General features: G+C 39.7%; 19 protein-coding genes, 6 long non-coding RNA genes and 1 other non-coding gene across 39 annotated transcripts; 11 read left to right on the top strand and 15 right to left on the bottom strand.

Annotated features, from left to right (window-relative positions):
* Positions 1–6,321: 6,321 nt before the first annotated feature.
* On the bottom strand, positions 6,322–8,422 carry LOC141910961 (fibrinogen gamma chain-like). The gene is made up of 3 exons (XM_074801860.1): positions 8,009–8,422; positions 7,607–7,712; positions 6,322–7,070 (listed from the first exon to the last, which is right to left on the bottom strand). The coding sequence occupies exons 1-3, from the start codon at positions 8,345–8,347 to the stop codon at positions 6,376–6,378; spliced, it is 1,140 nt and encodes a 379-aa protein (XP_074657961.1). The 5' UTR covers positions 8,348–8,422; the 3' UTR covers positions 6,322–6,375.
* A 594-nt stretch (positions 8,423–9,016) lies between these two features.
* On the bottom strand, positions 9,017–10,561 carry LOC141910959 (cytochrome P450 2J6-like). The gene has a single exon (XM_074801859.1). It carries the CDS (start codon positions 10,520–10,522, stop codon positions 9,017–9,019), a length of 1,506 nt encoding a protein of 501 aa, XP_074657960.1. The 5' UTR covers positions 10,523–10,561.
* An 8,443-nt stretch (positions 10,562–19,004) lies between these two features.
* LOC141910588 (BMP-binding endothelial regulator protein-like) lies at positions 19,005–20,471 on the top strand. The gene is made up of 4 exons (XM_074801280.1): positions 19,005–19,014; positions 19,145–19,392; positions 19,718–19,877; positions 20,314–20,471. The coding sequence occupies exons 1-4, from the start codon at positions 19,005–19,007 to the stop codon at positions 20,469–20,471; spliced, it is 576 nt and encodes a 191-aa protein (XP_074657381.1).
* Positions 20,472–23,457: 2,986 nt separating this feature from the next.
* LOC141910717 (uncharacterized) lies at positions 23,458–24,311 on the top strand. Its single transcript, XR_012619918.1, has 3 exons — positions 23,458–23,512; positions 23,892–23,951; positions 24,206–24,311. It is a non-coding gene; the product is annotated as an uncharacterized LOC141910717 (long non-coding RNA).
* A 3,101-nt stretch (positions 24,312–27,412) lies between these two features.
* LOC141911435 (uncharacterized) lies at positions 27,413–27,979 on the top strand. The gene is made up of 3 exons (XR_012620047.1): positions 27,413–27,557; positions 27,761–27,826; positions 27,958–27,979. It is a non-coding gene; the product is annotated as an uncharacterized LOC141911435 (long non-coding RNA).
* An 863-nt stretch (positions 27,980–28,842) lies between these two features.
* On the top strand, positions 28,843–31,845 carry LOC141911333 (zonadhesin-like). Its single transcript, XM_074802329.1, has 7 exons — positions 28,843–28,959; positions 29,037–29,268; positions 29,896–30,055; positions 30,320–30,440; positions 30,781–30,961; positions 31,229–31,396; positions 31,770–31,845. Exons 1-7 carry the CDS (start codon positions 28,906–28,908, stop codon positions 31,778–31,780), a joined length of 927 nt encoding a protein of 308 aa, XP_074658430.1. The 5' UTR covers positions 28,843–28,905; the 3' UTR covers positions 31,781–31,845.
* Positions 31,846–38,577: 6,732 nt separating this feature from the next.
* On the top strand, positions 38,578–45,930 carry LOC141910587 (carbohydrate sulfotransferase 11-like). The gene is made up of 4 exons (XM_074801279.1): positions 38,578–38,607; positions 38,843–39,034; positions 44,667–44,799; positions 44,914–45,930. Exons 1-4 carry the CDS (start codon positions 38,578–38,580, stop codon positions 45,723–45,725), a joined length of 1,167 nt encoding a protein of 388 aa, XP_074657380.1. The 3' UTR covers positions 45,726–45,930.
* A 2-nt stretch (positions 45,931–45,932) lies between these two features.
* LOC141910586 (uncharacterized) lies at positions 45,933–49,961 on the bottom strand. The gene is made up of 9 exons (XM_074801278.1): positions 49,958–49,961; positions 49,588–49,838; positions 49,314–49,379; positions 48,577–48,718; positions 48,245–48,440; positions 47,499–47,648; positions 47,243–47,350; positions 46,981–47,170; positions 45,933–46,197 (listed from the first exon to the last, which is right to left on the bottom strand). The coding sequence occupies exons 1-9, from the start codon at positions 49,959–49,961 to the stop codon at positions 46,126–46,128; spliced, it is 1,179 nt and encodes a 392-aa protein (XP_074657379.1). The 3' UTR covers positions 45,933–46,125.
* A 497-nt stretch (positions 49,962–50,458) lies between these two features.
* On the bottom strand, positions 50,459–51,006 carry LOC141911398 (uncharacterized). Its single transcript, XR_012620036.1, has 2 exons — positions 50,896–51,006; positions 50,459–50,541 (listed from the first exon to the last, which is right to left on the bottom strand). It is a non-coding gene; the product is annotated as an uncharacterized LOC141911398 (long non-coding RNA).
* A 772-nt stretch (positions 51,007–51,778) lies between these two features.
* LOC141911148 (apolipoprotein(a)-like) lies at positions 51,779–63,717 on the bottom strand. Of its 3 annotated transcripts, none has more exons than XM_074802120.1 (19): positions 63,649–63,717; positions 62,960–63,030; positions 62,530–62,655; positions 62,007–62,111; positions 61,698–61,733; positions 60,715–60,894; positions 60,449–60,562; positions 60,112–60,375; positions 59,607–59,693; positions 58,693–58,974; positions 57,848–58,111; positions 57,077–57,334; positions 56,129–56,386; positions 55,076–55,333; positions 54,293–54,619; positions 54,015–54,041; positions 53,619–53,789; positions 52,706–52,876; positions 51,779–52,110 (listed from the first exon to the last, which is right to left on the bottom strand). In XM_074802120.1, the coding sequence occupies exons 2-19, from the start codon at positions 63,006–63,008 to the stop codon at positions 52,085–52,087; spliced, it is 3,003 nt and encodes a 1,000-aa protein (XP_074658221.1). In that variant the 5' UTR covers positions 63,009–63,030; positions 63,649–63,717; the 3' UTR covers positions 51,779–52,084. The 3 variants fall into 3 exon arrangements, with proteins under 3 accessions (XP_074658221.1, XP_074658222.1, XP_074658223.1); XM_074802121.1 differs by having other exon boundaries at positions 59,607–59,690; XM_074802122.1 differs by having other exon boundaries at positions 62,530–62,652; positions 63,649–63,708.
* Positions 63,718–64,543: 826 nt separating this feature from the next.
* Positions 64,544–90,905, bottom strand: LOC141910644 (uncharacterized). Of its 11 annotated transcripts, none has more exons than XM_074801345.1 (32): positions 90,338–90,905; positions 83,045–83,398; positions 82,379–82,527; positions 81,923–82,073; positions 81,661–81,851; positions 81,311–81,416; positions 81,046–81,201; positions 80,738–80,815; positions 80,602–80,661; positions 80,410–80,526; positions 79,908–79,940; positions 78,038–78,386; positions 77,841–77,962; positions 76,928–77,312; positions 76,417–76,594; positions 75,878–75,988; positions 75,033–75,163; positions 74,513–74,533; positions 73,618–73,759; positions 73,013–73,334; positions 72,146–72,465; positions 71,614–71,787; positions 70,972–71,136; positions 70,394–70,531; positions 69,024–69,146; positions 68,468–68,704; positions 68,074–68,151; positions 67,707–67,748; positions 67,479–67,583; positions 66,756–66,929; positions 66,543–66,617; positions 64,544–66,363 (listed from the first exon to the last, which is right to left on the bottom strand). In XM_074801345.1, exons 1-32 carry the CDS (start codon positions 90,414–90,416, stop codon positions 65,815–65,817), a joined length of 5,415 nt encoding a protein of 1,804 aa, XP_074657446.1. In that variant the 5' UTR covers positions 90,417–90,905; the 3' UTR covers positions 64,544–65,814. The 11 variants fall into 11 exon arrangements, with proteins under 11 accessions (XP_074657446.1, XP_074657449.1, XP_074657448.1 ...); XM_074801348.1 differs by lacking the exon at positions 70,394–70,531 and adding an exon at positions 69,755–69,802; XM_074801347.1 differs by lacking the exon at positions 67,707–67,748.
* Positions 90,906–97,747: 6,842 nt separating this feature from the next.
* LOC141911437 (myosin catalytic light chain LC-1, mantle muscle-like) lies at positions 97,748–104,142 on the bottom strand. Its single transcript, XM_074802458.1, has 5 exons — positions 103,917–104,142; positions 99,653–99,799; positions 99,348–99,515; positions 99,150–99,236; positions 97,748–98,589 (listed from the first exon to the last, which is right to left on the bottom strand). The coding sequence occupies exons 1-5, from the start codon at positions 103,936–103,938 to the stop codon at positions 98,543–98,545; spliced, it is 471 nt and encodes a 156-aa protein (XP_074658559.1). The 5' UTR covers positions 103,939–104,142; the 3' UTR covers positions 97,748–98,542.
* On the bottom strand, positions 101,332–101,403 carry Trnad-guc (transfer RNA aspartic acid (anticodon GUC)). Its single transcript has one exon. It is a non-coding gene; the product is annotated as a tRNA-Asp (tRNA).
* Positions 104,143–105,797: 1,655 nt separating the features above from the next.
* LOC141911436 (myosin, essential light chain, adductor muscle-like) lies at positions 105,798–114,226 on the bottom strand. The gene is made up of 6 exons (XM_074802457.1): positions 114,102–114,226; positions 113,153–113,180; positions 107,832–107,978; positions 107,512–107,679; positions 106,984–107,070; positions 105,798–106,681 (listed from the first exon to the last, which is right to left on the bottom strand). Exons 1-6 carry the CDS (start codon positions 114,102–114,104, stop codon positions 106,635–106,637), a joined length of 480 nt encoding a protein of 159 aa, XP_074658558.1. The 5' UTR covers positions 114,105–114,226; the 3' UTR covers positions 105,798–106,634.
* A 4,149-nt stretch (positions 114,227–118,375) lies between these two features.
* On the bottom strand, positions 118,376–133,480 carry LOC141910729 (serine palmitoyltransferase 2-like). The gene is made up of 13 exons (XM_074801468.1): positions 133,211–133,480; positions 128,823–129,008; positions 127,481–127,635; positions 126,293–126,438; positions 125,439–125,563; positions 124,775–124,868; positions 122,978–123,083; positions 121,868–122,087; positions 121,157–121,283; positions 120,353–120,488; positions 119,484–119,613; positions 119,090–119,197; positions 118,376–118,716 (listed from the first exon to the last, which is right to left on the bottom strand). Exons 1-13 carry the CDS (start codon positions 133,271–133,273, stop codon positions 118,651–118,653), a joined length of 1,662 nt encoding a protein of 553 aa, XP_074657569.1. The 5' UTR covers positions 133,274–133,480; the 3' UTR covers positions 118,376–118,650.
* A 1,865-nt stretch (positions 133,481–135,345) lies between these two features.
* LOC141910988 (uncharacterized) lies at positions 135,346–150,609 on the bottom strand. Its single transcript, XM_074801912.1, has 20 exons — positions 150,530–150,609; positions 148,241–149,590; positions 147,402–147,606; positions 146,874–146,926; positions 146,731–146,794; positions 146,483–146,573; positions 146,310–146,389; positions 145,416–145,483; positions 145,122–145,326; positions 144,404–144,609; positions 143,616–143,833; positions 142,612–142,741; positions 141,861–142,062; positions 140,929–141,141; positions 140,313–140,473; positions 139,928–140,104; positions 138,935–139,110; positions 138,313–138,418; positions 137,353–137,506; positions 135,346–137,038 (listed from the first exon to the last, which is right to left on the bottom strand). Exons 2-20 carry the CDS (start codon positions 149,563–149,565, stop codon positions 136,151–136,153), a joined length of 4,722 nt encoding a protein of 1,573 aa, XP_074658013.1. The 5' UTR covers positions 149,566–149,590; positions 150,530–150,609; the 3' UTR covers positions 135,346–136,150.
* Positions 150,610–150,848: 239 nt separating this feature from the next.
* LOC141910828 (uncharacterized) lies at positions 150,849–155,460 on the top strand. The gene is made up of 8 exons (XM_074801667.1): positions 150,849–150,943; positions 151,084–151,174; positions 151,454–151,522; positions 151,874–151,993; positions 152,341–152,733; positions 153,328–153,414; positions 153,519–153,611; positions 154,084–155,460. Exons 2-8 carry the CDS (start codon positions 151,156–151,158, stop codon positions 155,178–155,180), a joined length of 1,878 nt encoding a protein of 625 aa, XP_074657768.1. The 5' UTR covers positions 150,849–150,943; positions 151,084–151,155; the 3' UTR covers positions 155,181–155,460.
* Positions 155,461–155,503: 43 nt separating this feature from the next.
* Positions 155,504–158,204, bottom strand: LOC141910829 (uncharacterized). The gene is made up of 4 exons (XM_074801668.1): positions 158,084–158,204; positions 157,088–157,304; positions 156,074–156,233; positions 155,504–155,800 (listed from the first exon to the last, which is right to left on the bottom strand). The coding sequence occupies exons 2-4, from the start codon at positions 157,260–157,262 to the stop codon at positions 155,554–155,556; spliced, it is 582 nt and encodes a 193-aa protein (XP_074657769.1). The 5' UTR covers positions 157,263–157,304; positions 158,084–158,204; the 3' UTR covers positions 155,504–155,553.
* Positions 158,205–161,001: 2,797 nt separating this feature from the next.
* LOC141910945 (uncharacterized) lies at positions 161,002–169,687 on the top strand. Its single transcript, XM_074801833.1, has 9 exons — positions 161,002–161,042; positions 161,506–161,896; positions 165,173–165,267; positions 165,724–165,893; positions 166,609–166,825; positions 167,225–167,317; positions 167,799–168,027; positions 168,468–168,655; positions 168,753–169,687. The coding sequence occupies exons 2-9, from the start codon at positions 161,746–161,748 to the stop codon at positions 168,882–168,884; spliced, it is 1,275 nt and encodes a 424-aa protein (XP_074657934.1). The 5' UTR covers positions 161,002–161,042; positions 161,506–161,745; the 3' UTR covers positions 168,885–169,687.
* A 1,577-nt stretch (positions 169,688–171,264) lies between these two features.
* Positions 171,265–176,960, bottom strand: LOC141910825 (uncharacterized). Its single transcript, XM_074801664.1, has 5 exons — positions 176,644–176,960; positions 175,819–175,899; positions 173,559–173,677; positions 172,833–173,022; positions 171,265–172,202 (listed from the first exon to the last, which is right to left on the bottom strand). The coding sequence occupies exons 1-5, from the start codon at positions 176,734–176,736 to the stop codon at positions 171,651–171,653; spliced, it is 1,035 nt and encodes a 344-aa protein (XP_074657765.1). The 5' UTR covers positions 176,737–176,960; the 3' UTR covers positions 171,265–171,650.
* Positions 176,961–178,289: 1,329 nt separating this feature from the next.
* Positions 178,290–209,296, top strand: LOC141910824 (transcriptional coactivator YAP1-A-like). 2 transcript variants are annotated; one of them, XM_074801663.1, is made up of 7 exons: positions 178,290–179,058; positions 194,144–194,334; positions 196,692–196,915; positions 206,851–207,028; positions 207,884–207,961; positions 208,053–208,177; positions 208,767–209,296. In XM_074801663.1, exons 1-7 carry the CDS (start codon positions 178,553–178,555, stop codon positions 208,848–208,850), a joined length of 1,386 nt encoding a protein of 461 aa, XP_074657764.1. In that variant the 5' UTR covers positions 178,290–178,552; the 3' UTR covers positions 208,851–209,296. The 2 variants fall into 2 exon arrangements, with proteins under 2 accessions (XP_074657764.1, XP_074657763.1); XM_074801662.1 differs by having other exon boundaries at positions 206,827–207,028.
* Positions 209,297–218,908: 9,612 nt separating this feature from the next.
* Positions 218,909–240,161, top strand: LOC141911412 (DNA-directed RNA polymerase II subunit RPB1-like). Its single transcript, XM_074802420.1, has 23 exons — positions 218,909–219,225; positions 219,993–220,262; positions 220,915–221,094; positions 221,882–222,166; positions 222,718–222,879; positions 223,688–223,908; positions 224,382–224,514; positions 224,622–224,746; positions 225,209–225,419; positions 225,931–226,140; positions 227,968–228,306; positions 228,847–228,975; positions 229,516–229,949; positions 230,560–230,704; positions 231,401–231,712; positions 232,068–232,292; positions 232,886–233,132; positions 233,630–233,730; positions 234,178–234,282; positions 234,705–234,887; positions 235,704–235,907; positions 236,504–236,684; positions 237,089–240,161. Exons 1-23 carry the CDS (start codon positions 219,130–219,132, stop codon positions 238,480–238,482), a joined length of 5,892 nt encoding a protein of 1,963 aa, XP_074658521.1. The 5' UTR covers positions 218,909–219,129; the 3' UTR covers positions 238,483–240,161.
* Positions 240,162–253,191: 13,030 nt separating this feature from the next.
* Positions 253,192–253,544, top strand: LOC141911370 (uncharacterized). Its single transcript, XR_012620025.1, has 3 exons — positions 253,192–253,271; positions 253,358–253,400; positions 253,498–253,544. It is a non-coding gene; the product is annotated as an uncharacterized LOC141911370 (long non-coding RNA).
* A 2,948-nt stretch (positions 253,545–256,492) lies between these two features.
* On the bottom strand, positions 256,493–257,910 carry LOC141910903 (uncharacterized). Its single transcript, XR_012619935.1, has 3 exons — positions 257,839–257,910; positions 257,044–257,115; positions 256,493–256,952 (listed from the first exon to the last, which is right to left on the bottom strand). It is a non-coding gene; the product is annotated as an uncharacterized LOC141910903 (long non-coding RNA).
* Positions 257,911–258,148: 238 nt separating this feature from the next.
* On the bottom strand, positions 258,149–259,062 carry LOC141910585 (beta-1,3-galactosyltransferase 5-like). Its single transcript, XM_074801277.1, has 2 exons — positions 258,498–259,062; positions 258,149–258,174 (listed from the first exon to the last, which is right to left on the bottom strand). The coding sequence occupies exons 1-2, from the start codon at positions 259,060–259,062 to the stop codon at positions 258,149–258,151; spliced, it is 591 nt and encodes a 196-aa protein (XP_074657378.1).
* Positions 259,063–280,285: 21,223 nt separating this feature from the next.
* LOC141910680 (uncharacterized) lies at positions 280,286–280,744 on the top strand. The gene is made up of 3 exons (XR_012619910.1): positions 280,286–280,343; positions 280,481–280,531; positions 280,703–280,744. It is a non-coding gene; the product is annotated as an uncharacterized LOC141910680 (long non-coding RNA).
* Positions 280,745–288,358: the final 7,614 nt, after the last annotated feature.

Below are 288,358 nucleotides of genomic sequence, written 5' to 3'. Positions count from 1 at the left end.
GAGTGCCCTTCTATTTTTTCAAGTTCTGATTGAAATAGTATAAAATGGCCAATTTGAATAATCGAAATAATAATCTAACATGTCATATTTTGTGTATGCAGGATTTGATGCCCCAAATTGACTCAGATTGCATCTCAGAGCTCTAAGATTTAATGTTTTCTATGACATAGAGTGCCCTTCCATATAGCTAAGCAGTACTCATAAACCTTGGCTAGATTTGCCCCTAGGTCAGTCCACAATATATGAACACAAGTCATATGGTTTGCTCTTCTTGCTCTGTTCTGTGTTAATGTCATCGTATATTTTGTGAAGTTAAGATAACTTTTTAACACAATAAGATACTTAATACTTAACACTGAGATACTAAATATCGAATCCCCGATTCATAACGATTAGACTTTTATGAATTGGTCCAATGCTTTAGAAAAACACCGAAGATGTATGTGTACAACAGTTTATCGGTTCCTAGCCACCATTTCCGCAGATTTCAAATCTCGGCTAGTTTATCGTCAGGTTATGCACGATAATTATGACCAATGAAGCAGGAAATGGCAATGCATATACTTTCACTGATAAAAACAGTTTATCAGCTAAGGGCTTCGTTAACGTCAACGAACTTTTGCCTTGGCTACTTTTTTACATAATCTATGTAATGAAATCTACAAATATATTTTCAATTGAGTCTTAAAAATACTTAGCTGGTCGATTTGTAATGCAAACAGCAAAATCCTACCAGCTTAGCATATGGTACGTATATGCATTATACCTTTATTGAAATATTTGCCTTAATTTATCTAGGAACAGAAGGGAATTTAAAAGCATTCTGATTACTACTTCTAACAAAGTTTACAAGTGAAAACCAAGCAGCTTCAACCACTTGATGCTGCTCAAAATTTGTCATTATCCAGCGAATATCAATACAAAAACTACGTGACTTATGCGGGTTTGGCGCTTAACGTAATCGGCTACACTTTCAAAATTGTCGATTTGAAAGTCGGCCAGAACGCGGGTATCGTGTGCGCGTATATAAAGAAATTGATACAGTGAATACTTTCTCTCCACACACAAAACATCAATATGTATATATGATTGGGGTATATAAAGACATAGATATAAATATAGGCTTGATATTTGGTCCACTGAGAGTTATTCCAGTTAAACGATAAGGATACCCCGGTGTATCTGATAATATTTAGCATTGCAACTGGTCCAACAATAACTAAAAAAGTCAGTACAACGTATACCAATGTTTTATTCGTTTTCTTGTTCGGGCGTTGGCTTGATGCGACTTGAGCGCCGCTGATAGATCTAATCGTTCCCAATGATAGGGCAGTAATTGATAAAACTGGAACAATTTCGAACAGAATAATCGTGGCTGCCGTAACGGCAGATTTATCGTAATCGTTGCTGTCGATGAGTGGATTAAATTCCCAATACGGAACTGTATGATTGGCGCTTACCTGGTATTCAACGAACTCTTGATTGTTTACCAAGATATTTCTTTGCGTGTGAATCAGGAAACTTATCACTACAACCACGGCGACGAATTGCGTTCGTTTTCGATTCGTGAAATATTTCAAGTGAATGAACGGCGCTCGCACGGAAACGAATCGTTCCATTGCAATAACCAACACCGTGTAGTGGCCTATAGCGACTATTGTGGTTTCGAAAATGATATCAAAAAACTTAAATACCGGGAAACGCTGCAATAGAATGTAGTTAAACACGTAGTGGTAATAGTAGAGAACAGCGGGACAATCTCCTGTTAGAATCAGCGAGCGTCTCCAGATTACGACATCATGACAATTCGGATAGAGTGCCAAGTCTTCCAGAATCCAAGAGACAAGTACACGAGGATAAACAACGATCTGTCGAAATACGACAAATATATCAGTGACAGCTAAAGTCATCAGATAGACGAATGTAGAACGGACGCTACGAGTCGTCCTCAACTTAACCAGTATAATAACTGTAAACATGTTGAAGGTGAAACCGACGATCGGTTGCAAAATCAGGTTCCAGAGACGAAGGGCTGCTTTACTGATCGGCCACAGAAGACCGTTGAGATAAGCGTCCACGTCCAAAGCGAACTGCTGCCAATCTACAGTTGAATTATCCTTCATCGTCTACTGAATGGCAACGCCCAATTCGCCGCTCTCTCACTGCATCGGATGGAAGATTATCTTTTTTTTATCGATGATATCATATATGTCAATACTGTGATTTTTTAGTCCAGTTTTATTCAGGATGTTCATACAAGAAAATCCATACGGTAATAGCATTAAAGGCGTACGCTAGAAAAAGGATTTCGGCATTCTAAAAATGCATCCAATTGATTTCCGGTTTGACGTCATACATTATAACGTGCTCTAAATAAAATTCGAGTGAATGAATGAATTTTCATATAAGTATTTTGTATAATTGTTATTAAACTGTTATTATTATAGTAAGAGTTTAAGTATCAGTTTAGTGGTTCGTTGTGACGTCAACATATTTTTGCTTGGAATACTTTTTTACATAACCTATATGAAATCAACAAATGTATTTTTTAAATTGAGTTTTAAAAATGCTTCGCTGATTGATTTGAAATGCAAACAGCAAGATCCCGTCGGATTAGCGTATAGGTACCTATATGAATTATATCTGTATTGAAATATATTTTACCTAAATTTAGCAGGGAACAGAGAGAAATTTCAAAGTGTTCCGATAACTACTTCTCTCAAAGTTAATAAGTCAAAACCAAGCAGTTTCAACCACTTAATGCTGCGAATATCATTACAAAAACAACATGACTAATGTAAGATATGGGAATCGCGTTATCCGTTATAGTTTATTATTTAAATAGATTATTATTTATTATCTATACTTTCAAAATTGTCGATTTGAAAGTCGGCCAGAACGCGGGTATCGTGTGCGCGTATATAAAGAAATTGATACAGTGTATACTTTCTCTCCACGCGCAATACAGCAATATGTATATATGATTGGAGTATATAAAGAAATAAATGTAAACGTAGGCTCGATATTTGGTCCACTGAGAGTTATTCCAGTTAAAAGATAAGGATACCCCGGTATATCTGATTATATCTAGCATTGCAACTGGTCCAACAATAACTAAAAAAGTCAGTACAACGTATATCAACGTTTTGTTGGTTTTCTTGTTCGGGCGTTGGCTTGATGCGACTTGAGCGCCGCTAATAAATCTAATCGTTCCCAATGATAGGACAGTAATTGATAAAACTGGGACAATTTCGAACAGAATAATCGTGGCTATCGTAACGGCAGATTTATCGTAACTATAACCGCTTACGAGTGGATTAAATTCCCAATACGGAACTGTATGATTGGCGCTAACCTGGTATTCAACGAACTCTTGATTGTTTACCAAGATATTTTTTTGCGTTTGAATCAAGAAACTTAACACTACCACGGCGGCGACGAATTGCGTTCGTTTACGATTCGTGAAATATTTCATGTGAATGAACGGCGCCCGGAGGGAAACGAATCGTTCCATTGCAATTACAACCACCGTGTAGTGGCTTACAGTGACTATTGTGGATCTAAAAATGGTATCAAAAAACTTAAATACCGGGAAACGCTGCAATAGAATGTAGTTAAACACGTAGTGGTAATAGTAGAGAACAGCGGGACAATCACCTGTTAGAATCAGTGAACGACGGTAGATGACGATATCATGACAATTCGGATAGAGTGCCAGATCTTCTAGAATCCAAGCGACTAACGAACGAGGATATACAACGATCTGTCGAAATACAACAAATATATCAGTGACAGCTAAAGTCATCAGATAGACGAATGTAGAACGGACGCTACGAGTCTTCCTCAACTTAACCAGTATAATAATTGTAAAGATGTTGAAGGTGGAACCGACGATCGGTTTCAAAATCAGGTTCCAGAGACGAAGGGCTGCTTTACTGATCGGCCACAGAAGACCGTTGAGATAAGCGTCCACGTCCCAAGCGAACTGCTGCCAATCTACAGTTGAATTATCCTTCATCGTCTACTGAATGGCAACGCCCAATTCGCCGCTCTCTCACTGCATCGGATGGAAGATTATCTTTTTTTTTATCGATGATATCATATTTGTCAATACTGTGATTTTTTAGTCCAGTTTTATTACGGAAGTTCATACAAGAAAATCCATACTGTAATAGCATTAAAGGCGTACGCTAGAAAAAGTATTTCGGCATTCTAAAAATGCATCCAATTGATTTCCGGTTTGACGTCATACATTATAACGTGCTCTAAATAAAATTCGAGTGGATGAATGGCTTTCTCTGAATACACATATATATATATATTTATTTCTTCATTTAAAAAAAACAACAAAATGAACGTTTGCATCTGCAGTCATCGCAGTGTGGCTTCTGGCATTTTGCTCGTCATTAAGCTTGAGTTTTTCAGCAGTAGACCACCCCCAATAATGCTTAATTTTGATTTTTCAATATTTAAGTTTTTAGCCGCTATCTTAGCAGCTATGGCAAGCAGGCAATATAATAGCATGTGAGGTAAGAATACATTATCGGGAAAACTTGAGTCTAATGAAGAGCAGGAAATACACTTGATTTTCGAGATTAACAAGGAAGAACCTAAAAGACAGTTCAGTAGATTTAGAAGGAATCGCTTATTCAGAACTTATGTTTCAAACATTTGTTTGAAAGTTGACCAGAAGGTGGGTATGGTGTGAGCGTAAATGAAGAAGTTCGTACAGTAAATGCTGTCCCTCCACAAACAGAAAAGCAATATGAATATATTGTTCGGGTAGATATGCAGATAAATGTAGATATACGCTCGAAACCGGGTCCATGATGAATTATCGGAGAAAAGATGGCGGTCTATCGCCAGACCGGTGTACCTCATCGCATCGAAGATCGCTAAGGGTCCGATAATGACGAGGAACGTTACGATAACGTACAATAACGTTTTACTCGCCGACCTGTTTGTACGTGGCTTGAATGAAGGAATTTCTGACATTCGACGTCTCTTGCTGATCGTTCGAATCGTCCCGATGCATAAGACAGTCACCAACAAAACCGGAACGATGTCGCTCAGAAAGATTGTTGCGACGGACAATGAGAAAAAGTCGTAAATATCGTGGCTGACTAGAGGAAAATAGCCGTAGTACGGTATCGTCCGATTCGTGTGTACGTCGAAGTATTCCGAAAACCGCCCGTCATTCTCTAAAACGTTGTGCTGAATGTAGATAGCGAAACTGAACAGTACAACGAAAAGAACCGATTGAAGTCGCCTGCGGTTCGTGTAGTGTTTCATGTGAAAGAACGGCGCTCTAACGGAAACGAGACGTTCCAGCGTTATTACCACGACTGTCCAGTTACTCATTGCGATGACCGTGTATTTAACGATGATATCGACAAATTTGAAAACGGGTGAAAGCTGTAAGAAAATATAGTTAAACACGTAGTGGTAATAGTAGAGAACAGCGGGACAATCCCCAGTAATAATAAGTGAACGACGGTAGATGATTATATTATGACAATTTGGATAGAGTGCCAAGTCTTCCAGAATCCAAGCAACAAATGCGCGAGGATAAACAACGATCTGTCGAAAAACAATAAGTATATCAGTAACAGCTAAAGTCATCAGATAGACGAATGTTGAACGGACGCTGCGAGCTTTCCTCAACCTTATCAGAATGATCACCGTAAAGACATTGAAGACCAGACCGATCGGTTGTATGATCAGTTGGAATACACGCAACGATCTTTTGCTGGTCGGCCAGATCAGACCATAAAAATGGGCGTCCACATCTCGCACAAACTGCTTCCAATCTCGACTGGTTAACGTCAAATTATGCATGATAATCTCATCCCATGCAGCAGCCACGGACTATGCATACTTCCATCCACATAGTAATCGAGGGTATATTGATGCGAATATATTTTATCGATAACTTTTTTCACGTCGTAAAATCTATTGAATTATGTTTCAGAAATCTTTAAAATGGATTTTCGATCGAGGTTTTAAAAATACCTGAAATAGATTATCAATATAGGCAAGAAGTCATAAAAACGATTTCTATTGCTGGTCGATATATGATGCAATTACCAAGGTCCCACTAAGCACAAAGGTATACCTAAGAATAACTCGAAAAGGCCTTCCTTCAAGTACGACCGACTGTCCCCGTTGGTTACTTCACCTAGGACAGGTTGCATCAAAGTTTCCACAAGAAAAAAAACACCCACTAAACACCATCTAAATTTGGTTCATTCCTGTCGATTTTTAATCAAATTATAATATATATTTTTCACATAATTACTTCTATACAGCAATACTTGCTAGCCAATACTCTGTCATTACATCTTGCTCACTTAATCGAAGAAAAGGATTTCTCATCTACGGACTTTGCCAGAGGTTGATGTACATCTTCTCGATCTTTGTCGGTCCCGTGTTATTGGTATTGTTGAATACATCAGACCAAAACATGTTGGACATGGAGGCCACGGTCAAACCGAGATCTGTACAATTTCTATACCACCAGCCTCCCCCGAATTCACGAGCGCAATTCCGATCAGACTGATCCTGGTCTCGGTCGTACGTCGAAAATTTCATGCCCTGCGAACGCAAACCGGGTTTTTTGTCCGGGTTCAATACGTCGACCTTGTTTACGATACACGAAGCCGTGACTACGTCTTTGACCACGTGGTCCGTCGTCATGGCGTAGCCGTGTTCTTCCGGAGAAAGCGTAAACCCGCTGTAGAACGTGCAAAACCGGGAGCCGTTGTTCAACACGAAATAAAAACACAAACTATGGAACCGCGACTCAGGATGGGCTATGTGATAGATCTTGTCGTTCCCGAGCCAGAACACCATGCTGTTAGTTCGGAAACCGTACTTGTAATCGGCCCAGGTTTTGTTGAAGATTCCCGGGATGTTTTCCTTGTCGTAGATTCGTTGCGCGAGTATGTAGTAAGCGGTTTTACCGGAGAACGTACAGCGCACGTGGAACGGGTGATCAGCGGTCGGTGGATGAATGAACACGACGTGGAACCCGTCGTCGATAGCGCCGTGGTCGATGTAGCTGGCGCAATCTGAAAAGAAAATATTGGATTTTTGTTATAAATTGTGATTGAACGGAAGGGCCTAAATAATGCGAAAATCGATACAAACTAGCTACAGTATGCTAGATGCTTCTTCGCATTTGCAAAGCAATAAACGTTAGGACAGGTAGCCTGTATGTAACGCTGAACACCTTTTGGTCAATTCATCATTTTGAAAAGACCAAAACACCTTCAAAGCATATCCATAAACATGTAGGGCGAGGTTATGAGTCTAAATCAATTAGATATATCATCAACTCTTTTGTTTTTATCGTGTTTTAAAGTGATGCGAAAATGATACTTTTAATGACTTCTAGACATACCTAGTCATTCCTTTATGAATGAATAAAAGGTAAAAACATTTTTTGGCTTTAACCTGAATTTATTAGAAATACGAGCTTTCGCTACTACTGCATACCGTAGTTGTCTAATCGGATGTATAATTGTGTAAAGCCTGAGAAATGCTAATTAGAGCGGCAACGATCGATATAAATTGACAATAAATTTTCTACCAATCGGATTCCTACCTGTAACCCGTATCTCACAAAATTTACCAACCCAAGCACCGACACAACTACACACTCTCACGTTGTCAACGATATCGAGTTTACCGTGGTTCAAACATGGATTTTCCTGAAATTGGTAGAGAATAAAGATTTTACACTTTTGATCACGTAATCAAGAATATATACCGTCAACCGCAGGTAAACCGCTCGCATGGGTGATTCAGGATTTTAGTATTTAATGAAGTGAGCATGGCAGTATATCGAAGATTAATTTTGATTAGTTCCAAGATGAAATATAGATCTTTTATTATCAGAAAAGTGGCGGTAATGTGCAAATTCTGTATTTGAATTCACAGTACATGTATTGAGATAAAAATGATCCTATAATTTGTCTTAGAGTATAAACAATTTTTCATCACTTACCGGTAAATAAAACTTCCATCCTAATCTCGTTTCCAGTTTACTGCAATCATGCGACCTCCAACCGGTCAGCTCACAGTTAACACCTTCACCATGACGCCGGTAGTTAAACGATATACACTTCCGATGCTCCATACAAACTCTAGCGCATTCAGCTGCCGATCTGACCACCACGTGGGCATCTATTGCCTTTGATGGGACGGCTATACCGTCGTTACAGTGACCAGATCTAAATTTCAGCGAGTTGATCGGATGCGGGATCATTTTTACCGATTCAACGTGGTGGATTAAAACCACCGCGATCACAGCCGAATGCGCCGCAAATAATCCAAAATTAGACATGTTCCGTAGCAATTTCGTATTCACAATCAGAAAAGAATTAGAAATAAAGTAGAGCTAAATTAGCTGAGGATCTTTAAAACGCTTCTATTCGCCCTAGAGCTTATTCGGGATTGGATTATTCTGTTTTGTTAACTTATGAAATGAACTCAGAAATTCTAACAGCGGAAGTAGACAATGTGGTTCCGGCATTGACAGACGGTCTGTGTGATAATCCAGAGAGCGTGCGATAACGGTTTAGTGACCGTTAAATAGAAATTTTATTACACTGTCGGATATAAAACGATTTATTCACAACGACGGAAGTAACTTTGCATTTTAGACAAGTTATAGTGTTTCGTTTTAGCAATATGTTTCGAGCTGACATAATTAATTATCATTATTCCAATACAAACTGGAATTAAACAACACATCGCTTTAGATAAAACCGCCAGTGATCATGGTCCAGTTCCACAATTCTACGTTAGGGCTAACTGAGTTAAATTCAGTTCATTTTCAATGAGTTAATTCTGAGTCAGATCTTAACTTACGACTGTGGAACTGGATCCATAAGTTTTATTAAAATATTTGTACTTAAATGAGATTTGATTTATTTTTTGTTTTTCACGGCTGAATACGAAAGCACCATATTCACTACATTTAAAAGATTATACAATCCTTTTTAAAGCGTTTTCAGTCCCGTTTCTTAAGAACCACGAAATGATTATCAGGCGTGTCCACTACTCCGCGATGTGCTTTCTGCGTCGGTGTCGGTTTAGTTTCGTCGACGCAGAATTCGAAATTCTGCAACATCGCCGTGAAGAAGGTGAACAATTCCTCGCGTGCCAGAGACTCGCCTAGACAAACCCGTTTGCCTAACGCAAACGGAATACTTCGGCTCTGGTTAATCACGTGGCCCTGGTCATCTAGGAAGTTCTCGGGGTTGAAATCGTTTGGATGTTTCCAAACGTTCGGATCTTGCAGGACGTCCGTCAGAGACGCCACCAAAACGGTGTCGGCTGGGATATCGTAACCCAATAAGCGAGTCGGGTACGGGTTCGAATGCGGCAAGCCAAACGGTACGACCGAGGCGAATCTCTGTATCTCGTGTAGCACAGCCATCGTGTAGGGAAGCTTAGGCCGATCAGACATGCTCGGTTTACGGCTACGAGGTACAACGTCGTCGAGCTCAGCTTGGACTTTACGTTGAACGTCGTTATGAAGCGTCATCAGTAGCGCTGCCCAGCGTAACGTAGACGCCGACGTTTCCGAACCAGCTACGAACAAATCCATGATGACGTAATACAGCTGTTGATCGGTGAAACCTTCTCCGTCGCCTCGTTTCTGTTCGGCCAAAAACGCGTCTATGAAATCTTCGACGTTGTTCTCGTCGAAGTTCCGTTTGTGCTCGTCAACTTTCAGTTTGAAAAACTCGCATATTTCTTCGATGTTCTGCGTGATTTGTTTAAATCCGAATATGTCGAACGGCACGTGTTGAAGAAACGGCGCGTAGTTCAGTATCGTACTCCTGCCCAAGTACGTCAGGTTATCGCGTACGAGTTTGTTAAGGTACCGAAACTTTTCATCTTCGTAGTGAAAACGCCTGCCGAACGTTAAAGCGCATATAACATTGCTAATAGCCACGTCTATCGATAGCGAGATCTGGAATGGTTTCCTGCCGTGTTTTTCCAATTCTGATATGAAATGGTACGTCTCCTCCGCTATCTTTTCCCCCAACGCCGACTTTCCCATCCCGAAATCTCTAAGAGTGCGCAAAGCAAAGCGACGTTGCTCCTTCCACAATGACCCCGACGAACCGATTAAACCTTTGTAGTTTATCAGCTTCATGTAGAACATGCTCAGCGGACGAGAATCGAATTCGTCCCCCTGGACCTGGAAAGCCTGTTGGATGGCATCCATGTCGTACAAGATAATTAATCCTTGACCGGCCATATTCATATATACGATGTTCGAGTTGTGTTCGTGTTTCAGTTCTCGCACGCGCTCGTTCAGCTCATCCGGAGACGTAAACGATAGAAGATTACCGACCAGCGGATAGCCAATAGGCCCCGGCGGTAAATTCAATGGGCCGGATCTTCTTGGCATTATGCGCATCCCGCAGAATACCGCGAACAACGTTATGACCGCGCATAGTAGAACATTCTGCGCAGTTAGTAAATCCAACAACAAAAACAACATCTCGTTCGAATATCGGAGTTTGCAAAAAGCACTAGCGACATTCGATACAGCGTTTGCAGTACTAGCCTCTATATTATATCGTTATACAGTACAGGTTCAATATACCAGTAATGTAGGTCTACGCCACATACGTATACTCTATACGTATTGATCGATAGACAATATAGCGCAATACATACAGTAAGCTGACATAGACTATAATCAATTAGTTTTGACTGAAGCGCATGGTTGTGACTTTGGAACTATCTATAACATGTACACGCCATGTGACTCAGGCGAGATCCATAGTTTTTTCCAATTTATATACAAAATAATAGCCGCATCAAACGGAGACGGTTTGGCTCATGTGCAAAGGACTCACTCGATACTAAACAATAAACAATGCTCATACAAAGCGAAGTGAGTTATTTCCGAAACCAGTTGCAGTTAAGTTTATGTTGCGTGCCAAAATGTGTCCCGGACCAAACGCGTCGCGTCGCAGAATGTAGAACATGTACACATTTTCATAGGTGATGATGAAACTAACAACAATTTCAAATCTTTATCGATTGCTATTTTGGCGTCTGCCGGTACTGAAGTAATTTGCGCAAATCTTTGCATGTTTTACTGTGCACAGTGCTAGGACTATAAACTACAGATCCAAAAAAGGTTCGTCTTGGCTTCTGTCAAAATCTGATGGAAAGGAATTGATTTATTGTATTGAGATTGGCTTGACATCGACGAATTGTGACTGGAAGTTGTCATTTCGGATACCATCATACTTTTTTACCCATGCCCAAAGCGCCATTGGCATCAATTTTAGTTTAGTTTAATGGTAACAGGTTGCTCGCGACAAAAACTGAGTTTAGATTTATGGTCGCATGAATCCGATTGAGTGCGATTTTCAAGCGATTTTCTCGGTATAATAAAGCATCGAGGCTTAACGCGACACGTGTTTCACCGTGTTTTCATTTCACCTATATATGATACATCTGATTTTCACAGCCTCTGGCGTCTATAGTCATTGTCTGTCTCCTGTTTTTTGACGCCGTAAAAACCGTTACGATAATGTTTTCTTTTGATGCCTAGTACTTCTTCTTCTTCTATGACATCACCAACACCGCAGCGTCACGATGTGACGTACAAGTATTACCAATTATCGCGGTCTACAGCAAGTTCCTCCGTGATAGTTAGCGTTTCGCTTGGCGTCAACTTAAGATCAGGTTCTATGTCCACAAGGGCTAGGTCTTCACGAATTATCGACAACCAGGATACCTAGTACATGTATGCATTATACAGAGGTGGGAGTGACTCCCACCTCCCTGGTTATATGAAGGGTTCTGTGTGAGTCGATGTGCACTACGTCATCAATATTGGTGTTTTTAAAATAACAATTAATTGTAAATTTTGGCATTTATTTTTCAACTAAACATATTCCATAAATCTGCTTTTATTTTTGATAAATTTGATGATTTATTTTGTGAGGATGTGTGCTACGTCATCAATATATCGGGGTTAGACTGGTTGCCGTTTTATTCAATTCAATTATTGACATATTCAAATCTAAAATGACTTAAATGATCCTTGATATATATCTGATTAATATCACCGTTTTATTGTCGACAGTATTAAGCAATATGTGTGTAGGCTTCAATAAACTAGTTAGTTTTCTTGTTACAGCGTCTTATATAATGACCTCTATTTGAACGTCGAAATGTTATATTGCGTTGAATATAGAAACACGTATTGTTATAGTAAAGGAAGTATGATTATATCAGGAGCGGCAGGCATAAATAGAAATGATAAGTAAATCGGATTATTCGGTTAAATGGCGGATGTATACACGATTTGGAAGTCTGATATAAAAGTCAGACCCTGACATGGGGATGCTAGTGGAATGACGAAGCTATCTATGATCTGTGTAGGGCCGGTGTGAATTTCATCGGCGGCTGCTACAAGCGGTCTATATAAAAACGTGTAAACATATAATTTCAATATTCAAATGTTCTAGAAAATATGTTCGATATTAGGGGTATGCAGGTTTCATGAGATTAGCAATTTATAATAGCATAGCTGTCATATACGGCTCCGCGTCCACTGATGGCATGTGTATAAGGATATCAATTCAATTCAATACTTTATTGATCCTTATTACATTGAAATTCCGGGATAATATTCCCAAATTCAATAAAGTTACAAATTTTAAAATAAGAAAATACAAAATACAAGTCACACGGGTAATTCATACAGAATAACATGAATAAGTTATTTAAATGACAATGTCTACTTCCACTCAGACTCGAGTCTAGGATATCGAGTGACAGCCAAACCGGGCCCCGGGACCAGGCCGGCTGGCTACACGATATGCTCAAAGTCATGATGAAGCAGACACCAGAAGAGCTCTTTCTTCAACCATGAAGGAACTGACGTTGCAGACCAGCTTAGAGGCAAAAGTGAATCGAAGTCGGTCACAAGTTGACAATTTTTTTAAAATTAGACCAGTCGAAGACTGTATCATCTACTCAATCGCCAAATCTCATAATTCCCCAAATTTCTTAAAACTTCGATTTCAATTATGCAATTCCACATTAGCTTATCCCAGAAATTCTACATTTTTTCGCAGGCGTTCAATAATTTATTAAAGTTAATTTTCTTGTTGATAAATTTTGATGATTAATTTTGTGAGGATGTGTGTGCTACGTCATCAATATATCGGGGTTAGACTGGTTACCGTTTTATTCAATTCAATTATTGACATATTCAAATCTAAAATGACTTAAATGATCCTTGATATGTATCTGATTACCACCACCTTTTTCTGTCGACAGTATTAAGCAATATGTGTGTAGGCATCAAAACTAGTTAGTTTTCTTCGTCTTGTCGCCATATCAGATTTTATTCAGGATATTCAGCGTTTCTGTTGTTTATGCGTCCACCAAAACCAGTGGGAAAGGGTCCGAACCTAGAAGATTCCCGCGTCTCCTCTGTATTCAGCATCTTGAAATTGACTTGAAATCCAATGTGTCCAAAACGTTGTTGCCAATGTTTGTCATTATTGTTTTTTACCTCAACGAGACGACCGTAAAAATCATTAATTCGTGCTATTCAGATTAACACTCGGGTCGTAAAATGAGAATATACATGTTCATATTAAAATGAGGCACGAAAAAATTACTTGATAAATATTCAATTTTGAAAGCCGCTTACGAAATACTGCAGTAGACTGTATAAAACCGATCGATTTATTTTGGTAGGGAATTGTTCTGAAGCTAAAAACTCAGGTAAGACAATAAACTACCGGTAACAAGGTAAAAAAACTCATCGTCGATCAAGCAGTTTCATGATACGAGGTAAAGAATGGGGTAAAAAGTAGAAACTACCAATTTTAAGATGTTTCCGAGATGTATAAAATGCTGACCACTGCGCGTACAATCGACTAGAGAACGATGAAATGTGGGAGGCTTCGACCATGCGGAGAAGAATTGGTCCGGGGCGGGTCAAACTGGTTCGGACCTGGTCCTGGTCCGGGTTTGATTGCCGATACGAGACACACTGTCACACGTAAATCACCGCGATCGGTTTGGCCGAAAATGTGTCCCGTCCCCGTGCCAAGCAGGCACGCCGGAACTTATTTAGCACCAGTGGCAACGAACAACATGAGTAATAGGGTATATGTCTTTTCATACCAGAGTATGAATCATGTGATTCATTGCTTCGAGTATAATTTTTTCCACAATTACATAACGCTTTTTCATTAGGTTCATATTTCTTTTTAGTTGTAACAATTTTATTGTCTAAGTTACATTGAATTCCCACATCTTTAAATGATTTTTCATTTGGAATGTCTGGGATAAACCTTTTTTCTTGTAATCTGAAAAACATTACATAACATTCTCTGAAAGGGCAATAACGTTAGTGTATAAATAATGATTTATCTGAATTTTCATTATTTAAAAGTGATTGTTTTTCATCAGTAATTATTAAATGTTTATCTATTTCATCAAATGTTGCGAATTTTGGAATTATTGTATTGAATAAGATGCTATCTTTCGATCATTCGATCATTCGATAACTCTATCATTAGATAATGATTTTTAAACTTTAATTCAGTAATATTATTCACTTGAAAACGAAAACGTGCAGTTTTAATCAAATCTTTAATAGGAATGAAATTTTTAATTCTAAAATATTTTTCTAATTCATGTAAATCAATATCTTTGAAATGTAGTATTTGTTCTTTCATTTAATAGGAATTTTTTTAATCAAACTTTATATTTTCATCAAATCGTTAATTACTCGTTACTTTCTATATTCTTTTAATTCTTCCATTTCCATGTTTTTATTAAAATTGATTCACATATATATGATATTCATTTATATAAAGTTCATATATATGAAATTATTAGAGTAATAGGGTATATGTCTTTTCATATCAGAGGTTGAGGGGACGAGTGAGTAAAAATAAAGATAAATTCGAGCGACTGTGAGAATTTATCTTTATTTTTATGAGCTCGACCTCTCGACCTCTGGTATAGAAAGACATATACCCTATAACTAACATGAATTATGATCACGATTAATCAAATTCAAAATCAGGATCCAATTCTAATAACTTAAAGGATTGAAAAGAAAAATATTCAAACTATTTCATTGTCGTAGTAGTAACTCAGCGGAGAAATTATGGACATTTCTGATTCAATTTCAGAATGTTTACCAAAACCCTGTTCATCGCGTTGGCCTTGTTTATGGTCGTTGGAGCTATCGCGGCAACTGAAGGTATTGAATTTGGTTTTTAACAACCCGTGAATTTTATTCTAATTTACAAGTTTAATCAAAGTGGCGTTTAATCTATTTACAGAAATTCAGATTGAAAAGAGAGGTATATCGTGCGAATGCAGAGGGAGCCCAGGAACATATTGGTTCATGGGTTTGGACGAAAGTTGTTGTGGTGCTTTTATGGGAACATGTTGTCCTAATTAAGATTATTGTGTCTGATATTTCACTAAGTCTTCAAGGAATTGAAAATCTAGTCGAATAAAACGGCTACAATGTAATGTACGACCTATTTTCTAGTGTTTAGTTTATTCTCTGTTTTAGCTCCAACAGGCTGTATTAATTTTCAAGTTTTATTTGGGAAGTTATCGACGCGCGTTTTGATGGATTGCCTTTAACACATTAGTTGCAGTTCATTCATATTGATAGTTTGATTGATCGCGTTGTTTTCGGGTCGATCGACATCGCTGATAGTTTTGGGCATCGGTAGATCTCTAGTTTCCGGTAAGGGTAACACGAGTAATGCGGTAACCAGTCCAATACACCCGATAATCACGCCCGGCAACCAATATATAAATTGAGCCTGAAACAAATCAATCCTTAGGTGGAATTTTTGAATAAACAAGTTACTACAGGATTGAAAATGTAAAAGGTTTTCAAAGACCTACCAAATAAGCGGCGAATGGTGCTGTCATGTCATAGAGCCTATTCGGGCAAATGCTGAAGCAATACCCACGGCGCGGTTTCTGTGAAATATAGATCTGATTAATAACTAGAACATTTTGAATTTCTCTCTAAGTTTTTTAGTGTAAAATCTCACCTGAAGTTAGTCGTGTAAAGTTCACTGGTATGGATATAGATAGTACCATAAGCTGCCGTGCAGCAGAATTTCCCAATGGTATTAAACGTCATTACTAACGGAACCAGATTCGTCTCGCCTAGAAATACAAGATGTAACGCTAGCAATTTTAGCGTCGTAAAAACCGTTGCAAATAGATGTTTTCTGTGTGAGTCGATGTGAACTACGTCATCAATATTAGCGTTTCAAAATAAAAAAAAACTGGCAAATAAAGTTTCAAGCTTATCTACACACGTACCGATCATTTCAGGACAGAACGTCGCAGCTATCAACACTAAACCAGTTATAGCATTAAGTCCTACTAGAGAAATCCGTCTTCCAATACTGAAATATAAATATACATATACACTGATCACACTATTCATCTAATTAATCAATCGCGAATCTTTATGCTGCTAGTTTGCCGATTCAAACTTACTACTGGAGAAAAAATGTATATATATATATATATATATATATATATATATATATATATATATATATATATATATATATATATATATATATATATATATATATATATATATATATATATATATATCCTATATATATACATATATATATATATATATATATATATATATATATATATATATATATATATATGTATATATATATATATATATGAAAATTCAATGATGAAAAAAGCTCAATAGTTAAAACAGAATTTAAGTGACATTTGCACAAGTGGTAGAGGCAAATGCACCTGGACATGAATATGACAACAGCAGTTGGAGACGTTATGAACAATTGAAGAATTGTGTTTTTGAGGTAATTGCCGTCGAAATAATTGTCCTTGATCGATGTGACTCTGAAGTGGAACTTGCGACTTTAATTCAAAACTAATTATAGCCGCAATTGGTTTCAATTCGAAAGGTTTATTTGTCTCACAAACACAATTAAGTCAGCCGCTTCGGAAAAACGCATCTGTTGCGAACTAATGAATTCAAGAGAAATTGATATCCTATAACTGAAAAGCGTTTTCGCACCAAAAAGGGACATGTGCCCACGTATTATAGATTTTGGCTGATAAATGGCGAAACGTATATCTATGGTGTGTTGTGTCACGGATTTGTTCTCACTAATGTTGCGCTGCTGGATCTTCTATGTAACTGGTTCCTTTCGCTGACCTGCCTCCTTCTTATGAAGATATCTACTACAACACATCAAGCATTTCTTTATTTTCTCTTCCTATGTAGTTACATTCTTCTGCTTATCTTCCAACTCTCTTTTTTACTCCCCCTGAACCAAAAACCGTAGACTTATATACTAATATGTACATTTTTCACATTCCTAAACCATGACCTCACACGCTCATAACCTTTTATATCCTTTTTGGTATGTTCAACCCCTGCTACTTCCATTATACTCCGTCCTGTACTACGCTAACCATCCCTTATTTGTCCTGATATTTTAGTTACAGCAACTAAACGCTCTTCCATCTTTCTCACAAACTCCCACCTTGTAATCCGAGCCATTTGCCTTCAGTGTGCGCGCAAGCACACATCTATTGCGCGCTGTCGTGCGCACACTTCACATGCTACTCATATACACATATAACTTTTATAACTATTCGCTCCCTATAGGTGTAAGTGGGGAAAAGTGGTTGAACATCGTTCGTTTGAGCAAAAAGCAATGCACTATTTTCAGAAAATATACAGCCCGAACCTATACACCGATCGGACCCTACAATAATCTAGTTATCAAAACTCGTTCAAAAGTTAGCATCAACTATTATAGCAAAATGTTTGTGTGTCAATCAGGAGCTGATCTAAGGTCTGGCTCAGGGAGAGATGCACCCCAAAATAGGGCACATCATATGATAAAGAGGGCTTCCTGAAAGAAAGCTCATCGTGAAACGTTAACTCTTGTTTGGCAGATACAGAGTATATACAAACTGAATGGATTTAAACTTTTTTGAGTATCAGTTAAACATTTTTCATTTACTCGTGACATTTCAGGCAACTTGACATCTAAGGGGGGTTGTTGCGCACCCCTACACCCTCCCTACGTACAACCGAATTTTGAGGCTTCCCCCTTTTCGCACTACGCAGTTATCAAGCGCGCGGAAATATTAAGCAATTCATTCATATACTGCGTAAACTAAATTGAAACTCTCGAATATCGATGAATCGATGCTTATCGAATCGATGTGATATAATGCTAAAATGGTTTTTTGTTTCGACGACTACTTGATCACGTTCATAAACGATATTCAAGTGTATTTACGGTTAATTGGCACGGCGATAAAAGACGTCAGGTCTCGAGGATCTGTTCATTCTGTTTGACCACAACTTACAGCCATACGACAATTTTCACTAAACAGGTGAGTGCGAAAGCTGATTTTCTATTTCGTTGATTTCTATCTTGAAATTATGGGATCTTCTATTTTTGGATAATTCGGTGTTTGAGTGAATAAAGGTAATTAACCAATTGGGGCGCATTAATGTGCGTTTAAAACCAGTAAGAAATGTAGATGTATATATCGAAAACGAGTGAAAATTGGCCCGAAAACAACTTAAGTAAAATAACGATCATCTAGGAATGAAATTAATCAGATCACTTCGAAATTCGAGAAAATACTTTTTTTGAGATATAAAACTATATCGAATAATAATTATCTTGAATTTGAACACTTCACATTTCCATAGAGAAATCGTCATTTTTGGAAATATACACAAGGCAATTCGAGTTATACCCTTTTCACCACTTTCAGTAATTTAACAGCGGTAACATGTATTCCGCCATAAGTTTGGTGGTTATTTTCCTGGTTTCGCGCATTCAAATCGTCGATGCAAGCGGTAAGCTTAAAAACATTCAAACCAGTTTTATAATTCTGTTTTATGTTCTTGAATATTCTAAAAATGAAATATGACTGAATGTAATTCAAAAACAGTCGTAGTTCATAATTGTTATACGTAGTTCCGAACGACTGATCAAAAATTTGTAAAATAGGGAGTCATTTCAGCTTCTTTTGAATTCATATTATCTATTTACCAATTTACGATTAGGTTGTCGATGCGAAGCTACTGGCGACCCTCACTATATCACTTACGACAACGCGCTGATCAACTTCTACGGAATCTGTAAATACACGCTGACCAAGAGCACGTTGCCGAAAGGAGACGCGTGCGCGTTTGACGTCGAGGTCAAGAACGAACAGAGATTCGGAATTGAGGAGTCGTTTATCAGAATGATCGACTTGAAACTGAATAACGGCATGTTCGAAATACGTCTGCTTCAGAATAGCGTGGTTCAGGTTATTATTATTATTATTTTCATTATTATTATTATTATTATTACTATTATTATTATTATTATTATTATTATTATTATTATTATTATTATTATTATTATCATTATTATTATTATTATTATTATTATTATTATTATTATTATTATTAAAGTACTATTACCATATTACCATAGTTCGCCTTTTGCATTAGAATAAGTATAACCATATCAACTTAGTTTGCCATATTGTTTTTGCCGTCTCAATTTCCATGAATATTATTACCCATTTCATGAATTGGGATGGCCACGTGTTTCAAAAGTACCAATCACTGTTGCATACTTCATTATAGATGTTCAAGAAAGATATAAATCTACCATATTTCGCTGGCAATATGCTGATGATATATATGTCAGAGGGAGTGCTCATGGTCAAGTCGCCATCCTGCGATATCAGCGCGGAATGGAACGGATTTGACGAGTTCATATTCGAAGCACCCGACAAATATAAAAGTAAGTTTCATTTCGTACTAGACCCATTTACGAATCGAATGACAGCTAAGTCAATCATTCGCGCAGTATTCACGAGGAAAAACACGGGCGTCACTAGAATTTTTTAAATTTGGATCAGAATTAATGCAACAAGCACATATGCCAATACTTGGCGCCGCATTCGCCAAGCGCCGAAGGCAAATGAACATTTCTGAATTCTTGAAATTCCTTGAATTTTCTCGAAATTCGTAGCTTGACAGAGGCGTTTTCTGGAAGTTTTTAAAGGAATTTCTGAAATGTACAAAAAAGAAATACAAATTTTGGAGCTTGAAAAAATGCGAAACTTCGATTTGAAATGGTGATTCGTCCTCGCCTCCAAACCCCGTCTGGGGACGCTCGTGAAAATAACAATATATCAGAGCTATTCGCAAATAATCCAGCTGAATACATAATTTAGATAAGATGATTGGTCTTTGTGGAAATTGCGACGGTAAGGCAGAAAATGACGTAACGACGAGTGCAGGTGCTACATTGGTCGATACTCCCGATAACCAAAATGTAATGGGACTGTCTTTTGAAGTACCAGATGATTCGGATGCTCCTACGAAAAAGTAAGAACATTTTATGATCGCGATACAATTAAGAGTCCTATGGATGTGATTGGTTGTTTGAAAAACCATGATACGTCGCAGGACCCAGTTCCACACTGTTGCGAGTTGTCAGTTCATTTTGATCGAATTGCGTAACGTTGTTAACCAGTTGTAACTGTGGAGTTTTTTTTTAATCATTTCGTATAGTTGTAAGGAGCTACCCGTTCCAGAACCCAGTCCTTGCAGCAGCGAACGAGTACGATCCATGTTCGCCGGGTATTCGTTCTGTCGACTCATACTTATCAAATTCCAAGCAGCTTGTGGGTAAGTTCTCACGGTTTCATTGCCTCTCTCCTACCTGGGAAAATTACAAATGGCCGATTAAAACTAATATGTATGTCAGGCCGTGTACCCAGCTGAATCGAACGAAGTTTTTAGAAAATCTCCCGAGTACGCAATGGAATCTTTTTTCCTTGCGGCATTTATAATGAATACCGCACCAGATGGCGTAATGATTTACTCAGTTATACGTAGTGAGAATTAGTTAAAACTGGACTTTAAGGCTCTAAAACGGAAACATTGTCAAACAAGTCTCGACGTGCCCAACGAGTGCGTGGTATAGTTTTACTGAAAATTGATTTACTAATGAGAAAAGTAGATTCGAATTTAATTGAAATGAAGCTGAAGAAGCTGTGTAACCACTAGCAAACTTAGCGGATCCTCGCCTGCCATAAGTGGAATCCTCGATTGCCACAGTAGCACTGCGGGTACCCCATCCTATTGTTCTACTAATTCAATTATTTGCCTGTTGTGCGCAGTGACGCCAAAAACAAGAACACGAAAGTTGAAAGAGAGTACGAAGCGTGCATAGAAGATCTGTGTATCATGGAGAAGAAGAAAGAACCATTTGATAAAATCAAGACGTCACTATGCGACAAGATGGAATCAACGTACCGTGCGTGCATTGAAGATAAAAAACCGGTGAAAAACTATCGCACAACCGAATTCTGTCGTAAGTATTTGGGCAATGATTAGAAACCCACTCCATGGCGATGTCACGTGAGGAGTGACGATGAAAAACCTTGAAATACGGGCGTGGTCACCTAGCGAATGGTTGTCCTACTAACCTTATTTTCCGCTAGATGGCGAACTAGTCGAAGGTGGCTGCTCTTATTGAACAATCCCATGCTTCAGAACTGTCTTACAGTCGTTGAAATGACCAAACGCTGATAGTTCAAAATGTTTGTTTTTTAAATCGTTTTTTTTTATATATGTGTGTATCGTTGGCAATACAGATACCTTTGGAAAGTTTCCTAAATGAATAATATTTTACTGACGGCTTAAAAAATGTTATTGTAGCCGCGAACTGCGACAGTAGTCATTCGAAATACTACCCCGATGGGATCGATTGCGCGCCGTCTTGCGACGACCCAGAAATGAAGACCTGCACGGCAGAGGAAAAAAGTACGAAGGTCGAAGGTTGTAGATGCGACAAGGGTTATCTGAAACATACGCTGAAAGGTGAAAAGTCGCCGAATTGTTACTTGCCAAAAGACTGCCGTAAGTAAATCATTGATAATACCTTTTTTAAAAGCTTGGTTTATGGGAACCGCCTCCCGAAATTTAGAGAAAAGTCAAATAGAAATAAAATCTTTTTTTTTATTCCGGTCTGTGGAACAAATTCAGTGAAAAAATGAGCAAGATATTTTTTTCACCTCCGCCGAATTAGAATCCTGGCTTGAATGATGAAAAATGCAAGGTTTTTTTCGTCACAGTGTGCAGAATTCGAACTTTCCAAGAATCATTTGTTTTGACATATGTATATTAATTACCTTCAAAAAAATTATTTTATTTCACTAAGGGATTTAAAAAAAATTTCTATGTCATCCTCCGAGATGATATTTGGATAGGTCTGCCCCGTAAACCAAGCTATTAAAAAGGCCTTACAGATTATATATTAAACTGTCGAGTACAAAAAGCCTAAATTGCCAACAATTCCTTTTTGTTCTGGTTTATTCAGCTCCTCCTGATTGTAGTGAGTCGCAAAAACCGCAAGGCCGCAAATGCGTTGGTAAGTGAACCCCACAATTTTGAATTTGATCGCAAACAAACAAATATTCACCTATCATTTTCCTCCTTCAGATAAATGCGACTCAAATCAAGGGAAAATGTACGATTACAAAAACAAAATTTGCAAAGGTTCGTTGAAAGGAGATACAACGCTAACTGTATTGATTATTTGCTGATTTTGACAGCAAAAAATACGTAGTAATAAAATCTATTTTCAGACATCTGTGACAAGACCGAGGGCGAAAGGTTCAACCCGAAGTTAAAGGAGAAATGTGAACGTAAGTGTTGTCAGTTTTGAAATTAGAGGATAGCAATATGTAAACAAACTCCGATTTAATATTTGAGCAGCATGGAAGATGAATTTAAACTCTATCAATAATGATACATTTCACGCCGAATGAGTAAACGCGAGAACATGAATTTCATAGAACCCACAGTCAGAAGACAAAACTAACTGGGATATTTTAAACTCAATTCTTATGAGCCATTTTTAAGATATGATTGATTTGAAGCGTTGAACTTCACTTAGTTGTCTATGGTAACAACGATACATTAAGATGGACAGTTTATCATCCGAAATGTTGTGGTTTCGATAATGATTTCGATAATTGTTTGAAAACATTTTCTTAAGTTTGGATTGCGGGACTAATATACGTCGCCCCACGAAATCAATAGATGCGTATTTCAAATAGACACTGTAAATTATCCTTTCAGCTGTATGCAATAACAAGAAGGGATTGGAGTGGTCAAAACCGACGCAAGAATGCGTATGTAAGTAACATATATAAATGAGCATGGTGAAAAATAAATCAAAATGTGTTGGTGTATGAATCTGTAGCCTTGACCGACCCCCTCAGATATTCTGACACTTTATCACCGTTCTTTTAATCGCAAAACTGCACGACCAAATTGGGCGTTCTATTTTGATATTTGCAGCTGTCTGCAAATACGAAGAAACTGGCAAAAAATGGGACGAAGCAAGTGAAAAATGTGACTGTAAGTATGCCTCAGCTTTTTCAATCGTTCTTGGGAATAAACAGATTCAGATGCGAAATATTCTTAAAAGATGAACTAGACACTGACTTAAGTGCATCCGGTATTGTATCGCATCTCGTGTCATATCCAGTCCAAGTATCGACGAGTTAGACACAGACCTGTGCTGTTGTTCGACTCACAAGACAGGTTGTGGGTGCGAATCCTAGTGGAACCATGCTATTCAGACATTAGTGCCAGTTGACTCACTGATTTAACAACTTAAGTCTTACTTGCTAATAATACTTCTCTTACGAGGCATCAGCAGTAACTCATAGGTATGTAGATAAAATTAAAAACATTTTGCGTCATGATACTGTTCACGAAAACCTATTTTTCTTAGTGGGATGTGATAAGGCGAATACTGGTAAGGAATGGAGCAAAACGGTCAAGGAATGCAAAGGTAAATATAGGGTTTTTGTGAGGATATTACTGAAAATGCGTGTAATTACTATTATTGAAATATTGAAAATTCTAACCATTCTAAATCAGCTCTTTAAACACAAATTTTTATTCAAGCTTATGGTTAGCCGCATATTTACAATGAATCATTGTGAAATATTCAATATTTAAATTGAATAAACGGCACTAAATATCGTAATTTATAATAATGATAATCACCATAAACTTATACTCACCGTGTATATTTTTCTACAGACACCTGTACAGAAGACAAACAGTGGTCAAAAACCGCTCAAAAATGTGAACGTAAGTAGATTCACCATTATTGTGTAGCCATGATTGAAAGTACCGTCGATAATCTGAATGTTTATCTATGTCACAGCTAAGTGCGACTACGACAATCTGGGCGAAGTGTATAGTATCCACCAAAAGAAATGCAAACGTACGTAAAACCATGGACGTATAAACTAGACGTTGATGGTTAAACCTAGCGATTCCCAAAAATGAAACAAAATATGAATCCCTCGTAAAATTCATCCCGAAAACCAGATTGCCAATGTGAACAACTTCTGATTTTTAGCATTGTGTAAAGAAGAATGGGCTTTGAAGTGGAATAAGGCAACTGAAATATGTGTTCGTAAGTACCACAATGGTAAAAACGCTGATGTTTTTTGCGCGTTCTCATGGAGGATAGAGAAATATATTGATACGTCTGAAATCATCCGAATTAGCCATCATACCAGTGACTATCATCAATTAGAAGTGGCCATGCCTCGGGATTGTCCTAGTTCTACTCGGGAGGCATTTTCACTTCACTGTTGTCAAGTGAGTTTACCATCATAATCACTGGGTTTAACCTCTGTTTAGTCACGATCGTATGGGCGAGCTGACCTGAAAATATTATCAGCATCACAGGTTTGTAATTTCTTTTGGGGGGAGGGGGGGGGGGTTACGACGAACCACCTTAATCCGATAAAAATCCAATGTTGAAAAGTAAACTTGCAGAAACTGAATAAAATCCTAGGCTTGTACTATGTTCTGCCGACCTATAGGTCTAAGGCATCGGCTAGGTATTAGACTCCATAAGACGCGAGCGTATCATTGCGTATCATAGCTCCATTGGGTTGCGAGCGTATTTGCCATCACGAGGCCGGTGTTTTTACCATCGAGCCCCGTTTCAAGAAGGTCCACTAAAATGGTCCGCTTTTTAAGGAATATGAACTGCCTGTCCATAATCTTTCACCAATAATATATGGATCAACCTGTTTTAGATACTTGCAAAGAAGATGAGAAGTATGAAAACAAGAAATGTCTTCGTAAGTTTATACGATTGAAAAATGAATGGCTTGAATATGAATGTTTCCATCTATTTCGTACGCAATTTATCGAACGCGGAAAAGGAAGATATCGACTGCTGAGCGCTAAGCGTTCTATTTTCAGCAAAATGCAACGCGAAAGAGGGTTTGAAATATGATCCGGCCATTGAAGAATGCACGAGTGAGTCCGAGGTCATTTTGGACCGCTGAGTTTATATTGATGGACCATCGAACTAGTTTAAAATGTAACCAAACCCGTTTTCTAAATCGGTTATTTTAATTTCATTCTTATGACACGATGAAGCTGTTTGCACTAAGCCGGAGGAGGTATGGGAAAATGGAAATTGTGCAGGTAATTGAAGATATTACGAAATACATCGTAAGAAATGATAAATAGTAGTGTAAATAAGTAACTATGTAAACCAATTTCATTTAGAGAAATGCAAGAAGGCGGACAACAAAAGGTACAATCCAGTTACAAAAGGTTGCACCGGTAAGTGTCAAAACTTAAGCACAGTTTACCTACTGTACATCAGTGTCTCGAACGTTTTGACGTAGACATTTGTGGTATATCTATTATAATGGGGTAAAAAAAAACATTTTTACCAAATCGTTTATTTTTGTATATCAGATTTTTGCGTCGCGAAAGAGGGAAAGAAACTGAACGCGAAGAAAACCGGTTGTGATCGTGAGTACCGTGTAGTACAAACACTAAAAATAAACCCGAACAGGTTTTCACAGTTAATTTATATTTCAAAAACGTCAAACCAAATCAGGAAGAAATGAATTCTACAGTTAATGTAACAATATATATGATATATTTGTGTTCAATAGCTTTGTGCAACAAGCAGAAAAACGAGAAGTTTGACGAGAAACTGAAAAAATGTGGACGTAAGTAAAGTATACACTGTATTTCAATTGCAATCTTTGAACCGCTGACTAAGATCTGATGATTAACTTTTGGGTGTTTAATGTCTCGGGCCTAGATAAACTCACGGCGAGCACTTTTTAAACGCTTGAAAGTCTCGCGCCTTTGTTAGTTCTGTAAATTCATTTTCAATTTAATGATAATGATGATAATCGATTATTTGAAAGCGATTTACATTAAAACACTCTCAAAACTCTTAACGATATATGTAAATTGATTTTTAAAACTAGGACAAATTATGAAAATCTTTGAATAAAAATGTTTTCTAAATGTCTCACGTTACGTAATGGCGATCATATAAAGTGTGCTGATAAAATGTCTAGTTTTTGAAGTTTATTTTTCCAAATGTCGCAAATAGAGAATAATACCCTGACCACAGGGTAAAGCGTGGACAGCGAGAAATTGGAAGAATGGTGATATAATAACTATACTATTATCTGTTTTTGCAGCAATGTGCAAAAAATCGGAGGGCTTAAAATTTGATGAAAAAGATGGATGCGTCAGTAAGTTATCCTGGTAGACAACATGACGTTGACGTGTACACAAATGATGAATTATGAAACATAATAATCTTGTTTATCACTACTAGGTGTATGCGATGGCTCGACAGGAGAGGTTTGGAAGGATGGGGAATGCAAAGGTAAATATAGGGTTTTTGTGAGGATATTTGAAAATGCGTGTAATTACTATTATTGAAATATTGAAAATTCTAACCATTTTAAATCAGCTCTTTAAACATAAATTTTGAACAAAAATAAAGATTGTCTATTTGTATTCCTATGACATAAAGACCGAGGGCATTTTTTTTCTTGACTTTGATATTTTCAAAGTATCTCAGTGAGATAAGGCGTGATGCTTGTGCTGAGTGTTAAGCGGGTTAGAGTCCTGCAGGCTAGTTACAGTGTGCGGGCAACACTACCGACCAAGATCAAAACTACGTAAACCGAAAACTAAAACCAGCAGAATACTTACACCAGTCAAAGTAGTTTTAAATCAGTAGTTCTTCGTAATTAATTTTTCTACCTTGTCAACAACAGCGAGTCTTTGTGTTTCAGCAAATAGCGCTATATATAAAGATGAATTATGTAATTATTCGTTGGATTAAAAATTTCAAACGTTTCTGACCGCTAGAACACGATGAATGAAATCAGTGATTCAATGCATTTGTTTCATTAGATGATTATATTTCCATGAATAGATCGGTGCGTGCCACCGGAGAAATTCGTTGATGCGGAAACCGGGTGCAAGGCTCCGGAAACAACTACCCCGAAACCGACGACGAAACCGACGACGAAACCGACGACGAAACCGACGCCCAAGGGGACAACAACAAAACCTGGGAAACCGTCCGCAGTAAAGCCAGGTATCAAGACCTACATATATACGCTTTTTAAGTCTGTTATAAGTCTATTACAATTCCATGGTGAAAACTCTTCAGTGTTGTAACGATATATAGAAAATCCCACACCGATATTACGGAAGATAATGTTCGAAAAGTTGATTCCTTTCAGCGATAGATTTATTATTCAACGTTTTTGAAAGTAAGTTTTCTTGTTTATGTTTCAGGCACAAGTGCCCAGAAACAAGAAACGCCAGAAGGGTCATCAGAAAAACCATCAGCAGTGAAACCAGGTATCAACGCTAATGCATGATAACCAGCACCCAATAGAACATAATGAATGGCAACATCACTAATACTAATAAATTACTGCTTTGACGTTGAATGTTTTTAAAAGTAATGATTAAATAATTTCTTATTCTAGGCACAAGTGCTCAGAAAGGTGAAGTACCAGAAGGTAATTGAATTTATTCGTCAATAATAACAATGTTCAAAGAGTAGCCTTCTTTTAGCTGACCTAGTTAGGCAGACCGACTTTCCCAGACCAACTCAATTCATTAGATCGAACCAATACTGGATAAGATGGTCAGTGATTCTTCTAATAATAAATTAATTTCTAATTGTTTTCTTTTAGATGTTTCGCCTGAAATTACCAATCCGAAACCGGTGTTCCCGAAAGAGACACCCGTCACTAAAGGTAGGCATCGAATTGTTCATCTTAAAAACGCGATTCTAAGCTACAAGACCTACGTATAACAGCAGTAGAATACAAACAACACGCGATTCCACAATTTATGATATCTCAATCTTAATCTCATCATCTGGGAAACAATAATTTCTGTTTCTTTGAGGATGAGTTTGAGGTTGATCTCAAAGCAGGTAGGTTCATGAATAATGTGGGATCGTTTATTTTCTTTTACGTTGAGAATACATAGGTCTATCCATCATGTTAGGTAAAAATAGATCCAGTTCCACGATTCTGAGTTTAATTTCATTCTCAGTTACTATTCTACTCAATTTTCTATGAGTTAGCCCCTAGTCAAATCCTAACCCATGGGTCCAGTATTTTCTGGAGTGCGAACTAAGCTGGAACATTTGGCAAATGAACAATCAAATTAATATCCTTGTTATCAAAGATGAAAGTAAATAAATAATGAAGGTATCTTGAATTTTTAAACCTAACACTACAATTTGATCGAGAATTTTTCGATGCTTCTTCTCAAAAGTCTGTAAATGTGAAATCGCGGATGACCCTCACTACGAGACATACGATTCGTTGAAACTCGACTACCAGGGCCAGTGTAAATATCTGGCCACCGAATTGACAGCCCCGGGCGACTGCGCGTTCAGCGTCGAAGTGAAAAATGACATCATGTTCGGTTTGAAGGGAGTGACGTTTCCGAGAGAAGTAGACGTTAAGATCAACGTATGTAAATTCAGTAATCGAATGCATCCGATAACGATATTGCCAACTTGGTAAATCGCCGTATTCTGTATTCAAAGGGCGCCGTTATACGCATGCTAGGCGAAGAAAATATGTATAAACTGAAAGGCAAAGACCAGAAGTCATTCGGCCAAAAGCTAAATGGAAAAGAAGAACAAGATAAGAACCAATTTTGGAAGGTTATGCCAGGTCCCAATGGTCTAACGGTGAATGCGTGGGATAAGTGTGGTTTAAAAGTTGAATATGACGGAACGTTTGTGGCAATCATCACCGTTGTGAGCAAGTATGCGGGTAGGTTATAAACGTACGCGTTATTCAATACGATGGGTGGTTGTGATCCATCGATCTCATCGCGTCAGTTTTGAAGAAATAGTTACAGTTAAAGTGAAATATTCTTTTGCATGATAGACAGCTACGAAGATATGATTACAATGAGATGTACGAAACAGTTGCATAGTTTGACAGAGAGATGCACACATTCAGTAGTGCATAATTTCATGCATCCTCCCCCGGCAGGGATTCGAACCTGATGGCATCGAGACTTGCCATGGTACGAAACCCTGCCACACTAAACCGAGTGTGCAGCTACACGCGCAGCTTAGATAATGTCATTATTAGCCAATCAGATATCCGGTTTCATTTTAGCCCGGGTTTTCCCATTTATAGTTCTTCCGTGAAATTTGCCTTTTTGCAATTTTACAACGGGCAATCTGATTGGTGCGCTAGTGTTCATGTGGCAAACCCGCGCATGTACCTGCGCACCTGGTATATCTAGTGTGGCAGGGTTCGTGCCATGGCTGAGTCTTGCGATGCCATCAGGTTCGAATCCCTGCCGAGGGAGGATGAATTTCATGTGGCTGTCAAGAGATGTTTCTAAACGATCACATCCGTATGAACGTTCTTACATCTTCTACACAGGAAAATTGAAGGGAATGTGCGGAAACTGTAACGGAAAATCGGCCGATGATTGGACGACAAAATCTAACAAATTGCTGACCACTGCTTCGATCGAAAAGCGGACCGTTATATTAGGAGATAGTTGGATAGTAACTGACGATTCTTCTAATCCCAGCAAATCGTAAGTAGAACAGAAAATGCTTGTGGTAACTTCCTTCAACTAACCGATTCCTCTAAGCAATTAATACGGTTTTCATCTCAACGACGACAGGTCTGGTCTGACCGGCACATTCTTCTTCAGCTTCTTTGATTAAAATACAAAACATATCCGGCTTCTAACATTTTTCGTCTCGATTTTTCCTTAGGAAACGTCAAAACAACTCTGTTATCAATCGGTGTAACTATTGGACATGTACTCATCAAATTGAATTGAATGCATTTCCAGGTGTACTACAAGCGCATCACCACCAGTTAAATGCAAAGACAATTTGAAGGATAAATTGACTTCTGGCAAATCTCAATGTGGTCGATTGAAAGAGTCGTACTTTGCAGCCTGCAGCAAGAAGGTAAGAGGCCTACAAGTCTCATGTTACAAGGACGGCATTTCTGTTCGTTAATGGAAAAGTGTATTACTTAATTTCTAGCATATTTCTAGCTTGCGCGATCAAGCGACACGTGGAATAAAGTCTTTTGAAGAAAAATGCCGACCTTATCTCCCGCCTTTACTATTACACGTATTATTATATCTATCTACACGGTCGTCTTGATATTCAATTGATTGTGTATAACGCTGGTTAGAACAAGACATGTACCGGCAAAGCCTGGTCCAGGTGTGACTCATTTCTCATGCGTGAATCTGCTTGTTTTTTTGGAAATTAACGAAAGTTCCTTTTCTTCTGGCGAAAGCTTCCACATTTCGAGGACTACTACAACGATTGCTACTACGACGCATGTTCAATGTACAATAAGAATCCGAAGATCGCTCCGGTGAATGTGATGAAAGCGGTTTGTTCAACGATATCAGAGGTGGCCACGTTGTGTATCAGCAAGAACGTTGCGGTAACCGGGTGGAGAAACGATTTTTGTCGTGAGTTATTTTTTCATTAAAAAAAAATCAAGCTCATTGATCACAAAGGTGCAGGTGTAAGATGTATAATGTTTAGTGTTATTACGGATTTTTCGGACTGTAAATTGTTATAGCCATCTTTATAAATGTGTCATTGTATGTTATCTGTCAAAAGTTACTATTAACAGTAGAGTTAGTAAAGTAAAGTTTATTATAATTATCATTATCATTATCATTACCATTACCATCAACATTATCATTATCATCATTTTTTGAGCTTAATTTCAGCTAAGAAATGCGGAGAAAACATGGAGTACAAGTACAAAGTGACCGAATGTATGAACACATGCAACGAACCGAACGCGGCGAAAGATTGTTCAATTGGTGAAACAGAAGGATGCGTGTGTAAATCCGGATTCGTGTTCGACGACGGAAAATGCATCAAGCAAAGTTCGTGTAAGTAATCGTTACTGTTCGCCAGGACTCGACCTGATTGCGCCATTTTGGGTTCGGGTAGATAAATACCGCCGTATTGGTGGTCAAGCGCAATGAGTTTTCAAAATGAGTTTTTTTTTAACCTTTTTTACCTTTTTTCGAGAAATCCCACAATGATTTACCACAATGCAATATATATATATATATATATATATATATATATATATATATATATATATATATATATATATATATATATATATATATATATATATATATATATATATATATATATATATATATATATATATATATATATAAGGTTTTCTTTCAATTTGCATTCATCTATACCTTAATCTGTTGTCTCAATACTGAATGATCGTTCTTATTTCAGGTCCTACATAAATACACAGCGCATCCACAAGACTATAAGAAAGTCGTTTTCTTTTAGATTCCTTATGATATACTACTATATTACCTGCGCATAATGCTTTTGCAATTTGTGAGGCAAATAATTATCAAATGCGCAATTAAATGTAAAAATAAAATTCATGATATATGCATGTAGCAAAATCAATATGCTTCATAGCAGCGTCTGAAAACACGAGTTATTCTTCTTTATTTCTGACTTTGGTTTTCTTTTACTCGGGACGGGTTCTACATACTCCTGATTTTCATCAGGTAGAGTCTAATATCCCTTCAATGGTGATTTTGTTAGGGTAGGATGTTCCACGAGTAAAGGCGAGGAAGATATAACGGAAATAGTCACCCACAGACAGAGATAAACGAAAACGACATACAGGAATAGAACGAAAGGCATACGTACAATATTATGTACGATCTGCATCTAAAACAGTAATCAGTTTTTAATAAAAGAAACATATGCTTTACGTGAAGGTTTCTGAAATGAATTACATGAAATTGAATTAGTGCCGCAAACAGCTCGCGGCCACCAAAACACGATAATGCACATAATATGAACATCCAAGTGATTCGTCTACACAGGATTTGGAAGGAAAATTGACTGGATCGAAGGGACTGAGTTAAAATCTAAATGAATCAGTCAACAGTTTTCAGTCGCAACTGGTGTTTAGAATGGTTGAAGTGGGAATCGAACGAAAGATGGGATTACAAATTTAGCGTTCTCATCTATCTAGCATTCTACGGACCGGTCACTGTGTTGGCGATTTTGTCGAATATTTTCACTCTCGTTGTTCTGGGGAGGATGAATTCGGCCGCTTGCTATCGCACAATTTTCATTCGAGGCCACATTGCAGCGAAATGAAGGCACAATTTCGTGGGACCGGTGATTTGAGGAACGTGAAAATTACATCCGTTTTTATGCCAATATTAAAAGCACTCCTTGGGCATCTGACAAAAAGCGCCTTTGGCGTCGTGCACCTTACGTGTACTTAGATCAATATACTCCGTAGCAGTAACTGAAAACTGAGTTTTACTTCATTATTTCTGTCGCGTTACTCCGGATTTCCATCAAGCGGAGGCCGTGTGTTGTAGTGGGGATTGTTAACAGCAAGCACGAAACTCATGTCGTTTCTTTTAACTGTTCCGTTGAGAGGAAACTAAAAAGGGCAGGTACGGCAGGTGAGTGTGGTAGGTAGCGACAAACAACAACGAGTTAAAACGATATATAAAGTGTGTCCAAAAATTGCTTATTTACATGTGATAAAAATGTTACAATATCCATTTAAGGCTGCATCTAACATAGCCATCATTTTTACTTTAGAAACATACTTTACGTAATGGATTCTGAAATGAATTCAGACGAAATTGAATTAGTGCCGCAAATGGCTCGCGGCCAACCAAAAAATTGTTAATGCACATATGAGGAAGATCCGGGTGTAATCAGTGTATACTAGATTTAGAAGTGTAATTGACTGGATCAAAGAGACTGAGTCGGAATCAAAATGAATCAGTCAACAGTTTTCAGACATAACTGGTGTTTAGAATGGTTGAAGTGGGAAATGACCGAAAGATGGGATTACAAATTTAGCGTTCTCATCTATCTAGCATTCTACGGACCGGTCACTGTGTTGGCGATTTTGTCGAATATTTTCACTCTCGTTGTTCTGGGGAGGATGAATTCGGCCGCTTGTTACCTCATCAAAATACTGGCTATAAACGACGTGTTTTACGCGTCGACAGTTTTCGTCATGTACCCGCTGCGCACGGCTCACGTGTTCATGGCCGTCGGTAGGTTACTATTCCACGTGGACGACTGGCACTTCGGTTTAGAGTTCATCCTAGTTACTGAAGGTCTGTTTAATTTGAGTATCATATTGAGAAACTGGTCTGTGGTTTTGTTGAGTTTTGAACGAATGGTCGTCGTCGTTTTTCCGCTGAAATCGCGAACATTTTGGACACGAAAAACAGTAAACGTTTTTGTTACTATCATCTACACAATAGCGATATTCATAAGTGTCCCCTTTATTATCCCTGGATACAGGATTTACAGGACTAGTTGCATCAAAGATCGGGGTCCATATTTCTACAGGCGTGACCCAGGTAATTACAAATGGTTCGCGGATAATTTTGAAGACTGGGGGATATTTAGCTCCAAATGGTTAGTTGTAACCTGGGTTATATTTGCACCTATATTGAGTTTATTAGTCATAAACTCAGTAATCGCTGTTGCACTCATCATCGGTAAAACAAAACAACGAAAAATTACCAATCACAAGCGACATCATCAACAAACAAAAACAACGACCAGACAGACTGCTTTTTTCAAAATGGCCGCCGCTATTGTCGTCTGTTATATTGTGTTCGAGGCTCCGCTCGCGTTAACTAAACTTCTTCAAACGAAAATACGGCACGAGATGACTATGATCTTATTGAAAATATCGTACGGTTTGACTGTGACGGATTCGTGTTTTAATTTTTTCGTTTACTGCATAACGAATACACAATTCAAGATGGCCGCCATTGATATTTTACGTCAGTGTTTTCCGATTTGTTGTGAGAAAAATCATCGGTTTTCATAAGATGTATAAACGTTTTCATTGAGAAGTTATTCAAGATTAAAGAAACCTACAAATAAGAAAATGCTTTTTGAGACATGACAGCCTCGATACATTCATACGCAATCAAATGGTAGAAAAAGTTGGATTTTATTCGACATCTTGCTTTATTCGGCTTCCATTATAGTGACACAATAATTTATGTGAATAGATATATTTATTTCGGAAGAGATCCGTTTTGAAAAAATATGCTATTTATTTTGAAGCCCTATTGCGACCAAATCGCAGTCGTCGTCCATAAATTTCTGTTTCGTGTCATAAATTTCGTCGAAACTTGGTCTGAGTGATTTCTCAGACAATGCCTACGCATTTTCAATAACGGCTACACAAACTGTTAAAATTAAGTATGTTTTGCTATCATATCATAGAATATTAGTCAAAGCTGTCCTATCATTTTGATTCTTAAGATTATTCTTTTTTAGTTCCGCTATAGATTTTTAAGATTATTCTTTTTTAGTTCCGCTATAGATTTTGCTCGTTATGCAGAATATATATTTTCACATAAAAAAAAGCCTTTTAACAGTGTTTTTAACTTTTTGACTTCAGTTTGAGAATTGGACCAAAACTGCATGTCATAGATGATCGACTAAGTACTTATGAGCCATATGTCTTTTTTATTTTGGACGATGAACGCTAATGAAGTGCAGCGTAGGGAATTGTGCAACCTTTAACGCCCAAGCTTCGTTAGCGGAATGTGGTTCGAATCCTAGCGGTGGTCGAAAGTCTTTTGAAACTATACAATATGTCTTCTGCCGACTTTAATACATACAAATATACAATCATCGTATTATCAATAATATAATAATAATAATAATAATAATAATAATCATAATAATAATAATAATAATAATAATAATAATAATAATAATAATAGTAATAATAATAATAATAATAATAATAATAATAATAATAATAATCATAATAATAATAATAATAATAATAATTGTGTGTGAATCTGTGAATGTCTGCATGCTTGTGAAGAATGAGTGTGTGTAGAGTGGGTGCCCAGATCTACAAGCATTTGCTTCACTGGGTTCCTTCATTTGATATTGGCACATTTTATACTTATTTATATTTATGTATGGATATCATGTTATAAATTGTTTCAATTTCTTTGAAAAATAAAGATTATTATTATTATTATTATTAATAGTAAACAACACATATTGAGTTTTAAGACATAGATAACAGTGTTTTTGGTCGAAAGTTTTCCTCTTCGGGATACTTTTAAATAGTTTACTGTACCGTATATATGATATACGTAGATTGCGTGCCTAATTTTAGTATTTTTCTATGCATTCAATGCATGTTAGATTTGTTTGGCAGTTCTAGGATCAGTTCAATTTCAGCATCAGACTCTAAAGTGGAATTATACTTAGCATTATAAGTTATCTGACTTCCATTGTGGTAACACAATATGATTTAGGTGAATGGCCTATTAAATTCGTGAAAGTTCCCTTTTGAAAGAAAAATGTGTTAGTTATTTTGAAGCTCTTATGCGACCAAATCGTGGTCGTCGTCCATCAATCAGACATTTTCTTTTATAATATTTTTGATGATTTATGTAAATTAAGAACATTGGATTGAATGTGGAAACTTTCACGTTTTAGCTTCGTCAACCTGGATTTGGGTTCGAATCATGGGGTGCTTATATAGTTTGCAGTGTAAGAATGTCACATTCGTCTTTCATGTATATTGAATATGTTTTGCAGTTCTAGGACTGTGTCCATTGGAACTAAAACAGGCATTAACGAACAATGATCATTTCATGGGGTTAATATCTTGTTTTGCAAAAACGGTAGATGTCTATATAAAGTCTCTGTGGCGGCCATTTTGAATTTTGTATTCGTTGAGCAGTAGATAAAGAAATTGAAACACGAATCGACCACGCTCAAACCGTACGATATTTTCATTACGATCATGAATTTCATCGGTCCTATTTTGTCTTCTAGAAGTTTCGCTAATGCTAGTGGAGCCTCGAACACAATGAAGCAAACGACAATAGCAGCGGCCATTTTAAAAAATGACGCCTGCTCCATCGACATCTTCGTTGTTTGTTGAGAATTATGACTGATGATATTTTGTTGTTTTGTTTTACCGATGATTAGTGTAATAGCTATTACTGAGTTTACAGCTATTAAACTCGAAATAGGTGCAAATATAACCCAGGTTACAACTAGCCATCTGGAACTAAATATCGCCCAGTCTTGAAAGTAGTCCACGGCCCATTTGTAATTACCTGGGTCACGCCTGTAGAAATAAGGACCCCGATTTTTGATGCAACTAGTCCTGTAAATCCTGTATGCAGGGATGATAAACGGGAAACTTATAAGTATCGCTATTGTGTAGATGATAGTAACGAAAACGTTTACTGTTTTTCGTGTCCAAAATGTTCGCGATTTCAGCGGAAAAACGACGACGACCATTCGTTCAAAACCCAACAAAACCACAGACCAGTTTCTCAATATGATACTCAAATTAAACAGACCTTCAGTGACTAGGATGAACTCTAAACCGAAGTGCCAGTCGTCCACGTGGAATAGTAACCTACCGACAGCCATGAACACGTGAGCCGTGCGCAGCGGGTACATGACGAAAACTGTCGACGCGTAAAACACGTCGTTTATAGCCAGTATTTTTATGAGGTAACAAGCGGCCGAATTCATCCTCCCCAGAACAACGAGAGTGAAAATATTCGACAAAATCGCCAACACAGTGACCGGTCCGTAGAATGCTAGATAGATGAGAACGCTAAATTTGTAATCCCATCTTTCGTTCGGTTCTTGCTTCAACCATTCTAAACACCAGTTATCGCTTCGCGCTAAGGTTGAGTTCATTCGGACTTCGATCAGCTGCGTGTTGCGTCGGCTACCGACAAAATGCGTATAGATCGCACATTCGTTACATAAGAATCATCGATTATTTCATCTTTTCCAACCGGCTATTATACGACATCGGCATGTTGTAATTTCAGTAGCAATTTTCTTTCAAATTTAGATATAGTGTCTTACAATAATCGCTGTAAATTGCAGCGCCTCTGAATCCATTATTTGGAGTCAATTCTTTATGTATTTTAAGTTTAAGTCTAAAATTTCTCACGAATCTAGACATGAGGCACATGGCAGAAATAGATAGGACCTACAATGTACTTAGATAATCTCGACGCTATCGATGAACTTCGGTTATCGGCTATTTTTTGCTCTCATATCTTATGTATTTTGTAAACGTATATGCGCATGTGTTTAAACGAAGAGAATAAACTTTCATTAATTACCAGATGGATCCATTATCGATTTGTAATGAAGCCCCAATTAACATTTTCATTAAAACCTAGCGAGACAGATGTTGGTGTCGGTGGCGGGCACCAGCTGGAAGCCAACCAGAAAAGAAAATACCAGACACAATTGGTATAGGTAAAGCCGAAAAGGTGAAGAGAAGGCTGTTCGCTGTTAGATCTCACATCACGCAGTCTTAACGATTGTAAATTGACTAAAAAGTTTACATGGCATGCTATCAGAATTGTGATATCCTAGAAAATATTTCTATGTATATCCTAGACATCTTAGTCAATTTATAATTGCGGATTTTTTACGTTTTATGACCTACAAGACGGAAACGTTGTCTGGTGATTTCCAGAGATTTATCATCGATTGTGACGAAGTTAGAAAATAGTTAACGTCTGACAAGTGAGGGTTCGACTCGAATCGATTCAAAACCGTCTTATTCAATTAAGCAACTTAATCGCGGTGAACCGCCGGATATAGTTAGTGTTGCGTAAGGGAATGTAGATAGAACTATCAAAGAGATCGTTTAACTAACGAAGACGACCGAGGCCAGTATTTCACGTTTTCAAATATCATTGACGTTACTCCGAACACGCTCGAAGGGTATATAGATACTTGTTGTATTTCGCCTTAAGAATAGAAACTGCGGCGATTGCGCGTGGTACTTTACTGTAACCAGACGTTTGGCAAATGGTAAGAGAGGTAAGACAACGTTTCTATACGGAAATCGAAGCGAAATGTTTATGTTATAAAGTTATTGGCATCGCAACGTTTTAGAAGTTTCCTTACGACAGAAACAAGGAAACGCGGAATCATGAAAAATGTTTAGATCTCGGAAACATTGTTACCTAATGCCATGTCTTTTTTCACTTAAGTAAACATGTTTCCGTCTCCTAGTGCCGGGTTTCCCGTGAGTTGCTAAAACAGCCATCATCGGGTTGAGGTTTTGGTGTCAATAAACTCCGGTAATTTCTAAACGTTCTGTCAATCGTGGCATTTCGCTTCGATCGCGAACACGTACTCGGTTGATTAGTGCGTTTCATCTATACCGGAATTACTGCTTCGTTTTGAAAACCGAAAAGCGCTTTTAAATTCTTGTTGTTGTAAATGCGTCGGTGAAGCAGCTCACGTGTCGTTTATTTCAGCACGGTAACAGTAGTAGTAGTAGTAATAAACCTGCTCCATCGCCACCGCCGCCGAAGCGCGATACACTGGAGCGAATGATGAGATTTCGACCGGCTCGGATACTACTCTACCTAATCGGCGGAGTGGTGATGACTAGCGTCGTGCTTGTATTGCGGCCCGGATTAGTGTTCCAGGATTTGAGATCGTTACAGGTAGGTCACGAAACAGAGAGTCTTCTATCGAGTACTAGCGAGGGTAGAAGATGGTGAAATCCTTTTTAGCCAATGGTTTAGATATGCGATGACAATAAATTGAAGGGCTAGTCCTTCGGAGTCAGCGCCGACGTGGGTGCTCAAGGGGTTTGCGTAGAGGGCGGTATAAGTGCTGTGAAATCGTGTAGTAGCCTCAGCAGTAACCAGTACGGAATTCTGATCGTTGTTTGCCTTTAATTACGGAGGGGTTATCAATAAAAACAATAAGAACGTAGTTGTCACAATACCCCGACGCGATGATGTATATGCACTGGGATTATATACGGCGTACGTAGATTTGCTAATAGACTCTCGAAATGTCATCTACGCATACATATATTATAGCACACATAGTTGTAGGTAATTGCAACAACACGGAAGAACTAATTTCGCTCGCATTTTGCATTAAATGCTTTTCACAGATTGGCATTTATATATACGTTTACTACACGTAGACTATCTATCGAGTAACGGACAAATCGTGAACAAACTGCTAAGACAATCGAATCGGTTTTTTCCCTGCCAGATTTATGGTCTACTACAAAGTCCGTTACTCTTTGCCTATACGCTGCCATTTGACATAGATTCTGAACGTTGCGTAAATGGAGTTTAGAATTGTTTAAAGTTTAAACGTTCTCCAATATGCAATCGCGATTTCTGTTGAACTCCATTCACATTTAAAGGTTTAACGAATATCGTAGTTGTAGCTAGGGTTGTTGCTGGTTGCGAGGGAAGGTCGAAATTCTATTCCGCTCGATACGCGTGACGTCATCGTTTGTTTGACAGGGACGGAGATGCACCGGTTTGACCCTCAGAACTCCCCATCGACCCTGAACCGGCAAGCGACCGGGGTTCATTCTTTGTTGGCTGTCCAATTTATAACTACATCGAGATTTGGAAATAGCTTTGAAGAGGTTTTCCAATGGTTATTGAAGTCGAGATGACGACGATGATGATTAGGGCATATATCGACATCTTCGCCTGGTCGAATACAAGGGAGTCTATAGTTAGTATTCTTATGCCGTAAGCTGATGGAAAAAATACTGAAACATGTTGCGTGTAGCATGATAATTTCTCTAGTCGGTGGGCGGTGAACGGATTCGGTTATTTCAGGAGAGAGATAAGCAGTAGAGACAGTTATTTGAAACCCTTCATCTCGACGACGCTTAAACGCAGAAGGTTACATGCTTTGTGTTCTTATAAGTCGTATTATTGTATTCCTAGAGACGCAAAGGGATTTTATAACTCCTCCGATTACCCCGTGAATCACCTACACTGCGTGGTATACTGAATAAAAGTGAAAATGTATCAAGTCTATATCGTGTACGGCTAAGTCGATTTTATAATGTCAATATAAACAGCTACCTCGGATATCTCATCGATGTCGACTTAGGTGTTTCATTTATTCTATCATTTTTCAACCGTTCCCCGTTCTGCCGTAAGCAATGGCAGTAGATGAGTTTTACGTCCCGAAATTTAAAAAAGGGATTGATGCACAAATCATCGGCAGAGCTTTCGATTCAATCTTTGAAAAAAACGGGACCGCAACAAAGTCTATCTACATTTCTACAAAATGATTATCTATCCATTTTGGAAGATGTAAAAGAAGTGAAGAAGTTGATTTTCCTATGGTCCAATTACAGATGTGGAAATGGGGAAGGAAAAATAAATTAAAGCCATATGATCGCTCATGAACCTGATAAACTCTTATTCATTTAGGATAGGATAGGATAGGATTGTAAATTTCTATAGCGCCTTGTAAATAGCAGGGCTATTATCAAAGGCGCTCTCCAGACGAAGATGGTGACTTGAACAGAAATGTCTTGAGCTGTGCTTTGACGAGCTTTTTGCAAACCCACTGCCGACCGGGAACGAACGAGTAGGCTTAGATTCTGAAACCGAAAAACGGATTATACAATTCAGTTACAGAATTTACAGAATTTCTAGAATCGCAGAAGCACGGTTGTTATGTGCAGAGTGGGCAGTGAGGTATGCGACCAAACATCGTGTCTGTCTGGAGTGCAAGAACTTCTGGCTAACATACCACACTCAAACATACGAATTGCTGCCAACAGATATTCCATGTCGGCACGAATTACGAGATATTACGATCTCGGAAGACCGGATTTATGATGACGTCATTTTAATCCGGACACAGTAACGTTGTTGTCCATCCGGCATTCAGACGAGAGAACGGTCATAGTCGAACGTAATTCTGTCGGGGATTTAGCGAACGAACAGTACGAAGCCGCGCAGCGTGAGCCGCACAACACCAGCGGAAACATCGAGAAGAGAACAAATTCTATCGATACATTTATCTCAACTTGTCATCGCCGCGTCCAGTTATAGCTCTATCTCGGTTCAAGTTCCTGACGGGAGTTCGCTGAGCTTAGACCGCCGATATCTGGGAGGCGCCGTTCCGTCCCGAATCGGTTCATATCGGCAATTATCATCTGAAGTGATTAATTTCGTTTCCTGCGTCCGGCTGTACACAGGGAATAATCATAATTTGTCTAATTAGCTTCTGGTAGTACGATAAAATGACTAATTAAACGGTGGGATTGGCCCACAGGGTGCCATAGACATTCGGGCGTGCTCGTAGCCACATTTATTCACTTTTCCCATAATAGCTCCCGGTACCAATATTTGATCAAATATTGATATATTTGGAGCTAATTCCATTAAATGTCTATCAAAATCTATTTGTTTGCCAACTGTGAAGGCTATGCCGGATTCAATTCATTTCATAAGAAGCCTGGCGTAATTTTTTTTAGATAGACAAGTGTGTTGGGTGATGAAAACTATTTAACAAAAAAGGCGACAGAAGAAAATTGGAGAGCCCTCTTATGATTGGATATTGTGAAAACTAAAAGGCCCCAACAACATTACAACTCATCCCATTGACCTACAACTAGATCTTGGGTCGGAATAGTCGTATCTTGCTGGCAAATAGCTGCTAAGTTTCATGTATAAGTAATCTAATCATAATTGTGGACTAAATGGTGACTAAACATTGTGTCACGCATTAATTGATGAGGTTGTGACTGAATAATTGTGGAATTATGAGCCTAATTGCGCGTTTAATAAATAACATATGTCACCGTTTAAATGTATTTATACTGTGATGTTACGCGTGGAAAGGTCGTATGAATATATGGGATTTTTCTAACGGATATACCGTTAGTGCACTTTCGCTATTTCGAGGATCACGTTTAAGTGAAGATATGTGAAAATCTACAAAAATCCGTGAAATCTTTAGTTTCCAGGAAAAAATGATTTTGATGAATCATCAACGCGCAGTGGCTTGTGCTTTTCTTCACCAAGGTATATTGTTTTGGAACTTAAGTCTGTCAACCTGATAGAACGTGGCGCCTTTGCACTGTTTTGCTATTTGAAAATATTGATTATTGAATTGATTGACCGGCAACCAGTCTAGCCCCGATGTATTGATGACGTAGTGCACATCCTTTCACAAACTAATTATCAAACTTATTAGTCACGAAATAAGTTAAAGTGAAAAATAGATGCCGAATGTCAAGATTGTAATTGTTATTTTGAAACGTCAATATTGATGACGTAGTGCACATCGACTCACACTGAACCGCTCAATAACGCATAATACGTAGGTATCAACGTATATAAACATTTTGTACCGATTTTGACGGCTTCAAAAAAATCTGAAAATCTTGCCAAACATCGATCTCATCCCTGCAGTTCATGCAAGGTGGTTCGCGTTAGGACAGGCGACCGAGCGCAGACGTCGAGCGATTTTCATCTTCATCAACTGATGAAAGAACTGACGTTACGAGGACAACACAGAATCAGAAAGTCGACACCGAGACGCTAAATTGACGTTTGACATTATCACGCGGGTAGAACCGTGTACAAAACGGCGATGAAAGAAGAACACCATCTGACACGCACAACGACAACGTTTCGTCCTCATGAACCGTGGGAAATATCGAGTTCTATTTTCTCCGTTGTTGTCTATTTCGATTCGCGATCGCGGCATTTTATCCTCATTCCCTTCCTCTCCCCCCTTTCTTTTTCCTCCATCTCGAAGCGTATTTCTCTATCTCAATCTCGATGTTGTGCTATATATTTCGCGGTGTATTTGTTATTTGTTTTTCTGTCTACTGATATGTTTTATCGTGGACGCGGTTTATCGTCTAGTTTCAGAGGTAAATACAACCTAGAGCCTCTAGCAAACAGTCATTACCCTCATGTCGACACCGTAGATACAGATATATACGTTTTTAGGTAAACAACAATTCGGTATATTATCAAGAGGTTTCACGGATCGGCTTTGTTAATGTATATAAATCTAACTTGCAACAAGTGGATGATTTCATTTTGTCTTTTTTTTATGAAGAGATTACTGTGTTTTCCATGCAGGTTAGGCCTGGCTGTTTGTAGTTTATATGTATAACACCCCAGGAACAGCGAGTCTTGACGAAGGGAGGGAAGCTAGCACTTACCCACAGGGCTAGATCGAGGCCTACTACCCAAAAGACGGGATGTTGTCTTAGCATGGATTCTTGCACACACCCTTCTCGAAGAAAGGTCCACCATCATTGCTAGCATCACATTCAAACTTATAAATTAGATTTTTCGAATGAAAATCAATTTGCGGTATTCTGCCAGTTCTGTGGTCGAATTCAAATTCCCAGGGTTAAAGTCAAAGATGTGTTCACTAGTTTATTCAAGTTGTTTATTTAAAAGGATTTAACTCTTAGGGTTGTGAGCATCATCTTATAGCTCAATCCTAGCTTTCAGAACCGTCCAATATATCCGGCACTTGTAGTGTGATATTGATTGAGACATTTCATTAGACGATAGAGAATAGAGTTCAATTCGTAACAACACATTAAAACATCACGATCTCGACGAGCGCGGTACATCTTTTAGTGATGGATGGCTGCGCATTCTTCAGTTTCCTGTTACAGCGGCGGCGCTGAACATGTTCGTGGCTGTAACCCAGCTGTTCAACCGCCGTAACAGACAAAAAAAACGAAAGTTTCTCCTCCTAAATTACCGCCGCCGTGTTGCGTTTCACCGGTACCGGTGCAAACCCGGCGTCCGACCGATTTTGTGCGGGGTTTGTTTGCAACCTGCGCTTTCCAGTATGATTAACCCGCGCACGTCAATACAAGTGGTGCAGGTCTATGCGTATATACCTGTATCAACAAATGGAAGAGATGCATAATAAAACAAACGATTAGGCTGGTGCTCTAAAACATGATACCTCGATTCTCCTAATCGGCCGGGTCATTTTCTAAACTGCGATAGAATGTATTACTGTTCATTTCTTTAGCTGCCGGGTCTGTTATGATTAGCTTGATCAAGATTTAGAAAAAAAAAACACCATGCACAGGGTACATGCAGCCAGCCGGGTCAGCTTTTTAGCTCAGCCGAAAAGAGAAACAAGGTATCAACCTCTTTAGCCTCATCATTGCTCTTTTGAAGCAATGGTATCTTATATATCAAGTTCGGTAGTTCTCTAATGACGAAACTGAAGTCGCGTCTTTTCTTTTCAAAGATTCAGGTTCCGTTTAGCCTAACATGCAATCGTATATATGAAAATCTTCTTCAGGGAACTGATCTGAATGCGGTGAACATGATGAAGCACTCTTTCCGAGGCCGCGAGCAAGTATACAGAGAAAGGCGACACCTAGTGTCAACGATTTGCGGTAAACTGCGGAGCAGCCCGCGAACGAAACTGCCAGGTACGTAGATATTGTGTATCGTGAGAAATTGATACTTGAAAATAAAAAGCTATTAGTCCTATCCAGAAATTTAACCGGAATATACAACATTTTGTTCTTATCTTCATCTTACAGGAGGAAATTCACTGAGACATATTCTAGTAGATGACGTGAACAAGGTCATGTACTGCGAGATCCCCAAGGTCGGCTCGACGAATTGGAAATGGACCTTATTGCACTCGAGCGGTAAAATCAACGCCGCTAATCTTTCGCGAATCGACCGCGCTAACGTCCACAATGGACGCTACACGAACTCCCTACGAAATCTGGGCGCGTACACGCCACTCCAGCGCCATACTCGCATCAGCACCTACTTCAAATTCATGGTCGTGCGCAACCCACTCGAGCGCCTCCTATCGACGTATCTGGATAAATTCACGGCCAGATCGCACGATCGTTACTTCCTGCAGAAATTCGGGCGTTACATCATACGGACCTATCGCACGAAACCGAACGAACTAGACTTGAAAACCGGTCGCGGGGTTTCCTTCCGCGAGTTCCTGCGATTCGTCATCGATTCGTACCGTAAGCGTATTCCGCTGGACCGTCATTGGCGCACCTACCAAGATCTGTGCCACCCCTGTTACGTAGACTACGACGTCATCGCCCGATACGGGGATTCCCTAGGCGATGACGTAGCAGTCATACTAGACTGGTTGAACATAAAACCGCAACTAGCGAAAACCTTCGGCATTCCAGACACGAAACGAACGGCGAATAAAATGAAACGATTTTATCAGGACGTTCCTCTGAGATCGATTCACAGACTCAGTAAAGTTTACGAAACTGATTTATTGATGTTTAACTATACGGATGTGAAAGAACATCCATCTTGGTCCGAATCCTTGAAGTCGATCGTTCAGAAATATTTTCACTGGAAGCCCTGATATAATATGTGCATTTGAAAATACTTGTTGTTTACATTCTGTTCACGTGTCACGTACGATAAACTATAGTTATACATATAAAAGGCAAATGAATTGTACGAAGAAATTGATAATTGTTAAAAAAAGAATTTTTTCAAGCGACGTTACTGTCCATATTAGGATTCTACTAATTTCCGCGTTTACGTGTAACCGAAGAACTTTCATTAGACAAAAATAAATCTCTATTTTTATAGTCAGGTGAAATCGCGAGTTGAGAAAAATCATTGTTTTGCAGCAGTGAACAAAGCGCCGTAATGGAATAATGTCGTTTGCTAATGATAGAGTTTCGTCTCCGTATCAGTAGATCGATTTGAAAGGCCGGGAAAGTCATTTAAAGGTTTTTTTTTAATGACGATTGACATCATTCACAAGTTACGTTCACTTCAGTCTCGTCTTCGTCCGGGAAGCGTAGAGGAAGGAACAATCGACGAACCTGAAAAAATTAGACAAACGATTTGAACGGGGCTTAGTTAGAAATCATGCACGTATCTGTACACGAGCGGAATACAAATAAGCAGTGACCCGATCGCTCAAAGAATCGACTATCTAACGGGTTTTCAATTCGCATTCATTCAAATCACGCTTTCTGGCTTTTTTTTATCTAAGAATAGGGATTAACCCTGTTATCTATTTCATTGGTAGATTTCGTTTGATTTTTTGAGTCAGCGTCCCTTACAAACCCAACACACCTGCCAGGAGCGAAACAGGGGGTTTGATTTTGAAATCGGAATCAAAGTATATAGTTGTTTGTCTATGTGGCTTTTAACATTGTGTCCGGGACGACGCGTGTATGGATGAGGTTTGTATTCCTTACTTCAGCATCTATCGTTTACATATGTCTCGCCAGAGAATTAGGGGAGTTAAGTATGAAAGATTTTGTCATATATAGAAACGACTGTATTTCTATACTGGTATCAGCTTCATCTACTTGTTTGGTATAGTTGTTTCTAAATGCGTTCGATCTTAATTTCATTCGATTTATTCGATGATTATCTAAGACCAAAATACTGAATGTGACACACGAAAATCATCAGGACCTCGGAAATCGTAATATGAGTGTCAAACCGAGGCCTTGGAGAAAAAGGGAATTGTCGTCCTTCTTATAGTATTTGAATGACTGATCAATCTTGGTTTGATTTGAATTTTGCGACCCTTACAAACCCGATACACCAGCCGGGAACGAAACAGTTACACTAAAGATACCCTACCGGCTTACTTTTTCGATTTCTAATTTGGAGCTCGAATCTAGATAAGGGACGATGTAGTCAGGTATGACGTCATCGGTCCAAGAAAAACCTATTTGTTCCTGAATGTCGGCGGCCGTGCGCGGCAAAAACGGTAGTATCAATAGACTCAACAGCAAGCAAATATTCGCGCATAGACCGAGTACTGTCCCAGCCTTCTTTCTGAAAAACATAGAAATCGTTTAAAAATTGCGGAAATGAAACGGTCTACGCTTGATTCGATAATAACGCAACCTTTCATTTTCAGATGTTGCTTTTATTGATATCCACGGCCGATTCGCCCCGAGGTATTGGTTTCCATATCGCGATAACGAAAAGATGTCGTCGATTGCGTGCGAAGGTCTGCAAGCAAAGAAGCGAAACCTCGTGATATCTCCGAGTTTGGGTCGAATATAGATTACGAGTTCGAGAAGCGAGAGACGAGACTTGTTTGGCCAATGTTGGTATCGATCTCATTTGGATCAGGATGAGCTTCGAGCGTTTCCTTTACCTTCCTTCCCGAATGTGTTTTTTGTACGACCTAAGCATCAGGTTCACCGTAGCGATCATCTCGATGTCTTCCTTCCGGAGATAAATCTCGGGGATCGTGTCAGGTGAAAGTTTAAAAGTGAGAGGTCGGTGTTTCAGAATCATTAACGTCCTGTAGGGTGGAAACGGTGAACATTTATTTTTAAACGGTAGCTTAAAGAATACACCACACGACAGGAGACAAAATAATGCACATGAAGAATATGCTAGGTAGGTAGGTAGGCAGGTGGGCATGCGGGCGGTCAAGTAGACAGGCATGTAGGTAGTAGGTAGATAGATAGATAGGTAGGTAGGTAGGTAGGTAGGTAAGTAGGTAGGTAGGTAGGTAGGTAGGTAGGTAAGTAGGCAGGTAGGCAGGTGGGTGGTCAAGTAGGCAGGCAGGCATAGGTTGTAGGTAGATAGATAGGTAGGTAGGTACGTAGGTAGGTAGGTGGTTGGTAGGTGGGTAGGTAGGTAGGTAGGTAGGTAGGTAGGTGGGTTGGGGCAAGTAGGCAGATAGGTAGGTAAATAGGTAGGCAAATAGGTGAATAGGTGGGTAAGGAGTCAGGCAAGCAAGCAGTCAGACAGACATGTGAGAATAGGTACAGGAAGATATTAGGTGAACGGGGTAGTTAGGTAATCAGGTTGGTGTATATGTATTATGCGGGAAAGTTATCGAACAGTAAAACATGATTCCACATCTACAACATCGAGGTCAACCTCACGAACCTGTGCACGAAATAGCCAAGATTTCCGACGAGATCTCTGTCGTATGTCATCGTATAGTTCCAAATCAGAGCATCGGTGGACCAAAAACGTGTAAGGTCTACGCGTAACATGTGCAGATGCCATGCGTGAGGTTCTATATCACACCCAATGACATTTTCGTGAAGAGCCTTGATCGAATCGGGAATCTTGGAAAATACTGAAATGATAATTCGAAAGATGCATTCTAACAACACACGTAGGAACGGCGTCACAAAGAACTTCTGATTCGAGAGATCCACTTCAGTATATACGTGGATGAAATCAGTTTGGTATTTCAGTTTAGGCATACGTACATTTTCTGCAGGATTCCATCAACTGCTCGATCAACATATCATTCGCATCCGAGGCTGTACTCGATTCGAGCGTTCCCGTATTCCAATAGTTTTCAGCATTCTTCAAGTCGTCGTCACTGAACGGCGGAAGAGCCAGAATTTCCTGTACGAAATAACGAAAGCTTTACTAAGTAGAGACGCCCAGGCCCGTAGAATACAATCGAAGGTTCATTTAACGTAGTTTGCACCAAAGGGGGTCCGGGGCCCTGTCCTAAGAATATTTGAAACTAATATACTTGCATTAATGTTGTAATGGTCTCAAGTGTAACGTGTCCGCTTGATATTTCCATTCAGTGCGTCTACACCGCAGTGCGGTGTATAAATCAGTGATAGATTTCGCTAGTACACTGCACTGCGGTGTATTGATGTAATTAAAAATTAGTATTTATCTCTATTGAAAGATGGCAGCACGTGTCAAACATAGTGAAATACTAGTAACTAACGATACACTGCACCGCGGTGTAGACGCATTATAGTGGTATTCCCGTTATGAAACACACTAGGCTGGAATTTTTGAAAATCTCCAAATTATCTCTAGCATTATAGGGTATTAACTAGTCAGCGCTGAAAGGGTTTTAAATCGGAAATCAGCGGAAGTTATACCACCACCCGAATCACCAGCCCGCCCTACGCTACGGACCTCGACAAACGATATTCACAGTAATTTCATTCTTCAAACGAAATAATATACCACGTACGAAACGAACATTACTCTCTCTGGGCCAGAAGTTTCTTTCGTTGAGAGTCATATCGGCTTCTATATCCTAAAAGAACATATAAAAGTGATATCTTTTATTGGCAGCTTTCCGTATTGCACGAGAAACAGTAATAAAACGGTAAGACAACTGTTTCTCTGAAAAATATCCCTCAACTTTTTAGATGTTGTACTTTGTGGGTATGGTGATTACTTGAGGGTAAGTATCATTTTCACCGAGAAAAACTTATCATCTTTTCAATCTGCATTAACGTTACCAGTATCTCATCTTTGTTTAGTTTGTCAGTTATTTCAGCCGATGTTGTTGGTCCGAAATAGAACAAATCGTAGCGTTTCCTTCGTTTATAGGTCTCTTTCTTCTCCATAGAGCTGAGCAGTTGACGGTGTTGCTTCTGCGACAGTTCGTCCGACTGTACGACGGGCCGAGGCGCTTTCATCGGTACTACCGGGTGCCACGTGAACGACGACCCGTCGCCAGATCTACGCGCGGTCGACGACCGTCTCCGACCTGGTAGATAAAAACAATCCGATCAGAAAGATTCCATAGGAACGGATTAATCGATATCATATTGTGTTTATCTGATTATCATATTATTGAAGTCATTGATGTTAAGACACAGTCTATACTCATCATACAACGTGAAATAGGAATTGTAGCCGCGATTACACGAGTATTTCAGATCCGCACCAAATGAGGCCCGGACCAACCGTGACACTGTTGCCAAAGCCAAATAGATCCGTGCCTGTTTGAAGAGAACCAAATTTGACCTGACTCAAAAACGTTAGACCCGTTATGTACAAAATTGTATCACGGGCAGTTCTGATCGCATTACAAGTAACGAGGGGTGGTTTTAGTGTGAACGCGCTCTTTATATTAAGCACGGACTAAATTTGATTGGGGTTTGGTGCGGGCCAGTATGTTCCGGGCCAAATCGTCTCCGTGTGATCGCGGCTTGGGAAACCTGTTTATGATCACTGCAGATCTGAATTGTATTGAGGGTAAGAATTTCACTTGAATACAATACCTTGATTTGTAGGTGTCGTCCTATTTCCTAAAATAAAGAATACAATTAAAGAAGTTACGCTTGTCAATTATAATTTCATGAAGCTATCCATACCGGCACGTACCCCTTGTGTATTTGATCGTGTCCTGCGTGTCACAGATCTCACCCAATGACGTAACATTCCACCTCTCGACGATATCCGATTTCCTACAGCGGGATATTAAGGCATAACGTTTAACTTACTCGCGTACGTATTGGTGACCCACTTCCACTCGAGAGTTACTTCGAGCACTTGAATTCGAATTTGTATTTAACTGACAAAACTTAAGGGTTGGACCCGATGATTTTTTATCGCTTGCAAAGAAGTCTGTCATAATACCACTCTGTTGGGACCGATGGAAATATGGCGTTAAAATGAATAGTATTTTCATTGAATTTGAGTCGGATTGGTACAATTTTTTTTCTCTGAAAAATGTTGGCGTTGAGTGAACAATGGCATTAAAAAGGATGGTTCTATAACGGACGTTGTCCGTACTATGCAACGAGAGGTTTAATTCGTACCTTGCCTCGATCGTTCTACTCAACCTGTTAGAATCGTCGTTGTTTGTTTCACCACCTTGTTCATTGCCCGCGTTCCGCCCTGTATTTACATCAGGTGTACCAGGCATCCAGCTTGAATACCCCGCATCGGAAACGTTTTCTTTCCACTTCATATCATTTTCATCATCCGATAAAACGTCCTCATTCTCATCCATACAAGGGCTACGTCGTCGATTGTCCATCGCGATGTCGATTGAGTAAAATCTTACTTCTCAATTGCAAAAAGTCTTATATCTTATGATATATTATTTCATGAGCAAAATATATAACGGAACTAACTCTTATGTATGGGTCGCTGATGAATGACGTCTTCTAGTCTCTCCTCGTCACGTCGTAGTATACGTGTATATATCCACAGAGTTACGTTACATGTCTATTTCCACGAATACAATGTTTCGGCCTATACCAAAAGGCCGGCTGCAGCTGAATGCTTTCGACGATCGATCGAAGCATTGTCATCCCTATAGTTAAATATGCAAGCGCATTCTATGTCCAATGGCGCCAAAGTTCGTTATTTCTGGCCGCATATCTTTACACCGAGCGAACCCAATGGGATACCGGTACACCGTGGATATTACGTAAACAAATGTTGTTAAAAAGGATTCATTTTCGGCGATTGAGGCGACGTTGTGTCCGCCCATAATCGTTAGTGTCATTCCAGGTACTGAAATAACTATCAGGCAAGACTCAAATTTGGAAATCCATTCAATGCTCGCACTATTTAAAGCTACGATATCTGCGTTACGCAACTCAAAATTTACATCGTTTAGGTCGCGATATAAGTTCCCAGAAAAAAAAACAAGAAATCTCATTCAATGCGAAAAAGATAAATTTTATTTTTCCACGGAATATTTGAATATGCAGTATAAATCCGTCAAAATACTACTGTCCAATGTACCGATAGGACCAATGGAAAACATTGCGAAATAACGGAAGTGGCGCTACGTATAACGAATAGTATCTCATCGGAATTTGAGAAAATGTTTCTCTCTGAAAAATGTTGGCGTTAAGTGAACAATGGGTTAATCAAAAGGAGGATGGCATTAAAACGGACTTTGACTGGATTACCGATACATATAAGATGGATATAGAAGATAATGAATTCGTTTAGCGTTCCTTGCTTGAATATACATGTATATCGTCAGGAGGTTTATCTGACGGTGTCGGAACGTGTTGCTGTAATACAAATAAACACTCTCGATTAGTACGATGCACAGAATTGGTATTTTGGCGCCGTTAAAACCGTTACAAAACTACTATGCCTTATAATCAAGGTCGTAGAGACGATGTGTACTACGATTGATATATCTGCGTTTCAAAATAACATTTAAAACATCTATTTTTTAATCGATAACATTTTATGACTCTTCTTTTTCATTTGATGACTTTCAATACCGGTTGTATGGCAATGAGACAATAATTGAGTTGACAATATTTGGAATAGACTGGTTGACGCTCAATTCAATTCGAATCTTCAAATTGGCAAAAAGTTATGTTCAGCTTAATTTTCAATCTCGTGATTTCCCCAAAAAAGTTTTCTTCATTTCGCTAATCATCTGAATCAAATTCATCACGATTTTCATTATTTTTAATTTCAATTACTTTCATTACTTATTTGTGCTGCAGTCCTTCCGAGAGTTAACGCGGAAAATACATTATTATCAAATCATTATTATTATTATTATTATTAGTGTTATTATTATTATTATTATTATTATTATTATTATTATTAATACTCCAATTAATCAAAATGGCATAATAACCGGCTTACCTTTACAGTACGCCCATTTTTTGTCGACGTCAAAGTTGTAAGTTGTCCCGCACCAAGGCTCCTCGCCGTGGTAGGAGAGACAAACCTTATATTCGGTATTTAGGTACATGAAAGGCAGTCTGCATTTAGACGCTGTAGGATCTGATCCTCCGTGAATGGTTAATGTGTAATCTACAATAACGAGGCATACGATCTGAATAAATTCATAATCAGTTGCTATTTCGCGACGTGAATATTAGGATATACAGTCAAACCCCGTTAGTTCGATGTCCGTGGGAAAATAAAACTAACCGAATTTCGTATTAACCATAATTTCATGATTATTTCATGATTATTTCGACAGACACGTCATATTAGAAGTTAATCGCGTGTGTGATCAGCGCCATCACACAATTGATAGTTCGGACGATGCGTATATAACGTCGTCCCACTTGAAAAATGTTTCAACGGAAAAAAATCATATAAAGAGAAAAATGAAGGCTTCTGTGTAGACCAAAGCCTTAAAAGGATGATTTTGAGCATCTAATATGATAGAGGTGGCTTGAAGGAAAAAGTAGAAAACAAGATAAAAAATTAATGCATTTCTTCGGATCGTGTATAATTCAGCCAGATAGACGGTTCAGGGATGGAACGATCATAATACAGACATGGTTATCTTAAGCCGTGATCACACGGAGACGCCGATTTGGCCCGGGCCAAATTGGCACAGATCATAGGCCCGAGTCAAATTTGGCCCGTGCCGAATTAGAGAGCGCGTTCACACTTAAACCACTCACTCGATACTCAACAATGTTCAAATAAAGCGAAGTAAGTCTGGAGCAAGTTCAAACGCTTTGTAATCGCAATCGCTTTGTCCCGTGATAAAATTTGGCTCGGGTTTGGTACGACGTAATACGTATAAGTTTAATTTTACCCGAGCAATATTTCCACAACCTGTCCATGTCGTAATCGGCAGTCACGGCGCACCATGGTTTTTTGGAAAAGTGCAGGATACAACTGTGGTATTGTTTACCTCGATAGGTAAACGGAAAAACGCACTGAAGATTTTTCTTCTTTCCGCGATTCGAACGTTGCCTAACCAATGCTGAAAAATTGTTTAAACGATTCGACAAGATATTCAGCGTCTAAACTTCGGCTGATTACACTTTATTGTAACGTAATTCTTAAAAAATCCTCATCATGAATTTATGATTTAGATGATCGTCTTCAACACGACATCTTTTGATGATGAAATTCGATCTCAAGTGTAACGAGGTATTCATTTTTGAAATGTTGAAACAGTTATTTTCTAATTGCAAAAGAAACGTACCGTAGTCTGCCTCCATATAAGCGGCACCTGAGTCATAAGAAATAAAAGATTTGATCGTTAGATTATTAACAAGACGATGTTCTACTGGAATGTGTGAAGAAGCTTCTTAAACCTAGTAAACCTAAAGCTTTTAGTGGATCGGTCGAGCTTGAAGAGCCATGCACTTCCAACCTAGAACCCCATTGGCAAGCAAGTCGTGTGATTTCCACTTTGCATATCCACTTACATATTAACATACTTATTCATGACTGATCTTTTCTGTCAGTTTAGCTACTTACAGTCGACAGGCGGCGGAGTCGTCACTTCAGTCACCGTTTTCTCTGTTGTCACAGGTGTTGTCGGGCATGTTTCGATATCGCAATGAGCCTTACCGTAAGGCGCATCAAGACTGTAACACCACGGTCCTTTAGGGTCGTTGTCCGGATTGCGGCAGTAGTCTTTGGCGAGGAACAGGCTGCCCTCGGGGAACCTATCGCCACGTCGCGAATGTCTGTTCGGATGTTGCGCAATCCACATTTGACATTCGACCTTTTTACCCCCGATCTTGCCCTCGTTAACGGGCCCTTCGTAATCGGAGCCTTGCTCGTCCGTTTTACATTCATCAGCTAAAAGCAAAATTAGCACGAAAGCAAGTCATTACAAAGGCAATATAGTGATCTCATAGGGCCATAGAGGGTGGAAGCTTTCTGTGGAATATGCCTCAAAAGTTGTTGTTGCTACTGACAACCAAAACTGAATTTTTCTCAACGTCCAAACTGTCTATTCGACCATTAATTTCAACCAAGACGCAAAGACGTTTGGGACAACAAAGCTTTTTTTGACAAGATATCGCTACAACCAAAACCAGCTGCGTTCAAATGTGGCTACCCCAAAATGACGTGATAAAACCGGAAAATAAGAAGAACGATAGGTGGCAGCACAATACAGAGTTGAAAAGCTATAAGAAATTATAAACATCGAACTGAAATAAATATACAAAACTTCGAACTACAAGAGCCGAAACGTGGTGTCAACAGTAGTTGCCCTGCTTCTACCAACAAGGATATATGCTTCTTACTTACTCGGCTCGTCAGGCTTCTTGCAAAGTTTCACTAAACAATATTCCCATACTAAAGTCTGGTGGTTGACGTAACACCACGGACCCTCGGGTTGATCGGTTGGGTTACGACAGTAGTTCTTAGCAGCATCGAGATCCTCATACGGAAACTTCGACGAATCTACCGTGATGGCGTGGTTGATCCAAAAATCACAAGTGAAGCCGGACACAGTTTCCGTCTTGTTGCCGATGTAATCGTGGCCTTTTAAGTTGTCCTTGCAATCTAGAATTGATCAATAAATCCGTATCCCGTATCCGAATTCAACCAAAGATAGCCGCGTGAGTTTGGTTATATATCATACTACGAGGTACACGGAAAAATCGCAATATTAATGCGCATTCAATTTAGTTTTTGATAGTTTTACTTAACTTCCATTTTCTGCAATCACATGCAGACGATGGGTCAAAACTGGGTCAAAACATCCTCCCTCGGCAGGGATTCGAACCCAATGGCATCGCTACACTCGAAAACCTGTCACACTAGACCGCGTGCGCAGGTACATGCGCAGGTTTGCCGCACGAAAACTCGCGGCGCCAATCAAATCGCCTGCTGTATGATCGCTGAGGCTAATTTTACACTATAACTATACATATAACTATAAATGGAAAACGCAAGGCAAAAAATGACATCATCAAAGCTGCTCAGGCTAGTGTTGCATGGTTTCGTACCGTAGCGCGCCATCAGGTTCAAATGAATCCCTACCGGGGGAGGAGGTGAAAGTGGCCTGGGGTCAAATCTGGCAGGTATTCCTAATAAGAGAGTACTATCACACGTAAACCGCTGACTCAGCATTGAAACATGTTCCGTCAAGCGGCGAATGCGTCATTTGCGGAGCAAGTTAGCCTTCACGCGGATTATCTATCCTAACTGAGATTTTGCACGGAACTTGCCCAACTTTTTAAATCGTGTCATACAGAAACGATGCGTTTGGCGGTTGTGAACGGTTTTGCAGGGTAAAAAAACCTCTTGCGATCACAGCTAATGATATTATTTATCGTTCGACGATGGTCTACTTACCTTTGCATTCTGGAACGTCACAAAACTCTTTCCTGACATCGGATTCCGTTGTGAAACACCACGGACCATCTTCACTGTTGTCGGGATTCCTGCAGTAATTAGAGGCGTCATACAGCGATTCATCTGGAAAATCATTCGCATTTGAATATCCGTGTCGATGTGGTACTTGTTCCATCCACGACTGGCACCATTTGCCGGTACGGGTTTCCATAGAACTGCCCGTATATGACTTGCCGTTATCTTCGTAGCATTCCCTACCTGCAAAGAAAAAAATGCAGTCTTACTTTATAAGAACCGTTTAGCCAAACTCCCTGTTCTAGCTTCGTGTAATTCAAGTGTGAATTCAGAATACAAGATCATAGTAATCGTTCCGTATTGGATGGTTTTCCTTACTTCCCTTTTTAGTTTTTCTCTTTATCTTATTTTCTTTTTGTTTCATCTGATGGTTATTATATTATTACTATTATAATAATAATTATTATTATTATTATTATCAAACTGTAAATATAGAATGTAGGAAAAAGCAAGCGAGAACGGTACAAAGAAAGCTTGGTGCTTGTGTTATGTATCACCCTCATGAGAAAAAAAAAACGAAGAGAACAAGATAATGAAAAAGAACAAAAACAAAGTGAACTTATAGAAAAAATGACATCATGACAAAAACGTAAAAATATTTTCATTTGTATAAGCTGTCTCTAGAAAGTATTCCTTCATCTGATACTATTACATCTCTAATTTCTAACCGGAGTTTTGTTTCTATTTTACTTTACATTCATTAATTGTGTAAATATCTATATGAAAATAAACCATTTCGTTAGAAGCAATACTTCACTTTCAATCCTAATAAATGGAATGAATATTGCAAGTTATCAATCTGAATTGATCGGATGAATTATTCAGTTTTAGTCACTTTCATCAGATTATGAAATGTATGGACCACGTGCTTACCGGGCACTGGTGGCATTGGTGGATTGCAATATGGAACAAAACAGTATTCCCAATCGTCGTCAGTTTGACCGATGAAGCACCACGGACCTTCGTCCTTCCCATCAGGATTTCGGCAATAGTTCTTTGCATCTGCCACATCCCCTTCTGGAAAATTGTCACCATCGAAATTCCGTGTCGACCATTTCTTGCATCGCATTCCGGAAAATGAGTACTCTGTTTCACCCATGTATTTCAAACCCTTCTTCGTCTCCTTGCATTCTGAAATATCATTCAGAAATCGAATGATAGAAAAAAATGACATCGTTTCGCATTCGTCTTCTCCCGAGGTCACCACGTTTTAATATTATCAATCCCAGTTGTCCAAATCGTTCATTTCAATTCACATGTGGAACACTGACACTCAAGACTGCATTGTCATCAAGGTATGTATCCTGTATTTATCCAGGTTAACCCAATCGATACCACGGGACAGTGTTGGCCAAACGATTGTTTACGATAACCATCCAATACATTACCAGGGTACATACTAAAAATATACTTTGATTGTCACTACGTCAACTATGTATCTCCTGGTTAAATCTAACCAACTTATCGCGGGTTGTTGCTGTATTTAGTACCTCCAGCATTCTTAAGGATTCTTGCAAAGAATCTTTTGGAAAGCTATAGGGACTCGAAAAGGAGCTGCCCACAGCTTGACGAAACCATTACGAAAAACATGACTTATCGATAATAATCTTACAGGGAAGAAAGTTTAAACAATGTCAATATTACCTGGACAGTCCGGTATGCCACATGTTTCCTTTTCGGTCGTCGAATCCATAGTGTAGCACCAAGGTCCGGTCGAACTTTTGTCCGGATTCCTGCAGTAATTTTCCGCCAGTTTCAATGATTTTTCGGGAAAATTATTATACATTTTATGCAAATTCTTTGCGTGCGGGTAATTGGCTAGCCAAAGCTGGCACGATTTACCGCTCTTCGTTTTCGACTGGACTCCTTTGTAATCTAATCCGTCGGCGGTTTTCTTGCACTCGGGACCTGACAGAAATAGCAAATAAAAGATTATGAACTCTCACGTTATTACCATCATCTATCTATCTGGCAGCAGGTTTTGAATAGTGCCAAAACATTTTTGACGCCGTAAAAACCGTTACACAATATATACATACATCTAGTAATATACGTTATTCAAGGGGTTCTGTGTGAGTCGATGTGCTTTACGTCATCAATATCGGCGTTTCAAAATAACAAGTTATCAAAAGCCGTTGGAAATAGGAGTTGTGAAATTGATGACATATTTATTCAATTACAAAATAGACGCCAAAATTCACAATTATGAATCTGAATGTTTAAGACTTGTAGTATACGTTATCAATATCGGGGTTAGACTGTTTGGCGATCAATCATCGATAAATTCAAATCCAAATTACTTAGTTGGTCATTATCTATATCATATGATTTATACTATGTATATATTTTCGCCGAAGCACTGCGTGTGTTCTTTTTCAAGGTGTCTATAATAAACTTTCCATTTTGTTTTCTTGTTTTTAAGTGTAACTATCGATGCTAGCCAAGAACAGCACAATCAGCTATTCTTAGGTTGCAAACCGTGTCTATACCTGGCTTTGGTTTCTTCGGTGGCTCGCATTCGGTGACATTGCAAAACTCCCATAGCAACCATCTATCAGTCGTATGACACCAAGCAGTTTCCGAATACTTTGGAAAAGGATTGCGGCAATAGTTCTCATTTTCAGAAATTGTTTTACCAGGAAAAAAGTTCGGGTGGTTTGCATAGATATGTTTATGCGGCTGCTGGGAATCCCATCTCTGGCACGTGAATCCCGATACAGTGGTCGAGACAGAGCCGTCGTATGCACCCTCTGGGGTTATACATCCGGGAGCTTGAGGGTGAAAAAACAAAAATAGAAGCAGCATTAGAAACATTTTATACATCGATGCTGGTCCTGGTATTTGAACGCAGTATTAGAAACGCCTGATTCGTTGAGGAATTATATATCAGGTTTGGTTCGATTGACATAGCGATTGTCTACATTTCTAAAGAACTTTTCATCTGTCGTTTAAAACTCTACAATGGTATTGATGTTTTCCCATTTGTTCACTTTCTTTAAAATCGCCCATTGCTAGTGTTCCCTGAAAAGTTCGCTGTGCATTTAAACGACTGTATGACAGCATTAGAGTGTCTTGAATAAAGTCACAGCAGCTAGTACTGACCAGTTCGCCATCTAGTGGCAATGAGGGCATGTCGTGCTCGATGATGTAAACAACAAAAGCTGTCGTCACACGACGTCAGCTGACAGCCGACCTTGACGTCGATTATGAATAACTGCCTAATGTTGAACAAAACGTAGCGTCAATCGTTACTTTCCGCCTACCAAAGCGCCGGAGTTAACTCGTTCGGGTGCCTCGCGGTCTGAATTTGGCTTTGGCTTTTTGCTATACAGCCTTTCAACGGTCAATCACCAGCTTCACTCACCTGTCGGAGATTTATCGATTTTTGGAGCCGTATACTCACGTTTCGATGTAACGGTTGTCTCCATCGGTGCGTCCGTTGGCTCACGTAGCACTGTAGTGGCGGCACCTATTATTCTAGTTGTTCCTGCTATATATAACAACATTCGGTTTTTTACTGAACTAATATATGAAATGCGATGTTTATAAACGACATTGCCATTTGTGATATCTTAGTCACGCTGATTCGAAGATAAACGAACACTGCCTGCGTGGATCGAAACGGTTGGGAAAAGTATGCCCCGCTAAGTTTAAGGCGACTATACAAGTATGTCGTATGAAGCCGGATTTAGGGATATTTACTGAAAAATTCTGACTGACAAAACAAATACACCAAATTGAATATACCATGCATAAAGGACGTCATCATCACTCTATGTACGTATAAGGATAACCTGACCTGTGGAGGAAACTAACTAACCAGGCAACTACAAGACCCGACTATTCTAATTTTCCGACTAACAGCGATCTGACTTAGGCATATACAATTTTGACACGATTATACTTACCAGTTGGACACTGCTTGATATTGCAGTATTCCCACCTCTTATCCGGATCCATTGTAAAACACCACGGTTTCGGCGATCGGTCGGGGTTGCGACAAAAATCTTTGGCTTTTATTATGTCTTTCTCGGGGAAGTAAGAATAATACTGGCCGAGTATATGCGAATGTGGTCTCAACAACGCCCACGGTTGACACTTCCTTCCCGATTCTGTCTCGGACGTTCGCCCGGCGTAGTATTTACCCGTCGGATCGCTAAGACACTCATCGGCTGAAAGACAAAAATATACGCCGAATATTCACCCGAGCCACCGAACGAAATCTGTCGATAGGTTCAGGCTTACGGCATTCTGGAATATCGCAGTAATCTTTTCCAACGTCGGCGTCCGTAACGAAGCACCAGGGGAATTCATCACCATTTGGATTGCGACAAAAGTTTTCCGCGGCCGTTTTATTTTCTGAAACGAAATATCTGAATCATTCAAAAAGTATATTTCTAGTATTTCTGAAATATCTACTTACCAATTCCTCATTGAAAGAAACCAACATCAAGATCGCGCCAAAGGAAAGTTAAGTTAAAGTTTTGTTGAGATAAAAGTGAAGTTCTCACCATCCGGGAATCTGTCTTCGGGAGTATTGTGTTGATTAGGTTCCTGCGAGTCCCAGCGCTGACAAGTATGACCATTCTCCGAAGTCGTCGCTCCACCCTTGTATTTCTTTCCCTTTGGATCGTTGACCATATCGATACAGTCGTCGGGTTGTTTAACCAGCTCGTCGGCGCAGTCACAGTCTGTAAACAGCGTCGGGTAATTATTTGACGAATGCAAAGATGAAATGAGAAATCTGTGTTGATACCGCGCAGGCATGTGCCACAAATAAGCGGTCAAATGCGATTGGTTGATTGATTAGCGCAATATCCCGCGTGATTTTTCCGAATATCTGATTCTTTATCACAACCGCATTTACACCATTTTATTTAGAACGGTCTACATTTGGTCCAACCAATCAATTTAGAACAGACCAACTAGTGACACTTCATTCAAAATTCGCCCGTCCCATTTAGACCGTTTAGGCAAATTTAAATTGACCTAAAAGGCCGTTCAAATAATTTTCTTTAATTCCCTAAATGTTCTTAATTTTGGAAAGTACTAATTCTGTATGGGTGTGGACAGTAGCTGGTTCCAGGTCAGTTCTACCAGTTTTCCGTTAGATGGCGCCACTGATATATGAGACGCACTCGATCAAAATTAGTTTTTGATCTGAATTTTCAGACTTCCAATCAAAAAATTGGTCAAATCACACATCGAAAATAAACTCTGATTATTCTTCAGAGTTCGTATGTGCCACGATTTTCATATATAATGCATATAATTTGAGAAATTATTGTTAGATTTTAATCGTCGACGTCGTATTGTACACTAGCGACACCTGGAGGATCATGGTGAAATTCCGCTTGCCACAGCAGTGTAACCGGTACCCAAGTGAAATAAAGAACCCCTAACCTGCGTCGTTGAGCTACAGTTTTCAAATCTGATATAATCTTTTAGGTTGCATGAAATTAATGTATAACGATGGATTATTCATTTATCTTACCTTTCTCTGTCTTGTCGGCTTCGATCATTTTCAAAGCTTGAATCGTTCGGTAGAGAAAAAAAACATTAAGTACATGTTAACGTACTATCAACTGGCGAAGATCTCGAAGATATGTCTGCGATGAGAGATTAAACCTGCGAATATCATTTTTCTTGTTTGAAATATTCAAATAGCGCATATCAAAAAGCATCTTAGTCATTCATTTCGCACTCTGCTTAAATTTTCATCTCGATTATGTTTGAACTTATCGCTAGATCATTGTGGATATTACGGATATGAAGAATGTGGATAATATGATAATAGATTTACATCGAAAGTCTGTTTGAAATTTAGGACTAGTCGTTCCTTGGTTCTCGTTCGGTCGCTGTGGCGCTTTCGTCGTTTCGCTCCATACCGAAGGAGCCAATGCTGGAACTGTCGGTGATGAAGAAAAATATATCATATTCTAAACGATGAACAACAATTAGGCCTACATAAGATAAAAACCAACTATGTACAATTAAATTAAAAGTCTTTTATGATTATTTCTCGATTTTAAAACACTCCTAATTTGAATTTGTATATAGTGGGTTTTTATCTTATGGTATATATGTTATATGTCTTATGTTATCTTATTGTTCTTTCACCACGTTTAAGTGTTGTTATTCTGCTAATTATGCCAACTTTTCACCATTAAAATCACGGTCTAGTAAAAAGTAGTTTAATCATATGAACGATTAGATTGGCTACAAGATCTTAAATCTAAGATTTCTTGTTTGCGAGCTATTGATTATTGGCCTCGGGTTTCAAAGTCATATACTTCGTATCGAGGATGATTAAGATGATAAGATACCGGATTGCGGCGGTGATGTCGAAACCGGTCCTGGTTCGCCGACTAAATCGACCGCTGGTTCCCTGACCGGATTGACTGTTGGTTCACGAACTGGTTCATTTGCTGGCTGCCCCGCAGCTGATACTACTAGAGAGAAAGATTAGAACGGGCCGAATTATTTCGCTACATACCAGGTTGTCAGTGTTGTCGATGTATTGTTTGAAATAACAATGTTATCCGCATAAAATTATATCCATTTCACAAAGTTAAGGATAAAGAAAAGAATAAGAAAATCAAATCTTCAGAATTTTCAATCAATATTTTGATTATCAATATATGCATACGAGTTATGGTTGTATATGGTCAGCCCTTTGTATAAAGCTGAACCAATCAGCCTTTAATGGCTTAATGTTTAGGAGTTGACCTGGTAAAGGGAGCATCGTATACATACCGTACGCTGTCACCAATGCAAACATCGTTAGATAAAAAGGTTTTGCCATCTTTTTCGTTGGTTTATTTTCTCTTATTTAACGGAATGAAAAGAAAAATCTTTTAAGACGTTCGCATCGTTTGTTTTGATAGGAAGTGAAGAATAAATCCTAAAATTCAAAGCCGCTTCAAATCTACGATTTCGGACGATTTTCCAGCAAGTTTATGCTCTCTTTATTTAGGTGTTTCAATCTCTGCCTGGACCCACAGTCCTCAGACTTTCTTACAAAGTGTACGATCAACTCAACAGTTCACGTTCATTTATGAGACATTCGAGATAATAGAATATGAACCCACAAAGATATATATTGACATTAGACATTTTATCACTCTGTCAAAACTGATAATCCACGCTTCACGTGACGTGTTTAGAACTTCACCGAGATATTTCAAATCGAAAAATGAACTACAAAAAATTACCAGACATTAGATATTTCATCAATGAGTGCACTTTCAATACGAAAACTGATAATCCACATTTTACACGTGATCAGAACGTCACATGAGATATTTCAAGTGGAAAAATAACTTTCCACACCAGACTTCATACACTTTCAAAAAGTGGAGTGGATCCAGACTGTAGATCGATACCTTCGTGAGTTTCAATCATTAAAATAATCATGAACATTAGTAATGATAAATAAAGCTTACCCGTAGTGCTGTGAATATTTCTAGTTGCTATGCCTTTCCACGCACATAACTAACTACCAACGTTTCAAGTTAAACAAGTTAAACATTCGATTTTGGCTAAACAACTTGTTTACTTTACTTCCACAATGCATTCGTTTTCTCGATTTGAATATGAATTCGCGTTGTTTTGTAACATAAACTGGACAAAAAGGGAATTATTCAATGAATTCAATGAATTTCATTTAGCTTCAGTTGTTCTGCAGATGATTATGAGTTTCCATTGTTATTGCCCGACGAGGCAAAACAAACAAGTGGCATGCAATGTAAACATTGGCTGCGTGAAGCTGGTCAGACTGAACTTTTTGAGTAGTGTGTAAAAATGTCCGCACGTGTTTCACACATTAAAATACGTCACAGGTTGTTCATTACATCATTTCGTGTTGACTTTTTTTCATTGATTGAATACCAGCCACACCTCTTTTACTAGTGTTCGTGAACGTGTCATTTGTCAAGGCAGGGATAAGCCAGATAAGGCTATTAAGAAGAAACTCTGTTAAGACAGCTCCAACCCTGAAAACCGAATATTGGCGAGACCAGTTGGAGGCCTTATTCAACTCTGCAATGTGTTCATTGTTTTCCTTAATGAATGAGTGGGTCAAATAAATGAGTTGGTAACATCGTATTGTTGTTTGTATTCGTCAATGACGAATTATTGTTGTCGGAAAACTACATATCATGATGTTGTCCTCTGGTGGTTATTGGCCCTCCATTTGAGTCGTAAGCACTGTGTTGATCCTTCTCAACCGAGACCGTCACCGCATTCAAGTTCGTTCACCGTCCCAGTTGATCACTCGAGTTCTTGGCAAAAAAGAGATAAAAAGCTACAAACGGCGAGTATTTTTGATAAGCATGGCATTTATTTTTTACAAGAGTTATAAAGAATATTGAGACACATTTCATACTAAAAGTAGTAAACCGTCAGCACATTCAGTTCTTATACTTTGAACAATCTGCTTGCTTATCACAACTGTATAAAACATCAATTTTATCACCTAATAACAGTAGTCCTTGTAAAGAGTTATACTATGAGCAAATAACGAAATCCTGCGAAATACTTGATTTTACGAAAATCGAAATAACGAAATATGGCACAGAACTTCGGTTGCTTCCTTTTCCTGAATGTTCATATGGATCAGCCGAAATGCTGTGGCATCGGAGGTAACCACACAACCAGTTAGTTTTTAACAGTATCAAGCATACTAGCGCTCCTAGCAGATCTTCGATTACCACAGTAGGACCATACCAACTAATCGTAGACTTTTCGTTTATTTATCGTAAGGATTTCGTTATTTGTATCCCCAGGTCGTGGCTCACGCACATTCCCAATGAGTTCCTACATCGGATGACACACTAATACAACTTTTATTCATGTGCACTATATGCGTTTTTTTTTACAAAACGTGGCTGCTTCGGTTAATACATGATTCATAATAGAAAATACAGGTAAATCTATCTACCTTTGTTTATTGCTTATATTAGATGTTGATGCTAGCTTGATGATGAACAAATTAATGTACAAATTTTACAAGGCGTATCACTAAGAAAGGCTAGTATTATCCTTACATATTACGTATCTCTAAATAGCAATCAGTATCAAAGTACATGAAATAGTATGTTTATGTATAGTATATGGTATTTTGATAAGGTCGATGACGCTCTACCCATATATTTAAGCTTATGGTACGTCGCTAGTGTCATGAATATCTAGTAAAGCGCATAGTATCGACTTAAAAATAAATATGATTCAACGAATGGTCTAGCAGATGCATTTTTAGAGACCGCTCTATTTGCGCCGATTATGTTACGCGGTCTGATATTCCGGACGAAATCAAGAATTCTGACCAAATTAATTTCTGCCATTTTTGTGCAGGTAACTGAATTAGCAGCTTCAAGAGTAAGAAGACAAGTAGCCGGGTAAATTCCCACGTTGCATTGAAGCGTTGTATAATGAATGCTCTTTACAAAAAAAGCACGCCAGATTTCGAATTGTCGACACACGATTCCTCTGTGTCTTTTACCTACGTACTATATATATTAAGTTATTTTTATTACATCTATTTATTCATTTTTCATTCGATTATTATCAATATTGAAGCACCATAATATGGAAGGAAGTTAAGCTTATCGTTAATATCGCCGGGACCATGCTCCGCCGGAAGCGACAGAAGATTGTCCTTGGCCTCCACCTCCTCCAGATGAATACTGTGAACTACTAGAATATTGCCTTGAACTACCACTCTGCATTCGACCACCTCCTTGCTGCATGGCCATACCTCCTCCTTGCATACTGCCTCCTCCTCCACCGCTTTGCATCATCGTGCCACCGCTCTGCATCTCCATTCCACCAGAGCCTCCACCACCTTGCATCAGCGCCTGTCCTCCAACGACACCTTTCATATTCGCATCACCATACTGCTGGTTGGAAGATTCATAGCTATATGACGTCGAGCCTCCACCGTCTGACATCATCTGGCCGCCACCTCCGCCGCCTGGTATCATTTGGACGGTCCCTCCACCGCCTGACATCATCTGGCCACCACCACCCTGCATCTGACCACCAGTTATCATTTGGTTCGTACCACCTGACATCATCTGATTAGACTGGGCATTCCCTTCTGTCGTTTCGTAACTATATGTCTTCGTGTAAGTTACCGGCTGAATTTCAGTGTTTTGTATCTGAAATAAAGCAAACCCATGCAGAGCTGCTGTGTGCATAACTGATGAAAACTAAACCTATGAAATAGATTCAGGATTGAGAATAGCGCAGTGTAACGGGATTCAGTCTAAAACTTGAATAGTTTTTCACCAGATCGAAATAGTCACGTATAAGGTAAAGGAGCTTTGCGATAGCATACCTGCCATTCCTCATGCTGCTCCTCTTCATACATGTCGAAGGTTTCCGGATCAGTTGCAACTAATCTTTGTTCAACCTGCAGAAAGCAATTCAACTTACAACAACACAAAAAAAAAAAAAATGGAGTCTATTTCATTTCTATATTTCTTTTAGCGTATACGTAATTTGAGACGACACCGTCTTTCTTAGGCAGAAAGGTTTGCCCGCTACATACTTTTTTAGTCATCTCCTCCTGTTCTTTGTCTAGTGAATCAGATGATATGTGCAAAGATCGTCTATTGTCACGAGACACCTTTAATGATTGTTTACTTGCTGTTTTAGTGACATTCGCGGTGGATGCCGAGGCGGTGGTAGATTGTACTGTAGTTGTACTGATAGGCGATGGTAGCTGTAGAAAATATTCGAGAAAACAGTCATGCTATACGAGAACAAGACAAGAAAGTGCAAGACAATGATTGACTAAGCAGGCAAGAGTGCATGCACAAATAGTATATGGTTATTGCAATTGCTAGCCCAGCATTGAGTTAGGTATCAATTCCTATTTTAGGGTCGACTGCACAAGGAAGTATTTAATTTTGGCAGGTCTATTTTATCGATACAACAGGCCTCTAAGATTAGAATAGCCAAGACGCCAATTGAATTTCATGAATTGATTTTAGCAATAAGTATGTTCCTGGGGATTCTAGGAATAGATGCACTTCTGTAGGGCATTTCAACTAAGCAAACATTTAACATAAGTTTGATAATCTTCGAATCAATATTTGAAGACCTGAGAATGAAATATTGTTTGTAGGACGGCCAAAACAGGATGATGATTGATGATGGAAACTAGATCTCCGGACTATCGATTGTACCTGATATTCTTGTGGATAACCTTTATAGTGTTTGACATCTAACCTAATCGTTAATTGATAATCCAATCGTTACAATAACCTACCCTTTGGTATTCGGAATTATACTGGGATTTTTGCTTAGAAGATGGCGGATCATTTACTCGTCCTTGGGAATGGGGAGAATTTCCGTTAGTAAGTGGTTCGTACATCTGAGAACGAAAAGATTACACCTACATATAACGCGTTCTACAAATTAGTTTTTAATAGTAAATCCACATTTATTCTGTTGCATTATCATTAATGTGGCCACATTTATTTGCATGCATGTATACCTTAACAGTTTTTTTACGTTTTCGTAAGTATGTGGCAGGTGGCTATATACGATAGAATAGAAAAAGTAAATTATTGTTAATCGTGTTAGAAAGAATAGGAAGAAAACAAATTAACAGAACGTAAGCACTATTAGTAGTGAGAAAAACCGTGTTATCTTACTAATGAGGCAAACGCGTGGTAAATAATTGTCGTCATTATTTTTTAGCTGTTTACCTAGTTTAGGAGAAGTTTTATGAATGTTCATTTCAGATTAAAAAGATTTTCAGAGACAATGTACTCATAGATCTATCCTACATTTCTGGCAATAGTATCGTGTAAGATATCAGGTTAGAAGGGATTTCTTCTCGCCGCCGATGATAATCTTACCTTTTCATTATAACCTAAGAAATCTTCATCGGCGTATTCGTCCTCAATGTCGGCTATAGGAGCACGTTTAGTATTCCGCTAAATACGTAGAGAGACAGATACTATAAACACATGCTATGGATAGTTAATTTGAAGCAGCATTGTGAATGGAGTTGGTGCACGTCGATAGGGTGACTACCGAGATGGTACACGCGTCTGATCATAAATGGAGTGCTTTCGATGCAATGCTACCATGTTAAATTTAAAAAACGTCATCTCTGTCGCTTTTATTAGCTCCAATTTTTGGTATTGCTGCATGCAAGCATCTACACGTTCATTTACTTGTTAGTTTGGAAAATCTAGATACCATGCTACATTCAATACATGCTTTCTGATATCACTATAGGCTACTTACGTAGGTCTGCGTTGCGTCAGTTTGATAATCTTCAGGTTTACGTCGTTGCTCCTCTTGTCTAGCTCTGTTGAACATTTCCCCAACCCTTTGCTCGGTAGCAGCTCCCGACGGTGGCGCCTGAACGTATCGACGCTCTTCGCGAGACTCGACGTAAGCCGTCGATTGACGTTGGTCGGGCATAGAGCTATGTTGTGAATCTTCTGAATAATAGCGCTGCGTTCTGTTGTCTTGTGGAGTCTAAATAATTTGGTTAAGAATATGACATCAAATATTCTGAACATTGTACACATACATGTATATAGACATGCGAAGTAGAAAACTAGATAAGTTTGATGATGGTATTACCGTTAAACTAAGTTATCAATTACGCAATTAGAAATTAGAAACTATCAAGTAGTCTTTGAGGCCACATCAAAAGTTATTGGTATTAGTGATCAGAGAAAATATTATGGAATGGAATCATATTAACAGTTCTCTTTGACAGTAAGCGTCCAAACCAACGTTACCAAATAACTTGAAATATGGCCCCTAATAAGTATGAGAATGTGGTACGCACTATAATTTTTGGTATGGGCGATTGACGGGTTAGTTTATCCAGACTCTCACTTGAGACGTACAACGACGTGCGGTTATCTTTGGGCAGTTTCAGTTGGTTATCTTGTACATGTCGAGAAGTAGACTACACAATAGAAAATAACAATCACACGCGATGTTAATTGAATCAATTAGGAAAATCACTTCATTTGTTATTTCACCGATAGTTGAGTTCGATTTGAGGAGAGCACAAATGGTAAAATTACATCTCAATCCAAACATGTATGAGAAATTAATTGAAGTATTTTTTGATAGTTTCAGGATGGTCGATTGGAAAATCATTACTACATTACGTTACGTTTGTTTGTGTTAACTAAGATTCAGTAACCGGTTTCACAGTTATACCGTGTTTTATAACTTGGAAACCGATTTCTGAGTTATTTTTCTATTTGTTAGAGATAGTAGTTTAAAGGTAGCTACGACAAGCTTGTGAGCAGCTAAGCAGTAATGGTGGTGCGTCGGGTCACTGACCTGGGGAATTTCGGGGTATCGTGGAATGACATGTGTATGTGAAGGCCTGTAAATGTGTGGAGCCTTAAAAGCTCGATATACGTAACGTATTTTGTCATCTTGCGTTCGCTTTATCAAAATATACGTTGACCTAATCACGAGGGATTGAAATGGTGTGATAATGTTATATTTTGATTTTAGAAAGTTATAGAGACGTTTTATGAAGGAGCCTGCTAAACCTACCCCGGGGTACACTGGGACGGGCTTCACTAATTGCTTCTCAGAAGGCCACTATGAAAAATAAAGCAAATAAGCATAGCGACAATCATTCACAACTGCGTGACAAATTACAACAAAACAACTAAGAAGTGCCATTTTAACAAACACATTATAGGCAACTTATGCTTCCTTAACGACTTCCCTGAATGCGGCATTCGTTTTCCATGGCATTTACGGCTTTTGTACAGTTTAATTCAAGATTTTAGCTTATGCTGAAGCTGAGAAAAAGAGCAGCAAGCATCCCACAACTATAATAGGCATAGAAGCAACATCATTCTAATCCTGATACATAATTTGTCAGCATCCTGTAAACTCGAGCTCGTGGTTTTGATGTGGTAAACCCATTAACAGTATAGTATATTCACCCGCAAAGGCCTACACCGAAAAGCATATCGGGTCTAATGCTGGGATAGCATAAGGTAGCTTTGGAAGATACGTTTGGCGCTTGAAGCTGATGGCGTAAATAACTGTGATACGCGATGCAGTAGTAGCGGGCATCAGTTGGAAAACGTGTTGGAAACCAGCCTTTCATATATCGCTGGTCCGCGGGTAATCATCGGCACTAAGCATATCACTAATCTACGTATTTTGTGTTGTACGTACATCGGCGGCGCTGCTAGACGGTATATCGTCATCGTCGTCGTCATAATCTCTGACGTCGTCACCATCAACAGACGACACGTACAAAATTGGAACGCTTCCAGACTGATTAGACCGATAGCGGTGGTCCCTGGCATGCGACTAAAACAACAACGTGCTGCAGGTATTTAAACTTATCCCGAGGAAGCGTATGATGCGCAATAAAAGGCCAACCTTAACCGATAGTCGATCGTGGAAAAATGACCCGACAAGAGATAAAAGACTTTTTACACGAATTGCCGGTATACTGATAGTAAGCTTGAATAGAAAGGAGAAACAATTTGAAAGCTTTGAACGAATTAAGATATAAATCATACGCAATTCCTTGAAAATTTAATTGAGGTAACCAAACGAAGAAAATAATCTGTGTCTCTACAGGGAGGTGCCAAAGAGGCGTGCACCTCTCTGGTCTATCCATCAGTTTTTAGTAAGTAACTAGAGACATTACGCCACGCATTTCTTCTTCGACGTCGACGCAGAAAAAAAGCGTGACTAAAGTTGAACAACTCGTCAATTTATCTTAAGTGAAAACGTCGATGTACCCTCATCTGTTGATCTCGATGGTCCACCTCAACTGAACGACGATCTGTCGACGTGCTCGTAGTCGTCGTACGTCGTTCTACCATCTTCGGAGCCGGTTCGATCGTATGGCTTCGAACCTCCCTCTCTCGTACGACTGTCGGTGTCGCTGTTCTTGATCGTTCGTCCTGTTACGAGCGATAAACATAGCCATAGAGATTTCAAAGCGATGACGTTGATAATAACATCATGCGGTTAGAAAAGGTAGCTAGGCATGATTCCATGAATTACTATGACCTAAGCAGTACAACCACACTGCACATGTATACTAATACTATTGGTCTAATGGTTAGCTCGCTTGCATTCGGCGTAAGAGATCCGAGTTCGATCCTCGCTGAGGCTACTTACATATTCGTTACAAGATTTTTTTGCATCGTCCTTTACAGTAAGCTGGCAGGTAAGAAAGTTAGTTTACGTTGCTTTAGCTTCTTAACACCCAACTTTTTACCGCTAATTGTCCAGAAGGCTAAAATGGTTGGGTAATCCTATTTTGAGCGACTGAGAAATAACTAATTCTAGTTCTTATGTGGCTCGGTAAGTTTTCATGAAGCATAGACTAAAAGGTTCTGACGGACAGCATGATATCACGTTTCTTCGGAACGTACCTGTCTAGATTCTACGACATAAAGCGGTCGATTGGTTGTGGTTGGAGTCGATGGTCGTGCGATCTCCTGTCTGGTTGACGTATCGGACACAACGTACATCGGTGCATCGACCACAACCTCGCTTTGTCTCGAATCGGCCACCAGATATACTGGCTTCTCTTCTCGGCGAATTTCCTAGAATTTAGTAAAAACACTCATGAATACCCTCTTCTATTCCATTAGAATGGTTTTAAAAGTAGTTTTGGAATTTTTTGGAAAATAACCTCGATCATAAACACTGTGCCCGTGTTGTAAGTATTACATAAGAACATATTCCACAATAAATAGTTCCAGGTTTCAAAACATGTGTCATCTAAAATTCTATTCGACATGTCGACTATATCCTATTAGCCATCTTAAGTAATACTGAAGAATATTGCGATATCAATCGCTGAACCATCAATTGAACTGCTGGTTAAGAAACTTTTCGGACTCATTTTTCTTTGGTTTTGGGGATCTTATCTTTCATTTATTTGGAAAGCCTTTTAGTTACCTTGACACGTGGACTAGTGACGTAGGTTATTTCCTCTCGCTGGCTACTCGGGGTTCTGCTGCGCCCTCTTTCGGTCGTCGTTGTCTCGATCAGTCTCGTTTGGCTGCGATGGTGACGCGGTTTTTTGTCATGCCAGATCTCGTGTACAACGCGATCTGTATTCGGATCGTCGGTGATCTCGATCGGTTCCAGATTTCGGCTGATGTGAAGCTGTTCGGACGACACGTATTTACGAGTCGGCGACTTGTCCGCATTGCTCAGTTGTGTTCTTAATGTCGTGCGGTAGGTTTTCTCGGCCGCTGGCGGGTCCAAACCACGTCCTACGAAAAAGGAACGAGCAACGTGACAACCTGATTTGGCAATTGAAATGAAAGGATTGGCCGACGATACAAAATATATAGCTCCATGTAACTTAATTAACTTAAGCAATCGAAACAAATACAAGACCTTTCCATGCAGACCAAGTTTTGTGCTGGATACAAGGATTATCCTCCCTCGTCATAGATTCAAACGTGGTGGCATCGTTAACATCGGTCATGGTACGAAACCTTTCCATGGTTGACCATTATGTACTTAGCCTGTGTCTACAGAACGGTGTATCTGGCATACTAAGGCTAGGGTATGGGAGAATGGCGAACTTCTGTTTTCGTAGTTAGTCCACGGCTTAGTGCTCAGAGCTTATAATTGATCTAACGCATTTCAGATCAGGTATTTTGGAACTAGCGACTGTGCTCAACCGTAAAGTACGCTATTTTCCAGATTATTGTTCTGACTAGCTGACATTCGGTTTCACTTAGTTCACAGATAGTTGATTAACTACGATAACAAAATTTGCCCTGGTAAGAAATGATGGATTACATCACGTACCCAAACTAAGTGTCCTCGCTTTACGATCGTCGATGACGTATCTCGCAGGCTCCTGGTCGATGTCGATTTCGTAGGCTTTATAATGCGAGGAGGGGTAGCTGGTGGTCGGTGTACGAGGTCGCGACGAGGAACGATGTACGACTCGAGTTGCCGTAGCGTTCGCGTCGATCTGATGAACCGGGGCGAACACCGAATCATCCAGAATCTCGCGACTCTTCGAACGTTTTCCCGATCGTTTTACCACTACAGTTTCGACTTTCTGTCCTTCACTGGGCGAGGCTGATCGCTGACGGCTGGTCCTCACTGCCGGTTCACCTTCCTCCTAAAAATACGATCGATCAGATCAATTATCTATTGATGATGAAAGGGTTTGAAGAGGAGTCGTGTTCACGGCTCGTGTTTCACAGAAGGGATAACATCATAAATCGATTTGAGAAATTGAATTGGTTTAAGAAGAGTAAGATCTTCTTGTGAAAACAGAAGAGTGATTATGGGTTAACTGATCTTATTGGTGATGATGAGCTTAAGCTCCTTGGGTGAATGAGTCCGCATGGTAATCTATACTTCTTCTGCAGTGATGATTGAATGAAGTCGGTATTACTTACAACAAACAGTATATCCGGAGATGGGCTTCTTCTGACGTGTTTCTTGTGAACGGTAGCGTATTCTATTATACCGTCAGTAGCGGTAGGATCTCCCATATCGTAGACAGCGCGTAGTTTAGCGTTTCTCGGGATTGACGCGCTTCTAAATGAAAAGAAAGGTTGGAATTGAATCAAATTCAAGACGTGTACGAAAAATATTACAACGACATGATTTTACCCCTATGTATATATATTAGCAAATTCTGCATTTATATAGTCTGAATATAGCATTACCACTTTGTTTAAACCCCTTAATATTATAAGCCTTGATCTCTAAAATAGTGGACGAGTTTACCTATCTTAGATGTTTTTCATTATTGAAAAAGCAGAGGTATATACAGAATATATGATAATGTATTGGAGGAAGTAGTAGAGTCAGTGCTACAAGAGAATATGTTTATTGATGTGACAATGATTACTGTGAAAGGCTAAACTGTGATGATCGAAGCATTTTATATGTTGTCTTATACATTTTAGACGCTTAAGCTGGAAAATAAATACGACGAATTTTCTGGTTGTCAGAAAAAAGACGAATTCAGCGTTGAAACTTTCTCTAAACTTTGAGTATGCCAAGCCGATGACGGGTCTAAAGCGTATTGTGTCAACTTGGTTTACCCTCCTTTCGCAGAACGTGTACCGAATACAACCAGATTTGCCACTTTTAGGAGCGCGCAAGAGTGATGGCGTCAGTGATATCTATCAGCCAATCAGGTCAATATGTGCTTGCATATGAATAACATCAAATCAGTGTATTCAGTTGAGAGTTCATTAACGAAAGAGGAGTACAATAGCTTATTAAATAAGTGCAGGTTATAGATAAAAATGATATAAATGTTAAACTGTCGTAAATATTTACAGTAGGTCCTCAGCAGAGGCGCTGTAACAGGAAAGAAAGGATATATATCACTAGGTTTAAATAAAACTAAATAAACGGATAGTCATGAAACTATTAGACACTAAAGGTTCCAGATTTAATCCCACCACTATGGTGAATTCAATGCAGGTATCAATCTGCAGCATGCACCATCCCCTCGGACACTCCTTCAAATTTCTGATTGGCGTGCATTTTCGATTGAATGTGAACTAATGAATTTACAATAAATGCCTGAATTCCAGAAAGGATCCTCTAAACTATGCATGTCTGAAAGGGGTGGTTTTCTGGCCGCGGCTTGTTTTACTGCATCATTTGCATATTCCCCCGGTACAATCATCAAGTACATGTAACATTAAGAGTTATATTGAGGGAACTTTTTTTTTAAAGATAAACGTGTCAGATTAAAGTACATGTAAAAATCTACTTCACTATAATAGAATATCATATCATAGTAATACGCAATACATGTATACATTCAACACGACATGTGAAGCGTCTTTACCTGCGTCGATGTCCTCGATGGCGGCGAACCGTACGAACCTCGCGAACGACTGTCGGGGTTCCGAATTCTCCCGAATCAGAGGTATCCGTGTCCAGGGCGTAAATCTGTATTTTAGCATCGCGTTTGTCAGCCTAAACAATCAGAAAAGGGTTCGAACGTTGTAAACAAAATGCGCCGACACAAAATGTGATGAAGCATGCTCGTTTGGACGAAGCGATGAAGTGGTGATGAACGTGACGATGATTTTTATTACACTACTTCTCATTGACGACAGGTTAACTAGAAAAACATATGGCGGGCCACGGACAGGTAGAGCATTTTAATCTATAAAGAAAAAACCTGTCAAATGAAGCTTTGGAAATGTGAATGCGTCTGTGTGTGCGCGGTAGCGTTGATGACGTAATTAGTGTGAATAAAGCAGCGTATTATATACGTTGTGATGAAGCGAACATGCGGGGTCTATTATCCAAGCTGGCCCAAAAATATGTTTTTGTATAACAGGAACTTAATTTTCTATTAATTTTCTATTTTCTATTTATGTCCTATTTATCCAAGATCTATTCATGAAAAGTTTATGTAGCTAAAAGGTTCATAACGTTGTTCAAGACCGATTCCATTTTTGGTTTGTATATGTTTAACTACGTTAGGTACGGTAAATCAAATTCGTTCCAGCACACGATCGTGCAACTGAGCGTAGAATGTTTATCTTAAGATATAGAATGAGGCTGGACGTAAAATAATATAAATACGTGAATTCCATAGCATTTGAGTTCGTAAGACAGAGACTGCAGCTTGGAATATCGACCCTTTCTAACTTTTTTTTTAATTTTTCGATAATGTCTTACGTGAGATTCCCCGGCTTTGTATTCTGTTATGATCTCAACGCTAGATCGACGCTTTCTGTCCACAATCGGGGAATCAGTGAACACCATTGTTCCACGGTGAACCTGACCTTCCTGCAACAAATCACAACCCCGGAAAAATCGAAAACGTTATCAAAACGTCCTAAGCGTTTATAATGTTCGTTAAGATAGCCGCGATAAAGATGGTCGCTATCCGGCCAGTTCCATCAAATATCATAAACGATTCAGAGCTCTAGATGCAAATCTTAACCGTCCGTACGAGCGCGATATGGAACTGAATGGATCGCAGTGATCGCATCTTTTAGGTTGAAGAATATCTCGAAATATTCACCGTATTCAAACTAATTTCAAAGCCGACGCCTGATGTTAATTGTTTAGATATAATGTTTGATTGTCAGGATTTGTTTCACGAAAAGAATTAACTCCATGAACAGAAGCCATGAACAGTTGAAGAGTTAATTCCTTTTTGCGGAACTAGGTTCCGTTTCGAAGGTAATCTATAATCGTAAAAAGTAACGTACCCCAGCATCTAGAAGGTCCATTGAACGTCCTTTGCGAACGATACCGATCACATCCTCACTGGCCGTTTCAGCCGGAGCGCCGTGGTCGACGTAGTAGTGTTTCTCGACGGTTCGGTAATCGTGTTCCTGTTTTACCGGGGCATCGTCGTGTTCGATGAAGATTTCTTCACGTTGTGACCTGTGAAATATAGGAACGCGGCTTAATTTTCGCGTGGATGTAACTTAGATGCATTATGTCTAGAGTATAATGATAGGAAGGCGAAGAGTGGCGTGGGCGAATGGTTAGGACGTTCGACTCTGGGATGTAAAGTCGTGGGTTCAAATCCCTTACATAACCGTGGCGTCTTCAGCCAAGATACTAGCTCTCTCCATGATAGATGACTGCCAAGTGCTTAGCAGCAGCTCTAGTATCACATCTCCCCAGGTAGAAATGACTGGTTCATTTAGCGAGATGTGTAGGGTTGAGGTAAAACAAAGGAGTGCATTCAAACTTTACTGAATAGATATATACCTATGACGATCGATAACCTGAGGCCCGTGGTGATGGTGGTGTACGACGTCTTTATGTACGACATCTCTAAGCACCGTGTCCTGGTGATGGACGTCCGTTCTGGTCGTGTGGTTCTCGATGATGTTCTTATGACGCCGTTCCCCGCTGTGTTGTCTGTCTACCGTCTTCCTGTAGGTGGCGTTGTCCATTCGGGTGTTCAACAGCGCCACCTCGTCGTCGGATATGAATTCTCCGCGCGCTGGTTTGTGCGAGTAGCGGGCGTTAGTGGTACCTTGTACGGCCACGCTCTCGGCTCTAGCGATACCGTCTTCCTGAGCGTAGCCGTAGTGTTCGCGTATCCCGCTGTTGTTTTGTTCTAACTGTCTGTGGTCTTTTAGGATGAAACCTTACGATAGAAGAACAAACACAAACATAGTACTGGAAGGCAATTTGAAAGGATAGCCAGGGCACCACTGAGGACATAAGGAGCGATAGATCTAGGCGGAAACGTCTAGATAGTCTTGATAGAATATCTGCACTTACGTGCGGCTAGCAAGGCATTCGAACGTCGTCGCGTCAAACCTACGAATGGTACTCAGTATCATTAGGTTTGATTTGTAAAAATGGAGACTACGAAGCCAGTTCTGCAGTTTTTTAGAAAGATTTTGACTCTGGAGCAAAATATTTTGCAGTTAACTTTGACAGCTAACTGCCGTTAACCCCCAACTGTGGAACTGGGTCGTGGTTTTGACGGACACCGTCGTGTATGTGTCTACAGGCCCAAATCCATGTAGTCGGTTGGTTTTAAGTTTTTTGGTGTGTTAAAATATTGAAATTACATTACTAGCATATCTATTGTCCACCATTTACTCTCACCAACCTTACTCGTGTATTTCAACCAAAATGCTCGTTATAGCAACTAGTCGTTACTCACCTGATTTGTTCTTTTTGGATTTCGATACATTAGATTGTAAGTTAAGTAGTTTGGCCTTTTCTTTTTCGGACGAGGCCGCCACCATATCCGCCGTCGGACAGCAGATGCACACGCCACGTTTCCTGATTTAGAAAGAGAGATAGATATTATGAGAAATTCGGTCTTGCTTGTTCATTGATTCATAGCGAGATACTTACTTCCCAGCTACCTCAGAATACTGGGCTCCACTCGCCGTTCGTCCGCAGCATACACAACAAGCTGACAACGGGCAACAAGGGCACATGGCATCGCATAAATCGACGCAACAAGGACACATAGCTAGACAGCATGGACTGCAAATCAACGGGGCAGCTCCTAGGAAACCGCAACACCACAAACACAAGATAATACCGACAAAAATGAGGAATATCAGCAGAATAATGAAGAAAACCCAAAACCAGAACCACGCGCCTACTCCTCCAGATCCGGCGGTTACCAGTCCAACTCCACCGGCCCCGGCTCCTCCAGCACCAGCCCCGTCTCCACCAGCTCCAACACCACCTCCAACTGTAATACAAGAAATAGTAAATAAACAGTTTCAGTAGTTACGGGAATATGTTCGCTTATCATCACCACGCCCGTACGAATGCAGATACGAGTCTGCCACATGGAACGGGTACCCCTTCAAACAATCGGTGTATAGGTCTAGACACACGCGGAGACCGGACGATCGCAAGATCGATGAGAATGTATCAACGAACGAGGAACCAGTTGGCGGCAGAATGATAACTACATGTACTGATTTCTTTATATGTGAATCGCCAGCTCTTTTTTGACGTTTGAAAAAGCGATCAAATCGCAGCTCAGCTGTAGCATAGCGCAAAACCAAACAGCAAAAAAACAGCACCCAGGCACTAATTGCAGCCGTTACATTTTGTTATTTGGGATTTAAAAAAAGGAAATTGAAAATAAGACACCACCAATCACCGAAACCTGAAGTCAGGAACTTCATACCTAACGTTGGAAATTATATGAGCTAGAAATCCAAACATGAGTTAGTTCAGTAAGAGGTCTTGGTTAACCAACTACGCCAGGTTTGATTGCCTCCGCCACAAAGTTCACACCAAAACGATAACGGAATGTGTTGGTGTAAGCTCCGGTAAAACTCAATCAAACCCTGGAAAGCTGGGACGACTGTAATCTACTTCTAGCATTACGCAACCAAGACAAACAATAGTAATGTGATTGTGGCAAGATAAACGAAAAACCTGCTGCTCCTGAACCTGGGGCCCAGTTTCCCCCAGAGCCTGAGTACACTGCGGCACCGCCACTAACAGAGCCATGACCACCCACGTTACTAGTAGCACCGCCTACTAGAACATCCCCGTCATCTACAAAAATAAGCAACTAAAATTTCTCAGCAGGGTTTTCTTCATTCCTTCAAATACCGAAAATGAGAACTTCACTGTTAAAAGACCGTAAACGAAAATAAAAAATATAGCGGTTATGATAGCAAATTAATTCTTCCTGATTCGTATAGCATACATCATGATGTGTTAAATAATATCGCATATGGTAAATCGCAAGTCGCATATATTTAGCACTTTTAAAGCGGGCCGCATAAGATGCGCTGTTAAGATGCAATCGCAAAAAGATGTATGCAAGCGAACGTACAAACACGAAAAGCAATGGTGATCTAAACACACGAAGTGTTCATCCGTCTCTGGAAGTGGCTGTATCTACAGTCCTCTACAACTCTCGTCGAATCCAGTGTACCCAGCCATCCGGCACACTAGACACTGCGGTAACATCAGACATTTTTAGAGAAACGAAGTGCTGCGTTTTGCTGCAGTAACGCTGACACTGATTCGTAAATTTGAAAGGGAATGCATGTTTCGCTTAGTTCATTTTGCTTTGTCAAAGAAGCTATCGCTGCGGCTATATAGAATGATAATGCATATGAAGTCGCGATGAAATTGATTAATATTGTCCGCAACTAATAAACTGAATATTCTAAATGATATAGATAATAATGCTAAAGCAGTTAATGATATGTATGTTAAAAGCACACTATAAATTATCGTGTACCTCCAGCTCCAGTGACTATTACACCAGCTCCATCTGTAGCATGAGAAATCAATTAAAATGATAATTAATACATCTTAATATTGAAAGCGTCCAACAAGAAGAGCTTCCAGTTCATTCTGACGAACAACTTCCGAACAGCATTGTGATAGTTTCATACGTACGCTCCACGAAAATGTTGTTCGTGAGATCGAAAGCTTATTTTTCGAAGATTATCACCGTTTTTGTGATCGTGATCACTAATTGTAGTTGAGTGGGAGCTTTTGCATATCCGTACCCTTTCTTAAATGCATATCTGATCTGAATATCATTTTGAAATATGTTTGACATTAAAAACATGTCTGGGGTTGGCTAGGATATAATGATTTTGATTGCCTGGATCAACCCGATATGTGATATGCAGAATTAAGTCTTTAGGGAGGGGTACAAAAGATTAGATTTACGTGCGTGATCAGTTGTTAAGTTTTTCAGATTAATCCGAACCATGATGCATTTTGATACGTACGTGCTGCCGTTTTAGTCGTCGTGAAGACGGGATTGCTTATGCCGACAGGATTCGTAGCGCTCACTAGAATATAGTAGTCGGTTTCCGGTTCAAGATCGTCGACCTTGAAAGTTCCGCCTACAAATGACAGAGAAAATGCTAATGAAGCAAATAAAAAAATGTCAAGAGGCTTTTTAATGTTTCGGACTTTACCGTATTCCCAATATGGGACAGGCACATCGCTCGGGGAGTCTTGTTTTTCCTTTCTCACGCCTGAAAAAAGTAAAAGTTTTACGATAACGTTCAATCAGTTAAAGAGCCTTTCTTGAAATTGAATTGCGTCCCTTACCTATGACAGGGAAAGTCTTGCTGCCGTCTATTGGTAGATTAGCTATCAATTTAGAGTTTTGCGCGACCATGTTCATATCTAAATTAGAAAGGATTTAATTCTAATTTCTAAGATTTCATTATCTCTTATAAGAAGATGCTTGTAATGCGAATGTCGATCGTACTTATGTCGAGGTCAGTGAGAAGGTAAGTCTGGCATGTGCTCTTAAATACGTCATTTTTAAGACATTGATTCGTCTGAGATCGAATGACAATGATCAACCCTTGATTTAAAGTTAGAATTTGTCGAATGATGTACAAGTCACCTACCGATTCCAGCTTTGATCGCTTTGATTTTCTTCATCCAAAACACGGTATAACCGGCCACTTCTCCTTGTTTTTGTGTGGTGGGTCCAACGACTGCGATCTTCACCCATCTAGCCGAGGCAGCTGTTATCATCGCAGAACCAGCGGCGGATGGAATACCTTCACGAGAACGAGTCATCATCAAAATCACAAAATAACATTTATTTCCGGCTTGAATATTTGGATTTCGAGATGGTAGAAGAGTAGTTTAGGGGGTTGTGTGACTTACTTCCGACGATGAGTCGTAAATCGATGTAATCGCTCCCGTGCGCGTTGGCGGCCTGGCATCTGTACGCACCAAGAATCCATTTATCCTCAGCGGAGCGAAGATGAACCTATACGCGGTAGTGACATTTTGTAAACTGTGTTAGTACTAACCGTTGTTAGTAAACTGTGGTAAGGCATAAATGGGCGCAGGAAAATACCGGTATCTAACCATTGTCTTCGTATGTGGCTTCTTATTTTAAGCTGGTCAGCCAAACAACGGATAAGCCATTAACCACGGTTAGGCTAAAAGGGTTTTCCTGCGCCGCCCCTGAATCAAATAATGGAATGACGACGCGATGGGTTGCAACATACCGTAAGAACAGCCGATTGGTCGACTGCTCTGAAGCTGTAAGTCGAGTTGTAGTTGAGAGCCTCGCCAGCTCGGTAGAATTTATACGTGGGTGTTGGAAACCCGGTAGCCGTACAGTTTATCATTCCTATGGCTCCGGCCGCCATTTTGATGTAGAACGTTTGCTGGGCCATGTACGTGAATTTGGGTCTATCTATAAAATAAATTTTAGCTTGTGAAAGGTATTTCGAATAGACAGTAATCGTCGAGCTATTGTCAACTTACATGAAATATGCAGAGCTCTGGTCATTTTCATTTGGCCAGCGATATTCGTACCGACGCACGTGTAGTTACCACTATCGGTAGCTATAAGGTTAGTGATGTGCAGCGTTAGAACGTCTGTAGTCGGTTGTCTTACTTCAATACGGTCATTCGTCTGTGAAATAGAAACATTATTCTCAACAGGAAAGTAGTATACGTATATATGATGCTGATGGGTCAAATCCGGTCGAATGACGAGTTTGATGATAGTTGAAGTAGGTAGAGTGCGGGTATTGTAACAACGCTACTCCGGTGGTTGAGGGTTCTACATGAGGCAAGTGAGGGTCTGCCATAGGTTCCCTCGGTTATCCAACCATATGGTGGTATATACCTAGTCGTAAAAAAGCCAGAACAGTGGGCAACATAGATAATGCTAGAACTGTAAACTGGTTGTTGATGTTGCTGATGCACAAAACCTACCGGTTGTAGACCAGCGACGTAAGGCGTTGTATCTCCCTCACGGAACCAGGACAGCGTTGGTGGTGGGTTACCTTCCGCTTTACAGAATAATGCCACATCGTCGCCGATACGTTCAATACGATCAGCCAAAACACGAAGCCTTGGACTCGCTGAAATAGGAATCGGTAGCAATTAACTTATGCTCATAGATTAGGAGCAGACACTGTAGTTTTTGCATCAGTCTTTACTCGAGGTAGTGTATGTACTGTAGTGGTTGTATCACGCGTATATCATCATTGCATTTACCGATGAAAGGTTGAAATCGTTTATTTCACTATGCCCTAATGAATTCCTTTGCTTTACATCTACGTCCTTGCTACCCTTATGTCGTACTAAGCTTATCGTATGGATATCGCTTTCTTGTTTGCTTACTGTACATCGTTCGGATCTGGGTTTCCCGAGTCCGTCCCTATACAGTATTGTTCATTTAACCTCACGACGTAAACTTTGAAGAATTTTCTGTTAGTAGCCAGCTGGACTCGAACCCGCTGCTTGTCATTCACCACTTATAGTGAATGCAACATCATCGCATCACCCCTTATCCAACTCAGTTAGAAAGACCTACTGCGGTCGCATCTTTTATCCCAACCGATTACTTAAGTAACATGCATGAAATCATCCACTTACATATCACTCCGGTCTGCACATTTTGTCGTTTTTGTCGGTTGCTCTGCGATGGGAAACGTTGCGCCATCGTTGTCCGATTTAACCCGGTCCGTCTCAGGAAATCCTCCAAAGATGCCGCATCCGTGTAAAAGATATCCGGGGTTTTATTGTGGAAATGATGAGTCACTAATTCTGTCACCTTCACGGTCACGTACTGTAGATTATTGGCATTTTGTACGGCGCCCTCTTTCGGCGTAATCTTTCGATAATCGACAGCACCGGTGTCATGGTTTCCTGGTTTGAGTTCAATATGGATACCATTCGGCCCAGTCGATGCGTCTTCGCCGTTCTTCGATGCAGCTGCCTGAGAATAGCCTTGAAATATATAAACACATTGTTACTACGTACTGTAGGTTCGTTCCCGTGTGACAGTGACAATCGGAGATCACTAAATGCCATTGTCACTTGAAAAATGTTTGTCGAACATATTTCGGGATTTTCAGTGTCAGTCTGAATTACACTGACGGTGCTTTTGAAAACAATTGACTTTAACGTATATAACGGCAGAAATGTTTATTGAGGTTACGAAAATTTTGTGACTTTTATTAAGTAAACAATGTTTACCATTATCCTAATATAAGATATTGGGGAATATAAAACAAAATTGTCTGGAGGTCGGCTGGCTTTGGGCGGGTATTAGAATGAACGATAATGATAGGGACGCCGACGGTTCATCAGGAATTAGCTTCACAAAATAAATTGGCTCCGTAATCGATTTTGATTTCTTCATAATTCGCTGAATCTTAAATGATTTAGGGATATCATTAATTGTTCGTGAAACCGGAAGTCGGGCATATGAAAGTTCGAGCATCTACGAAGTTATCTACAAACATATGTCGTGAGATGCTGATTGATACATTAAGTTATTTTGCTGGTAAAAAAATGGCCAGTGCCTGGTCCTACACAAGTTTTCCTCATCCAGGTAATTTGCATACGCTATGCCAATATATCTAGGCTGTGCACATTAATACGACGTATGCAAATTGCCTCATGAGGTCATCGTGGCTTCCCGACCATGCCCACTAGCCACGCGTCGTGTGTCGTCGACGTAGATTGTTTACTTAAAATGACCAGACGTAAGCAATTGAAGTTTATATGTCTATCAATAGGGCTTAATAATGTCTGTCTGTCGTTCACGACGAATACGTGGTTAATGAATTGAACGCCGACTCGTTATTTGCATATTTAACACATTATATCCGACAACTTTGTATTCGTCGTGGCAAACAACGCGAATCCGGTTTCTATTGAACAATCGTTTATACTACTATTTTTACCAGAAAAAAAAAACGCGAATTCAAGTTCCGCCGATTGATTGAAATAATAATACCGTGGGGCGCTGTGCATAATCGCGAATTTAATAACTGCCGTACGAACGCGCATTCCAGCGATTGCGATTTGAAGAAGAAAAAAAAAATACTGAAAAGAATTCGTTGCGTTAAAAATTTATATATCATTCGAGTTTATATTCTGCAGGTTTGAAGCGTACACACCAGGCATACAACATATACTATATGTTACGTTTACATTAGGACGCCTATGTAGGGCTTTTCTACGAGACTGAGGGGAACGACTTAAATAAGAATAAAAAAAACCAAATGATCTTTTTCAACTCACAAATATACTGAAATGTACTATTTTGTCCCCGGATGACTTCAGTTGGGAGATAGATTACCGGGTGTTTTGAATAACATCGTCTAAAATTTCAGAGGTGGGATTTACAAAACAAAAGAAGTGTTCTGAAATAAAGGATCAAACCTTTTCAGTGTGATATCTCATTTAGACTAGATCTCGGCCAATATCTACTGTTCACTTAGTGAAACTGCGGATTCTGGTGCGAACATATTTCTTCACTTATCTTAACTAGAACTAAATACAAATTCTGATGTGACATTTTTTCCATATGGATTTTCATGATTATCATCTTTTGATGATATTTTCATAGACTTCTTATTTTTGTCACGGTTGAAGGTATCATTCTGTGGCCTGCCAGCAGTCACACGCGTAAAGACACCATTGTTACTTGTAGTGCCATAAGAATTACTAATTACTGAATTTGGTCGTAGACAGCTTGTCCAACAAAAGGTTTAAATTCTGGAGGGCGTCTGGAGGGCATTTAAAACCTTGCAAAACTACGTTCGACTCACCGAAAAATGTATACAAAATTCGTACGCTAATCCTTTATTCTTTGTCGACTTTCAGTACACGGGTTAACGATTTTTTGACGACCCAAACGCCAAATCTCGCATTTTTTCGCAGGTGTCAAATAATTTATTAAAATTGATTTTCTTGTTCTGTTTCGTTCTAAAATGCGTAGGTACACATTACGCGTGTGTGGGCTTCGCATTCATACCTAACGAAGGCTTGAATTCCGTCGAAATAACAATTGAATGAATCAGAAAATAAAAATCATCGATGAATTTCTAGATTTCAGATCGATTTAAGAGAAGTTATTCCGGGTCAAGTTTCGACCGAGGCTCGGATTTTTTCATCTTGAAGAGGCCACTCAATCGTCAATGAAACAGAGGATTTATTGGTTTTCGTTTTTTCAATTGCTGATATATATTTGCTAATTACCTAGCTTAGCCTAGTGTGCGCGCACGTAGTTGAGAACTGCGAGACTCCACGTGCATACATTCCAGGGACGGCGTTGTCACTTATCTTCAATTTGGGGCCTCTCTCTTCGTATATTTGCAAACATTGAGGTGGGCTCAAAAATATCAAGGGGCGCTCAAAGGTTGAAAATAAACATCGCAACTCAAATTACCGATAGATATAATTAGCCCCTCCCACTCACGCAATCCTCAGCTCGATAGGGTTAGAGATAGGCATATTACTAATAACACATTCCCGACGAAAATGGTATGACTTGAATATTCGATCGACTATTCCGTGGGTGTTTGGTGCCAGAACGTAGCCAGGATCTGCGTTACGAAACCGACAAAATGCGGCCAAAAACAATCGGCCTACTGAAAAACTCTTCAAAATCAAGGCGCAGATATTTGAAGTGGCGCCTGAGAAAAAGGTGTCGTATTAGGACAATAGGGACAAGTTTATAGCGCTTCGATACTGCACTTCAGATTTTGATATGCTCGTTATGACTAGTCATACCAGGGCTCGCGTTCAGATGCTTATATTCAGTATAAATAAAACTATTCCGATCGTATACGAAGCCAACAGCTGCCGATGTTCTCTTTAGGAGCCCCTAATACAGATGAAATACGTCAATTGATATTCATTACGACCGAACAATGAATACGAATGAACAACAACGTATTATCTACGTCGTGAAAAATTCAATTCAACATCAAGACGGATCGACTTCATGATTGGGTCTAAGAAAGAAAAAAAATGAAATATATATATATATATATATGTATAATACTGCGCCACGAAAAAGTGTTGAAAATCGACGATAATTACATAGACAAAACGCATATAGGCATCAATTACATAATATACAATGGTATAATACTTTCTGTAGGTCAGTTCACCGTGTACAATACGACGTTAAAAACGATAAAATTGGACTTGAGGTTTTTTTCGTGTCAATTACGTAGCAATCACGCTCGGTTTTCGGGTCGGCATTTTCGCGATGCTGAAAAGGCATTTGATACGTTTAACTCGAAAACGATTCGGAACATAAATTACCCTTTGATTTATGCCCATTACGCGCGGTGTTAGTGGCTTTCTGTCTCGTATTTTTGGGGGCGGGTTGTTTAAGTTTTATTGATAAACGCACGCTGTGTTTATAGCGCTTGAGTTTTTATGTGACAGGTCGATTCGCTGTAAAGCGCGACCGTTGATATTTAGGTGATCGCATTGTGCGGAAATCTATTCTACGATTGTCTTTCATTATAATTACGCTCGTAATTACAGCGAAATTGTTCAATTTCACTGGCGTAAAATGGACCAGATTCAAACTAAATGCGACGCGCAATTGTGCATTTTTTTCCATCTATACAGAATCCTCACTCCTAATGTATGCACCTGTCTGGCTGTCCAATCAAGTATCCAACGTTTTCTGGCATGTTGATCGATGATGCCAGTGAGCACCGAACGCGTGTAGGCTCGAACGAGTAAAACAAAACAAAAATCTAGTTAAATCAGTTGTAATTGTGGCCTTTTTAAAGTAATGGTCGTTTTTATATCTAAAAAAAAAACAGTATCATGCTATATAAAGATTCAACAACTCTGTTTTACTTCACCTAAGATATCAAGACTACGTATACTTTTTTTCTCATTTCTGATCAGCTTAAAAGTTGACCCGGCCAACTATTATACCGTCCCTGTATAATTATTCATTTTCTTAGAATCACGATCAGGCTAACAATAACAGACCCGGCAGCTAAAGAAATGAAATGATTACAATATCATTTCACTGTTAGTTTACAAAAGACCCACCAGAGAAACAAGGAATCATTTCATATTAGCCTTAGGTTTATTTCAGACCTAACGCTCGACTACAAAATGGTCATCATCGCCGAGCTTGTGTTTGACGTCCAATACGACGCGCCGTGGCATCGGGCGCATTATAGAACCTCACGGTTTATCCAGGTTCACCGCAAGGGTCATCTTACATTTCAAATAATCGTTTTAAATACACCCAATATGCGCGTATATAGATAGGCCTCATACGTATATGAATTTATAGAGAGATTTTGTTTCAAAATGAAACCATCTGTTTCTATCTAGTAATCACTGATATACTTACTATACACGCGTTGGAATTCGACAGTTAAAGCGCTAAATTTCATTCGTATATTATTAAACATGTAATCGGAATTTAGCAACATTTCAGGATCAGCGTCCGCGACGTCTGATATTTTATAACGTATTGAGTGACGAATATTTATTTTATATTTTTTTTTATATTGTGCATTTATATATATATATATATATATATATATATATCCAACAGGGAGGTTGGAGAAATAATTACTGAGAAACGTTCTCAGGTGTTACGTCGTTTTACATGATTTTTAAATGATCAAAATTTGATGCCACTAGCATTACAAACCAGGGGCCAGTTACGTAGTCCATGACCAATAGCTAATCTAGCAACTTAAGACCAATGTAAGCTCATTTTGGTTCTAACAACTTAAGACCAGTCTTAAGATTTAAGACCACTTTTGGACCTGTGCAGACACGACTGTGCAACCAGCCGCCGTATTTATAAGATTAATACCATTTGAAACAAAGAGGATGGAGTGGTTTTAACAAATCGGTCACAGGTCCCCCGTCAAACCAGAAAGTCTTGGATTTGAATCCGAGTGGAAGTGGGAAAAGAAACATTATTGTGTCTGCTTAATCATACTGCCCTAAGTTGTAATCATATAGTTATGGAACCCTGAGCGTGTTGAACATATTATACCCTGCATGGCGCTTGGAGAAAAAACCAAGGACCTGCCGATACTGCCTGAGTGGTATTCAGTTGTTTTGGGGAACCTCGAACGTCCTAAGTGGCGCCCGATGAGTGGGGCAGAATCCACATCAAACCTAATGCCGGTGCTGACGTGGGTTAAGGATTGTGTATATCCAAAATCCAGACTGAAGACAACTACGTAACTTCAAGATGTGAATAATTCCGAACCTGTATCAGCAGTTTCAAGTTTAACACCGAGCTAAATAATTGACTATATAAACGCAACAGATTGGTAAGAACTAGACTAATTGTTTTTAGTAATAGTCAACTAGTATGTCAGTGATACATAATGCGTACGAGTTTAAACATATAAATCTATTGCTTATTATTCTCCTCATTCATTGTTCTATTTCCCGCTTCGTATTACAAGTTGGGTTTCATGAACGAGCACTCTTTCTCAAGATATATTTTGCACCGTATTGTGAATGGCAGGTGTGCAAGAACAGGGAGCTTGAAATTCGGGACTCGAACTCTCAATTACTACGTTTCACTTTTGGAGATTCGGTGCAACTGGAAGCAACAATTCAATTCCTCGAGTTAAAAAGTCAATGGCGAACAATTGAAAACCCGTTTCATAGTTTTCCACCACCGCTATTGCTATGAAACTGGGTCCTCAGTTCGTATAGGTTCTATAGGTATATATATTCAAGTCACGTCGATTATTAAAGCATTAATTAGCGAAATATTCGCTTCAACCGAATTTAAACAGATATTGCAGCAAATAAACAAACGCTAATTATCGAGTTGACATCGGGCGGTTATTTTAGGCGTTCACGAAGGACACTTCAGTGTTGTGTGGCGCTGTGCAATAGTTGAAAACTTGACACCGAAATATTCATGCGTAGCCCCCCGTAGTTATTTTGTACAGGCACATATTTTGTATATATGATATGAATTGAAAAAAGTGACAATCGCGAGATCTTTTTTTTAAATTTATTTATAAACTGGCAGCGCCGAGTGAATAGGCGCGCGGGACAATAACTGCACAAATCACGTCGAAATGATACCATTCAAAAGCAAGCGTCGTTATAAATGATATACTTCCCAGTGGATCCTAAATCAAATTATAGAAATATGATTTAAAGGTGTCAACGAAAATTAAAAGAAAAGTATTCGAACGAAGCAAATTGGTCAAGAGATTTCGCCGTTTCCTTAATAGAACGATAACCACACTCAAACGTGGTGAACGGATAATAAGATAAAAACCCACAATCTACAGATTAAAAGAATTTAAAAACAAGAACTTATTTATTCAATCTAAAATATATAGAATATACGACGTTTCGATCTCACCCTAGAGATCATCGTCAGGTGACGATGATCTCTAGGGTGATCCTTGATATTGTATTTGTATATAAGTCTGGACTCAACAAATTAAGACGATTTGTGTATATTTCTAAAGATCGCCACTGACGGTGTTTGATCTCTTTCGGAGTTACTCAAATAAATCGTTTTTTCATTCTATTTCAGCCGTTAAAATGCCTAGCCTTGAATGGGCTAGCTGAATGAAAAGTCACTGTCCCGTTTTTGAACTTTGGACTAACGGTTATTTTTTGCATATTCATAAACACCGGCAGGCAGGTGCTTAGAACATAATGAAAAACAATACACCGAAATCTGGCGACCCGTCCCATGTGGAGGGCTCGCTAATTTTCTATAAACAACCGGTCATGTATATTTCTAAAATCAATCGGGCAATTTACTTCAAATCTCGTTTTTCATTGGCTTCCCAATGATGTCAACGTATTCAAAGCACATTCAACGGTACACTCGACCTCAGGGAGACACCTGCGTTTTTGTTATCTTCATTGAGATTCACCCCAACTTACCATATTGCGCGATACAAATTAATACGACCAGTAGAAGCCAGGGGGAGACACTAGCACCGCCCGATATGATAGGCTTCATATTGTCTTTTGCAGATCTGGAAAAAAACGTTGCTCCTTTCAGACCAGCTCGGATTTGCGCATATCCTGCTAGATATATTTGAAGATATAAATCCCGTCAATCTTGAAGTGAACTCGTTTGTTTTTGTTTGTTTGTTTTTTTTTAATTCACAGATGATACCAAAAAGCCTCTGCGTAAAACAACCAATCTGTTAGGTAACGCGGTTGAATATAAACCAAGCCGGCGCTTATTATTTCGGCGTCATGTTCGCTAGCTGCCGTCGTCGCAAAAATCACTGCCAAAAACCACCGCAATTCGAACGAACACGCCCTCGGAATCGGTAACCGCGCCGAAGAGTTTCACGGTGACGCTCAGGTGCGAGCCGAATACAGTCCGACTGACACACAGCAGATGAGAGGTCAGATTTCACGCAGCGAGGCGTCTACCGCGTCGAGTACAGCTAGTGACGTCGCGACAGTAATTCGCTGTCCCTCTCTCGCTATTCAACGCCGAAAAACGAGTGCCATAAAGACACGCTAAAGCTTAATAATAATAATAACGTATAATAATGATAAGTTAACCTAGTTTCCAGTACACCGGCGTGACGCGTTTTTGCATATTTTATGTGTCAATTGCAGCTGCGCGCTGGCGTTGTTTGTAAATTACCTACGCGTAGGGCCCAATCTACCTGTGCGCCACCGGGCCTCTCGATCTGAAAAAACACTTTCAACAACAACAAAAAAATTCGTAAAATAAGACGTGGAAATAAATGTCGAGACGAGAGTACTGTTGAGAAAACGGTGGAGCCTCGTTGAGCGTCTGGGGACCAATTCCGAGCCGGTACTGTATACGAAAGCAAACAGTCTTCAACGGAAAAGCATTAATGCAAAAATACAAAATTAAGGCTAAATTTCGGTTATGGAGAAATGCAAGCGCTAATAATACATCCACTGTAATACAACTACTGTCACTCGATTCAATGTGTTCTGTTACCGCCGGGATTATAGGAGATAATATGAACTATTCGTTCGAAAAATTAAAAGGCTCTTTTCTCTGGTAGTGTTTTTGCAATTATACACGATCCGATGAAAGGAATATAGGCCAAAAACGCTGGTGAAAGATTTCGAAACAATCAAGGAAATATAAGTGGCACTATTAAAGGATCCGAACCAGTATATATATATATTCGTATATAATAACAGTATTTTGTCACAAGAACGAAAAAGAAATTGTTTGTTGCTATGAATAACGAAACCTTACCTGACCTTCAGATTAGTAAGAAACAACTAATCTTATGATTAACAAATTATCTCATATAAAACTAATTTGTGACGAAATCGAAATCGATATCTTTTTCGGCGAATCTCTGGAAAAGGATAAACGTAATATTGAGTCGAAACGTCAGTGAAAAACTGATTGTTTTGTTGTTGTTTTTCAATATTCTTGTTTTTATCTGAACAAAAGCTTGATTTCAGTATAATTTTAGAAGTCATTTTATTTTTAGTCAGGCATTAGTTTTCAAAATCGTCTATGCATTTCTGATTCAGAGGCCAATTTCTAAGGAATTATCGCGTCCCAAAAGGGCATTTTGATGTCCAAAATGGCAATATCATGTGTAACACCTGCACTGAAATGCACCAGTTATCTTAATTTCCAAAATAGAAAAGGGCGCTCGAAAAAGATTTGATCAACTCGTACAAGCCTCACAAATCCCTCTGGATCCGCCCCTAGGAACAGGTAGATTGGTATGATAAGCGTCCGTCCGTTTCTTTTTTCATCAACAAATTATTTCTGCTACAGCACCTCTAAGACCCATCCTCAGAAATGTAGCGTATCTCAATGTGTTGCTGTGTATATATAATTTGAAATTATTGCTTAAAAATCTAACGGTTAACAAAAACTACGTTTAGCCCAGTACCTCGTTATCTCGAGGTACCGTTACATAAAGTGTAATAACGTGTAATTATCTGTATTTATTGGCACTTGTTTTGATGTCACGCTGTCGGGAGTTGTGTATAATATGAATGATATATTCAGACAGCAGAGACAAGCCTATATGTAGTTTATAAGTTGTTCTGATTGCGTTATTTTTAACAACCGCAAATGTTTGAAACTGATTTTTTTTTGCAGCAGCAGCAGTAGTAGCTGACAGCTAGAACTCGGTGGTCACTACATCACCGCGATTGTGAAAGGGTTCATGAATGAGGGAACAGAACCCGAGGTTAATCCCGTATTTGAAGGTTGATGATTGTGACTGATTGTGACTGGCAGTTATGATTAAAGCTTACGTCGGGCTGCGACACGATCGATAGCGAAGCAACTGGGATCTCGACGACCTGGGCGAACTTCGGTTATCCGAGTTAGACGGCCCTGCCGGTATTCCGCAGCCGTTTCCGTCATATCCACTCGACCTAAGTGGCCTTACGTCGTAACCGGGAAGTGTGTCGACGTTCTACTCCGGTACACGCGGTAATGCCATCATCCTATAGCACGAATCAGATACGCTTAGGACAATGACCGCTGCGATCACATTTCATCTAAGCTGAATCGTGGTATCCGTGGCGATGCAGCTCGTCAAGCTACGTAACCTTTCAGAAATATAAAAAAACAACTAAATGTCGCGATAACCCTTCAATTTTCTTAAACTTTTAGTCCTCAAGTGTGGGAATTATCTTATTCATATTTTGTACGGATTAGTACGTTTCAGTAGCTCATTATGTTTTGTTGGTTTATTTTGCTGTTTCAGATTGGAATTTTTTACTTTGGGTTTGTTGTATTACTGTGAATCTCTACATGGACGCGATACAAGCTAAACGAATATAGACCGTGATGAATGGTAGGACTTCTTAAAAACCAGGCTAACCATACCTCTATTTTAGTACATGAAGGAATTAAACCGGACTTAACTTCAACGCGATCTAGATTCTAACGTAATATGGATACCCGGGATTTATGGAGCTGTTTTCACTTGTCCACAGTCTTCCATAAGACACGAGGTGTTAACATTCAATGTAATCTCATAAGCGAGAAATAATCAATAATTTTTGAAACTTCGAACTTTTTTTCTGAACAAATCGGTTGCATATCCGTATCATATTCCACTCATTAAATCGCCTGGGTACATCATTAAAATTGATTTTTTTTATTAAAAGCACCATTACGAGGTGGCATGATCTCAGTATTCGGTGTGGATTCCGTCCTAAATTTCTGGTGTTAACATTCACTATAATCTTATAAGCGACAAATAATCATTTTTGAACCTTCGAACTTTTTTTTCTCAACGAATTGGTTACATATCCGTATCATATTCCACTCATTAAATCGCCTCGGTACATCATTAAAATATTTTTTTTTTTTTAAAGCACGCGTGGCATGATCAGAAGTCGGTGTGGATTCCGTCGGATATTTCTGGTTCATACGATGAAAGACCCGAACACTACGACACACACCGACTTCGTTCTACCCTATAACGAAATTCTGACGAGGATTCTTCCCGATAAAGATGTACCGCATGTTTACCGCGTGATTGACATGACATTTACCGGTAGCATTATCGTGCTAGGAGTGATCGGGAATTTGATGATCGTCGTCACGATGTCGACGCCCAAGCTGTGGAAGATGTCTTTCAGTCGTTTCTTCATAGCGCTCGCCTTGTCCGACGCGGCCGCGCTCGGCTTCATAAGCTGTATCGTCATCAATACGTTAACCTCGGTACGTACGGTCGAATCGACGTTGTGGATAGCATGCGTGCTGAAAGAATACTTAGTCATAATCGCTAGTTGTTACAGCCCCGGTGTTCTGGTATTGATTTCTGCCGAACGTCTGTCGGTTGTCCGGTTCCCGTTCCGCGGACCTAGATTCTGGACTACGCGAGTAGTGTCGATATCCGTATTCTTGCTACTGGTAACTTTAGTTTTGGTCTATAGCTTTTTGTTTACGACCATATCATATTTACCCGATGAAAACCTCTGCGTCATAACCCCGTCTGGAAAAACGGCGTTCGAGGTCGCGGCTCCGATTTGCATGAGCTACATTCCTATCACGTTCCTAGTCATTTCAAACGTGATCATCGTGGCGTCGTTACGGTCGTCGTCGACGGAAGTAAGCTCCACCAAGTCGACTTCCGGTACCAGACAGGTCACCATCATGTCGATAACTGTGTGCGCGTTTTTCGTCGCGTCCATGTTGCCGCATTTGGTCGTTCTGAATCTGATGTCGAATCCGGAATGGGCAGCGTCGCTCGTCGTTCCCTACGAAGTCACGCATAAAATCGTAGTGTTAAACTTTTCGGCGAATTTCTATATATATTTGGTGTCTAGTTCTCAAATCAGAAATACGATTAAGACGATGTTCGTTAAAATTTGCAACGCGGGGCCATCTTTAAAATGAGGGTTGCTGCAGTCCTATTAAACAAGCCAAAATAAGACTGTGCATAATAACACAAAACGTAAATCGGACATCAATTTCTTGGATTATTGGGCATTTGATTGAAATAATCATCTATCTAGATGGACCTGTAATTCAAACTGTAGCGCTATATTCTACCAATTCGAAGGGATTTCCAAACCTTTATGATTTCAGGAAAAATATCCATTGACCATAATGAAATAAAGTCAAACAACGTTCCAAATATCTGGATTAATCAAATGAACTAACATAAGTAATCATGTATTTATCGTGGGGCATTCGCTGCAGGTTTTATTCAGCTTAGTTTGTATACAATACGCCCACTGTGCACGGAGGGCGTTTTTCACGAAAATAGTTGCAATTCATCATTGATCGTTGATCACATAAAATTCGATATGCAAGCACGTGCTGGCATTGACATAATTAGAAAAGAAAACTACAACATACGTATATTATATAAACGAAATCAATACAGGAAATCGAAACGTCTGCTTCGGACAGGAAGTTATGAGGAGTCTATTCTGATTGGCCTATATACGAACGATGTCGGCGCAAACTGGCCGATCAGCATTTATGAATTGGCTGACCCGATTCACAATTCTTGTAAGAAACAGAATGTTCCGAAATTCGTATTTCATATAACAAAATATCGCTTTAGAAATACTACATATGATGAAATACTACATAATAGTTATAGCAAATGAACAGCCTGACTACTAGTTGAAAATAAAAATCCAGAATTAAGACGAAAACACGTACAATTATTTGTTAGATTTTGCTTGTTTGTTTGTTCTCTTACACGATTGCCTTTTCAAACGTTCTTTCCTTCGTAACAAGAAAAAATAGGAAACAAATCACTCAAGATTGCGTTAGAAACATCGAAATTCCGTGGACCGATCGAGACTGGTCAACTTGAAATATTTAAACATTGGAAATTTGAATTTAAACGGAAGAAATAACTTATAAAACAGAAATTAGTTCACTATGTACTTGGAGGGAGGTTTGTGTTGTTTTTTCTCTTCTCATTTGTTTCGTTGACTTGGTTGTTTCGATTGTTGTCTTACTTCTTGTCAGGAGACGGTCCAGCCATAACCTTTTTGATGAAATCAAACCCTTCAATTTTCTTAAACTTTTAGTCTTCACTGTGGGAATTATCTTATTCATATTTTGTACGGATTAGTATGTTTCAGTAGCTCATTATGTTCAGTTGGTTTACTTAGCTGTTTCAGATTGGAATGTTTTACTTTGGGTTTGTTGTATTACTGTGAATCTCTACATGAACGCGATACAAGCTTAACGAATAGACCGTTATGAATGGTAGGTCGTCTTAAAAACCAGGCTAACCGTACCTCTATTTTAGTACATGAAGGAATTAAACCGGACTTAACTTCAACGCGATCTACATTCAAACGTAATATGGATGCCCGGGATTTATGGAGCTGCTTCCACTTGTCCACAGTCTTCCATAAGACACGAGGTGTTAACATTCACTATAATCTTATAAGCGAGAAATAATCATTTTTGAACCTTCGAACTTTTTTTTCTGAACAAATTGGTTACGTATCCATATCATATTCCACTCATTAAATCGCCTCGGTACATCATTAAAATAAACTTTTTTCTAAAGCACGATTACGAGGTGGCATGATCTCAGTAGTTGGTGTGGATTCCGTCTGATATTTCTGGTTCATACGATGAAAGACCCGAACACTACGACACACGCCGACTTCGTTCTACCCTATAACGAAATTCTGACGAGGATTCTTCCCGATAAAGATGTACCGCATGTTTACCGCGTGATTGACATGACATTTACCGGTAGCATTATCGTGCTAGGAGTGATCGGGAATTTGATGATCGTCGTCACGATGTCGACGCCCAAGCTGTGGAAGATGTCTTTCAGTCGTTTCTTCATAGCGCTCGCCTTGTCCGACGCGGCCGCGCTCGGCTTCATAAGCTGTATCGTCATCAATACGTTAACCTCGGTACGTACGGTCGAATCGACGTCGTGGATAGCGTGCGTGCTGAAAGAATACTTAGTCATAATCGCTAGTTGTTACAGCCCCGGTGTTCTGGTATTGATTTCTGCCGAACGTCTGTCGGTTGTCCGGTTCCCGTTCCGCGGACCTAGATTCTGGACTACGCGAGTAGTGTCGATATCCGTATTCTTGCTACTGGTAACTTTAGTTTTGGTCTATAGCTTTTTGTTTACGACCATATCATATTTACCCGATGAAAACCTCTGCGTCATAACCCCGTCTGGAAAAACGGCGTTCGAGGTCGCGGCTCCGATTTGCATGAGCTACATTCCTATCACGTTCCTAGTCATTTCAAACGTGATCATCGTGGCGTCGTTACGGTCGTCGTCGACGGAAGTAAGCTCCACCAAGTCGACTTCCGGTACCAGACAGGTCACCATCATGTCGATAACTGTGTGCGCGTTTTTCGTCGCGTCCATGTTGCCGCATTTGGTCGTTCTGAATCTGATGTCGAATCCGGAATGGGCAGCGTCGCTCGTCGTTCCCTACGAAGTCACGCATAAAATCGTAGTGTTAAACTTTTCGGCGAATTTCTATATATATTTGGTGTCTAGTTCCCAAATCAGAAATACGATTAAGACGATGTTCGTTAAAATTTGCAACGCGGGGCCATCTTTAAAATGAGGGTTGCTGCAGTTCTATTAAACAAGCCAAAATAAGACTGTGCATAATAACACAAAACGTAAATCGGACATCAATTACTTGGACTATTGGGCATTTGATTGGAATAACCATCTATCTAGATGAACCTATAATTCAAACCGTAGCGCTATATGTAACCAATTCGAAGGGATTTCCAAACCTTTATGATTTCAGGAAAAATATCCATTGACCATAAAGAAATAAAGTCAAACAACGTTCCAAATTTCAGGATTAATCAAATGAACTAACATAAGTAATCATGTATTTATCGTGGGGCATTCGCTGCAGGTTTTATTCAGCTTAGTTTGTATACAATACGCCCACTGTGCACGGAGGGCGTTTTTCACGAAAATAGTTGCAATTCATCATTGATCGTTGATCACATAAAATTCGATATGCAAGCACGTGCTGGCATTGACGTAATTAGAAAGAAAACTACAACATACGTATATTATATAAACGAAATCAATACAGGAAATCGAAATATCTGTTTCGGACAGGAAGTTATGAGGAGTATATTCTGATTGGCCTATATAGGACGATGTCGGCGCAAACTAGCCGATCAGCGTTTATGAATTGGCTGACCCGATTCACAATTCTTGTAAGAAACAGAATGTTCCGAAATCCGTATTTCATATAACAAAATATCGCTTTAGAAATACTACATATGATGAAATACTACATAATAATTATAGCAAATGAACAGCCTGACTACTAGTTGAAAATAAAAATCCAGAATTAAGACGAAAACACGTACAATTATTTGTTAGATTTTGCTTGTTTGTTTGTTCTCTCACACGATTGCCTTTTCAAACGTTCTTTCCTTCGTAACAAGAAAAAATAGGAAACAAATCACTCAAGATTGCGTTAGAAACATCGAAATTCCGTGGACCGATCGAGACTGGTCAACTTGAAATATTTAAACATTGGAAATTTGAATTTAAACGGAAGAAATAACTTATAAAACAGAAATTAGTTCACTATGTACATGGAGGGAGGTTTGTGTTGTTTTTTTCTCTTCTCCTTTGTTTCGTTGACTTGGTTGTTTCAATTGTTGTTTTATTTCTTGTCAGGGAACGGTCCAGCCATAACCTTTTTGATGAAATCTGAAAATGCATGAAAATACGTACAGAAAAATAGGCGAGCCGCTACGACTTGTTCGTTCACGAAGATAGATACAGTCGATCATCAATGAAATGCATCTAGAGTCCAATAAGATATTCCAAATGAGCAATTCCAATTGTGTTCAATTTAGAGTAGTCATTGGCTCTATAGGATCTACACTGTGACAATGATTACTATAATACGTTATAAATTCCATAATTCCAAATCTTATGTGTGATATGATGCATATATATGTATTTTGCATAGTGTTGCTTTATATAACAACGAAAAATTAAAGTTCAAGCCTAGTTCTATGAACATTGTGCAATTTGTCTTAGACTTTGGAGTGCATGGTCATTGGATCGCCGGGAGCTCTTCATTATGAAAGTGATTATCATATTGAGTGCATCGTAACTAATATTCATATTCCTAATTTTATGTATTTCAAATATCATATATTCGCATAATGTTGCTCTGCATTGATACGATGACAATACATTTTATTCTAAGGAAACCTAGTGCTATCAACTGTGCGCAAATTGTCAGTCTTTATGTCGCCTACCTGCAAATTTTACGTTACCGTCTATATCTTCATGGGTTTCTGTCCATTGAATAATTGAGTCTACTTCATTGTCGGTAAGACGTTCTCCTAAACACAAACAGTGAATAGATTTATGAAAAAGAATGTGTGATGCCAATATCATGTTAAGGCGACTTGTGGCAAGCGAGGAACCACCAGGGGCGCTACAATTACAGTTACCTAATGACGTAAGCACGTGTCGCATTTCGGCGGATGGAATTAATCCTTGACCCTCTCGATCGAACGTTTTGAACGCTTCGTTGTAGTCGGCGAATGTGCCTTGTTCCAAAGTTTCGCTGATTTCTTTATAGATGGCAAGGAATTCTTCGAATTTATATTGTTTTTCGCCTGCAACAAACATCGATAACAACCGAAAATTTAAAAAAACGACAATACGCAATCGATGAAGATGATTATTGGCCGAAGCTCGAATCTAAGATATCAATAGTTAATTTGCGTATAATTGTTTGGCAATTTGAACTGACCCATTTTTTTCGTGGCTCCAACTTTTATCGACTGGGCTATCGTCGGGTTCAGACCGATACATCGCAGAAGATCACCGACCTTGACCGCGTCGATCATTCCATCGCGACCATCCCAGAAATCGAACAAGTCGAATACATCGCGTACCTCTGAAAACAGTCAGCAAAAAGGGTAAAATCCTAGAATGAAATATCTTATCGGAAATTTCTAATAGTTTTCGAAATTAGAAAAATGTCTATTTTGTCCTTTTTTTGTGAATTGTGATATGAATTAATCTGAATAATTTGACTTAGGTTTAGACCGGTCGGTTTGACTCAAGTCCAAAAGTGTTAGATTGGCTTTAGAAAAAAGATTGTCTCTCCGACCCGTCTTGTGCAAGTCGCGATTGTGCAACTGGCCCCAGCTCTACAGTTGTGAGTTTAATAAGATAAAAACCCACTATCTACAGATTAAAAGAATTAAAAGCAAGAATTTATCTATTCAATCTGAAATATAAATAAGACACGACGTTTCGATCTCATTTGTGAGTTGTAGGATGGACTCATAATTATTGAGAGTCCACGGTTGTGTAGCGACCTCGTGAGTTAGAATGAATTCATTTTCAGATACAGTAGAAGCAAATATAAACCAAGAACTGGGTCATTATTGATCCAGGTTCGGGTTTGAGGCGTGTTTGTTCTAATAAGTGTATCAGTAGTCTACTCATACCGCCGCGGTATCGTATATTCTAAGCTGTTTATTTGGTACGCAATTCGTAGCACCACCAACACACCGCCGTACGAGCACAATCGTACGTATAACGCCAGTATACCCGGATACCACCGGGTAAACGTCGGTTCACCACGAACGCACCATAAAAGGCCGAGTAACGCTGCAGTATACGCCGGGGGTGAGGAAGCGTTATTTTTGACGTTGTATGCGTTATACGCGTTGGTATAGCGGAGTAGACGTGTCGGGTAACACCGATGCTAGTTGCGTGTAACCTTATGATTTATAGAAGACTTATTTTATCTTTACCGGTATGGAGTGTATAGGGCCACTTATTAGCGATATTTGCTAATACGAGGAAATAACAGATGCCCCAGAAACGTTTAGGAATACGTTTGTAATATTCCTTTCCGCAATAGACCCATTAACCGAACTATATACACCAGACACCTATTACTAATCTCAGGTCGTTAAGTTTCATGATCAGATTCTTAATTTCTATGCCCCATCAACATAAAACCATTTTATGTTAATAAGATAAAATCCCACTATTTACAGATTAAAAGAATTTAAAAACAAGAATTTATTTATTAAATCTAAAATATTTAAAAGACACGACGTTTCGATCTCACCCTAGAGATCATCGTCAGGTGTGATGATCTCTAGGGTGAGATCGAAACGTCGTGTCTTTTAAATATTTTAGATTTAATAAATAAATTCTTGTTTTTAAATTCTTTTAATCTGTAAATAGTGGGATTTTATCTTATTATCCGTTCACCACGTTTGAGTGTGGTTATCGTTCCATTTTCTGTTATTTATTAAGAGTTCCTCTATTTCTTGGACCTGCTGGATCCAGTTTAAAAGTTATGAATTAAAGTTGATTTTAGCCGAGTCAAATGTAACTCAGCATTGTAGAACAGCTGGATCCTGAGGTGTAAGAATAAAATCTAACGTATGCAAAATGTGCAAAACTCTCCCTGGCCGGGAATCGAACCCGGGTCTCACACGTGACAGGCGTGGATACTCACCACTATACTACCGAGGATAGGTATTTAACAAGGTTTCGACCAACATTCAGAAAATAAGGAAAGCATGCACACAGAAAATCGTTTCATTTGGCGAATTATGTTTTCTTTGAACGGCCAACATTTCTAGCTGAGACGTGCTACGCAATCTTACAGGATTCAGAAAGATGGTGACATTAGTTGGATTAGTATTTACTTAGGATTTACTTATATATATAATTGTATAATTGATATATAAAGTAATGTATATTGATAGGTTGATATTGTACTAGTTATTGTAAATATCGTTGTACATATATCAAATAACGAAAAGCGTATTTGCATAACCATAATAGATTATATTGACAAGCATTTTGTGTCTATATAATAAACGTGTTGGAAATGTGTGTTTTGTGTTTAATTGGACAAATAGGATTTATAGAAATACATGTAACAGATTTGATTTAGAGCATGTTATCATCTATAGGTCGAGATAAAACACAATTTCCGTGTAAGATGAATGAGTAAAAAATGGCGTAATAAATCCAAGAAATAAAGATGAAATGTTCAGTTAGATGTGAATGAATTCTACGCAGTGTTTCGGCTGTAACGTATCCTATAGCTGTACGCCTGATGATGGCTATCAGATCATAGCCGAGACGTTGCATAAAAATACATCTACATCTAAAATAACTTTTCTTCTTTCATATTTCTTTCATTTATTGTGGGATTTTCTTCCTAATTATCATCCTTGATTATCATTTTCGTTGTTGGAATTGTCTCCGCCCATCTCTCACGTTGCCGATGTCAGAAAATTCAACTACTGCATCGATAAACAATTGCGTAGATGATTATAGAATTCAGGAATTAAAATCGTTTTCTAAAATGTTTACTACGAACTGTGTTTATTCATGTGTTTGTCAGATCATAGACACTGATGTTTCCACTATTGTTACGTACGATCTGCAGACGCTGCGCCATTGTCTGAGTTGCTGTTACAGACCCGGCCCCGGTTCAAAAGTTGTCGGCTATTTTATAAATTCTAGTTGAAATTAGTTCATTCCCAATGTTTTAATTTCGGAAAATCTTAGCCGACGCCGTGGAACTGGATCCTGAAGCCGGATCCAGTGTTATCGATGATAATCGATTACGATCTTAATTTCAATTCTCATGTTTTCCATTGGTCGCAACAGTGATATTTATAACGGACTTTGACTATGATTCGATTTTTTTCCATTTCCATTTCAAAATCATTTTAATTTACTCCTAGTCTCAAATGTATTTTTTCAATCGAAATCCCAAAATGAAATCTATCACTTTCTAATTGATAGGCAAAAAAAAATAAATTGCGTCATTTGTAAAAATGACCAATATTCACCGGTGATTGGGGTGAGTTGTTACAGGTCGTAAGATGATTTGAACAGGAAAGTCGTTTGAAATCATCGAAATTGGAAGGGTTTCCGAGGTCATCATTTTAAGTGTTCCAAAGGGATACTGCTATGATACTGAAATAATGAAATGAGTACCAAAACTCTCGCAAAACTCGGAAACTTTACACGACTAATACTCGCAAACTCGAATCAATACACTTTGTTTGTATGAAATGTATCATTTTTCTCTGAAGCACATCAAGAAAAGGCGGCTAATTTCCCATGAAATCAGGTTCCGACTGACAATCTTTCCGATCATCACCCTTGACCCTTCTTCTCGAAACTATTCCATTCTATGTTGTTTCGTGTAATGAGGTAATCGAAGTTCAAATGCCGCCGTTAGCATTCTATACTCGTGTTGTAACATTAGCGCAAACAGCGGGCAAAGATAATCCTCGTTGAGATTAACATCACAGATGGTACGGATTATCAGGTCTTATCTTTTCAACTCAAGGCTCTCCCGGTTTGAAGCCATCTAATAATCGACGATCAGTGGGCTACCTTACCTCGTATTCTATGATCGAAATTCTTAAACGAATCGTCTTAGGAATGAATCTGTTTTTGTAAAAGCTTTTTCCAGCCTTAAATGATTTTTTCGACTATCTATCGTTTAAACTTATAATTTTTGCAATAGCATGAACATCTCGAAAAATGAAGAACGTTTTAGAGCTAAAAAAGTTTGTTTTTGATATTTGACAAGGTTCGTGTGCTCGTTTGAATTCATGTTTTATCGTGATAAAAAACGAGAAGTCCTTTTCTGTATTTTACGTGTTCGATTATTAATTGAATATTTGTGCATTTCATCTGTTTTCTTAATAGAATGTTTTCAATTTGATTATGTTGATTTGAATTATCATTTTCCAGTTCATCGCGACAATATCTGAAGCTTTTAGTTGGTTTTTAGTTTTCTGATGTTATTGAAGTCATAAAAAATCATTATAAAAATCTTGACCCAATATCACAGTTACTGCAATCTTCTAGAATCTGTTTCACAGGATTCGCATTATATCTAATCTTGGATTCAAATTTAGCTCAGTTTAGTTCATTTGATTATTTCAAAGTCAAATTTTAACTGCGGTGTCTTTTTAGAAAAAAACTGCCCGTTGTTTGATTAATAAACGTACCTTCTAGTTCATCTGCGTCCATTTTTGTTGTGCTTGCTGCGTGGAGATTCCGAGGGTAACTACTGTCGTCTGCTATGCAGCTTCCGGACCGTGACGACACTGATCTCTTCGACTAGAGAGTGGTACTTCACTCCTGACGGCGGTGGCAATCACAAACCGACGTACAGGATAAACCCCTTACAGCGGACAGCTCTGGTGAGTCTATTCAAATCCCGATATCGGGGGTGGTAGACTGCGCTTTCGCATACTGTGAAAAGCTCGCCTCGGAAAAATCGGCGAGAAAGTTTTCCTTTAATTAAAATCAACTCTACTGCGCATGCGCGCTTAAACCGATCTCGTCTCTTCGTAGTTTTCAAGGTCGTTCGAAAAGAGGAACGGATGACGTCATTGCACCCCGTTCCCAGCAGCAACAGCAGCCGCACCGCTGAACTGACGTGAAAAATAAAGCAAGGCTTTGAAGGAAGATTTTTTCGCAACCAGGAAACTAGATAAATTACCGACCCGGGGGAAAGGGTTGTTGTTTAAGAAAATTACTAAAGTACAAAATTTAAAAAAGAACATTTAGTTTGTTATGTCTAAATCGAAGTAAGCCTTCTGTAAACCACTGATCAGATAAATAAAGAGCAGACTCGATACGTAAATTTAAAAATTAATTGAAATATTTAAGCAAATTTGGGTTGAAATTTACCGATACACTGAAAAATTGAAGAATAAAAGCCACAATCAAAGAAAAACAGCAATAGGAATTTGACGTTTCAACTCATATGCTGAGAGGCAATTTCAAAAATTTCAATTATTCGAAATCGAGACCTCGTCTTGTAATTCGTTAAATTAGACAGTGACTCGTCTGCAAAAACCAGCCCGCGATATGGTGAAGCAGTTTCCAAAAGTGATCATCTGCAAAGCCAGAATTTTCTGAAGAATATCATAACTTAACGGCGTTCGAAGTTCAAATCTATACTTAGAAGATAGCCGCAATATATCACGTATTGTAAGCGAGCTAACAGTGTCGGTATGCGCTATACGAAATGCGTATTTAGGTAAGCAAACCGTGCGCTGGATAAGAACAGGTATAAGACTGTATTCTCTACTCGGCCGGGGTGAAGCTTACGAACGCAGCCGGAGCCAAATCGATGTTGATCGCGGCGAGAAAGAAAGATTGATGATGCAGAATGAATTTCGCCTGTTGTTGCTGTTGTTGAAAAAAAACACACGAGCTCACGAGGAAAAGAATATGGCGGTGGAAAAAGAACCCCTAGCATTACTCTAAACCTCACGGGCATCCCCCAAGGGGATAATAGTGCCCTTTTCGAGTAATCTAATGATAACAATTATAGTCCGATAATTTTTAGATCATAGATAAAAGTTGTCTTTAACTTTTTATTTTTTAACTATTATTCAGCGCATCCCGAGTGTGATACGATATATAGCAGCACTGCTTCAAAGCTTATGAAAGGACTGCTTCAGGTCATATACCAATGAGAACCTAACTTTGCTTCGCTATGCATACTTCTTAATCTTTACTCTTGATCATAAAGCTTAAAAATTGATACCTTGTTTCTCCTTACTGCAGAGCTTTAAAGTTGGCCTATCTACTCTGTGCATTACTGTTTAATATCAAGATCAGGTTGACCATAACAGCTACCGGTGTTGTAGAAATGAACTGATTACAAAATTTCATTGCAGTTTACAAAATTACCCGGCCGATTCGAAGAAACAAGGTATCATTTTCTATAGCCTAAAACTGACAGCCTTTGATTTGTCATAGAAGGCAGTCAAAATTTGCAGACGTCGCCATTTTGTACGCGAATTAACCATCTTGACTGGTACAACAGAAAATAGAACGATTCATAGAAAATGTGAAATAGAAAGTTATCAAGATGATTTTTGGGACATCCGCAGGTTTTATTTCCAATGAAATATATGTGTATATATACGCCGCCTGTGCACAGAGGGCGCTGGTGTGTAAAAATAGTTCCTCAGATATTTAAGTATCGTTGACGCGAGCACGCGCTCGCATTATACGTACGGAAACAATACGTCGTAAAAAGAGATTTGATATTAACGTAAAACTCAAATTATTAATACTTTCATCGCTTAGAAATATAACAATAAATATATATATTAACCACGCCACACAAAACATGTAGAATCCCGGTGTAAAATTTTGCTGTCGATTTGATTTGAAAGTTGTTGTTGCCGCTCTGTCACGAGTATTAACAAGAGTAATAAAGATGTTACTAATAATACTGAGATTGCCATAATCCAAACATAAAGATCAAAATGCCAACACCCTGTTCACACAGTTGGAAAAAGCCTTCGTCGTCGATGATGTTGCGAGGTGTTGTCACTATAAGGCCTGCTGTATTTATAGGCTGCATCGTTCAAAACGTTCATTCCGATTGAATTTCATGATTTTTAAAACATTTGAAGGCGGTATTCGTAAATCCAAAAAGCAAAAACTTAACGCACTCTAGTGGTTTGAAATCCGTTCAGCAACTATACATAGCGAACGCGATGTTAACGTCCTTCTTCTTCCTCGAAATTCCAACTCCATGAAGCGGCCATTTTGTCCCAGTCCCGAACAATAAGATTGTAGATGATCCAGCGATATTCCAAAATTCGATGAGAGCGATTCGTTCCACCGCGAAATGAGATGAGTACATAATTTGAGGTTTATCCAATATCAGTTTTTGTTCTTCTTGAAGATCGAGTTGCCTATTTCTTGTCTGGGAAAGGACCGGCCATGATTTTCTTGATGAAGTCTGAAAAAGAGAAACATAGTAATGTCTCGTTATTCAGCATATGGCTCCGCAAACCAGACATACGTAATAGGATCATATATTGCAGTTTTCAATGGTAATAAAATCCCGTCTAAGATTGATAACAATGTAATCCGAAAATTATCCTATGAGTTATAGTTCATTCCACTGTTCGGCTAACTACAGTATATCTGGAGAGTCATCTCCAATTATACTTAGGAATACTTTGTGTGGGATTTAATACTATCGTCACAACACGAACAGTGGGCGTTTCATTGAGCGATTATCATGTTCTCGATACTGACCGGCATATTTAACATTTCCATCAATATCTTCATGAGTTTCCGTCCATGTGATCACATTGTCTATATCTTTATCCGTTAATCGTTCGCCTGTAGACAAAAAATGAATGGAATACACATCCAGGTAAAATGAAAAGATAGTGGCACCGGAGTTCCGAGATGTGGGGAAAAAGAACATATCTTTTAGATATATGACAATTATAAGGAAGGTAAATCGTATTAAAAGACAGGTATATTACTTGATTTGCCGGTAATGCGATATAGTAAGCAAAAATTGGCAAACTAGACCTTTAGAGTAAACAAGATTCGTAAGACCTGAATAAACAAGTTTTCCTTCGACAGGATGCAATCTAGTGTAATTTCCCTCAAAGGTGTCTTTTAATCTTGATAAATATTTCGTTTTTAATCTTTTTCGACATTTTTCCACGTCTGGGTGTGGCTATTCTACTACTTATAGTGTCAGCGATTTGGAACGTCCGGAAACGACTTATGTGATTCACATTTTGCGAAGTGGAGACTCGAAATACTTACCGAGAGATGTTAACACGTGTCGCAATTCTGCGGAGGATATCAAACCAAGGCCTTCTCTGTCAAAGGTTTTGAAAGCTTCGTTGAAGTCTGCGAAAGTTCCGGTATCGGTTGCACCACCGAGCTCTTTGTATATTGGAAGGAACTCTTCAAATTTGTATTGTTTTTCTCCTGAAATGACGAAGTTTGCATAATTAATATACAGAACAGGTTTAAAACCGTCTCGAGTAAATCACAAAATGGAGATAATATCTTGCATAACTTTGATAGTTATGTAGTTAATGAGGTCATTGAGGATGAGGGCTGCATAGGACAAGGCGTACCCATCTTTTTCGTTCCACCATGTTTCAAGGCTTCCTCGTTCGTCGGGTTCAGGCCGATACATCGGAGAAGGTCGCCGACCTTGAAAGCGTCGATCATTCCATCGCGACCATCCCAGAAATCGAATAAGTCGAATACGTCACGAACGTCTAGAAATATACAACGAATATCACACATCTTAATACAAATGATTACAATGTGGCCATACTGTAACTCCCTCCGCCCTATCAGCTCATCAGTTCTTCCTGGAGGGTCCTTCTCGTACATAAGCAATGCCCAAAATCTCACAAACGAATTGAGCACGTCGGACTGCCTCCAATGCATGCCTCTAAAGTTTAGGAAAAATATCTAATTTTTTAATGGACCCAACTTCTGCGACTTATTCATAGTTTCGCTGATTTCTTAGACTTGTTCGTTTACAGATTTGCTATTTCTCATCTTCTTGAGAGGTATGAGGGCGGTTGGGACCGGTTCGTTAATTATCCAAAGAAAGCTTCATTATTCTATCGAATGTCATTATATCCGCAAACTAGTTGAAGTTGGATTTTAGCAATAATGATAATGAAAATTATTGACCATGACTCTTGATATCCTAATAACGGGATTTGGCTGGGAATGATGGTGTATGTGAGTGTAGGCCTATATGTGCGAGCGATCATCTAGGGTTGTTTACATATCACCGCTGGGAGAAGGGATGCTATATTTTATCGTATGAAGAATAAATTCCTCCGAACTTCGGTTACCGCTGTCTTATACTGTGGTGTAAGATATAAATAAATGTTGATGATTCAACGTTGGCAATGTTGCAGGCAAACAGAATGTTCCGTACATCGTGTTTACCCGCATATCATACCGCCGCCGTAGGGATACGAATATGCTTTTCACAAACCACTGTCGGGATTGAGAAAATAATCTCGCATATATCTAAATACTTATTCAGCATCGGAAAAATTGGGAGAAATTGTTAAGATATTTTCGGTTTTGGAAATGCTTTTAGTGGCTACTTAATGATTTTTCGTAGCCCGACAACTCACTGCTGGCCACCTATTAGTCCTCCATTCCATTATGTCTATATGTTTATCAAGTTTATCTATGGTATTCAGCTGCACCTATCATATGTAACATTCTTTTCACTACTAACCCTACACAATAGCCACAGACATATTGAGACATATTTATACTATCGAGAAAGAGGAGTTTTTAAAAATCTTTTCTCATTTCAATTGGAAGTAGAACCGCGTGCGTTGAAGTCATATACATTCGCTTATGAGGTATTTCAGAGTGAAGATGCTGCGCTTTATTTTTAGCAAAGAATTTTTAAAAATACGGCTGTATGCCTCATCGCGATCTAAGTTTCCAGCATTCAAGCGCACCGGAAACTGACCCTGGCGCCACTTATCGGTGATCGGCTAAACTAAAAGTTCACCGACTTACCGACCCTACGGACATCTTGTGGGAATTCGATGAACTAAAATGAAATTCGATGAACTAAAAGTAGCCGCGGAAATGTACTCATACGCCACCTAGTGTACTACCGACGCGATAGCTTGCTTATTAGTTATAGGGATGATGTGTAAACGATTCGCAAGATGGCACCGTAGTATTCGCTTCAAAAAGTGAATGTACGTCGGCCTCCATTATAGGCGAAAATACATTATTTTCTAGTTTTCAGGCCCCTTAACTAATTATGTACAACGAAAATTTTGAAAACAATTGAAACTATACGCGATATGTGTGTTTTTTTGTTAATCGAGTACGGTAGGTATCGCCATTGAGCAACATTTCAATGCGATTTTTAAAGGCATACTCAAAATTCTGAAACAATTAAAACTATACCCGAAATGGATGATTATTATTCTTTTTTATCGCCACTGAGCCACAGGCCGAATACATTATACAATTTGGATAATGAGTTACGTAGTGAGCCTGTAGTAGGTTAGATATATTATAAATAACTGCTCTACGTTTATTACTTGACTAACAGTGCGAGTTATCACGTTTTGCTGCAATATACACATACACGTGGTTACCGTTCGTTAAATCGATCGTCGGTCCGTGCTGTTAATTACCAACTTATAACTGACCGTCAGACGAGCTCGTCGATTGGTTACAGCTGTCGGCGCGCTCTAAAACAGTGATTCACAACACCGGTATGTTTGTACGGTTAACACGAAACGACGTGGACCCGATAGCGGGTATATATTACTACGGCTCGTGTTAGATCCCTGCCGTACATATTTCGTATCGACCAGAAAATTTGAAGGTTCTACAAAATTCTGCCAAAATCTATCCAGCAATACGATCGTAACTTAATGATGTAAAACGAAAAAAAAGTTGTCTGGTCGTTGAAATAAATTATTCAACGATGGTTGCTCTACGAGCACTTTCTCACCAGAGGATATGAACTCGTGGGTTTAAATGTACGGGAAAAGTTCAAAGAGAGGATCTCATTAAAAGACCGAAGCCTAAAGCTCAATTCTTAACATCTGTAAAATAATTCAGTGAAATAAAAATTGATACTAGAATTTACGGCATTCAATGAATGGAAATGTACTGACTACAATTTGACGGAATTGATATTGAAATATGTTCGGTGTTAAATGAGCGCCATCTGCTGGCGGTTTATATACGTATTCTTCTTTTATATACAATTATATTATGACAGACGTTTAGACGAAAAAAAGCAACAGCGAAACATGCCAGAGCATCCCGAGAGATAAAAGTGTTTAGCGCCAACGAATCGACGTACTCGTGGCTGCGAGCGCGCGGTGTGGTGTAGGGGGAGCATTATAATGTACCAATTATGGATATGTTTAGAGTTTATACGTTTACTAAGCATAGCTCTGGCGCGCAGTAACCCTATACCACAGACCTGTAACAATAATACAACGAGAAGGTGGTGCAGTGTGCTCGCTGGTACCGATATCGCCGCGCCAAGGTTTGAAGAATATATATCACCTATCCATCGACTTATTTATGCGCGGTATATGTTTATGCAACATGTTTATCAAACATTTGTATGCTCGATTCAAGGCCCCAGCTGCCCCCTGCCCTTCTGCAGTCAGAAATACATATAACCATGTACATCACAACACGGATGTTAGAATTTCTTTTTAGTATCGAGTTACTTTTTTATCCTTATCCCATATTTTTATAATAATGTCCTACAATTTAACATCTTAATGAAATAAATTTCCATTCCATTCTATTATATGCTGATATCAATTTCTCCCCGATTCAACATTCAAATTAAAAGAAAAGAAATCAATACGAACAGTCTTTACGAACAGTGTATAATAATCAGAATTTTGGGGGAATCACAAGGTTGTATATTATCTACATTCCAATCGAATATGTATCTGAGCTTGGAAACTTTCCGAAGCTGACCAAAACATCTTCCTTGAAACAGTTCAATGAACGATGTAGCTTATATTTTCTAACTGATACAATTTCGATTATCTCGAAACTCGAAGAATGATGCATCTACAAATTACACTTTTATTTTACGGCCGCGTTGGAAATTGTTGCCAACTGAATTCGAAAATTGAAGATGTAAAAAAAGTCTTTCAGCGCTTGGCAAATTATCGATAAGATATTTCTTAAACTCTTAAACTTACGAAAACGCTTTCAGACGCGGAAAGAAAATAAATTTCATTGTAACATTATCAAATCGGTGAATGAGAGAGAGAGAGAGGAGAGAGAGTGAGTGAGAGGGGCAGACTTTGAAGGGCTGATTGACATCGGGTTTGATGCATCATGCTCGCGTCGCTATCAGGTGCAAATACACCGGTTTAAGGTTACGAGGGCTCATTCGTCATTCCCGCTATACACATTACTATAACCTATACGAAGAATGCTCGGCACTTTACTCTCTCTCTCTCTCTCTGCGGAACGAATGAAAGTCAATCATCATCGATATGAATGAAGTTGTTTTAACGTTAAATTGAACACATGTATTACGCACGTACGCGCCATCGCCGGTAACTATCGGTTTTACGTTACGCTAAACCGTACCTGGATTTGTTTTTTGATCAAGTCTAGCAGACGCGCTTCGATATCATACCGCTATCTACGTATCGATACGCGACCTACTGCGTCTCAAACCAACGGAAATCGAGAAATTTAGCTTCTTTCTGGGGGATCCGCCATTAATTATGACGCATGTTTTAAAGGAAAAAATGTTCTACAAACCAATCAAAAGAAAGACTATTTGAAAACTAGATTTGTAAAGGTTAACGCGGTTCTAAAGTCGTTAGTTTCAAATTCGAACTAACGAATGAGCGTCAATTAAACGTATGTGCAAAGCAAGGCCTTCGCTAAATCATCGCCAGGAAAAAATACAATGCCTATATATGTTTCGTTTCGTAATAATCGGTGTATGTCAATCAGAATAATGCTGAATGCAGAACAGAAATAATTTGGCATCGAAAGGAATCTTTGAGAAAAAATGCGCGTATAGTTTATTCAAAGGAGTGAAAACTGTTCGCTATCAAAGCCCGCGGCGCGAGTATATTGATAAGTTTATAGATCTTTCCGCAACGAAAAACCGCTTTGAAGAAGATAAAATACGTCGTTGAAGTTTTGCTTATGTAACACTCGATTTCGATTCGAGATTTGACGCCGTTTTTTATATATAGATACATATAACAGAGTTTCAGTGTATCATGAAGCCCGTAAAAAGGCCCCGAAATAAGTTGTATTTATTCGCGGAGAGATGAAAGCGTCTAGGTGTGCGGTCGTATTGTATTTCTTAAAACTAAGAGAAGTTTGTTGTTAGACAAGCCGTCACGGCTTCTGAAGTGAAGATAAACGGTTACTTTTCATCTCCGTAACATAACATACAGACCTACCCTTCTGCGATATGCTGATTTTATATTTCTCGATATTCGATATGAGGGGGGCTAGTTTTAGAACGATTTTCCTACACTGGCTTGCGTAGATTTATTAAAACTATTTCGGTTCGGTTGTAAGGTAATAGTAAGATGTAGAACTATGTTTGGCTACACGATGCACTCACTGACCGGTTCATTCGCTTTTAGTTACCGCGAACCTGAGAACCGTTAGTGTTAATCGACGTAGCGTATCATTATCCAACTTTTAAAGTCTCAAAGAATTTCCCCCTTTTATACAAAATTGACTTTTCACCCTCACCATCAACAGTTACATTTTCCACTTTCAGTTATGGAGTTTTCCTCAGTTTTTTCTCAAATTTTCTTCGGTTTTATTTTTCATTTCTTAACTCATTTCTATGTGTTTGATGTTATACGTAGTTAAGACCCTTATTTCAATATGTTTCCAGAATGTTTCCTTTTCATGTACTTACCATCAATTTCGTCAGCTGATAAGTCTGCCTGTAAAGAGATAAGATAACCCGAATGTATCGACTTTTTGCAAAAGAATTGTGAATAGCAATTCAATTTTACTGAACAAACACCTCAGGAAATGTTTGGCTGCGTGTACATGACTGAATATTTGAAAAACTCTACCTATGAGTACATATTATACAAATTGAAAGAAAGTGAGTTGAAATACGAACTTATCGCTTTTCGGAATCAGAGATTGTGAGGAATTTATTCAAATCAACCACGCTCTGTTGTGGTTCTCTTACACGTATAGAATGGTTAGATATGATCTAAGTATGGCTTTCTCAGAACATCAAATTCAGCTCAAAACGCATATAATTTGTTGAAAAAGAATTTGTCTCCCGCTACATTCGCGTATCCTGTAACAGCTACTTAACAGGGATATGTTTGCGAGATTAGGCGGATTAAAGGATTCAGATTATCCGGATTCGGTTGCCATGCGGATTAGCTGGCTGCTTCGAGATAGCTTTCCGAAGTTCCGACATTTTATTTCGCATATTTTGAAAACGCAGGAAAAATGAAACTGATAATTCTTTTAGACTATACAAGAAATAATGGACCCATTGTTATTTCGATGGATGGAAAATGTAAGATAAAAACCCATGATCTGCAATCTAATTACCTTAAAATGAAATCCCAAGGGAAATGCAAGAAAGAAGACAATAATTTTACAAACAAAAATGTTCTTAAGACTTTCAAATAAATGACTTGGTAAATAGAAAAGAAAATCTTCTCAAACGATTTGATAGATTATTGCATAAAGAAAGTACTTATTCTTGAAGAAATTCATTTCGAATAGACAGAAAGAAACCTTTAAAAGTTTCTTCTATTCTTAAAAACATTAATTGAATTCATCGCGAATGAAAATGATAACGAAATAAATTTCAGTACAGATGAAAACGTGCTTACCATTTTATGTATCTATCCGAGTTCCTTCAACAGAGAAGTACTGATGTCTATGCCGTACTGTGATATCTCTTCGTCTTACCGGAATGATAAGAATTTTATGCTCCACCTTGCGACACCAGAGGGCGTCGTTCGGACCTCCTCGGACTCGTCCACGATATCGAAAAGGGGTTGTAGATTGCGCGGTTGATAATGCGTCGATATTCAAGGCTACGCGTCTGCGTCAGGGACCGGACCGCCCGAGTACGAAATTCGAGGGCAGACGTTTTTTGCGAATCGCCGGCGGGCGGATTTACCGGCGCGTCGACGAACGCGGTGTCGTCTGTCGGGGGCGTGGGATGCTGCGATCCCTACCGTTCGCGGATGAAACGATCGGGTGCTGTTTACAAAGGAAACTCCGTCTCTGAAATTTGATCCTGGATTCACCGCTCGCGATCTGACTCCTATACGGCGCGCGTGCTGTAGCTAATATTATAATGTATACCTATATACTATATTTATCAAAGATATATACTGGTGTACACCTCTAGTGTTGAGAACAGAGAATTCTACGCAGCGATAAAATCATTATTTCGCAATAAAAACTATGCTATAAAGATACACTTTAAACGTGGTCTGTGTTTCTGCGGGATGAACAACGAAATTCTTTAACTACAATAAAAGCAAAAAGAATCTGCAACGTGGTTCCTCAATTTCATATCGAAATGTGTGAAATACTTCTAAAATTTTAATCGGTAATTCAGTAAATTTCTAGGCCCGACGAGAAGAGTTTACGGGACGGTTTTGATGGTCGGTTCGATTCCCGAAGAAATGACGTCACGCGTCACAAATTAAGGCGGGTTCGAACCCCATCCCAAAATACCGCGACGTTCATTTCCGGTTTACATGCAGCCACCCGATCCTTAACAGGATTTGATAATCTCCATGTTCCATGTTTTGCGGCATTCGTCTTTCGACAAACATGATTTTAACATGCTATACATGATTTTAACATGCTTATACATCTGGGGCAGGTTGCATAGTCATGGCTTAGACTTAAGACCAGTCTAAGACCAACTTAGTTCTATAGCCAATCTAACAACTTAAGACCAGTCTTAAGATTTAAGACCCTTTTTGGACTTAAGTCACGACTGTGCAACTGGCCCCCGAATCATTAATCGATGATCATGTAGACATACGTTGTATAAAAGACACCCAGTTTGTGTATTTTGGTAGTTGGAAATAAGGCCCCAGTCTTTTCTTTTATGTGGTCGCTATGTATCAATAATTCATAGATACGTTGTACTTTGTACGTAGAAGAAGCAAAGATTTGATAAAGCCGGCTGCTTATGATGAACGGCTATCTATTCCAGGAATCTGTGAGAAATATTCGCCGTTGCTGCTGCTATAGGACGTTATTTTTATACCCCCGGAGAGTGAGAGAGAGGGAGAGAGGGAAAGAACAAAAAGAGCTATCGAGATATAGATATGGATACGCTGTATATTATAGACTTCACCTGTTCTCTCATATTTAATGCTTTCGTATAGAAATCCATATATCATGAATGTATAGATATTCAGCATACGTAAGAACTATATCTAGGTTTGGTTAAAAGATTAATTTACAAATATTTCACTGCTATTTTGCACTCGCAAAGAAATTCGTAACTCGGTGGATATTCAGTGTAAAAAGGCTACGAATAGATTTCTCGATATTTCAAATTAGAATCGACGTTAAACATACCGACCAAAGCCCTATATCTGTACTTCTATTTCCGATTTCAAAATCAAACCCTTTCTTTCGCTATATCTGTACTTCGATTTCCGATTTCAAAATCAAACCCTTTCTTTCGCTCCCGGTAGGTGTAGTGGGTTCGTAAGGGAAACGCAAATTTTGATGACGATTCCGTTAGAAATACATTTTTGGTTCTTTGAAAAGGGGGGATTTAAGTATTGACGTATTCTGTGAAGAAAAGTGAAACTAAAAGCTCGCTAAAAAGGATGGCCAAAGGTCAATGGCCTTTTGCATGAATCCTAAAGCATCGGGAAATGAATCAAATTTATCTTAATAATGAAACCGACGGTTACGATCAGTTATGGCGCAGTTTCTGTTTTGCCCACCTCTCCGCGTGGAATATTGTTCTTGCGTGCCGCCATGTTTATCATATACAGGTATGCCATCAGCAGCAGCGGCAGCAGCAGCGCATAATATATGCAGCATCATAAAGCTAGTACTCGGGTACAGGTAAAACATGTTTATATACGTGTGCGTGTTTATTTTTGCTATTATTAGCCTTTAATGTAATGGCACCTGTGCCGACATCATAAGTGCACCAGGCCCTCTGAAATACATGCGCATTTATCGCTAGATGATAAAATCGAGAAATTTCCACCGTCTCCGTTTATATCATTTATTCTATTCTATTGCACGATTATTATTTTTTCTTCTCTTCAAAACTGCTAAATGTCAAATGAAAAATTCATTTTATTGCGCGAAAATTCTTGTTTTCTTCTGTTTAAACTGTTAAATGAACAATTCATTCTTTTCTTGTTTTTTCTTCCTCATAAACTGTTCGATGAAAACGTCAAAATTGCTAAGAAGAACGCGGGCAATGACGCCTCCGCGACGGTTGTACCCATTGAAATTCGGTACATCTACGAGCGATTATCTCAACGGTTGAGATAATTGCTCGTTGATTGCACTGAGACCCAAGGATCTGCACTGAATATACGTTACATTTCTGCGCGGTTCCTAGCCTTAGCCTGACATGAATTTCTTACTTAAACGAAACAAATATACTACGTAGGATTGCATTTCGTCCTTACCGACCAAAAAGGTCGGATTTGTCGGGCCAGAAGCTCCTGAACACAGTGGAACCTCCTTAACACGAGACGGCTTATTACGAAACTCGCTGGTTAACTATGAGTGTCGTATGTCCGTCTAAATGTAGTGCAAATCACTGGTAAAAAATCAGTTTCATTCGAACACGAAAAATTTGTGAAAACGATGAAAATTGATGGTCCGGCCCTATATGTCTCATTTCCCTAGTATATCAGTGCAAATGAATGAATAGATTTCTAAAAATGAATATTTCATAATATATCTGTATCACGGACATATTGGCACACCTATTAGCGAGAAATTTACGATGGATTTCATGTTATTCTCGTTTATATGAATAATTCCCTATTGCCCCAAGTACTAGTTCGTATCAACGAGGTTCCACTGTACAAACTGAATACTTGAATTATCAATCTTAGAAAACACAGGTAAAAACGACTTGGATCTGAGAACGTTTTCTGAATACGTGCAGCCAGTAACGTACCTCATCTTGAACACGTTGTTCTAATATTTTCGGGTCGGAAAACGTGTTTTTCAGCGGTGAGTATTTTGTAGAATCGTTGTTTTATCAGCAGCCGTAAAACGTTTGCTATTAATCATCATCATACGTCGACGACCGCAGGCAACGTTGACGCTTACGGAGTAAGCGAAAGATGAACAAGAAAACTAACTTGAAAGTTTATGTAGAAATAACACATTGCGTAATGTTGTCGACAATAAATAATGTGATGTAGATATTATCGATAAAGTTATTGTGGGTATGAATATATCGGTAATTGAATTGAATTGACCGACAACCAGTCTAGCCCCGATACACGACGTATAATGCACATCCTTTTAAAAAATGGTTATCACGATTTATCAAAAATGAAATAGGAGTTATGAAATATATATAATTTCAAAATAAACGCTATTTTGAAACGCCAACATCATTTTAACGGTTTTGACAGCGTCAAAAATGAGGAGTATAAATAAGCGTAGGTGTTCGGTAAATCCTGACCAAATCGGTTCTGGCTCGAGGGGTTCCACAAATGCAGGTCGATAAAAATGGAAGAGGATTGGATTGTGCATTTGTATAACGTCTTTGAGAAGTAGAAAGCTATCATCAAAGATGCTCCCCGGAAACAGGTGATGATGACTTGAATAGGAAATATCTCGAGCTATTCGTCAGAATGATGTGGGAAAATATCGTGGTGGCGTTGTAACTGGGAAACTGGGAGGTTCTGTGACCCAGAGCGAGAGCTTTCGGTCTTGACTGTCAACTGCTGTAATACAAGGCTGGAGAAAACGACCCAAGAACAATTAAATCCTGAAGTCCGGTGTATTCCGAAATAATGAACACCTAACCCTTCACCACACGATCGACCAGCATTCGAACCCATTTACGATAGAAACAAAAAGTAAAAAAAGCCGTAACAGTCAATTTGTGATAAATCTGAAAATTTATTCTTTTGTCTATACAAAAATTACTATAAACATTATTTTATAAAGAACGATAAAAAGACTTTTGTTTTCATCAATAATAAATATCATCATTTCATTTGACTTGGGAATGGCTAAGTACCGAATAAATCGGCTGATATAACCCACTCGAATGAGTACACGACCTACGGAACAATTCGATGCGCGAGAGTCAAAATTCAGTTCATTTTCTAGTAATAATAGACTCTTCAAAGTTAAAGCCTCGGTCATAGCTGTGGTACTGGATCACGAATCACCTGTGCCCTCTCTTTAAAGGTGCACCGATCCATTGCTGGTCGGCGCGGTCTTCTTCACCCGCCGTCGACTTTCATTCGTCTGAAAATTGATCACTAAGAATTTCGGTTTTTTTTCTTAACGAATGGAAAATACGTTGAGTCGGAAATGTTTCCCTGAGCCGGTAGTTTATTCAACGTTTCCACGTTATCTTGATAGTCATCTTCAGGATTATTATGAGAAATTATGAGATACAATCCAGAACAGAGACCAATTTATCTATATATGATCAAAACCTAGGTAATAATAATATTACTAGATTTCATTGCTTACTTTTAGTCTGTCGAGATGATATATTCGAAACTAGTCGCTCAAAGAGACATTTCGGACACCAAACTTTTTTCTTAAGTGCGAGATTTTTAAATTATCGTTTACAACTAAAAAGTGTTACTTACCAAAGTAACGCGTTACTTACCAAATTCGCGGCGAAGAAATCGTTGTCCGATTCCGAAAATGGTACGGAACGAATTTGAGAATATTTCAAACGTAACTCGTCTCCTAATTCGTCAATTATTGACAATGCCTGCAAGCGATCAAATATTATCATATTTGTAAAATCGTGAAATGAGTTTTTTCTTTATAAATAGAATATGAAATTATAAACAACACGTCTGGGACATCTCCATCGTCACAAAACCTACTGGCCAATCAGAGTTCAGCAAATTGTCTCATGACCAATCATAGCTTAACAATTGCATCACGGGAATCCTTCTACGTATCTCAAATTAATTCAATCTTGCAATAATTGTCTTCTCAAGATAATTACTCCATGACCAACATTCAATTTCATTTTATAGACTGGCAATTACCGTATCTAAATCAGCAAGTGTGTGAGCAGCTGAAAGACAAAAACGGGCCCTCGCTTCGATGATAGGTGTCGCTGGAAACCCGACGACGACTGTAGCCAAACCACGTTTCATCGCTCCACGACAAAACGCGCTGAAATGTAGAAAATCCTCGATAATACAGTGGCGCTTATCCACACCTGGGTTCGATTTCCAGGCCAGAGACTATTATCATGCCTTATATAATGAAATATTGCTAGAAATTCCTTAGCGTTGTTTATACATGCCGCTTATGGAATTTGCTGCGGCGAATGGCACGAAATGGAACTATGAAAAAATGGCATGTTTAAATGGCATTTTTGGCATGTTTAAATATTCGAAGAACATGATTTTAGGGAAAATGCACTTGTACGAACATCCTCGTTTCAAAGAATGATTCTATATTTCATTATTGTCCTTTTAAGTATTTCTGATAAAAAAGAACCTGGGCGCCAGTCGTGACTTAAGTCCAAAAGTGGTCTCAAAACTTTAGACTAGATTTATGTTGTTAGATTGATGATAGAACTAAGACGGTCTCGGACTGGTCTCGAATCTAAACAATGACTGCGCAACTGGCTGCTGGCCTTGCTAGGTGGTTACTAAAATGTCCGTGTTTATAAACTGGACCCAGTCCCACAGTTGTGGGTTATATATATATAGTTTATTTTCAAGAGAAATTATAACAGATGGTCATGCATAACATTTCATATAAATATGAATAAAGAGTCGACAAGATGTTATAATATCTAGTGAAGGATAGCCCTATAGAAAGCAAGAATATTTAACTGAGAGTTAAATCATAACTCGGAACTGTGGAACTGGTCCCTGGAGATGATAACGATGAATTCACTTACGCCAGTTTCGTAGGCATGAATATAATTAAAGGCACAACCGGCGAGTCTTTGTTTCCGTAAACTATGAATCCCATTTCCTGCAATCTCCGGCGAAAATAGCGAACATTCCAAGCTAACTGTCGAATTCTTTTACAACCTGTAAACGAGGTAAATCATAAACACGTTTAAATATTGGAAACACGCATCATATAATTTGAATTAACAAATCGACTATCAGAAAGACGGCTAAAAATATAGCCGCGATCACACGAGCTTTTTTACCCGGGTCAAGCGTTCATACTGGTGCCAAATGGTTCCGCGACTGTTTGACAGGGGCCAAATTATTGCCTCTGAGTGCTAACGGTTCCGGAAGTGATTCACCTCGCTTACCACAACATCATTATGATAGCATTTCATTTGTAACAAGTTAGAGAATTATGTGTTATAACGCGCTCTCTGATTACAATTTGGGGCCAAATTTGGCTCGAGCCTGATCCGTGCCAATTTGACCCGGGCCGTGATCGCGGCTCATAACAGTTCTGAATTCCGGGCTTAACGCTTACTGATCATCTACTGATTATGGGTTTTGGTTCAACTGCAGACTGCTAATAAGAGCTTATCGAGAAATGATGATTTATTAGGGGATTATAGGTATTTACCCAGCAACACAGTACACCTACAGTTCCTCATGTCGTTAATAAAGGGTTTATAACGACTACAACTGCCGTGCTTAAAAATATTCGCAGCAATTTTCTTTTTATATTTATCGACGCTTTGATGGATTTACTTCGAGTCGAGTTAAATTGGAATAAACGTATTCAATACCTTCGTCGGTACCGTCCTCGCCGGTTATAATGCGCATGCTCGTCAGAATCTGTTGCACAACCGGTGCCGGCATACTACACGCGTATACTGCGCTGTGCGAATGCGCCCGCAAATGTGATATCACTTGCTGGAAAATATTCAAATTCATTCAATCAATTTCAGGATTCATTTAGAAATTCTTTGAAAATGAAGAAAAGAACGGTAACTACCGATTCATGTATATATTAAACGGAATTTTTCAAATCAACGATTTAATGTAATTTCAAAATTCACTTATAGAACTATATCGAATAAATCAAGGTTTGATCGTCAGTTGAGCCCGGTTATAACGACCTCGTGATTCAATACGATTTTACGGCCATTGCAAACCTAGAATTCGTCCCAAATAGGACGATTTCAATAATTTCACAATAGATTACGAACAATCGTTTATGACCGACGGATTTTCTGGTCTTTAGAAATTCACTGTAACGAGGTTCTAATCGGGTCCCAAAAATCTCTCCACCTAACAATTCGCAACGTTCGTTGTAGAGAGAACAATCGGGTTACCAGTAATATCTCCAGGGGCAAGTTCCATAGCCAAGACTTAAGTTGAAAGTCTTAAATCTTAAGATGAGTCTTAAGTTGTTTATAAATGATTGGCTATAAAACTGGGTGGTGGTCTTAAGTCAAAGTCATGAGCGCGGACCCGGTCCTCAGGGGTTAACGAACCTTCGAAGCGGCGATGTAACCGCCGGCGGCGCCAAAACTTTTCGTGAACGTTCCCATCATGACGTCTATGTCGTCCGGGTTCAGACCGTAATACTCGACGACCCCTCGTCCGGTGCGCCCTAACGCACCGATACTGTGAGCCTCGTCTAAATAGACGTACGCCTTGTATTTACGTTTCAGTCGTATAATATCGGGCAGTCTTACGACGGAGCCTTCCATGCTGAAAAACAAACAGGCAAAAAAATAACGTATTTGTCCCTAAATGGGACATTTTAAGGCTTCGGTCAACACTGGCCTAGGATTTAGTTACAATAGGAGCCCGTTACGCAAGCAGGGCTTAGATTTTAGATTTGACTACGTAAGACCGTCATCGGGACAACCATAGCCAATCTAACAAATTAAGATCATTCATGAAATCTAAGACTACTTGTGGACTTCAGACGCGACTGTATACAACTGAGGAGTTCTCATATAGACCTAAGCGGAATAAACTAGGATCAGCCACTTTGCAACTCTGGGTAGCCCTAGTAATTTGAAATCTTTTTCAAATCCATTTGAAAATAATCATGAACACATTCTATCGTCTCTCGGGGCAAAACGCGCTTTGTTCGCGATATAGAAACACGTAAAAAAACGATTTATGTAATGACGATATATGATTTATGTTATAGAAGGTTAAATCGCGGCTATCGATGTGTCAACTTACAGTTTTCAATAATGTATAGAATGTATTGCTAAACTATTAAACTATATATCTAAATAGATAAAGTGAATCAGATAACCCTGCAATAGAAATGCGTGGAGTTTCACGCCTGATTATTTCGGGCTCTGTTTGCATATATTCGAGGAAAACGTTTCGAGTCAGCGCTGTTACAAAAACTACGTCTTTCGTTCGTTATTTCGTTTTGCGTGACTACATTTCGTCTGCTGTCCACCGGGGAATCTTGTTTGTTTTTATCGATTGACTTAAATGATTCCAATTAACCACTCGACAGTTTTCCGATAGCCCGCGGCGCATACATCGAGTAATGCTAGAATAATCGGTGATATTTCAGTTCGCCTATACGTGCGTTAAACCCAACGTCAAGTGAATCTAACTTCATATTTTACCTGTAGACGCCTTCAATGATTATCAAAATTTTTTTCCAAGCTCGATTTTTGCGAGGTTGTCCGTTAATTACCGCGTTACGGAGTTTCTCTTCTAAATGTTCCATATCTGAAAATAGACCGATAAAATTTTCAAAATTTCATAAATTCTTGTTCACATTTTTAATGCAGACAAACATCTGCTTCCTTTCCCAGGCTTTCTGATAAAACGTTCTGTCTGTGTACATGAAAAACCCACTCATTAAACAACACATTTCCATCATTCGAATTAAATAATTTACTAAATTTTTGAATAGTTCGGTTTACCGTGAAGGGTATATAGAAATTACGCAGATCCGAAAAAGTGATTCGCATTCGTTATAACGAGGTTCCACTGTATCCATCTTCAGGAATTTGTTTAAAATGTCATTTTGAAATCTCTGCAGTCAGTGAACGGATCTTTTAGTCATTGTTCGTCAATGTTTTTCGCTTTTTAGACTAAAAATTGATATATTTTCTCTCATTTCTGCTGAGTGTGAAAGTTGACGCGGCCGGTCGCCTATCTACCCAGTACATAACTTTTCCTTAAATCATGATCAAGTTAACAATAACCGGGCAGCTTTAGAAATGAATTACTCCGGTTTACAAAAACGACCCGGCTGATCATGATTAAACAAGGTATGATTTTTTGGCTTCGAACTACATCATACACTACGAGTCGAAATTGATTTCGTCGCTTGTCTATGTTTACCTAGTCTTATTCGAACAGTCGTCTGGAATAGACTGAGGTAATATTGAAAAAAAAACGAGCAAATATTGTCAGCTGTTTGCTCGAAATACCACGTTATTCGTGAACAAGAATATCTATGCCGCAATATCGAACATTGAATACGGCGTAGGCTATGGGAAAAGTCGCGCTATACGAATACGTGTATGAATATTTATTACACTCCAACCATTTCCGACTCGACACACTAGCGACACCTGGTGAATCCTCGCTTGCCAGTTAGCGGGGTAGCGCGGCTTGAAATTTGAGTAAATCCTCCGTTAATCTATTTCTCAATTCGTTGCAACTACTTTCTCCACGGCGTTTACTTGATTGACCTTATTATATTTTCCGTATCGAAAAAGGAAATATTTTAGAAGAAAATGTGTTTTTTACTGGAACTTCGAGATACGGCGTCGCCTGGCTGAGAAATATTCGAAAATGGTTAGAGAACTTCTATTCTTACGCGAAATATCAATTGCGGACTTTGAAAAGATAATGTCGTTTTATCAACAGACAATTGAGCAGATGACTATTTTATTTTAAGGATTTTTTATCGTCAAAACGATCAAAGCTTTAGCGGGTAAACTACTTGACATTTTGTCGAGGAACTTTCAGAAAAAAAGAAAGAAACTAAACTGAAATCAACGCCATCGGAATTATCTTAAGATATCGGCATGACATACAAGTCGAGGAAAAATTTTGGCCTTGATTTGACGAAATACAAAATTTCCGTTTATACGCACCATTATATAGGCGTCCGCGAGAAGGGGTCAGAGTTCCAGTTTTGAAATATTGAATATTCTTTTACTTCTTTGCCATTTTCGAGAGATATTGAACCCTCTGTCCCCTTAAAAATCCTGGGGACAGCGATGGTTAATACAGACAACTTGCGTTTCATTAAGTTTCTTAAAGATTGCGTTCTTACGACTAATGGAACTTTAAACCGTTCTATGAGACGGGTAAGAGCTTGCCGGGAGCATTTGAAGCCTGCGGTGGCAAGCGAGGATGCCGGCTCTAGGCCTGCTGCGAGCGTTTGGCGATGGATTACTAACCGTTGTGTTTGAAAGTTTGAATCGTGGCTCCCGTTAAACGTGCGCCCAGCACGAGCGAGGCGTGGTTTAGCGTATCGCTCAAAACTAGACAACCCTGTAATATGTATTGCTAGATGTTAGTCAATCAAACACGTAAAACATTATCGTGAACAATTATCGCATTGTGAATTAGAGTTGTAAATTAGAGTGCAAATACAGGGTTCATAGTAGTTCGTATAAGGCTAAAGTAAAAGTAAGCAGCTGTGATGCGTAGTACAAGTAAAAGTAAATGTTTAAGCATTTTTGTAGGAGCGTAAGAACTTTTCTTATCACTTAAGACCGCCGTCCTAATCCACAACATAAAATGTTGACTATTTGCGACACCAAAAGCAAACACTTCGACAGCACTTTTTGAAATTTTGTGAAACTTCAACACTTTTAAGGGCCTTACTAATTTTTTGTTCGAAAGAAAGCACTTTTACGCATTAAGGAGACTCGCTATGAACCCTGTAAATAACGAAAAAAAAACATTCTTTTTTTAACTTTGAAATAATCTCAATCCTCGGATAGGGAGAAAATGTTAAACTCGCATCGATTAATTTGTTTTGAAATGAAAAATAAACGCCCGAATCAACAATCGTCAGTGCTGTAAACCGTGTTCCCGGACACCACGTGACCTCCTTACCTTGCCAACTAAAGCCGGCAAATTCATCGAGTTCGTAGCGAAGCCCATACCGAACGTAATGGCGGCTTCTTTACCGACGAATTGCGCCACTTTCCTCTCCAGCTCGCGGTGTATGTCTAAATTACCTGCAACGACAAAACGCTCATAATACATAATACATCGTGCTTCATTCAAACGCTTGTAAAAGTACGTCTGCATCGCTAGTACTTGTAACGGAAATAATAGGCGAATATTCACGCATTGGAAAGCTCTAGAGGCGTCATGAAGTACGTTTTAAAAAAAATGTTGACGATATATGACTAGGTTGGGTTTTGTTTGACACAGCTGGGACGGATCCTCAGGGGCCAGTTTCGAAGAATTAGTCACATCCCAAAAGGGCACTTTGATGTCCACACATGCAATACAAGGGGCACTACCGCACTGAAATGCACCAATTATCTTTGATGACAAAATAGAAAAAGGCACTCAAAAATATTTGATGTACTCGTACAAGTCTCTCAAATCCCCCTCGATCTGACCCTACTCCGCTCTAGTCAGACCTTGCGGGGTTGTGAACGCCAGATTGATATCCGAGTTAGATGTAATATATTTCGTAAGAGCCTTAAAATAATTTTTGAAGAAAAAGTAATGTCAATGATTCTACAGGGAATTTATCGTCATTGAAACACAAACGAATGAAAAACCATTCGATTAATCACGCGCGCGTACAAGACATGTTTGATCATGATTCCGATGTACGTATGACCGTGAACTAAACCAGTTTTCAATTGGGCCTTTCATACGAGAGACAAAAAATCGGGTACCACAAGTGTCATCGTGCCGAACGAAACGAGCCCGTTCGTATTAATACCGACCTAGCTCCTGTCGTGAACTGCTTACTCCAACTCCGTATTCCCTCGTCGCGGCGACGGCTTCGTGAGAACAAGGTCCGTCGTTTTCGGCAAATCCTAGATAGTTGTACGAACCCATATTTACGGCTTCGGTCGTTTTGCCCGTGTACCTATTCGAAATAAGAATATAATTTTGATTTTAGTGCATTTTCGATCGATTACTATAGTCAAATTGAAAATGTGTTCGTGCGTTGAAAAAGACGCCATTTAACTTGTGCGCGCGTTGATAGGAACGAGAACGTCGATGAATTAAGTGTGAATTGAATTGAGTATAGATTCAAAGGGCGGATTCTATTAACCAGTGTCGCCGTTAAATTTGAATATTTGAATTCAGCGCTCAATTCAAGATTTAAGGCTCTTAATGGCATCAAAAGATTTGGCTCCAGGCTTAGATATTGGTTACTTCGTTACAGCTCAGAATAGCTACAGTAAGCCCAAAGCTAGACCGGGCTCATGAGACACACTATAGACTGTTGTTCATTTAGTCCGCCAGTCGATACCCAGATACTCAGACAAACACGTTGAAATGAATTTTAATCAGAAACGAACTGCATCGATTAATCATAACGGATTTTTTTCGACGACGTAGTCCACGGCAACGTCGGGATATTTCGTCGCGTGGCGGGTAAGCGGCCTTTACAATACGAGCGTACAATGCCGCCGGGTAACATCGTAACGCTAGATACCTGCCGACAGCATGAATCGGGGTAATGTCGCCAAGCATGCGGCAACCCATTAAACGCAAACGCTTTACGTTTGAAGAATTACGTTTTTATCATGGTATCTTAGCACGGGATTATTTTCATAGTACAATTTCACTCATAAGGAAATTTAAGCCAAAATAATGACGTCGATAATGAAAACCCTTCAGTATCCGATATTGAACCTGGACGCTGAAGGCTATCCCAGTGATGTCATTATCGTGAAACAAGGTCGAACATCGATTTGTAGAAAGAGGAAAATTTCATTGAATTTTTGCTTATTTTCTCCCAGTACTTCTGAACGGCTTAGAGCTGATGGACGAAACTTTCCACATTGATTCCAACCCCTTTTCCTTCCAAATAACAAAATATCAACTAGATCCATCGGTTACAATTTGTGCCACCAAGAGCTAACACAACGTTTCTATACGGATAATGCTTTTAGAATTACTTGAAAGTCCATCCGTAGTCTTCGGTGTATCTTTCTAACAATTGAAGTCGGGCTCCGGGCACTGAGCATATCGGTCGATTCCAACAATCCCTGATTCGCGTGTAGATGTTACGCGTGAAAAAACTCTCAAAACTCGAATACAACGGTACGAATTCCTACAAAACAAATCAGTTAGATGACATGAATCTATGGAGTCATGCCTGACTAATTTATGAACTAATTCTTTTTTTCTTTTTTGACGCAGTAAAAATCGTAACAATAATGTTCATATACATTAACACCTAGTTGAGTTAGTGTACTGCGTCATCAATTTTGGCGTTCAAAATAACAATAACAATTGTGAATTGTGGTGTTTATTTTGTAATTGAATAGATTTCATTATTCGCTCTTATTTTATTTTTGATAAATTTCAATGATTATTTTGAGGGGTTGTGCGTCATCAATATTTTGGAACTAGACTGGTTGCCGGTCAATTCAATTCTCCATTATCGATATCTTCAAATCCAAAATAACTTCATTGATCTTTTATATTATAAACTTTATACTATATCATTTATTGTCGACAATATGAAACGATATGTTTGCTATTTTTCAAGGCATCAATAAAGATTCAAGTTAAGTTTTCTGGTTTCATTTTACGTAAATTGACGCACCACGAACAAAACAAAATCGAAACAGCTTAGCATTTCAGCTTAAACCCTTTCACTACGTCTACACCGCAGTGCGGTGTATAAATCAGTGAAAGATTTTGCTAGTACATCGCACTGCGGTGTATTTGATGTAATTAGTAATTAGTAATTATCTCTCTTGAAAAATGGCAGCACCTGTCAAACATAGTGAAATATTCGTAACTAACGATACACCGCACCGCAGTGTAGACGCACTATAGTGGTATTCCCGTAATTCAACGCATTAGGGTGGAATTTTTTAAAATTTTCAAATTATCTCCAGCACCATAGGGTATTAATTAGTCAGCACTGAAAGACAAAAATAGAACGCAAGACAAAAGAACAAAACAAAGAAAGTGTTGTAGCATTTTTATCATAGTGGTTACGTACGTATAAGCGCCTTGGGGACGTGAGATAAAAAGATTTCAAGAAACGTTTCATTCGATTGAAATATCCCCAGGACAACTGCAGGTAGTAGGAATACTCATTGATTAAAACAAATTAGAAATAATCCCGACAAAATGCCGCTCAGAGAAAAATGCTTTCGATTAAATTGCAAAGTTTGGCGATTTTATTTCGAAACATAATATCAAGCCAGAATTAATTCCAACGATAGTTTTTATCTCACGTCGCCAAATGACGCTTCCGTCGAAATGAAAATCGTATCCATGTACCTTATATTTAGTTGATTCGGTGGCCGACTGATTTTTCTCGTAGCCATTTCTACGAAGGAAATCCCGGAAATGCCCGAAGATGGCGAGCATTCCATAGATGATGTAGGTGATTATTGCCGAGACGAGCGGAGTTTCTTCAAAACTTTCGTAGAATTTCGACTCCAACTCTTCGATTGTCGATTTCGACTGAAAAGAAACGAAATGAACCGTTCAAATATCGTTGTCGAAGTCTCTTTCTTCAGTAAATTTGAGCTATTAGCGTGATTATTATGAGTATCAAAATACAATTTCACCGTTAACTATACACATTAAAACACGTTCATCTGAGTGGGACAGATTCAGGCTCCGCTTCAGCGGTACTCAGGTGTCCTTTTATTATTTTGCAAGTTCGTCGTGAAAAAATCCAGTTTTACTTGGATGAAATGCCTCTGGCAAGTGAGTCATTATCGATGAGTTGATCTGACTTTGATCAGAGATATCGCGTGATTTTGGCAAGTTTTTATTATTTGTTTTATGAATGATATTTCCTTTAGGTCGAAATTGCATATTTTATGAATGGATGGGATATATCACATATTTGATACCCCAAATGTGCTCAGATTGCATCTCAGAGCCGTAACAATTCACCGTATTAAGCTACTATATACGTAGGTGTCCCTCCACAGTGTAAGCAGTTCAAAAACCAAGGCTAGATCCACCCATGACTGAGTACACTCTTTGAAAAAAAGTCATTCAAAGAAAAAACAGGTTCATCCAGAGGAACCTCGCTTAACCCAGTAAATATATTCTCGTTAAATATAACCGATAGTTCGTTATATCCAGTATGAGATTATCAAAATAATCATATTTGCGATGAAATTCTATGTTAGTAAAAACAGATAAATCGAATATGAGATCGTTTTAACGAGGTTCCACTGTATTCATAACGACACCTGGTAATGTTGGTTTCCAATAGACAAGTCTAAACTGCGAAAACGAACAACAACTGTTACAATAGTGGTTTACAAAATACATCACAACAGTTGTTGTTTTGATTCCTATTTTGGGTTCTCGCTCAATAATATTCAAGACTTGAAATAGTCTCAAACTGTTTACAAAATCTGTACCCACAACTAAATGATGAAAACTAAGTTATAGAGTAGTGACATTTCGACTCAATTCTATGAGCCATTTTCAAAACTAAGAGAGTTGTGACGTTTAGACTCAATTCTATGAGCCATTTTCAAAAATAACAGAGTTGTGACGTTTAGACTCAATTCTATGAGCCATTTTCAAAACTAAGAGAGTAGTGACGTTTAGACTCAATTCTATGAGCCATTTTCAAAACTAACAGAGTTGTGACGTTTAGACTCAATTCTATGAGCCATTTTCAAAACTAAGAGAGTTGTGACGTCTAGACTTCAATTCTATGAGCCATTTTCAAAACTAAGAGAGTTGTGACGTTGAGACTCAATTCTATGAGCCATTTTCAAAACTAACAGAGTTGTGACGTTTAGACTCAATTCTATGAGCCATTTTCAAAACTAAGAGAGTTGTGACGTCTAGACTTCAATTCTATGAGCCATTTTCAAAACTAAGAGAGTTGTGACGTCTAGACTTCAATTCTATGAGCCATTTTCAAAACTAAGAGAATAGTGACATTTCGACTCAATTCTATGAGCCATTTTCAAAACTAAGAGAGTTTTGACGTATAGACTTCAATTCTATGAGCCATTTTCAAAACTAAGAGAATAGTGACATTTCGACTCAATTCTATGAGCCATTTTCAAATTTAAGAGAGTTTTGACGTATAGACTTCAATTCTATGAGCCATTTTCAAAACTAAGAGAGTTGTGACGTTTAGACTCAATTCTATGAGCCATTTTCAAAACTAACAGAGTTGTGACGTTTAGACTCAATTCTATGAGCCATTTTCAAAACTAAGAGAGTTGTGACGTCTAGACTTCAATTCTATGAGCCATTTTCAAAACTAAGAGAGTTGTGACGTCTAGACTTCAATTCTATGAGCCATTTTCAAAACTAAGAGAATAGTGACATTTCGACTCAATTCTATGAGCCATTTTCAAAACTAAGAGAGTTTTGACGTATAGACTTCAATTCTATGAGCCATTTTCAAAACTAAGAGAGTTGTGACGTTTAGACTCAATTCTATGAGCCATTTTCAAAACTAAGAAAGAGTGACGTTTAGACTCAATTCTATGAGCCATTTTCAAGACTAAGAGAGTTGTGACGCTTAGTCTTAATTTCAAGAGCCATTTTCATAAGAGAGCAGTGAAGTTTATTTAGACTCAACTATGAGACATTTTCATAACTGATTTGACAAGCGAGGAGCAAGTAACAAATAACTGTCTGAGACTCCCTTTTCAGCTCTCTAGTCACGTTTTGATAAATCGTTTATTCTGGTTCATGAATTTTTCGTATAGTTAATTACTTCACATGTTACTACGCGAATACGAAGAGGAAGATATCGGTTTTTCGAATGCGATATATATTTATTCAATACTTGTATATCAAGTTCAAGGGTAGATTTGTGTTAGGTAAACAATATTCAGTAGTCGCTGATATGAATAATGTTCTTCGGGTCCTTGACATATCAATACAAACGTAGGTACGAGAAGCGTGTACATGCAGGCTTGCGTTAAGCCTGAATATCGCGAATTTTTTCTTTCAAAACATATACACTCATTCTAATCGCTGTAAAATGTAGGTTTCGAACAAAAACATAATATCAACCGGTGAAAGTATTATTATCAATGATATAGGGAAATACAACGCTACAACGACAGCTGTCCCGGATCACGTATGACTCCAGCGGAAAATAGAGTGGGTTTACTATTCGACCCGGGTGCCAAATCACGATCGAGTTATTCGTTTTTTTTTTTCATTTTGCAATTATACACGTACCATATAGTGACGGTCAAATAAATCATCGAAGCATCGTTAAAAATCCCAGCCCGAACTGCGTGAATGGCGTCGTGTGTTGGAATAGAGGACTTCAACGAGTCGCATATTGTTTTTGATTGAACTATATTAACTGCAGGTTAAAACGTGAGACATCCAAATATGGACGTAAATTAAGCGGAGTCTTGTGATAGCAGTAGTACATTACGATGTTATAGTTCATATCATGAAGATTTCATCCTGACAAAACGTTCCATTCTTTCCGAACAGCTGTATATATGCTACTTAGATATTATCGATATATGTGTTACGTGTATGTGTAAACAGGTAAAGAGAGGCCATGCATTATATGCGGTCTTTAGGAGGATATTCTGTTGATTTACATAATGATAAAGCCGCCCATATTCAATCTAAAGTTTGATATAACATATGCCTCACGGGTCGACTTATGTTGTTGACATCTGCCGGCACCGGGTCAACGTTAAATTATTGACCTGGCACCGTAAAATTGACCGTACGTTCTTTAACCAGTTCAGAAAATAACATGATACGCATTCGTCTGTATTTCTTGAAAATAAACTAATAAGGCCATGTACACTGGTCATTTAAATCCCTAATGAGGCAATGGCCCTTCGACGCCGTACAGTGGCGCCGCCAACCAAAAGCGGAAGTTGTGAGAATCACTCGCATAATTTACGAGGGTTATATAATTTTTCACGGCGCGTCTAAGGGTAATTATCGTCAAGACCAAACGGGGTGAAATTTTATCACATTTATAGAAATGGTCGTCAGATCAGGGGACTTCCTGGTAGGCTCAACGACGCATGATTCATCGAACATCTCATTTTTCATACGCATTATTAATCGCATGAAAATCTATATATCTTAGGCTAAAAAAAATTGATACCTTGTTTCTCCGCTCTGCTGAGCTTAAATGTTGACCCGGCCGGCCGCCTATCTACCCTATACATTACTTTTTTGAAATCGTGATCAATTTTACCATAACAGACCCGGCCGCTATAGGAATGAACTGTTTACAAATTTTATCATATTTTACAAAAATGACCCGGCCGCTGCGGAGAAACAAGGTATCATTTTTGTTTAGCCTTATTTTACTCGAGTGAATGAAAAAATGATCGCCTCGAAAAGCGCGGGCAAATGTTATCATCTTGTTAAGCACGTCAGCAACGACAGGTATTCAGCCGTACCGGTACTCGCTAATGTATATTTATAGCTCCAGTGTGGAATAACATCTTACATTAGGAGGAACACGCCCTCGATCGGTTTGGCTTCTATTGAACGGCGCAATTAGTGTCTAATTTCACCGGATCGATTACACGGAATAACCGTTCACAATAGCCGCCGCCCGAGATCACCCGAAGACAACTTCATTGCGACTGTATAGCTCAAATAAATCGACGCTTGAACGATATATATGACTAATAGAAAATTCTACCAAAACAACGAATAACATGTGTGACACTTACTAGTTTTTTTGTTTGTGTATCAAATCGTATGTTATGATTGGCGTCTCCATTTTTGTCGATCATATCGAATATATTGATTGTGAATATATATTAACGCGTAGAGACTGCGTTAGTCTTTGTTAACGGTATAAACGCAGGATAGTATTATTCCCTCAGTGCCTAGCATCGAACATCGGAACAGCCGTCGCTGTATACACCGTACACACACTCTCTCTCTCTCACACTAAACACTGATGATCGACCCGATCGTCTGAGCACGAAAACGTCTGAGTATCTGCGGCGTGCGAGGTGCGTTCGTGCGTGCGTGCGTGCGTATTTTTGTCGCGTATCAACCGTGATTGAACTCAATAAAATGGAACGCGGGGTATAAATGAGAGAACAGCACGCGCGACCACGATAATAACAGTGTGCCCGAACGATGACCCGGTGATGTCAACCTCTCCAGTCGTCTTCACAAAAGAAGCTCTTTCATACACTAAAGTACATATTTTCTTCCGGATCTCAGTTCAAAAACTGCACAGTCAGATCTCAGAAATACAAACTGCGTTTATAATCGGCCAGAAAACTCACCGAAAACAACGACAATTTCCAAATTTCAATTGAAAACAAAAAGAAATTTCACACTCGAGTTTTTATGCCTACAATTTTAATTTTTCCACCCACAACTAACAGAACAGCATTCTGCAGCACAGATTCAGCTTATTATCTTTATTAGCTTTATCACTTGTCACTCAAGGGGCCACAAATTTTACCCAAAAAAATGCACTTAAGAATTTCTACATTTTCCAGCCCCCTGTTTTGGCTTGGCGCTGGCTCTGCGTCGAAACTTGCCCCATTGAAATGTATGCCCTTCTCGTTTCTTTGTGCTCCTGTCGTCTGCCCTTGGTCGTCACGAATTCGTGCCTGATCTGACAATCAAGTCAAAGAATCGCATCGAGGCGATCAGATGAATGCAAAACCTTGGAGATTACTCTGAGGTTAAACCCTAGAAATTGATTTAAAACCGATTTCTATAATGGCAAAACCAACCGGTTTTTAATAGCCATAGAGCGAGTAGCATATGTTTTTATCGCGCTGCACAACCACACGATGAAGGCCAGCCGCGAACACGGGATTCAATGAGGAAATTGTGAAATTATGAATTAAACGTTCGTCGAGATCGACTTTTTAAATATACATGAGATAAATATCGAATCGGAACTATAAGTAGTTTAAATCGTATTAGCGTTAATGGATATCTCCGGTTACATTATTAATAATTGACTATTTTGTAAATTACATTGCCCTCATTTTCATCACGTCTATTCCCGTAAGTGTGATATATTTTTCATTTAGCAAGCTCAGCGATTCGCTAATGAACCAAAACCGACAAGAGCTCGCCCCGTGGGGAGACGCATTAGTGGCTCCACTAAAGGCTTAATGATTACATCATCAATGTTCGATTGTCTAAAAATATTCGAACGACGGCATTTTCCGTAATGTGTGGCGTTATATTTACGTCAAATAATATGAATATCTATGCCCGAGCACATCCGGCAAGGAAGGGCTCGTCTAACTAAGCATCCCAGTTCAGTGACTGTCCTTGTATATTTAGTGGTACGGGCCTCGTGACGTTACAATTTAGGGGATCAAAAAATCTGTTCGTGATTATCAGTCCTAATTAGGACGAAATTCTTTGTTGGTAATAACATATAAATCGTTACATTCGAGGCCCCATTTGACTGAACCCCCCCCCCCCCCCGTATATCGATACGGGATATTCAATTGCGCTCAATGGTCATTGATCTTTTTTTGCACTCGGAAACGTCCACATTTTGTCGAGTTGTTTTGATCGCGACCACTAACATGTGATTGAAAGTATATTCGGCCGTCACTTCCTGTCAAGTAATTCACCACCGACGTTACTACGTCACGTGTCTCATTCACTACGTCACAATGCCAGACCAATCAACTGTGACTTAAAACTCCAGTTTAGACCGCTACGCTTCATGGCCGACATTACGCGCTATGACGTCATGTACGCTGTATCGGTATCAATGGCGAACTGTTCGGAGATGGTCGATAGAAACTGTATGATTGAAAAGAGAACGAACTGATTTTTGTAAAGAGAAAATACTTTGTATTGTATCAAATAAAATTGCCGTCTTTTTGCATACACATCATTCATCAGAGTGAGAACAGCGCGATATTACAGTACATCAGTTACGAATATATACATGATTTGGACCGACCCATTCAGACATTCTCCAGCTAGGTCCTGAACCGGGAACACACAAGATTTATGTGTTGGTAGTCATGACTCGGTAGTTCTTTCAAAAATCTCAGGCTAAGTCCTGAAAACATGTGAAGAATGGACGATCAGTTTTTGAAAGTATGCTCTAATATATAAAATATCTAATATCTGGTGTTAGTAGTTCATTTTCACTAAGTCTAAAACTGTCTCAAGTGAAGAGCTGTACACATGTGAAGTGTGGGGGATCCATTTTTGAAAGTGAGCCGATAAAATGTCTAATGTCTGGTGTTTGTAGTTCATTTTCCGTAATCAAAATATCGCAGGTGAAGCACTGAACACAATGGATTATCAAAATTGTGATTAAGTATTGAATGCCTGAGGGGCGGCAGGGTCCAGGTTGCAGATTGATAGCTGGGTTACCGCGTATCTATTTCTATCAATGCACACGCTCCCAATTGCACCAATTGAAAAACATGAATTTCACACATGATCGAGAACAGTTCACAAATTTCGTTATTCCCGATTTTCATTCTAAAAAAAAAAAATTCATTTCTACACGACTTCATAAAATGACATGAACAAAAACATAAATGCATTAGGATCATTAAGATTCATTGAACTACACGTTTATACACTGAGGAGCTGAGAGAAAATCCCACCGATTTCACCAAATCTCTCCACTTCGAAACAACTGCAACTGCGTTCAATCAATCGTTCGATTTGCGAGGGCGTCCGCAAGGTTTTTTCGCACGCGAGGAAGAATCCTCGTTCGCGTTAGTTTTTCGTTTATCCGAATCTGCCGCCGTTTTACGAGGTCGGCCTCGTTTGCTTTTACGCGCGGAAGACGAGTTCGCCGAGGATTCCATTTTCGACGTGCCGCTCTCAGTCCCATCATCATCATCATCTCCTCGTTTTATGTTATCGTTATTTTCCTCATTCTCCTCATCCTCCGTGTCTAACGTCTGCGAGTAATTACGTTTCAGAGATTTGCGGGCCGATTTCCTCCTTTGCGCCGATGACGACGACGATGAGTCGTTCTCCGCGAGTTCGGTTGTCGCAGCGCATTCCGTCCGACCCTCGTCGACGGTCGATTCCTCCTTCTTCTCGTTCTCAGTTTCCTCCTCGCTATCGCTAAGCACGACGATCTCGACGGGAACGGGCGTCGGTTGCCGCAGGGATATCTGAGTCTGTTTTCGCGCCGGATTAATCGGCGAATTGCGCGCGCGGCTTCCCGCGGATTCGCACCAATCGGGATCCTTCGTCGCGATACTATCCGATTTCGAGTCCATTTTACGCCTTTTAGTCAAATTTTTTGCGTCGGATTTTTTCCCGGTGACGTCGTTATCGTTGTTGGACGTCGGGATGTTTTTCAAACCGGTCGTGACGGCGCGCTCGTGCGTTTTCTTATCGACGACCTTGAAAAACGACAGCATCGTCGGCGGTTCGGTGGTCGCTTTTTTCAGGCAGTTCGGTTTGACGGGCGCGGCCGGTTCAATCGTCTGCTGCGCGACGCTACTCGTATCCAGGAGCGACGCGTTCGTACGCATTAATTGTTGAACCATCGCCGCGGCAACACCCGGCGGTAGCTCGCTAGTCTGAAAAAAAAAAAAAATTTTATCTTATTTTTTCAACAAAATATTCAATAAATTTCTCAAAAATTGACAAAATTTGAAAATTTTCTAATATGAATCCCATTTTTTCAATTGACAAACTTCTTTAAATTTTACAAATTTTAAAATAAATTTCATTTTTCAATCAAATTTACAAACAAATTTTGCAAAAATTTATAAAAATTTTCCAATATCGATCTCTTTAATTCAATCGAAAATTTTGTTTAAATTGTACAATCGCACAATCAAAATTCGAATAAGTTCTAATTTAATTTTTCTCAATTCTTTGACCATCTTACATTGACTCCTTTCTGTCGTAGTTTCTCGCAAAGTCGTCGCTCTTTCAAACTTCTCTCGACGTCGGGAATCAACTCTTCGGGGAATCGTACGCCGACGATTCGTTCGCCGCCGTCGAGCTCACAGCGTACGACACGTAAACTCTTCTCGGCTGCGCTGGAAAATAACAAACAGGGAGGGGATCATTCATTTATTATGTACGCATAAAATTTGAAATTTTTTCATATACATTAAGCATTACAGTACGCAATTGCACTGACCCCTCCCCCCTCCCCTAATGCGTACGTAATAAGAATGACCCCGAGGCTGTTAGACATTAAATCATGCCAAACCTAAACTAAACTCATATTTATTTGCTAGTCGTGCCATATTTACTCTCGATCAATAAGTTCTAAAGTGCGGTCACACATATTAATCTGTATAAATTCATACCGGTATTCGTAGTCAAAATAGTTGTTTATTTCCACTGTGGGTTTACATGCCTTTCTATACAACTGGTAATTTGGTCGTTTCATAAACATATATTCATTCTGGACACTACTAAACTTGGTTTTTTATTTGGTTTATTATTTATGGTACCACCTAATCAGGTAACAAAAATAGATCTTGGTTCCAACTCAACTGACTTAGGCGTAGTCTATATATCTTGGTTTCTAATTCGGTTACTGCCTAATTGGGTAAAAATCAAGCCTGATCCTAACAGTACGGATTTAGTGGTACCCGTAGATTTCGGTACAACTACGAACTAGACAAAAATTTCTAATTGACTATTTCTCAAAATTGAAGGAGTTTCTGACATTATGCTCTAATTGAAAGAGTCTCGAGCACCTTTAAAAGCATTTTCCACTTTGATGGAGTTCTTAAGGATTCAGAGGGACCCCGATAATGTTAGATGAATTAACTTCAAAAATATCATCATCTTAGGATTGGTTATTAATCATTTTCGAGCGAAGTTTCCTTACGTGAGTTGTAGTTTAGTGCCGAATCGGGCGATGCTCGCTTCTAACAACGCCATCATCGAAACAATACCTCCGCACAATAGATGAACTTTATAACATCGACTGCCGACTGAAAATAATCAATAATAATAATAATACCACGACTGCATTAGACAAACTCTGAGAAACAAATGGTTGAATCTCGCGCCGCGCGGAATTACAATTGTTATCGACGATGAGCTTTCTGTTGTTGTTATTCATTGCGCGGATCAATTTTCTTAGTCTTAGAAGAGAATTGAAACAGCAGTGATCACAACAAGCACTTTATCGTGACCCCTTTGCAAATAGATACCTGTAATTAACGGCCTTCCCGCTCGGACAATCGCTGAATACCACTGCGGCGTCTATCAATGTACCATAATAAGGGTTTTGTTTCTTACTCATAATGAGCTCGATCTGAAGGCTACCCCACTCAATATCGAGACTGTACATATTTGCGGTATTACGCATTCAACTCAATAATTCACAATTCAGCCTGGTGACTGGTTAATGAGAGTGATTTCCTAGACAAATTGCTGAACGAAGTTACCCTTTGGTCCAACAACTTACATCGCGTAACTAAGCTATGTTGGAGAGGATTATTTACCTGTACAATCATGGCCGTGTTTACACAACGGACCGTGTATACATTCTGATTTCATTCTGTCGTACGCTTCGTTCCATCCTTCCTTCGCCGATTCCAGTTTATGCGGCGCGACTTTGATATATTTATTATTCAACCACGACAATTCTTCGTCGAACGCCGACATACCGGTATTCGGTCTAGAAAATGACAAAACATCGCTTTGTTTAATAACACCATAAAACTAGTAGATAAAACCCACAATAATAAGAAAAAACTATCTTGTAGCTTAACGTTTCAACTCAATGCTATGAGCCATTATCAAAAACAGTTTTTGATAATGGCTCATAGAATTGAGTTGAAACGTTAAGCTACAAGATAGTTTTTTCTTTTTATTGTGGGTTTTTATCTACTATTGATATTGGACAGCCACTTGTCTATGGAAACCAACCATAAAACTGTTGAGGGCTTCAAGGATTTTAGTATCCCTACAGATTGAAGGCTTTTAATTCTGTTTTAATATACGTATACAGGGTTTTTGCGGATCAGGGAATGCATGAAGTCCCTCAACCAAAGGGGTCACTGATTATATTATAAGATATCCTCAGTGGGGTCTGTTTCTTATCAAGAGGTTACTTGTGCCACTCGTCACCAGCGAGAACAACAAGAAACCAGAAAATAAAATTCCCTGATGAAATTATAAGATATTTTCAGTGGATGCTGTTTCTTATCAAGAGGTTCCTTGTGCCACTCGTCACCAGCAAGAACAACAAGACACCTGAAATTCCAATTCCTTGAAGTCAAAATTGCCTGACTTCAGGATTTTCCAACTACAGGGAAAAATAAATCTGGAATTTCCTAATCCTCCTTAATCTATAAGAGCCCTGTATATAGTGTCAATATTTTTCTTTCATTTCAGAGTTTTTGGAATAATTTGCCAGCCCCCTTGGTTTAGTGGGTGTTAAAGTACTAAAATAAAATATCAGCTAGCTAATGGGGCTATTGTTGAATGCGCACCTGGCTATCTTAAACATGTGCGTCGAGTTCTCTCTCTGCATCGCTAACAGATAGAACTTATGACCTCTGACCTCGTTACGAGACACGTAGAATCCGTCGTGTTTCCCCGTGTATTTTCGACTCTTCTCTAACGCCACCTGGAGACTCATTCCGCGGTCTACGATCAACGTTTTGTGCCTGAAAATGGATCGAAGTATTTCAAATTATCTTGACTTTACTTTTCTTAAATTTTTCGCACTTTTTCATAAATTCACACTGATTTTTAGAAGTATTTCACATTTTTCACTTATTTTAAAAAATATTTCACATTTTTTAAACGATTTTCTATTGCAGATATCCGATATTTGCATTTCCCATATTTCAATCGAAACCCTGTGTAACTTACTTAGTTTCGATTCCTGAAAGACTGTCCTGAAAGATGGTCTCCGGTACGCCGTGTATTTTAATAGACGTCGCGGTCAGATCAACGAGGCCTTCGTTATAATGCCCTTCTTTCTTCGCGATTTGAATCGCGTTCTCCAGACATTTACTAAAATACGTGAAAATCTGCAACGAAAAAATTACACCGAACTATTGGAAAGGAGTTTGATTTGAGAATTACACATCATTATTTGAAGCTTGAGACAAAATTGATTTCTTCAGGGTTCTTACAGGTTTCCCGATTTCATTTTTCATATCTTTTCCACGCCCGGATTAAAAATTTTCCATACCCCTAAGCTATACATTCCCAACCTAGAACAGGTAATGTAGGAAAATCCTATTCTGAGACCATTTTCTGATTTTCCATACCTTCTCCATAGCCATAGAGAAAAAATATTCCATAACTTTTCATAGGGCCTGGAAGAAAATCCCCATTTTCAAAACTTCCGGAAACCCGTAAGAACCATATTTGTATGAATTTCTCCAAAATTATGAACAGCGTTTATAGTCACAAATCGTAACAGTTCTGATTCGGATAATTTCGGAGCCACCCTTATATATATATATCGGATACGACTTACGATGTTCTGGTATCTGACCGACAAGCCGAGGATTCGATTCAGAAATTTGCCGACGTCGTTCAAGTCTTTCTCCTTCAGAACCTGCCCGACGTGACCTTGACTGTCGACGATACCCATCAACGGCAAACAATCCGTCAACAATCCGGAGAATATCTGAAAGTCTGCGCAATCGCCGATCACCTCGGATTCAATGATTCCATTTGGCAGTTCTCGCTGTAAACAACATGTAGTAAATACGACTGAAATCAACCTCAATATTTCAGAGTTATTGAGCAAAACCCACAGTTGATGATTTAACAATTCTGTTTGGCGTTTTCAAGAGCAGGTTAACATATCCATGCAGGGCTGCCAACCACTGAAAAGTGCCATCGAAAACAAATCGAATTTTTTTCAGTAACATCTTATTGAAATATGAAAGAAAATGTTCAAATATCAACATTAAGACTGTCAGTAACATCCTTCATATTTCAAACAAATCAAATCAGTATTTCTTGTAATCAGTATTTCACAGTTGGCAGCTCTGTCCATGCAGAGACCTTAGAAAAAGACACATTATAGAATAAGCTATTAACCACATTTCTCATGAAAGGCATTTCGATGTGAAACTTAGTGGGCAGTTTTCTTGACCCACTGCTACAATTATCAATAAAAATATGACATCAGAAAGGTGAACCCAGCAGATCACCGCTTGCCGCAGTAACACTGGCAGAGTAACATATAGAGAATGCCATAATACCAACGAAAAAATTATATTAAGTAAGAAAATGTTTCCTCGAGCTGGTAGTTTATTTGACGTTTCGACTATAACCTAATAGTCATCTTCACGAGGACTTGATATCATTCTTTCATTGGTACATTATCGTGGGGATTCTTTATAAATCATCCTAACAACAAGGATTAGTATTTTCTTGTTAACTGGCCGAGTAACGAACCTTGATTATAGCGTTATACATGGTGCGTAGAGCCGACCGTCCGTACGGCGTGTCGAAATTAAAATCAGTCAAATCAGCGCCGGTAGCCGCTCGACGGTCTCCTTTAGTCAACGCTCCTAAACTGAGTAATCTCCGCGCGACGGCCGCAGCGAACCGGCGCTCTCCACCGAGATTAGTCGTTAGTAGTTTATACAACGGTCCGCTGTAACAGACAAACAATACCGGATGAGCGGAATACATGTGGATGAGTGGAATACATGTGGATGAGTGGAATACATGTGGATGAGTGGAATACATGTGGATGAGTGGAATACATGTGGATGAGTGGAATACATGTGGATGAGTGGAATACATGTGGATGAGTGGAATACATGTGGATGAGTGGAGCACATGTGGATGAGTGGAATACATGTGGATGAGTGGAATACATGTGGATGAGTGGAATACATGTGGATGAGTGGAATACATGTGGATGAGTGGAATACATGTGGATGAGTGGAATACATGTGGATGAGTGGAATACATGTGGATGAGTGGAGCACATGCGAATGAGTGGCTCCCAAGAAGAATTAAGTTGGTCTTAGACTGGTCTTAAGTCTAAGCCATGACTATGCAACCGGCCCCAGAAGTTTAAGCTTAAACCCCTTTTCAGTTTTGATTGTTGTCCTCATTGAAAACATTGATAGACCGATAGCTTAATGACCAAAAATGAACTTTCTTGGAAACGAACCCCGAAGTAACCACTGCTCACCTCGACTGATTTGAACGATGCGATCGTCCTAGTTGTTGGACGGCTTTATCCGCGCTCCACGGCAACTCGATCGTTAAATGAATGCGTCTGCGTTGATTGCCGACTCGATGATCCGCGTGGAGTGATATACCTAAAACAACGAGACTTAAATCCTTGAGTATCCAGTTAGTTCAGTAAAATGCGTTAAATTCCGATCGGTTTTATTCCGATTTTCACTTATTTCGGACTAAAATTCCAGTCCTCTCTCTAGGTTACTTCTATTCAAACGAGAGCACATTATTCGGATTTCGTTTAAGTCAGACAACATTTTCCAATCCCGGTTGATCGGAGATAAGCGAGTTCAACTGGGCCCAGTTCCACAGTTTTGAGTTAGAGGTAACTCAACGCAGTTAGAGTTAATTCAATATTTCTAATTACTTAGCTCCGAGTTGAATCTGAACTCACAACTGCGGAACTGGGTCCGGTTCATTTTACGACGAGTTAAAGCATAGAGTTATATCGTAAAGTCCAAAGCACTGGGCGCCGGAAACGTGGAAACAGAGCGTATGTGCCTGTGTCGTGTGCGCTTACCCGGTACTTGAAACAAGATTTCAGGAAACAGTGTTTTCAAGATCAAACATGTTTGTCAAATGTGTTTCTGTATCTCCTTGTATTGCGCACGTTGGGTTTTACTATAGATAGACGAGATCAAAGACTGTCGATCAACTATACTAAACATATCGTTAACCCTTTCAGTGCTGACTAATTAATACCCTATAGAGCTGGAGATAATTTGAAAATTCTAAAAAATTCCACCCTAGTGTGTTGAACAACGGGAATACCACTATAGTGTGTCTACACTGCGGTGCGGTGTAACGTTAGTTACTAGTATTTCACTATGTTTGACACGCGCTGCCATTTTTCAAGAGGGATAATTACTAATTACATCAATACACTGCATTGCGGTGTACTAGCAAAATCCATCACTGATGTATACACCGCAGTTGAAAGGGTTAAAAACCTACCGGTACTAGCTGCGTCAGAAATAATCGCGACGAGTTTCTTTCCTTCCATGAACAGATTACGTTCTTTGACATTGAGACTATCGACACCGCCGTCGTGTTCCCTCAACTCGTAGTGCGGTCGGTCGTTCTCCGACCGGCGACAGATTCGACCGCGGCGTCCGGTCATCTCGGCGACTTTATCCGGACCGCCGAGTCGGTCGACGATCTCGTCCAGCGGACTGAAACCGATCAATTCGAATGAAGAAATGAAATGGTGGCGTTAACAGATCGGTCATTTCTGGATGTAAGGAGTTTTCAAGGTGAAAATCTTAAATTTCTAGGAAGCGTCTGCATCCCTTTTATATCCCAGTTACTGAAGACTCCTCGTAAATAAATGGGTACAGTTTATCTCAGTAAACCGTTAGAATTCAGGGCCCGTTTTATAGACTGGTATTACTTTAACCCAGGGGTTAACTCAATTGAAAATGAATTTAGTTAAAGCTATAACCGGTCTATAAAACCAACCCCCGGGGTATAATAAGTACACTGCCTTAACTCGGTGCCTAATTTAGTAACCAACTCCAAACTACACCGATTTAGGCGTAGTTGCTATACAACTACAAACTCTTGTTGCCTATTTCACAAAATTGAAGGAGTTAAAAAGCAGTTTCAGGCATTTTGCATCAATTGAAAAAGTTTCCAGCGCCTTTAAAAGCATTTCCCATTTAGATGGAGTTTTTAAGGAATCGAGGTTGTACCCTGACTGGTGGAACAGGGAACAAAGTTTTACTGGTTACGGCGATATTCACCTGTCGGGAAGGTTGATTTTCGTCGTGAACTCGAGCAGCATGTTTTTCGCCTGCAGACACCAGGTGTCTCTGGGGTCGTCTAGTTGACTGCGTTCGATCATCGTCGGGAAGTGTTCGTCGATGAATCGGAAGAGAATCTCGCGACACAGCGACGAGAATCCGGTGACGCTGTGACCCGTACGAGACATTTCACTCTCCAAACTCGCCTACAAACAACACAATCGATTTCAATGAATTGCAAAATGCAGATAAAATGTCTAATATCTGGTGTTTGTAGTTGATTTTCAATTAAAAATGTCTCTGGTGAAAATCTGAACACACGTGAAGCGTGGATGATCAGTTTTTGAATGTGTGATGATAAAATGTCTAATGTCTGATATTTTTAGTTCATTTTCAATGAAAAATGTCTCTGGTAAAGCACTGAACATATTTGAAGTGTGGACGATCAGTTTTAGAAAATTAGCTGATAGAATGTCTGGTATTTGTAGTTGATTTTCAGTTAAAATGTCTCAGGTGAAGCTATGAACACACGTAAACTAGCGTGGATGATCGGTTAGTAAAAGTGTGCTAAATGTTTAATTTCTGGTGTTTTTAATTGATTTTCAATTAAGAATATCTCGGGTTAAGTTCTGAAAGTGGTGGAAATGTGGATGATCAAAAATTGTAAGAACAGCGACAAGGTATAAAATGTGTGAGGGGGTGCAAGGTACAATCCTACCTCTCCGGTTGTTTGAAGTCCTATAACGATACAATGTCCGGACGCCAGGCTTTCCTCGGCCTCTTTCACTATGGACGGTACTTTCATACACATGCACAACTGTTTGAAGAAACGTTGGTGACATCCCCAAAAACTCGCCCAAATACGCTGATTCGTAGTCCGCGTACGCGTTATAGCCACTTCCAACGCTTTGCGAACTTCATTCCTGCAATGAAATATGGAGCCGTCTTTTCAGGAAACGGATCTTCGCAATACACATTGTTATGAACTGGGCAGTTTTTTTTCAAATCTTACCAGACATGAGTCGCGTTATCATAAACTATGATCTGTTCCGAACTTAAGTTACACTCTAAACTGAGAAACTGCAAAATAAAACACAATGAATCTGAACCAGGAGCTAAGTAAAAAGTCCACCTGGAGCCACCCATTAGTGAAAGGGATGGTTCCAATGGAAATTCGAATCTGAACCAGTGTCTCCATGATGAACATTTTTAGCCGACAACAAATCCAAATCCACCAGAGCCAGCCACTCGAGAAAGGGAAAGCTCCAAATGAATATTTTTGGGAGTAGCTGAGCTCTTACGGATAGAAACTAAACTCAAGTCATAGTCAGGTCGGGATTTTAATGCGATTTCGTTGAAGGAAACCATTACAGCTGAATCTTATGTCTGTGTCATTAGTTGCCATTTTTAGGAATATATTTTACATTTCACGCATGTAACTGGAGGAAGTTTGGAGATGATCCATGGCTGAATAACAGTGCCAAAATACACAATGTCACATCTTGGACAGTGATATTCAGCCGCAGACCCGTCCCATATCCCTTCAATCAGCAATGTCTACTCATTCAACAAGCCGACATACAACTTGCATGCTTTCGAACTAGCCCACTCCTACAAACTAGCCCACTCCTTCAATTTTCAATACCCACTCGTCATCGTCAAGAATGAAAAAGGTTTCTTTAATTCAAAAGAATTCCCTGTTTTAAGGTCATAACGAACCCCGAGATTGAAAATGACATCCATTGAATAAATAGAAAATGACATCCATTCCAAGCAAACGATGACTTATTTCGTCAAAAGGCTTTCCAGACTACAGGAATCTCTGATATAGCCTGTCGCTGTAAGATAATTGAAGATCACGGCAAACGCAGCCGCGATCTCAGAATGAATTCGAAAATACACTTACCTCGGCTTGTCTGAAACTCAAACCTCGCGATACGTATAAACCAGACGCCTTCATTTCCATAGCTAGCATTTCAGCCACACCTGCGCAGAAAATAAACACACCGAACAGTTACATACACGCGCGAGTCGTTTACGCCGAATTCATCGCGCTACTCGTCTCATCGGGATACTGACCTAAACCTCGTTTCTGGACGGAGTCGAGAAATTGTTCGAACGACGGAAATGGCGCGCCGTCGCCCCATAATCCTAAACGCTCCATAAACGCCTAGAATCGATAGAATAAATTTCCGAAAAACTCTCTAAGTTGTATGCAGTGAAAGGATCCAGTACCACAGCAACGAGTTAAATGAAATGAAAGTTCATTCTTAAAGCTAATAGTTGAAGCTGTTATTCGAAGGACCGCATCTATTTCAATATCTTACCATATTCTTAACGTCGCTGACACCGGTGGCGCTGCAGTATAAAACCCGCGCCTTCGGCAAAATCCTACAAATACAAATCAAATTTTCACTCTTTATTATCACGTTGATTTCGTGTATAGTTTCAATAATACCAACAACAATACCTCTGAATTTCTGTAACTGCCAAAGCGATTTTCGTACTGTTTTGCTCTTTACCCTGAAAACAAAAGGTAACAATGTAAACGCCTATATTGTAGGGGCTTAACTCTTTCAGTGAATCTACACCGCAGTGCAGCGTATAAATATAGTTATCTCTTGAAAGATGGCAGCACCTGTCAAACATATTGAAATACTAGTAACTAACGATACGCCGCACCGCGGTGTAGATGCACTATAGTGGTTATCCCGTTATTCAACACACTAGGGTGGAATTTTTCAGAATTTTCAAATTATCTTCAGCCCTATAGGGTATTATTAAGTCAGCACTGAAAGGGTTAAGGAAAAAAATCCATATATCGCACCACGGTGTAGTTGCACTAAGCGCTATTTCTGTTCTTCAAAACACTGGAGTGGAATCTTTTTAAATTTTTAAATTATCTCCAGTACGTTCAGATACCAATAGGTCAGCACTGAAAAGGTTGAGCGGTTGAGCTAATTTAGTTTAAAAACATATTTAAACTCGCGATTTTTACCGGAATGAAATTCTTGGCTTTGTGACATTCGTCGAAAATGAGACAGCCCTCGAAGTCTTTACCGCCGCACCAGTTGATCAGCTGATCGAGTCTAGTTTGTCTCGACGCGGAGATGCCGCCCGTGCCGCGCTGTACGGACGACACGAGCGTCGCGTACGTGCTGAATATAACGCCATCTTTAAAACCGGACGGTAGACCAAATATTCTACAATAAATTAACGATACGTTACTACTAGCGACACCTGGTGGATTTCACTCCCACTAGTGGATTCCTCTATAATTGCCACAGTAATCGATATCCTACTTTACACCAACAACACCTGGTGGATCCTCACTTGCCATAAGTGGAATCCTTTAGACTACTGTCACAGTAGTTGATGTCCTACTGCACACTAGAGACACCTGGGGGATCCTCACTTACCACTAGTGGTACTCGTTTCAGGAAGAAACCCGTGTACCACGGTGGATCCTACCACAAGCGGAATCCTCCTTTTCCCAAGTTCCCCATTGTTTTAAATTTCAACCTAGGCCCGATATTAGACTGGTTTTAACTTAATATAAACCCAGTGGCTAACTCAATCGACTTATAGTTGAAGACTTAAACCAAGAGTTAAAACCAGTTCGTAATATCAGCACATAGGGCCGGTTCCATAGACTTAAGACCAAAAGCGGTCTTTAATCTTGAGACTGGTCTTAAGTCGTTAGATTTGGTAAGACTGGTCTTAAGTCCTGACTATGGAACCGGCCCCTGGGTTTTAACAAGCCTCAATGACTTAAACTAAGGCCTTTTACGAGGTTTTTTATGAGTACCTTAGATTTTCGTAATTCTAAATTCGTACCTGGTCTCTTTATCGAGTTGTTTACAACCCTCGATCACTTTCACGTAGCACCCGATATCGTTCAAATCTCGTTTAGCGTCGACGATCAAATCGGCCGAAATACTGAACCAGACGTGCTTCGTTCGTCCGCGCGCGAAATTATCCAAAATAACGCCGGCGATCTGCCGACCTTTACCCACACCGGCGCCGTCGCCGATGAAAAATCCGGCGCGATTTCCATTCGGTAGTATTACCCGATGACGTTGACATGCGTGAAGAACGCCCTCAAGTTGCAGCGAACTCAGCAGACAGTCTTTGATGACGCGTTCCGGGATGGACGCGGTTAGGTCGTAAACCGCCGGCGGGAGAGAGATCGCGGCTAACGAACCGGCCTCGACTATGTCGCCCGGATGAGGCCGACAGCCGGCTACGACCTCGTTGTGTCGATAATTCGAGAACACTTCCTCGCTGACGGTCTCCTCGACTCCTTCGCGCGACATTTTGCGTTCGTCGTCGTCCGCAATCGAAGTGTCCACCCGGGGGCGAGGCGTCGACGCGGCCCTTCCGGCGGGTGCTGGCACAACACGCTTCATATCGTTTGAATTTCTGGCATCACCCTGAACAGCGGTAGAATCCTTTTTAACGGTGACCTTTGACGAGGTCGGTAGAATACTTTGAGGTTGAACTAATTTCGGCAGACGCGAGTCCTGTTTAGCTCTTTTCGCATTTCCGGGTGAAGAAAGTTGAAAATTCTTCTGATCAGGCATCGAGGCACCGTCGAAGTTCATTTTTGATGATGCAATGTAGTTCAAGTTTGGTTTTTTATCTTCGACATCGATGACTTCACTTTTGACGACAGTTTTTTTGTCATCGGAAATGTTTTCATTCATAGCCAGTGATTTAGGTAGATCACTGGTTATTTTTGTAGGTAGATCACAGGATATCTTTGGCGTAGATAGATCGCTCTTTGTAGGTAGATCACAGGATATCTTTGTAGGTAGATCACTGCATATCTGTGGAGTAGGTAAATCACAGGATATCTTTGCAGGTAGATCACTGGATATCTGTGGAGTAGGTAGATCACTGGATATCTTTGGAGTAGGTAAATCACTGGATATCTTTGGAGTAGGTAGATCACTGGATATCATTGGAGTAGGTAAATCACTGTTAATCTGTGGAGTAGGTAGATCACTGGATATCATTGGAGTAGGTAAATCACTGTTAATCTGTGGAGTAGGTAGATCACTGTAAATCTGTGGAGTAGGTAGATTGCTGTTTAAGTCCATTCTGTTTTTCTTCTGCTGGTCATCATTAGTCACACAGTCCTTTCTGGGTTTTTCATCCATCAAAAAAGGAAAGTTTTTTACATTGCTGCTGAAAACAAACAGAATTCAACACAATAATAAATACTGATGCAGAAAGGCCACAAAGGCAGATTGCGGTTGAGGAGGGTAGCACAATTTACAAGCATCAAATGAAGGCCTGATACAAAGAGCTTTCTATAGTTCAGAGATGTTAGTGGCCAAAGGAAAAAAAAAGGAAAATCGTCGATATCCAAATGCCACACTGGGGGAGCTAGATTTTTTTTAAATTGAAGTGTTTTCAGATGCTATCTCAGTATTTTTTTTCTTTTTATCTTTTTGACCAGGAAAATGAAAAAAACCGAATTCTGTCAAAAAACGGAAGTCTTACTGCATAATTCTGATATAGTTTAGTTACCTAATCGTTGGTGGTCAAGCTTTAATAATCGGATGGGTTCGTGGTTTATGAAAATGTCCTATCCTTAGGCGTTAGCCTAAGTATTGCGAAACTAAACCACAGATAGATTACTGGGTTTTTTAGGGGCCTGCTCACGGTCCAAAGAACCTTAGTGTCTGTTGTAGCCTACCACTAGGATTGTAGAACGACGTAGATCACTGTGGTCGTGGAGACAGTACAGGACTCACTGGGTGGGTGAAGCTCGCGGCTGCTGTGCCATCGGCATCTGATCTGGCGTGGTAGGATTTTTGAAGGCCCCAGCCTTGGCTCGCACCTCACCTCACAACAGAGGGCCCCAGTCACCACAATCAGTTTCTATATTGGCTAATGAATTTTCACGTTATACGGCACTGACTAATTTCATAGTGCAAATGACCGGTGTGGGCTCCAAAATTGCATCACTATTTCTCAATAGGTAATTGATCTGGACGGGTGGCGCCTTTTTGACTGTTTGACGGGAAATAAGTGGTTTTATCGAGAAAACTTATTTAATCGGACGAAATTCAAAAACGACCAAAAGATTGCCACAGGGTTTGGGTTTCTGTAGCCTACCTTTATTTCGGTTTGCCGTTCAGAAATAGGCACATCTTTTTACCCGCTCTCTCCTCACTCGTCGAGTTTCAGTACCAATTCCACCCTCGCTTGCCGCAGCCAGATTGCTAAATGTTTTATCAGCTGTTACATTAATCAACTAATAGCGATTGATGACATCGAGGTTATCAGCTTGATACAGTTGAAGAATCGAAGAAAAAAGCTCAAATTCTGCGAACAAACGATTAAAGCCCGATTCCAATTATACGGATTCGAACCCGATAAGCCTCGGCCTACCCTCGCTTGCCGAGAGTGTAGTAGACTGGTTACCGGTCTCCATCGTCAATTCAAAAAAGTCCACTCAATAAAGTATTTTAGAATACATTTTCGCCGATTTTGAAGACTTTAGAAACTCGTGTCAAGCATGTGACAAAAGTAAGAATAATCATTCTTGTTTTACCTTTACTCTACTAAGTTACAACTAACAAATTTATTCGCTGATTTTAATAATTTCCCAAATCAAAAACTGAATCAACCCTTTCCCAAATAAAAAAAGGCCTCTATTTTTTTTTTAGGTTGATGGATGTAGGTTATATAGGTGGTTTAATACAAAAAAGATCCTCCCGACGGTGTATGTGTAGTTAATCATGGTAGTCCTCTCGCTAGGTAATATCTCGTTTTTAATATGTCATATCGAAGACGAGGGAAAATTAATCCAGTCAAACCAGATCATATTTATCCTGTAACTTATGATCGTGGACAATCAAAAATAGATAGACTTAAGCAGAGTATGATTAAGAAAATCGAATCTATCTGACCTTTGGTTTCCCCATGATCTTATACGAAGCTGAAAATCTTTGGTGAAAAAAGTCGTTGAGTTCGAATATTTTTTCGATAAGGATCTGTCATCCGACTGATGATTGGTGTATTCGTTGTATATTTCAGGATTGCCGAGAGTGACGTTAACTCAACATCTAACCGATCAAACGGGTGACGTTATACATCTAGAATTAGGTAAAACCATAACATTCGGAGCCATCCTTTTCACTAGTGGACAGCTCCAATTCTCCCAGCAGCATGTAGGAGACATCCCACATGCTAGTGGATGGCTCCTGGTTTTCATTAATCGTATTTATTAGGAGTCGCCATAGAAATATTCAAATCATTGCGCGTTCTTGAATGGGTGGCTCCAGGGGAACTTCTCCAAACTTCACCGCATTTGGAAACATCCCTTTTTCCAATGAGTGGATCCACGGCTAATTTTTACAGCATTCCTAAACGTACTACATTTCTAGTGGGTAGCTCCGGCTAGACCGGGCTATCGACATCCGATTGGCATTCATTATCTGCTTCGTTTTTTTATAGAGGTTTCGAGCAAGACGATTTTTGACTGTTTGAAAAATAATCCCGAGATTCTAGATCGGGCGGTCGATTCGGCTGACGCGGAATCATGGGACAGGTGGACGAGCGCGCGACTGAAGTCAGGTACTTGGAGTAATCGTAAGCTGGGCGTTTCAGATTCAGTGTCCTGATATGTTTTTGAGCAACTTCCTCCGATTGCGATATTGAGAGGTTGTTAAAAAACTGTTGCAAAGGCTAAAAAAGATGATACCTTGTTTCTCCTACTAATCGGCCTGGTCACTTTAGTAAACGGGGATAAAATTTCTATAGCAGCCGGGTCTGTTTACTGTTAGCTTGATCATGATTTTTTTTAAAGTTATGTACAGGGTAGGTGGCTGGCTGAGCCTTACACTCGGGGGGGGGGGGGAAAGGAAAAATGAGGTCTCAATCTATTTAAGCCTCATCATTATCTGTTTTCTGTATTTTTACAGCACCAGTAACTGGTAACAACGAAGTCCATCTGGAGCCGAGCGATAATTCATCATTTTCATCCGTTCCTCGAGGAGATGATTCACCGAATAAATTCAACAGCGATGAGAATTTTGTCACGGATACTCGTCGCGTCGGGGAAGAACGGACGGATCGGGGGACCGAGGAACGGCGACAAAAACACAAACGAAAAATAAAACCGAATCGTTTCAAAAGCGCAGACGACGCCGATCGAAGCGAGGACTGGACTCCGCAGATGGCGGCTCGGCTCGGAGATTCAACGGAGAGATCGTCGAGGAAACCGTGCACGCGACGAGCAGCGGCGGCGCGGACCCGGACGGGGCCGGTGGAGACCCAGATAGCGGCGGCGCGGGACCCAATCTCAAACACATCAGGTATAGTTTCACGGTTTCAGCCATATTTTTATGTCGGCATTTAATTTTTTTCATCTGCTGCCTCGACCCTGCGCTCCATCAAACAAACTGAACACAAAAAATTGGAAATTGGAAGAGTTTAAATTCAGAACTTCACCCTAGACATTTTTGATTGAAAATGAACTACAATCATGAGACATTAGACATTTTATCAGCACACTTTCAAAAACTGATAGTCCACACTTCACATGTGTTTAGGACTTCAGCCGGGACAATTTTAATTGAAAAGTAACTACAATCATGAGATATTAGACATTTTATCAGCTCACTTTCAAAAACTGATCATCCACACTTCACACGTGTTCAGAACTCACCTGAGACATTTTTTATGGAAATGAACTACAAACACCAGGCATTAGACATTTTATCAGCGCAAGTTCAAAAACTGATCATCCACACTTCACATGTGTTTAGGACTTCAGTCAAGACACTTTTAATTGAAAATGAACTACAATCATGAGATATTAGACATTTTATCAGCACAATTTCTAAAACTGAACGTCGACGCTTCCCCATATTTCGATATTATTTCAATGTTTCTCTATTTCGATTCAGTTTCTGGTGAAGATCTCGATGCGGTCGCACGTAACGGGTCGAAAAAGCGAGGACGTCCACGAAAAACAACGAACGCAACAACAAACCGTAAGTGAGCGTGTTATCTATGATCGGTATATCGTAACTATGTGAGGAGGAATGTAGTTCTTCTTAAAGACGAACTGTGAGAAAACATGTTGTTTTATTTCCAGATACAGAAACGACCTTTTCGAAAAACACGAATGAACCGCAGTCGATTCGATGCGAGGATAACATCTCAACTGTAGATAAAGAACGAATTTCAGGTAAAAAGGGATTGAAGAATATTTTTGCACTGCTATATAGAGACAGACCTGACTACGACATCCGGAGGGTGGCGCACTTACCTTGAAATCAGGGAAAGTCAGGGAAATATGTTGGGATTGCTAGATCCGGAAATTTCCTTTACTTCGAAATAATCAGGGAATCTTGTAAAAAAGCTAAAAATCAGCGTAATTTGTTGAGATTGCTCGATGGATCGAACAGTTCCCGTTTATGTCTTTCGTATTTTGATCTGGTCGTTTATTGATTGGATTCTTAGTAGAGATCAAGTCGGGGAATAGTCTTGGAAAAATGTGACCGCCTTGAATATTTACTCCGCTTTGGAGTTCATTCAGTCCGGTGATTATAGAATATTATATATCATCATCTTGTTTATATTTGAACAAAGTATGATTATCGTAAATTATTATTATTATTATTATTATTATTATTGAATTTCGAATGTTATCGTTTCAGCGAATGGAGACGAGCGCCGGGCGGCCGTCGACGATCGTCCGAGCCGATCGTTCGACTGCGACGCGTGCGACAAAACGTTCGCGACGTCGAACGCGCTGCGCAGTCACCGAACGACGGTGCACTCGTCGGCGCGCGTACACAAGTGCGCGCAGTGCGACAAGTCGTTCAAAACGAAAGGCACGCTGACAACGCACGAACGCATTCACACCGGCGACAAGCCGTACGCGTGCGACGTGTGCGACCGCCGGTTCACGCAAGCCAGCAACCTGCGCACGCATAAACTCATGCACACCGGCGTTAAACCGTACGTCTGCGACGACTGCGGCGCCGCCTTCCGGCAAAAAGGCGATTTAACCTCGCATAAACTGTCGCACACCGGCGAGCGTCCGTTTTTGTGTTCGTTTTGCGGTAAAGGCTTCGGCAAAAATTACTTACTGAAACAGCACGTTTTCTTGCACACGGGCGACCGGCCGCACACGTGTGCGCTGTGCGACAAGACGTACGCGCGACGCGAGTCGTTGCGGCTGCACATGCGTCTGCACCGCGGCATCAAACCGTACAAGTGCGACCAATGCGAACGCGCGTTCACGAACAACAGCGCGTTGAAGGACCACCGGCGATACCACACCGGCGACAAGCCGTGGGCGTGTCCGGTGTGCCCGTCGAAATTCATCCACCGCAGCCATCTGCGCGCGCATTTCAAACGGCAACACGTCGACAAAGAAGCGGCGAAATCGCTAGTCGTCGGTGGCGCCGCCGTGGCGGTCGAGCAGACGGATATCGCGTTCGACGCGAACAACGCGACGGAAATCGTTTTGAGCAACGCGCAGTTGAACGCGTTGAGACTCGTCGGAGGCTGCATCGATATCGGCGAAGTTTCGCCTCAAACGATGGACGCCGTCGTGGCGCCCTCTACGTCGATTACGGATAACGCGATGTATCATCCGGCGTTCTGGGAGTTGCAGCAGGTGGCGTCGGCGGTATTGTGCAATAATAATGAGATGCAACATCATCAGCAGCAGCAGCAGCAGCAGCAACAGGAACTGATGCATAACGTAACTGCTAGCAATGACCAGAATTATTTGATACAGCATTAACCATTACAGGTCCCTAAGACTCCTTGATTCCTAAAAAAAAACTCTTACTAAACTGAAATGCTTGAAGCTTCTTCAAGTCGAGCAAAATGCCCTAAATTTCTTCAAAACTCCTTCGATTTTGGAAATTAAGCAATTAGAAATATACGGTAGATTATGCGGAATCGGAACATATGCAACCAGAGTTAAGGTAGTGTAAAGGATGAAAATGTGAAATTTATTGCGGTTTTCCATTATATATGAATGAAGTCACTTGTTAGAATAGTGTTAGTATGCAGACAAACTGCATTTATGGAATTTGTGAGATCTGTTTTTTTTTTCACAAAATTTTTGACCAAAACATTAAAACGATTTTAAGATGTGATTTCCTTTTCTTCTAGTTATTGTTTTGTTGATCGCATTGTGATGTCTCGTACATTTCGGTGACGTTTTTACCGTCGAATTCGGCGTGGAATTTGTCGAAATCTTTTTGTTTATAGTGATCGCTGTTTTCGCAAATTCGCGGTCTCGAGCAACAGGTCGCCAGGTCGGTTCGAACCGAGCCTTGTTCGCCGCGGTAGCAGTGCTGTATGTAGTCGCGCACGCGGTCGCACGTTCCGAAAAACCACATCCCTTCGCTGCATCTGAAAGAGAAAACAACCGATTTCACTTACATCAGCCGTCAACCTGTTGCCTTGAATCTGGACCCCTCAGACATTCACCACCATACTGTGGGTCTAACATCTAATAATAATTCAGTTCTTTAAAGTGTGCTGATAAAATGTCTAATGTCTGGTGTTTGTAGTTTATTCTCTGGTGAAGTTCTGAACACATGTGAAGTGGTGACGATCTGAGGGGTTGTGGCGTCGAGGCCGCGGATTGAAGGCTCGTGTCCACTTTCTAGCCACTATACTCACGGTTTACAGGCTCCCAACATTTTCTTAGGGTAACATTTACACTCGACACATCCAAACTGTGTGCCGTTTTCCTCGAGTTGCAGTTCGGGCAGAAATTTCCCGTAATTCTTTCGTCTGTCCTCGTCGACTTCGTCACCGAAGATTTTCTTGCAACCAGTCTCTGAAGTCGACAAGGATAATCGGTGTTTTAAGCACCTTCTTCACAAAGGACATTAAATATCAAAACTAAGAGGCTGTCTGTATATAGGCCTATGGCTTTCTTTCATGGTAAACGATGATATGCTATGATATTGACATATTTCTTTTCGTTAAGTATATAGATTGTGAAATCAATCATTAGTCCTGCACTGGTTTGTACGATTCCTGAAAATTACTCATTCATTTCCAGCAAGGTTTATAAGCCGACCAATGACCAACTTGATTCAAAGATTTCTGAGTACACGCACTTTTTCGAAATATCTATAATAATATACGAGTCATTGAAACACGCTTAGAATCGCAGCGAAACAAACAAAACGTACGAAATCATATACATTTGAAGAGTAAAATGTTTGAAAACATAAGTTGAACCGAAAAGTTTTGGCGGTTTCCTAACGACTATTTATCAGGTATTGGTGTAATCAGGGTCCAATTTCATGAAAACGGTAAAACAAAAATATTGGCATAATTGCTATTTGGTTACTTTGATGTTTTCAATGAGGACAAAAATTCAAAATCAACCTTTCTAAGCTTAAACGTATTCATGAATGTGTATATACCCAAACAAAGTCGCAGCAACGTTTTAGATTCAATAAATTTCAATTAGTCATGTCATTCGCTACTGGTATACTTTTTGAGGAATAAATCCGAAAACATGAAATTTCCGAGAGGATGAGGCGAGCATAAAATTTGCAGGTTTTAACGATCTTTTGAATTGTATGAAAGCAGGGGTTCCTCCGACACAGCCCCCTAAATCCGCCCCTGAGTTTATACGTTACCCCTTAACACAAACTCTACGTTCAACTACCAACTTACCGTCGAGTGATATCTGACCGTAAAATACTTCGGGCGGCGGAGCTGGAGGAGATGGAGGTCCCTTTGGAGGAGATGGTGGTCCGGCCTGATTTGTTGGTCCTTTCGGCGACATCGCGTCGAGTAGAGAAGCGGTGATTAACACGGTCAAACTGGTAACCAATAGAAGACCGTCCATTCTGAGAGGTTTCAACCGAGAGGCGCGTCGTGTCGGCTGCTTCTGGAAGACAGACGACAGACATTGCGGTTAATGACGCACCGACATTTATTCAAGAAACAATTAAAGTGCTTTTCGAAGTAATTAGTCGTCACGAGCTGAAACGATCTCGCGGAAGTCAACACTCAAATGTTTCAAATTGCAGCTGCTGTTTTTTTTTTGGTGTAATTAATCAAACTGTGGCTCTCAATATCTGATGATATGACTCCCGAGGGAGGAATGAGCGGAAACAAAAGACGTGATCACACGGAGACCATATGGCCCGGGCCAAAATTGCCCGAGTCAAATTTGATCCGACTTTTTGGCCAAACAGACACGGGCCCATTGGGCACCCGTGTGAATAGTTGTTTCGGGCCAAAAACGCTCGTGTGATCGCGGCTAGGTACTAGAAAAAAGGAAAGAAATATCGAGGTATGTGGCCAATGAAAAATCTAAGAAGCGCGGCGGCGTAGATAATTTCAGAGTACACGTAATTGCTTCAAACACAAGTACGTAGATAAAGGTATACTCCCAAAATCGGAATTTACTTTCATTTCCAATTTGATTACTATTTTAATGCTCCCTAACCCTACATATGGTACTCGTAGTCTTTGCACAACATCCGTGCACGTCCTTACTTTTTTTTTTATTTCAAAGCGTCACCCTTTCTTCTCAAAATAATCACTGAGGTTTTTTTGTTAATTAAGAAAACTTAATTTGATCATGGACTTTAAAGCAAAATTGTTTTATCGTTCATTATCGTACATTAGGCCTGCATTTAAGTTGTAATTACTTGCGCTTACCCGACAAATTGATATCGAATGTTCGTAGGCTTACAACTTCTCGTTGAGTGGGGGCTGATGACAGACGCGCGCAGGTGTTATCGAACCTGTCTCTTTTTAACCACAGTTCATTTCATTTTCCATATACGATCATCGCATGAGTTAATCAAAGCCATGCTTTAGAAAGAAAATATAGTTTTGTCGTTTTGTCAAAAGCCCTTAACCCTCTCTGACTGCCTCGCAAAGATCAACCACAAATCACCAAATCACGTATTGACTACGTATTTGATTGCTAAAGATGAGGATTTCTTTTTTGGTCAATCTTTCACGTTCATCGTCCGATTCGATAGGCTCGTGAAAGTGCTATCCTCATCCTGCCCCAGTTCAAGTCAACAGAATCCAAAGCCCGCAACATCAAAGTTTCCATGTTATCGGTTTACACTAAACACAAGAGTTTCAAAGACCTCCTAACATCGTCGCAGCTTAAACCGTCGCAGCTTAGAGGTGCCCCCTTACCGAGTCCCCTATAACGGCAATCATCTTCATCATGATACTTCCGGCGTCTCTAATTCTTCTCACTCCAGGTTTTCGCGAAGAAATCCCGTCAACCCGATACGTCGCGTCCAGAGCAACAAACAAAGAAACAAACAGGACCTTCGACTTCTGATCAGGTATTCAATTTTCTCCAAACTATTTTGGGGATAAAAGTTTTGGCTGACTTGACAGCTGAGTTTCCGACTACCGAAAAGCTGACTTTGAAAGACAATTTTGTGAATTTAAAAGGGAAATGAATTTAACAATTCGATCTCGACCGGGCCGCTTCATCGGCTTCTCAGGGTAAATTGAAATTCAAATAGGAAAGTCACTCATTGACCGATTGCTTAGATATATATACAATCAAGGTGAATTCAAAATTTCTGATTAGAAACTGATCCGTCTTACGGCATAGATTGTATATGGTGTTGTTGCAACATTTTCATTGGATGATCAAATCATGTAATTCGGCAAACCTAATGTTGTTCTATGATGATACCAGTTTTACTGGTTTCATTGAGTCCGGAGTTCTCATTCCTTCAAGTAGACAACGAATGTCTGAGACGATGTATTCAAAAAAGTATAAAGTGATTTATATATATATATATATATATATATATATATATATATATATATATATATATATATATATATATATATATATATATATATATATATATATATATATATATATATATATATATATATATATATATATATATATATATATATATATATATATATATATATATATATATATATATATTAAAGAAAAATAGATAATTTTTTGTTGTTTGTATTGAATCAGTGCCAGGGTAATCACTGGGCGCGAACCACGGACACCCCTGTTCATCCTCTATTCTGCATACATCCAAGCTCAACCAATGTGAAACAATAAACCATGGAAGTGTGTACCATCAGTGATCATGTAGGCCATCTTGCATACCGTGGAATACGATTTTTTCAATTGTTCAGACTAATATATATTCGACCGTGATTGACATTAGTGCAATGGAAAAACTTGAAATTGAATTCAGCCAAACATTTATTTATAAGTATACACTTAATATTCGAGTAATTACGTAACTAAGGTGTTGGCACCGTGACGCAAACACCACATAGGTCGTTACACAGTCTGTAGCAGGTGTTCGGCAATGAACTGGAGAGGCAACTATTTTCCGTCGTGCAATCGTTGTGGCAATGCATGTCACACTCGCGTTCCTCTCTCACCGTAATCGCGCCGGTCAAGGTCATCGCTGCTGTTGCGCAGACGATCAACAGAACAATCGTTGTCTGAAAAACGATAAGAAACGAGTCGTTAAATAACGCGATTTGCTACGCGATGAAAATCTTTATTTTTCAGAGTCGCGTGAACTTGGGATGTTTTTCAAAAAATCACACCCTGTAGTGATTTTCTGGGAATGTGTCGCGCCTTAAAGTGAACCTCCCCGTTGAGATCATGGTAATGATGAAATGAAATTGCGGGTCTTATCCTTCACCCGCTTGCGACGGAAGGATTTAGCGTCGGCCTGCACACAAAAATAGCATTTGTCTATTTGATACACGTGCTTGTTATAGAAGTTTGCAAATTTTATAGTAAGTTTTCTTCACCTCTGCAAGCCTGTGGTTTTTCGTGAAATTATGAAAATTTCGTGAAATTACAAAAAATTATGAATCTCCGGATACTAATAAGCCTAACGAGAAAGGTGAAGTCCGAAAAAATCCTGAAGATGACTATTAGGTTATAGTCGAAACGTTGAATCAATGAATTATTATAGCTTTAAGGAAACTTTTCCAACTTCATCTTTCATTATGGGAGATTCTCCATTTATCATCAAAATACTGGCATATGTTCGAAGCTGCGACGCCATCTTGCAATTTCGATCGCGCGTCCGCGCAGGAAAACCCTGTTCGTGCTAACCGTGGGTGGTTAGGCATAATATGCGCAGAAAACGCTCTTAGCTAACCATTGTCTTCGTGTGGCCTCTTATTTTGAGATGGTTAACCTTACCACGGATAAGCCACAACCACGGTTAGGCTAACAGGGCGTTCCTATATTCATGACTACAGCTATCTAAACTGATCGATAAGTTCAAGAACGGATCAATTTCGCATGACTTACCTTCGATGAGAACATGATCCCGTCCGTCTGACCAAGAATACTAGACAGAAACTTAGTAAGACCACCTAGCGCCGTACGTATTTATAAGCGCAAAACATCGCCGCCATTTGGTACCGATTGCTTTCTAAATTCTTTGATTTATTTCGTTGCACGCGCTTTCCGTCAGATTTTGTTGTAAAATCGTCGTTAATATTTTATCGCGGCGGCACGGAGGCTTTGTGAAAAAAGAAGATTTCAAAAAAATGTTCTGCGCACACCGCGCGAACCCGAGTTAGTCGGTCGAGGGGAGGAGAGATCCGATATCCATTCCGGGTTCGAACCTCGGTATGTGCGCGTATTATTTCACAGTCACTTTCTCTTAATCGTTAAAATGGGTGTAGAGATGATTGCGGTTAATACCTCATCCGGCCGGGCATCCTGCATGTTGGCAACAGGATAACAAGGGTGGAGCCAGGATTTTTGGAAGGTGGGTCCCGGACTAGGGTACTGATGGACACAAAATTAAAATGGTGAAGGGCGCCTCGACGTGGCAAGCTCCAAAGGCGTGAAGCCATCAAAAAGGGGGCCCTTCCTCAAAAAATGTCAGAAAATGTTGGTGTTCTCCAAGCTTATCTTATGGCTATGCCTGTCGTGTGGGAATCATTTACATTTTTTTTCCTAAAAGTTTTGAGGGCATCTTAAAAAGTTTAGGGGCGACTGGACCCCCCTGGTCCCCCTGTATCCACCCGGATATCTGATCTCGGAAACAGCGTTACCATAACCGTGTTTCTCGTTCCCTCGCACGCAGATATAGGGAAACGCTCGGAAACATGTTCCTGTAGCTTGTTTCCGTGGTTCCCAGCGTCGTCGTATGGGAATCAATTTCTTGTAATGAGGACAGACGGTTCGGCGCGCGACTTTTGCGTGTACACGAACCTGGATAGTGATTTTTAACGCGGCGCCACGCACGGACGTAAACCGAAGCGCCACTCTCTCGATCAGATCGCGCAGTATACCGACTGCGTTATAGCGATCGCTCTAAACATCAATGGAAGAACAAACTGAAAACTATCATAATATGCTACATCGGAATCGTATCGAATCATGCGATGATATCAGAGGATTGTATCTGGAAGATGAATTGTGGCCTTCGTATTTGCCGTGTACTTGCGGGTGCGTGTATTTCGCCGTTGACATCGGTATGTATTCCACAGAGCACCGTATGATACATGCTTGCGAGGTGAATGACCTTTCTAGGGTAAATCGCAAACTAACGGCGTTAGGCTTAGTTTTGAAGCGATGCGGGCTCAAAATTGTGGACCTGGCATTTCGGAAGGGGACTTTGCAATAATTTAAAATCCGGTAAGCACCGTTAGTTCAATGGAAAGGTTGCGGGTTCTTACCCGGGCCATTTTTTGGGAGGGGGGTTCGATTTTCATGAGATTAGAACTTGCTGTAAGTAAGGTACCAAAGCAAATGTCGAATCCTTAGAGTACTCGCACAGAAAACTTTTGAAGATGAGATGCAAATAGAGCAATTTCACAATTTCTAGCACATATATTTGGGGTGAAAATTTTGCTCCTTTCTCCTACAAATTGGCCTCAAAACAAGTTTGTGTGGAGGGATATTTCGAACAAAAACAAATACAGTGCTTTTTTAAAATTAATTTTTAGATTTTCTTAATTTAAAGAACTTCGTTCGTTCGAACCCCCGACAGCCCCCTCCCCCCAAATACGGGCCAGTTTATTGGTCGTTCTTTGTGGTGAAAAACAAATATACATATTAAGGCCTAGTTTCTGATGTAATATTCTAATGAACTGAGCTTGATAAAAATGATGTTTTCGATAAGGCCGTTTTCGAAAGCCCCTGGCCATAATTCGCCATATGGTATATTTGACGCAGACTCATTTTAGTATGCGCAAACCAGGCTGTCACTACATCGGAACAGCATATTTGCTGCTTTTTATTCATTTCCAGCGGGATTAACGCAGGAAATCCAGCGCCGTATGCGATAAGGTAGCGTAATGTGCATAGTACCATGTAGGTTGATTGATGGAGTCATATATATATGTATATGGTCCGAATTGCGTCGTTATTTTACGCATCATGCCGGTGATATATCATTGCAGCAAATTACAACCGATTCATGCAATATTACATAGTATATCCGTAGTACTAGTATTGTACTTGTGTTTATGCTGAACTGTTTGGTTATATATGCAAAAAAATGTCAGAGCCTACATCGATTAATGATATAATCGCTCGCCCGCAAAGGACTCTCCGAACCCTAACGCTTCTCGGAGCATTTCTTCCGTTTGTGTCGCGACCAAGTTTCTTTCCGTTGCTCAAATAATAAATAAACAAATTCTTCAACGGTCGAGTCAATGACCATCCCTGCCGATTTGGAACTAACTGTTTAGACCCGTTGAGACGATACCTCCGCCCAAAAAGAAGGTCGCTGTATTCGTAGATGATAGAGCTAGTTAATGCATCTGACGTCAAAGCGTGTCATATCGGACGCTAAGCAGTTAACCGAAGTAGGCTACGTAAAAAGTCACCGTTCCCCGCTACGTGACGTCCAGTTTGATGACGCGTGTTCAAACATTACGTGTGACCTCTGGCGTGCACCTAAAGTATTTTGTTTTCGATTGTCGAGAGTTCATCGACCGCGCGCGCAGAGAATAATGAGGTGATATTTTTTCTGAAAACCAGACGATGCTGTAAACTAACGGTTTGAATGGCGGAACCGTCTGTTACACAATCAGCGTTTTTTCGTATCCGCGCTGTTTACGAAACTCAAGAATCTACGTATTCCACCATGCTACTATGGATTAAACGGGATAGCTTGATGAGGGGCAGAATAAGGGGAGGCCCCTTATTTATTGTCAAGATTTTCACAACCTGCCTCAAGAAAGAGTTGGGCAAATTATTGCTAGTAATCATTCTGTTTTCGAACCACGCTCAGAATATTATGTACAATTTTAGAATTTATCCAAACCCTCAAAAATCTTTGTTCTTAAAGGTATTGGCTGCTCGCGTACTAATAATAGGCTATAAAACTACGCTTTACCCAACCCCCGCCGCCCCGACCATATTCGGAGTTCCTAAAAGCGCCCCTGATTCGTGGTTATTTAGAATTCAGCTAGCTGAAAGTGTGGTAAAGTTCGTTCGCCTCTCTCGTTATTCTCCTTAACGATATGTTCGGAAGTTATGCGTCGTTGGATTGTCGAGCTGAAGACTCTTATGCAACTATGTGGATAGTGTCATTATGTATCATCCAGCAACTAAATTTACAACCGGCATCGTCATAATGATTCTCTCCAACTCGCGTCGAGTATTGTACGAGACAAGCTCTTAGAACTTCGATTTGATATCGGTGTTGACGACTGGAAAATGGCGGCATTTTTATCAATAACAGGGATCGAAAGTGACTCTCGTATCCGTCTCGACTGTACTACGGCCACTGAACCATTCATTATTGAATCACCTGCTTCACTCGTTGTGTTTGGAAAAACACGGGTGGTCTCTCTGCAGGAAAGCTGGAACTTTATTTTATTGACTTGAGATACAATACGGCATTTCTTTTCAACAACAGCTTACATTCATAATACGTTTCATATCATCGTATCAGTATTTACCATCAAAGAAGGCTAGAGACAGCCTCTTCGTTCTGATATCTATTGTCCATGAAGTTATTTTGAATTTGAATATACCGATAATTGTATTGAATTGACCGGCAACCAGTCTGGCTCCGATATACTGATGGCGTAGTGCACATCCTCTAAATAAAATCATTATCAAAATCTATCAAAAATGAAATAAGATTTATGAAATGTATTTGATTACGAAATAAACGCCAAAATTCATAATTGTAATCGTTATTTTGAAACGCGAATATTGATGACGTAGCGCACAATCGACTCGCACAGAACCGATGAATAATCACGTGACCTATGTCAGGAGTTGGTAACTAACGCGCGTAAGGCAAAACTAAACACATAAAATATCGGGCGTGCTTTTCGGCAACATGTCTTCTGTCGTCGATCCGGGCCGAAAATCCTGTTGACAGCAGTTTTGGCGACCGACTGGCGGGTTGAGGGTTAAAGTGCTGGAGCCAGTTTCACCAAAAAATGTACGATTATACTCGATGAACACAGCAGCAATGAAATTAATTGCAACTAGCTTTTTGAAACAGACTGGGCCGAGGATTAAAGATATCGAGCAAAATATATTTTGCGCTTGAATACGTTGCATATGCGGATCAAAATATGTAGTTTTTAAAATGGAATTAACAGCTGCTGTTTTTCACACAGAAAACTGAATATAGGCCATTCTACTGTTTGTGTGTCTAGTAAGTAATCTATACGACGGCTCAACGACCGATTGATCCATTCATCTGGGAAAACCGAATAAGTAGAGCGATGTTTGCGTTTCTTGTTTTCAAAATATGACGGACGTGACTCGATATTTTCCAGGTTGTTCGCTGATCAAGGTAGGCCACTTGTACAATCGACAGTGTACAGAACAACAACCGCGGCAGAAACCATGTGAAAAATGCCAACAAACATCGGTAAAAAAGATTTTTTTTTAACGATAAAAATCGAAAAGCGTCCCGATTTAACCCATATCATTGTAGTCCCCAGGGACGTGGATATTATCTGACTCGGGGTTGGGTCTAGTTACTTGTTAACGAAACCAATCGTCATACATTTCACGGTCGTCCAGCGGCAAGATATACAGTGATAAAGTTCAAACAATCCAAAGGTTGAAATTCCTACGAAAATATGGAAAAATGTGAAAATTTAAAAAAATTTTACGAATAATTTTGTTCGCAGAAAAACTTGGATGCGCTTCACTGCGAAATTCTTTAATACATTTTCTGGTCCTTTTCATTTTGGTCTTTTGTTTTGAAGCTCGAATCCATTATTCGATAGACCACGCGATGCATTTGCAACTTAATTAAGGAACCGGGGCTGTACGGAAAACGTTCACATCCTGACTAAAAATGATCGCGGTTTCGTTGTAGCCCTCGGAAACGTCCGTGACGTTGGTCAGTTTCGTGGTCGCCGATCTGGACCAGTGTTTGAGTTACGTGATCAGAATTCAGTCGACGGTCAAGAAGAAATTAATCGTTACTACGTTAGGAGTCGGTACGATGAAACATAGACAGAAAATCAGAGAAACTCTCAGAGTCAAGTACGTATTTTTAGGGCCAAATTCGTCGGTTTTCGTAGCTAGTCGACTAGTGGTTGAAACTAACCGAACGCACTGCAGTTCGGCCGCAACGCATTTCATAGTGTCGGCCATCTTGAACCTAGGTCCTAACTATATAGCGACCGCGCTCATTCCCGTGGTCGACCATTTCCGGACTATAGTTCCGTCTTACTGACATTCGGTTTCACTTAGTTCGACTTTAAGTCGACTAACTCCGTTAACCGAAGTTCGTCCTGGCTGTTGAACTTTCCCCTAAAGATCGTGCACGCGGGAACTCGGCGCACTTTATAGTAAGTACAGTGTACTGCGCTGAATGCAACGCGGAGTCGGCCCAGTCGATGAATTCCCGTTTATCGAACATGAGCATGAACGCAAGACAAATATGCAGAGTTTAAAGCACTTTTAGATGTGATATCAGGATAAAGGCAAAATATTTATAAGTATTTTCTGAAGCCACTCTACAATAGCGGTACATATACTCGTCTGGTTTCTACTTCAGACTATGACGTCATATAGAGCCGCGTAGCCTTTATCTATATGCACCATACGAAAGAGCATTCGAAGAGCTTTTTCGGTCGATGAACCTCACGAGTCTTTTTTTCTAAAAAAAATGTACCGGTACTATTGTTTTTGGGGTATTATTGGGATCGCTGTTCTTCAATGCGTCTTAAATTCAATTCGATTGTTTATTTTACAGTGTCTCCGAGGCAGACGAATTCACCTGTTTTTCAAGCGGCTTCCATTTTATCCTGTCAGACGAAGAACTCCTCAATCAATACTCGACAACGCCCCCTAGCGATGAGTACGATGGTTCCCTAATTGCGTATCCTGAAGAAGACGAAATCGACGCCGACAATGCGGTGCGGTTCCCGGCATTGCTGTGTGTAGCTGGTTCAACTGTCAGCTTTCTTAAGGTGCGATGTCCACCACTAAATCTTCGAATGACGCTAACATTTCTATCTTGTATGATCACGCTTTCCTGACACGTACGATCCTCTTTCTTTCGTTTCGTATAAGATTCAGAAACTTCTTGAATTTATAACCGATTTCAAAATTATTATTTTTTCTTCCGTTAATACGTCTCTAATACAGTGGAACCTCGTTATAACGAACTCGGAAACAACGATTCATCGGATATAACAAATATAAAATTTTGTCCGAATTTTTCATTATTTTCATACTGAATTTAACGAACTATCAGTTATAACGAACAGGTTTTCTGGTCCCGCGAAGTTCGTTGTAACGAGGTTTCACTGTAATACAAAAGATAGTGAATGTAATAAGTTTGTTTGAATACATGTACATTTATGTAGGTAGAAACTGATGGGACGTGGAATTATTTACACAACGACAGTCGGTGTGGCACATATTTCCATTCCCTGGGCAAACTGCTGACTGGATGTAAGGTAAATATATCCAATTGACATGGTTAATGTCAATCATCTACAGCTGTGACCCGCGAGGTGCTATTTGAAAGTCTTCGGAAATAACTAAAAATTCGGCGAGTTGTAGTGGCTATAGGCCTAAAACTATTTGAACGACTTTAAAAGTGGTGTAGTTCTAATGAAATTCAAATCGCAAATGAAAGAATCAAAATAATCATATTGAAAGATTTACAAAGATTTAGGTGAAAAACTTTCGCGAATCTTGGCGTATATTTTGTGATAACAATAGCGCTCAATATGTCGGTTCTAGACTGGTTGCCGGTCAATTCAATTCAATGATTCATATATTCAAATACGAAATAACTTTATTGATCCATGATATCATATAGTTCATATATATCATTCATTGTCGACGATATCATGCAACCTATGTGTTATTTTCCGAGGCATCAATAAACTTTTAAGTTAGTTTTCTTGTTCTTCGTTTCTTGCACATTTCTAGTCGTACGATGAATTAATGTCGCTGGCTGGCGCCGGTAATTCCGCTCATCTGTCCGTCTGTTTGGACGAGATCCTCACAGAGAAATACGCCACTTTCAACGCGAACGCGACGACGGCGACGACGACGACGACGACGACGAGCGCTTCGACGAACTGCCACCCGCCGCAACATCGACACAATCTCTGTCAAGTGAAGGAAACGTTGCCCTTCGGTCGAATACTCACAGACGGTAAGATTTTGGGGAATCGATCGAGAAGACATTCTGATCTTCGTAAATGAAATCACAATATTTGTGATGAGTTGATGACGATGTAAAATCCCTGACTTGAGGATAGAGGAAAGAACTATTTTTGTCATTTACAAAATGTCTGACATATTTTTGGCTTCGGTCTAATCAAGGGGGGGTAAGGAACCCCTTGAAATATTTCAAATAATTTATTTACAAATTTATAAGATACGCGATATGCTGGTACATACACTTCTTACCAGTGCTGGTGAGAATAGATAGAAAGTTTACACCCGAAGACCTGAAGCTGAGTTTCATAGATGCGGGCCCATAAAATCGGTAACACTAAGGGCCATGAAATTTGGATGCGATATAGATTTCATGTTTTTTTTTTTTAAATCTGGTGACATACAGTATTCCAATTCCTATTTATCGTAATTTAGATGAACTTGTACCGGAACGCGAAGATCTGGCGCGCGCGCTGATGAACAGTGTCGTCGATGGACTACTGAATGTCGGCGTGCTGTTGGCTCGAGAAATCAAAACTCATACTGTTTACTACGTCGGGTCGTTCATGAACCAGAATCACATAGCACGCGCTTACCTGAATCTCATGCCTCAGATATCTATGGTAAGAATTGAGGTCAATAATCTAAAAAAATCCATCAACTTTGATACGATATTCGTCATACTAGAAACTACTCAAAATGTATGTTTTTGAATTTCAGCACGGTGATTGGTGCGTGCGGCCGAAGTTTTTACGTCACGGCGGTTATATAGGCGTATTGGGAGCGCTGGCGCGTAGTTTGGACACCAGGGGGAACCACTGTCAGGTTGCTACCGAAATTAAACCCGACTGATATTATATTTTTTGACAACAGGAAAGAAAACGCTTCGATCGCTTTGTGGGTAGCGCATATAATTTATAACCACTGGAATAGGAGCTGTAGACCCGAATTACGTCGGATCTACTCTATACCCAGTCAACTGAGCCACACCGGGCTCTTACAATCGCAGCGATCCATATTGTCTCATCTCAAAATATGGCTAAAAAATTGATACTTTGTTTCTCATTTTCGTTGAGCTTACAAGTTGACTCGGCCTACCGCCTATCTACCCTGTACGCACATTACTTTTTCAATGATGGTCAGGCTAACCATAACAGGCGCCCCCAGAAATGTACTGATCAGGAATTTTTTTTGCGGTCCACAAAATGACCCGGCCGATTAGGAGGAAACAAGGGATCATTTTTAGCCTATATGCCATACCCTTATACATTTCTCTAAATGCATCCACCTAATATATTGGGGGGGGGGGGGGAAGTTACAACTTAACCAGGTCGGCTGGTTTGCTTATGATATCTATGCTCTTGCTTATGATATCTGAATACTGCCGTGTTAGTTTCCATAGACAGTTTGAAGTAAAGACCTACAATAGAAAGAAAATGCTAAATGAGCATTTGACGTTTCGACCGATCGGTTATCTTCAAAATTTGGCAACAGATATTGGAATTGGCCCTTTTTCTTAGACCTATAATGTGATCTTTTAACTATCCATCGATTGCCGCTCGCCTGAGGCTTAATAAGAAGACGTGCTCCGGTGGTTTGACCGGTAACTGAAAATAATGTCCTACCTCTAAATAATGCAATAAAGATTCGTACATAGATGAGTAACTGTGTTCTGTGCTCGAATCATTATTTATTTGTGCGCACATCCTCGCTTGCCAGGGTTTGATTACTCCACGTAAACCTTCGGCCGTCTAAATTGAAATTCATTGTATAAAAGGCCTGTTGAAGTTCCATCGCTATATTGCCCCGAAAGATATCAAATACATGCGCATTAGTCGATAAGTTAGTTATGCACGAGGCACCTTACATGCATAGTGGATAAACAACCTCAACACTGTGAGTATCACTTTAGATACCCATGTGTTATTGTTTAGCATCTGCATTCTTCCGATTTTTTAAGGTAAATATTGTTTCTAGAAACAATACCGCGCTACTCGACAAAAAATAACAATATGCTTAAAACGCAGGGATAGTGCATGTAGGACAGTCGTTTCTCTAATAGTGGTGCTATCAGGTTCGAATCCCAGCTTTATTGTATCGATTTCCATTCTCCTTACGACGTCAACGAGATTCAGACGTTTAGGTGCGGACGACCGAAACAGGGAATAAAAAAACCAAGCTTTTTAACAGAAAGTATACATATTATTTTCAGGAATGATACACAAAATTCATTTTAATTAACTTGAAACAAAAGCAACAGTCGTTTACTTTATATAAAATGTAAAACAAGATACAATGTACCGCTACGAAATGAGAGTATGCACGAAACGATAACACGAAATGTATATATTCGAAATGAAGGCCATTTTTCAGCCAACAAGATTCCGCATCATATCAATTCGATATCTACATAATGATGAATTCATTAGTGAGGTCCGAACAAATTTAGTATTTTTTATATCTAAGTGAACTGAATCTAGATAGGCTATACGCACATTTAGGTGGAAATACCTTTTTTTTCGGCAAAATAATTCAAAAGGAATTGAATACATCGACGGTAAATCATCGTATGTTAATCTCATGTTAAGTGTACAAATACTAGAGATCCAGAACTAATATATCTAGTTAGGCATTATAAATATATACACGACGCATGTACAGCTTGACAGGTGTAGAAGACCGCGCGAATATCGATCGGAATTCGATCGAATATACATTCGGAAAGTTTCGAGGAGTATTTACATTCAACGAACATTTCCGAAAATGAAATATCGTTTAATTCTAGGTCTCACCGGATTCTTAGGCCTGGATCCCGGTTTATAAGACCACAAGGACTCATCAGAGTTGTAGATAATGTAAAAAAAATCTGTTAATCCAGTGTCTATAATGTATGTTATTTTATCTACATATTAGAGACACTGGATTAACAGATTATCGTTTTTACACTACCTACAGCTCTGATACGAGCCCCTGTGAATAAGACATGCAATTTCAGCAATACTTACATGTATATACTGAATACAACCGTATTTTCTTAGTTATACCCATTAGGGTTACAAAAGATCGTACAATCATTAAACAAAGCCGCCGCGCGCTCGCTAGAACCATAAAGCATAAAGCTCAAGCGTAGCGTAGCCGGCTTGAGTGGAGTTTTTCGAAAGTATAACATAGCATATCATACCTTATACATATATATATATATATATATATATATATAAACATTCGTTGTACGTTCATGTTAAAATTTAGTATATAAGAATTCCAAATATGCAAATTCAAAATATCCTAGTTTCGATGCAAGCAAGCTTAAACCCCGTGCAACGATGGGCCGTCATGGTCTGGCTGTTTCTTATCACTTTTTTTAATGAAAATTACGCACGGATTGCATGAGATTCGAGTACAATATCACAGAAGTATTTTCTTTCACAAAAACCGCCAAACAGATAGAGCTGACTAGTGCCTTCAGGAGGTGTGGACGAATTCGTTAGGTGAACCGTGGACGCCCTGTGTATTCGAAACTTGTATTCGGGCATCGTGTCGTTATATTTCTCAGAAGAGCGGTCTCTCTCTCTCTCTCTCGCATAGAAAAGGAGGACGTTTCCTCTTAATTGTTCTTTTTTATAGATTCACCGAAATTTTTAAAAAGGCGTCATGCGATTCCGGATCCTCTAGTTGTTGTTGTTCTTGCTCCTGCTCCTGCTCCTGCTCCTGCTCCTGCTCCTGCTCCTGCTCTTGTTGCTGTTCATCATTCTCCTGTTGCTCCTGCGATCTCCTATTCGCCTCTTCTTCGTCCGCTTTCTCCTGTTCCTCCTTCTCTTTGCGTTCCTTTTCCTCCTTCTCTTTACGTTCCCTTTCCTCGTTCTCTTTGCGTTCCTTCTCCTCCTTCTCTTTGCGTTCCTTCTCCTCGCGTTCTTTCTCCTCCTTTTCCAGTCGTTCGCGTTCCTCCTTCTCTCGTTTCTCCTGCTCCTCCTTTTTCTTCTTCTCCTCCTCCTGCTCTCGCTCCTTCTTCTCCTTTTCCTCCTTTTCCTGTCGTTCTCGCTCGTCGTTTTCGTCCTGCTCCTGCGCTTTCTTTTCGGCGCCGTCGTCATCGGAATGCGCACCGGACTCTTCTTCGCGGTGGTCGCGCGAGTCTTTGCGAGCTGAACTGCGCGCCGTCCCTTCTCGTTTATTCTAGAAATATTTAGCAGACGATAATCAATAATAGAAGCATTTTAAAAAACCACCAATCGGTTAGAAAAATAATTTAGGCGATATAATTGATAATATCCCGCGTCCCGCCGCCGACAACAGTTGTTGCAGAATACAAGCATTAATGAGGCAGATACGCGTCATGCAGAACGAAAGTAAAGGGTTTTTATGTTACTCTTTGCGGCTACGAGCTGTGCTCGGGGATCTCGGGGATCGCTCACTCCTAGCGCTCTGTAAAAATCATATACATACGAATTTTTTAATCGAACACAATCTAGGATTGTGCCAGTGACCGGCGCCCCCCCTCAGACACCGCGGGTTTTTGTCAGTAATTCAACGAACGAACGGGTTCGAATCTTATCAGGTTTCATCTTCTAAGGTATTGCAAATTTAAGCAAGATTTGTTTATTTTTCCTTAATTCAATTGAAAAATATGGAAACGAAACAAAGGAGATTCTCTCGTTTCGTTTCTTTCTAAGGGAAAGCTCCAGTTTAGACAGGGAAGAAGCGATTAGATATTAATCAGCCCCTCCCTTGCGCTCCATGAATAGAAACCCGCAATTCCCAGTCTTACTAAACTCTCCACAGAAACTTTACTGTTGATATACATACCCCCGATTGATATTTCCACCAATCTTTCGGGAAAGCCGAAATACCGTCCATATATTTGAGATTCTGTTGCCAATCTTGTTCCCATTTCAAGTGGTCGTATTGCGCCTGTTTGGCCATGATTCGTTGTAAGATTTCCTGATTTTCGCGCGTGATTTTCAATAATTCGCGCTGCCTTTTCTCCAGATTTAAACTGCACAATCGAAAAAAAATGATTAAAGATTTAGAACGATTTCGTAAGAGAAATAGCCGAAAATTACGTAAATTCCTGAAAGCAGCCTTTCAAGAATCCCCATAATGTAGGCCACTAAATTATTACTATATGTATTGCCAGTGTATTCTGTACTACATGAACGGTATTTGTGTACTCTACGAGCAATCATCGAGATGAGGTGATTGCTCGTAGAGTATACTGTACTTTGTATACAAAGTTACAATAAAATGAAATGAATTTATAAGTAAAATTGCTAAAATACTCGTCAAACACAGCTACGATACTTGGTTTCTATTTTTGTCACTCATAAATTATCTAATATCATTGTAGACATTGAGTTTGTCAAATCACCGAAATAGATAAAAAAAGTCCTTGATCCTGGAGTTATCTTTTCGTTTAAACTTTGATCAGCAGTTAAAGGAATTGTGACAGGTTTTTTTTTCAAACTTGATTTTGTTATATGTTTTATCATTACGTGTGTTAGCGACGTGTGTGTGTTAATGAGATATCCTTACCTTCTACGTTCATAATTATTTACGTTGTCGATTCGACCGCGAGTTCTCATTATGTACGACATTTTCTCTAGTAGGATTCGATTGTCGCGTTCAATAATCGCTAATTTTTCCTCTTCCAACTAGACAAGAAAAAAGAGAGAAAACATTGATAAAAAAAAAACTAGCAGAAACTATGATAATCACGAGAATTACAATAGGGTTTTTCTGTGAAGAAACAGAAAACTCTATAAACACATAAATCAATACGCGAAGCCCTCGTGTAAATACAAGCTGTGTGAACGAGTCGATCGTGGCTTCTGAAACTCTTCATATTGTTTAGAATTCTTGATTACGTATTTGTTCAAATTGCTGTATTATGTCGTTGGTTTGAATTAGCACGCTAACAGCACAACGGGTGGCAATTCTCTAGTCCAGTTCTACAGTTAAATCGCGACTCTCTATGAGTAAATAGTTATAAATGAACTGATTATGACTCGTATGTGTGGAACTAGACCGATTGAATCAGATTGTTCTTCTTATTTTAACAAGTTCGGAGTTTTCGTCGCTGACCCCTACCCTTCCAACCCATATGACGCTCAGCTAACAGCGAACTTATTTTCTGAAACCTTCAGTTACTGTAATTCTTCAATGAAGAAGTTTCCAGTTTCTAGGCGCCATTTTGAGGCGGACTCCCGCGAGGTTTTTTTTTCTAACGCCTTAACCCGCTAAGCGCCGCACAGGGCATTATAAGCAGGTTCGATGTTTCTTTTTCCCAATCGGGGAGAGACCAGAGAAGAACCTTCGACCAAGAAACTCTGTCGCCACCAGGGTTTGAACCCATAAACCCTGGATTGACGAGACCAGTGACCGGCGGCTTAAACCACTTGGCCACTGCGCCTCTCCCGCGAGGTCTCCACATTGTTGCGAAAATGCAACATGATTTTTGATTGAATATGATAATCAACTCTGCCATCCCTAGCTTCATAAACCTAATCCGTGCATCATTTTTAAGGTAACGAAACGCGGTCTTTTGTTGGTGATTCTCAATTGAGAGCAGTGACGATGTGAAACCAAGGACCGCATATTTTTACCGCCCGATTAAAAAATTTCACAGTTAGGATCACAGTTCGTTTTCTATTTCTGAACTCAACGAGGCGTTATATATTTCACTTAGAACTGTGAAACTGGTTTTGTGGAGGTTCGCCGCGTCTATACCTAACAGTATGATCCCCATGATAATCAACTATGGGTAATCAGGTCTTAATTCAGACTAAAATCCGCCGGTATTTAGGTGTAATTCAACGCGCAACGCGTTCGATCTTTTCAATTCTGGCCCGTAGTCTAAACGCGCGAGTATAATTTACGAGCGAAATCCAATATTCCATTGATCCGTCTGCGAGCCGCGTAGCGAGCGGTCTACAAGCGATAAATAACCGCCGTTTTTTAAGCCAGGCGATCATATTCAAAACTCGTCGTTCCAGCCGCGCTGTGGTTAACAATGAGCCATAAATCGGCCGAGGCTTCTGTTACGACAGGAGCGTATTATTTCTACATAAATCTGTCGGGAGAGAACGACAGGTAACTAATTCGAGATATCGTTACGCGCGCGCGTAGGCGATTAACTCCCTAAATTCAGGCTCTGTAATGAGTATAGGCGAATATACGTAGCAATAATTATCGCCATTTATCACATTACTGTGACATACGTCACGGGCAAAAATAGATGGAAATTAATTATTTATTGTTCGTAAATACCAATAAGTCATTCCCATTTTCGATTAGGCCTACGTTGCCAAGAATTTTTTTCGGCCTTTTGAAATTCTGGCAGCTCTGGCACGCAGTGTTTATTGCTACAAGATATTTTATTAAAACGCCTAAGAAGATTTGCAGGCGAATATGGCCGACAGATTTCTATTTGACAAGAACTGCCTCACAGATTGCATGGAAATTAATCAGTTTAAACCAACTGATTTTCAAGATAAAACCTGTAGATGATCTTTAAAGAAAGTCCGCGAAACGTTGTGTCTTTTAATTTAATTTTTGATGGACAAAATTAGTTTTCAACCTTTTAAATTTGGTATATAATGGGTTTTAAACTTATTATCTATTCTCTAGTTCGGAGAGTGTGGCTATCCGGCAATAGATTTTTACTTCGTACCTACGGATACTCGCTTCGACAATTACCCCGAACACACCCCTCTTTGATGGGCGTTGAATTCGAACTCGAACTTATTGCGGTTGAAGTTCTATCAGTTGAAAACCTAAAACCGACGCTTCTTACCTGTAATTTCTTGAGTTTGAGATGTAAATGCACATACGTCCTCGGAGCTGACGAGTCGACCACTGCACTGGCATCACGAACCTGTAAACAGATTGAAGTCGGTTTTTGAAGCGTTTGTTACGAATTTAATAAAGAAATAATGGACGAATAGATCAAATGAATAGTGCAAAAAGTATTGTTCAAATTATATTAATATTCAATTATTCATTTCTTAACTTCATAAGTTCATGTGTTCAAGTTTTAACTATTCCGAAAATACGCATGTTATACAGTCGTTATATTTAACAGCATTGGTCAGGTAGATTTTTGAACTTTGGATTGTTCCATACAACTTTTTTACGTAACTCGTTAAAACACAAATTTTCATCTCTGGAAATTCGACCGTTTGGTGAGAAACAAAGAATCGATTGATATTGCCGAAAATCTAGCAAAACATAGCAACCAAATCATCTAAATTTTTAGATTTTTTCACGCAATTCCATTTTCTTAATTAGTTTCAAAATCATCACACGGCTTCTGTGCTGCCCATGTGTCAATCGTTAGGGATACTGCATAATACAGCATGAATAAGCTACTGGTGTTCGGTGTTACCAGGCAATTTTTCACCGATGTAATTTATCTCGTCATATTATTACAATGTAACTGAATTATATAATCGAATATAAATGTTATATATATATAATTTATACATGTCTACTTTACAAATACCTTCGCCTCAAATTATAAAGACTGCAGAAGATATAAACATGGCTCATAGCGATACACACACAGTGTAGCGTAAGAGTAATTCATTCTGGGAATTATACATAGAAAATCTCGTCCTACCTTCCGTCTGTGTTCATCATAATACGTCTGATCCCAGCGTTTTTGTAACAGTTTATTGTGACACGGTAAAATCGAGTGGTACGCTCTGTGCATCTTTTTAGCCGGTGAATATGACGCTAACCAAGCTCTGAAATGTACACTTATGTCTAGTACTGACACTACTGTTGTGTGTGTGCTACTGTTGTTGTCAACCAGGAAGTGAAATGTGTGTTGATCACATGACCGATTCGGTACGGCGGTTGCTTGGTGACCGGTAAACTAATTTGTCCGTTAGTCGATATCAGCGTTATAAGATAGATGGCGCATTGGTCGTTTCGCCGGCGCGTAGCTCACGACAAGACCCGCGCTAACTTCAAAAGCACCGACGTGTTATAGAAAATACAGTCAGGGGTGCATCCAGACGAGGACGCGTGCTCCCGACACAGTTTTCCCGTGCTCTTTTGAAAATATTATGGCAATATTTTCTCATGATATAATATAAAATATTATGGCAATATTTTCTCATATTATGGCAATATTTTCTCATTTCCACCTGATACTAATAAGATAGCAATCCGCAGTGCAAGATTTATGACTTACGTTCTCTTAAATGTCCCTCATAAAATGGCATAGAAATTGTATGAAAATGCATCGAAATTTCAAATTTTCCAAAGCCTTGTTTTGACTAGATAGTTAACTTGCCTTTTTTCAGTATTATGCCCTTTTCATTTCCGGCCAAAGTCCGCCCCTGAAATAGATTTAAATTCGCTTTTTTTAAAGGAAATAATCATTTTGTTTTAACATCGCCGCTACGACAATAAATGCCTGATAATTCGTAAACATTCAAAAACATCGAACCAGAATCGGTTTAAAAAATATCAGACGGTACTATAAATAGTACGGTAACTATAAAATGTCCCCAAAATGAATACTATGTCGCTCGAGCATCTATACAATACGGACGCGCCTGGTTTATGTAGACACGCCCAATCTCATTCACGATCAACCGAACAATGCCCCCCATATTTGGTATGAGATTTACTATCGTTTACGATGGAATGACGTCATCAGAGTCGTAACTTAATCATGAATGGAGACCGGTGGCCTGTTATAAGCATGCGCATATTATCGGCTATCACACGTTTAACTGGCCAAGATAAGCGATATGGTTTCACTTGGGTTTATACCGGTTTTCTGTCTCTAAGAAACAATTGGTCATTATGTCTTAAAATGATCGAGTCCGATATTGATAATGATCTAAGAAAAGCACCTTCGACCCTACCGTGACAATTTTCTTTCTAAGTTCTAACAAATATTATTGTCACTATCGTTAATATCGTGTTAATTCTAATCGAGCTTTCGTACTGTTACAAGTGTACGCGCTCTCTTCAGTCCGGAGTGCTGCGGTTCCTGGAATAGTTATGACTCGACCCTCTCTTGCAGTACTCTAACAGTGACGTCACACGCAGATCGCGAGCACCTGTTGCGTTCGGAAAGTAGTTCTCGCTAGCTAGGTCACCATCGCGCATTAATTCTTAAACTTAGCTTACATTTTCGCGATTATTTTGAGAAATCCGAGTATCAAAATCACAGGATTAGCTAAAATGCGGAATCTAATTACTATTTTGAGCTATCTTAGTAAATATCGCTAATTGAACGAGGAGATTTCTAAAGCGCTATTTCTGAGCAAGCGTAGTAGCACTACCAGGAAGTAGAGTGCTGTTAGGCACGATTGAAAGTTTCTAAAATCAATGTCGAAACTCGCAATAACTGGCTGCGGGTATCTTCAGGCTTCTTAGGGATATTTCGTGATTTACTTCGTTTCAGCAACATCTACCGAGTTGATGAAGGGTCGTACTTCTAACTGAAGGATTTGTCGTGGTAGCGGTGCAACTTTTTTTTTTTACTACGGGCAACTTTCGCGGTCATCATGGATACACAGCAAAGTCAAAGTGTAGGCCTTGGCCATAACCAAGTGATACACGTTCGGGGAGACAGTGATAGCGATCTGGAAGAACTTTTCAAAGTTCTTAACAGTAACCCGAGCAGCGGTAACGGCGCTGCCAACCGGCCGTTCCGAGAACGTAAACTCCCGGCGAGTTTTTTCAAACCGCCCGACCCGCAGAAAGGCGTCGCGGGCGGCAGTCACAGTCGCGAGGGCAGTTCGGACTCGACGCACGCCGCCGCGTTCAACACCGGTCCGCCCGCGGGCCCGCCTCCGCCCGGGGCGAAATCGTCGGGACTTCAGATCGTGCACCCGCGGGCGCATTCGTCGCCGGCCAGTTTACAACAGACATTAGCGGCGGCGTCCCAGCAACAAACGCAACACGTTCGACAACAGAGTTTACACCTGCCTGATAATAATAATGACGAGGCACCACTACCACCCGGCTGGGAAATGGCCAAGACTCAAGGTGGACAACGATACTTTTTAAAGTAAGTCTTATTAACTCGTCTTGAAAAGCGATAAAAGTTTTCCATTTTGACAGAAATCAGTTTTTTTCTCATTTTTCCTACCGATATTTAACTGGGGCTCAGTTCGCGAGCAGCTACCCTGCATAGTATTTTTCATAGTTATAAAGGGTAAGTTTCGCCCCTGAAAATGGTGCCGGAAATTGCCAGGAAATGTCAAACATCCCCCTTTTTCTGAATTCTAAACGAAAGATTTGATAATTTTTGTCTTTTGGTATTGGCCCTTTACATCTCGGCCTCCTAGAGGCAGTGTTCTTTATGTGCTGGGATTTTAGACTTAAAAGGTGCTGAATTCATTCTTTAGTAGGCCTATCGCCATAATTGCATAACTTTAAGGCTATCGGCCCTAAGAATAATCGAAAAAATACACTTAATTTTATCATCAATTTCAAAACTTCCTCGACAAAAATGAAATTTCTTGAACGTGATTGTGTTTTTTTTTTCATTTAAACTTTCACTTTATAAAAATGGGAAGGAACAGCTATTGTAATACTGAATAGAAGCTTGCAAAGGATAGTCTATTCGCGAAAAGGCAAATAACACTGAGTAATGTTTTTTTGGGTCATAGAAGGTAAATCTGGTTAAGTCGGTGCTTTATATTGTTTCCTTGTCAAGAGACCACCCAATATTTGTATAAAGAAGGAAACGGTGTTTATTTAGTTAAGTGATATTTTCTGATATTTACTTTAGTTCGAGACATGTGATAAAACTGCGCAGAGTACACAACGTTTCGCCTTGTATTGCGCCTCAGAACATCGGGTCAAGATTATTCAGTGTTTTTCCCGTATTGAGTCTAGATATACAGAGAGGCCTGGGGTTTTTCAATCTAAAATACTTATTTTAGGCTTAGGCTTACTGGTAAACACTGTTGCTTAACTTTAAAGAGCGAAGGTGACCCTCAGTTTCATCTAAGCCAGGTTGAACCTAAATCCTTATCAAATTTTGAGCAGTTGAACACTGAAGCCATATTTATGGACCAGTCTTAACCTAAACCCTTTGTTTTAGGCCTATTCAAACGTTAAGAATTTGAGCTTTTATGTCGGTTTCAAGGCCAGCTTGGTCGACTCCTCAGGCGGTTCAACTTTGTCGGAACCCTGGACCGATTTTGATATAGGCCCGTTTAAACTCATATGCCTAACCCTAGGATCGGTTTTATAGATCGTTGTTAAACTTGGGAAAAAGGCAACTCAATTGAAACAATTTGGGTTAAAAGGCCTACCCCTAGTCTATAAAATGATCCAGCTTGATGATGAATCAATCCCTAGGTCTGGTTTCATAGGGCTTAAAATGTTTGGCTCTCAGTTTTGAAGGTTTGAACGCGCGTTTACGTATCTAACACACACACACACAGGGATTGTGAGTAGATATATCCCTGGATGGTTGTCGAAGAAACTCTCTTTAATTATAGCCGGTAAGATGCTGTGAGTTTAGAGAGGGGAGAGAGATTTTTATTTCGGATATCGGCGAACAGTTGTTCCCGCATCATCAATAGTTATGTAATAAGCCATGTTGGTATGTACTCTTAAACCGGGCTGGTGAAGATAGAGCGCGTGTAAGGGTCATTTAGTGGTCAGTACTTGTTCTAGTGTTTGAGGCTGGTTCCTCTAATGTGTGTTCATAGTTTTACATCCTCTGATTCATGTGTTCTCGAATGTTTGTACTCAAGGCCCGCCGGGTGTAACGCGTTTATTACCACCCGGGTTCTGATTCGAATGCTTCAGAAAAGCCTCGGAGATAAATGTAATGCCCACAGTTCCAGGGTCCACAGGGTAGTTCGCACAAGTCTTCTGCAAGACCGTTCAAAAAGTTTCAAGTAACATTCATTGTTAAGGCGCTTTTTTCGAAAGGGGCTCAATTTTGTAAAAAAAAAAATGACTATCCGAAAAAGAGCAACTGTAAAACAAGGGGCCTGATTTTGTTGGAAATTCTGGATACAGGTGGAAATTGTGTGACAGAATGGAATTTCCTGGCGCTCTAAGAAATATATGGTAAGACCCTCTGATCCAGCCCCTGAGTGCTCCTCTTGAGATCCACCGCCGATCTCAGAAAAAAAATAGATTCTTAAAATGTTGGAAAAAAAAAATTTGGCACGAATGCCGGTTTCTGGATGTGCTTTTTTAGACATTTACACGAGAATGAAAATGTCATTATTTTATCCCTAATGTAGTGTAAGCTGCTGTTCTCCTGAAATTCTTTGAACCCAGAAAGTCGTAGTGAACTCAAAGCCTTTACTTGTCAGTACTAAATTAAACAATATCATTCATGTTATAATACGCAATGATTATTAAAGACCTCTTGTCGTGACATGACTGGAATTACTTTCGCTGTGTGTTTTGATTTGAATATTGTGTGGTCAGACTTGACCTCAAGGGGTGGCGGGCGGTCATGCTAAGGCCCAGCAGTTGGTCTAGTATATAATGAAAGTAGTAGTATTTGATTGAATGGTTTATTTGTTTCACGATATCTAAGTACATAGTTACAAATGACTAATATCAGTGCCTTTGAGACCGAGCTTTACGTAATCACGAATTAGTTACACTTGTATGATTCAATATCCTTTCCCCTAGAGGGAAAAAACTTTACTGGCCGATTTCAGAGTTACTAGGACCTGGGCCTAGCAGATGAAAGAAATGGTCTGATTTGGTTTTTTTTTTGGTTTTTTTAATAAAGAACTAATCAAATTTATGTTTTCTTTGAATAGAAGTTTCTCGTCCAGAAAATATGACTTGGACTGAAAAATGACCTTAAATGAGTATAAATTTATATCATGCTATTTGACAGAGGGACCTATACCTCATAACGCCTATAATGTATGTATGTATGTATATGAATAGGCGTCATTCTAACGACACACACAGGTGCGGTTTGTTGGCGACTTGTACGTTTTAGATTTTATAGTTTAATACGCAGTCAGTCAGTCAGTCAGTCATGTGCACGGTGGTTATTTATAAACCGGCGTTGACAGCGGTTGGTCTTTATTCGTGCTGGCCCCGGTAAATGATGATTTGCTATATGCCTGGGACCAGGGCTTAGTGGAGATCACGGAAACCCGATTGGTTTTTAAAAATAAACCCATATCGTGCACACACCCACTACAAATACTCCCCCGTGGATTTTACAATTAGTGTCGAGACGGTTTTTGTTCTTGAATTAAGTTTTTCGAAGAATTGTGGAACCTACTGTGGCTATTGAGGTTTCCACTAGCCTAATGTTACTGCGGCAATTGAGGTTTCCGCTAGCCTTATGTTACTGTGGCAATTGAGGTTTCCACTAGCCTTATGTTACTGCGGCAATTGAGGTTTCCACTAGCCTAATGTTACTGTGGCAATTGAGGTTTCCACTAGCCTTATGTTACTGTGGAAATCGAGGTTTCCACTCCTATAGTGAGGATCCACCGGGTTCGCTAGTTATAGTTACTCGGGCTTCAGAGCTCGATTTCTTCTAAAAAGAAACAAACTTTTCTCTTGTATAAATCGATCAATCATTAATTAAAACTAAACCAATCAGTGAGTAGAATAATGTATTGGTGAGTCCTCCTGTCGTAATGTATGGATTCGGTGACCTTGCGATCCGTGCCAATAATTTAGCCCGGGCACCAAATCATCTCTGCGTGATGGCGGCTTACGTCCGGATCATTTTCAAGGCGTGATGAGACGGTGAACATAACTCAGCGGACGAATGTCGCTTTTATAAACACAGCTTCATTTGAATTGAAGGAGAGGGAGAGAGAGAGGGGGGAGAGGAAGAGAGAAGGAGAGGGATAGAGAGGGGGAGAGGGAGGGGAGAGAGGTAGAGGGGAGAGGGCCAGGGAGGGGGAGAGGAAGAGAGAGGGGAGAGGGAGAGGGATGGGGGAGAGAGGTAGAGGGAGAGAGAGGGGAGAGGGAGAGGGAGGGAGGGTGGGAGGGAGAGGGAGGGGGAGAGAGGTAGAGGGAGAGAGAGAGAGTTGACCTAAACGGAAGTCCGTGTGCTTGTGTGACATGAAACTTAAATACCCCGACGCTAAATTGATTGAGTTTCCAGACAAGTGGTATTATTGTAATTGAGAAGTTGATACTGTTGAACCGTTTGTATAAAGCTCTACCCCTCGAGGGCGTTTCGATTTACATATCTATTCAATTCAACTATCGCAGTTGGTTGTAGTAGTCGTCTGAAGGGCTGGTGTGCGGAAAATATAGGTTATATTTTTTCAGAACCTTTTCGTACTGCGACAACAACAACAACGACGACGACAAGGTTTCGTGGCTCGTATGTTTGTCACTTCAATTCTTCGGCGTTTGATGGAATTTTGAATAGTTTTACAAGTGACTTCGAGACAATTTTTACTAGGCCTATATGTCTGCTCTCATTTCGCTGCAAGTTCCCACCAGTTCCTCCCTTTTCTGGTATGACGGAATTGTGAAACTCTGCCATGTTCTGCCTTGCAGGGATTCATAGGGCCTATACCTGATGGCACCGTGAAACTCCGCCCTTGCAGGGATTCTTACCTGATGGCTTCATGAGACTCTGCCACGTTCCTCCCTCACAGGACTTCGAACCTGATGGCCTTGTGAAACTCCCCCCTTGCACGGGATTCTTACCTGATGGCATCGTGAGACTCTGCCACATTCCTCCCTCACAGGACTTCGAACCTGATGGCATTGTGAAACTCCCCCCTTGCACGGGATTCTTACCTGATGGCATCGTGAGACTCTGCCACATTCCTCCATCACAGGACTTTTCGAACCTGATGGCCTTATGAGACTCTGCCACATTACTCCCTTACTGGGCTTCGAACCTGATGGCATCGCTATCGACTCTGCCACTTTCCTCCTTTGGATCTATGCCACATTTTTAGGTGTTTACAGGCTGGCTGTGGATTTATGCCTCTAATGTTTTTATTTCTCCTCTCTGCGCGCGCGAGTATAGTTCAGAAAGTCAACTCTTTTTTAAGCTTCAGGGGATTGATTAGTTTCGATGAGCAACTGTTACTATTCATTAAACCGTGTCTGCCCCCGAAAGTCGGCACATGTTCCAGCGACGTATGATATATTTATATACGCGCGCGTATAAATTTGATGGTTGTCGGAATGAATCGATAACTCAAATAAAAAAAAACAACAACGGAAAAACAGAAGAGCAGCAGCTGATTTGAAGAGCGAATCATCGGTTGTGATGAGTATCATATTCATTATACAGACACGCAATAAAAACCCGAGCGTTATCTGTTTTAAACCATTGTTTGCAGTCGTGTCAGCCGCGGCTGTGTTGTAATGTCGAGAGAGAAAAATCCATGACGGGTTCGTCTATCGGGATCCTGGTCCGGGGGTCCGGGGTTTTACTCAGACTCGTGTATCACTGGGTTAACTCTCTCTCAGTCGGCCTACTACTGCATGATGTAGATATAGTGAAAGGGGATGTTGCATGTTGTGGGGGCTCTGTTTTCTTCGGAAAGTTTTAGATAAGGGTTTTGGTTCAAACCTGATGACATCATGAGACTTACAAACCCCTGCCCTAATAGGCACATCCTCCCTCAGCGGAGATTCAAACCTGATGACATCATGATACTCTGTCACAGTACAAACCCCTGCCCTAATAGACACATCCTCCCTCAACAGGGATTCAAACCTGATGACATCATGAGACTCCGTCACAGTACAAACCCCTGCCCTAGTAGACACATCCTCCCTCAGCGGAGATTCAAACCTGATGACATCATGATACTCTGTCACAGTACAAACCCCTGCCCTAATAGACACATCCTCCCTCAACAGGGATTCAAACCTGATGACATCATGAGACTCCGTCACAGTACAAACCCCTGCCCTAGTAGACACATCCTCCCTCACCAGGGATTCAAACCTGATGACATCATGAGACTCTGTCGCAGTACAAACCCTACCCTAGTAGACACATCATCCCTCAGCAGGGATTCAAACCTGATTGCATCATGAGACTCTGTCACAGTACAAACCCCTGCCCTAGTAGACACATCCTCCCTCAGCAGGGATTCAAACCTGACATCAGAGACTCTGTCACAGTACAAACCCCTGCCCTAGTAGACACATCCTCCCTCAGCAGGGATTCAAACCTGATGACATCATAAGACTATCAAGGTACACGGTACCTTTGCTCTTTTGCATTCTGGAACCATAAAGTCAGTTATGTTGGACCTCAAATTGGTTAAACAGATCCAAACGGACATCTGGTTAGAATTATATTCAGTAAAGTTGAAGTCTCAAAAGATTTGTTTAATTTGAACGATGAAAGTTAAAGTTTACGTCAGTCGGATATAGCCGTGGTTTATATCAATCATTGTGATCGGTGATAAATATGAAATACTCAAACTCAACTACGTGAGTCGATGATACAACTGTTCATCGGTAATCAGTAAACTCATCATTCACAGAACCTCCTCTTCGTTCCTCTAATTCATCATCCTCATCAGTCAATCGTTTTCGTCATCTTTTTCTCCAGCATCTGAGTCATTCATGGCCAGGCTCTCGATTGTTACATCTGTCTTACTCACTGAAGGCGAGTAGAACCCTGAAATCTCATCCTACTACTCTTCATTTGGTTTTGGGAAGCACTATTCATGTTTTCTTGTTCCCCTGTGTTGTGTGCTCCGGGCTGAAGGACCTTAACAAGTCAGGGGCCGGTTGCATAGTCATGGCTTAGACTTAAGACCGGTCTAAGACCAACTAAGTTCTATAGCCAGTCTAACAACTTAAGACCAATCTTAAGATTTAAGACCACTTTCGGACTTAAGTCACGACTGCGCAACTGGGCCCAGATGTTCTTCGGACTGAGTTTTTCGCTGATCAAAGTCGGTCGTGTTAGAAAAAACCTAGAACTAGGATACAGCACCACGGGTTTTCAAAATGAACCATAGTTCGAAGAAACGCTTAAGATTCCATGAACGTATCCAATAGGGGTGGCTCCGGGAATATCACGCCAGTCACGGCTATGCCTTCAGTTGGTAAACTAGATTTCGGGCGTCAGGCTTTAGAATAAAGTATGTCCGTTATGGGAGCTTTTTTCGACCGATTTTTCATCATATCGACGGAGCAACAATAATCAGCACGTACTAGAGTATAACGGATAGGATTTCTGATATAAATCCGTCTGCTATATCTTTGTTTTGGTTCAGTTCGGTACAAAAAGCCTAATAACAATGCATGCACCAACCGATACAACTCCCAATACAACCCCCGATACAACGTGGATGGAGCTTTAAACATAGAATTTATTCCGATGGACCTGTCGAGATAGTAATCTTAACTTCCTTTACTGTGGATGATCAGACCCTTACAGATATATTTCAACTTCAGATAATTAGGGTCAGGAGGGTAAGGTAAGGTTAAGGTTTAGGGGTAGATTATGCATTATGCTTTAGGTCAGGGTTACATTATAAGCAGTGAAAGTGTTGGGAGGCTAGAGTCTGGTCTCGTTGGCTCTAGGGGTTTTAGTTGTCGTAGCATATACATAATTACATCGGATTCTAGCGTTAGTACGGCGCTCATTGGGCCTACCTCGGCTCTGCCCATCGTGACAATAGTTCGCACGACTATCCGCATGGGTGCGTCGGGTTAAGACGACGAAAAAAATATTGACGTGAACGAAAGAAATAATCGACGGAAGGCTCCCCCCTAAATTACCCAAGAGTAATTATGCCGATAAATTTAGTGATATGTATAGATTATTTATTCAGTATCTCCCTCTCTCGGAGTGCGTCTGCTGCTTTACCTCTCAGCTGTTTAGTCTGTGCAAAAATCGCTGATTAATTTATTATCTTCGTAGTTAACGGCATCAGCAGCAGCAGCAGCAGCAGCAGCAGCAGCGGCGTCGGTGCTGTCTTTATCATCAATTGTTCGGAGTTGTGTTTCGGCGTTTTATCGCTAGTTTATCTCCGATCTACGAGAGACGACACGTGTTGTTGTTGTCGGGGAGTCAGATTAATTAAGATTGTGGTCGTCGTTAATCTATGAATACCTCGTTATCGAGGATGCACCTAATGAATCTATAGAGATATTCCATAAGCCCGAATTCTGACGGTTGCAGTCAGTCTTTCACGGGTCTCTCGTCAGTCTAGGATGCATGTGTTTGAATCCTAGCAGTCAGACAGTCAATCAGTCTTCATGTTTGAATCCTGGTAGTCAGACAATCAATCAGTCTTCAGGTTTGAATCCTGGTAGTCAGTCAGTCAGACAATCAATCAGTCTTCATGTTTGAATCCTGGTATTCAGACAATCAATCAGTCTTCAGGTTTGAATCCTGGTAGTCAGTCAGTCAGACAATCAATCAGTCCTGGTAGTCTCTCTTCAGGTTTGAATCCTGGTAGTCTCTCTTCAGGTTTGAATCCTGGTAGTCTCTCTTCAGGTTTGAATCCTGGTAATCTCTCTTCAGGTTTGAATCCTGGTAGTCTCTCGTCAGGTTTGAATCCTGGTAATCTCTCTTCAGGTTTGAATCCTGGTAGTCTCTCGTCAGGTTTGAATCCTGGTAATCTCTCTTCAGGTTTGAATCCTGGTAGTCTCTCGTCAGGTTTGAATCCTGGTAATCTCTCTTCAGGTTTGAATCATGGTAGTCTCTCTTCAGGTTTGAATCCGGGTGGCAGTCACTCAGTCCGTCAGTCAGGTTTGAATTAGGGTGGCACCTCGGTCGTCTAATGAAAGTTCTTGGAACAACGTATAAAATTCGTAAGCGTATTTATGTACTTGTGCTTACGAGCGGAGTTTATGACGGTTCAATTGAGTTGAGTTTGCTTTGATGTCGGCCTGCGGGCGCCTTCACACAGGGTCAGACTTAATTCAGTCAGTGTCATCGCATACTGTGTGTGTGTATGATAATGCTAAGGCAATTAAGTGAATAAATAATGATAAAACTGTTCGTTTGGTTTATTCACTTGTTTGTAGTAACTAGTAGTTGAGATTTCGACCACGCTACTGTCGAACCATGTACGAATGAATACGCATGTATGTATGCCAAAATATGTTAGCGGCAAATTCATAAGAATTTAAGGGCATGCTTTTTGAACGGGCTCCCTCCCTCTCTCTCTCTCTCTCTCTCTCTCTCTCTCTCTCTCTCTCTCCCTCCCTCCCTCTCCTCCCCTCCTCTCTCTCTCTTCTCTCTCCCTCTCTTCCTCTCCTCTCCTCCCTCCCTTCCTCCCTTTCTCTCTCTTCTCACCCTCTCTCCCCTTTCTTCTCTTTCTTTCTTTTTCTCTCCCTCTCTTGCTATAGTATCTCTTGTTGTCGAGTAAAAGAAGAAGTAAAAGAAAAGAGACCATCGTTCCGCTTTATGAATACCATTTTGCCAGTAAATTTAGAACCATATAAACTACTCCAACTACAGAACGAGGCGCGTTCAGGTTTTTTTTTATGGCGCACGTTTCTCTCGACGAGAGGGAAACTTCACGCAATGTAAAACACAACAGCTCACGTGCGCGCTCTTGTTTCTCAAAGTTTCTGGAATCAGTTAATACTGGGGGACACTAGGTATCATCGATACATTCAGGCGTTCCGGAAGCCTCAATCCCTTAAAAAAACCCTAGAATTACAAAATTCAATTATGAGGGTATAAAATCTCTCAACTTCGAGTGTTTGCCCTTGTTTTGTAATTTGCTAAAACGTGCCGTAGAAAAATCTATTTAAACACATATTTTAGAACAATTCATTAAAGTTATATCATTCCAGCGAATCATCTTACCTACTAAATTTATCTAAGTTAGGGTTCACTTTTTCAACAATCCCGTATCTAATCTTTTTGGGTAGTTTAGAAACAGTTACTTGAAGTTCTATTCTAAGTTTCCCTGTGATTATAGCCCTCAAAGCCGCTTGAATAACTGCTGTCACTCTTGCAACTGCCTGGGTCATCATCGGGTGTCTTACAAATTGTCATCCACCCAGGACTTAGGTATACACACAATATCTATGATATTTTCGATGCAAATGACTGAAAGTAGCTAAAAGTCAGTCATTACTGTAGTTATCAATCGGAAAACCACTGAATTCTGAATACTCAAATCTGGTTTGCGCTTTACATGTGTTCAGTATTTCACATGAGACATTTTTAATTGAAAATAAACTACAAACACCAGGACCAAGAGTTAAGAGTTAACTCTCAGTTAAAGTGAGTTCATTTTCAATTAATTAACTCAGAGTCGAATCTCGGAACTGTGAAACTGGACCCAGACATTAGACATTTTATCAGCGCACTTTCAAAAACTGATCATCTACATTTAACTTGCCTTCTGGACCTTGGAAACTGACTTAATCGGCTACAATCGGAACAAGTTGTTTGTTAGTTCGGCCGGTATATTGTCGTCCTTGAAAAGCTAGCGAGAGAGAGAGAGAGAGGAAGAGATGGAGAAGGAGTGAGAGAGATCAGGGTGGCTCAAAAAACACCGCCTGCAGCCACGCATCAGAAAATCGCTTTTGGTTATTTTTAACCGTAATATAAACCAGCAGCTGAACCAGCAGCAGCAGCAGCAGCATCACAACTCACCGCTGCACCGTTTAGAGTAGAGTGTGTGGGTGTGTGTAAGATATTGGCAGGTTTATATCGCCGATATATAAAACTTAGCGTGGTTCTCGCTCCATCCAGCGACTTATCATCGCGATAAGTATTTTGCAGGGGGCGTCGGTGTACGCGCGATAAGCCCGCAGGGGGGTCCGTTGAGTTGTTATTTTTGACGTAGAACACTCCCTCCCCTCCGACCCCCTAAACGAGCTGTACACCACCCCCGCGTTGGATGCGAACTCCTCTCCCTCTCTCCTCTCTCTCTCTCTCTCTCTCTCTCTTCTCTCTCTCTCTCTCTCTCTCTCTCTCTCTCTCTCTCTCTCTCTCTCTCTCTCTCTCTCTCTCTCTCTCTCTCTCTCTCTCTCTCTCCCTCTCTCTCTCTCTCTCCTCTCTCTCTCCCTCTCCCTCCCTCCTCTCTCCCTCCTCTCTCCTCTCCCTCCCTCCCTCTCTCCTCTCTCTCTCTCTCTCTCTCTCTCCCTCTCTCTCCCTCCTCTCTCCCCTCCCTCCCTCTCTCCCTCCCTCCTCCTCTCTCTCTCTCTCTCTCTCTCTCTCTCTCTCTCTCTCTCTCTCTCTCTCTCTCTCTCTCTCTCTCTCTCTCTCTCTGTTGCTATGATTTTCAATTGTTTAGTCTCTTGAAAAACGCGAGCTTTTCGCCGCTCGTTTCATAAACAGAGTCTTTTCAAAATACAACAATACGCAATCAACGGCGGCAGTCGATCTCAAAAGAAAGAAAACGCGTAAAAAAGACTAGAAACATCGCGGGCTAATACATATCGCACGTTTGTTACTGAAAAATCAGTTTTTAGTTTTATGTACGTAGGTGACACAATTGAAAAATGTTGGTTTCTCGCTCAAAATGAGATATTTATTGTAGAAAGGGTTGCGTATAGTGCGTGAAGTCCTGACGAAATATCTCATTTCTTGTTGTTCATTTTCAGTTAGAAATGCTAGAAATGTCTCAGGTGACGTTCTGTAGTTTGGACGATCAGTATTTGAAAGTTTTCTCGTAAAATATTTAATATCTGGTGTTTGTAGTTCATTTTCAATTAAAAATGTCTCAGGCGATGTTCTGAATTCAACGTGAAGTGTGGATGATACGTTTTTGAAAGTTTTCTAATAAAATATCTAATATCTGGTGTTTTTAGTTCATTTTCAATTAAAAATGTCTCAGGTGACGTTCTGAAACATGTGAAGTGGTGGATTAGTTTTTGAACTTGTGCTGATAAAATATCTAATATCTGGTGTTTGTAGTTCATTTTCGATGAAAAATGTCCCTGTTACACCAACCAACAACGTCTGCTGTGGATGATAAAAAATTGTGAGAATGGTAAAAATACATTCAGTCAGTCAAAGTTAGCAGATTGATAGGGGCAAAAATGAATGGTTTTGTGAACCTACGGTTTCAGTATAAAATGACTCAGTATTTAACACCGAATGACAGTAGTTCTTTTTTTTTTATACGTTTATACACAGTTTGTCTATTATCACAGCCGTGCCTGTGTATTACTGCGTATTACTGTGTATTACTGTTCTCGTATTACAGTTTTCTCACTTCCAGGAAATTCTTCCATTGTCAGTCAAATAAATAGGCTTTATGTGTCGACCTTCCCGGCAATTACTACTACCGCTAGTTAGTTGTTTTTTGTTGTTGTTTTTTTTTCCCATTCTGTACGTATATATGCGTACTCGGTATACTAGACCTTCATCGTAGTTTACACTGAGAATCATTTCTTGGAATCGCGTGAAAATCTATCTCGAAAACCGTCTACAAAGCTGGCGGTGTCTTCCTCAATATGGCCATTTCCAGGGGCGGATTTATAAATAAGTGTATTATAAGTAAATTATAATTATAAAAGTAAATTATAAGAATTATAAAGTGCCTTTTTATTTTTTCTCTGTATCAAAATTTGCCGTTGTAACCACCTGAGATACACGATAGATATTTTTATTCGTTTCTTGACTAAATGCCTCTCAGAGACGCTCAGAAAGCTTTAAAATGATAGTAAAATTTGCCTTTCCGCCCTGAATTGAGAATATATGCCCTTTTTATTGGTCGATATGGTCACAACATGCCCCTGGTTTCGGTCATGAATTTTTGCCTGAAATCTGGACAATATAAGTGCTTGTGTATGCAATATTACTAATTTAGTAATAGTAATTTAATTTCACTGTGATAAAATGTACAACGTTGTTGTTTTCCATTAATTCGGTATTATTACCCCCGGCCTGTTACTCTAACCTCTCCCTGGGAAAAAGTAACATCCTCAAATAAGATTCAATTTTAGAGTAAAATCTTACGCGGGCGTGGTCAGATGAACAGGCGTAGGGGCGCTAGACATGCTTTCAAATATTTCCAGGGTTAGTATTTCCGATGATAGGCTTTGACCCCGCCCCCTAACCATCAACAGATGCGAATATTCTTAATCAAAACCGAAGTATCTATGTTTTTTCGTAATTTTTTTTTACTGCCCTTTTGCGACAGTTTTAACTCAAAAAAAGAACACGCTCGCTTCGAGCCATTTTTTACCGGAAATAGAAAATGTTTTGTTCTCTTAATAGATTTTGCCTATTTTAGTGAGTAAATAAGTATAGTCTAACTGTGAGTCAGTTGTTATCATAATATGAGTCATCATACGGATGAATCCCCCTTCTCTCTGCCTCTGACTCCAGTCAGGATTATCAGCTTGTATTAGTATGATGGCTCAATTTTAAAAAAGAGCCCTTGCTGAAAAGGCGATAGTGACAAAAATTGATGATACGAGCGATGAAAAAATTGCATTAAAAACGATTTGAGATAAAAAATGATGGCCTTCAATTGATGCTTTGACTTCAAAGTCTGTCCGACTTGAGAGTGATATCTGAGTCGGATGTTATACAAATTGATAAACGAAAGAGTTAGAAATCATTTCACCAGACAGCAGAGTTTGCCGTTTACCGTTGACTGTGCCTTTATTGACGCCTTGAAAAATAACACATAGATCGCTTAATTAATATTGTCGAAAAAAGTAAATAATGATGTGATATAATAATAAAAATGATAATAATGATGATAATAATAATAATTAAGTCATGTAATATTAAGGGGCAATAGACGTTGAATTTGAGTATATCAATAATTGAATTGAATTGAATTGACCGGCAACCAGTCTAACCATGATATATTGATGACTTAGTCTCAAAAATTATCGTGATTATGAAATAATTATGAAATATAATTAAGTCATGTAATATTAAGGGGCAATAGACATTGAATTTGAGTATATCAATAATTGAATTGAATTGAATTGACCGGCAACCAGTCTAACCATGATATATTGATGACTTAGTCTAAAAAATTATCGTAATTATGAAATAATTATGAAATTCATCAAATATAGCCCTACTAGGTGTACTAGGTGTATGAACATTAAATTGTAACAGTTTTTTACGGCCTCAAAAAGTCCCAAGGGATCATTTTACGACTCATTTGAATTCGCGGTCGAAATTCTGATAAATTATTCGAGCGAACTTCATGTAAATCGAGCCTGATTATGAGCGGGTTTAACTGTAATATAACCCCGAACCGCCATAAACCGCCACTGCTCCGGGCCTGTGGTCGTGGTGCGTATATATCCGTATGTAGATATAGCAATTACTGAAAATCCATTCAGCCTGTTGTACGTGTATACGGGTGCGTGTGTGTGCTGTGTAGATATTTAGGTTATATTGTTGTGCAAATAAAGTATTGGCTTTGTTTGATTATTAACGCCTATACGTGCTATGTGTATAAAGTGACAACGGAGAGAGGTCCTTCCACCCGAATTCGAAGTGACAGTGAATTTATTTTACGCGTTCTCGTACGGGATCGAACCCGGGTCTCGTACGTAGAAAGCGAGCCGATAGAACTGGTTCACTCGGCCAGTGGTTATACAGCTCTAATGAGCGAAACCCACTTTCGATGCTATAACAGTTTATTCTGATAGTTTCGAGGTTTTGACCTAACTTCATCATCAGAAAAAGCGAAAATAAAGATGATAGATAATATACAGAATAATTTGAAAATATAGATGTTACTTAATTAGGGAAGGTTAGGGACGGGAACTATGAGACAATCGCTAAGATACAGGGTCCAGTTCCAAAGTTCCGAATTAAGATTTAACTCTGAGTTAACTCATTGACAATGAACTAACTTTAACTCAGAGTTAACTCTAGCTCACAACTGTGGAACTGGGTCCAGATAAGACAAATAGATACTTGTTCATGCATCTATATTTTGAATTACTGTATATCATAATCATGTTAACTTCTCTTAAGATATAAAGTTAAGTCAAAACTTGTCGGAAGGTCGGAATCAACTGTTAAATTATGAACTGTTGGTTTAGTTCATTAACTCACAAATATTGAGATTGATTTCAGTCGTGCTTAACACTATGACTATGTTTACTGATGAAGAACCCCTGCCCTGGCATCCCACCAGATGGCGTGTCTAACAGTAGGACATACCTCATAAGTCCTTATGTAATTCACCTCATTTTTCAGCCCATAAATAACGTGTTTTTCATTGCGTTATATTTTACAGTCACATCGAACAGATAACTACTTGGCAGGACCCGCGCAAATCACTCAGCACGACGTCGCTAAACCAGTCATCGACGGCTGTTCCATTGGGTCCGTTACCTCCCGGATGGGAACAGGCTACGACACCAGACGGAGAGATATACTTCATTAATCACATAGAGAAAGCCACGAGTTGGTTCGATCCTCGTTTACGTACGTATTCCATCGGTATTATCTCATTAATGATTACAGAGTCCCTCGTGATCAGGTTTGAATCTCTGTTGAGGGAGGATGTGTCCACAAGGCAAGTTTTGTACTGTGACAGAGTCTCAAGGTGTCATCAGGTTTGAATCCCTGCTGAGGGAGGATGTGTCTACTAGAACAGGGGACGGTACTGTGACAGAGTCTCATGATGTCATCAGGTTCAAATCCCTGCTGAAGGAGGATGTGTCTACTAGGACTGTGTACTGTGACAGAGTCTCATGATGTCATCAGGTTTGAATCCCTGCTGAGGGAGGATGTGTCTACTAGGACAGGGGTTTGTACTGTGACAGAGTCTCATGATGTCATCAGGTTTGAATCCCTGCTGAGGGAGGGTGTGTCTACTAGGACTGTGTACTGTGACAGAGTCTCATGATGTCATCAGGTTTGAATCCCTGTTGAGGGAGGATGTGTCCACAATGCAAGTTTTGTACTATGACAGAGTCTCAAGATGTCATCAGGTTTGAATCCCTGCTGAGGGAGGATGTGTCTACTAGGACAGGGGTTTGTACTGTGACAGAGTCTCATGATGTCATCAGGTTTGAATCTCTACCATTGGAAAATGTATCTTCTATGGCTGGGGTTTGTACTGTGACAGAGTCTCATGATGTCATCAGGTTTAAATCCCTGTTGAGGGAGGATGTGTCTATTAGGGCAGGGGTTTGTACTGTGACAGAGTCTCATGATGTCATCAGGTTTGAATCCCTGCTGAGGGAGGATGTGTCTACTAGGACAGGGGTTTGTACTGTGACAGTCTCGTCAGGTCATCAGGTTTGAATCTCTGCTGAGGTAGGATGTGTCTACTAAGTTCAGTACTATGGTAGGCAGTCTTGCAGTGCCATTTATGTTAGAATCCCTATCAATTCCTCTCCCCTTAATCAGGAAAAAGAAATCTTGAACTGCTAACAATGTTGTCAGTGAGGCTCAGTGGCCATTTACAGATTAGGCTAGAGCCAACGGGGCATATCTATTTGACACGGGCCCAATTTGGCCAAAGATGTCGGACCACGCCCATGCAGAATTTCGAGCTCGGGTCAAATTATTCCGTGTGAATGCTAACTGACTCACCTCACTTCGATAACATTTTGTAATGAGTGATTTGTGTGTGAATGCGCTCTCTAATCAGATCACCTAAATCACCTATGTAACGATTAAGAGAAGTGACAGAGATATTACGCGCACTCAATTCTTGTACGGGGAAAGCAAGCGGGCTAACCAGTAGACCAATAGAACTAGTCCACTTGGCCAGTGGTTATACAGCTTGTCCTATATGCGTAACAATGTGGCCACAGCTGAGCAAGTGGTGCTCTGAGTCTGACTAAGCTGAAGGGTCTGTAGTATCTTTCCAGCGCGTGACAGGTCTCCATCTACAGATAGCTAATTCTCTGACCTATAGTTGCGTAATAGATCGCGCCACCACGTACATAACCTCCTCCTCCTCGCGTTGTATAACGCATGATTTAATAAGTTGTGTCTTCGGTTTGTTTTGTTATCGTTGGATATTTACAATAATATCAGTTCAGATTTCACCATTAGATGCTCTATTTTCTGTGAAAACAATAGCGTTTCCGGCTGTGTTCGGTTCTCCCCCATCCCTTCTGATACATCCCGCAGAAATTGTGTTTTCATAGAGCTCTTCACGCTCGTTACATGTACGGGCATCCCGGTTAATGTCACTCCTCGTCAAAAAATACTGAAAGTTTCGGTCTATGAATGGCATAAATAGGGCAAAAAAGTAGATGTAGTACTAGTTGACTGCATTAAAAATGTGGAAATAAGTGGAACAGCACGTAGTGTGTGTAAGTCAATCTCACCCTAATACGGGCATCAGTCTGCAGCCTGGATAGAACCCCTTATCAGATAGTTTTGAAGACTTGTCACCAGTTTGGCAAGTGTGCTGATAAAATGTCTAATTTTTGGTGTTTGAAGTTCGTTTTCGATTTGAAAATGTCTCGGTCGAAGTTCTGAACACATGTGAAGTGTGGATGATCAGTTTTTGAAAGAATGCTGATCTGGTGTTTGTAGTTCATTTTCAATTTGAAAATTTCTCGTATGAAGTTCGGAACACATGTAAAGTGTGGACGATCAGTTTATTGAAAGTGCTCTGATAAAATGTCTATGGCGTTTGTAGTTCATATGAATTAAAAATGACTCTGTTGAAGTCCCCAACGCGATGCTAACTGTTGATGATCACAAATTGGAAAAACATATCATAAGATATCTGAGGGGGTGCGGGCAGCAGATTGATGATACCTGGTTGAATCCCAGCTTAGGTTTAATTAACAACTGGTTTACGTTTTCGTTTTTAGCTCCCTGTAACCCGCGAGGAAACAACGCCGCCGGCGCCGGCGGAAACATCCGATTAATGACGAACTCTCCGACGCCTTCGTCCCACCAGTCACCTCCCAGTCAAATACAACAACAACTACAACGTCAAATGTCGCCCGCCGACCGACAGAGACACATACAATTACGAAAACTACAACTAGAAAAAGAGCTCCTACACCAGAGACAAGCGGAGATCACTCGCCAGGTGAGTACAATTCTGGTAACCCTAACTCAGAACCATTATTACGTATATACAGCAAGGTACTCATGATTGGCGTGAACCAGGTACTATACATGTACTATAGATGTACAGTATAATACTCATGAGTAACTAGGGTTTGTGTGTTAGAATATACATTATGGTACTCATGAGTAACTAGGGTTTGTGTGTTAGAATATACATTATGGTACTCATGAGTAACTAGGGTTAGTGTGTTAGAATATACATTATGGTACTCATGAGTAACTAGGGTTTGTGTGCTCGTATGACACTCGTATGAGTAACTAGTGCTCGCACATTACTATACACCTAACGAGGGTTTGCGTTTGCTTTGTTACTTTCAATTATTGCTTTGTAACTCATGTTAACTGTTCAATGGATTGGCAGTGTACTCATCAGTTCTCACATCCCTCTTCTCCTCTCCCGCCCTGTCCCTCCCGTTCATTCCCATTCCATCCTCTTTATTTTCTGCTCTATTAGACTTTCATTCATCCTCTCCTTCTCTCGCTCTCTAGCCTCTGATCGTCTCAACTGTTTTCTCAATCGCGCTCTCCTCTCTTTCTCTCTCTCTCTCTCTCTGCACTCTCTCTCTCTGCACTCTCTATCGAAGCGTATCTCAAACAAGCACGCAGGTGTGTTATATTTTCCGTTAGTTAAAGGTATATATACACATACACCACCGAACCATTCAGTTCTCTCTCCTCTCCTCTCACTCTATCACTCACTGACGAGATATAAAATAAACTTTAATCTTATCGCGAATAGCCCCACCCCACAATTTCAGCTCGCGTTTAATCCCCCGTGTATAAATCGGTGTGGTTGAATCGTTTCTGATATAAATCCTTTATCCCTCCGACTTGCCTTTTCCCGCGGAGACGCGTCTGAATTGACAGTCGGAACTGTCGGGTATTCGCTCATCCTTCCGTATTAGTAAACGACCAGACAAGAAAATTCGCGATATTTTGCAAGATCTTCGCGGCAACCTTGAAAAGTAATCATGAATCTACAACCCTGAATGGCCCATAATCTACGACCCTGAATCACTAGTGCAGCTAATGAATCTACGAACCCAAATCTAGAGTGTACAGCCCCACAATCTACAGCCATGAATCGAGTGTAAAGCCCCACAATCTACAACCCTGAATCTACAGTGCACAGCCCCACAATCTACAACACTGAATCTACAGTGCACAGCCTCAGAATCTACAACACTGAATCTACAGTGCACAGCCCCAGAATCTACAACACTGAATCTACAGTGCACAGCCCCACAATCTACAACACTGAATCTACAGTGTACAGCCCCACAATCTATAACCCTGAATCTACAGTGCACAGCCACACAATCTACAACCCTGAATCTACAGTGCACAGCCCCACAATCTACAACACTGAATCTACAGTGTACAGCCCCAGAATCTACAACCCAGAATCACAATGCAGCCCCGGAATCTTCAACCTCCAAATCGTTATCCCTGAATCAGAAACCCTTACAGTTCGGCCCCCTGAACGCGGAGCCCCTTGATTTATATACACAGATATCTACCTGTATATATACACACACACACACACACACACACACACACACACACACATGTTGTTAACGTGAGAAACTGCAAGAAAATCTGCTACCTATAAAAATGGTTTTAATTAATTAGCCAGCAGTTTGTTGGTGATATATTCCAGCTGGTATTTGATTAAACCCTGTAGGTCTTTTTCCTCTTGTGTACTCTCTCTCTCTCACTCGCTCGCAATCTTTCTTTCTCCTATCGTTCTGTATTTTCGCTGCGTTCTGTATCGGTATTCGGATGCTGCGTAATACGCTACAGGTCGACCTCCATCGAGCCCAGCGCAAGGCTAACTGCGGCAGGTGAGGATCCACCAGGTGCGCTAGTAGTTAATCAGTCTTCAAAATGCTTCAATTTATTCTATAAGGAACATAAGTCCATTATTGATTGTCATTAGTGTCTGGCGTCTTTTAGCAATAGTTCAAGTCAAACTAAATCCATTCTTTCTCCAGTGGGTGGCTCCAAGTGTTTTTGGCATCTCTTACGATTCAACCATATTTCAAGTCGAACTAAGCAGACCCTTTCTCCAATGGGTGGCTCCAGGACAGGGTGGCCGCTGACCTGGAAAACAGAGAGGATCAGAAAAATCAGGGATAACTCAGAGGGAATTTGACAAATTTTACAAAAAAACCTGGAAAACTTGAGGAATTTGAATATTCTATTTATTGACCATATGCGTTTCTTTATCAGTGGGGGCCTACGTGATACAATGAGAAATGAATGGTAACATTTTAAACCTCGAAATTTCTCTGATTCACTCGGGGATTAAATAATGTGTAATCACACAGTAAAATAAGGGGATTTGCAAATGTTCGGAAAGTGGCCACCCTGCAGTCGGACTCGGTTTTGTCCAGCGAGGGAACTTCATTTCTGGTTTTCGTTTTTTTTTTTTTTTTTGTAGCAGTCACAAGATCGCGTCTATAATTAGGGTTTTCGTTGTACGTGTGTCATTAAATGCTACGTGGACTTTAGTTCATACTCATTCCTGAAATATCTTACATAGTAATCTACTGCGCGCACTCGTCAACCGTTCGACAAAAGACTCGTCTCTCTTCTTTTTTTTTTCCCCGCGGTATTAATAGAAATTGCGCGAATATTTCCCGTCGTAATACGATATCCCGATATCCCGAATCAAAGTTGATTTACGTTCGAAGTCATTGTTTCGTAATTGTGCGTCTCCGGTCCCCGTACCGATCGTACACGTCTTTTATACTTTTCCGTTTGCCAAAGGAGGTGACTGAATTCCGTAGACATCAAATATATATGTACGTAAATCTTTCTTGAAGAAGTTGAAAATTATAGAAATTTCAGTTTAAAATCGAACTTATTGTATAGCCTATAGATAATAATGATAATTATAATAATAACAATAATATTGTTATTATTATTTTTCTTTCTTATCATTATTGTTACGTGGTTCCCACATGAACAGGGTAATTGGGAAAAACTTTTTTTCAAAACTGAATTTTGAAATAATATTTGGGAATTTTAGAAATTTTCCTCAAATCAGGTAAATATTTGGGAGATTTATTTGCCGAGGGTAACTTTCTTCAGCGATTTCCCTTGAAAGTCACCTTTATCAACCAGTTACAACTAAAATGTTGACTGTAGCATAACGATATCTGTTCGTTTTCCAGTTTGGAAAATTGAAAGATAAGCTTGACCCTCGGGCAAACGTCTTTTATTCGTTAGGTCGGACCCTGCTCAATGATATTCATCAGGACTGGAAATAGTCTCAACTATTCACAACCGCTGTTCTATGTTTCTAGGTTCCGTGTACTTTCTTGCTTACTCATGAAAGTCAAGTCGTGTGTGATGTCATCTATTGTTCGAATCCCGCTCGTAAATTATGTCAGACCCATAAAACTTGTTGTCCTCGATGATCTACCTACCTGTAAACTTTCAGATATCATTTATCTTTTGTTTGACTTCGTCTTTAGAAATGTATTCTATGCGAGTTTTAGGTGTGTTTTGAGTACGAAGTTTATTGTTAGACCCTTACATTAGAATCTCTGTCACCAATTGAAACTTGTGATGTCATCTATCTTTTTGAGGTCACCTTCAGCAAGATATCGCGAGGTGTGTCTATCATAATGAACTCATATAGATGTTTAATGAGAGGTGCGCCTGTTTAAACTCTGTGATGTCATCTATGTGTCTTTAGAAATTTCAAAAAAACTACGTTTGAATCTTTTGTGCATTCGTGAAGTTTATGACCGTATCGACCCCTTTAGAACGTTTTGTAAGAACGCCGAAATGCTGCGGTGATGTCATCAATTTTTGAGGTCATCTTAAGAAATTGATAAAGTGCAGTGTCCTAATTCTAAGCAATGATGTCATACGAATTAACTATCGTAGTCAGGTTTATGGGCCAACCTAGCCCGCTGGAGGGCCCGTGACGTCAACGCGGGCGCCTGTTGTGATGTTCCCTTTGAATCGGGCCGCGGTCGCTCTATAAATAAATCGTTTGTTATTTTTTTCGTGACATCATTCTAACGACCTGGTAACATCGCCGGTGCATTGTTCTGTAGTTTTTGTAACTATAGACTACGTGTCAGGGTTTGTAGCCAGTCTGACACAAGTCTGAAAAGTGCTTACTTTTTTTTAAAGAAAAATTAGGATAGGCCCCGATTAGCGCTCACCGGTCAGGTAAACTCCTGGGGCCAGTTGCACAGTCGTGACTTAAGTCCAAAAGTGGTCTTAAATCGTAAGACTGGTCTTAAGTTGTTAGATTGGCTATAGAGCTAAGTTGGTCTTAGACTGGTCTTAAGTCAAAGCCATGACTATGCAACCGGCCCCTGAGCTCGGTTTTATAGACCGGTATTACCTTTAACCCAGAGGCTAACTTAATTGAAAATGAATTAAGTTAGCCCCCGGGTTAAAGGCAATACCAGTCTATAAAACCGGCTCCTTGGACTCGGATGTCGTCCCAGGAAAATACTACTTCAGATGCTTGTCTTATTTCATTTCATAGAAAAATGTTTGGAACTCGTCTTTTAGTTCAGGAAATATTGCAAACTCTTGTCTTTAACTCATCGCCTGCTACGTCTGCGCAAGGATTTCCGTTTTCTATTTTTTTTTTCAGAAATTTTCTAAACAAAAACCAGAGGAGATATTTTCATCAAATTGATATTGCTTCGTCTGGTTTTGCATCTTCGTATCAAATTAAAAGTATTTCTTCTTAGAGCGACCGAGGCCGCCATTTCCGGTGCAGACGCCGTATTCTGCGGGAAACCGTCGTTTGAATCGATGAAGCCTGACTGATACAGAGAATACGTTTTATGGATATTTCCCAAAGTACGAAAAAGTGTTTCATTTTGCGCATCTAGGAGTTTCGATCGTACAGACCTGACGTCACAAGCCTCCTCCGACGACCGCGGCGCGCCGAAATAAACAGGATGTCAGCCGCAGGTGGTCCCAGGTCCCACCACTTTATGAAAAAAAAACGAATGCCCTTTTAATATAGACTAATCCACTTTATGAAGAGTATTTTCGCTGTTTTGTATTCGCGGGCGTAGGCGGCAGTTTCTAATGGAAAGCCTTCGCAACGTTCTAGCACCTAGATCTATGAAGTAATGCATTATAACAGGTTCGAATAAGACTCTCGACTCGGAATTAGTTCATACGTACTCAATGAGTTAGATTCTGAAGTTTGAGTCTCTTGTCACAACTGAGTATTTAACTGTTGAACTAGATCCAGAGTCAAAATCTCTTTTTACGGTTAAGATTAATCGATGTTCTGGGAATTCTGGAAACTCTCTGGGAATTCTGGATGTAGAGTCTACCCACACAACTGTGGAACTGGGTCCATAGTCAGATGAAACTCACACAACTGTGGAACTGGGTCCATAGTCAGATGAAACTCACACAACTGTGGAACTGGGTCCAGAATCAAATTAAGATTGTGACAAATAAAACTAAACTAAACATTAAAACCTGTGGAACTGTGGAACTGAAAACCCTTAAAAAAAAACTGGAACTAGGTTTTTGACTGTGGAACTGGATTTTATTTGTGGAACGAGGTTCTAACTGTGTAACTGGGTCCAGGGTCGACACATCCAACTGGGATCCGTAGTGAAACTGATATTGTTGAACCGCGTTACAGACGACACGTACAACTTCCATATGACATCACAATCGGCCCGAACGAACAACGGAACGTGATTAAAGGAAGTCTATTATATTCAGTGTTGTTTGCGCCTGTTAGTCTGGGTTATTGTACGCGAGGTCACCGCGCGGGTCATGGGAATAAGTTCACTGTTTATCTAAGACCCGCCGATGATGAAGCGATGATAAAGCAGCGCGAGCGCGCGCGTTGTTGTTGCGATGATGATGATGTCATCAAAACTCGAGTACCCGGTGGTTTATAAATAGCCGTCTGTTCGAGGAGGGGTTTCCTGTTTACGCGTATTTATAGAATATTATCTCGTCGGTCTCGATCCGTCAGCGAGAGCAGTTTTTTCCGGTTTATGGAATTATTTTTAATCCGGTTCTCGTTGCCGGCTGCTGTTTGTACCGGTCTAAAATACAGAGTTGTTGTATTATATGGTAACGTATTACACGTTGGCTGCACTGAGTGAACTGCTGCTCCGCAACTTGTTACTAATAATCACTACGGTTAAGAATTGATTATTTATACAAATAAATTAACCCTACTGACTGTCTGACTGGCCCCTGGGTTAACGAACTCACTGACTGACTGGGTTAACGAACTCACTGACTGACTGGGTTAACTGACTGCATGTCTGACTGGCCCCTTGGTTAACTGACTGACTGACCCCTGGGTTAACTGACTGACCACCTGCCTGACTGACTGACCCTTCAGTGGACTGACTGACAGAACAACCAATGAAATGACCACCCAACCGACCAACTCTGGGTCTACTAACTGACCAACTGGCTGATATCTGGGTTAACTGACTGACCGACTGGCTGAACCCTGGGTCTACTGACTGACCAAGTGGCTGATATATGGGTTTATTGACTGACCAACTAGCTGATATCTGGGTTAACTGACTGACCGACTGGCTGAACCCTGGGTCTACTGACTGACCAAGTGGCTGATATATGGGTTTACTGACTGACCAACTGGCTGATATCTGGGTGTGACCAACTGGCAGTCAACATTACGCTTAAGGCTTTTCCAATATCTAGCGGCACCCGATAAACTTATATGTTTCATCTATCCGACTTTTCCTATTTTCATTTTTTTCCTATTTCATTTGCGGCATTTTGCCAATACGTTCTCTACACACACGCACGCACACATGATCGAACAGAGATGAGTAGTGTATACGTTACTAGCCGACCGGATCCAGGTTATACACACTAGATATATAAATCAAGGCCCGTACAAAAAGCCATCTTTTAAAACACGAAAATAGCCTTATTGCGGGGGCCCGATCCAGGTATAGTTCGTAGACAGTATTATTTCGTTCCTGATGATAGGAGCGATAGATCTGTGACTAGGCGAGATGGCTCGACATCGGTGAACGGCGCAATCGGCCATGTTTAAAATCGAACGTCATATTTTTACGTTGTGAGGGTTTGTGAATAGAGTTGAAAATACGGGTGGATTTTATAGACCAGTATTTCATAAGGGTACTAGAAAATCCAGACGGCATTATTGACAACAAGGTGGCCACCTACCGGGAAATCAGGGAATTTTGTAAAATAAGAAAAGCTAGAAATCAGGGAAATATGTTATGAGATCATTTTGTAAAATCTCCGGGAACTGATTATTGAGATTTCTAGATCGCGTGTAAAATCAGTTTCCGTTTATGTTTTACATATTCGACTGCATTAATTGATCGGATTCCTAGCGGATCAAGTCAGGGGAAGAATATGCATGTGAGGGAATAAGTCGGGGGGGGGGGGAAAGTCAAGTCAAATATGAGTGGCCACCCTGCAGTATTATGAACTGCAAATATGGCAGATAAACAATGCTTTGAAGTCAACGCTGATAAAACGGTGCCGTGTTGGACTAAATCTTCATGAAATCTTCAATAAGTCGATGATTCAGTATATTATGATACGTGTAAGGAAGTATTTAAACGTTGTCCTGGAATCAGGTCGTTACTTGTTTTGTCTCGACGTCGATCCGTCCATTTTTTTTTTTACACGCCGATACGCGCCGTTAATTCGCGCACGCGGAAAGAAAACGAACGGACTAATTGGATACTAAAGCGCGGTCCCCGCTGTGTCTGTGAACTAAAACACGGACACCGGCTTATAAACGGAATTCGCTAGTTCGTTTAACCGTGAAGTATTAACGAGACTTGGTCTGGGGGGGAGAGGGAGAACGCGGTGTTAGGTGTCTAAGGGGAGCAGGGCTGCCACGGTTCGTTAGTCCAGATGTTTTGTGTGGTTGGTTTCTCGCTGCAATGTGTTGCGCACGTTTGGTGTAGTGCTGGATTATCAAGATAAACTTGTAACGAGCCCGGGTAACACCTGGTTACCGGTGGTAGTAGTAGAACTACTGTTCACCAGATGGGCCTCTCTCTCCTCTCTCTCTCCTCTCTCTCTCCTCTCTCCTCTCTCCCTTCTAAATACATATTATGACGTAATAATCCTACTAGTCTATTGCCACAAAGTTCTCCGGTGCTGGCCATCTGCAACTACGGCGCGATACCACAAAACCGAAATCAAACTGGCTTCCTCGCTGAACTGATTATCCCGATGGGTTTGACTCTATTGTCTAAAAGGTGTCTTGATCTGGCATTTGTGCGCCAGTAAACCTTTTATTATGGCAAGTTTCGGGATCTCTTCTGGTGCGTTCATTTTGACCAGAATAGGCTCTACCTATTCCGGAATAGTGTAATAAACCTGTAATAGAAGTGCCCCTTGGTAGAGAATTACCAGTTCACCAAAATAAACAGTACCAATTTAGGAGTCTTAAGTAATTGGGATATGAAAGTGATGCAGACGCTACCTCGAAATTTGAAGTTTTCTCCTTCAAAACTCCTTCAAAACCTTGGGACCCTGTTTATCCACCGGATATTGGACGGGCGTTTAAAATTCTTCCGATATTATTTCATCGATCGCTATAAGCGTTACATACCCCGGCGCTCGCTCGGTGTTGCTGCTCGTCGTGGTTATTGTATAAACCGCTCTCAGAAAGCTGTGTGGTTTACACCGAGTCGAACATAGTGGATTATTGTGTTAGATGATGATCATACCTAGATATATCTCTCTCTCTCTCTCTCTCTCTCTCTCTCTCTCTCTCTCTCTCTCTCTCTCTCTCTCTCTCTCTCTCTCTCTCTCTCTCTCTCTCTCTCTCCCCTCTCTCTCTCGCGCACGCTCTCCCCTGTCCCTTTCCCTATCTTCTTCCCTCCGACCTCTCTTTCCCTCTTCTCGTTCTCTCTCCCCGCATGCGCACACCCTCCCAGAGCGTCTTGAATTTAAACTTGGGAGGTCTTATATACGCACTCATACATACACACGATTACTCAAACTCTTTAATCAACTAGTGATTTATTTATCAGAAAGAAAGTATTGCAGCCATGTTTTAGTTCTGTTTATATACATATGTACTACTGTACATCGAGAGTAGTACATCGAGACTTGTCATTAACAGATTACAACGTAGCATTGCGCAACAAAATCGCGGTTTAAAAATGATCAATAATTGAAATTGGGTTTGGGGGGTGGTGTTAAGACTGCTTGGAAGATTGTTTAAATGAACCGGAACCGAATTTCCAATTATGTACTTCGATTTAAAAAAGAAAATTCTGTAAATTAGACCGCCGAGCAAACAACTATATCTGTACTTCGATTTCCGATTTCAATATCAAACCCCCTGTTTCGCTGGCGGCAGGTGTGGTGGGTCTGTAAGGGACACTCAATCAAAAAGTCTAACGAAATTTACAAACCAAATAAACAACAGGGACAATCCCTATTTTAAGATCAAAAGACTACTTCAGTTGTCAGGCCCCTAGTGCGAGGAATATTTGGGCGGGTCGGTTTTTTTTACCTAAAGAAGATTTTGAAAAAAATTTGACGCGCAGATATGGTCTACCCTTGATGGGAGGTACAAGTAAATGAACAAATTTGATATACATATTTACACGTATTATGATGCGAGTCGAATATTTCCGATTGATATTTCCGTTAAAAATGAGTGAAAATAGATTTTTCTTTTCAAACCCCCAACCCGACACTAAAAGACTGATTGCTATATGGTTACTAATAACTCGTAAATTGGTACAAAACTTACGTACCAACTTCAGAGAAAAATTAAATAATTAATAATTGATTGCTCAGAATTATAATAATGAGTTCTCTATGTGTTGTATGTTGTTGTTGAGGTTGTCGTACACACGCTTGCAGATTGTTTTGGCTTTATTCCAGGAGATGATGCTCGCTGGTACGATTCAAGAGGAGACGATGTCATCGGCGGCGGCGGCGCCACCTATTAGCGCGAATAACGAACTACCCGTGCCCGTGTCGACTAGCGGGGTCGATCCGTTTCTCGGGCAGGGAGGGACCCAAGATTTTCACACAAGACAAGAAAGCGCAGACAGCGGCCTTGGTAAGTGTTATCTTTATATTTCGAATTCTTTCGCGTTCGCGTTTTTCTTCAGCTAAGAAAAAGAAAATCTCGGGTTGAAGGTTGGATTTTTAGTTATTGTATGCAGATTGGTAGTTTCCGTTTGTATCTAGAAGGTGGCAGCACAATCTAGAGTCTGTTGATCGTACATAACAGTTTGACATGTTGAAATATCTTACCTGACCACAAATTATGTGTACCATCCAGCTCAAAGACCTGACTTGAGTTGAGTCTACTGTACCATCCAACTCAGATATCACTGTCAAGTCAAAAGATCCAACTTGAGTGGAGTCCATCCAACTCGGATATCACTCTTTGGTTGGTCAAAAGATCTGACTTGAGCGGAGTCTACTGTACCATCCAACTCAGATATCACTCTTTGGTTGGTCAAAAGACCTGACTTAAGTTGAGTCTACTGTACCATCCAACTCAGAAATCACTGTCAAGCCAAAAGATCCAACTTGAGCGGAGTTTACTGTATCATCCAACTCAGATATCACTCTTTGGTTGGTCAAAAGATCTGACTTGAGCGGAGTCTACTGTACCATCCAACTCAGATATCACTCTTTGGTTGGTCAAAAGATCTGACTTGAGCGGAGTCTACAGTACCATCCAACTCAGATATCACTCTTTGGTTGGTCAAAAGATCTGACTTGAGCGAAGTCTACTGTACCATCCGACTCAGATATCACTGTCAAGTCAAAAGATCCGACTTGAGCATTGTCTGCAGTAGTTTAGGTGTGCAGGGAAGGCAAACAGCTCATCACTGCGCGTTCGTCTAATGTTAAATGATTATAGAGAATTTTATGAGAATTTTGCGATGGTTTTATATTGAAGGTGGTATGGGCTACAGTCTGCCGCGGACTCCTGAAGATATCCTTGGTAACGTAGATGAAATGGACACGCAAGACGGAGGTATGTCGAATAACGAAGTTTACGACGATGATAAACGATGCCAATTCGCGCAATCGATGTTTAATTGTTTCTTTATTTCCGTAATTCTAAGGGCTCAAAATGCAGCAGCAAACAAACGATTTCAACATGGACCTGCAGGGTAACATGGATCTAAGTAGTTTAGGCGAATCCGAAGTTTCAAACATGGACAGTGATGATTTAGTTCCCAGTATACAGGTTAGTATTCAGAACCGGACCTTACGACGAGGATTCAGCAAGATGCTTTCATCATCTTTGCCTCTTTCCGGCCAGGAGTAAATGTGAGCCTGGCCCGATAGATGATGCTTAAGCCCAAAGCATACGGCGATGGCAAACACTGAAACAGGAGATGAGCCATGTTTCTGAACATTTCCCTGTCTCGTGTGCATTCATGAGCTGTCTGATGACCTCATAACTGAGGAATGGGGTCCAAATTCAAAAATTTGTTGGGACAAAATTTAGCAATTGGCCCTTGATTAAACATATCCAAAATCCCATGGGAACTACAGGGTTCGACCTAAGGAATAAAAGCCACTTGCTCGAGGGGCAAGCATATCTGAAATCTCAAAAGTCTACTTGCCCAAAGGTGGCACATCATCCGTTGTGTTGAGTGGAAAAAAAGCTTTGAGACAAGCCTAGTGGACAAGTGGTAATGATAACCTACTTACCCTTATGAAAATATACTTGTCCCGGGCAATCGGACAAGTGTTTAGATCTGACACTGGAACTAAGGCATGGTATTTTAGGAGTTTGGCATTATAATAATTGCTATTATTTCTCATTTCAGGAAGATATCAGCAATGAACTTCTGAATGACATGGAAAGCGTCCTTAATTCAAACAAAATGGAGAATCTCTTAACATGGCTCTGAGCAGCAGCGGCAGCAGCAACAACAACAACAACAACAGCAATCTATACATACGAATCGCCGTTAATCGTCACGATGCAGAGATCTCGACGCGAATTCTTTCAAATTAATGGACAACGAACGAATATATATCGACGTGCGCTTGCGAAATTCGCAACATTGTATCAATACGTCAAGCCGCCTTGCCGGACAAGCGCGGCTGGATAATTCTCGAAATTGTCGATTTTGTTATATAGCCGAAAAATCAACAGCGATAAATTAAGTTGAAAATCGCAAAAATCGTGTACATGAAATCCGAAAGAGGAAAATGATCGCGAGAGGTCTCTGCATGCGCGATCGAGATGACGACCGCGTCAACTACGGCGGCGTTTTACCGGTCGAGAAATGGTCGGCCGTTTTTACGATCGGCGGAAAAATCAAATTGAAAAATTCTACTATTTACCGCGCGCAGCACTCGTGTATAATATGATACAAAAAAAATCATCTATTATTATGATTACTATTATAATTATAATTATTATTATTATTATTATTATTATTATTATTATTATTATTATTATTAAGTAAAAGGCCCATTTATATGATATAATGTTGTATGTATAATCATTCCATATGCGCATCGTTTGAGTACCTGCCGGAAACTATTGTATATATACACATGAAACTTAAAATATAAGTATTCACAAGGGTCTGGCCACAGAAACGCCCAGCGGTGGGTATCTCATCTCCAGCTTGCTAGTCGATCAAATTCGCGAAATTGTCTCCTAATTCGATGTTGACTGGATGAGATATGTCCTAATGATGACCGTGCCATCAGCTATCCAGCTAGAAGGCGAGCGTACTGACAACTGAGATCATTTTCAATGAACTTCCATCTAGAATTTTGGCCGCCCGAAGAAGACATCCGGCAAATCATGTCCATTGATGAACTCGGATTGATCTTTGTAGTTCAAACATGATGCGATTTTTATTATTCGTTATTTGTTGAGTGTGAGAAATTACGGATAGATTTGAATTGAACCTTAGAAGAAATCTGGTAACGTTGTCCGAATTCTCATCCTTGATTCTTGCGGTCAAAAGTTGAATCATCCGTGCCAATTTGAATTGTAATGTGGGTTACTTATGTATTCATAAATCAAAGGAGGGAAGCGTTCAAAAATTCATGAAGAATATATTAATGATAGACTGTGGCTACGTTCGGCACGTCGATGTCCAACAGCGGACTCAAATCAATACGCAAAACCACCGCGCTTTGTGGGGCCAGACCCTGACTTAGTTTCGAGGGAAACTTTTCTAGGAAATATTTTGGAGAAAATCAGAAATCGTTATATTTTTGTATGAAGTTTTAACGCGACAGTCAGTCTTCTGCTACTCTGGGATTCTTCACTTTGTTTCCTGCTCGGAACAATCGACGTTGTTGTCGTTGAAAAGGAGAAAAAAAAAACAAATCGGAAATCGGAACCGTATCGGGTGATGATCACGATTATGTTCGGCGCTGGGTCTTCCGCCATCGCGGGACGCGTACGTCCGCGTTTGTTAAACTTTCTGATGAAATTTCGCTGGCGTCAATCGGCAGCCTTAGCCCGACCACTCTCAGAACGATCCGGGTTTGAAAGTGTGCTGATAAAATATCTGGTGTTTGAACATGCAGTTCGTTTTCAATTACGCGCAAAATTGAAGAATACACTCATGTTTTTGAAGAGAAAATTAAGATATTAATGACGTATCAACTCAATTCTATGAATTTTGAATATGGCTCATAGAATTCAGTTGAAACATCACCACTTTCTTAGTTTTTCTTCGTAATTGTGAGCTTTACTTCAATCGAATCATTTCATTTGTCTACGGAAAGTAACATGGTTAAAATGTCGGAGGTGAAGCACTGATCACATGTGAAGTGTGGACGATCAGTTTTTGAAAGTGAGCTTATAAAATGTCTGGTGTTCGTAGTTCATTTTAAACTAAAGATGTCTCGGGTGAAGCGCTGAACACATGTTGTCACATCAATATTCTGATAATCCGAGGGTCGCGGGCCGCTGGCTGCTGATTGATGCTTGTAAATATGTGATCCATGTTAAACTGCTGAAGAAATGTCGAAAGCACGTTCCGAAAAAAGACGCTCCGCCGCCGTCGTCGCCGAGGGCGTACGCTGCAGCGCCCTCTAGCGGCCGGTGTCCGTCGCAATTGTTATTATCATTTTTTCGTCTCTCGACACAACGAACAGTGGTTCGGGCGCGAAACCCCTCGTCGTTCGTCGGCGAAATTTTCTGCTACGAAAAACAAAAATCAGGGAACTAACTTAAAAACTAGTGGTAAAATAATGATAATGATATATAAGTAAATACGTAAATGATTTTTTCCAAGAAATGTAAGCAAGATTAAATAATGAAAAAAATTACACAAAAAAAAAAAACCCGATGAAACGAAAGAAGAAAAAAACGCATTAAAAAAAAAAAACTTTTCATAAAAAATTCGAGAAGTAAAGAATCTATATTTTTAATAAAGTCACTTTGTAACGACATTATCAATTAGAAGAGTTTTTTGTCCCGCCCGCCTGCCCGCCCGCCGCCTGCCTGTAATCTTTGTGTAAATTAGGCCTGTTTGTTGTTTTCGTGTATAGTATGAATACGTTGCCGCATCTTAACGTCAAATCCACACTCCCCCCCCCCAACAATTCGAATTTCCGGCTAAAAAGGATGCATTTTCTCGGTATTTTGAACTTTGGTCGATGATTTTCGAAAAGTAGCCTCCTTAAGATATGCGAAAAATAACGGTTGACAGTTTTATCGATGAGTTGCGTACATATAGACATACTCTTACTTCGGGACAAATATTGATCGTCCAAAAAGATCTGAATCAAGTGGGATCAACCTTTCAATCCAACTCGGATATCACCCCCCGAGTCAGAAGGTTTGACTTAAGTGAGGTCGCATATTACTCCCAAGTCAAAAAATCCGACTTGGAGTCTACTGTACCATCCAACTCAGATATTCTCAAGTTAAAAACTCTGAATTGGACAGAGTCTATTGTACAATCCAACTTGGATATCACCCTCAAGTCAAAAACTCTGACTTGAACAAAGTCTATTGTACAATTCAACTTGGATATCACTGTCAAATCAAAAACTCTGACTTGAACAGAGTCTATTGTACAATCCAACTCCGATATCACTGTCAAATCAAAAACTCTGACTTGAACAGAGTCTATTGTACCATCCAACTCCGATATCACTGTCAAATCAAAAAAACTCTGACTTGAACAGAGTCTATTGTACCATCCAACTCGGATATCACTGTCAAATCAGACAAATTTTGTCCTAAAAGATAATGTTAAACAGAGTCTATTCTTGTCTTTGTATTTACGACGTTTAATTGCTGTATTATTTCTACGATTGGTTGCATTATGATATATTATATGAATATTATATTTTATATTCAGTTTATGATAGTTTATTATTATATTGATTATTATTATAATTATTAATGAATTTGATTTATTGATGAAAACGTGATTTCGTGCGTGTGTGTAAATTTGAGTTCAATCGAAAAACGAAAAGTCTCTTCAAAACGCGATGACAAAATCGTGAAATCTAAATTTTTTTAAAATCCGAAGACCGAATCGTCAGCAGCATTTCGTGGATATTCTGATGTTTGTATAGAACTAAATATGCCGGACAAACATATCTTAATGAATATGCATGAGGTTTAAGCACATTAACATAATGGTATCGATTATTATCATTATTATTATTATTACTATTATTAGCATTAAATTAAGGAGCTTTATAGTAATGTTATATTGTTATTAAGATTAATATTATTGCCAAGTTGATTTCAATAATGTTGAGTTCAGCCTGCTGAAAGTCTAGAATTGGCTATGCAGGTATCTATCCGCAGCCTGAAGCCACCCCTTCAGACAATCACAATTTGAATAGCGGGCTATCAGTTTTTGAAAGCGTGCTCATGTTTGTCTAATATCAGGGGCCGGTTGCTCAAAAGTTGGTTAGAGTTAACCAGTGGATAGTTGATATGGTGACAATTGAAATTTCATTGTTACTATGATATTTAACGGCCGGTTATCTTTAACCAACTTTTGAGCAACTGGCCCCCTGGTGTTTATAGTTCGTTTTCTATCGAAAAATGTCTCGGTTAAAGCCCCGTAGAAATTTGATCTTACCGGGGTAAATGTTGAATGTCTGAGGGCTGCTGGTTCCAGGCCGTAAGTCGATACCTTCATGAAAAATGTGAATTACTTTAAATTCCGATGCGTAGAAATGTTCAGAACTACGTTACGGTTGTTATGTATGTTAACTTCTATTCGCCAACGCCCCCTACCGCCCCCCGAGTTAGACTTCTGTATCGTGCATTTTCAATCGTATACGAATCTACATGTTTTAATATTCCCACCAAATGAGAGAGAAAATAACGGAAACGCTTGCCCTGTCCCGTTCGATGATCAATTGAAACGTCGGCCATTTTTAACATATTAGTCTCCCCGATTAGAAGCGAGAAAAATTATTTGTAAATTATTTTTGTACCCGAAACGTTTGCATGATGTTCATTAGTTACAAACAGTTAGGCGACGACATATTTTTGTACATGACAAATTGACTGATATGATTAGAAACAATTAATTATTATTATTATTATCATAATTATTATTATCATTAAATTTAGCCGAGTTTCGTTAATGGTTCGATGATATCTGCATTGTACGAATTATTTATTTCGCATTACAGATATAACGCGCGCATTATAACGACTAGTGTTTAGATTCTATCGCAAACGACGAACAAGGGTCAGCTGCCCAAATATTTATTTTCCGAATATTCTTTTTTGTTTAGTTAGTAAAAGGAGTAGACACCGACCTTTTTTCTGTTCACACCGGTATTTGATTTTGAGTGTTATCTGTACGCTGCCTCGTAAAAAGCCAGCCACCGTGTTTGAATTCGATTTTTGATTTCAATGCCAGTTTTTCGATACGGATTTTGTTGCCTAGTATGAACTTACACTTCAAATATGCTAATTAGTAGTTAATGATATGCTGATTAGTAGTCGCAAATATGCTAATTAGTCGTCGCCGTCTGCCCTAGCGGGTAATTCGAACCGGATAGACTGCAGCAGACCCTACCGATCAAATTTCGCGTTTTATACTTGCTTTTCCATAGTAGAAATATGACTGACTAAACGCCTCGTCTGATTGGCTAACGATGACGTCATGTTCGGCTGATACTCGATCAGAGTAAGCAGCGGTTTAGTCTCTGTCCGGTTCGAATATCCCCCCGCCGGGGTCGATCGCGCGCGCGTAGTAGTTAGTAGTTACGGGCATGTCGTACGGATGCCAAGTGAGCAACATTTTTAAAAAAAGTATTGTCTACCTCTTACTCGACATGAAACGTCATCTTATCATCGCCGTCATCATCGCTGGTCATCTTTTATTACCAATAACCTTCATTCCATGAACTCATATTTCATCGTAATAATACTGTTATTGTTATCAGCGTCAGTAACTTTTATTATGATTTAGACATGTGTTCGACGTGTAACTTGGCTGTTTCTTTTGATGAGTTCATGTAGGTATCGAACTGCAGCCTGGAACCACCCTTTTTACTCACCATTCTCATGCGTAAGTGGGGGACGATGTCAATTTTTATTATCGCCATTTAAAAACTTATACAGCGCCTTATTGCTGATGGTTCTAAGGAGCTTTACAGTTAAGGATATTTTAGAAAACAACATTATAGGTTAAGAATACAATAAAATGGAATGAATGAAATGAAATGTGACTTCAAAAACATAGAGCATTTCATTGATCCAGTAATTCAGCATTTCCGATTAGGAATGTCTCGGGTGAAGTCCTGAACACATGATCAAAAGGGGTGAATCCAGTCTACAGATCGGTATCAGCGTAATCTGATTTCATGCACAAAAACGTATTTTGTATTCTTGGTTTTCGTTGCCCGGAAATAGTGCACTTGGAAAAAAAATTGCCGTGTTCGTTTTGTATTGCAATGTTCTGTATGCGTATTATCAGTTGTTGGATTTATGAGTAAAATTCTTGAAAAGACAATACGTCTGCGATGCACAGTTTTTAACGTTATTTCTACGAGATATGCTCAAAATTGTTTTTGTCGCCAGTTTTTCTCTGTACGTGCGTTATGTGTATTATGTGAGCGATGGCGAGAGAGATTTGTGCTCGATGTTTCAAAAACCTCCGCCCACTGCTTCGAAAATGAAAGTTGAAAATTTCGATCGTCTGTATAAAAAAAGGTGCTATTTTGATCGGTGTTTTGCGAACACGAATTTCTCGTTTCTAGCGATAAATTCCGTTGTTGAATTTTTGAAATGGAACATTTTTCAATATATCTCCCGCCGTGCATATGATATTTTTAATTGTAAATAAAAGTTTGTTACACCTTGTTATGAAATCGGTAACTAACAATGTACCGCGTATGAAAGAAGTTGTTTCTTGCTCCGATCGATGAAATTTACATAATCTATGCAAAAAATTTACATAAACTATGCAAATTACGCTCAACTGCTTATTCTCTGTGTTTAACTCCTAGAGATTTTCGAAACTGCGTTTTCCATCGATTTACCTAAGTAGTGAATTGTCGTTAAGATAAGTGAAATACGTTGTAACCTGAAAGCAAGTAAATCTAACAAGAAAATTCTGGAAGAAACTGTCATTCTTCGAAACTGTTTTTCTATTCGTGCGTTCGTCTGCGTCTGCTTCAGCGCGCGAGCGACACCTGCTGGGATTTTCTAGCACATTATCGAACTATGCAATGAAAAACGTGTTTTTATTTTTTGTTCTCGCTTATCGTGCAATGATTGGAATTTTGAAAAAAAAACTCCGAACGTCCAAAGCAGAATCGGCTCGAAATATTTTGTCTTCCATAAAGATTCGGTCAGTAATAATTTCAGATTACTCGCGTAAAGGCCAGAAACAAAATAATGTACATGAATTATTTTCTATGGCTGGTCTGTTTTATCGCTATGTTAAAAACCGCTACAAGTGGACGTAGATATATACTTGTATACATATATTTTCTATATATAGTCTTGAGTTATTTCGTTTTCATTGCTGTTTAGTATTGATGAAATTGTTTTAAGATAGTTATTAAAGTTACACACGAAATAATACGATTGATAAATGGTTTAAAGAATACCGAATATGAGTTGTCCTATTATATTGTCATATAATATATCATTGGACGTTTCTTCTTTTTTTTATTTTGCAGCTGAAATGTGATTTTACTTAAAGGTCCTATAAAAATAAAAAATATAAAATTAACAAAAAAGACAAAACGCTACGATCGTTCGCTTGAATTTATGTTTTACGGATTTTTGCTCTAGCCCAGGAGGTAGTGTTAAGATAGAAGGAAACGTGAATGTTCCAGCACAGGAGGCATAGTAAATATGGCGGGCACTGATGATAGGTTATGTTCTACATGGAAATGATGAGGAAAGTGCAAAGGAATTCATCTCGTGGAAATGCTATTCATTCTAGGACCTTTTCGACTTCTACAGAACGTATCAATCTGCTGCCTGGGCCCATCCTTCCCCTCAGGCGAAATTTGAACGCCGTTCTTCCAAATGAACTTTCACTGACTTCATGCAGTCTGCTCGATAGTCCCACATCTCATTGGTCCCACGTCTCATTGGTCCCAGTGAATACCGGACCAAGTTTGGCCATGTACTACATGGGTGCTGCTGGACCATGTCCAGGCGCAATGCTCCTAGTACATAACCACACCTGGGCCATACTGAAATACCGTTTTAAACTACTTTTGACTAAAGGGTATCGTCATAATGATAGGCTACTGTGGTGGGAAAATGTACAACTGCACCTGCTTTGAATATATAGAAAAATAGATATCCATAGATGCTGTCAAAATGTGTAGTCAAATATAGAAGTTCTAACATCGAAGGGTCACATTTCATCACCTGCTCCTCAATTCAAATTTCTGATATTTGTTCACGAAAAGTCGAACAGTTCTGTAAACAGTAACGTGTTCGATATTCGTTTCGCGTCAATAAGGGTTCTTTCTATATCAGCTGTCAAACATCACAGCAGCAGCCATCACAATAACACCGCCAGGAACCTAACCGTAAGTAATGGGAAAGCTAAATCTTATTAATAGGCTACTGGATACAGATACATTATCAATTTTAAGAATATCTGATCATATGAAAAATTCAGCTCATCTTCTTGGATTGATTTTCCGCACTATTTCTAACAATTTGCTCATTGATTGTGATGAAATTCAGCCTTAAAATCTCAAAAGAGAGGTACCTGTATATATCAATAAAAATGTAGTGCCGTTTATAGAACGGACTCTTATTTTAAATTTGGTATTAATTTCAGGCATTGGCAATTTGTCGTTTTGATTTGTTCACACATATTCCGATTTCGTAATCCAGAAATATGATAAGTAAGTGGTAATTTTTCATATTGTACACGCTTTATTACGGGCATAGTTTTGATAAACTGATAGATGGTTGGATCTTAAACAGCAGCGGTGGATCTGAGCCCAAACTTGACCATTTCACAGGTTTTGAAAGGGCACGGAGCCAATACACGTAATTTTATACAAAACTATGTAGTCGAGAGAGACAGTTGACGCCCACTTAGGTACAAACGAAATTCCCAGTTTCACGATAAACCCAAATATTTGGTCTAATACCTATCGATTTCTCATTGTTTTCAATGAGGACAATTCAATCTCAACTGTTTGTTTTAAGCTTTAAATTGTTCATGAGACCGCGCCCTAATAGCATTTATATCACTGTTACTGGGTTCGATTTCCGTCGACACTCCAATTAAGAATACAGAGAACAACAAATGGCCCTACGAAAATAGTTGTACTTATCTGTGTTAGACTGATGATAATGATTCTTATCATTTGGAAACCATTTTGAATTGTGATAATTGTACCACAATACAAACATCCAGGATCCGAGGAACGCATGGACATGTACTAAACCTATTAAGATCTTCACGCCACCCTCTTACACCAAACCACACTCTGTTTCACACCACACTCAAATTGACAGCAGGCATGATATTATTTTGGCAGTCTCAGTAGTTTTCTCACGTTTTTCAGGCCGATTATTTGACGTCGTTTTAACCTATGCTGTATTGGCGTCCGTCTGGACGATGATTTTAGCAGACGAAGACAAACGCGATGAAAGCAGGACCAAACGAAAATGTTGGCCGGACGGTTATTGCGATTATTGCTAAGTCTGACCCTGGATCTGAATCTACAAAATCTGGTCTAAAATGCGTTCATTACTTTTTTCTTTAAGGTTAAGGTTGAAATTAAAATAAATTTCTCGTTTCTTAAGTCAAACTGTAGTGCGTTTTATTAGCATATACCATAATTTAACACCCTAGGCGTACTGATTTTAAAGTACTTCCTTTTAGGGTGTAGATCACTATGACGGAGATTGTTTAATTGATGAAATAAATCATTGTGTTAGTTTTCGGGCCGGTGTTATTGGTATCCCCCCGCCGCTTCATGGCTGGTTACAGTGCCCTTTTCTGAGGTCTACTCTTTCCTTAGACAAAAAGGGTACCTCTTAACCGATTTCAAACACTTGCTGTTCGTAGATCAACTAAATCGGAGACGGTTTTTGAATAGCTCATTTTCAACTTCGGGTATATGGCCATCCATTCGTCGTGACGGGGGAGACCAGGGGCTAAGCGGGCCGCGACAGGCATTTTGTAGCCTACGTGCCCGTAAAATTCACACGTACGTGTGAAGTCTCACGGAGCACAGGTTGTAAACGTGTTAGTAATTTCGCCCGTAACTTTTGACGCAGTGCTTCGTGAATATGGCATATACTTCCAGGCGATCAGTATACTTGCACCGTGTCGGCGTCGGACTCGATTCTTGTACGCGTAACGTCGGACTCCAAAACGAAATACTCGCGATTTGCGGACTCGTGAACTTAGTAGCGGTTTAGACGGTTTCGGTAGATATTTAGCAGAACCAGCGTCAATTGTTATAAATAGCGCGGACCAGCCCCACATAGCTCAGAAAGCCCTGAGCGGGCGACAGCAGCACACCCAAGAAACGAACTTCCATGCTACTGTTTTTCATAATTACACCGAAAGCGATTAAAATCTGTGTAAAATTAGCTGAGATATACGCGGCGGCGTCGAATCGTCGTTATTTCACTGGAATTCGACTTTTTGTCGGATAGATATTTCAAGTTGAAGAATTAAATTGCGTCGTCGCTCGGTTGGTTGATTGTGAAACTCAGAGTGAAACAAAATGGCGTCGGGAAGCGCTGGACAGACCTCTGATTCCCCGGCTCGATTACGAGATGTTAAAAAGATGCAGTTCGGAATCCTCGGTCCCGACGAACTTGTACGTATCCTATCTATTTATCGGAATAAATAAATTATATAGATTTATTTTATTTATATGTGGAAATTGTCCGTTAACTCCCTTTGTTTTCTCTTGTCCGACCCAGTCATTTCGAAAATAAATAGCTCATCATCATCAATCCCATGAAGCTGCCTTTATTAAACACAAGTAATATTTTTGGGACTCCTTCCACAATTTATGGATGTATGAGATTGAAAATGAAAATGAACTGGAATGAATTTCTGCACAGAAAATTACAGAATATTTCCCCCTCCAGTTTTGAGAATAAAACAACATGAAAACCTTTAGAACGTAGAGGAGAAAGTGTCGAGAAAGCTAGACATTATTCTTAACCAGATAAAGACATAGATATTGTAGGCTATCACGATGCTGGGCCATGAAATAAAACTTATTCTGCCGGCACCTCTCATGAGCATGTATAAGGCCCTGGCTATAGTCTTATGTGATGAATGAAAATTTTGGAGCAATAGTACACTAGATGCCACTTTAGCTATGTACCTAACCTAACCATCCTTACCCTCAGGGGCCGGCTGCTCAAAAGTTGGTTAGTTAACCATTGGAGTGTTGGCTTAGTAACAATAAAAAAGTTCATTATACATCCTCCTCTCCTGGGATTCGTACCCAAACCACACAGATTCAGGTTACTGATTAACCCTAATCCTTAGTACAGTTCCCCAAAATTTCAAACTGAAACTGATCAAGAACTTTTTGTTAATGAACGAGAATTTGTGATATTGTCATTTTAGAAACGTATGTCGGTGACCGAAGGAGGCATCAAATATTCCGAGACGATGGAAGGTGGACGTCCGAAGCTCGGCGGATTGATGGATCCGCGTCAGGGCGTTATAGATCGTACGGCTCGGTGTCAGACGTGCGCCGGAAACATGACCGAGTGCCCCGGGCATTTCGGGCACATCGAACTCGCGAAGCCCGTATTCCACGTCGGGTTCTTCACGAAGACGATCAAGATTTTACGCTGCGTTTGTTTCTTCTGCTCGAAGATACTCGTTGATATGGTGAGTACGAGCGAGTAGAGCACCTGCCACCCCCCTGGACTAGACATAAGCAGTCCCAGTTCGGGAATCCCGAAATCAGTTCGAAAGTCCCAAGATTCAGTTCCACACTTCAGGAGTTCAATTTGAAGATACAGTTCCACAGTTGAGGAGTCCCAAGATCTATGTCCACAATTGAGGAGTCCCAAGATCTATTTCCACAATTGAGGAGTCCCAAGATCTATTTCCACAATTGAGGAGTCCCAAGATCTATTTCCACAGTTCAATTCCACAGTTCTGATTGAACCCCATTTCATAGTTCTAAGTGAACCCAGTTCCGCAGTTCTGTAGCAAGTTCCACAGTTGAGGAGTCCCAAGATCTATTTCCACAGTTCAATTCCACAGTTCTGATTGAACCTGATTCCATAGTTCTAAGTGAACGCAGTTCTGGAGCAAGTTCCACAGTTCAGGAGTCGCAAGATTCAATTCCACAGTTCTGATTGAACTTGATTCCATAGTTCTGAGTGAACCCAGTTCTGCAGTTCTGGAGCAAGTTCCACAGATCTGCGTTAGATTGAACTGCAGTTGAAATAAGTAGATTTCCATATTTTGTTAACTAGTGAATTCACTATCTTTACATACCGGTATATATTGCTATATTTCACTTATTTTACAGAATCATCCGAAAGTGAAAGACGTTCTGAAGAAAACGTCGGGCCAGTCGCGTAAACGTCTCGCGCACGTTTACGATATTTGCAAGGCGAAAAATATCTGCGAAGGCGGCGACGAAATGGACACGAAAATGAACGAGGAAAACAAAAACGACGATGACAACACCCCGGCCCCGACTAAAAAGGTAAGAATAAACCCTGAATTACCAACACCCCGGTCCCGACTAAAAAGGTAAGAATAAACCCTGAATTACCAACACCCCGGTCCCGACTAAAAAGGTAAGAATAAACCCTGAATTACCAACACCCCGGCCCCGACTAAAAAGGTAAGAATAAACCCTGAATTACCAACACCCCGGCCCCGACTAAAAAGGTAAGAATAAACCCTGAATTACCAACACCCCGGCCCCGACTAAAAAGGTAAGAATAGACCCTGAATTACCAACACCCCGGCCCCGACTAAAAAGGTAAGAATAGACCCTGGCTCAATACAACATCCCGACCTCGACTAAAAAGGTAAGAATAGACCCTGAATTACCAACACCCCGGCCCCGACTAAAAAGGTAGAGAATAAACCCTGGGTAGATACAACATCCCGGCCTCGACTAAAAATGTATCTCGGAGGGTCCATTTGTGCATAAAACAGTTTTAAGTTGTTAGATAGACTGAAATATAGTTTAACTTCAGTCTAGAAATATAGCCTGAAATATAGTTTTACTATATTTCAGTCAATCTAACAACTTAAAGACCAGTCTTTTTACCTGGGGCTGGTTCAACTTAGGTAAAAAAGTAGTCTAAAGATTGGTCTTAAGGGCAAAAAGAAAGTCAAAATGGGGCACTGTATACAAGCAATACCTGGTGGATCTTCACTTGCCATAGAGTGAAATCCTAGCTTGCCGCAGTACGTGCAGATGTTGATATGTTATTTACGGGGATGTGTCGCTGATTATCGGAGTTGTTGTTTTGTTTCAGCACGGTCACGGCGGCTGCGGTCGATACCAACCGAAAATCAAGCGCACCGCGCTCGAGCTGGTCGCCGAGTGGAAACACGTGAACGAGGACTCGCAGGAACGTAAGATCATCCTCACCGCCGACCGCGTTTACGAGATATTCAAGAATATCACCGACGAGGACAGCTTGTGTTTGGGAATGGACCCGCGTTGGTCGCGGCCGGACTGGATGGTCTGTACGGTTTTACCGGTACCCCCGTTGTGCGTTCGACCGGCGGTCGTCATGTTCGGTTCAGCCAGAAATCAGGTAAATAACAGTTTTCCCGAGTTCCCCCGACCCCGAACGCTGTGGCACGGATTGCAAAGAGCGGTCTTTATTAGTCTTTGAGCTCAATCATCTTTCTGGGGCCAGTTGCTCTCTAAAGTTGGTTAAAGATAACCGGCGGATGTAGTGACAATGAACTTTTGATTGTCAGTAAGTGAACTATCCAATGGTTGAAATTGAAATTCAGTTAAGATAAATGTTTAGTAGAATTATCTACAAATTGTAATACAGGGTCCCTATGACTCCTTGATTCCTTAGAAATCCATTCTACACTTGCTTTTATAGGTGCTTGAAACTCCAAAAGCAAATGCCCATTTAAACCGCTTAAATTTTTAGAAATAGGCAATTAGAAATGTTTGTAGTACAATAGACTACGCCTAAATCAGAAATTTGATATTTTTTCCTTGAAAACTCCTTATATCCAGGAATGACCGATCTGTAGGGACCCTGTAGTAGTTTCACAAACGCTGCTGGGATTTGAGACGGTTATCGATGTCGAAATGACTCATTGATTTTTTCGTCACGTATTTCAGGATGATTTAACTCATAAACTCGCCGATATAATCAAAGCGAACAATCAACTGCGTCGTAACGAACAGAACGGAGCAGCCGCGCACATCATCGCCGAGGACGTGAAGATGTTACAGTTCCACGTCGCGACGATGGTCGATAACGAAATGCCCGGTTTACCGAAGGTTAGTAATTACCGAAATCCCGGCTTGGGATCTGATAATCATGCCTCTGAAGTCGGAACTGCATCAACTCGGTGAAATATTCGAACTGGAATTCAGAGGTTTAACCCTTTCAGTGCTGACTAATTAATACCCTATAATGCTGGAGAAAATTTGAAAATTCTAAAAAATTCCACCCTAGTGTGTTGAACAATGGGAATACCACTATAGTGCGTCTACACCGCAGTGCGGTGTATCGTTAGTTACTAGTATTTCACTATGTTTGAAACTTTCTGCCATTTTTCAATAGAGATAATTACTAATTACATCAATACACCGCAGTGCGGTGTACTAGCAAAATCCATCATTGATTTATACACCGCACTGCGGTGTAGACGCACTGAAAGGGTTAAATCTTCGTCGGCGTCTTAGAGAGTTTTTTCCGGTAATAGTTCTCATATACAGGGGATCGAGTTGATTGAAAAATGTGAAAGATTTATTAACAAAATAGAAACTGCTCGAAGAATTGTGAAAAAAATGTGAAAAGGGCCAATTGCAAGGTCGTAAAAAATGTGGAAATTCCAGAGTTTATTGACCTGGGTCCAGTTTCGCAAAAAAAGTGTAACTCAAAATTCTGGTCTCATTGCTATTGGTTACTTCACATCGTGAACGAGGACAACAATTCAAACTTAACTGATTTGAAGCTTTAAACTTTTTCCTGAAACTGGACCCTGATTCCCGATATGACTCTTAGACCCGCCTCGAATACCTGAGTCTGATGCTGAAAAAGTTGAGAAAGTTTTTGTAAAATGTTTTTGTCATGTTCTTGTAGGCCGTGCAAAAGTCCGGTCGTCCGTTGAAATCGGTGAAGCAGCGTTTGAAGGGTAAAGAAGGTCGCGTACGCGGTAACCTGATGGGTAAACGTGTGGATTTCTCGGCGCGAACCGTCATCACTCCCGATCCGAACTTGCGAATCAATCAAGTCGGCGTTCCGCGTACGATCGCGCAGAATATGACATTCCCGGAAATAGTTACTCCGTTTAACATCGACAGGTACGTAAGGCAGGAACCCGCGACCCTCTGGCCTGGAACCAACTTCATTTATTCGCTATTATAGTCTGAAGTGTGGATGATCAGTTTTTGAAAGAGTACTGAAAAAATGTCTAATATCTGATCTAATATCTGTAGTTCAAATTTTTAATGTCTAGTGTTTGTAGTTCATTTTGAGTTAAAAATTAAAGTTCTGATCTCATCTAAAGTGTGGATGATCAGTTGAAAGTGAGCTGGTGAAATGTCTAATGTCTGGTGTTTGTGGTTCATTTTCGATCAAAAATGTCGATGATGAGTTCTGGACACTTATGATTAAGTGTGGAAGATAAAAAATTAGAAGAATAGTGAAAAATTGTTGAATTTCTGAAGTTTTAATATAAATATCCCTTTTTGGTCGCTTAAATGCGTCTTAATTTGAGGAAAAAATCTAGCGGGGTTGTCTGATTATTCTAAACGCGGCGTAAATGTTTTTCTAGACTACACGAACTCGTGCAAAGAGGTCCGAATCAGTATCCGGGCGCGAAGTATATCATACGCGACAACGGAGAACGTATCGATCTACGATTTCACCCGAAGGCGTCCGATCTTCACCTGCAATACGGCTACAAGGTGAGTCGATGAGAATTTCAACGACGCGAGAAAGAAATCGTCGATAGAGAAAAAATCTGAAATAATATCGCTCGAGATCTGTATATTCGTCGTTTATTTTTTCGTAGGTTGAACGGCACATGCAGGACAACGACACTATCATCTTCAATCGGCAACCGACGCTGCATAAAATGAGTATGATGGGTCATTACGTGAAAGTATTACCGTGGTCGACATTCCGAATGAACCTCAGGTATGTTCAGTCATCAGCTGCCGGTGAAGCGCCTTATTTCTGTATATGTGATGAATATTATACGTAGGGCCCAGTTCCACGGAGAAATTTTGCCTACATCAATGATGAATTTGTTTGAACAATTCTCAGAAGTGTGGAACTGGGTCTGGGACCAAATTAAACCCACGCAACTGTGGAACTGGGTCCAGATTCAAATTAAACCCGCATAACTGTGAAAATGGGTCGAGATTCAAATTAAACCCACGCGACTGTCGAACTTGATCTAAAATCAAATTAATCTCACAAAACTGTGAAAATGGGTCCATATTCAAATTAAAGCCACATGACTGATCAAATTTATCCTGCAAATATTGTGTAACTGGGTTCTTGTACCCACAACTTAATGTATAAGCCAGGTGTTGATTTTTTTGGATGGTCTCGAAGCTTTCCATTGATTTGAGATGTTTTTAATCGTGTTTCTAGTGTAACCACTCCGTATAACGCTGATTTCGACGGCGATGAAATGAACCTGCATCTACCGCAGTCGTTGGAAACTCGCGCCGAGATCCAGGAGCTGGCGATCGTGCCGCGTTTGATTATTACGCCTCAGTCTAATCGTCCGGTGATGGGTATCGTGCAGGACACGTTGTGCGCTGTCCGTAAAATGACAAAACGAGACGTGTTTCTAGATCGGGTACGTATTGCGCTGACGCCAGTCTATAGAATCCTCGCTTGCCAGGGTTTGATTGCCAACCCAAACCCAAGCTGCAATGATCTATTGAGATATCCTGGGCGGACAGGTTCCTCAGCGGCCACCAGTGTATTAAACCAATCAGATGCGTTGAATTTCACTGGCAGATTCGCTCAACCATCGCAATGCATCAGGCACCAGTTGCCCAAATGTTGGTTTGCCGTAGTGACAATTGAAATACTAAGCTATTTTTCCGTCGGTTTAGAGCAACTGGCCCCTGATTGGCTAGATCTATCGACTGGTGGCCGCCCAAGAAATCTTGGGCGGGTTAATAGACCAATTAATGGAAGTAAACGATGTTTCCATCTGTCTTACGTATTTGACTGAGTTCATTGATTGGATTCTGAGCAGATCATGTCATGGAAAACAACTTGCGTGTCATGGGACAAGCAAGTCAAATAAAGGTGGCCATCCTGTATACGATCGTAAATATTGATTATCTCGCTGTTTCTAGTCGGAGATAATGACGTTGTTGATGTTTCTGCCGCGTTGGGACGGTCACTTGCCGCAGCCGGCTATACTGAAGCCGAAGCCGCTGTGGACCGGTAAACAGTTGTTCTCGTTGATTATACCGGGCCGCGTGAACTGCGTGCGTACTCACAGTATTCACCCGGACGACGAGGATAACGGCCCGTATAAATGGATCAGTCCCGGAGATACGAAGGTTAGTTTATCATTCAGAAAACACCAAAAATATCGACAATTTTATTGTTTTGATTGTTGTACCGAGACCCCTGAACCACGAACCCCTCATCCCTCTTGGGTTTCTGTTCCTGTGATGATGAACTACTGTTCAACTGCTATATGAAGAATATACATTTGATTCTAAAGATTATCTGAGGACATTTTATCATTATTCTTTAACCCTTTCAGTGCTGACTAATTAATACCCGATAGTGCTGGAGAAAATTTGAAAATTCTAAAAAATTCCACCCTAGTGTGTTGAACAATGGGAATACCACTATAGTGCGTCTACACCACAGTGCGGTGTATCGTTAGTTACCAGTATTTCACTATGTTTGACAGGTGCTGCCATTTTTCAATAGAGATAATTACAAATTACTAATTACATCAATACACAGCAGTGCGGTGTACTAGCAAAATCTATCACTGATTCATACACCGCACTGAAAGGGTTAAGTAAAACCTTTGAATCCTTTAGATTGTTACCATGAGGAGATCCCTCAACCCCTCACCCTTCTCAGTTCCTGTGATGATGAACTATTGTTCAACTGCTATATGAAGAATATACATTTGATTCTAAAGATAATCTGAGGACATTTATTTAAGTTTTGATATATTGATTGTCGTAACGAGACCCCTGAACCACCAACCCCTCATCCCTCTGAGTTTCTTTTCTGTGATGATGAACTATTGTTCAACTGCTATATGAAGAATGTACATTTGATTCTAAAGATTATCTGAGGACATTTTATCATTATTCTTTAACCCTTTCAGTGCTGCCTAATTAATACCCTATAGTGCTGGAGAAAATTTGAAAATTCTAAAAAATTCCACCCTAGTGTGTTTAACAATGGGAATACCACTATAGTGCGTCTACACCACAGTGCGGTGTATCGTTAGTTACTAGTATTTCACTATGTTTGACAGGTGCTGCCATTTTTCAATAGAGATAATCACAAATTACTAATTACATCAATACACCGCAGTGCGGTGTACTAGCAAAATCTATCACTGATTCATACACCGCACTGCGGTGTAGACGCACTGAAAGGGTTAAGTAAAACCTTTGAATCCTTTAGATTGTTACCATGAGGAGATCCCTCAACCCCTCACCCTTCTCAGTTCCTGTGATGATGAACTGTTGTTCAACTGCTATATGAAGAATATACATTTGATTCTAAAGACAATCTGAGGACATTTATTTAATTTTTGATATCCTATTGATTGTCGTAACGAGACCCCTGAACCACCAACCCTCATCCCTCCAAGTGTCTGTTCCTGTGATGATGAACTATTGTTCAACTGCTTTATGAAGAATATACATTTGATTCTAAAGATAATCTGAGGACATTTCATCATTACTCAAGTAAAACCTTTGAATCCTTTAGATTGTTGTCATGAGGAGATTCCTCTACCACCAGCCCCACCCCCTTTCAACCTTTGTTCCAGTGATGATGAACTATTGTTCAACTGCTATATGAAAACTATACATTTGATTCTAGAAATAATCTGAGGACATTTTGTTATTACGCAAGTAAAACCTTTGAATCCTTAAGATTCTTGTCAGACCCCTCAACCGCCAGCCCCCTCCCCCTTCGAACCTCTGATCCTGTGATGATGAATTTATTGTTCAACTGCTATATGAAAACTACATTTGATTCTATAAATAATCTGAGGACGTTTTGAAGTCTAACATTTAGTAATAATGTCTTGATAGTCAACAAAAACAATTTAAGTCCTCTAGAGGTGAGGCCCAACACAACATCGTACTGATATTAGAACCTGTATTTATATTCTCTTTTTGAAGGTATTGGTCGAAGATGGTGAACTGATCTGCGGTATTCTGTGTAAGAAATCTCTGGGTGCGTCGAGCGGCTCGCTGCTGCATATCGTCATGTTAGAAGAGGGCCACCAGGACGCTGGGCTGTTCTACGGTAACATTCAAACGGTCGTGAACAACTGGCTGCTGCTGGAAGGTCACTCGATCGGCATCGGCGACACGATCGCCGATCAGCAGACGTATAAAGAGATCCAGTCGACGATTCGTAAAGCGAAAAACGACGTGATCGAGGTCATCGAGAAAGCGCACAACGACGAACTGGAGCCGACGCCCGGTAACACGTTGAGGCAGACGTTCGAGAATCATGTAAGCGTAAACCCCCCTCGGGGTATATCCTCAATCCGGGACTTGTTTTATGGCCCGGTTATCCTGAGTTAAACCTAGAGCTAAATTTGTAAAACTAGGCCCTGAGGTATCTGAGTCATCCCTAGAAATAAACATGGGCCTGGTATAATATCTTTAACTTGGGCTCGGTTTTCTAGACTGATCTTGAGTTGCTGTACCCCTAAAAAATAAGCCTGGTCTAATAAATATTGGCCCTAGGGATTATTGTGGCACATGGACCTGGTTTGATCGGGTATCTTGAGTTATATTTCGGAGTAAACCTTTAGCCTGGACCTGATTAGATCAGGGGCTAGTTGCTCAAACGTTGGTCACAGTTAACCAGATAGATGACATAGTGACATAATTGAAAGTTCATTGTTTCTGTGCTATTTACTGGTTATCTTAAACCAAATTTTGAGCTACTAGTCCCCGGGTTCTCACCCCGTGTAGTGATTGATCTTGAACGCTGGCCTGATGACGTAACTTCTGTTTGACTCTGATCATTGTTTCTTTGTGTTTCAGGTGAACAGAATTTTGAACGACGCTCGTGATAAAACCGGTAGCTCGGCGCAGAAATCCCTGTCCGAATTCAACAATTTCAAATCTATGGTGGTCGCCGGTTCGAAGGGGTCAAAAATTAATATTTCACAGGTGCGCGTTTGTCGTATAGTATAGTATAAGTCTAAGCCATCACTATGGAACTGACACTTGGAGTCTTTAAAGTGGTCTTGACTCAAGACTGTTTAAACCTTGTCTAAGGACCAGTTCAAACATTTAAAACCACTTTTGGACTCAACTAAGTCTCTATTAACCCTTTCAGTGCTGACTAATTAATACCCTATAGTGCTGGAGATAATTTGAAAATTCCAAAAAATTCCACCCTAGTGTGCTGAACAACGGGAATACCACTATAGTGCGTCTACACTGCGGTGCGATGTATCGTTAGTTACCAGTATTTCACTATGTTTGACACATGCTGCCATTTTTCAAGAGAGATAATTACTAATTACAAATTACATCAATACACCGCAGTGCGGTGTACTAGCAAAATCTATCACTGATTTATACACCGCACTGCGGTGTAGACGCACTGAAAGGGTTAACGGGTTGGCCTTAGAAGTTGATCTGTTTATACAGAACTAATAGAATGTTTCAGTCTTGTTGATTCAGTTCGCTGTCTATTGTTTGTAGGTTATTGCTTGTGTCGGGCAGCAGAACGTCGAGGGTAAACGAATCCCGTTCGGTTTCCGCCACCGTACGCTGCCTCACTTCATCAAAGACGACTACGGTCCGGAGTCGCGAGGCTTCGTCGAGAACTCGTACCTCGCCGGACTGACGCCGTCGGAGTTCTTCTTCCACGCGATGGGCGGTCGCGAGGGTCTGATCGATACGGCGGTGAAAACGGCCGAGACCGGCTACATCCAGCGTCGTCTGATCAAAGCGATGGAGAGCGTGATGGTGAAGTACGACGGCACCGTGCGTAATCAGGTCGAACAGTTGATACAGCTGCGTTACGGCGAGGACGGCCTCGACGCGACTCACGTCGAGTTCCAGAATCTGCCGTCGTTGAAGCCGTCGGACGCGGCGTTCGATCGACGATTCCGATTCAACATCAACGACGAAAGGTACGAACGACATTTGAATCGATTCTAGGACAACTGCCCTCCGGACAATAGCCCCCCGGATAAAATCCTTTTTGATTTGGATTAACACCACCTAAATACTTTACTTCGAAATTCATTTGTATATTATTGAATATAGATTTATAAGTTATAGAATTACTGATGTTGTGTGCAGGTCAAAAACTTTAAATCAGTCCGTGTGCAATTATAATTCATTGTCCGGATTAGACCGAAATCTGGATTAAGCCGGTTTGACTGTAGTTAATCTAGTGACTTGAAACCAATTTTTGAGTTAGGACCCAACAAGTCAAGATTATGATAGTAATCTGTACAATCCAATCCAATGTATGTCCAGTGATGAATGATTTAGTTCAACTGCTATATGATTAATGATCATGTGATTCGATCAATTTTCTGAGGACTTTTTGAACTGCCAATTGTCTCCTTGCCCTCAGCAAAAAATAGACATCTGCATCCAGCTTATAGAAAAATTCAAAAAATCAAAACGTTTATATTTGAATCGCTGGAGAAATTGACAATATGGAAAATACAGAGTGACAAAAAATTATGAAAAATTTAACTTGTCGTTTACTTTGGCCCTTGTTATACGTAGGTTACTGAAGAGATGTTTGACCGAGGATGTCATCCGTGATATACAAGGTGACGCGTACGCGCAGGCCGAACTCGAGAAGGAGTTCGAATTGCTCAAGGAAGATCGCGAAATCGCGCGGCAGATTTTCCCGACCGGCGACAGTAAGGTGCGTTTTACCGAGTACTTTCACGATGAATCGTATTCGAAAAGATCGCAATCGCGTTCGATGCGGTCTCGGGGGCCGTATGCGATAAACCTTGCCTGATTCGGACAAACTGGTACCGACAAAATCGAAGTCCGAATTAAGGATTGGAAAATATGCGTTAGGAAGTCCGAAAATAATAGTAAAAACGCAACTATCAAGATCTTCATGACAATTGAATAATTTTGATTGCGTATTTCGCATCATTACAATCCATTTCGACTCTACTCCTCGAGTCCTTTTCAAGAAATGAATCGAAACATACCCCTACTTAAACATAGTATTCTATTACTGATTGCTAAGTTTCTCATTAAGGCGTAAAGCTGCCTGGGCTGGGTTTCATAGATGTCGACGAAAAGTAGTCCGTGGGGATATTTTGAAATTCGTCGGTTATAACCATGGTTTCTCATTGTTACTATGGTGGTTGTTACCCAGATTGAGGATTTACCCGTAGGGATAACTTTGATACTGAGTCTATGAAACCGGGCCCAGGTTTATAAGAGACAAATAGATATTTGATAGTTGTGTTACTACTGCTATTCCTTTCCGTAACTTTAAGTCAAAAAATGATTTCATTTTTGTATGAGTTTAACAATTATCAGTCAGTCCAATTTTGCCTTTTCAACTTGCTTCTTAAATGAGTCTGTTTTTTGTCGCCAGGTGGTGCTGCCGTGTAACCTGCAGCGGTTGATCTGGAACGCGCAGAAGATCTTCCGCATCGACGCGCGCAAACCGGTCGACCTTCACCCGGTGAAGGTGATCGAGGGCGTTCGCGAGTTGAGCAAGAAGTTCGTCATCGTGAACGGCGGCGATCATCTGAGTAAGCAGGCGAACTACAACGCGACGATCCTCATCAATATCCTCGTGAGGTCGGTGTTGTGTTCGCGTCGCGTCGCCGAGGAGTACCGTCTGTCGACCGAGGCGTTCGAGTGGTTGCTCGGCGAGGTCGAAACGCGTTTCCAACAAGCGCACGTAAGTGAAAGTCAAGTAGACATGGAATCATCATTTTGAGAGTTCTGCTCGTCTGCAGTTCTTCGTTGAAATAAATTTGCTCAAAATCACAAAAACTGTGGAATTTAGGCCTAGAGTCCAGAGTTAGCTCAAACACATAACTGTGGAACTGGGCCTGCAGTCAAATTGAACCCTCAAAACTGTGGAACTGGATCCATAGTTCAATTCAAACACACCACTGTGGAACTGGATCCAGAGTCATATTAAACCTGCACAACTGTCAAACCCACAACTGAAAAACTGGTTCATTGGCCCTGAAGTTAAGGTTAGAATAAGGTTTTCCAGCAATTTTACATACATGTATTTGATATTTTAGGTACAACCGGGTGAGATGGTCGGTGCATTAGCCGCTCAGTCTCTCGGAGAACCGGCCACTCAAATGACGCTGAACACTTTCCATTTCGCCGGTGTGTCCGCTAAAAACGTCACGCTCGGTGTGCCGCGTTTGAAGGAGATCATCAACATCTCGAAACGGCCGAAGACTCCGTCGTTGACCGTATTCCTGACCGGTCAGGCGGCTAGAGACGCCGAGAAAGCCAAGGTAGGAGAAACACGCCCTGCAAGAGTTTTCTTTTGGCGTATGGTGTTAAGATTGTTTGCTACCTCGTAAACTAAGCTCTTCCTGATAGATGGCAACCTTCTCTATATCAATCAATATGTATCACAACTGATATAGGGTGGCGCCACTGACCCGGAAAACTCTGGGAATCAGAAAAATCTAATAAGAAATCGGGGGAAGAGGGAATTTGACAAATTTCACAAAAAACCTGCATAACTGACCGGGCATTATTCATGAAAATTGGATAAATCATTATATTCTTAAACCAAGAAATAACTGGGCAAATTTTCTGATTAAACATTGAACAATCGGGAAAACTCAGCGAGTTTGTAAATTGGCAGAAGATTGGCACCCTGAAATACCCGGTAGTCTGCTATTAGATAAAACTTAACCCTTAGATGACGACACTGTCTATATCATTGTTTAATGATTCAACTAGATTTAAGTTTTCTTTGTAGATGATGAAAGTGTCTATGTAAAAATAGTCTGCTTCCGACCATAAATTAAACTTTTACCTATAAATGGCAACATTTATTGATGCTATTCTATCATAAGAGTGTATTCCTGTCCTGTAGGATGTGTTGTGTCGTCTGGAGCACACGACCTTGCGTAAGGTCGTCGCGAACACGGCTATTTACTACGACCCGGAGCCGCAGAGCACCGTCATTCAGGAAGATCAAGAGTTCGTGAACATCTACTACGAGATGCCCGACTTCGACCCGGCGCGTATCTCACCGTGGTTGCTGCGTCTCGAGTTGGATCGTAAACGTATGACCGACAAGAAATTGACGATGGAACAGATTTCCGAGAAGATTACGGCCGGTGAGTATGAGTACAGTACTGGTCAGGGTCTCGATGGTTCCTCGATTCACTTATAAAATCCTTTTCCAAATTCTTCTGAAGGGGCTTGAAAGTTCAACATTTGAGCACAATGTCAGAAACTACTTTGAAACTCCTTTGATTTTGAGAAACAGGCAATTAGATTGTTCTATTTCCATATTATGCGGATACCGAATTAGAAACTTAGTTTAATAGTTACTAAAGAGACTTAGAGTTTAGAAATGTCAAGGATGAAAATTTGCTTATTAAAAACCACCACCTTTAAAGGTTTACTGGGATACACAGTACAGTTTAAGGAGTCTACTGTAATTAAAAGCTATAAAAGCGATGCAGACGCTTCCTTGAAATATTAAATTTTCTCCTTTAAAACTCCATATATCCAGGAATGACCGATCTGTAGGGACTATGCCGGTTGTAATCGAGAAAATTGTTATCCGAGAAAGTGTTATCTTTAATAAACGTTCGTTTTTCTGCGACAGGTTTCGGCGATGATTTGAATTGTATTTTCAACGACGACAACGCCGAGAAACTGGTTCTGCGAATTCGAATTATGAATTCCGACGAGGGTAAATTCGGAGAGGTAAGAAAAGTCTAAGATCGTAGAGAGAGAGAGAGAGTGAAATTGACTCGGGTTCTCGAGACCGACCGGGATTCAAGTCAGTGCACATCCTTTGTCTAGTCTTTAGAAACGTGAACTCACCGGAATGGGGGACAATCTGCTGCATAGACCCTTTCAGACATCGCTATTGTACATAGTTTGAAGCCTCTATGATCAGTTTTTAAAAGTGTGCTGATAAAATGTCTAATGTCCGGTGTTTTTAGTTCATTTTCAATTAAAGATGTCTTGGGTAAAGTCCTTAACACACAAATCTAGGAAGATGATAATTCAGAAGAAAGTAGATAAAATATCAAATATCTAGAAACGGTTTAGAAAGCAGATTGATACCTGTGCCTTTCTGAATGCGATGAGTTTCGTACTGTTTTTGGACGTTAGGCTGTTAGAGTAAACGCTTCCCGTTTTGTTTAGGATGAAGAAGTCGCCGATAAAATGGAAGACGACATGTTCCTACGATGTATCGAAGCTAACTTACTCAGCGATATGACGCTTCAAGGCATCGAACAAATTTCCAAGGTTAGTATCGGAAGTCTTCATGATGGCAGACGCTTCGATTCGTCGATGAATTGATTTCGACTCTACCTAGCCTGCTGATGGAATCTCTGTTCTTCGTATTCTGGAATTTTAAAGGGACTGCATTATGACATCGTGGCTGCTGAAGTGTTGCTTTCGACACCCCAAAAATACCGAAGATTTTGGTGTTTGTTATCTTCTATTTTTCACAGTAGCTCAATATGTTTCAAGGCAATTATCAGCATTGTTTGAATATTAACATCCACTCAGTTAGAGGCTGAAGATGTTTTATGAGGTGTGGATGTAAAAATGAAAGGGGTGGCCGCCGCTCTGAAACGTATTGCGGAGAACGACGGATCTAGGAATGAATCGAAAAAATGTAATTTTTCCCGTTACGGTAATTTCTGTCTTATTGTGTTATTTAGGTTTACATGCATTTACCGAAAACCGACGACAAAAAGCGCGTGGTCATCACCGACGACGGCGACTTCAAGATGTTACAGGAATGGATTCTGGAAACGGACGGAGCGAGTTTGATGAAAGTTCTCAGCGTACGAGACGTCGACCCGGTGCGCACGGTTTCGAACGACATCGTCGAAATATTCTCGGTAAGTGAACAACCGATCGGCTGCGACTGATCCGCGGTGTTAAACGTCATCGAAATGTTAAAGTGTGAAACGGTTTATTCGAATTAAACCCTGGGCCAAGTTTCACGAAAAAGTTTAGACAAAATGTTTAGTGTAATTGCCATCGGTTACCTGATGTTTTCAATGAGGACAACAATTCAAACTTAACCGATTAAAGCTTAAACTTTTTCATGAAACTGACCCCTGATGTATGTTAGACCCTTCCCGCTGATCCAAGGAAAAAATAAAGTTATGATTATTATTATTATTTAATTTTTTTTTTAAATCTTAAAATAGGGATTGTCCCTGTTTTTTATTTGGATGGTAAATTTCGTTCGATTTTTTGATTGAGCGTCCCTTACAAACCCACCACACCTGCCGGGAGCGAAACAGGGGGTTTGATTTTGAAATCGCAAATCTAGGTACAGATATAGTTGAGTGATCGGCGGTCGAGTTTACAGAATTTTTATTTAAATCGAAGTACATAATCAATCCCACTTCATTATTGGTCCCTCTCGCTTCACCCCTTCGCGTGCCACCTTCAATTTAATCCATTCCGAGTTTATCTGTTCCCAATTCACTCCTTATTCCTGTTTAACCCTTTCCCACTCTGCTCTTCCCATTCTACCTACGATTAATTGCCATTCTGCCCTCATTCCCTCGTCACCACTTTGCCACTTTCCATTCCATGATTGAAATGAGGGAAGAGACTGCAACAAGTGAATTTGACTATTTATTAAATCTATGAATTGTTTTTTTCGATGGATGATTATTTTTGTTGTTGTTTTTTGACGACAGGCTCTCGGCATCGAAGCCGTGCGAAAGGCTATAGAACGCGAGATGCACCAGGTCATATCGTTCGACGGTTCGTACGTCAACTATCGCCACCTGGCGTTGCTTTGCGACGTTATGACGGCGAAGGGTCATCTGATGGCGATCACGCGTCATGGTATCAACAGGCAGGAGACGGGCGCGTTGGCGAGGTGTTCATTTGAGGAAACGGTTAGTAGAAAAATGAGAAAGCGTTATCTTACAGGGAGGCCATTGAACTGGACAACTCGGGGAATCAGAAAATCTCAGGGAATTCGTGACAAATTTTGCAAATTATTCGGAAATTCAAAATTTTGCACAAAAAAAAAAATTGGATAAATTGTTTACCAAGCATTTCTATATCAAAACGCGATTCACAAAAATGGATAAATTGTAAAAATTTTAAACCAAGAAATTTCTCAGATTCACTCGGTGGATTTTGTGTTTTAGCATGAAGAAATCAGGGAAAACTACCGAGTTGGATGTTATGTATTTCATATATAGTGTCACAAAAGATGTGTTAAAAAACATCAGAATTGAACGGTTATCCGAGTTGTTCGAATCCAACTTGAGTCTTCCGGTATTTTTCCGGGGCTGGTTGCATAGTCGTAGACATAAGAAAAGTCTAAGACCCGCTTAGTTCTATAGCGAATCTAACAACTTGAGACCAGTCTTGAGATTTGAGACCACTTTTGGACTTAAGTCACGACCGTGCAACCGGCCCGAGAGGTCGGCAGTCCTGAAACTGGTGAAAGTGACGTTGAGATTTGATGTTATATTTCGTACAGGTTGACATTCTGATGGAAGCTGCGTCTCACTCGGAGATCGATCCGATGAAAGGCGTATCGGAGAACATCATGTTGGGTCAGCTGGCGCGCATCGGTACCGGCTGCTTCGATTTGATGCTCGACGCCGAGAAGTGTAAACACGGAATGGAAATACCGACGAATCTGGGCATGATGGGTCCCGGTAAGTTTCCCCGACTACCCCGCAGCGTTGTAAGCGGGTTGTCTAGACCCTATTTCGCAAGAGGGGTTATTAGATTGGAAATGTAACCAAAAACAGTGAAATTAGGTCATGAAGCGTGGAACTCATACCTGAAATGTGGAAGTGGGTCCTGAATTGTGGAACTGAAATGTGGAATTGGGTTCTGAAGTGTTGAATCGGGTCCTGAATTGTGGAACTGATACCTGAAATGTGGAATTGGGTCCTGAATTGTGGAACTGAAATGTGGAATTGGGTTCTGAAGTGTGGAATTGGGTCGTGCGCTTTGTTCTTCATTTTAATTAAAACGAATGAAGCTACGTTTTGAATTTTACATTCCTTGATATTTTGAATGTCTTATTGATTGTGTTGTTGTTTTCTATTTATAGGTGGCGCGACTGGTATGTTTTTCGGAGCGGGAGCGAGTCCATCGTCGGCCGGTATGTCGCCTCAGATGACGCCGTGGGGCTCCGGGGCGACCCCGGGTTACGCGAGCGCGTGGTCGCCCGGTATCGGCAGCGGTATGACGCCGAATGCTGCCGGGTTTTCCCCGTCGAATGCCAGCGAGAGCGGTTTCAGTCCGGCGTACAGTCCGGGTTGGTCTCCGCAGCCGGGATCTCCAGGATCGCCGTCGAGTCCGTATATTCCGAGTCCGGGTGTGAGTACGCTGTCTCCGCGATACTCGCCGCAATCTCCCAGTTATCTGCCGAGTTCTCCGAGCGTTACCCCGGATAGTCCGAGTTACTCGCCTACGAGTCCCGGGTACTCGCCCTCTAGTCCGGGTGGTGGGTACTCACCGACCTCGCCGAAATACAGTCCGACAAGTCCGAGTTATAGCCCTACGAGTCCGAGTTACAGTCCGACTAGTCCTAGTTACAGTCCGACAAGTCCATCCTACTCTCCAACATCCCCGAGCTATAGTCCGACATCTCCGAGTTATAGTCCGACTTCACCAAGTTATAGTCCGACTTCGCCGAGCTACAGTCCGACATCGCCGAGCTATAGTCCGACTAGTCCGAGTTACAGTCCGACTTCACCTAGTTACAGCCCGACTAGTCCCTCATATTCCCCGACCAGTCCGAGTTATAGTCCTACGTCTCCAAGTTACAGCCCGACTAGCCCGAGTTACAGTCCAACTAGTCCGAGCTATTCTCCTACCAGCCCCAGCTACAGTCCGACAAGTCCTAGTTACAGTCCGACGAGTCCTTCGTACTCTCCAAGCTCTCCTAGTTACAGCCCGACAAGTCCTAGTTACAGTCCGACTAGCCCTAGTTACTCTCCGAGTTCACCGAGTTACAGCCCAAGCTCTCCGAAATATAGTCCAACATCGCCTTCTTATAGTCCGACTTCACCATCTTACAGCCCTTCGTCTCCACAATACACGCCGACATCTCCGAAATATTCACCCACGAGTCCGTCGTACAGTCCGACGAGTCCGAAATACAGTCCGCAATCGCCGACCTACACACCAACCTCGCCGAAATACAGTCCGTCGTCGCCGGAATACAGTCCCGGCGGATCGACCAAGTATAGTAGTCCGGCGTCGCCGCAGTATTCACCGGCGAGTCCGACGTATTCGCCGAGCAGTCCGCAATACAGTCCGGCGAGTCCGTCGTACAGTCCGTCGAGTCCGCAGTACACACCGACGTCGCCGACGTATAGTCCGACGAGTCCCGGGTACTCGCCGTCGAGTCCGAGTTACTCGCCGTCAACCCCTACTCCGAAATATACACCGACTAGTCCGACATTCTCGGCCGAAGACGACGATAGTGATAAAGAGTAAATTATTGAGTTGTCATCACCCAGTTCGGTAATCGAGGCTTAGATTTAAAACCAGTCTAAAGCTCATTCTGGGTTCTCTAGCTGTTCGAGCCAGTCTAAAACCAATCTGATAACATAAGACCAGTTTAAGCTAAGTGTTTGTTCTGTTACTGATCTAATAATGTAAGTTCATTTTGGTTTCTGATTGCAAACATAACAAACGACTTGAGGCCAATCTTGAGACTTTTTTGATGTCTCGACTGTGCAGATGTGCTCAAATGCACGAAAGTTTTTGAAGCCTATTTCGATGTAAGATTTAACGTATTTCGTCATCAGAAAAATGATGTTTGCAATTGAAAATATGACAATATTGACTCTACATACTTAATATATCGCGACTCAATAATATTCATGTTATGTAGAATTAATTGGGCTTAACGCTTCATATAGCATCGAATGATTTAGAGCAAGTGATGTCTATATTATGTGTGTGCATATATTCTGAATAGTTTAAGATTTCATGGAATGTACTTCTCGATAGTGAGAAAAAGTTGTTATCGCAATATGTCGTCTATAACTTGAGTAACTGATCAAAGAAACTGATAAAAAAAAAGATGTTTACATTTCATACTTTAAAACATGTATTCAGTGGGATATCTAAGTGATTTGTTTTTTTTTTGTTGCTTCGATATTTTTTGTTGTTGCTGTAAATACATTGTACGATTAACCTTTCTCTCTCTCTCTTGCGAAAGGGCGCATTTTTTAACTCGATCTATTATTGTTTAAACTTTCCATGAATTTGCGTTAGAAAACTTTATTTCGTATACAGTAAGAACCTGTTTATTGCGGCGAAATCGAAAATGAAAATTGTCGGAATGGGTTTTTCTGCGGTGATTATTTATTTACTTTCTGTCACTGGGAGATTATCACGTAAATCTTCCCGATGCAGCGTTTATGTAAATAGTTTTGCAATATCCGTAGGCCTGCTGTTTATTAAGCGGCCGCCAAAATATCGTATATAGTTTGAGAAATACTGATTCGATTTGTTGGGTATGAACAGAAATGTAAAGGGTTTATTGAACGTTTTTCAACGAAATGTTTCAATCGTAACTTTTGATATTTTTGCACTTTTGCTTTCGCTACAGTTGGCGACTTCATGCTTTTTGATTACTGGAAATCGAGATTTACTTTTTCAAACGAAAAATCGAAATCTGTAAATTTAAGCTGATATTGTATTTCATTAAGTTGTTCTGTGCGGTATCTATCTCGTCTAAATAGCGTTATTTGTATCTATCTCGTTTTCATTCCTGTATTGCTCCCAGTGTATATTTTTAGAGGGGGCTTTGTTTCCTTCGATTCCTGAGGATATTTTATAATTACCCTCGACGGATGTATGAAATCTACTGCGGGATTCGAGAAGATCGTTCACGTTAGGGGTGATCCATGATATGTATTTGTAAATATTCGCGAAAAAAATAAAATCATCTGTAAATACAACACAAATTTCACTTGATTGGTTTATTGGTGTATATATTTATTATTGCCGTCGCGACGACCTCGCTAGACAGCCGGAGATGGCGTCATGATGCTATATCCCCTCCCCACTTTTCTAACTGCTGCTATATTACGAATGACCGAGAGTCGGTTCTACTTCACCAGCCGCCAGATTCTGAGAAGTCCCAAGGGAGCCTTCATAAATTACGTGCCTCTATTGGGGAAGGGGGGTTACTGAATTTTGATACGAAGTGGTACATGGGGGAGGGGGGTCAGCAAAAAAGGTACGTTCTTTGAAGGAGGGGGTATTAATCAATCTTGGTACGTAGTACTTTATATGCACAAACTCAAATGAAAGTAGCCGATACCACTGGTGTTTTATCACGGCTTTAGTACAGGGTATATAAAATCAATAAACAACAATACTTGCTTAATTCTTTTATTGTGTCATTTCTTCATTTCGGACTTTTGTTCAGTGTGTGCTTGGTATCAATATAATTTGGGGGGTGGGGTGGTCACGAGTGCCATGGTACGTACTTAAGAGGGGGGTCAGTGAATTTGGTACAAGGGGAAGGGGGTCAAAAAAAATTGGAGATTTTGAGGTACGTAATTTGTGCCCAAGCGTCCACCCGCCCGGTGTAACAGAAGTACATGTAGTATATTCCATGAAATTTTAAAAATTGAGAGTCCACGATTCCAACAATTCACATAAAAGCGAGACATTCGTCAGATAGACTATGAATTTCGTTGTAGCAGTCTAGAACTTGGAACCCTCCGTCACACTCCGCGCATAAAAATCCACATTCAGCTAGGGCCACATTTAATCTAGAATTGGCAGCTGGCTACCGTGGGAATTGGGAATCCACTATGCGGCTTTCACGTGAAAGGTTAGAATAATATCTTTGTATAATCTGCGACCGGCAAATCAAACATTGATGTCTTATGCCTAACACTCGCTAGTGGTAAAATATTTCTTCGCAAAAGTTGTGAACTTAATTTTCTATTTGAAAGGCAAATTACATAAAGTACGATATTGCACGTTTGAATCATTTGATTACATGTGATATATTTTCCTCATTTCTTGCCTTTGTTTCGTGCTCTGACTGATTTCATATCAATAGTAAGAATGGTGTAAAGCAATGGGTTCAGAGTTGAGTTTATGGGTAAGAAAAGAACGGCCAGCCAAGCAGCGACCTGGTTCGGTATCTCGACCGAAAAAACAACACAGAATTGAACGATTATTAACGGTAGCCAACAAAACAAATTACACAGATTGATGACTAAACTGCGTCGAGCTAGAACGAGTTCTGTAGGATCAGCTCTACCCGAACCGGACCTGCTTCCAGATACAAGCCTGTACATCTGCGCATACGTCACCATTATCAGAATGAGGATGATCGCGTTTAATACAGCAAATATAGCGAACGAATATTGCCAACCTTTGACATTGATAGAAATTAAGTTCATAGGTAGACACACACCTGTGGTACCATAAAATCTGTCTCCGAAATAAGACAATTCTGAAAGCGGTAGTAAAGCAAACGTACATAGAATTATCCAGCATAGACAGCACATATAGGTTACGTACTTCCGGGATAATAGTGGATTACCAGAAAATGGATCAACGATGTTTGAATATCTGAAACGCGTTAGAAGAAACAAAAATGTCAATGAGCCTTCGCACGATAACATTACCACAACTCCAGCAACCTTGCATGATGAACTACGAGTCCAGATTTCAGAATGGAGAAAATAAACACCTTTATAAATCAAATCTGCTCCAGCGATCAAAAACAAATAAATTGCCATCAGAAAATCGCATATTGCAATATTAATGATAAATACATCTGACGAATTGATTTGCATCTCTGATGAAATTGCAATTGCTCTGAAACGAAGTGAAATGACCAAACCGTTAGCGAAAAAACTGAAAAATGCAATGACCCACATGACAGCTCTGAGGACGGTGTTGTCCATGAGATCTGAACACGATGAAAATTGATCAGGATCCGGGAGACACCGGTCAATGTTAGGTACCATGCAGCAGAATTTGTACGCGTCTGAAGCGAGAAAGAATAATGACGTCAGATTATCAAAGATATTGCTTTCTACGGAAATTATTTGAGAGTTGTTGGAAAAATCCAGAACTCCTAAAGATCTGAGCCCGGAAAAAGCGTACGAAGATATTGCATTGATTGCATTATTGCTCACGTTCAAAGATTTCAGCGCAGGTAAACCTCGAAATATATTCCGACCAAGAACAGATATAGAGAGACCGTGAAGATCGAGAACCGGAAGTGAGATCAAACCCTTGAAACTACCTTCATTCAAAGATCTTAGTGGATTCCCTGTGAGGACAAGTTCCTTTAAACTCTTTAAACCAGTGAATGTATTTGCAGGTATTGATTCTAGACGGTTGTAAGAAAGATCTAAAGAATTTAGATTGTGTAGTTTAGAAAACGCATCGGACACAATGTCTGATAGATTATTATATGAAATATCGAGTACACGAAGATATACAAAAAGGAAAAATGTCGTTACGTTAAGTAAAATGCTGTTGTTTGTGAGAATTAAAACTCGAGTCGCAGCCGGAAAAATTCCAGATATATCTGACAAACTTGCATTTTCGCAATTGATGAAATGACCTTGGCATTTACAACCTTTAGGACACGTTTCGTCACAGTAGGCTTCGTCATCCGAGTTATGAATACAATTAACGACACCATCACAAACTTCCAACTGTGGAATACATCGATTTTCATCTCCGCATTTAAACATCCCTGGACACGAAAACGATTCACAACTTAATTCATCTTCTGAATTAGGACAATCAGTTTGTCCATCACACACCTGTCTGATTGGTATACAGTAAGATGATGGACATTTTACTGTACCAGCTGGACATTCAAATTCACTGCAATCCAGTAAATGTTCGAGCCTTCTACATGTAGGAAAACCCGTGGCCTTTCTTTCAAAAATACATCTGTCTCGTCTCGAATAACAATGCAGAGATTCGAACGAACATCTTTGTTCATCGGTTTCATTACAAAGATTTGTAAATTCAGTCGTACAATATTCTTCACGGTTACAGTGGATCGTTGGGTTAACAGTTATATTGGTAACTATCTCATCTTCCTCCAGTTCACCACCGCAATCAACAATTCCGTCTCGATACAAAAGAGAACTGATACATTCACCATTTACACACAAAAACCCGTTACATTTGTCCGGAGTGCAGCCGATCTCATCAGATTTATCTTTACAATGAACCAGTCCATCACATCTTTCATATTTGACCACACATTCTCCATTTTCGCACCTAAACTGTTCTGAGGAACATAAAGTATGATAGCACGAGTTCTCATCTGATCCATCAACGCAATCTCGTACGAAATCACAAACATTACTGACTGATATAACTTGTCCATCGGTACACTGGAATTGGCTCAACGAATTAGAATTTGAACAATCGAGTTCATCTTCTCCGTGTTGACAGTCCTTTCTGGAATCACAAACACGATGTTTGCTGATACATCTGGCATCGTTACATTCAAACTGCCAGAATTTACAACCGCTCATAGCTGATGATTCATCGGTTCCATTGTACGAACATAACACAGAATGCGCTTTATCTGTGATATTATCGAAAGCTGTTAAAGACCATTTTACTGTTTCGACGTTCTTGATGTAATCCCTTGTTACAACTGGTTTTATTGTCAGATATCCACCATTATCACTCTCCTGAATTAGTATATTCCCATACTGGTGCTGATAGTGAAACGCTTTAATCAAATACTGAATATCAAAATTAGATGTTATTATCACTATATCTCCACCGATTGTAAGACACATTCTCCTGGCTGTCTGAACTGCCAATGATTGAGTATCCAGTGATTCCCAGGCTGTAAGTATCCGATAGCAACGTCTTTCAATCCTAATCCAACCTCTTACACAAGTCGAGTTAATGTCCTCAAACGTGTTCCATATTTTACCAGTAGTATCGTTTTCTGTACCTTCCTTGGACGTATTGAATTCATGAGAGTGGATCGTTGAGTTATCAATCCTTTCGGTTTCACAAATGAAAGTTGTATGTATCTGTATGATTTGACACGGGAAACGAAACCAGTTGGCAGAACCACGTGGGTTGTTCAGTATCATCGCCGTACACGGTACATTGGCGTCATGTGTCGGTTGTTTTCTAAGTGGAGATATCAATCCTTGAATAAGTTCTGGTATTGTTTCATTTATAAAAGCAGGTTTATACCACTCTGTGTAGCTTAATGGTTTCCCATCAGTCCATTCGTAATAACTACCATTTACCTTGAAATATATAAATGATGAATCAATAATCGTTTATGAGAATCATTAATGATTTTACATCTTATTTACATGAAATTCATTATAGATTGTAAAGAAGTTATGAATAATTGTTCGGGCAAAAATGATACCTTTGTTTCTCATTTTCAAAATCCCTGAAAAAGACAGGTTCTTATATTTATTCATTTAAAGAAAATATGAATCTTTGGAAATAATGACCCGGCAGACAGCATCTTAATTTCTGATAAAAATATTTGGAAGCACCTGTTTTTTGTTTTGTAAAGCTAAGATACCCAGCTTATAAAATTAAAAGAGTGAGTTAGTCACTCACACCAGAACTGAGAAATCATTAAATGTGCACTCCCGCTGAATCAAAGCATTGCTAAAAATGTCTTCAGCATGCCTTGAATATCTTGGTTGATTGACACGAAGGACCAAGGCAGTCAGGTCTTGGGTCCACAACAACCCCATATTTCTTTAATGCATTTTGTCGAACGACGACACACGATACAAACAATTGTTTACTCGTCACTGCTCGACGACCTTGAGATAACATTTCGACTTTCTTACCAATCTCGTGACCCCTAGAAAGAACGACAAGAAGACATTCCGACACCAGCCCGAACGGATTTTTTTAAATTTAACCCAAAAGCTAATTTCCAGCAACCTTGCGGGTTTTATTTTGCCGGGTCTCTTATTCTCAGATTTTTTCACCCGCCTGGAAATGAGAAACAAGGTATCTATTTTTAGCCTTAAAATAGTGAACGGCTTTTCAGCCAATTCATCACATTTCGAGTGTCCATATTTCCTAGTTAACTGGTATTGTTACCTGCCATTTTAATCCAATCATCACAATAAGCGCCGCTTGTGAATATGCCTGATAAAGCAGTCTCGTAGCGAACAACTTTTTCACAGCCATCATTTCCTGTTTTGAATTGACACTGAGAAGATGTCCTCCATATTTCTGTCGACAGTATAATTCAGCGTCCTCCCAATTCAGACGTTCATGTTTGATGTATCTGATACACGAAACTCCAGAATCTAGAAAATCTGATCCGCAGACATTGATTCGATCAATTGGTAAAGGCGATTTTTCTAAAGTGTATTGAATTTGAAATGTGGGGTAATACAACTTAAACACCAAGTACAAATCGTACCCGAGTAGACTGTACAAAACAAGTCCAGGTACAGCATTGTTTTCACATATTTTAGTTTCGTGCGTGCCTTCAGCGATAACCTTTCCTTTTAGTCCTTTTATCCTTACCTCTTGTGTTAGTAATATAAAATCTCTAATTCCAATAAAGTGTGAATCGCTACAAGAAGTTTGTCCAATGAAACGAATCAGGAATCTGAGATAATAGTTTATTTTTCTGTTATCGGGGTGAAAAAACGTAAAGTAATGTGGCTGATATCCGTGAGTAGGAGGTGTACCTGGATAGTCAGGGGATTGTATCATTCCGCATTTATATCTCTGGCGGTGATCAAAATCTCTAAAAACATGTGATTTTTTCAATCTTTGACAATTACGCTTAAGTATTACTAATAGACCGCTAGTCCCGTACATCGTGAATGCATATCTATTCAATATCTTTATACGGCTTAACACTAATCCATTCAATGACTGACTAGTATACCTTAGATATCTTTCACACAAAGTAAAGACTCTGGTCCAACATCCGCCCAGCACATATTTGTATTTTGATAATACATATATGTTTTCTAATGGAAGGCGTCGGTTTTCAGGTGTAATAACCATACAATGTGACGTCATATTTATCTGACGTTCTCCTTTTCGTAGAACATACCCGTCGCAGTCAGTCGGTCGAAATTGAAGCTTACCACCTCCTAACCGACCATTCCAACTGTAGGCAACTACTGTAACCGGTCCTCCTGATGAAATCAGGCCGACGACTGATCGACCATAGTTCGAACGATCAGCGGGAGGACAATACGGTCCATAGCGTCTATCTGTGAAATTTCCGCCGTCGTATATGTAGAATCCAGCTCGCTCGCAGTTCTCTGATGCCACGTTGAATTTCAAGTCATCTTCATAGATGTCGACTTTCCAGTGAAAGTTAAATCTACTGATACGATATGTAAACCCCTTTGGTATGCGAGGAAGCACATCCGCTTTTACCTGATAGATTAAGCTTTGAATGCTCGTATCATGAATCTGAAATAAAATCACATTATCATCGTATAGACTTAACTAAAACTTTGCTCTAAAATTAATTCCGAAACCTCCTGTTTCAGTAAGGGGCTCGGGTACGCAGCTTTGCGCAATTAACATATCCCCGAATAGAGGATGTTTCCAAGTTACACACAATGTTCAACAAGAGTTAAATACAATACTTACACTTCTTTTTTCCACCTTGACGTCCGATATTCTTAATGATTCTATTTTATAGTCAATTGTTGAATTCTGAATCGAAATCCCGAAATAATTCTCCGATATCAGTAAACATAACGTCACGAGAAATCCTTCAGATTTTACACTCGAAGATTCCAGGTAGTTGAAGCCATTTAAAATATCAGTTCCGACAATCGATTGACCCTCGAGTTTGTATACACCGACGACACCTGATTCATTGAGATCACGTGTCCAGTTGAAGACGACGTATTGCAGTATTTCAGCTCTGATAGACCAGCAGTACAAGTGTTTAGACTGAGTTATTACGTACGGCCTATCACTAGGAACGAGCACTCCTGATGTGTTAGAAAAGATCGGAATCGATGGATTAGAAATGTTCCAATCTGATATTTGATATTTTTCTACCGTTACCATAGATGTCACCCTGAACCTGGCGCCGTGCCTCGAGAGAGTGATCAGAGCTTTGTTATTTTTAGTGTAAACCGTCTGAGGTGGATATCCGATTTGTTCTCGTAAAATCAAAATGGGATCAGTTCTTGCGTTCCATCCGTCGTAAACTCTAACGTCCTGCTCTGAGCCTGCCGATATAGCGTAATCAAACTTCTCAAAAGTCAATTTCATCCCGATACCGTCTGGTATCCCGGGCCATTCCAATTTCAGATAACAAGGTTTCATGATTGAAATTGAGAATTGGTCGCTTCCAGTTTTATATGATCGAAATCGATCTATCCCATAGATAAAGTATCTACAGTTGTCATCGCTTCTCAGCCCAGTGCTGTTTTGTAAATGATAAACAACTAACAGGCGACCTGGGTCTTCTCGAACATCGCTATAAAACTCCAGAGAAAACGCATTCGAAAGTTGTATATCTAATTCTCCATTTTTTTTACACCCTGCGTTAGAATTACTAAATCCGTTGATCTTGAGGAAGCTTTTACGACACCACGATTGTAAATCATAGTATATTCGAATTCGAAACAGGCCCGACAAAAAGCTGTTTACTGTCCAACGACATTTAACATCGCGCACTAACGACGGATAGTTCGGTGAAAAGATGATACCAGACGTAGAATCGACAGAGTACCACGTGTTGTTACACGATGAAGTGACAGTTATTGTCGTGGTAGGGCTGCTCCGCGTCGTTGTAGCGCTCCGAGTCGCGGTTTGTGAAATTATCAGTAGAATCAGTAGAATCAGCAATAACTCCGCGAAACGTGTCATGATGTTGTCGACGGAATAAATTCTGAGTTCTTTTCACCCAACTCGATTCGCGGATTATTTTCCTTATCTATTTTCATAATATTTTCACCCAACCAATCATCTACACGCAGGTTTTAGGTTGATAGCATTGTTTTTAAATCACGTACGAATTCATTTTTCGGTTATATTTATACATTTTTATATATATAAATATTATATATTATATTTATCTTATATTTTATATAACTGTTCTGGTTGGGAATTTGTTTTAAATAAGCTTAGGATTTTAAACTGACAACATAGAAGGAATATCAAAAAATACATTTTGAAACACTTAGTAGAGATAGGTAAATCAAACGACGCCACTTTAAGGTTAAAAATATTTACTTGTTTCTCCGCCTGCTGGGGCCGGTTCCATGGTCGAGACTTAAGTTTGAAAGTGGCCTTAAAATTCAAGGCCCATCTAACAAGGTTGTTAGATAGGCTATAAAACCAAGAAGGTCTTAGACTGGTCTTAACTCTAAGCCATGACCATGCACCCGGCCGTTGAGCTCAAAGCTTGGCCCGGCCGGCCGCCTATCTTCCTTGTACTACATTACTCTTTAAATTTATCATCAGGCTAACCTATGGAAGCCCTGAAACGACATTACGAATTACGTTTTACGTTTTACGAATTACGAGTTAGGTTAACGATTTACCATATAAGCTCCCTGCATTGCGTATGTCGCGCGAGGTCAAGGTCTTATACAATTACGTTTTACGAATTACGTTTTACGACTTACGTTTTACGAATTACGTTTTACGAATTACGTCTAACGAATTACGTTTTACGACTTACGTTTTCTATTGACTTATTGGCTATTGCTTCAAAAGTTTTTTTTCGGAAAAACACGGGCTTTGCAATGAAGTCGAATCATGACGAAGAATGAATCTGACTGAATTTATTTTGCATTTCGAAATATATACATGTATATCCGTGAAATTGAGGGAGTTTATCGTACGCATTTTTGTTACAAGTAATAATAAGACCAAGGAAGTCAAAAAGTGACACGATGATTTCAAATGATCAAAAGTATAGAGATTCAGCCTGCATACGCCCGGATTCATTAAATAATAAATTACAAACACTGACACTGTCCTATTTGGCAAGGAAGGGCACGATGATTAAGACGATACAAAACTGGAAATTATTCGGGCTTCATGGAGATGAAATTGGACTCCACATCGGTGCAGATACAATTCTTCAATTGTAACAAATGATCATAACAAGTCTTAGCTTTTAATTATGAAAATATATATTTTTATTTGAAAGAAATGCGTTTGTCATCCATCATCGTTATTAGTTGAAGTATTCGGCAAAAAATTACAATCGATTTCACCACAGTGCTGCCTTCTGCTTGCTACCCAAAGTTTCACGACACGGAGAGTGCACCACAACCTTGACCTCTTGTGAGAAATTGAACCGAAATGTAGCGGTAAATCGTTGCCCAAAATAAGTCGTAAAACGTAACTCGTAAGACGTAATTCGTAAAACGTAATTCGTAAAACGTAATTCGTAATGTCGTTTCAGGGCTTCCATACTAACCGTCACATACCTGGCAGTTATAGAAATGAACTGATAACAAATTTCAACGCAGTATACAAAAGTGACCCAGCCGATTAGGAGAAACAAGATATAATTTTTTAGCCTAACCGAAAGTTCATCGGGGAATCCAAACCAATTATACACAATTCGAAAATTGTAATGATGAATTAATTTGCCATTAATATTCTCTGCATTTCTACAAAATTACTTCCTAAATATCACTTCTGATTATATAACTTTCTTGATTGTCGAGTTTTTGTATAAAGCTCCATTGATATCTATTTGATTAGCAGCTTAGTGCGAAACGTTAAAACCATAATTAATTACTACAGTGCTCCTGAAAAATTAGCTTTTAACTTGAAAATTATAACGAACAATGATATATAAATGAAATATATTTGTATGGAGTATTTTGTCGTTCTCAATGATTTCGTTGATTGATACAATAGTTTTTGATTGATCGTAATTTTATTAAACTTTCGGCGTGATTTTCAAATTCTTGCTTTTCATACGCACATTAATAAATCGAAAATTAGTGACCGATTAAAAAGCATGTTAAAGTTCATAGATATCTTTTTTTTCAGTTAGGTTTCTATATTTACTACTGCTACTGCTGCTGCAGCGATGACGTGTCATCCAATTAGCGTTAGGCGTGTCCCGGTGAATATGAGACGGCGTTGACAATTTTCATGCAAAGACCAACTTCGTTAAACGTTCGTTAAACGAGGATTTCAAATATAGAGTTACTTCCAATTACAGACTACGTGGCGCCTCTAAAAATGAAAGTCTATCTGTTCGCAGTTACGATGCTACTATATGTAGCTCGTTCTAATAGTAACATTTTAGTTCATCTAAGGTGTGAGATATAGAAGGTCACACATTTTCAAACAACATATGTACATTATGAGCCTACTGACCAGGACTGTAGTGAACTGATATAAATTTCAGTACAGTTGACAAATAAAAAATAAAAACCCACAGTTGATTTGTAGAAACAGTTTATTATTTCCTAACAGTTGCTATGTATCTGTATTTTACAAGAGACCGCAAGCTTTGAATCGACTGGGGTTGATTAGCTTCGCTATAGTTTTACAAAATATAAGAATACGAAAACGAAAACGAATACCAATATCTATTACACTGCAACCATTTCCATGGACGGTGAATGGAGGAAAAAACAGTATTTACAATTATTTACACAAAAAACAGGAAATAAAAGTATTTTAAAACATTCCAAACGTTATTTACAACATACTACCGGAGGGATATATATCAGTACATATAGACCTAATTTGATAAATTTAGCGAGTTTAAATGTTGGATTTATTGACTTCATTCACACTAGCGCCACGTATTGAGTCCCCGATTGCTAGTACGCTAGCGATATACCATTAAATAATAGAATAACAAACTCAAATTGACTACATTTAACTATATGTAGAAGCAAAAATTCATTGTCTTTATGATTTTTTGGTAGAAGATATAATGAGGACTATCGAAACGATACAAGCTTGAGGAGGGCTCGGCAGCTGTTATGGAAGTGCGTGTATATTGTCTGCAAAACACTTATCGTTATTATCGATAATTCTGGACTCCTTGAGATCAACGGTTAAAAGTTCCTATATTTCATGTATACACGTATATCGATCGGATTGCACGGAAAAGATGACTGCACCGGTGTGTATAAAAATCCATTTCGTCCCATGCAAAAAATATAAGACCCTTGCAGAACCAGGACATTCCATCAATAAGCGTGAATAAGAGCCAATCTCGGTCGACATTTTCAATCTGAACTTAACTTAAAAAGTTGATTTCAGGCGCTCTGAATGAATAAGGCGGATGGCTCCAAGAAACATGGAGTCTACTCTATTTCGCGATTTGATTTGATATGAAATGATTTATTTTCTCCACAAAAATAGTATTTCATAATTAACAACATAAATTGAATAGTTGATTAACAATAAGGAGAGTCACAATATTCACAGTCAATGTCCAACTGAATGTCTCGATCCGTTTATCATTTAGTCTGGGACTATGTTAGATGAACTAAGGTGGAATATGATAATGATATCTTCATTCGTCACATCTAGGGTGTCAGCTGTTAATCGTGTATAGTATCATTTTTGATTGTTCGGACCCTAACTCGAGAAAAATTAAGATCGCTGAAGTGTAGCCAATTGGTAACACTACTATCGGATGACAGAGATCCTTCTACATCGATTTTCGGGCCCTCACATCAGTTCCTCGGTGCTGTTCTGTCCAATCTTCTCTTGCGTCGCGTTTGGTGATAGTACGTTCTGCCCGCTTTGTTCGAGGAAGATCTGTCGAAACTGAAATTCACTCACAATCAGACGAAAAGGTATTTACGAACGAGAAGCTTGATCCTATTTTTTCTTATAGTATTCTGTTTCACTGCGCGAAAATGTAAGTGGCAACTCGGTGTTTTTTTTCATTTGTAAGCAATGACGAGAAGTTTCTTTATGACAATTCAAACTATTTGCAACTACTAACTAAAACAATGGTTTTACACTCTAAAATGTGGTGAATTCTAGAAAAACAAAAGTAGATCATAAATAAGTTAGTACACTAGTAAAGGAGAGTACCATATCAGCTTTCCGTTACCATTTATCATTTGAACTTTTCTTCTAAACCGACAGGTGGACCAATCAAAGATACATATTTCCAGTGCGATGCGAGGTTTAGTTTTCATTGGCGCGGCGACTGTGTTGTTGTTGGCAGCCGTTGTCAACTCAAGGGATGAACACGAGAAAGATCGAGATAAACGCGCTCTAGGTAAGATACGTTAACCCTTTCCGAGCTATAACCGACCATAATTGTCACCTAAGCTAAAAAATATGACTCGAAAATCGAGTCACCCTAAAATCAATAAAAAAGTCCGATACCGTATGTACTTATGTAAATGAAATTACAGTGTATGTGCGTGCGTGCGTGCGTGCGTGCGTGCGTGCGTGAATTTCTTTTCGATTGGACGTTGCTTCATTTTTGCAGTTGAAATGGACGATGAAAATCGTGACCTAGATAGGAAACGTAGATGGCTGCCTGAATCTAGGTCGTTCGATGGGTTCGTTCATCTTTTCAAACGGAAAAGAGGCAAAAGACCAGCAAAACAAAAACAACAGGTTTTAAAATTTACCTATTTCATTGTTTTTGTTGTTTTTTTAAATCTTAAAATATGGATTGACCCTGTTATTTATTTGATTGGTAGATTTCGTTTGATTTTTTTGATTGGCTGTCCCTAACAGACCCACCACACCTGCCGGGAGCGAAACAGGGGGTTTGATTTTGTTATCGGAAATCGAAGTACAGATATAGTTGTGTGATCGGCGGTCGAGTTTACAAAGGTTTTTTGTTTAAATCGAAGTACATAATTGGGAAATTCGGTTCGGGTTCAATCAAACAATCTTCCATTCAGTCTGAACCGGCAAGCGACTGATTGGGTTGAATTTTCATGGCTGCCTAATTTAATACATCGAAATTTTGGAAACAGCTATATTACAAGGTTGAAGATCATTTTGTCCATTTTTAGTTTTTTTGGTCGTTTTCTACGTGTAAATAGTCCGATAGTTTATTTTAGTTTTTCCCCGGTTAGATGTTGATTTTAAATGGAAGGGCGAAGAAGGAACGTGGAGACGAGGGGAAGAGGGGAGAGGGGAGAAGGGAAGAGGGGAGAGGGGAGGAAGAGGGGAAGAGATGTAATCATGTATTCTGGCTTCGTTTTGTTTTGCAGAACACTACAGTTCAACCAAGCGAGCCACAACAATCTACCAGGAGAGCTAATAAAAAGAAAAAGAAAGGAAAGAAACAAAAGGATACTATAAATACGGTAAGAGGGGTGAGGGAGAAGGAGAGGATGTAATCTATTCAAAATGCTGAACTTTTAGACAAATATTTCCTACTTATCTATGAAAGGCCCCGGTGACGAGGAAATCAGGGAAAAGGAAGAGATTCAGAGGTTAGTGCAAGGGCTGGTGTACTAGTCCTGTAAACCGCAATAGTTGCTGCTTTTTACCGTCAAAATAGTCTATACGAGCGCCGTTCGTTTATTTTAGCTAAAAACACGTGTAAATGTCAAGCCAGAGGAGATCCGCACTATAAGTCATTTGGTGGAAAACGTTTCAACTTTCAAGGCCAATGTTCGTACACGTTAGTCGAGACGGCGGCCGGGAATTGCAGCGTGCACGTACGAACGACGAATCAACCCGGCAGATTCAAAGACGGCAGGAAATTGAACAGCGTTTCCTACACGAAATCGGTCACTTCGTTCTTCGGGGGAGTTTCCGTAACTTTCAGAAGAAATAAGATTGTCGAGGTAATCGCTGAATTGACATGGGCCTATTCACGAGGATACCCTCGGTCACGCGCTACTTTTTCATCAGATATGACAATTTGTAGTCCGTTCCAATTTAGAACATACCTTGCGTTCATAAGAAGCGTTCATTTAGAACAGATATTTCTTGTTGCTCTGTTCTGAAATGGAACGAACCATGTTAGAATGACAACAAAAAACGATCCAGATTCATTTTCTATATGTGTGAAAAGAAACAATATTGCTTACCTACCAATAGAAGTGTTGTGTCTAGATGGACCACTGATTTAAAAAAGTCGTACGTGGCTCAGAGTCTGGTGGCCATCATTTTCGAATCCCGAGGATGAGCCACCAGAATCGGCTTACTGACTGAATCGATACAGCACCGTGTAATGCGACTTTTCTTATGATACAGGTCGATGGAGCGCAGGTATCGTTACCTTACTACACTAAAAATGGTATAGAGATCACTGATGTAGGCAGTACGGATGTAATGTTCAACGTTCCGTCGTGCGGGGTCAAGGTCACTTATGATGGAAGTACGGTTGTGAACGTTTACCTCGATAAAAGTAGATATATGAACAAGACAAAAGGTAAAGTGTTTGTTCCACAACGTGGAAACTTTGGCTCCATTCACCAACTCGTAAATGCCAAGCAGCAAACAAACTGTAGACAAAAATCACGATTCTTTGCAAATGCGTTCTCCTAGAACTCCTAGAAATACATGAATTTGTCATTTTGACTTAATTCTAAACGATGTGATAGACCGAAATTCTTTTCAGGAATCTGCGGAAGATGTGGCTCGTCAAAACGTGATCAAATGGTCGACAAAAATGGTAACGTCGTTACTGACGATCAGGCTGGTTACAATGTCCTGGGAAAGAGTTTCGTCGTTCCAAATGAGAACGGGACCATCGCCAAAGAGTAAGTCCGTAACTTAACTTTGTCTTTCAGATTCGGCTACGACTTTTTTGCGTTACGTTTAAATCGTAAAAATGACTCAAAATCCCCGTGTATATCAGGTCATAGAAATACTCATTAGCGTTAGTTCTCCTTCAGACATCTTGTATAGACATTCGATTTGCGTCCTCGGTATTGATTGCTTCTAATTCTTCTCGTTCTATTTTCTAGCTGCCTGGTCGACCCTCCGAACCCTCCGCCGTGCGTTAACAAGACCACCTACTCTTCCCACGAACAATACTGCGGATTGCTGACGAAAACTCGATCTAAATTTTCGTTTGGCAAATGTCTATCCGCTAAATCGAAGCAGGACCGCAAGGCGTTGCGCGACGACTGCGTTCTGGACGTGTGTTCGGCGCCGACTGAGGCGGATCGTAAAGGTATCGTCTGCGACCTATTGAAATCACTAGCAGACGATTGTCGACAGAATAACTTCACCGTGACAGAAAAATGGCGTAAAAAGACCGGATGCGGTGAGTATAGACAAATTGTGTATATTGTGCATTCAGTTATTCACAAACAAGATGACGAACTCCTAAATAAATCTGAGATATTTGTAAACTTCGCATTTTCCAAATGTGGGCCGCTTCTCCAAATGCTGATCTCTAAAGTAATTCATTCTTGGTTTTATTCGATGGACGGCTTAGATGTTAATTTTCTCTTTGCAACAGTTGTCAATTGCGGAGCGAATGAAGAATACAAGAAAGTATCTTGTGAAGCAACATGCGACGCCCCTAACGCCGCCCAACCCGAGCTCTGCGATCTACCCACTATCCACGCATGTACCTGTAAGCCGAACTATCTACGAATGAATGGTAACTGTATCTCGGCTCAAGACCCGATATGTGTCGCAGCGAGTAAGTCCAACAGTATATCAAATATTCCCCTGCTGGGATTCGAACCTGATGGCATCGTTTAGTTTGACTTCGTCATCTAGCTTAGACTAATTAAAATACGATGAAATTCTCAAATGCAATACGAAATACAACGAATCAGATATTGCATTTCATTTTAGTAAGGGGCCCGCCCAATAAAACGTCCACACAAAACTTATGTACTCAATGAACTTAATGATTTGTTACAGGAATTAAGCAGAAAACATTCAAAGTTCGCAAACCCCCTCGACCTTGGCCTTCTCAAATATACTTCTATATCAAAGCAAATACAAACATTGATAAATATGATTCATATGTTATATTTTGTGTGGCACACCAGGTTCGTTGCAATTCGCCATTGTATATTTGGTTTTCGTTTCAGATTGTTTGTAAAGCGGTAATACGGCATTCCAAATATATACGTGTATTTGAGCGTGTTTTGTGTTCCATTCTGAGTATAATGGGTAATAAAACGCTTCTGTGAAGTAAATACGTGGTATAAATGATTTATGAACAAATTGATTTAAAGGGCAAGATGGTTTGCGATGGCCACGTTTTCCACCTCTTTAGCAGACGTCCGATTCTGCATCGTTCGTTTTTTTATTGGGACACCGAACCAATTTTCTTACCGATAAACTCAGCTCTGAATTAACTTACTTACAATATTCTAACCAGATAGGAAATGAAATCAGTCCAGAATTCTTAAAGAATTTCTTAAAAACTCGAATTTTCGGTGGTTTCGAATGGTTTTTAGGATGAAACCGAAAATTCGAGTTTTTAATGAATTCTTTATAGTTTTGATGTTTTAAAATCTTTTTCGAACTTGTGATTGTGGGACTCATATTTCATTCGTCTCTCGCGATTTATTGCGTAGTTTTATCACGTTATAAATCAGATTCTCGAACATTTTGTACAAGTTGAATCGTGTGAAGTGTAATTACTAGCTTCAGCTACGGACTGGTCACGCACAACGTCCACGGGCTCTTGTAAATTTTCTGCTAAATTGACTGCGGATTTCTCTGTTCTCAAAAGGTCATCGTCCTCGCGTAATGAGGTGTCATCTTTTCGTCAAACCACAATCCGGTCTCGGGAAAGAACGGTTAGAAATGGGCAACCAATATTCCTAATTCAGTGAAAATATTTAAACAATCATATCGAGAATTTCTTAATTCTGACGATATTTTTTTAATTTGCTTTGATTCATCTTGCAAATGTTTCCATAATATGATGCCTTATACACGCATCCTTTAACAACATTTCCCAAGAACGGACGGGCAACAGTCTCTGTTAATAGAAAACAGCCAATATGTGCCCCATCTGCTGCGGCACCAGCAACCGATTCCTCTCTTTTCAGAGCGAACTTCTGAAAAAATACAGACAAGGCGTTAAAGGTAGAAATTGTGAATGGAAATTATCTGATTGCGTGTGAACCGAATAATTGTCATATAGATTACCTCCATTTGCCGCGATAGCTCCAATGACCATAAACACGGCCAAGGCGATGAAGAGAGTTTTTGTGAACATTACTGAAATACGTTACAGTATTACATGATTGTAAAGAAACGCGTAATCAATATGATAGTTCAAGTGATAAACTCTGGGATTCGAACCTGATGGCATCGTTTAGTTTGACTTCGCAAATCTAGCTTAGACTAATTAGAATACGATGAAATTCTCAAATGCAATACGAAATACAACGAATCAGATATTGCATTTCATTTTGGGGTGTCAAATAAAGAGAAGTAAAACCAACACTTTTAGAACAGGGTCAGGGCCCGTAAGCAGGATTTAGTTGGTGGAGGTTATTTGATATAAAAGGGCGCTCTCCGGATCCATCTTATGGAAACTGCCCTTGCGCCAATGAAAGTGCTTTTTTGTGGAAAGAGTGCCCTCTAATATGCCCTTTTTGAAAGAGGTGCCCTGCCTCCATGTGAAAGTGCCCATTTGTGGAAAGTGTGCCCAAGGTAAATAAGTAACGGGGTTAAATCAAATAAGTACATCTCAGAAAAAGGGCACTATCATCCAAATGGGGGGGGGGGTACAGTAACCCCAGTTACCCCCTATGCCTACGGACCGTGGGGTCCATAATCAAATTGAAGAACTTGGTGCACGGTCAAATGAAATCGATTCAAGCGAACTTGGTCAGAGTCAGATGAACTCCACAATACTGTGGATCTGAACATTTCAGTGTCTAATGATTAAACCCACTAGAGAACGGGTGTGTCAAAAAACCGTGGAGCTGAACTTACCTTATTGCGTGTTTCAAGCAAATTAATTTATTCGAACGGTATGAAAGTCCATTTTATACATTTTCAAATAATATATATTCAGATAATCATGTAGTAATACATCGCAATCACTGACATAACATGATTTATGTTTATGACGAATAATGATACTTTGTACCATAACATTAGGATTATAAAGGAGTCTACGCATTTCAATAAGTCGACATAAAGTATTAGTGGATTACATCATTATTTATCGATATGAACGAAATTCTAATGATATAGCAATCCGTATTCCAGATTAGAGCAGATTAATTCAGACTGAAATCATCTATGATGGATTCGTATTCAAATATCCTAAAACGAAATATTCGCCAACTGTTACATGTAATGGATTGTTTGATATAACCACGTTTCCCACTTCATTAGCAGCCGACCGATTCGTCCTTTTTCATTGGAACACCGAATGAGGTCGCTGCTTGATTGACCGTTCTTTTCTTAGCAATAAACTGAACTCGGAACCCACTTCGTGACACTATTCTAACCAGATATTAAATGAAATCGATCAGAGCACGAAATAAAGTTGAAACAGATCAAAAATACAATCATAACTATTAGATTATTATCAGGTATTGTACATTTTCTTTGTAGACTTTTGGTCGGTGGAGGGCAGGTTTTACCGGCCAACTTGTCTCGCCATATATCTAACAGATTTTCTGGACTAAGTCCGTGCATCGTGATGCAATGCTTCATTTCGCACCAGTTTTTTAATAAAGGCAAAAAATGCACGCGTTTATCGTTAACGAGTTTAAGATCTTGCACTTTCCTGGCTACTAAGCCCGTCAACCAGACATCTTCGAATTGTATCAGTTCAGTTTTTAGAGCCGCTCTCCAAATATCGGGAATTGCATTCGCCGTGAAACCATACCCGGAACCGAGACAATGATTTGAGAAAGTAGGTAACGGCCACGTCTCCCGGCTGATATAGAATTTACTTCTTGGATCTCGAATTACGAAGGGCCGAACTAAGACCGTACACACAAAATACGCGTTCTGATCTGCGCGCGCATCTAACGCATACGTAAACTGTTCGGCGTCCAAATACATGTCATCGTCGATTTTGATGACGTATTTCGCATGTCGGCAATACTCGTAAACCCATTTAACCATGGCGCCCGTTTTTATCGTCAGTGTGTAATACACGTCTTTCATATTAATCTGTATAATATCGCCGTACGTGGCCATTTCTACGGGCAGAAACCGCTCCCAGAGATGGTCCTCCGTAGCTAGCAGTCCGATCAAAAAAACATACCGAACATCGCTATTCGATTTGGCCCATGTTGCACGAATTGCCTGACGTTTGTCGTAGCTCATCACGCGTGATATAATGACTACGATAGTTTTAGGGTTTCCTCGGCATATGGCGGCATTGTTGTTGACGAATTCAATATCTCGTAGATTACCAATAAACGGAGATGGCGGTCGTATCGTTCTGGGTGCGCCAATCGTGATTTTTACTACTCCTCGCATGTGCAGTAAAAACAGAGCAAGTATTGCTAAAACAATCCATTTATATCTAAAAAGAATGAATTTGATGTTTTAAAAGAAGATGGTCTTAGGCGACCGCCTGATCGGGTCGATAGCTTCAGGGTACGTATCTTGGAGTAATCTTTTGACAATGATTACTCCAAGGTATAATCCACAATAATCGTACCCTCTTGCAACACCCTTGGATTGCAACATGAACATCATACCACGGACTTATAATGACTTGAGTTTAAAAATCTAGATTATACGTGCGATATCATACTTAGAATTGCATACTTTTGTTTTTTCTTTCAATCGTGTTCTCAATCAAAGCAAAGATAAAGTAATTTTTATCATCATGTTTACCGAGTAGAAACCATAAAGACTCGTTTCTGAATTGTCATTTAAAAACGTTCCCGAATAAGCTAGATTCTGCTAGATATGATATATTTTCTTTTCTATAGAAAAACTACTCGTTTGAGGTCCGCACGAATTTTTCCAAATCATGTTATTTTTCAATGATTCGCTTGGTAAAAACATTTGCTTCAAAAAGGCGAACGTTTAAAAAAAGCCTCCAGCTTCTTAAATGAGAACAGTACATTGCGCGCTGTTTTGATCAAAAGGATCGGCACTGACGCTTCCCGCCCTCCATTGTTTTATTCACGCGTGGCCCTTTTTCACAATAGGTTGAGACCCAACTTCTGAAGAAAACCCGAGCTAACGATCCTCAATAAATTCCGAATAACTATACAAATATACGAACCTATTTCTATATACGAACCTATTTCTCCATCGATGGCTGGTGCCGATACAACGGTTAATCAACTTCATTTGTAGAAACAATCAGTATATGCACCGTATGTTGTGACGCTAATGTCTATTTCAAGTTGACTTGAGATCGAGCACATGAAGACTTTTTGGATATCCTGCGATACAATTTAAAATCGATTAAAAATCAATGCTTTACGGTCCGATTAAGACTATTAAGAAGGTCCTACTAAGAATCAACAAGGTTGTGTTTTAATGTCGCGAGTCCATACTCGTTTTTTACGGCGTTAATGCTATTTTTATGATCTACAGTACATTTTAAAGAATCAGTCACTGCCTATGCTTTTTTTGCTTTGTCTTCGAGCAAAAAAAAAACCGGTTTCTAATTTTTGTTTACATCGCGTATAAACTAGTAACCACTGTTGTTGTTGTGGTTGGTTTTTTTATCATTGTTTCAAACGTTCTAAAGGCGACTTCCAATTTTCTGAGGATTTACAAAAATATCGAGGACACGGAAACAATTGCCTTTTTCTCTGAAATAAATGGACTAATAGAATCTGGTCAGTTGGCTAATTCTTCGCATTTCACACCTTAGATGAACTTGTTGGTGTTTGAATACTGAACGTGATACGTGGTATCTATTCTCACTGCGAACAGATAGACTTTCATTTTTACAGGCGCCACGTAGTCTGTAATTGGAAGTAACTCTATATTTGAAATCCTCGTTTAACGAACGTTTAACGAAGTTGGTCTTTGTCCGAAAATTGTCAACACCGTCTCATATTCACCCGGGACACGTCTAACGCTAATTGGATGACACGTCATCGCTGCAGCAGCAGTAGCAGCAGTGGCCATAATTTTCTGAACTTAAATGTATTAAAAAATCCAACTTTAAATTTGGCTAAATTTATCAAAATAGGTCTAGATGTATACAAATCCCTCCGATAGTATATATGTAAATAGTATATCATGTATTCAAGTGTGAATCCAGTTTATGAAGTTTTAAAAGATTTTATTACCTTTTATGTAATTATTGTAAATACTATTTTTCCTCCATATACCATGGAAATGGTTGGAGTGTCAAAAATATCCGTATTCGTACCATAAACAACTAAGAACCGATGATCTCCTCAATGAACTAACAAATTTCTAATCAGCAAGCAAGAAATACGTTTCTATTCTAAGTGCATACGCATTAGAAGCAAGAATCTGAATCAGTCTGATGATAATCCTTTTTGAATGTTTTCTCATTTGTTTGAATGATAATTGTTGAACATTATTTTTTCATGTTCTCAGTGCAGTAGCATCAGTTCGAAATTGTCAGCTTTTCCTAAGTTGCGAGAGTGTAGGTACAACAATATGAAATTATGACAAAAACTTCGTTTTTAATTGAATTTAGATCGGAATGGTTTCGGAACAGAAAAAAGAAAGAAAACTACATGATAAAATAGATATTGTTAAATTCAAATTAAACTGTCCGAAAAACGACCTTTGGTTATTTTTTTTTCCGGTAAAAAAATAAGTTCACGAAACCGTTATTTAAAAATGATACGTAATTCAAACTAACCTGCATGTAGATGATTGGTCCAGAGAAAATTTGAATGTGAAAATAAAATAGAAAAAAATATGGATTCGCGAATCGAGTTGGGTGTAGAGAATTCACAATTCATTCCGTCGACAACATCATGACACGTTTCACGGAGTTATTGCTGATTCTACTGATTCTACTGATTATTTCACAAACTGCGACTCAGAGCGCTACAACGACTCGGAGCAGCCCTACCACGCCTCAAAGCTCTACCACAACTCAGAGCACTACCGCTGATCGGAGCTCCACCGAGAAACCGACAATAACTGTCACTTCATCGTGTAACAACACTTGGTACTCGGTCAATTCTACGTCTGGTATCATCTTTTCACCGAACTATCCGTCGTTAGTACGCGATGTTAAATGTCGTTGGACAGTAAACAGCTCTTTACCGGGCCTGTTTCGAATTCGAATATACTACGATTTACAATTGTGGTGTCGCAAAAGCTTCCTCAGGATAAGCGAAATGAATAAAAAATTATGTGGTAAAGATCGCAAATCAGATATTCAACGTACAAATGAGTTTTCTTTGGTGTATAATAGTGATGTTGGAGAAGAACCCGGTCGCCTGTTGGTAGTTTATCATATGCCAAGCGGCACCGGGCTGAGAAGCGATGACAATTGTAGTTATTATTCTAATGGTGTAACACGTTTTCGATCATACAAAACTGGAAACGACCAATTTCACATTTCAATCAACAAACCTTGTCATCTGAAATTGGAATGGCCCGGGATACCAGACGGTATCGGGATGAAATTGACTTTTGAGAAGTTTGATTACTATATATTGGCAGGTTCAGAGCAGGACGTTAGAGTTTATGACGGATGGAACTCAAGTAGTGATCCCATATTGATTTTACGAGAACAAATCGGTTATCCACCTCAGACGGTTTACACTAAAAATAACAAAGCTCTGATCACTCTCTCGAGGCAAGGTGCAAGGTTCAGGGTGACATCTATGGTTGTGGTTGAAAAATATCAAATATCAGATTGGAACATTTCTAATCCATCGATTCCGATCTTTTATAACAAATCCGGAGTGCTCGTTCCTAGTGATAGGCCGTACGTAATAACTCAGTCTAAACACTTGTACTGCTGGTCTATCAGAGCTGAAATACTGCAGTACGTCGTCTTCAACTGGACACGCGATCTCAATGAATCAGGTGTCGTCGGTGTATACAAACTCGAGGGTCAATCGATTGTCGGAACTGATATTTTAAATGGCTTCAACTACCTGGAATCTTCGAGTGTAAAATCTGAAGGATTTCTCGTGACGTTATGTTTACTGATATCGGAGAATTATTTCGTGATTTCGATTCAGAATTCAACAATTGACTACACAATAGAATCATTAAGAATATCGGACGTCAAGGTGGAAAATAGGGATGTAAGTATTGTATTCAATTTAGTTGAACAGTGTGCGTAACTTTGGACACTTGGAAACATCCTCCGCTCGGGCAGCTTGCCGCGACAGGGTGGTTTCAAAATTTCAGATCTACTTTTGAGTAAAAACATAACGTTGATATAACGATAATGTGAATCTATTTCAGATTTATATTATGGGTTCGACAGGCTTAATCTACACGTTGAAAGCGGATGTGCTTCCTCACATACCAAAGGTGTTTACATATCGTATCAGTAGATTTAACTTTCACTGGAAAGTCGACATCTATGAAGATGACTTGCATATCGACGTGACATCAGAGAACTGCGAGCGAGCTGGATTCTACATATACGACGGCGGTAATTTCACAGATAGACGCCATGGTCCGTATTGTCCTCCTGGCGATAAGACGAACTATGGTCGATCAGTGGTCGGCCTGATTTCATCAGGAGGATCGGTTACAGTAGTTGCCTACAGTTGGAATGGTCGGTTAGGAGGTGGTAAGCTTCAATTTCGACCAACTGACTGCGACGGGTATGTTCTACGAAAAGGAGAACGTCAGATAAATATGACGTCACATTGTATAATTATTACACCTGAAAACCGACGCCTTCCATTAGAAAACATATATGTATTATCAAAATACAAATATGAGCTGGGCGGATGTTGGACCAGAGTCTTTGGTTTGTGTGATAGATATCTAAGGTATAGTAGTCAGTCATTGAACGGATTAGTGTTAAGCCGAATAACGATATTGAATAGATATGCATTCACAATGTACGGGAATAGCGGTCTATTAGTAATACTTAAGCGTAATTGTCAGAGATTGAAAAAATCACATGGTTTTAGAGATTTTGATTACGGCCAGAGATATAAATGCGGAATGATACAATCCCCTGACTATCCAGGTACACCTCCTACTCATGGCTGCAAGCCAAATTACTTTGCGTTTTTCCATCCTCGTAACAGAAAAATAAACTATTATCTCAGATTCTTGATTCGTTTCATCGGACAAACGTCTTGTACGGAGTCGAAAACTTTTACTAAACGAGATTTCTTATCGTTTACACAATACGTAAGAACTTATGTGTACTATCCCCAATACCGAGGAGGAAAGATTGTTGCTGAAACGATTTTCAAAACTCAAATATGTGAAAACAATGCTGTACCTGGACATGTTTGGTACAGTCTTCTCGGGTACGATTTGTATCTTGCGACGAAGTCGTATTACCCCACATTTCAAATTCAATACACTTTAGAGAAATCGCCTTTACCGATTGATCGAATCAATGTCTGCGGATCAGATTTTCTAGATTCTGGAGTTTCGTGTATCAGATACATCAAACATGAACGTCTGAATTGGGAGGACGCTGAATTGTACTGTCGACAGAAATATGGAGGACATCTTCTTAGTATCAACTCACAACATGAAATGATGGCTGTGAAAAAGTTGTTCGCTACGAGACTGCTTCATCAGGCATATTCACAAGCGGCGCTTGTTGTGATGATTGGATTAAAATGGCAGGTACAACAGTAATTTAGAAAATATGAAACACGTGAAAATATGTGATTAAAAAATTGATTAAAGTTATAAGTTGTGTCTTAATGTGATGAAAGATCGATAAACCTTTTTCATAAACGAATTTACGGCTCTGCAATTTATTAAGGATCTCGTGTTGATAAAGTGATATGTAATCTAAGATATAGAATCATTGATTATTCTACCTAAGATATCATAATCTACTCATTAATCATATTTCAAGGTAAATGGTAGTTACTACGTATGGACTGATGGGAAACCATTGAGCTACACAGAGTGGTATAAACCTGCTTTTTTAAATGAAACAATACCAGAACTTATTCAAGGATTGATATCTCCACTTAGAAAACAACCGACAAATGACGTCAATGTACCGTGTACGGCGATGATACTGAACAACCCACGTGGTTCCGCCAACTGGGTTCGTTTTCCGTGTCAAATCATCCAAATGCATACGACTTTCATTTGTGAAACCGAACGCATGGACAACTCAACTGCATACTCACGTGAATTAAATACGACGATGGAACATTCACAAAACGATACTATTAGTAAAATGAGGAATTGGTTAGATGTAGTTGACTCAACGTGTTTAAGAGGTTGGATTAGGATTAAAAGACGTTGCTATCAGATACTTACAGCCTGGGAATCACTCAACACTGAATCATTGGCAGTTCAGACTGCCAGGAGAATGTGTCTTACAATCGGCGGAAACATAGGTATGATATCATCTAACATTGAAATTCCGTATTTGATAAAATTGTTCCACTATCAGCACCATTATGGTAATATACTAACCAAGGATAGCAACGGAGGTGGATTTCTGGCAATAAAACCAGTTGTAACTAGAGATGCCGTCACATATATCACTATCGCGAAATGGTCATTAGCAGCTTTCAATAATATCACAGATAAAGCGCATTCTGTGTTATGTTCCTATAACAGAACTAGTGATGAATCATCATCTGTAAGCGGGTGCAAATCCTGGCAGTTTGAATGTAACGATGCCAGATGTATCAGCAAACATCGTGTTTGTGATTCCAGAAAGGACTGTCAACACGGAGAAGATGAACTTAATTGTCAAAGTTCTAATTCATTGAGCCAATTCCAGTGCTACGATGGACAGGTTATATCAGTCAGTAATGTTTGTGATTTCGTACGAGATTGCGTTGACGGATCAGATGAGAACTCGTGCTATCGTACTTTATGTTCCTCAGAACAGTTTAGGTGTAACAATGGAAAATGCGTGGGTACATATAAAAGATGCGATGGACTGGTTCATTGTGAAGATAAATCCGACGAGATCGGCTGCACTCCGGACAAATGTAACGGGTTTTTGTGTGTAAATGGTGAATGTATCAGTTCTCTATTGTATCGGGATGGTATTGTTGATTGCGGTGGTGAACTGGAAGAAGATGAGATAGTTACTAATATAACTGTTAACCCAACGATCCACTGCAACCGTGAAGAATATTGTACGACTGAATTTACAAATCTTTGTAATGAAACCGATGAACAAAGATGTTCGTTCGAATCTCCGCATTGTTATTCGAGACGAGACAGATGTATTTTCGAAAGAAAGGCCACGGGTTTTCCTACATGTAGAAGGCTCGAACATTTACTGGATTGCAGTGAATTTGAATGTCCAGCTGGTACAGTGAAATGTCCATCATCTTACTGTATACCAATCAGACAGGTGTGTGATGGACAAACTGATTGTCCTAATTCAGAAGATGAATTAAGTTGTAAAACATTTTCATGTCCAGGAATGTTTAAATGCGGAGATGAAAATCGATGTATTCCGCAGTTGGAAGTTTGTGATGGTGTCGTTAATTGTATTCATAACTCGGATGACGAAGCCTACTGTGACGAAACGTGTCCTAAAGGTTGTAAATGCCAAGGTCATTTCATCAATTGCGAAAATGCAAGTTTGTCAGATATATCTGGAATTTTTCCGGCTGCGACTCGAGTTTTAATTCTCACAAACAACAGCATTTTACTTAACGTAACGACATTTTTCCTTTTTGTATATCTTCGTGTACTCGATATTTCATATAATAATCTATCAGACATCGTGTCCAATGCGTTTTCTAAACTACACAATCTAAATTCTTTAGATCTTTCTCATAACCGTCTAGTATCAATACCTGCAAATACATTCCTTGGTTTAAAGAGTTTAAAGGAACTTGTCCTCACTGGAAATCCACTAAGATATTTGAATGAAGGTAGTTTCAATGGTTTGATCTCACTTCCGGTTCTCGATCTTCACGGTCTCTCTATATCTGTTCTTGGTCCGTATATATTTCGAGGTTTACCTGCGCTGAAATCTTTGAACGTGAGCAATAATGCAATCAATGCAATATCCTCGTACGCTTTTTCCGGGCTCAGATCTTTAGGAGTTCTGGATTTTTCCAACAACTTTCAAATAATTTCCGTAGAAAGCAATATCTTCGATAATCTGACGTCATTATTCTTTCTCGCTTCAGACGCGTACAAATTCTGCTGTATGGTACCTAACATTGACCGGTGTCTCCCGGATCCTGATCAATTTTCATCGTGTTCAGATCTCATGGACAACACCGTCCTCAGAGCTGTAATCTGGGTAATTGCATTTTTCAGTTTTTTGGCAAACGGTATAGTCATTTTACTTCGTTCAAAATCAATCATGATTTCATCAAAAACGAAAACCAAAACTTCAGATGTATTCATCATTAATATTGCGGTATGTGATTTTCTGATGGCAATTTATTTGCTTCTGATCGCTGGCGCTGATTTCGTTTATAAAGGTGTTTATTTTCTCCATTCTGAAACCTGGACTCGTAGTTCATTATGCAAGGTTGCCGGAGTTGTGGTAATGTTATCGTGCGAAGGCTCATTGACATTTCTGTTTCTCCTAACGCGTTTCAGATATTCAAACATCGTTGATCCATTTTCTGGTAACCCACTTTTATCCCCGAAATCTATATGTGGAATGTGCTGTCTATGCTGGATGACGCTAGGAATATCTGCTTTACTACCGCTTTCAGAATTGTCTTATTTCGGAGACAGATTTTATGGTACCACAGGTGTGTGTCTACCTATGAACTTAATCTCTATCAATGTCAAAGGTTGGCAATATTCGTTCGCTATATTTGCTGTATTAAACGCGATCATCCTCATTCTGATAATGGTGACGTATGCGCAGATGTACAGGCTTGTATCTGGAAGCAGGTCCGGTTCGGGTAGAGCTGATCCTACGGAACTCGTTCTAGCTCGACGCAGTTTAGTCATTAATCTGTGTAATTTGTTTTGTTGGCTACCGTTAATAATCGTTCAATTCTGTGTGGTTTTTTCGGTCGAGATACCGAACCAGGTCGCTGCTTGGCTGTCCGTTCTTTTCTTACCCATAAACTCAACTCTGAACCCATTGCTTTACACCATTCTAACTATTGATATGAAATCAGTCAGAGCACGAAACAAAGGCAAGAAATAAGAAAAAGAAATTCCAATACTAATCAATTCTCTTATGTGCATCTGGATGCTTGAATTCGGATAGAAAAATATAATTACCTTTTTGCAAATTATAAATCGCTATATCCCATCGCATGTATTAAGAAACCCCATAATAAGGCGCTATACAGAAGGAAATGGTTGAAACTTGCGACCTATTACAGATACACGCCTAGATGCACATACGAAAAGTTCATTGATAAAAACTGTGTGTTCAATATTTCTGTACGCATGGGAAATGTTGTTGCCTGTCAGGCTTTAAACACGGGCATTTATCAAATATATCATAACTGGTGCGATATCAACGTAAAAGGCCGAAAAAATATCAATAAGAAAAAACTGAAAGAAAATTCTTAATTCCCCTTCGTGAAATTGGGCCCTGGTGCATCTCTTTTTACTTGTTTACAAATTGTGTCGCAGGTTTGAGACACCGATTCAAATCCTATTCATATAAAATGGATGCGGAATCAATAATATTGGAATTATCACTACAAATATTTATTACAAACTTCCAAGCTTGGCGGTCCAACCTGTTCATAAAATCATTTTCATTCAAGGATGATAGGATATCGATACGCTCGCCAATTTGATCAGCATATCTCGCGAATTCATATTTGAGAATTATATTAACAAGCCAATAAATCAACACATCGAAATAACAAGATCGGAATTGTGAAGACAAAATAAAAACAAGAAATATTCCATGCCAAGCCGGGCTTAGAACTATACCCAGTCCCAAACGTTGTGTCCTAATCAGTGTTATATTCCTGAATAATAAATATTCATTTTCGATCTTTGTAATTTGTGTATAGCTTGTTTCAATTCCATTGATCTATTGGATCTTCAATTGCCGCAGTAGCTAGTAAACCAGCGATGTATAACATTACTTAACAAGATAAAATCGAATCAATTAAACAAGAATAAGATATAAAGACTATTGAGAGACGAGACCTAATTGGCAGCTGTTATTACAATGAAAATTCATACAATGACTGTAAGACACTTAACTATTATATCAATAATTCTCGAAAACGGCCGATGTATTGATCGGATTTCAACGGCACGCTGGTTGCGCCGGCGTGTGAAAAAATCCTTTTGGTCCCACGATAAATATTTGGCCATTACAGAGCCAGGATTCCCCATCAACTGGCGTGAATGAAGCGAAACTCAGTCGGCATTTCGATCCGACTTAACTTTGATGAAATTAGTTGGATTTCTAGGTGCTCCAAACGAGTGGAATAGAGGACTCCGAGAAAGATGATGTCAACTCTATTTCGCAGTCCAACTTGACGTCTCGATCAGATTATCATTTAGTCACAAGACGCAATGTTAGATGTACTTTCGATATCTTCTTTCATCACATTATGAGTTGAACAGCTGTTAATAAGTACGATGTGAATTCTATAGTTCCGATCCTTATTCGAGAAAAGTTACGAATTCTTAAGTGCAGTCAATTGGTAACATTACATTATCGGAAGACAGAGAGGTCCTTCAACATCGATTTCGGGACCTAAACACCAGTGCCCCGGTGCAGTTCTGTTCAATCTTCTCTTGCGTCGCGTTGTGTGACGGTACGTTCTGCCCGCTTTGTTCGAGAACGATCTATAACTGCTGAAACGGAAATTCATTCATAACCAGACGAAAAGGTATTTTATGCACGAAAAGCTTGCTCTCATTTTTTTCGTAGTATTCAATACACATTTGACGAAAAACTTATCACCTTTCCATCTAAAGGTTTCTTCTGATTCGGCTTTGCATTTGAAAAGCCGTCACGTTAGTTAATCAAAGATGCCATACATATTTCCAGTGCGATGCGGAGTTTAGTTTTCATTGGCGCGGCGACTGTGTTGTTGTTGGCAGCCGTTGTCAACTCAAGGGATGAACACGAGAAAGATCGAGATAAACGCGCTCTAGGTAAGATACGTTAACCCTTTCCGAGCTATATCCGACCAGATCTCAATACTATCAGCGCGCTTTGAACGTATTGAAAACCCACAATATTGACCATCAACAACTGATATTCCTCCCACGCTCAATTATTTGAATAGAGTCATTTTTCACAATGTCGTTATTTTCAATTGGTGATAATAAAAACACGTGCGGTGCCGATTTCTGTAATTAATGCGTGTTGATTCGCTTACGTCGTCATTTTGATACATTTTGACAGTCACAAAGATCGCGTTGAATATATTCCACTGATATTCACTTCAAATAACCCCCCGAAGAAATGGGTAAAGCATTTTCTGGCATGGAGTTTTAGTTTAACGAGGTACTTTTATTTACAAATTCGTCAACTCTGAATTAGCGGAATCATTCGAAAATCATTGAAGCCAAAATTTTCAAATCCACACAGTCACGATACTCGGCGACGTCAAGATTTACACACAGTTTCTGACAATAGCCTAAAAAGAAAATTTTCAGTGAAAATATCCGGCCCTTTACTTTGGCATAACATCAGTGACAATCTGATAAATCTGGAAAATTCAAAACTGTTTCTGAGGAATAACAGTAAACAACTTATGCTTACTGAATGATTACATTATACAGGTATCCTCTAATTCAAACTGAAATTATAGTTACATTAAAAGTATGCACTTGATGATTGAAGAATTACAGAGAAAACAACTGGCTTATTAGATGATTACATAGGTAGCTCTTAATCAAACAGTTATCATAGTTTATTATGTCCCCATTCTTTGTGTTGAGGGTTGACTGTGAGCGTGTTTTTTTTATTACATTTCTTCGTTCGTTCGTTCGTTCGTTCGTTCGTTCGTTCGTTCGTTCGTTCGTTCGTTCGTTCGTTCGTTCGTTCGTTCGTTCGTTCGTTCGTTCGTTCGTTCGTTCGTTCGTTCATTACTGGCGCTAGACTGGTCCCAGTCAGTTCAATTCAATCGTCGATATATGCAAATTCACAAAGAATTCCGTTGATCCTTGACATATACCACATGTGTATATCATTCATAATAACATATTCATTGTCGACAATATAAATACATGTGTGTTGTTTTTCAATGTGTCAATAAACTTGCAAGTTAGTATTCTTGTTTATACAACTTAATAAGTTTAAAACCCACTATATACAGAACTCAAAAGATTTAAAACGAATTCTATAATTATTATTTTCAGATGACGTTGATCTCTAGTGAGAGTATGAAACGTCGTGTCTTTTGAATTTAATTCTTGAATGATAGAATTCGTTTTTAATCTATTAATTTCTGTATGCGGTAAGTTTTGAAATCATCATCTGTTCTTCACGTCAGAGTATAGCTATTCTACCTTTTAGGAAACTTGCTTTCTTGTTGCGACTTTATTTATTTCAAACAATGCATCATGATTAAACTCATGCCTCTAATCTATGTTCCCGCCTTTACAGTTTCGAGTCCAGTGCAGCGGGGGTGGGAATGGAAAGATTTGCCTCTTACCAAGATGAGATGATCTCCTTCATTTTGCAGGTGAAATTGATAAGAAAAATCGCGCCCTAAATGTGGAACGGAAATCCTTGTCTCAATTTAGATCGCCCGGTGGGTTCGTTCGTCTGAAGCTGGTACATATAGCTCTAACGTTTCGGGTCGTTTTTACTTAATAAAATGATGCGACAGTTTAATCAATCTATATGATATAAAAATAATCTTAATGCACAAAATACAATGTTTCAAAAATTTCCGCACAATTTCAAATGAAAGTTGAGGAATAAATGAGTATAAAGCAATGAGTGATGATAATGTTACGATAAGAATAGTTACTATTATTTTCAAGTAATTGAATCATTGTTTCTCCAGGAAGTTGCTGTAGGGAAGATAACGAAAAATTGTAGCGCGAAGGGGAAGAATGTGAAGATTCAGCGACAAACAATCAATAAGAATACGTACAAGACGGTAAGAAGAAAAAAAATAGAGGTTAAGGAATGTAGTGAGAAGGGCAGGGAGAAGGAAGAGGAGGAACATGGGGAAAGCCGACATTATTGATGAAGTTCTGAAATTGTTATTTCTCTGTCTCCAGCATGTTCTTGTGGGAAACAACAAGAAAAACGGTGGTGGAGTGAAGTGGATATATGGCAATGGAAAGAATAGGAAGGGTGAAGTGAAGTGGATATATGGCAATGGAAAGAATAAGAAGGGTGGAGTGAAGTGGATATATGGCAATGGAAATAATAAGAAGGGTGGAGTGAAGTGGATATATGGCAATGGAAATAATAAGAAGGGTGGAGTGAAGTGGATATATGGCAAAGGAAATGATAAGAAAAATGGCGGAGGAGTGAAGTGGATATATGGCAATGGAAATAATAAGAAGGGCGGAGTAAAGTGGATATATGGCAATGGAAAGAATAAGAAGGGTGGAGTGAAGTGGATATATGGCAATGGAAAGAATAAGAAAAATGGCGGAGGAGTGAAGTGGATATATGGCAATGGAAATAATAAGAAGGGTAGAGTGAAGTGGATATATGGCAATGGAAAGAATAAGAAGGGTGGAGTGAAGTGGATATATGGCAATGGAAATAATAAGAAGGGCGGAGTAAAGTGGATATATGGCAATGGAAAGAATAAGAAGGGTGGAGTGAAGTGGATATATGGCAATGGAAAGAATAAGAAAAATGGCGGAGGAGTGAAGTGGATATATGGCAATGGAAATAATAAGAAGGGTAGAGTGAAGTGGATATATGGCAATGGAAAGAATAAGAAGGGTGGAGTGAAGTGGATATATGGCAATGGAAATAATAAGAAGGGTGGAGTGAAGTCGATATATGGCAATGGAAAGAATAAGAATGGTGGAGTGAAGTCGATATATGGCAAAGGAAATGATAAGAAGGGCGGGATAAAGTGGATATATGGCAATGGAAATAACAAGAAAAATGGCGGAGGAGTGAAGTCGATATATGGCAATGGAAAGAATAAGAAAAATGGCGGAGGAGTGAAGTCGATATATGGCAATGGAAATAATAAGAAGGGTGGAGTGAAGTGGATATATGGCAATGGAAATAATAAGACGAAAGGTGGAGTAAAGAGGATATATGGCAATGGAAAGAATAAGAAGAAGGGTGGAGTGAAGAGGATATATGTCAATGGAAAGAATAAGAAGAAAGGTGGAGTAAAGAGGATATATATCAATGGAAAGAATAAGAAGAAGAAGGGTGGAGTTAAGAGGATATCTGTCAATGGAAATAATAAGAAGAAAGGTGGAGTAAAGAGGATATCTGTCAATGGAAAGAATAAGAAGAAGAAAGGTGGAGTAATGAGGATAAATGGCAACGGAAAGAATAAGAAGAAGAAAGGTGGAGTGAAGAGGATATCTGTCAATGGAAAGAATAATAAGAAGAAAGGTGGAGTAAAGAGGATATCTGTCAATGGAAAGAATAATAAGAAGAAAGGTGGAGTAAAGAGGATATCTGTCAATGGAAAGAATAAGAAGAAGAAAGGTGGAGTGAAGAGAATAAATGGCAATGGAAAGAATAAGAAGAAAGGTGGAGTAAAAAGGATATATGTCAATGGAAAGAATAAGAAGAAAGGTGGAGTAAAGAGGATATATGGCAATGGAAAGAACAAGAAGAAGAAAGGTGGAGTGAAGAGGATAAATGGCAATGGAAAGAATAAGAAGAAGAAAGGTGGAGTGAAGAGGATAAATGGCAATGGAAAGAATAAGAAGAAGAAAGGTGGAGTGAAGAGGATCTCTGTCAATGGAAAGAATAAGAAGAAAGGTGGAGTGAAGAGGATATATGTCAATGGAAAGAATAAGAAGAAGAAAGGTGGAGTAAAGAGGATAAATGGCAATGGAAAGAATAAGAAGAAGAAAGGTGGAGTAAAGAGGATAAATGGCAATGGAAAGAATAAGAAGAAAGGTGGAGTGAAGAGGATAAATGGCAATGGAAAGAATAAGAAGAAGAAAGGTGGAGTGAAGAGGATATATGGCAATGGAAAGAATAAGAAGAAAGGTGGAGTAAAGAGGATAAATGGCAATGGAAAGAATAAGAAGAAGAAAGGTGGAGTGAAGAGGATAAATGGCAATGGAAAGAATAAGAAGAAGAAAGGTGGAGTGAAGAGGATAAATGGCAATGGAAAGAATAAGAAGAAGAAAGGTGGAGTGAAGAGGATAAATGGCAATGGAAAGAATAAGAAGAAGAAAGGTGGAGTGAAGAGGATAAATGGCAATGGAAAGAATAAGAAGAAGAAAGGTGGAGTGAAGAGGATAAATGGCAATGGAAAGAATAAGAAGAAGAAAGGTGGAGTGAAGAGGATAAATGGCAATGGAAAGAATAAGAAGAAGAAAGGTGGAGTGAAGAGGATAAATGGCAATGGAAAGAATAAGAAGAAGAAAGGTGGAGTGAAGAGGATAAATGGCAATGGAAAGAATAAGAAGAAGAAAGGTGGAGTGAAGAGGATAAATGGCAACGGAAAGAATAAGAAGACGGGTGGAGTAAAGAGGATATCTGTCAATGGAAATAATAAGAAGAAAGGTGGAGTAAAGAGGATATATGTCAATGGAAAGAATAAGAAGAAGAAAGGTGGAGTGAAGAGGATATATGGCAATGGAAAGAATAAGAAGAAGAAAGGTGGAGTGAAGAGGATATATGGCAATGGAAAGAATAAGAAGAAAGGTGGAGTAAAGAGGATATCTGTCAATGGAAAGAATAAGACGAAGAAAGGTGGAGTAAAGAGGATATCTGTCAATGGAAAGAATAAGAAGAAGAAAGGTGGAGTAATGAGGATAAATGGCAATGGAAAGAATAAGAAGAAGAAAGGTGGAGTGAAGAGGATATATGGCAATGGAAAGAATAAGAAGAAAGGTGGAGTAAAGAGGATATATGTCAATGGAAAGAATAAGAAGAAAGGTGGAGTGAAGAGGATAAATGGCTATGGAAAGAATAAGAAGAAAGGTGGAGTAAAGAGGATATATGTCAATGGAAAGAATAAGAAGAAAGGTGGAGTGAAGAGGATATATGGCAATGGAAAGAATAAGAAGAAAGTCGGAGTAAAGAGGATATATGTCAATGGAAAGAATAAGAAGAAAGGTGGAGTGAAGAGGATAAATGGCAATGGAAAGAATAAGAAGAAGAAAGGTGGAGTGAAGAGGATATATGGCAATGGAAAGAATAAGAAGAAAGGTGGAGTAAACAGGATATCTGTCAATGGAAAGAATAAGACGAAGAAAGGTGGAGTAAAGAGGATATCTGTCAATGGAAAGAATAAGAAGAAGAAAGGTGGAGTAATGAGGATAAATGGCAATGGAAAGAATAAGAAGAAGAAAGGTGGAGTGAAGAGGATATATGGCAATGGAAAGAATAAGAAGAAAGGTGGAGTAAAGAGGATATATGTCAATGGAAAGAATAAGAAGAAAGGTGGAGTAAAGAGGATATATGTCAACGGAAAGAATAAGAAGAACAAAGGTGGAGTGAAGAGGATAAATGGCAATGGAAAGAATAAGAAGAAGAAAGGTGGAGTGAAGAGGATATATGTCAATGGAAAGAATAAGAAGAAGAAAGGTGGAGTGAAGAGGATCTCTGTCAATGGAAAGAATAAGAAGAAGGGTGGAGTGAAGAGGATAGATGTCAATGGAAAGAATAAGAAGAAGGGTGGAGTGAAGAGGATATATGGCAATGGAAAGAATAAGAAGAAAGGCGGAGTAAAGAGGATATATGGCAATGGAAAGAATAAGAAGAAAGGTGGAGTGAAGAGGATATATGGCAATGGAAAGAATAAGAAGAAAGGCGGAGTAAAGAGGATATATGGCAATGGAAAGAATAAGAAGAAGAAAGGTGGAGTAAAGAGGATATCTGTCAATGGAAAGAATAAGAAGAAAGGTGGAGTGAAGAGGATATATGTCAATGGAAAGAATAAGAAGAAAGGTGGAGTAAAGAGGATATATGTCAATGGAAAGAATAAGAAGAAGGGTGGAGTGAAGAGGATAAATGGCAATGGAAAGAATAAGAAGAAGAAAGGTGGAGTGAAGAGGATAAATGGCAATGGAAAGAATAAGAAGAAGAAAGGTGGAGTAAAGAGGATATATGTCAATGGAAAGAATAAGAAGAAAGGCGGAGTAAAGAGGATAAATGTCAATGGAAAGAATAAGAAGAAGAAAGGTGGAGTAAAGAGGATATCTGTCAATGGAAAGAATAAGAAGACGGGTGGAGTAAAGAGGATATATGTCAATGGAAAGAATAAGAAGAAGAAAGGTGGAGTAAAGAGGATAAATGGCAACGGAAAGAATAAGAAAAAAGGTGGAGTGAAGAGGATATCTGTCAATGGAAAGAATAGGAAGAAGAAAGGTGGAGTAAAGAGGATATATGTCAATGGAAAGAATAAGAAGAAAGGTGGAGTGAAGAGAATATCTGTCAATGGAAATAATAAGAAGAAGAAAGGTGGAGTGAAGAGGATATATGTCGATGGAAAGAATAAGAAGAAAGGTGGAGTGAAGAGGATATATGTCAATGGAAAGAATAAGAAGAAGGGTGGAGTGAACAGGATATATGTCAATGGAAAGAATAAGAAGAAGGGTGGAGTGAAGAGGATAAATGGCAATGGAAAGAATAAGAAGAAGAAAGGTGGAGTAAAGAGGATATATGTCAATGGAAAGAATAAGAAGAAAGGTGGAGTAAAGAGGATATATGTCAATGGAAAGAATAAGAAGAAGAAAGGTGGAGTAAAGAGGATATCTGTCAATGGAAAGAATAAGAAGAAGGGTGGAGTAAAGAGGATATATGTCACTGGAACGAATAAGAAGAAAGGTGGGGTAAAGAGGATATATGTCAATGGAAAGAATACGAAGAAGAAAGGTGGAGTGAAGAGGATATCTGTCAATGGAAATAATGGCAATGGTAATAATAAGAAAAATGGCGGTGGAGTGAAGTGGATATATGGCAATGGAAATAATGGCAATGTAATTAATAAGCAAAATGTCGGTGGAGTGAAGTGGATATATGGTAATGGAAATAATGGCAATGGAAAAAATAAGACAAACGTTGGTGGAGTGAAGTGGATATATGGCAATGGAAATAATAAGAAAAATGGCGGTGGAGTGAAGTGGATATATGGCAATGGAAATAATGGCAATGGAAATAATAAGAAAAATGGCGGTGGAGTGAAGTGGATATATGGTAATAGTAATAATAGCAATGGAAAAAATAAGAAAAATGTTGGTGGAGTGAAGTGGATATATGGTAATGGAAATAATGGCAATGGAAAAAATAAGACAAATGTTGGTGGAGTGAAGTGGATATATGGCAATGGAAATAATGTTAATGGAAATAGTAAGAAAAACGTTGGTGGAGTGAAGTGGGTATATGGCAATGGAATTATTGGCAATGTAAATAATAAGAAAAATGGCGGTGGAGTGAAGTGGATATATGGTAATGGAAATAATGGCAATGGAAAAAATAAGACATATGTTGGTGGAGTGAAGTGGATATATGGTAATGGAATTATTGGCAATGCAAATAGTAAGAAAAATGGCGGTGGAGTGAAGTGGATATATGGCAATGGAAATAATGGCAATGGAAATAATACGCAAAATGGCGGTGGAGTGAAGTGGATATATGGCAATGGAAATAATGGCAATGGAAATAATAAGAAAAATGTTGGTGGAGTGAAGTGGATATATGGCAATGGAAATAATGGCAATGGAAATAATAAGCAAAATGGCGGTGGAGTGAAGTGGATATATGGCAATGGAAATAATGTCAATGGAAATAGTAAGAAAAACGTTGGTGGAGTGAAGTGGATATATGGCAATGGAAATAATGTCAATGGAAATAGTAAGAAAAACGTTGGTGGAGTGAAGTGGATATATGGTAATGGAAATAATGGCAATGGAAAAAATAAGACAAATGTTGGTGGAGTGAAGTGGATATATGGCAATGGAAATAATGTCAATGGAAATAGTAAGAAAAACGTTGGTGGAGTGAAGTGGATATATGGTAATGGAAATAATGGCAATGGAAAAAATAAGACAAATGTTGGTGGAGTGAAGTGGATATATGGCAATGGAAATAATGTCAATGGAAATAGTAAGAAAAATGTTGGTGGAGTGAAGTGGATATATGGCAATGGAATTATTGGCAATGTAAATAATAAGAAAAATGGCGGTGGAGTGAAGTGGATATATGGCAATGGAAATAATGGCAATGGAAATAGTAAGAAAAACGTTGGTGGAGTGAAGTGGATATATGGTAATGGAAATAATGGCAATGGAAAAAATAAGACATATGTTGGTGGAGTGAAGTGGATATATGGCAATGGAAATAATGGCAATGGAAATAATAAGCAAAATGGCGGTGGAGTGAAGTGGATATATGGCAATGGAAATAATAAGAAAAATGTTGGTGGAGTGAAGTGGATATATGGCAATGGAAATAATGGCAATGGAAATAATAAGCAAAATGGCGGTGGAGTGAAGTGGATATATGGCAATGGAAATAATGTCAATGGAAATAGTAAGAAAAACGTTGGTGGAGTGAAGTGGATATATGGCAATGGAATTATTGGCAATGGAAAAAATAAGACAAATGTTGGTGGAGTGAAGTGGATACATGGTAATGGAATTATTGGCAATGCAAATAGTAAGAAAAATGGCGGTGGAGTGAAGTGGATATATGGCAATGGAAATAATAAGCAAAATGGCGGTGGAGTGAAGTGGATATATGGTAATGGAAATAATGGCAATGGAAAAAATAAGACAAATGTTGGTGGAGTGAAGTGGATATATGGTAATGGAATTATTGGCAATGCAAATAGTAAGAAAAATGGCGGTGGAGTGAAGTGGATATATGGCAATGGAAATAATGGCAATGGAAATAATAAGCAAAATGGCGGTGGAGTGAAGTGGATATATGGTAATGGAAATAATGGCAATGGAAAAAATAAGACAAATGTTGGTGGAGTGAAGTGGATATATGGTAATGGAATTATTGGCAATGCAAATAGTAAGAAAAATGGCGGTGGAGTGAAGTGGATATATGGTAATGGAAATAATGGCAATGGAAAAAATAAGACGAATGTTGGTGGAGTGAAGTGGATATATGGTGGAAATAATGGCAATGGAAATAATAAGCAAAATGTTGGTGGAGTGAAGTGGATATATGGCAATGGAAATAATAAGAAAAATGGCGGTGGAGTGAAGTGGATATATGGTAATGGAATTATTGGCAATGGAAAAAATAAGACAAATGTTGGTGGAGTGAAGTGGATACATGGTAATGGAATTATTGGCAATGCAAATAGTAAGAAAAATGGCGGTGGAGTGAAGTGGATATATGGCAATGGAAATAATGGCAATGGAAATAATAAGCAAAATGGCGGTGGAGTGAAGTGGATATATGGTAATGGAAATAATGGCAATGGAAAAAATAAGACAAATGTTGGTGGAGTGAAGTGGATATATGGTAATGGAATTATTGGCAATGCAAATAGTAAGAAAAATGGCGGTGGAGTGAAGTGGATATATGGCAATGGAAATAATGGCAATGGAAATAATAAGCAAAATGTTGGTGGAGTGAAGTGGATATATGGTAATGGAAATAATGGCAATGGAAAAAATAAGACGAATGTTGGTGGAGTGAAGTGGATATATGGTGGAAATAATGGCAATGGAAATAATAAGCAAAATGTTGGTGGAGTGAAGTGGATATATGGCAATGGAAATAATAAGAAAAATGGCGGTGGAGTGAAGTGGATATATGGTAATGGAATTATTGGCAATGGAAATAATAAGAAAAATGGTGGAGAGAAGATTCGGCAACAAACCATCAATAAAGCTAACAATATTAAGAAACAAGGAAAGAAACAAAAGAATACGATCCAGGTAAGAGGAGAATATAGACAGAAAATGAGAGAGGGAGAGGGAAGGGAAAGAAAAGGGGAAAAGCTTAATTAACTGTCAAAGTGCCAAATTCATGATATCACTGTCTCGCGGATGGTTTCGTGGGTAAAAATAAGAAAATCATTAGAATGAAGTTGATATTGTCAAGATTCGTGAACAAACTACCATGTACATGTATAAAGAATGCTAACAAAAATAGCAAACGAGGAAAGAACCAGAATACCAGGGTATGGTTCAGAGGGATAGGAGGGGATTTGGAGAGATAATCGTGTGTCTGATTTCGTTTATTTCCTGAATTCAGAACGCTCCTCTAGCAAATAACAAGAAAAACACAAGAGTGAAAGGAAAAAAGAATATCATCATAGATTTTCAGCCAATTTCGCCACAACTTATTCGCAAGAACGCTAACAACAAGAGACCACAAGGTAGAAAACAAGAAAAAACGATCCAAGCGGTAAAGAAGTGGAAGGGAGGAAAACGAGGCTGAATTTCAATTCAGTAATAATATTTAATTTTTTCAAAATATGTGTATAGGTATTTATTTATTCCGCTTTTTTTATAGGGCCCGGTGACCAGAAAATCGAAAGCGCAGGCCCAAAATGTGTAGCAGCCAGTAAGTCCAAAACTTATTGTTTAATTTTACACTTACCTGAATATCGCATTTCAATAAGAAATGAAATGTGAACATCGAAAAATGTGATATATATACGTCTTATTGTGTGTGTGGCACACCAGGTTCGATGCAATTTGTTATTATATACACTTTATTTTCGTATCGTTACAGATTGTTTGTAAAGCGGTTATACAGCGTTCCAAATGTACGCGTGAATATGAGCGTTTTATGTTACATTCTGCGCCTTCTGATGGTTAATAAATATACGCTGCTCTGAAGTAAATATTTTACAGATGAATTTGCTTTAAAGGTCTAAGTGGTTGAAACCCAGCAACTATATTCTTTACAGACAAAAAGCGCACTCGAACCGGCTTCACAAGCAGTTTCCAGCCGGTAATGGGGTACCCGCAAAACCAGATGGCGTGAAGAGCAGTAGGTCGCCCCGTCTCGAATTTTTGAACTGGATATTTTGACCCCCACTCCATACATTATCATAGCACCCACCAAATATACAATACCTTCATTCTTCTACTCAGATATCGGTGTAGGTATATGAATAATAGATTCATTTAAGAGAAAATTTCATTCAGATTTCATTGTAATGTAGTAGAAATCGAACGCTAGTAGAAATCGATCTACTAGCGAACCTGGCGGATCCTCGCCTGCCATACGCGGAATCCTCGATTGCCCAGTAGCACTGCGGGTACCCCATTTCTTTTTTTCTCCTGTGCCACGTTTTCCTGTTGCTCGGGGAAGCTTTTCGGGAGCGATTTCTAGCGGCAGCAAGACAACAGATAGCTTGAAGCTTTAAGTCGTATTCAGACTGGTAAATAAGTAATCGGCCATAAACATACATCGAAAATTTGTGGTCGGTAGGTTCGAACCCCGAAAGCGCCGTTCGAATTCTAATTTCGACGACTACCGAGCCAAATGTAGATTGCTCCTTACGCCTGAATTCCTCTGACTCGGAAACCAAAATCGTAGAATTTTCGATACGTGAAAAGTTTGCGAAGAAATACGTGGTTAAATGATTTACAGTGACGAGAAACATTTGCATTCTTAGAAAATCTGGCTTCTTCATTTTATTACAGCGTGAAAAGAAATGCCACTTAGAAATGCCGCCAAATCATCAAATCCCTAAATCCCCGAACGAGATCGAATCTAAAAGTTCTAATAGTTCTCCTTTCGTAAGATTGTTCTCTTCTAAAAAGTGGTCGAGTTCGGGTCGTTCCAGAGCGCTGGTCGGGTCGCCGTCCAACGAGCCCAGTCCCCGCAGGTAGTCGTTCCAGTTGTACCAGAAATCCATCGAGCTTCGATCTGAAAAACGACGATATATAGATACGGTGTTAATTCGTATGTCTTACAGTCGTTGTTTCTAGTTCTAACGATTTTTTATCGCAAAGATTCGTTGTAGAAGAAATGAGTTAATCTGGTGTTGAATTCAGTAAAACGTAGAGGCAGATACTTCATAACGAGAGAATTGACACATAACGAAGCCAAGATTGAAAAATTCTATATCAGAATGATTGTATTTGAGGAGCCACGTTTCGGCTAACAACTGTTAGCCATCATCGGTCGTACTGAGAACAAAAATCAAATAACAGGATATTTATACAAGAATATGACAAATGTTAAAGATTAAAGGATTAAGATTAAAGTAATTAAATAACAAAAACCGTAACACTAAGGAAAGAAACAAAGAAGACAAACGACAAACTAAGGGGATGTAGTGCGAGATTAAAGTAATCTGGTTTCGTTTTTGTGGGAATTCTCTCGTCATCATCATACACGGATATTGTGTATCTTCTCGTCTGATAGGTACTTCATAGGTTAACTAGTTTATTTGAGATGAGAGCTTTCGCTACTAATCGTAGCTTTATGATTCATTGTGACACTAATTCATATCCCAATCACTCATGCATCAAACCTGATGAAGCTATAAGTAGCGAAAGCTTGTACTACTCTAAATGAAACTAACTAGTTAACCTGAAAGTACCGACTGTCTCTATTACGTTTCAGCGATCTAACGCAAAACGAATGAAATATTCTTTTTTTAATTTGAGAAATAAAGCCACAATCAAAGAGAAACTGTAAGCGGATTATGAAGTTTCAATTCAAACGCTATGAGCCGTTTTCAAAAAAACCTGTTTTCTATTTATGCCACTGTCTTGCAATCGTTCCTGTCAATTCAAGTGATTTTTGCGGCTTCGATCGATCGATTTGCTAAATTAAAGCACGATTTACAAACACGCTTAAATCGTACGAGCTTTTCGAATTCATACAGTCTTTTCACATGAATTCAGTGAGTTTTTTTTCGAAAGGGGAATTGCTCCCTACTTGATTTTCTTCTTTCTGGTGACAAGTATTGTTTGAATTTATTGAATGATATGATCTTAAAAGCAAAAAAGAGCTGAGGAATGGACAGGATACACTTACTATTGCGACGCATTCGGAAACTGGTATACCGCCTGTGATACGGGAAAGCCAGACACGTGGACACGATCAGGGCGGTCGCTACGAAAAACAAAACAAACCGCAGACTTTTCATCTGAAACGACGAATTCGCAATAAATTAGTTCATTCGCGAAAGAACAATTCGAACACAAATTATCTCACTCAAGATAACTATATTTCAAATCTAAATAACTGTCATAGTGGATAAATTGCGTTATTTATGAAGTAAAATATATTTGTGTGTTTTTTTATGAAATAAGAAAAGGGTTTTTTGCATCCCCCCTGGCACCCAGACCAGAATTACAAGAGCTCTCGTATATTGGCAATGGTAACAAACTAGGAAATAGATGATATTCCGTTAAATTTCGATGACACCAAACCATAATTTTGCGATATAACGTGCATTACGTAACTTGCGAAAAAACAGTTTAGCACTTGAGGTCACTATTAGCGCCATCTGATGCACTTTGACAAGCTTCAGATATACTTTTATAAGCCTATCTTAAGTATCGTAGTTGGATGAAATATTTAAACATGGTCAGGCGATGCACGTCACGGGGATAATTGAGACGGCAGTTATTATGTAAGGCGATAACTGACGGGGTCTGATGCCGAATTTCATCCCGCGATACTCGTTAAAAGCTACATCGAAAAACTGCATATTCATCTCGTTCACCTTCTCGTCGACAGCCGGCGACGAATAACCGTTAAATTTCAAACGGTTTATCGTGAAATAATTCGATTTTACCGAATATTTCTATTTGAACGATATCACAATCAACCGCGAATGACTTTTTTTAAAAATTGTTAACAGACTACAGATTCGCTATAAACCCTCATAAAGCCCCGTACGCAATGAAAAGGGAAATGCACGCGCACGGGGGGTGATTGCTATTATGATGGCGGTAATTAGCACCACCGCGTTTTCGTAATTAGCGAAATAATTCGAAACGCTGAATTTAATGACTTTTCGCTGAGCGCTGAAAAATAATAGAAATACCGAAATGACGGTTTCGAATTACAAACGTTTACAAGATAGTACCAACCACTGATGATCGGCCCCCCTATGTCTCGAACCAATGTCAATGACGTTTATTAGGAAACTACGTTATGATGTGGCTTTTACGCACTGCTCCTCCTCGAGAACCCAAAAATCCTCTTCCGTTCAAACGCCTCGTAGAATACTGTTTTGCGCTCCAATTACCAGACCAGGGCTTTCATTCGCCTTTGAGTCCGTGGTTTCGCCGAGAACCCTATATGCCTTTCCTTCTATTTTAAGTCGAACTTCGATTTAGAGTCAATTTAAAACCACTAAGCTTAAAGTTTCAATATCTGTAGATCAGTAAAGATAGTTTTTTTTCTAAACATGGGTCCAATAGTAAATCGTGCGAAATGCCTGAGTCAACCGATATCGAGGTGTCTCAGGCGCGGCTTCATAGTTCGGAGGTTTAGAACGCCGAAAAGGTCAGGTAACAAAATGACAGGAATCATTTATCAATTTGACATCAGAATCTGACGATCAGAATCAGGTATCAATTTGGCAGAAGGCGAAACTTCCTAGATCGGTTTAAATGGCTTGAATCGTCTTTGCGAGCGAACAGGCTCCAAAACGTGACAAAATATGACTTAACTTGAAAGAAAAAAAACAGAAAACTAAAATATGAAAGCATAATATGAATAAACTATTTAGAAAAAAAATATCGTAAGCGATCTCACCGTTAAAATGTGTCCGATATATTTCTCCGGTCCGTTGGATATTTCCACTTGCTTTGTGTCAGTTTCTAATCTATCCGATTATACGAATTGATGCGCGCTCGTATTAGCCGAAGTTTAGTCGGCGCCGTATCACTACGAATCGTGTAATCATACGCCGAACGGAAAACGATGAGAAGATAGTTCTCTATATATTGGGCCTAAATCGGAATGGATCCCGCTATCGATGATACACTGATACAATGCTACGTACGTACGTGTGATAAACATATTGGATACTTATATAGCCCCGGTACTCGCTTGCCGCTATCAATCCGAGCCGTATAAAATTCTAATAACAGGTGGGGAGGTTGCGCGTCACTCACAACCGGTACTCACTAATAACGGCGCACGAATTTTATCAGCGATATATTTATACATAATAAAAATAATCTACGCTATCTAAATAATAATATTACGATATCTGATTGTATCGTAACCCCGGCGAGGTCGAGGGAAATTTTAAAGGTGCGCCTGCTCGGTAGCGCGTGTGTGTCTGTTCAAATGATTGTCTGCTACTTTCCCCCTTAGTTTTAACGATCGCAGTCGATTTTCATCGTCATATTCGTGATTTCGCACGAGCGCAGCAAAAACAGCCGTTTCATGAGTATGAAATACGCGTGATAAAATCAAGAAGACTTTAGCAGAGTTCGCCCTTTTGGCGGTCTATCACTCTCAAACGAAAGTTGTCAAACAAGTGTCAGATTGAATGAATGGTCATTTCGAAAAAAAAACAGTTTCCGCGGTAAAGCCGTTTATTTTTTTCGAAATTTTGAGTGACTTCAGTACCACAGGCCAGATTTCACTCTGAACCCAGTTTCACATTTGTGCAGATATAATCCGGGCTTGATCTCTAAAAAAAGTTTTCATCGTTTAAATTTAACCACCCACTTTCACAATTCCACATTTGTGTTATTTCTATTTGACTCTGGATCCAGTTGCACAGTTGTATTTTTAGATTTTACTCTAGACCCAGTTGCACATTTGCGTTATTTTTATTTTGCTCTGGACCCAGTTCCACAGCTGTGTGGGTTTTATTTGGCTCCGGGCCCAGTTCCACAGCTGTGTGGGTTTTATTTGGCTCCGGGCCCAGTTCCACAGTTGCTGTGTTATTTTAATTTGGCTCTGGACCCAGTTCCACAGCTGTGCATATTTCGCGGAATACTCTCGACCTTCTTCCGACAGCTACAGGAGGGCCGCATCGAGACATTTTCCTCGTAAAACAAACAAATTAACGACGGAGGCTTTTTAACAGGACTTGAGCGCGTTTGAAGTATGGATACCTCATATTTCATTTCCTGTCGAATTCGACGATATGAAGTATATTCGCTTTTCGTGGGAAGTATTCCTCGTAAACCCCTGCATGGGGCGTAAACGCTCCACCCGATAAGGTTCCTTTTTGATTTACAGTGACACGTACCGTTCATTTTTTCTATTGTTCGACATCAGGAAAAAGTTAAGGCATAAGTTGGGTTTCCGCAATGGCGAGCGCCGTAGGCACAAAGTCCCTTGCAAAGGGAGTTGTTTTGGGCCCTACCCCATATAATCTTTAAAAAATCAGAGAGCATCCACTGCATTTTAATGTATTCTAAAACGGGATTGGCTGTTTCTAAAACTGAAATAATTGAATACATTTTCGAAAGTCTTAATAGACCCGACGTCACTGCATCGCATAGAGGATATCTTTACCATGGCAAGCAGTGTCGACAAGAAAATAATAAAAATTACAAATTACTTTGTACGATTATTATAATTCAAAATGGAAAAAAAAATTTAAAAAAAAGAATAATAAATAATAAGGAGTCTGGGACTCGAGAAGCAGAGAAGCCGGGATATCCGAGATTCGAACGCTTTGCGGAGTGTTCCACTGCGCGATGATTCAAGGAAAGTATAACCGGATACCGAACGACGGAAAACTGAATCTAACGCCGCATGAAACTTTAGCCAACGCCTTAAAAACCTGTTTCTCCTCGACTTGCATCATAGGAACTAGCAATTCAAAACGCACATGACAGTGTTAATTTGTTTTGAAGGTCTATTGTATAAGGTAATCATTCTGTCATGACACAAGACGTTTCGTCATAAAAAACGGGACTATCGTTTAGTTCACTCAAATTGGTTGCCGAACAGAACCCACTTGCTCAAAAGCTGGTTATTTTTACCGTTAGAGAGATGCCTAAGTGTCGAGTCGAACATCTTTTTATTAACAGGTAACACGATTGTCGATGGAAAAAAATGAGAAACGAAAAAACGTAAAACAATATTACAAAAAGCTAAAAAAAAACGGTTGCAAGCAACGATTAAGTATAAAAATATACAATTCACAATGTCACATGTAAAGCGAAAAATGCGATATGAAATATTTCCTCAAGTTTCCTCAAATTTATGAATTCTAACTTGCCAGTAACATCGTCGAGAATTCTCCATTCCCTCTTCCACCTATCGATTTACGTATAAAATAACGTACTCAGGACCCGGTTCCACAGTCCTGAGTACGATCTAATTTAAAGTTAAAATTAGTTCATTTCCAGTGTCTCAACCCTAGAGTCAAATACTAATAACTCTCAACCGGTGGAACTGGGCCCAGAACGTCTGATTATATACAACTCATCTCCAACGCTGTAACAGCTATCACAAAAAGTCCGGTTTTCTCTACTAAATCCCGGATTCCAGCCTTTTTCTATCATTTATCAGTGAAATGAGGTACGCGGTTTGGCACACGCACTTCTACCAGTAATCTTTGATAACGCACCGATAATTTTCTAGCACTGCTAGGACTTTCTAGGATTGCTTACTCGCGATGTAAAAAGATAATCTGCTCTGACTCGAGGCATCTTTACTACAGAAATAAGCGAGATTTGGTTTTGTCACAGGTGTAATACGATGAAATTACAAATATTATCAGCTGGGCCCAGTTTCAGAAAAAAGGTTTAACTCTTAAATCGATTTAATTTCTTCGTTATTTCAGTTTATCGATTTAGGCCTTAATCCTTTTTGTGAAACTGGGCCCTGCAGGACAATGAACTTTTAAAGTCACCGTGTTCACTGGTTAACTAATTTCTAAACAACGCTGACCCCACAGAAAAACATAAAAAAATTCGACAACCCTCCTCTTTACTTTTTTTTCGATCTCTCCTTTCAGTCGAAGTCGCGATAAGCTTCAAAAGCAACATAAAACGAATACATTTTTTGATGATCTGAAACTAACGGTCGATTGAATTCTGCGTATTTTGCCACGCTTAAAGAGAACGCTTTTCGGCAGATGGGTGAATAGATGAATGAATGAAACGGGAGTTACGAGATAAAAAAGAAGTGGATGTCTACTAGAAGTCGACGCGAGCGCGATACGAATCAATTAGTCGTAATGAATTATTCCTCAAACGAAATTCGGCGTCTCGATCTGACGAGAACCGCGCCTCGATTTTGACGATAAAATCCTTTTCGACGGTAGCGGTGTGAAACGCCGCTGATAGCGATTTTACTACGACGGCTTCTCCTTCACCTTTACTCGCGCTGTTAGATGAATTAGAAATAGTAAAAATCAGAGATGCAACCAGCCTCGATTGCCTAAACTTGATGGCCGCCGATGACGGTAAGGTCTTTGGTGGGAGACCAGGTTTG

Source organism: Tubulanus polymorphus, chromosome 9 (genome assembly GCF_964204645.1).
Source record: "Tubulanus polymorphus chromosome 9, tnTubPoly1.2, whole genome shotgun sequence".
In the NCBI taxonomy this organism is placed as follows: Eukaryota; Metazoa; Nemertea; class Palaeonemertea; order Tubulaniformes; family Tubulanidae; genus Tubulanus; species Tubulanus polymorphus.
Note: the sequence above shows the minus strand (reverse complement) of the source record. Positions and strands in the feature narration are given on the sequence as shown.

Excerpts from the sequence above, each read along its gene's own strand:
- LOC141911412 (XM_074802420.1), top strand. The coding sequence starts at position 219,130 with ATGGCGTCGGGAAGCGCTGGACAGACCTCTGATTCCCCGGCTCGATTA. Across the intron at positions 225,420-225,930 it reads GAGACGTGTTTCTAGATCGG|TCGGAGATAATGACGTTGTT; the intron begins GTACGTATTGCG and ends CGCTGTTTCTAG. Across the intron at positions 234,888-235,703 it reads ACATCGTCGAAATATTCTCG|GCTCTCGGCATCGAAGCCGT; the intron begins GTAAGTGAACAA and ends TTTTGACGACAG.
- LOC141910825 (XM_074801664.1), bottom strand. The coding sequence starts at position 176,736 with ATGCACAGAGCGTACCACTCGATTTTACCGTGTCACAATAAACTGTTA. Across the intron at positions 175,900-176,643 it reads ATGATGAACACAGACGGAAG|GTTCGTGATGCCAGTGCAGT; the intron begins GTAGGACGAGAT and ends ATCTGTTTACAG. Across the intron at positions 172,203-172,832 it reads GGTGGAAATATCAATCGGGG|AATAAACGAGAAGGGACGGC; the intron begins GTATGTATATCA and ends AAATATTTCTAG.
- LOC141910585 (XM_074801277.1), bottom strand. The coding sequence starts at position 259,062 with ATGGCCACGTACGGCGATATTATACAGATTAATATGAAAGACGTGTAT. Across the intron at positions 258,175-258,497 it reads ATGGCGAGACAAGTTGGCCG|GATATTTGAATACGAATCCA; the intron begins GTAAAACCTGCC and ends ATTTCGTTTTAG.
- LOC141910828 (XM_074801667.1), top strand. Across the intron at positions 151,994-152,340 it reads GAGCGCGCGACTGAAGTCAG|CACCAGTAACTGGTAACAAC; the intron begins GTACTTGGAGTA and ends GTATTTTTACAG. Across the intron at positions 152,734-153,327 it reads CCCAATCTCAAACACATCAG|TTTCTGGTGAAGATCTCGAT; the intron begins GTATAGTTTCAC and ends ATTTCGATTCAG.
- LOC141911437 (XM_074802458.1), bottom strand. The coding sequence starts at position 103,938 with ATGGACGCAGATGAACTAGAAG. Across the intron at positions 99,516-99,652 it reads TGGAGCCACGAAAAAAATGG|GCGAAAAACAATATAAATTC; the intron begins GTCAGTTCAAAT and ends TGTTTGTTGCAG. Across the intron at positions 99,237-99,347 it reads ACACGTGCTTACGTCATTAG|GAGAACGTCTTACCGACAAT; the intron begins GTAACTGTAATT and ends GTTTGTGTTTAG.
- LOC141910829 (XM_074801668.1), bottom strand. The coding sequence starts at position 157,262 with ATGGACGGTCTTCTATTGGTTACCAGTTTGACCGTGTTAATCACCGCT. Across the intron at positions 156,234-157,087 it reads CGGTCAGATATCACTCGACG|AGACTGGTTGCAAGAAAATC; the intron begins GTAAGTTGGTAG and ends TGTCGACTTCAG. Across the intron at positions 155,801-156,073 it reads ATGTTGGGAGCCTGTAAACC|ATGCAGCGAAGGGATGTGGT; the intron begins GTGAGTATAGTG and ends TTTCTCTTTCAG.
- LOC141910961 (XM_074801860.1), bottom strand. The coding sequence starts at position 8,347 with ATGTCTAATTTTGGATTATTTGCGGCGCATTCGGCTGTGATCGCGGTG. Across the intron at positions 7,713-8,008 it reads GATGGAAGTTTTATTTACCG|GAAAATCCATGTTTGAACCA; the intron begins GTAAGTGATGAA and ends TACCAATTTCAG. Across the intron at positions 7,071-7,606 it reads TTGTGAGATACGGGTTACAG|ATTGCGCCAGCTACATCGAC; the intron begins GTAGGAATCCGA and ends TTTTCTTTTCAG.
- LOC141911148 (XM_074802120.1), bottom strand. The coding sequence starts at position 63,008 with ATGGCAAAACCTTTTTATCTAACGATGTTTGCATTGGTGACAGCGTAC. Across the intron at positions 58,975-59,606 it reads GACAACCGTTACATCGAAAC|CTCCCGGATGTATAACCCCA; the intron begins GTGAGTATACGG and ends TTCACCCTCAAG. Across the intron at positions 54,042-54,292 it reads GACTCCGCCGCCTGTCGACT|GTGCCGCTTATATGGAGGCA; the intron begins GTAAGTAGCTAA and ends CTTATGACTCAG.
- LOC141910588 (XM_074801280.1), top strand. Across the intron at positions 19,393-19,717 it reads TTCAGAATAGCGTGGTTCAG|ATGTTCAAGAAAGATATAAA; the intron begins GTTATTATTATT and ends ACTTCATTATAG. Across the intron at positions 19,878-20,313 it reads AGCACCCGACAAATATAAAA|ATAAGATGATTGGTCTTTGT; the intron begins GTAAGTTTCATT and ends TACATAATTTAG.
- LOC141910945 (XM_074801833.1), top strand. The coding sequence starts at position 161,746 with ATGGAAGAACAAACTGAAAACTATCATAATATGCTACATCGGAATCGT. Across the intron at positions 166,826-167,224 it reads CAACTGTCAGCTTTCTTAAG|GTAGAAACTGATGGGACGTG; the intron begins GTGCGATGTCCA and ends ACATTTATGTAG. Across the intron at positions 167,318-167,798 it reads AACTGCTGACTGGATGTAAG|TCGTACGATGAATTAATGTC; the intron begins GTAAATATATCC and ends GCACATTTCTAG.
- LOC141910959 (XM_074801859.1), bottom strand. The coding sequence starts at position 10,522 with ATGTTGTTTTTGTTGTTGGATTTACTAACTGCGCAGAATGTTCTACTA.
- LOC141910644 (XM_074801345.1), bottom strand. The coding sequence starts at position 90,416 with ATGAAGCCTATCATATCGGGCGGTGCTAGTGTCTCCCCCTGGCTTCTA. Across the intron at positions 68,705-69,023 it reads CGCCCATACCAAAAATTATA|ACTCCACAAGACAACAGAAC; the intron begins GTGCGTACCACA and ends CAAATTATTTAG. Across the intron at positions 66,364-66,542 it reads AGCAGCATGAGGAATGGCAG|ATACAAAACACTGAAATTCA; the intron begins GTATGCTATCGC and ends GCTTTATTTCAG.
- LOC141910729 (XM_074801468.1), bottom strand. The coding sequence starts at position 133,273 with ATGATCGACAAAAATGGAGACGCCAATCATAACATACGATTTGATACA. Across the intron at positions 124,869-125,438 it reads TGCCGGCTTTAGTTGGCAAG|GGTTGTCTAGTTTTGAGCGA; the intron begins GTAAGGAGGTCA and ends TACATATTACAG. Across the intron at positions 118,717-119,089 it reads ATTTCTTCGCCGCGAATTTG|ACGAATGAAAGTCGACGGCG; the intron begins GTAAGTAACGCG and ends ATCAATTTTCAG.
- LOC141910824 (XM_074801662.1), top strand. The coding sequence starts at position 178,553 with ATGGATACACAGCAAAGTCAAAGTGTAGGCCTTGGCCATAACCAAGTG. Across the intron at positions 179,059-194,143 it reads GGACAACGATACTTTTTAAA|TCACATCGAACAGATAACTA; the intron begins GTAAGTCTTATT and ends TATATTTTACAG. Across the intron at positions 194,335-196,691 it reads TTGGTTCGATCCTCGTTTAC|CTCCCTGTAACCCGCGAGGA; the intron begins GTACGTATTCCA and ends TTTCGTTTTTAG.
- LOC141910988 (XM_074801912.1), bottom strand. The coding sequence starts at position 149,565 with ATGGATGAAAAACCCAGAAAGGACTGTGTGACTAATGATGACCAGCAG. Across the intron at positions 146,795-146,873 it reads GCAGTTACAGAAATTCAGAG|GATTTTGCCGAAGGCGCGGG; the intron begins GTATTGTTGTTG and ends TTGTATTTGTAG. Across the intron at positions 138,419-138,934 it reads ACACGGCCATGATTGTACAG|TCGGCAGTCGATGTTATAAA; the intron begins GTAAATAATCCT and ends GATTATTTTCAG.
- LOC141911333 (XM_074802329.1), top strand. The coding sequence starts at position 28,906 with ATGTTCGGTTTGAAGGGAGTGACGTTTCCGAGAGAAGTAGACGTTAAG. Across the intron at positions 29,269-29,895 it reads CGTTGTGAGCAAGTATGCGG|GAAAATTGAAGGGAATGTGC; the intron begins GTAGGTTATAAA and ends TCTTCTACACAG. Across the intron at positions 30,962-31,228 it reads GTGGAGAAACGATTTTTGTC|CTAAGAAATGCGGAGAAAAC; the intron begins GTGAGTTATTTT and ends GCTTAATTTCAG.
- LOC141910586 (XM_074801278.1), bottom strand. Across the intron at positions 49,380-49,587 it reads TAAACAAAGATGAGATACTG|GATATAGAAGCCGATATGAC; the intron begins GTAACGTTAATG and ends ATGTTCTTTTAG. Across the intron at positions 47,649-48,244 it reads CTTGGCTATTTCGTGCACAG|GACGTTAATGATTCTGAAAC; the intron begins GTTCGTGAGGTT and ends TCCACCCTACAG.
- LOC141910587 (XM_074801279.1), top strand. The coding sequence starts at position 38,578 with ATGTTTCCGTCTCCTAGTGCCGGGTTTCCC. Across the intron at positions 39,035-44,666 it reads AGGATTTGAGATCGTTACAG|GGAACTGATCTGAATGCGGT; the intron begins GTAGGTCACGAA and ends AATCTTCTTCAG. Across the intron at positions 44,800-44,913 it reads CCCGCGAACGAAACTGCCAG|GAGGAAATTCACTGAGACAT; the intron begins GTACGTAGATAT and ends TTCATCTTACAG.
- LOC141911436 (XM_074802457.1), bottom strand. Across the intron at positions 107,979-113,152 it reads ATCAGCTGACGAAATTGATG|ACGTTCGTGACGTATTCGAC; the intron begins GTAAGTACATGA and ends GTATATTTCTAG. Across the intron at positions 107,680-107,831 it reads TGGTGGAACGAAAAAGATGG|GAGAAAAACAATACAAATTT; the intron begins GTACGCCTTGTC and ends TCGTCATTTCAG.